Source organism: Tenrec ecaudatus, chromosome 6, assembly GCF_050624435.1.
Source record: "Tenrec ecaudatus isolate mTenEca1 chromosome 6, mTenEca1.hap1, whole genome shotgun sequence".
In the NCBI taxonomy this organism is placed as follows: domain Eukaryota; kingdom Metazoa; phylum Chordata; class Mammalia; order Afrosoricida; family Tenrecidae; genus Tenrec; species Tenrec ecaudatus.
In genome coordinates this window covers 13690984-13961182 of record NC_134535.1, presented here as the reverse complement: position 1 = coordinate 13961182, position 270199 = coordinate 13690984, and the positions used below count along the sequence as shown (strand labels likewise).

The 270199-nt window shown below is 54.5% G+C and overlaps 2 protein-coding genes across 2 annotated transcripts; both read right to left on the bottom strand.

Annotated features, from left to right (window-relative positions):
* Positions 1-33600: 33600 nt before the first annotated feature.
* On the bottom strand, positions 33601-174395 carry CACNG2 (calcium voltage-gated channel auxiliary subunit gamma 2). The gene is made up of 4 exons (XM_075552690.1): positions 174185-174395; positions 46385-46468; positions 34942-35082; positions 33601-34136 (listed from the first exon to the last, which is right to left on the bottom strand). The coding sequence occupies exons 1-4, from the start codon at positions 174393-174395 to the stop codon at positions 33601-33603; spliced, it is 972 nt and encodes a 323-aa protein (XP_075408805.1).
* Positions 174396-242963: 68568 nt separating this feature from the next.
* Positions 242964-257301, bottom strand: IFT27 (intraflagellar transport 27). The gene is made up of 7 exons (XM_075552689.1): positions 256896-257301; positions 251887-251966; positions 251562-251621; positions 249892-249951; positions 248123-248240; positions 247268-247377; positions 242964-243196 (listed from the first exon to the last, which is right to left on the bottom strand). The coding sequence occupies exons 1-7, from the start codon at positions 256927-256929 to the stop codon at positions 243098-243100; spliced, it is 561 nt and encodes a 186-aa protein (XP_075408804.1). The 5' UTR covers positions 256930-257301; the 3' UTR covers positions 242964-243097.
* Between the last annotated feature and the right edge of the window lie 12898 nt (positions 257302-270199).

The window sequence follows — 270199 nt, the reverse complement described above, 5'->3', positions numbered from 1 at the left end:
GCTCTGTCCCCCAGCGGCCCCACGGCACTCTCGGCCCCTCTGTATCCCACAATGACCCGCGCCCCCCCCACCTTTAACCAATCATCTCTTGATTGTATAATGAGAGGGAGGGGCTAGCACTACAGCATCTCTTTACCCACTCGCTTTAATACCCTTGCAGAAACTGGGGCTTAGAGGTGTAGCGTGACTTAACGTTGTGTGGACTTGTAGTTTAGGAGTAGCTAGCAATGTTCAAACTCTACTGCAATATTCAAAATTTACAGCAAAGATTACAGGAAGTCGTATTTTTAAAATGCAGATTACATATCCTGTGCCCACTGATCTATTTAAATCTGTCTAAAAGGCGCCCAGGACATTTTTGCTGACAACTGTGATTCTGAAGTGGGGGAATTCAGAAGCACTTCGCTACATTAAACAACAATGCTCTCTTCTCCTCCATCTGGCCTGTCTCCTTTATTGGAAAGTTCATTTATTTTTAGATAAATATGGGATCTCATTTGGGCTCTGCCCTTGTCTAGCCCAGGGGCTTTGTTTCCCCAGACCTCAGTTTTCCCCTGAGCTGTACATTGGTAAGCAGTGAAGGTGGAAATAGACGGTGCATGTGCAAGGGCTTCGGAAGTCCATTTACCCAACAGCAGATTATTCAGCCTCTTTAAACCTGCTGACTCATCTGTTCAGTGAGAATGTGAATGGCACCTTCTTCCATAATATCTTTTAAATCACCCTTCAGTTTTCCTATATTTTGTGAATGTCGTCCAGGGAATGGTGGCCAGGTAGAAAGGTCTGGCCTTTTTCCTCAGAGCGGCTGGTGGTCTCAAACTGCTGACCTTGCAGATCACAGCCAAACTTGTAACCATAATGCCACCAGGATTCCTTTGCACCTGGAGACTTGTTTGGAGGTTCCATTCCATACATCAGTTGTATCAAGCCTATTTGTACATAGGTTGCCATCATTATTTTCTAAATATTTACTTTCTATTTGAGCCCTTGGTATCCGCTCCTCCGTTTTCCCTGCCTACCCACCCAACCTTGTGACCCCTTGGCAAATTATACATTACTGTTTTCATATCTTACACTGACGGCTGTCTCCTTTCTCCCCCATTTCTGTTGTTCACCCCCCCGCAGGGGAGTGTTATGTGTTGATCATTGTGACCGGTCCCCCCTTCCTCCCTCCTCCCCCATCTTCCCCCTGCCCTCCTGAGATCGCCACTCCCATTTCTGTTCCCCAGGGGTTGCTAGGAACACAGGGTTTTTTTGTCTTTTTAAAATTTCTTCTTTTCTTATTTATATATTTGTTTATTTTGCTAGCACCACAATGCTAACGCACCGATTCTTCTTCATTCTCCTTTATTCCATGTGTCCATCTTTCACATGTGTATGAGGCGATTGAAAAGACCATGGCTTGGGTCAGGGCACCTGGGTTCGCAGAGTAACGTCCACGCCTTTCCAAACTCGACAGAGGTCTTGCGCAGCTGGTTTACCCACAGCAACGAGCCCTTTGGTTTTTTGACTGCTTCTCCTATGAGCACGGATCGTGGATCCCAGCAAGACGAAATCCTTGACAACTTCGATCTTCTCTCCACTTATGAAGTCATCGATTGGTCCAGTTGTGAGGACTTTGGCTTTCTTTTATTTAACAAAAAATTTAAATCATTTTATTGGGGGCTCATACAGCTCTTATTACAATCCATCCATTGTGTCAAGCACATTTGTACATTTGTTGCCATCATTTTCAAAAAGTTTTTGAAATGTTTTACAAAGCATTAAAAATATATTTTATTGGGGGCTTGTACAACTGTTATCACAATCCATCCATCCATTCATCTATTGTGTCAAGCACATTTGTTGACTTCATCATTCTAACTTAACTTTCTTTACACTGGGTTGTAACCAATGCTGAAGGCTGCAATCCTTGATCTCCATCAGCCAGTGCTTCAATTTCACCTCAGGGAGGCTCCCCCAAAGTCCTGCTTAAAAGGTGCTTTGATTAACTCATTCTGGAACACACAGCCCACTGCAGGGTGTGGCAGTTACTCCTGTCAACTTGAAGAAGGGATGGAGTCTAGCCTGTCAATCAGGTCGCAGCTTGATGATCTCATTTTGGAGGCGCAACGGGGATAAATACCTCATTGGAGGCCAGATACACTCTCTGCTTGACATTTCTGTGGACAAGCCACATGGAGCTATGCTGATGGAGCCACAGCCCTGGAACTGGAGGATCCAATGGAGACCCATGTCAGCACCGAGATACTTCCACCGCCACTGGATCCACAAGACTTCCCACCCACTGGCCTGTGATCTTCCTGCATTCGGGATCATTACGTGTGTTGAATGAGTCTGAAGAGGAATTTATAGAGTGGTACTGGACATATGGGCTAATACCGGATCTATGGACTTGATCTGAACTGGGCTGGGATGTTTTCTTAATGTACAGTTACTCTCAAAGCTCTTTCTTATACACATGAGTGTCTATGAATTTGTTTCTCTGGTCAACCAAGACTAGCACACAGGGTCTTCCCCTACTTCTCACACCTCTTTGTAGGCTTGCCCATTTTCAGGCTCCCCCCTACAACAGGCACGCTTCCTGAGAGTAGGGTCCCCACCTGTTTGACTCCCGGCTGCAATCTTCACGCTTAATTCTCTACCAGACACACAGTAGGTACTCCATCAGCGTTTGGTGAATGAATAAACGCCAGCCCTGCTTCTCACCGGCCGTGTGACCTTGCCTCTCTGAAATTCATTTTATTATAATAAATTTCCCATTAAAATACTGCCACGAGGCTCAAGGGACGTGAAGAATGTGATCACATGTAAACGCCGTGGGAACATGAGGCATGATTAGCAATCATGAAAAGTTTATTATACAATTGCCTCGAAAAAGGACAGTGTGAAAAAAAAAGGACAGTGTCTGCACCTCTCTGAACTGGGAAGATGCCATGAAATTTCCTTTTCAGGGCAGAGACATTCATACAAACTGCTGTACCCCCCAAACCATGTGTTGAATTTATCTGGAGCAATTATTGGTAGTGTCCCCTTATTTCTCAAAAGTTCTCCCGATTTTGATGGTGAGTTATATAGCTCCCTACATTCCACTGCCGGGGATGTTCATGTGTCCCTGAATGCAAATCAGGCCCTACTGCTACCCAAGTCCCCCAAACCCCAAGGCTCCGAAAACCAAGAGCTTTGCTTTCTGCGCCGGGACCAGCATTTGCCACCAGACAGAAAACCCAGCGTGAGTCGGATGTGGGTCTGCTCAGAGTCTTCGCTACATGGCACGTAGCGTGCATATTGATGCAATTGGAGGCAGAATAAGTCAAGGGATCCTGGAGTGCTGCCCCGGAGCTTTCTGGGGGTACTCATTCTGTAGCAGAAGGCCGAACTTGCTGAGACCTAAGGAGCCCTGGGGGCGGGTGTAGTGGCTACACACTGGACTGCAGTCCACAAGGTCAGCAGTCAGCACCCCCAGCGGCTCCTTGGGGGAATGACAGGGCTTTCTATGCCCAAAAATGTTCCATCCTCAGACACTCAGAGGGTCAGTTCCACCCTGTCCTGTTGGGTCCCTATGAGCCTGCATCCATTCAAGGGTACTGGGTTTGGTTTTGGTTTTCTGAGCCCTAAAGGGTTCTGAGCTCTAAGGGACGGTGGCCCCGCAGCACCCTTTTCTGTCTCTGTGGGGTTGAGAGCAGGGTCCTCATTTCCCAGAGGAGAAAGAAAGATGGGGCAGGGACCTGGGGAGGCGGATGGGCTCATGGGACCCACCTTAGCCTTTCTCCAAGCTGCTGGAGGGGGTGCCAGCCGGAAGGGGAGCCATTGAGTCACCAGCCCACCCCAGCTTCCCAAGAGCCTCGCTGCCCCAGAAAAGTGTAAAAAATAGAAAACCCGAAAGGATGAAAGCCCCATGGAATGCTCCTGCCCCTCCTCCCCCAGGAAACAGGGGAGGCTGGTCGTGTGTCCCGATGGTTGTCGGCATTCAAAATGTTCTCCTCTTTCTTTTTTTTCCCCTCCCTCCCATTTCCTCTGGCTGCACACTCACCCGTCACAGGACTGGTGCTCAGAATAGAGAGGTACCTGTGGAATCGCCCACCCCACTTCCTGCCTCGTGCGGGCATCTCTCCAAGTGCGGAGCCGTCAGTTGCTCGGCCAGGGCTGGAGATGCATCAGGATGTACAGCCCTCATGATGAGGGACACAATAGCATCCCATTTTCTTTGGCGCCGTGGAGCTGGCTTAGAGAGTGCGGGCTTGTTTCAGGGGGCTGTGCAAGGTCTGGTCCGTTCTTCGGCCCCTTCTCTGCACCCCACAATCTTCATCTGCCAGAAGCTAGCTGCAATCCGACCGTCCCGGGCCAACGCGAATGTTGGTTTGGGCCTGACTTTGCTGTGCCGTTGTGGGCTGGGGGGTGCCCCTCTCTGAGCCTCAGGCCCTCTCTGAACCTTGCAGCATGGTGCTGTTCTTGTCTCTGTTCATGCCACGGGCCCCGCCTCCCACTGCTCTTTTCCTTAGGACTGGAGATGGTGCCTGGCAGGTCCCCAGAGAGACAGGTGATGAGGCCCAGGTGAGTACAAGGTGATGTTTCTGGGGGGTCATGTGGGCCAGCAGGGTATCATTGCAATGTAAGCAGACACCTCTGGGGTCAGGCTGCCTGGATTTGAGTCCTGGGTCTGCTACTAGTTGTGTGACCTTGAGCCAAACATGGGACTGCAAGAGCCTTGACCTCCCCCGCTGTAAAAGGGGTGGGATCATAGTCCGTTGCTGCTGTTAGGGGCCCAAGACCTTGCTCCCCCTCATAGTGACCCCATGCCACCCACACATCCTCACAATAGTTACAGGTGAACCCAACGCCACAGGCCCAATGTTAATCTCCTCCTTCCCCCTCTTCCTCTCCTCTGCTCGACTTTATCAAGCATGTTGTCCTTCTCTAGGGACTGGTCTCTCCTCAAAGGATCACTCTGGTGGTGCCTCTTCCAGGCCGTTGATGGCGCTTTCAGCATTCTTCATCAGCAGCGTCATTCAAAGGCACCGGCTCTTTGGTTTTCCTCATTCAATGTCCAACTGTCACGGGCACGTGAAGCAAGAAAACACCATGGCTGGCTCAGGCGCACCTTAGGCCTCAGAGGGACATCCTTGTTCTTCAACACCTTAGTGAGGTCTTCTGCAGCAGACTGACCCAATGCAATGTCATATGGTCACCTGGCCAGGGTTTCCATGACTATTGATTGGGGATCCACGCAAGACATATTCCTGGACCGATTCAGTCTCTTCTCCGTTTATCAAGATGTTACCCATCGATCCAGGTGTGAGGCTCTGCGCTTTCTGAACCTTCCGTGGTAATCCATTATCGAAGGCTGCAATCGTTGGTCAGCATCAGCAAGTGCTTCAAGTCCTCCTGGTGTGCAGGAAGCCCTTCGTGCATGCCAATTCCTGTGACGATGGTTGCCAGGACCCCGTGGGGACTTTGACTGGTGCAGGGGAAAGATCTTGCAATATTTCAGAAGCAATATCTGGACAGTTCTGGGGAGGGAGATTCTGAGTGTCACAGGGTGAAAGAGAAACACATGTACACAGATGGATTGATTACTTAACCTCCATGTTCTCCAGCAGTCCAAAGTCTAGTGGGGGAGAGTGGGTGTGGCTATTCCTGGGGCCCCAGAGTCTATGAAGCACTTCATGAACTAGATGGGGGGCCTGCACCGTAAAGCAGATATTCACATGAAAATCCAGGCCATCTTCTCTGCAGAAGCACGAGCACTGTTCTGGCCTTCCCCAATAAGACACTGGAGTCACCGGGGTGGCTCTGCTTTGCCTCACACCTACTCTTCTTCATGTTCGCTGCCGGCCCCCTGGGGATCGGCAGTGCTGGGAGTGCTGTGGGTGCAGATGGGTGACAACTCAGCCCGCGCCAGGCAGGAAATGCATCCCCAGGGAGGCAAAGTCACAGCTGTTTCTCTGCAAAACTTTCGGGTGCTGCTGAATGGCACCCTCTTCTTGGCTCAAGGACGTGGCGAGAGGACATATAGGCAGAACTGGCAGCGGCCCTCCAAGTCTGCCTGAAAGCAACTGAGGCTCAGAGAGGCTCACCAACTTGCCTGGACTTGTCACCCAGCCAGCAGATGGAAGAACGGGAGGGGTGGGGCTGAAACCAGGGCTGTCAATCAGAAACAACTCTCAGCTCCCCCCACCTCTTCTGCCCCCAGCTTCCTTGGAAGCCAGTGGCCTGTGTTCCTCTGGGACCATGGACCGAGCCTCAGTTTCCTCTTCTGGAAAGGGGCCTGAATGACTCTGACCTTTAAGGAGTGCTCAGAGAGCCAAGTAATGAGAAAGGGGCAGGAAGAGGCTTCATGCACAAGAGAGGGCTCAGGTAGAGCCGGGCTGTAGGAGGGCTAAGAAGGAGCTACCTCCCCAGCAGGCTTGGGCATTGTCTGTTCCACATGACCTTTGTCAGGTTCAGAACCAGGAAGGACAAGGTTTGGGGATCCTCTGCCCTTGACTTTGAGAAAGATCGGGGGCAGGGGTAGAGCCCAAGGGCCCCCCCTTCTTCCAGAAGTCTCCAAGGAGGTGTGATGCAGGGCTAGAGGATACTGTCCAATGGATCCCTACACCTAGCAACTGCCCAGGACAGGGAACCCAGGGAGAAAGTGAGTCTCACGGACTTCTGGGACACCAGGAAAGGCAGGTCCCGGAGATGGATCATCATGCTTGCCCGAGTTGAGGGGCAAGGAAAAGGAGGAAGGCCCTTGGCATGATGGATCCACACCATAGCTGCAGCAACGGGCTCCAACTCAACCATGGTGAGGGCAGCGCAGGACAGGGTATCTTTTGTTCTATTGTACACTGGGTCGTCGCTAGGAGACAGCACCTAGCAACAACAGACACGAGGATCAAAGTAGATGGGAGGATGCGTGTCGCCTATAGGCAAGTACCAATCCTCAAAATGACAAAACCCAACTCAACACACACGGGCCTATTTATTGGGGCTTGGCCAGAGCTCAGTGGGGTTATCGAGTTGAGCCCAGTGGGAATCTCAGTACATGCCGGTTACTGCTAATATCTGGGATCATCACAGCGCCTGACCACTCATCACTCCTGTAGAGCAAGCTGCCATTTATACACATGCAGTACTTGGGTTAACCCCTCGATATCCACAGCCGCTGGCGGAAAAGGCAGGGGCAGGGATGACACCCGAATCACACAGAGGAGGCAAAGTGGAGCCAGAGAGGACAGGCACACTCACACAACTTGTGCGTGGCTGACAGAGCCAGGCCTAGGTCTAAGTGTTCTTAGACGAATGGGCGGGAAGTGTCCCTCTGCGGGACACTTCTTTATTTTTTTCATTATGAATCGAAAATGTGCATTTTGAATATTATTACATAGTTGTCCAAACATACACATGCAGTATGAAATGGGAAGTATAGTGTTTTAATTTGTACATTATATCAAATACGTAGACACTAATCTGGTTTCATCCTATTTTAACCACCCATTAATATTAATTATTATTTTAAAAAATATTAATTATTAACATATTTTAAAAATCATTTTACCGGGGGCTCTTACAGCTCTCATCACAATCCATACGAAGGAATTTATTCTCGCTGGTGACGTCAGACAGAGTTTTCCTGGCGCGACTCCTGAAAGGACCTCTGCCTGGCACCCAGCAACGCCTGCACCCCACCTAGACCCGCAGAGCCCTTTACCCGAAGACCCGTGTTCTGAGCTCGGCCACACGATGGTGCTGCTGCCCAAGTCAGGAAAAGTCCTGCCGGTCCCCGGAACCGCATTCCAAGGAGTCCGCGCAAGGTCCCCCGTAGCTGCGGAGCAGAGGGGCGCAGGCCTCGCGGTCGCTCCATTCCCACCAGCGGCGCGGGGCTGCTCAGCCCACCCGGCAACTTGCGTAGATGATCTGGTTGCATCTACGGAACCTTACTGCCCTGGGGTGGGGGCGCAGGTCCCCCACTCCCCGGGCCCCATCGGAGCGCAGGGAGGCGGCGGGACGTGGCCGATTGAGAGGCGCTGGTGGCCGCTCAGCGAATCAGTGGGTGGTGGGTCGCGCGGGCTCCATCAGGCGTCTCGAGGGCGCCTGGCCGAGGGCCTCTGGGGATCGGCCCGAGCCTGTCTCCTCGCTGACCTCTGCGGCAGGGAGCCCAGGGGAAGGGGGGAGCGGTGTCCCTGCAGACCGCTCCGCTCCCCAGGCTGCAGTGTGAGCGCCAACGTGCCAGCTGCAGCTTCAGGGCCAGGCCGGGAAGGCGCTCTGGCTGCGATGGGGGGCAGACTGCGCTGAGCCTGTGGCTGAAGCGGGAAAGCAAGAGGTCGCCACGGAGCACTGACATTTGTAGGGAACGAGTGACTCACCACAATCCAGCCCCAGAGGCTGCCAAGTGGCTGAGTGGTCAGGAGTGATTCATTCATTCATTCATTCATTCATTCATTCAGCAACTACTTTCTGAGTCACTAGGGATGTACAACACAGATACTGTCTCCTGGGGTCCCTAGAACTTTGTGTGTGTGTGTGTGTGTGTGTGTGTGTGTGTGTGTGCGTGCTCATGTGCAGCAGGGAAACAGTCAACAGAACATGTTGGTGTGTGTGGCTGAGAAGTGCCTCAGAGGTGGCTGAGTCTGCCAGGGGCAGCAGGAGGGCCACCCAGAAGAGGGACTGGGCGGAAGAGCCTGAAGGATGAAATGAGCTTGCAGATTCCCAGGCCAGGGAAGGAGTTTGAGGTTAGGAGGGAAGAAAGATGACGGCCAAGTGCACAGGGACAGAGCTGCCCAAGAGATGGTTGGGCAGTGCAGGTGGCCAGGCAGGCAGGGGCCTTGAATGCCACCCTGTGTGCTCTGAGCTGTGTCCGGGGATGCTGGGCACATCGCAGCACTTCTGAGCGGTGCGGTGCCCTGGGACCGCAGGTGCATGTGGTGGTTCCTGCTGTCCAGGGGTCCAGTAGCTCGGACTGTTTCAGAGAAGATGAGCCACAGGAGGACCATCTCCCAAGTTCCCTGAGCCCCGAGGTAAGGTCACCTGCCACCTTACAGATGGCTCAAAGGTCCCTAGAATCAGTCCAACAGAACCATGATGGGTTTGTTTTTGCTTTGGTGGGCCAGGGGGTACACACTGGGCTGAATTTGGCAAGGTCAACATTTCAAAGTCATCAGCTGCTCCATGGGAGAGAGACTTTCTGTTCCTGTCAAGAATGATGGTGCTGGAAACGCACTGGCGGCAGCTCTGCCCTGTCCTATGGGTTCACAAGGGACACTCCATGGCAGTGAGCTTTGTCTTGCTGTTGTCATTGCTAATCTCACAAAGGCAAATTCATTGATTTTATGTAGATTTTTCATGCCCCTAGCACACCAGCTAGAAGGTGCCCCATGAAGTTGGTCACCCTTTCCAGATTCCTGCAGAGCTGGTTGGGCCCAGGCTCCAGCACAGGAGGGTTAAGGGAAGGCAAGTGGGTGGTCATCACGCCCGTGGACCTTGGCAACAGCCCGCAGGGGGTTGTCTCCCCACTTTGTCGTGGACTTGAAGAGCTTTCCCACTAAGGTATGTTGTGTCCAAGGAACCGGGGCTCTTAAAGGCTGGGAAGGGTCAGGGGTATGAGTGCAGGCTTGTGAGGAAGCAGGCTGGGGTGGGGCGGGGGCACTTACAGGGTGGAGGTGAGGAGGAGGGCAATGGTGGAGGCTGGGGTGGTTGAGTGGGGCCAGGAGGGCATGAGAGTCTGCAGGGTGGCCGCCCTGGCAGGCAGGCAGGTGTCCTGGGCTTGGAGATGCTCTGAGAGAGGGTGGGGCAGCACTTGTCTGAGGCCACAGGAGCCAGCCGTTCTAACCCCTCAGGCTGCCAGACAGGAAGGGCTGGCTGAGCGGCAGCCTTGATGCTGTGGGCAGTGGCAGAGGTTTGGACTTGATGACCAGGCAGGGGATTCCGGGGAAGCCATTTCTCTGTTGGGCTCCCCGCCAGGCTGCGCTTCATTGTTGGTGGCCTTTATGGAAGGGGAAGGCAAGTGGCAGGAGAGGGAAGGGCCCGGGGAGGCCCAGCTGGCCTGGGCTAGGGCTCAGAATCCTTCCCGGGAGGTGCCAGGGCCTACTCAGAGCCAGTGCCTGTAGTGTGTGCACAGAACTCAGCTAGGCCCGGCCAGGGGCAGCCTGGACACATGCACTCACCGAATGTCACCTGTCCCTGCTTGGTTCCCATTTCCAAGCTTCAAACGCTCCCTTCCCCATGAACAAACGGACATTTGCATGCCCTCCCCTTCTTCCTCTTCTTTTCCACGCTCCAATGGCCTCACCTCCAGCAGGCTGGTGGGAGCCCCAGTCGCGGGGCCCAGCTTTAGTCGCCTTTGATAAGCCCCTTGTTCCAATCTCAGCTTGCGTGTCCCCTGCCAGACTGGAAACAGTCATCCTGCCAAGGAGCCCTGGGTCCCTCCCATCAGAGATGCTGTTAGTGGGCCAGGGTCTGGTGGGACTGACAGAGGGATGTAGGAAGCTGTGGGAGAAGACACCCCCAACTAGGCAGCCCCTGAGCTGGGGTGTCCTCTGGGGGTGGAGGAGAGGACCAGTTCTGTGGAAGTTCACAGACCTGGATTCAAGTGCCAGCTCTACCGCTGTGTGGCTGTGTGTTTCTGGACACGGTACGTGACCTCTCTGAGCCTCCTGGCCCTCATCCGTGAGATGGAGGTAAAGCACCTGCCTGAACATTCATGAGGATGGCCCGTGGAGATGGCACGGACAGGCCTGGCTGAGAGATGTAGGTGCTCTCCTTCCCCACCTCCGTGGTCTCACTCCAGACCCCGAAAGGTCAGGTGTGGATTTCTCGATGGTTTGTAGGGAGGAGAAGAGAGGGAGGAGGGGCAAAGGGGGCAAAAGGCTGTGGATAAATAGCACGGGGAGGACATTTACAAATAAGCCCACTGCTGTCGGGTTGATTTCAACTCCTACTGACCACATAGATCAGTGGAGACCTGTCCCCATAAGCTTTCTGAGTCCGTAACTCTTCATGGGAGCAGACAGCCTCCCCTTTCTCCCACCAAGTGGCTCATGGGTTCAAACAGGCTATGTTCTCATTAGCAATGCAGTGCTTAGCCCACCGCACCACCAGGGCTCCTTCAACTTCACAACCAGGGAGACTTCTTTTAAATCGTCAGAGTTGCCCGGTCAGTGTAGGCTCCGGCTGCCAGGGGGTAGCTGGAGAACCAACCGCCTGTCGCTGGAGGTATTCAAGCGGAGACTGACCAACCCCGAGACTGTGTCTGGTACGGTGATGTTTTCCGAGACCGCAGGGATGATTCATTCACGCAGCAAACTTTTGGAGAGGGGGCTGGAGATGCCAAGGTGAATGGGACATGCCTGCACCCTTCCCATCTGGAGCGCTGATGCTAGGGACTGATTGTGGCCAGGCAGCTCTTGCTGCGTGGCCTGTCCTGGGCTGTGGAGTGCCCAGGCTTCAGAGCGAGCCTGGAGGAATTTCAATGTGCGCCTTTCGGTATTGATCCAGCGGAGTGGAGCTGGCTGGGAGCAGCAGGAGGAGGACACCGCAGTGCTATTAGTTTGGAGGACATGCTGTAATCTGTCAGTGTCACCCTGGTCGCAGCTGGCCGGAGAGTCATCCTGCTGTTAACTCCTGCCTTCCCAGCAGCTGCCGAGCAGAGCACTCAGCATGCACAGTGCTCTCTCCTGTGGCTCCCCGCCTCCTGGGAGGAGGGAGAATGGGGGGCATGCCTCTTTCCTTACCTTCCCCTGGCCGGAGCCCTCTGCCTTGATCATATGGATTTATTCAATGCTCCCTAAGCCCTGAAGGTGCTCATTCCCACCTCTGTACCCGGAGTTCCCTGATTTCCCTCCCTGGTACAGTCATCAAATGTAATCCCACCGATCCATCACTATTCATCCATCTCGTCCCCCAAGTACCTGTCAGCCAACCATCTAGTCACCTCACCACCTAATCATCTATGCATCCATTCTTATCCATCCATCCGAAATCCATCTATTCATTCACTCATCCAACATCCACCCACTCCTCCAACATTCCTCTAGCCACCCATCCAATCAGCACTTCCTCTCTGCCTTCATTTAACCTCTCCGTTCAATTCATCTCAACTCCTCCACTCAACTCAGTTCTGGTCCACTCATTCCATCCCATTCCATTCAACTTTATTTAATCGACAAGAGAGGTCACTGCAGGGAGCCATGGCCCTGTCCTCAAGGAGTCCCTGGGAGGCAGCTGTCAGGGTCAGTCTGACCTTCCTGCATGCTTGCAATCCCTTCCGCAGAAACATTGGCTCGAAGGGACTGTCTTTGTGGAAGAAGCAATTTGGTTTTCAAGGGCTCTTGAAACAGTGTGTCCCAGCTCCACCACATCCCAACCGTGTGGCTTTGGCCACATACCTTAATCTCCCCGAGCCTCAAACATCCCCGTGGCTAAAACGAGGATAACCAAAGGAACTGTCCTACCGTGTCTGTTAGCATTCACATGGACAGTGCTTACAATCATGCCTGGCCCGAAAGGGGAGAGAAGTCAACAGCTTTCAGTTCTGATGAGCTAAAACGATTATTCTTGTTGAGTGCCAGGACATCAGGTCACTCGATAGGAGCTTTCACATTCAATGTCCCTTCTGAGCATCTCAGGTAGAGAGGTTAGTGAGCTCATTTTACAGATGTGGAGATGTGGGCACAGGGAGGGGGTACCTTTCTCCCATCACAGGGCTGGCAGAGGAGGGTGGAGCTGCGCTTCCAATACAGGACGTTCTGACTCTGCTGCCCATGAACTTTAGCCCTCTCTTTCCTCCTGTCTCTCAAGCGACTGCTCTGAGATGCAAAGATGCACCTTGCACCCCAGTTCTGTCTGGGGGCATTCTTTGTGTCTTCTCTATGTCCAGTCGTGAGTTTGGGATGCTCACTGCAATGTCAGCAGTTCGAAACCACCAGCTGCTCCTTGGGACAAAGGTGGGGCTTTTGACTCCTGTAAAGAGTCTGGGAAACGCACAGAGCTGTTCTGCCTTGTCCTATAGGGTCACTCTGAGTCAGACTCAGCTCCATGGCCGGGAGGCTGGTGTTTGGCTTGGGTGTTTCCTTTGTTCCCCAGAGAGCATTGTGGAGAGAAGATGTTTTCCTTTTTTTTTGGCAATCGATTGACGTGTGGACAGGGACAATGGCCTTCCTGGTCTTTCACTGGGAAGCTTGTCTCTATCCTATTGCTGACTTTCTCTTTCCCTGCTTTGAATTTTCTGCCCATAGCATCCTTTGGGCTGATGCGTCTGACTCTCAGCTGCTCCATTCATCGGAGGAGCTGAATGCAAAGAAGCACTGAATAGAAAAGAATGGGCCCAGCATTGCAAGTCAGTATCTCAAGCAAGACTCTGAGCCTGGTGGAAGGAATGCACCTCACACTCACCCTCATGGTGTCTAGCTCTGGGCCTGGCCCTGTGAAATTTGCGGGGAGTGCTCGGCTCACGTCTGGTCAGTAGTGGCTCTTCTTGCCCCAGAACAAACCCGAAGGTCTTCCCTGAGAGGGCGGAGCCCTGCCTACCTTTCCTCCATCACTCTGTCACCGGCTCCTTCGCTCAGTCTGCGACACAACTCAGGTTGCCTTTGAGACTTCCTTCCAGCAGGTAAGGAGACTGCGCTTTTAGTTCCCCCTGTCTAGAGCCCTCCTCCTAGCTGGCCCACCCTCCTGACTTCTCAAATGTTGGCTTTAAAGTCATCCTCTAGGAGAAGACGGTCCCGCGCCCCCCCTCCCACCCCACCCCCCCTGACTGCTCTATCTACAGGCAGTGCAGTTGCTTGCCTTCAGAGATGTGTTAGTCTGGGTTAGACTAGAGACCAATTCCAGTGACACTCATATGGGTGTAAGAAAGAGCTTTATATCAAAGAGCAATTGAATATTGAGACAACATCCCAGCCCAGTCCAGATCAAGTCCATAATTCCTATTTTAGCCCACGTGTCCAATACCAATCTATAAAGTCCTCTTCAGACTCACAAAACACATGCTACCAGGAAGCAAGCTCACAGGCCAGTGGGGGGAAAGTGTTGCGGATCCAGTGGCATTGGAAGCATCTTAGCACTGGCGTGGGTCTCCACGTGGCTCCTCCAGCTCCAGGGCTCTAGCGTAGCTCCATGTGTCTTGTCAGCCGGAAAGACGAAGCAGAGAGAATCTGTCTGTGCCTGGCCTCCAGCGAACTGTTTATCTCCGTGGTGTCTCCAAAATGAGGTCAAGCTGTGACTTGATTGACAGGCTAGATTCCACCTCTTCCCAAGTTGACACCAGATTATGTAACGGCCACCAAAGATGACCCCAAGTGCCTCCTCACCTCTGAGCATGCTGCCCTCTGCCTCCATCCAAGGCACCCCAGGGCTCCCTTTTTCCTCCTCTTGAATGAGGCTGAGCCTTGGGTCTAGTGCTGGCCAGTGAATTTGGGGAGGGGGCTTTTCAGAGATGTGGAGGCTTGGCATGCAGATGACTGGCAGCTTCCAGTCAGGCCATTTGGAATCCAGTTGCCGTGCTGTGAGAATACCGAGCCACCTGGAGAGGCCACAGGGAAGAGAAATGAGACCCCCTAGAGAGCCCCAGCGGAGCTCCCAGTCTGTAGGCAGCTTCACCTACAGCTTTGGGCACGAGCCATTTTCCAGCCATGTTGCAGCCCCAGTTAAGCTCCCAGCTGACCACAGCCAACATGACTCCTAACCCAGGTGAACGCTAACACTCGAGAGGAACAGCTACCCAACGGAGCATTCGTCAAGTAGTGATTGTTTTTCTTCTTATTTTTTCTTCCAGCCACTAAGTTTTAGGCAGCCAACAGAGACGCCCACCTCAAATATTAAGGGAAATAAATGTTTGCCCCCATGGATTCACTTCGTAGAACGCATGGCCATTTTTAATAATAGGATCATTTGATTCTTAGCAGGCTACTTCTCTCTCTTCCCCTCCTGAAACATTGGGGACAGGAGGCAGGGAGCAGGCCTGTCTGCACTGCTGCCGTCTCCAGAGCGAACGGCAGGTGATGGGAGCTGAAGGCGGCAAGGAGCGGCATCAGAGTGGTCCGCAGCGACCCTGAGGGTCCGTGGGACTCTGTGACTGGAGTGTGGATGGAGCCCAAGCCTCAGCTCTCAGGGACTTGCCTGCCACCGAGCTGTGAAACCCTCCTTGACACACCCCTCCTTCTCATGCCCAGCCTTCCACACCCCTGCCAGGGTGGAACTGATGCCTCCCTATCATTTCCCCCCGTGTCCTGTGCATTCAGTAGAGTAACCCTGAAGACTCGTGTGTGTGTGTGTGTGTGTGTGTGTGATAGAGAGAGAGATGAAGCAGGCAGGGTAGAGGAGTGGGTAAGACTGGGACCCCTACGTGTGACCCCCAGCCCTGCCACATTCTGAGAAGGACGTGGTGCAGAGCAGCTGCATTGCCGGAAGTGCCAAGGAAGTGTCAACGTGTGCCACTGCTGCTGTTTGCCAGCTTCATTCTTTCTTTCTTAAAATTTTAATAAGCCATCTTATTGTGGGGCTCTTACAGCTCTTCTAACAATCCACGCATCCATTGTGTCAAGCACAGGTGTACATTTGTGGCCATCATCATTCCAAAACATTTTCTTTCTGATGGAGCCCTTGGTATCACTGCCTCTTTTTCCCCCTCCCACCCTCATGAACTCTTGATAATTTAGAAATTATTTTAATTTCCATAGTTTATACCGTCCGCAGTCTCCCTTCACCCACATTTCAGTTGTTTGTCCCCCCCTTTTTTTGGGGGGGTGGGTGGGATTGTACATCAAACATTGCGATAGGGTTCCCCTTTCTCCCCCTTCTCCCCCCACCTTCCCCTATCCTCATGATGTCACTACTCTTATTTTTGGTCCTGAGAGGCTTATCTGCTCTGGGTTCTATGTGTCGAGAGCTCTTATCTGTACCAGTATGCAAGCTCCGGTTTAGCCAGATTTGTAAGATAGAACTGGGGTCATGATGGGGGGAGGGGGCATTAAAGAACTAGAGGGATGCTGTGTGATTTCTCAGAGCCACTGGCCTACTGCTTGGAGTTCTCTGACTCCGCACCAGAACCCTAAGACATCGGGGCCCTGGTTACTGGGCCCACTCTGCAGTTGAGGCGACTTGGGATAGAGAACTCGCCCAAGCTCATGCGGCTGGGAGGTGTCGCCAGTTAAGATTCAAACCTGGCAATGAAGGGGGGGGGGGCTCCCACTCTCCCGCCATCTCTGGCCTGTCGCTTCCATCACAAGGCCCTTTCCCCAGCGACTGATCCTTCCTCTTTGTTTCCCACTTTCGCATTCCAATCTCCAGTCGCTATCAATGCATCCCGATGGCACGCTGGATCGATTTCAGCCTGCAGAGGTTGGTACAAGTCTTCAAGTTCTTCCTCGCTGGCACTGGTGGCTGGTGTACCCGTTTGAAAAGCAGTTGTATCGCAGCTGGTCTGCGTGGCCGACAGCACTGTAGTTCAGGCTCGATTGTGAAATGCTCCTTTTGACCTTCCCTTCCCACTTGGTCGTCTCCAGCATAAGCCATCTTACAATTGTCCAAGTCAAATACCAGTTGTACGTTTTCGAGACCCACGACCTACTCGTTGGAAAGATTTCCCTTTCCGACAACACAAATGGTGACTATTTGGGTGGACCCTGCCGGATGGCGAGAACGGAGAACACGTGGGTTCAACCTGCGGAGAGCCGATGGAATAGCTCAGTGTCATCCGTCAGAACAAGGCCTGGCGCAGACCATCGATGGCTCCGAGGCACGTTCACGTCGAAGCGGCAGAAAATGAACACAAATTCACAAGAGCCTAAGTCTAAGCTGGACTCTCTGCCGCCGGACTTCATAGACCACGTCCGGGAGAGATACGATGCACCGGCCGACGAATGGCCGAAGGCCGGGTGAGTTGTGAGATGCCCTGAAGGACAGCAGACGTGGTCATTTGAAAAGACCGGAAAGAAAGGAGAGTCCGAAGCCAAAGAGCTGAGCAGATGTCCAGAGGGGGCCCAGGAAGACAAAGCGAAGGATTGCAACGACACTTGCAAAGGTTTCGAGTTGGAAAAGCACAGGAGAAGAAAATGCCCAACCTTCCCAAGCTGAAAGAACTGAAGAGAAGAGGCAAGCCTTACCGCAGACACCATGCAGACCGGCCGGAAGTCCATCTAGAAAGGGCACCCCGCCCCTGCCCCACTCCTCTCTAAGCTGGGAAGTTGGCAGCAGTGCCAACTCATACTGAGTGCCCTACCCCCCCAGGTTTCCCCATTTTGCTTTTTGTCTTTCATTGCTGTTTTTCCTTTTCCTCCCCTTGTTCTATCATTTCAGACTTCTCTGCTTCCCCAACCCCCTTTCTCTTTCTTTTTAGCCCTACCACTTTTTAATTCAACTTTTCCTCTTTTTTTTTTCTTCCAACTTTTCCTCTTGACTGGCTTTTTCCCCCTCTGTCTTCCCTAGTTTCTCTTACTGTCTGTCACTTTCTTTTTTCTCTTCAGTTGCTTTACATCCCCTGTCCTTGTTAGCGAGTAAAGTGAACACCTTCTTTTCCTTGCTGTCCTTTGCCCACGTTTCCCACCGTATTATTTATGTTCTCTTTGGCTGTGGTTGACTTTTATTTGTTTTCCTCTGGCTTTTGTCCCACCTGGTGAGAGAAAAACAATCACGTGTACAGGGCCGAGGCTCACCTAGAACTCTTGTAAACCCACTTGCTAGGCGAGGGCCGCCACACACAACCTGATCTGTAACGGACAGCAGCCAACACCAGCAAAACCCACATTCCACTGTGCTGCACACACGGTCACGCTTTCTATCACACTCACCGGGAGACAGGTGGTGGGTGCCAAAGAACACACCAATAGTCCGTCTGGATATCCACTTTCCCTGACTTGAAACCAGGTGGTAGTTACATAATCTGGTGTCAACTCGAGACTACTAAGAGTGAAGGGGTGGAGTGTAGCCTGTCAATCAGGTTGCAGCTCGATGACCTTATTTAGAGATGCTACAGAGATAAATCGCTCACTGGAGGCCAGACCTACACTCTCTGCTGCATCTTCCTGCTGACAAGCCACAGGGAGCTACGCTGATGGAGCCAGAGCCCTGGAGCTGGAGGATCCACGTGGAGACCCACCCCAAAGTCACCCCAGAGCTGAGTTGCTTCCACCGCCATGGGAGCCACAAGACTTTCCACCCACTGGCCTGTGATCTTTCTGCATTTGGTGTCATTGCTTGTACTGCATGGGTCTGAAGAGGAACATATAGACTGTACCAGACATATGGGCTGATATTGGACTTATGGACTTGATCTGGACTGGGCTGGGATGTTTTCTTATTATATGATTACTCTCTATAAAGCTCTCTTACACACATATGCGTGTCTCTGGATTTGTTTCTCTAGTCAACCCAGATGGACACAACCAGGCCGCTTTCCCTTGTTCTGTCCGCACAGCTGCCTCGTGGTCCAGGCACGAGTTCTGCAAGAGCACCATGAAGGGTTCTGGCATTCCCATTCTTCTCAAGGTCACCTTCACAAGTTCGTTAGGATCCACTCAGTGGAGTGTCTTGGCACAGTCAACAAAACACAAGTGAACATCTTTCTGGTATCCGCTGCTTTCAGCCAAGATCCCCTGACATCAGCAACGCTATCTCTTCTTCCACATGCCGCTTCTGAATCCGGCCTGAGCCTCTGGCAGCTCCCTGTCAATGTACTGATGCAGCCACTGTTGGATGATCTTCAGAAAAATGTCACTTGCGTGTGATATCAATGATGTTGCTCTATAATATGAGCATCCTGTTGGGCCATCTTTCTTCTAGATGGGGCTGAAGGGGGAATAAAGTAATGTATGAGTGGGGCAGTGAGTTTGGTTTGGTTTAAAGCGGGCACAGTGACACTATGGATGTGTGGACATGTTAGAATTAACTACCATGAAGGACCAAGCTTACCCACGGACAAACTTCGGAAGGATTAGGGAAGACGGAGTGGAGGCAGGTGGGGCAGGAGGGGACTGCGGTGAATGAGGTGCATCAACAGGTGTACGCATTGTTGAGTGAAAAACAGACGATCTTCCTTGTAAATCATTGCCCAATTCACAATAAGAAGCTTTTCTTTTAAACGAGAGAGGAATGGGGGGGAAAAATCCAAGCTTCAAATTGCAATACTGATATTGAATGACACAGGAGCCCTCGAAAGAAGATGGGTGGAGGGCCCAAAGTCACTGTATGAAAAAGAACCGGCCGATGATGAGCCGTTTCAGGTGCCAGTAGGTAACCAAGACTGATGGTGTTGCAGGAAAGGGTGCAAGCTACCCTGAAGGCATCGGCCAGAAAGAGACCAGGTGCTGGAAGTGATGGAATGCCATTGGGGACATTCCCACAAAGGGACGCAATGCTGAACGTGCTCACTTAGCTATGTTGTGACGTTTGGAAGACAGAGAGTTACCTGCCCAGTGACCTGGAAGAGATCCCCAGTTGTGCCCATGCCAAAGAAAGGTGACCCAGAAGAAGGTGGAAGTGATCAGAAAGTAGCATCAATGTCACGTGCAAGTAAAGGATGCTGAAGGTATTTTAAAACGGCTGCAGTACATCCACAGGGACGACCGCCGGCGGGAAATTCATGCTGGATTCTGAAGAGAACTCGGAATGACGGACATCAGTCCTGACATCAGGTGGATCTTGGGGAAAGCAGAGAAAACCCAAAAGATGCTTACCTCTGTTTTATTGACTACACAAAGGCATCTTCTTGTGTGGATTGTCACGAGCTATAGATAATATTAGGAAGACTGGTCAATTGTCATAAGTAACGCCCACTATTTTACCTTACTAGTTTCTAATATCTATTGCACTGGTTACATAGAACTCACAGATGCAATTAATGACTAAAGGCTTATTAAAGAGGTTAACAAGTTGTAATGCCAGTGAGATATGCTCAGGGTTGAGTTGTTTATCAGGACACGTTGAAAATTCTGTCAAGTCTGCTAATAAATGCCCACAGGGCACCCACTGGGCTAGAAGCCTCAGACTGAATGCCCACAGGGCACCCACTGGGCTAGAAGCCTCAGACTGAAGGCATTCAGCTTCAACCCAGTGGTCACTCAGCAAATCTAGCTCTTTGAGTTCAGTGCCTAGGGGCACCCCCCTCCAGTGACCTCAGCCCAAAGGCACTCAGCTCCACTTCAGAGGGTCAGCAAGTCCAAGTACCTCACTTAAGTTTCCTGAAGCACTCCACTCTGCAAGCCAGCCTCCTGCACAAAAGCTCTTGGCTTTACTTGCCCTGTGGGTTGGGAAGTCCACTGCTCTGTTCCATGCTCTGGCTCCTGGTTCTGGTACAGCTGTCTTCTGGATCCAGGAAGTTCACTGTGTGGGACTCTGCGGTTCACAGGATGGGTTCCACTCCCCGCTCTTGCTGGGCATGAGATCCCTCCTCCTTGTTTTGTACGCAGCAGGCTGGCACAGAGTTTAAGCTTAATGCCTTCAGATTGAGGTTTATAGCCATTCAAAGTGAATCCCAGGTGAATCCTATCAGTATCTTCCTTCACCTTCTTTCCAGACCCATGCCAGGAAGGTTTGTTCGGTGGGAGTGTGGGACTCTGGCTAGAAGGGCCACGTTCAGTCATTCGCTGCCCCTGCACACGGGAATTCGAGAACACTTATCTGCTCTCATGTGGATCCTGAGCAGAGACTAAGAGGCGGTCAGTCATTCCAGCTGAACATGGGGTGTTGCATGACATAAAGCCAGGAAAGGTTTTCTCCAGGGTTGAGTTCTTCCACCACATTATTCGGTCCGTGTGTTGAGCAGACAATCCTAGAACCTATGAAAGTGTCAGGGTTGGAGGAAGGATCAGTGACAGCCTACGGCATGCAGACGGCCCAATCTTGCTTGCTGAAGTGGAGTGGAAGCATTTATTGATGAAGATCGAAGACCACAGTCTTCATCATGGATCACGCCTCGACAGAAGGCAAATGGAAGATCCTCACAACAGGACCGGTGAACAGCATCCTGATAAACAGGCGACAGATGGAGCGGGATCCACCCTCCCTGCCCATGGAAGCGCACTCAAGACATCAAATGACGTGTTGCATGGGGAACTCTGCTGCAACAGGACTCTTTAAAGCGTCCAAAAGCAAAGATGTCATTTCTGAGACCACAGGTGTGCTGATCCAAGGCATGGGAGCTTCAATGGCTTCACACGGATACAAAAGCTGACTAAGGACAACAGAATAATTGATATCTTTGAATTAGGGTGTCAGTGAAGAACAGGGCACATACCAGGCACTGCCAGACCAAACAGATCTCTCTCGGAATAAGTAGGAGTAGCAAACCCATGAGAGGCAAAGATGGCAAGACTTCGTCCATTGTTCTCTGGTCGCGTTATGGGGAGTGAGCAGTCTTGGGGAAGGGCATCCCGCCCGGCAAAGAGATGGATTGACACAGTGGCTCAAATATCAACCCGCTCCAATATAGCAGTGCGGTGAGTGTGGCACAGGACTGGCGGGGTTTTGTTCTATTGTGTAAACAGTTCCCGGTTTACTGGAACTGGTTCAGCAGCACCTAACAGTAACGGGTGGCTCAGGGCTCACCTGATAACTCCCGTACCATTCTGATTCTGAGCCTCCGGTTTCCTTCCTCCTCAACAGGATGGTGCTAGTATGTGACTCACAGCACGGGGCACACTGTTGCTGGGTGCCATCAAGCCAGCTACCATCCAGAGCGACCCCGAGCACAGCAGAGGAAACACCGCCGGTCCTGCCCCGTCCTCACCACTGTCCCTGTGTGCGAGCTCATTTGTTGCAGCTACCGTGCCCATCCATCTGCTGGAGGGCCTGCCTCTTTTCTCGCTGCCCTTCTATTTTACCAAGTCCGATACGCTTCTCCGAGGACTAGTCTCTCCTGACAATATGTCCAAAGTCCGTACACTGGAGACTCTCAAGGATCCCAGGTTTGCGGTTACAGGTCAGCTAAGCAGGGCCTCAATCCAGGAAGCGTTTGAAGGTTTTGCTTGAAAGGCACTGGGGAGCCACTGGAGAGCTACGAGTGAGGACGTCACATGGAGAAACTGGGTTTGCTCAAGTTCTGCCTTTTCCACCCCCAGCCCCTTTGCCCCCACCAGGATAGCACCCTCTGAAAGTGATTTCCGTCCTCCTGGATCTTGTTGTGTGAGTGTCAAGCTCCCGGGAGCTGTTTGCAGGCTGTGTAAAGCCCCCCTCCCCCAAGATGCCCTGTGTTGAATGGGGTGCAGACAGGGGTTCCCCTCCTGCTCCTCAGGGCGGACATTTCCTCAAACCTTCGAGTCTCCTAGCACGAGTGGTCAAGAAAGGTCTGGCCATTTACTTCTTACGCCCTCTGATATCCTTCCACTGCGGTGACAGGGACATGAGGCCCAGACAGGTGAGGAGGGAGGAGACACATAGCGATCCCACAGGAGCGAGTAGAACTGCCCCGTAGGGTTTCTGAGACTATCAGTCTGTACGGGAACAGACAGCCTCATCTTTCTCCGGTGGAGGGAGGAGAGGGAGGAGGGAAGGAAGATGTGGGAGAGAGCAAGAGAGTGTGACAGAGATGAAGAGAGAGAGAGAGAGAGAGACTGAGGGGCCCCTGATGATGAAAGAGAGCAAGGGGGAACTGATAGAGACACTGGGAAAGAGAGAGAGAGAACCAGAGAGGGAGACAGAATCAGAGAGAGATTGAGAGGCCAACAGAGAAGCTGGAGAGAGATACTGAGAATGAGGGAGAGAGAAAAAGACGCAGAAGGAAGGTTGGGCTCAGAGTCTGCTGGGCCTGGTGACCAAAAAATGTGCGATGTGACCTCTTGTGTGTTCCTTTATTCTGCCAGCTGGATGCCATGTACACACACACACACACACGAGTGTCCCTATAGGCGCACGCACCTGCGACCTTGCGCACACACCCCCTGCTCGCCTGTGCATGCCGGTGCATCGATGGCCATGCGGGGACATGCTGGCCGCAGCTGCTGCTGCACTGCCTCGGTGCACCCAGTTCACACCCCTCTCCATGACTGTGGCCACAACATCGCATATCTTGACAAATTTCTGTTCACCTGCTCACGTCTTTGCCTCACCTGGGAGCTCTCTGCGCTCCCATAGAGGGGATGGAGTTAATGAATGTTGACTGCCCGAAGGAATGTGCCTGTGTGAGTGACAGACGTGTATGTGTGAGTGTGTGTGCATGCACTAGGGCATACGTGGGGCCAAGCACGTGTCCTGTGGGGGTGTGTGTGGGGGCATTTCTCTAAGGAGCACGTGAGTGAAGCTACAGGTCCACATCATTGGCATAGGTTTATGTCGCCATGTGCTGGCGGACTTTTAACAACTGACCCCTAGTTAATAAAAAAGTGCTGATTTGTTGTGGACATGCCATTGGGTTCGTTCTGACTCACAGTGGCTCCACTGGGCACGGTGGACTGCCACGCTGCCTCATCCTGTGCCAACCTCCCAGCCCCTGTTATGTGGGAGCCCGTTCCCGCAGCCACGGTGTTCAACCACTTCTTCAAGGGCCCTTCCTCTTTTTACACCCATCTCCTACTTTACCAAGTAGGACGGTCCTTCTGCAGGGACTGTCTCTGCTGGCAATATGTCCAAAGAACAGGAGACCGAGCCTCACCCTCCTCTCTTCTAAGGAGCATCCCGCTTGTCCTTTTTCCAAGATGGATTTGTCTGTCTTCTGGCAGAGTCCATGGTGACTTCGATGTCGTCAACGGCACCATTGTTCAAACGCCTCTGTTCGTCTCCAGTCTTCTTCACTTACTGTCCACCACGCACGCACAGAGGAGGCGAAGGAGAATACTATGACGGGTCAAGGTGCAGCTTCAGGCCTCAAGGCGCCATGCGTGCTCGTCCATACTTTAAGGAGGGCGTGGGCAACTGATCTGCCCAGTGCCACACCTCCTTTGATTTCTTGACAGATGCTTCTGTGAGCATCGATGGTCGAGCCAAGCAAGACAACACGCTCGGCACGGTCAACCTTTCCTCCATTTATCATGAAGCGAAGGAGCCTTGGGGAAGTGGTGGTGCGCTGGGCTGAAACCGAAACGTCCGCACTTCGAAACCACCAGCCTCTCCCGGGGAGAAAGACGAGGCTCTTTACTCCTGTAAAGAGTTACAGTCTTGGGAACCTGCAGGGGCAGTGCGCCCTGAGGTATCAGCATTGGAATGGACTTGATGGCAGTGAGTTCAGTTTGGTTTCATGATGCAACCAGTTAGTCCAGTGGGAGGATTTGGGTCTTCTTCCCATCGAGTGCAAATCCACCCTGAAGATTGATGAACAACCTGCAGTGTGCGGATGGCACAGCCTTGCTGGCTGAAAGTGAGGGGCCTTGAAGCCCTTGCTGAGTAAGATCAAGGATGGCCTCAGCAAGGGCTTCAAGGCCCCTCACTTTCAGCCAGCAAGGCTGTGCCATCCGCACACTGCAGGTTGTTCATCAATCTTCCTCCAATCCCGAGGCCATTGTCTTCCTCGTATAGCCCGGCATTCAGGCTGGATACATATGGTGAAAGGGGTGGGGCATTGGCCCATGTTCACGGCGCACCTATCCTACCTCAGCTGATCTCAAGTTGCTGATGTGGCATCCCTGAGGGAGGAGTTGGGTGGGCATGGATGCTCAGGAGGGGTTCTCATGGGCCAGTGGGGGCCAGTGCAGCCTATATTTATGCTTGGGACAGCCCGGGGCAGGGAACCCGGAGGGGCAGAGTTCCTCTGGCATAGAGACTTGCCTTCCGGAAGCCTGGGTGCCGGGGGACAGCAGTTTTGGCTTCCCATCAGCTATCTTGGCGTGACGCGCCTGGTTAGGCCTGTCTAGACGGGCAGGGAGACAGCCGCCTTCCCTCCCCCCAGTGTTTTGGAGTTGTCGAGGTCAGCAATAATGCTGGGAGGAAATTCCAATGGAGCAGGGAGGAGAGACGCTCTGGGGGCAGCTGAGGGTTGGGCAGAGTCCCGTTGAAGCCAATTTGCTGTGCACGTCTGGGCAGGTGGCCTGCCTTCCCTGGCCACCAGTCACATGTGGTTTTATTTCTTCCCTGTCAAGGACTAAGATAGTGGTTCTCAACCTGTGGGTCGCGACCCCTTGCGGGGGCGGGGGGTGGTGGTGTCGAATGACCCCCTTCACATCAGTAGTACAATGACAGTGGAAACAGCCACAAAAATAATTTTATTGTTGGAGTGGGGTCACCACCACATGAGGAATTGTATGAAAGGGTCTCGGCATTAGGAAGGTTGAGAACCACTGGGTAGGACCTCTGAGTTTGCTGGCCCCCGTTAAGTGAACTCCTGGGGGTCAGGCCCATAGGGGACCGCAAACTTTGGAGATGGAAGAGCCGATCCCGGTCCTCATAGCAATTTAAAATTTATTTGAGGGCTATAAGTATATATTTTTAGAAGCAAATGCAATCATCATTATCTGAATCATATCCTTTAAAAATGCCCCTTCTTAGTTCAGAACCACATGTACACACCCCCAAAATTGCATATGGCTCAAGCGCCCCAATTTATAGATCCCTGGCTAGGTCCCGAGGTTGGGATTTCTATCTACAGTACAGAGGGGGTGGGGTGGGCAGTGGTGCCCTGCCACAGGCTCTGGGCTTCAGGGAACCTGGACTGGCTCCTTGAGGTCATACCCCTCCTCACTGAAGTCAAGGGAACTTGCTGAGCCTCAGCCAAGCCCCTCCTTGGAGAGCTTGCTCAATACCCGCTCTTCTGCAGTTCCTGCCAGGGGCTCCCCAGCCCACATCCACAGCCTGAATCTTTTCTATGGTTTGTCTTTCTGTGGGGGGACCGGGACACCCCCAGGCTCAAGAGTGCCTATGTGGTGGACAGTGGTGCTTGGATGCACAGGTCCCGGTGAGGACAGACCTCGCCTGTGTGCAGGGGAGCCGGAGATAGGGGGAGGCTAAGCTGTGGACTGGGAGCCAGGGTCCAGGGTTCCCAGGATCGGGGTGGGCATGGGGATGGGGGGGTGTCGCTGGCCCCAGGCTACCTCTTCCAGGGTGTAGAATCTGAGGAGGTCCAGCATTCTAACGCTGAGTGCAGTCAGCACCTTCAATCCCTCTGACAATAATGCGTTTGTCGGGAGAGACCGCACGTCTTTGCGAGCGTGTTGGCTTTCACATCGGAGCTGTTGGCATTCGAGGGGCGGCAAAAGGGAGGAAGGCCCTCAACGCGACGACGGTTTGGCCCGGTGGCCGCCACAGTGGGCTCACTCAGGCATAGGAACGGTGGAGACGATGGTGCGGGGCTGGGCGCTGTTCCGTTCTGTTGTGCCTCTAGGGTCTCTGTGGGTTGGCACCTAGCCACACAGACGGGGTCTATGGGCTCCCTCCCTTCCCCTCCCCTGCCCCAAATGTAGGCACACACGGAGTGGCAGGTGCTTGAGTGAGGGTCCTCTGGGTGGTGTGGGTGGTGTTGAGCAGGGAGTTCTGAGCAGGGGTCAATCCCTACCACCCTGCGGCCATGGGGTGCATGGGCAGCGCCTCCTGCAGGACAGAGTAGAACTTCTCTATGGGGGTTCTGAAGGAGTAACCCTGAATGCAAGCCGGCAGCAGAGTAACTTAACACACTGAGTTCCCAGGGCTCCTCTTAGGTCCGTGGGTCCCTCAGGTCTCATCTACTGTCGCCTCTTTTCTCTTGAGCCCCTGGGAGAGCCGGACCACGGCTCCGACTCTTCCCTGGTCTTAGACCAGTGGTTCTCAACCTGTGGGTCGCGGACCCCTTTGGTGGCAACGAAACTAATTTTATGGTTGGGGGGTCACCACCACCTGAGAAAGTGTATGAAAGGGTCACGGCATAAATAAGGCTGAGAATGACTGTGACTTAGACGGTGTCGTCTCCCCCCCAGCCCCTGTCTCCTAAAGGAGATGTCAGGATTTCAGACCCTGGATGGTGACAGTGGTTAATATCTTGGGCTCCTCACCCAAAGGTCGGAGATTCAAGTCCGCCCCGGGGAACCTGGTGATCTACCCACCAAACATCAGCTCTGGAGAAGCCCGGAGCACGCTGCTCCTGGGCTGCACATGCAGTCGCCGTGTCACCATGGATATGAACTGGACAGCAACTGGTGGTGGGGACAGTGATGCCAGGCACAGGGCCATGGTGACTGGACCTTCCCTCGTCCATAGCAGCATGCTGGCCACGGCTGTTTTCTAAGTGGCCTCACGTTCCCCATCGGTCACTCTTCCTCTGCCTCCTCTGAAAACACGAGCTCTCCCAACCGCCTCAGCGAAGGTGACCTCCCTGTGCTCTGGGCGGGTCACCGTGGGTTCCCACCAGCCAGGATCAGGGCAGTGCCTGCCCTCAGAGGCATGGATTGGAACACTTTCATTATAAGCTCGGCCTTGCTTCCTTATGTTCTATCTGTCGCCGCCAGAGTTATGCTTCGTACCTGACCTTCCGGGTCAAGGGCAGGAGCGTGGGTGATGGTGTCGGGAGGAGGTTCACACGTGGAAGGCACTCAAGGGATGGGAGGAGGAAGCGTATCACAATTTGCCAGTAAATGAGTCCTTCAGGCTTGCTTTTTAAATCTTGCGTTGATCTCGGAATACCCTCTTTTTTCCTGCTACATTATCCAAGGAGGCCAGGGCATGCACTGAATGACTTGCGGGGCTGCGAACCACAGAGTCGGCCGTTCAAACCCCTGCCACACCGTGGGAGAAACGTAAGGTCTCCCGCTCTCTCACAGAGTTACAGCCTCTGGACGGCAGCGAGTTTGCCTTTTCCTGAAGGAACTCCAGTGCCATCCGGGGCTGTCTGTCCATTGAACTGCTCCCCTGTCATGTCACCAGTTGGAACCCCCCAGAGGCTCTTAGACAGAAAGGGGGGGCTGTATGCTCCCGTGAACTGCAGGACCAGTTCTACCTTGTCCTGGACTCTAGGACCTAGAGCAGGGTTCTCACCCTTCCCCAGGCCCAACCCTTGCCTACAGCTCCTCATGCGGTGGTGACCCCCAATCATAACATTATTTTTGTTGCTATTTCATCATTGTCATTTTGCTACTGTGATGAATCGTCATGAAAATCGGAATGTGTTTTCCAAGGGTCTTAGGCGACCCCCAAAGGGGTCGCGACCCACAGGTTAAAAACCACTGCCCTAGAGGGTCACCATGAGCCATGGGCTTGCATCTCGGTTTTAGGCAGTATCTGTTTGGGGGGTGAATGGTGTCTCCTCAGAGAAGGTGCTGAGTCCCTGGCCCCATGCACCCTGTGGACGTGACCCTGTTTGGAACTGGGATTTCTTTGTTATGTTCTTGGGGTCATGGCTGAGTCAGGACAGGGGTGGGTGTGGGGGGCTCCTGACCCTCATCGTTTCTCAGTCACAGACAGGGGAAGGCAGAGACTCATGAGGAATCATCTACAAGCCTGGGCCCACAAGGACCTCTGCCACCAGGATGCAGGAGGAGGCCAGGAAGCCACGTGGCAGGAAGCCACGTGGCAGACGCCCCTGCACTGTCAGCCTGCCCTGGGGTGAGAAAATTAAATCTCAGTCCTTTAAAGCCACTCACTGGAGCACTGGTAAGCCAGCGCGAGGTCAGGAAGACACGAGGGCTGCCTTTCCAAGGAGCCCGGCTCAACGCATCTAAGGCACTTCGAGAGGCGTTTGAAGCGCCCCTTCCCAATGGAGCACTGGGTGAAATGCTGGGTCTAGCCTCTGGGTGTGGGGTTCGAATTCTCCTTGGGAGAAAGCGAAAGCTGTCTCCTCCCGAGATGATTGACAGTCTCATAAACCGCGGGTGCACCAGCGGGGTTGTGGTTACACATTGGGCAGCTAACTGATGGTCTGAGGTTCGAAACCACTAGCCGCTCCGTGGGAGAGGGAAGGGGCTTTCTGCTCCTGTCAAGCATTACCATCTTGGAAACTCACAGGCCCAGCTTGAGCCTGTCTTTCCAACTCAGAGGCAGTGGGTTTGCGCTTCTGGTTTTAGAAACGACGGGGCAGTTCTACTCTGTCCTACACGGTTGCAACCAATTGGAATCGACTCAGGACCTGTGGGTTGGGTTGGGTTGGGTTTGATTTTCCAAACCATGGGCTCCACCAGGTTGATCAGACCAGGGCCAGACATTGGTGGCCCCACTCTTGGGTCAGCTGCATTCAGAGGGAGGCTTTCCCTGAGGTCAAGAGTCACATTCTCTGGTAGCGCTCCCTGCGTGCCCTTCCCAGCTCTTCAAGTTAAGAGGCACCTGTCTGGACCTTTCCAGCTCCCTCTCCTCCGGGGGGGAGGGGGGGAAATAATCTGAGCACACGCCGAAATGTCGAGTTTGTTCCAGTTTGCACAGTGTCACAGGGAAAACAGAGACACTGGTGGGTGACCGGAAGGTTAAGGGGTGTCCCATGCTGACTCCTACACATGAAGGGGTTTGGCTTGTTCTACGAGGGACAATCTTTGGGTCCTTGAGGGTCTGGTGTGGTGCAAACGGTGAGCCCGTAAGGTGACTGACTGCAAGGCTGGCAGTTCAAGCCCACTCAAAGGGGCCTTGGAAGAAATGCCTGGCAATCGACTTCCCAAACATGAAGCCCCAAAGCTCCGCGGAACAGTTCTACCCTGACCCTGGGGTCACCAGGGGTTGGCCCTGATGCCACAGGAAATGATGGTGCTGAAAGCAGGGAGGCCTGTCCAGTGTTTGTGGATAGAAAAGGGAGCGAGTGGATCGCCATTCAATGGGCAGAAAAGACTTTTGTCATCGTACCTCAGCAGGGTGAGCGTGAGCCTCCTTTTCACAGGAGGTAGGCAAGGAACAGCCAAGGGCGATTTAAGAGGAGAATCTCAAAACTTTGGAAATGGGGACATCCTACCGTCTAGCTTCCAAGCCCTGCCCCTCCTACATCAGGGGTCATGTGCTTTCCGAGGCTTGGAGTGGGAGGCTAGAGCTTGGGAAAGTAACGAAAAGAATCCACCGGCATGAGGACCAAGCTATAAAAAAAAAATCTTTATTTTCATGTACCAGGATTTTTTTTTTGTGGTTTTGTTTCTTAAGTTTTCTGCTTTTTAAAATTTTTTTTCTGTTAACAGTCTGAAAAAAAAAAGAAAAGAAAAGAAAATAGAGGTTGGTTGCTTGAACTGATTTGAGCTGGACGCAGCAATCATCCGTCCTGGGAAACAGTGTCCTTGCTGTCTCCCCCCAGCTGCCTCCATCCTCTGGGACCCCTTAGCCCCCTCTCTGGTCCATGCTGGCGTTCACTTCTCCCATTACGCTCCTCCCACCCCACCCCACCCCCATGATCCTTTAAAATGAAAACCCAAAACCCAGGCCCCACACCTGGAAGCAAGAACTGACTGCACCCCAAATGCTTTGCCAGGCCCGAGAACTGGGCTCCCATTAACCCCAGTTTGTAGTCTCTCCCTCTTCTTTCCAGACTGCTATCAGCCTAGGTTGGGGATCTGGAGGGGTGGTGGGCAAGGTGGAGTGGGGGCAGGGATTGATTTCTGCCCAGAGTGCTCTGCCCTGGGGGGCTGCAGCCCCTGGGGCTTGTGGGCTGGGCTGGCAGATGTCCTTGTGGCTCAGACTGGGAGTGAGTGCTGGGGCGGCGGTGGCTGACCTGGGCAGAGCCGGTGACGCTCCCCACCAAGGACACTGGGGAAGGACCAGGCCAGGAAGCCTTACTGCCCACTCCCTGAATGCCCCAGAGAGCTGAACTTGGAAAGCGACAGGCCAGGCCAGGGTCAAGAACAGGCAAACCAAGATAGAGGTTGGCGGAGGCAGCCGGGCCCCTGACCTGCCCTGGAATGACCAGCAGGCTCTCAGCCACAACTGGCCCTTTTTGTTCCGGGGAGAGAAACAGAGAAGGCCGGAATTACCCCAGACTTCAGTCTTTAGACTCTCTCACCTGGGGTGTCACTTGCGTTTTGGGGGCTGCTCTTGACTCTGGAACTGAACCTTGGCCAAACTCCTGTCTCCTCAGCCTTAACCCCTCCCAAGCTTACCTCCAGGATCCCCTCTTCCTTTGACCTCAAAGACATTGGGGGGAGGGAGCCTGGTGAAGGATCTGTATTCCGTGGGCTCCCCCTCAGGCTCAGTGGCTGGGCTGTGGCAGTACAGAGAGGGGACGGGATGAGGGTGGCTTTAGGGACTGTGGATGTTTCCCCTGAGCCTGAGCAGCAGGGATGATTGCTTGCAGGAGTGCATTTTTGCTCTGACTTTGGATGTGGGGGCAGGGGCTGGGGAGCACAGTGAGGAGGCATATGGTGTGTGTGTGTGTGTGTGTGTGTGTGGCTGACTGGCCATCTGGAATGTTCTCGATGTCTTGGGGCTGGATGGAAGGTGCTTTGGTCACCCCCGCATCTCCCACCCTGGGCAGCTGGCAAGTCTGAAAAGTCACAGACATTGGGGGAAACTGAGACTCAGAGAGACCCCACCACAGGAACTTGAGACCTGGTTTCAAGACCGGCGTCCTATGTGCAGGGGAACATGAAGTGTATCATGTGTGTACACACGGTGTGTGGGTGGGCATGGGTGGGCATGAAGCAGGTGTGGAGTGTGTGTCCATGGCCTGGGAGCGTGTGAGTATGTTTTCATGCACTGTGATTCTGTGACTCTGGCACTAGGTCAATAGGCCTATTTGTGTGTGAGTGTGAGTGAGTGCCTGGGGCTTTCAAAAGCTCGTGGAAAACTGGAATGGGCAGAGCATGGAATTTTCCCATCGACTTTTTTCAAAGCCTCTCCTGTGTATCTATGTGAATGTGAGTGTATGTATGTGTTGATGCGGCTGTCTTGAGCATGTGTGTGTGAGTACATGTGTGTGGGCGCATGTGTTTGTGTGAATACCTGTGTGAGGTGTATGCTTGTGTCTGTGTGCATGTATGCGTGCCAGGTGTGAGAGTGCATGTCTGTGTGTGTTTTCAAGGTGTAAGTAGATGAGGTGTGTGTGTATGTAAGGTGTCAGACTGTGTGTGCACGTGAGCATACATGGATGCGAGGTGAGCGTGCATATTGGTGTCTGCATGTGAGGTGAGGGTGTGTTGTCTGTGTATGAATGGGTATGTGTGTGGGCATGGGGTCTGTGGTCTCTTTGCAGGAGCTCTGATTTCCCCACGGCGACTCTTGCAGCAAGTCCTGCTTGGGAAAGGCCATTTCCCTCACAGGCACCCCCACCAGCTGGCTGGGGCCCGTCTCTCCTTCCTGCTTTAAGCCCAGCTCTAATCTCTCACTTTAAAAAAAAATGGATTTGTATATTTATTTTCTGTTTTCTCTTTACAGGTTCCCTGCTAAATTTTAAGTCCCCCATCCCACCCCGGTTTTTTTTTTCTTCTTCACAGTTTAAAGCTGGAAAAGAATGAAAAGAAAAATACTATCTGATTTTCTTGCGAGTAAATCCACTTATTATATATTTACATTTATTTATACTCTGTGGTTTTTTTATTAAAAAAATCACCACTTGTTTTTCCTTTTTCTTTTGTAAAAAGAAACCTTTTTGCTGTGTCATGGTTGGACCTGCTGGGCCCAAGTAGAGGGCATCGCGAGTCCAAGGACCCCCAAAGGGTCAGTGGGCCCCTTCCCAGGGAGGCTGGGCAGGGCCTGTGAGTCTGGGGGTCCACCATCGCCCCAGGGTCACCAGGTGGCCCTGAGGTGAGGGGTGAGGAGGGAGAGCTGCTTTATGTCCCCCAGGGGGTGGGCGTCTCCTGACCCCATGGACAGGAACTTGGGGCCAGTGACCCCATGACGCTCTCCCTGAGGATTTCGGGGGGATTCTGGGCATCTCGGTAAGCCACCGGCAGCCGCCTCCCTCCTCTCCTTCCCTCAAGGCGTAGGAAGTCATCACAGTGGGTTAAGGACCATTAAGGACTGGGAACAAGGGACTGGGCTAGCCCCAAGTACACCCCTCCAGGCACCTTAGGGACAGGTGGGACCAAGGACTCTTGGGTCGCCTGGAGGTCTACAAGCCCCGTCCGTGCTGCACAGTCGGCTCTGGGTGCCCTTGCGCAGGCGCAGCATTCGGGGGCTCCCGCCCCCCCCTCCAGGGACCTGGCAGTGACCAGAGGCCCACCCGCCCCGGGGGGCCCTGAGTCTCCACCCCCACTCGCCCAGGGAGGCAGAGTCCACGGGGGCTAAAGGGAACAGAAAAGTCATTCTCCCCACGTTGAAAATAAAAAACGAAAACATCATCGCCCCCTAAACCAATGTAACAGAAAACCCTGCTGAAGACGAGGAGCGGCCTTCTCCCTTTCCGCTCCCTCTCGCTTTTTAATGTTTATTTATTTTTGCTTTAATGCTATCTTAATTCCCTTTTATTTTTTCATTTAAATTGGTTTTTATTGAATGTTAAAATAATGGTACATGGGAAATCATGCATTTTCTTTTAGATTTATTTTCTATTTTTAATTTTTAAAATCCCTCTCGCTTTTTAAGTTTCTCTTCCCTCATTTATCTATTTCTCCCCACATTTCCTGCTGTTTCACTCCTCTGCTCCTCTTATAGTTCTTTTTTTAAATTTACGTGTTATGTTTTTCGCTTTGTGTGTGTGTTTTGTTTTTTGTTCTTTTCTTTTTTTTTTTTTTGCTTGTGGAAGTTTCCCGATGGATGGTTTGGTTCCCTCCCGCCCCACCCACCCCAAATCCCCGCCCCGGGCCCCGCCTCCCGCAGGCCCTGCTCGTCCGCAGCCAGACAGCGCCCTGGGGCTCGGGGGCCCTGCGGCTGGAGCTGGCGCGGACCTGGCTGCGGGCTTCATACGGGGGTGGTCCGGCGGTTGGCTGTGTTAGTGTGGAGAGAGTCCTTGTTCTCCTTCTGGATACAGTTGTGAACTTGGAGGAAGCTGTTATCCCTGTCGGAGTTGTAGGTGGCGGTGGGCGTGGTGGCGGCCTTCAGGGGGTCCCTGCTGAGGGTGTACATGGAGATCTCCGTGGACGGCAGGGTGTTGAAGCCCTTGATACCCACGGGAGAGGCGTCCCTGGAGTGTGAGGGCTCAGTGGAGCGGGAGCTGGACCGGCTGCGGCGCTGGTAGCGGTAGCGGTAGCTGGGGATGCGGGTGATGGCGGAGGCCTGGAGGTAGTCCGTGGCTCGGGCGGTGGCCCGCAGCTGTTTGTGCCGATCGATAAACATGTGGACGGCCAGCACTCCGACCATCTCGGCAATGATGAAGGACAGGGCCCCGAAGTAGAAGGACCAGCCGTACGAGTAACTATTCTTTTTAGAGTCGCTCTTGGAGGGGTCTCCGGCATTGGCAGATATATATACTATGATGCCAATGATGTTACTCAGACCTGCGGGCACAGGGTGGGCACGGAGCAGGGGGAGGGGCAGAGAAAAGGCCTGGTTAGTGCCCGGGGTCTGGGGGTGGGGCAGAGGCACGGCCCCAGTCCTGTGTTTCCCTAGTGATCCAGTGCCACACATTTTATCATTCCGTGTGGAGAGAACAGCCCAGGGGTGCCCTAGGGGAAGAGGGGGGGGGGCGAGAAGCCAGGGGCAGGCAGCCACCTAGTGAGCGAGCAATTCTAGCTTATTGAGGCGCTCTGGCCTGGTGAAGGCATTTGGCTGCTAACTAACCGGAAGGTCAGCAGTTTGGATCCAGCAGCGGCTCCTTAGGAGAAAAAGACCTGGCCTTGCGTCTCTATAAAGATTCCCGTCTAGGAGACACCACGGGAAAGTCTGCTCTGCCCTCTGCGTTTGCTGTCAGTTCCAGTGGACCCACTGGCACACAGCAATAGTGTTGTCTTGTGAGTTTAGGATCTGGCGTCGCTGTGCCCAGTGGTTTTCAAGCAGCTTAGACCCACTCACTGCGTCCCAATAGATTCCGACTCACAGCCGCCCTGTAGGGCAGCATAGGGTTTCTGAGGCGACACATCTTTATGGCGATGGACTGCTCCATCGCTCTCCCCAGGATGGCCCTCTTCTTAGCAAGGTGGGGCTTTGGGCAGAGGTCCAGGATGGTTTGGGTGTGGCTACGGGGAAGGACGATCCCTTTCCCTCCTCCCTGCTCCCTCTGTCGGCCACTGAGCTGAGCACCGCCCCACCCCTACCATCCCCCCCCCTCAGGCCCTGGCCCTGGCCCTGGCCCAGCACCCTTACCCGCAGACACGAAGAAGATGCCGGCACTCAGGATGATGTTGTGTCGAGTCTTGTAGAACTCACTGGCTGCGATGCAGAGCCCCCCCATGAAGAGCAGAATCACGCTCAGGATCGGGAAGATGCTGGAGGCCCTCACGGCCCCTAGAACACGAGGGGTGGGGGGAGAACAGCAGGACTGTGAACCTAGGAGTGGTGTAGACAAGAGCGGCCCCCACCCTACTGAAAGGGACTTTGTGGACACAAGCCCAGTGTCAGACTGCTTTGAAATTCTAGTGGACGTGGGGAAAGAACAAGCCACTGCCATCCGGGGGCTCCCCACTGACAGGAGCAAATCTGGTAACACAGGCTATTGGGTGACTTGGCCTCTGCTTGCCCACGTGCCTTCTCTCACTTCTACAGCCTACTCCCCACGAGGTAGGCTGCTGCCTTTCATACTTGGACTTTTGGCCTTACAGAGCCTTCTGGCTGGAATGTCTTTCCTGCCCTTCTTGATGCAGCAAACTCCTATTCATCCCTCAAAGCCCATCTCACAGTCCCCTCCTCTGCACTTTGATGTGCGTCCATGTGACCACATATACACCTACATACGTGCGTAACCCATACCCCTACATGCCCATGCTGACACACACACACACACACACACACACATGCCCTCACCCTTGCACTCTCATGCATGTGCACACCCCACATCCATGCATGTTCACACTGACATAACACATACACATTCTCAGACATGCCCACACACCCATGCATATTCACTGGGGACATGCATCTGGGGGGCCACACTGCACCATCTATTCCTGGGGCCTTCAGGATGATGACCTCATGCAGGTCTGGACCTGATGTTTCCCCTCCACCCATTTGTGCTGGGCACCCGGATGCCCCAGCGCCACCTTCCTGCCAGCAAGGGAAGGGAGCCTGAGCGGTGCAGGGAGCTGGCCTGCTGTGTGTGTGTGTGTGTGTGTGTGTGTTTGGGGGCACATGTGTGCACACGTCTGCGTGTGTGCACCGTGTGAGCACCAGTGCACATGAGCCATGAGAATGGAGAACAAGATGGAGGGCAACAGGACAGAGAAGCCTGCTGTGTTCAGCCAGCCCAGAGCAATGTGGAGGAGCCGGGATGGCTGCAGAAGGTTCTGGAGCAGCTTATGATATGCTCTGAATAACAGCAGCCCGCAGGGAATTCAGCAGAAGCCTCGCAGCCCGGCACAACCAACCCAAATACCAGCCTCCCTCTGAGAGGCCTCTGCCCAGAAAGTAGGGGGCAGGGCTGGCAGTGGACCTAGCAATCCACCTAGGGAGGTTGGGCTTGGTGGGCCCAGACCCAGTCTGGGGAGGGAGCAACTGGGACCATCCTCTGCAAGCAAGCTATCCCATGAAGGAGGTCCTGTCAATCGGGCAGTCGCCCAGATGAGTTACACCTGCGCTTGGATCCTGACTGTGACACCCGGCCCAAGGCTCTTTCTCTCTCAGCCTGTGTCCACCTTCCTGTAAAATGAGAACAATCACCACAGCTTCCAACTCTCAGGCTGTCCCCAGGCTTTGTTGCCCCCAAGGACAGCCCCAGACTGCGGCACTGACTTCTCCTGGGAGGCTTACAAACGCAGCGTCTTGGAGCCCACTGGAAACCAGAGCACCGGAGCCTGCATTGTAGCCAGATCTCTGGGGAATGGTGGCACCGTTATATTATGAGGGGGCTTCAAACTGGTTTTTGGAAAAACAGGATTACAAGATAATGAATGTCTCCCCCCACCTCACCCCCAAGAATTTTTAAAGCCCCCTCGTTTCTGGACTGTGCCTGATTCTAGAAGGAGTTCCTGAAGGAGCAGCGATGAGGGCCATTTCTGATGTCCTCCCCCTTCAGGTGAGTTACAACTCCCCTGCAGCATTTCCTGCCCTCCTACTCAATCTGGGGGGTCTCAATGCGGAGGCGCCCCCAGAGGAGCAGCGACAATCGGACTGGCTGTGCACCAAGGGACCAAACGCTGCTGGGCCTGCCCCAGCCCCACGAGAGCAGTTGCAGGTTGAACTGCTGAGACCCACAGGGCTTTCAGTGGCCGGGTTTTGGAAGTAGGTCACCAGACCTTTCTTCCTAATCTGTTGTTCTTGGGATGCTCCGCTGAAGCCTGTTTAGCATCCTAGCCACACGCAAGCCTCTGCTGACGATCGGGATTGTGGCTGCACGGGTCCCCGGCATGGAAGGTGAGCATTCGACCACTGGGCCAGCACGGCGGAGCGACATCACCTGCGAACATGCACGTCAGACCTAATTCTCAGCATCTCACATGGTTAACCCTTTCCCTGCTCAGGCCAACTTCACGAAGCCGTGGACCTTGGTTTTAAGGAACGTATACACACTCAGAGCAGGGATCGGCCAATTTTATTCTGTCACGTTGAGACTTTGTCTCTCGGGCTTTGGACGTGTTGTCAGGAGAGACCAGTCCCCGGAGAAGGATGTCATGCTTGGTCAAGCAGAGGGGCAGCAACAAAGAGGAAGGCCCTCAAGGTCATCGATGGATTGACCCGGTGGCTGCCACAAGGAGCGCAACCATGGGAACAATGGTGAGGATGGTGCAGGACCAGGCAGTGTTCCGTTCTGTTATGCGTTGGGTTGCTATGGGTTGGGACGGACTCGATGGCACCTAACAACAACAACAACAACAACAACAACAACACAAACAGCCCATCCTTTCTGGCTTTTCTGCCCTGTCACGATGACTCAACACTGCTGTTGGAGCACCTCATCAGTCTTGGCTCGTGTGTGAACACGGTTAGGTTCGAATAAAACTTTATTCACAAAATCTGACCCTGAGCTGGCTGGCTTCTGTCTGGCCCGCTGCCTGAAGCCCGACCCCTGGGTGGCCACAGAATCCACTGGGCTGGGGGAATGCTGTAAGCTCCGGCGTGGGACATGCTTCGCTTCCGCCCAGCTCTGAACTGGAGGGTCAAGACTCGATTCCCGCTATCATGGCGCTCTCCAGACCGGGTGTGGGAGAGAGACCACAAACAAAGAAATACCGAAGCAAATCCCATGCCGTTGAATGGATGCCGACTTCCGGTGACCAAGGTGTGTCAGAACACTCCGCCCCCGAGGGTGGGCAGTGGCTGCTTGTTTGGAAGGAGATGGTCAGGCCTTTCCTCCAAGGCACTTCTGATTAGACTTGAACCGTCAGCCTTTCAGTTAGCAGCTGGACGCTCTAGCCGTTTGCACCGCCAAGGGACGCCTGGGAAACTTGGTGCAAAGACAAATTCCCTGCCATTGAGTCCACTCTGACTCAGGCGACTTGACAGGCCAGAGTAGAACTGGGTCTTGATACTGTAACTCTCTCCGGGGGTAGTCTCATTTTTCTCCCTCAGGGTGGTGGGTGGTTGTGAACTGCTGACCTGGCTGGTCAGTCAGTGTCACCCGCTACACTACCAGGGTTCCGTGGAAATATAAGTGGGGAAAAACTGGGCCTGAACCATGTCCTTATAGAGCTGAGGTTCTCCTGAGGGAGGCTCATGTTAGCAGATAATAACACGGAGACGCATGGGTCATGACCAGCCGGGACCACATGCTATGTGTACACCTGGAGAAAAGGTGTCCCTGAGAGGCACCCTTTGGGCCTATGGCAGCCTCATGTCACATGCAGATGGCCAATGTCCTAGTGTATGCCAGACACCGCTCTAAGCACAGTACAAATACCAAGTCTCCTATAATTCTAGGAAGGAAGGACTGAAGGGATCCCATTACACACAGGTGAACACGGAGGTGCAGGGCAGGTGTGTTGCCCATGGTCAGCCGCCAGGAGGAAACGGGGAGCCTGGCCTTGTGAACCCAGGCAGTTTGACTCCAGACCTCCTGCCTCTAACCACCACACACCCCTGCCTTCAGACCCTATGCTTCCCCACCACCCATGAGCACCCAACCTCACGTGGCCATCAGGGCAGGCATCCCTGAGGAAGCGCTGTTGGAGCTAACATCTGATGGAGAAGGAGAAGCCACTGTTCAGCAGACTGGAGGCAGGCGGGGCGGTACAGAGTCTCAGATGAGCAAAGGCTGGAGGCAGATGAGTTGTCCTTGGGAAAGCGACAAGGCTGCTGGGGAGGAGGGCTCGGAAGGCAGGCCAGGAGAGAAGCTGGGGCCAGGTCATGCAGGGCTTCTGGGCCATGTGGATCACGCTTACAGAGCTTCCCTTCTTGTGATGAGGAGCGTCAAAGGGGCTTGCCGTAGGAAGAGCTGCCAGCAGCTGAAGCCAATGGATCGGCAGGGGCCAGGGTGGCCTCCAGGAAGCAGGGAGAGGGCCACTGCAGCGGGCCAGATTTAGAGGGGACCAGGGTGGGAGCAAGGGGCATGGTCAATGGTGGCTGGGGTCGAGATGTGGAGGAGGCGAGAGGCTTGGTGAGGGGTGGTATGGATGGGGAAGAGGGTGGCTTCAAGGATAACATCTTGGTTTCAGATTTGCTGGCTGGTAGTGGTGGTGGGAGCATTTGTGGATGCTGGGAGAGGTTGGAGGCGAAGGGGGCGGATTGAAGGAGAAAGATCAAGGATTGGCTGGGGCCATGCCGAATGTGAGGTGTACTGCAGAAAGAGAGAGAGGCAGAGGTGTGCACAGGGGCCGTTGGGTGCCCAGGTTTAGAGCCCAGATATGCAGCTTGACTGAAGACCCGGAGTGGGTATAAGAGAGTTTGCCTACGAGGTAGCAGGGAGCTTAGGCCTGAGGCTGGGGTGTGGGGTGGGGTTGGGGGCTCAATGTTTGGTCAGCCACTGGCTTGAGAAGACCTTGGGCTGATCACTCAGTTTCCTTAGCCCTCTCCTTCCTTGTGTGGGATACAAATGGGGACAAATGTTGGGCGTGGCCATGATCCTGCAAGAGGAATGTGGAATCTCTCGATACTGTGAGTGTCGGTCAGCTACGAGGAGTCCACTCTTCCACGCTGGCAACCGAACGGGAGACTGTCCCAGGGCTCAGGAGGGAGGTGATGCCCTGCTGAGGCCCACAGGGAAGGTCCCCTGGAGAGGACAGCCCTCTGTGGAAAGGCCTCCTGACCAAGCTCCATGAGAGTCTTTTTATGCTCTGGTCCCCACTGTGCCTCCCCCCCCGCCCCCCACTGTGGCCTGGCTGTGAGATGGACCGGTACTGTGGATATAGTAGGTGGGTGAGCAGAAGGATCCCTGGGGGCTGGGGGCAGGGGGCAGGATGTGGTGTAGTGGAGGTCAGGTGACCCAGGCCTAGTCTTTGCTCCAGGGGGTCCTCCCATGCCCTTTCCCTGCCCTGGACCTCAGGTCTACACAGGAATAGGGTTAGGCCAGGTGATCCCATCCACCTGTGTTGGGCTGGCCAAGCCACCATCTGGTCCCATCCACCTGTGTTGGGCTGGCCAAGCCACCATCTGACCCCTTCCCTGCTCTCCTAGTGGCCTCGAATGATACATGTCACCTTAATTAGTACACCAGGGCAGGTGGCCCTATTTCCCAGACTCGGCACTAAGATCTTTATGCATGTTATTCCATTTGGGATTTCAGTCACTCCGATGGGAGTCACAGATGGGCTGGGTTGGGCGGGCATCTGGGTTCTTGGGCAGCTCTCCTGGCTCCAGCCTTTCGCCACGCTTCATTCAATGGCATGGCCAGGGCCTGTTTTCGCGGGAGTAGGCTGTGAGACATGCGTGTGTGAGTGTGTGTACATCAGAGCAGGGAGACAGTGAGTGTGTGAGACTGTGTGTGTGTGTGTGTGAGAGAGAGAGAGAGAGAAAGGAGACAGTGAGAGAGTGTGTGTGTTTGTGTGTGAGAGAGAAAAAGAGGAGGGAGGGAAGGATGGGGCTGGGGAGAGAGAGAGAGAGAGAGAGAGAGAGAGAGAGAGAGAGAGAGAGAGAGCTAGCGCGAGCTCGAAGATGACAGTGAGCGGAGAAGGAAGGTGGTAGACTGAGAGGAGGGGTTCCGGAGCATGGCCCAGCCCGGCTCCTACGGTGCAGCTGGAGCCTGCCTTGACCCCCGCACTTGTAGAGTGACTGGGTTGCTGTGAACATCAGCGTATGAACTGCCAGGCCTGCGCAGTGTGACACAGTGCCCTGGAGCTGCCCCAACTCACTCACACTGTCACCAGAGCCAGCTTTTTGCACAGCCACCCCGGCCCCTGGTGGGGTGCTTCATAACCACGGGACGTGGTCCCCAGTTTCAGCCACACGAGGATGCCGATTGCAGTCTGTGCACATGACCTGCAGGGCCAGCCTCGGGACACTCTGGCACGACAGAAGAGGCTGAAGGGCGGGGGCACAGGTGGTCAACTGGGGCTCAGAGAATTTGTAGGATTTGCCCGAGGCCTCCAGAGAGTCGATTCAGACTCTACTGCCTTGCGGAGTTCTGAGACTGTAACTCTTTATGGGAGCAAACAGGCTCCTCTCTCTCCCATGGTGGGTCCGAACTGGTGACCTTTTGCTTCGCAGCCCAAAGCTTACCACTAGGACTCCTGGGACACCTCCCTTGGTGCCTGAGCTGGGACGGGGTGGGGACTGAGCAGGGGGAAGTGCCCCCTCTGGGCAGAGGGGCTGGTGCTAGGGCATCCCGGAGGGAGCCCAGGCCCTGTGCTGGACGGGTTAGAAGAGGAAGCTCTCCCTGCATCTCCTCCTATCAGCTGTTCCAGGGTGGGGGTGGAGAATGTGCCCGAGAAATCACATCAGTGGCTTCCTGCATTCCCAGCCCCCCTTCCTTCTAGATGCCACCCTACCATTTTGCTCTCCACACCCGGGCTGAAAGGTCAGTCTTGCTGCATCTGCGTTCAGATGCATCTAGAATCTGACACCCTGCAGCCACCACTGCTGCCTCCTTCAGCCATTCCTTCTAGCCTGGCTCATGTGTGTCTCCTCCCTCGGCTCCCTGCTCCCGCACCGGCAGCTCTCTCATGGGACAGAGTGATGTATGCAGCTTTCGCTTCCATCCAATCCTACCTTGTGGCCCCATCTCAGAGTACAGAGTTCAGGTCCCAGGGTCGGGCTCCAAGCTGAGCCACAGGGCCTCTGGCTGCTCCCAAGCCTGCCAGTCCCAGAGACCTCTGCACTGGTTGGTCCCTCTGTCTGGAATGCCCTCCCCAGGATCCTCTGCACCCCATTCACCCACTTCTGCTCCCTGCTCCAATGTTCCCTTCCCAGCGAACACCCTTTTAAAAAACGCTTCCTAGAGCTGATTAAGTGCTCCACTACTGATTGGAGCAGTAGTGGTTTGAACCTGCCCCCTCCAGGCCCCTCGAGGCCAGTCTCTAAGATCCTACGGAGCAGTCAACTCTGCACCCCTGGGTTCACCCCAGACTAACTCCAGAACAACTCACATCACAACGAACAGCATTGCCAACCCAAGCCCTCCTCTGAGTCCCAAATCCGCCCCTTCATCAGTCCTGGGCCCAGTGCAGCGGCTGCGCAACAATGTAGCTAGTGGCAACAATGTAGCTAGTGGCAACAATGTAGCTAGTGGCCACCCGTGAGTCCTCTGTTCCAGGCCTTCCACAGACTCACTTCAGTCCTGTCATCACCCGAGAAGAAAAGCATGGCCACCCACCCCTTCCTGGGACAGAGTGGAAGGGAGCAAGATGGAGAACAACGTTCCAGCTCTCAAACAGATGGACACAAGGCACCCACGCGCAGCGATCGGACAGAACCGGGTGGAACCCTTCAAACCTGGAACCAAATCCACTTGCAAAGCACAGAGGGGCCTAGCGAGAACACAGGAGCACCCGCGAGGAGCCCGCTCCTTCGAACAGGGACCCAGGAGACGGGATCCCGCGCAGCTTTTCTCCTAAACCAGGCTGAGAAAGGGGGGTGAGGGTGGGGGGTGCCCACAGTGTGCTACATGGAATGGTGGGTTGCGACTCGGGTTAGGGGGAACATAATACATTGTATACATTGCAGAATGGAAACCGAAATGTGTTCTGTTTAAACGGCTAAAATAACCACAGCAGCACCAACAGCAAAAGACCGCCATCCTCTTTATGAGGCCTTGACCCCTAGGGAGGGCCACCAGAGAGGAATGAGCTGGGCTCGAACTCAGGAAGTGGGTGCAAAGACTGCCAGCTGGCCTATTGGCGGCTGCCTTTTGTAAATTTCCTGCAAGGAATCTGCACGTGGACCCTGTGTACATGCGCACAAGCGCCTCAGCCACTGTTCTGGGTTATAGGCTAGCCTCTCTCATACCCTGTGCTTCCTTCTACCTCTGCCTGTCCCTTTCCTGTGGCCCACCCTCCCCCGTCCCTGTCCCCAAGGCTCAAGGGCTGTCATGTGTAGCGGGGCTGGGCATTCCTGTCCGACACGCACCTGCTCCTTGAGCTGTCAGGCTCCTCCCACCCCTCAGACAGCTCCTCCCACTTCTGCATGCAGCTCCATGGGGGGGGGGTGCCTTTGAGGTTGGAAGGCAAGTCCTCTGGCCACCACCCACTGAGTGTGATAGGAGCTTAGGGTCCTACAAGAGTGGCATCTGCTGTCTAGCTCAGCACTAGCCTGCCACAGGTCCAGGGCCAGCACACTCTGCCTGCTGCCTGGGCTCATAAACTGAGTTCCTATGAAACACAGCCACGCCCCACAGCACACGGGTGGGGGTGGGGAGAGAGCACTTGGCCAGTAAAATCAGTCACCAGTTTATGCTGAGTTGATTTGGGCTCACGGCATGGCAGATCCCGGGCCCCAGAGGAACACGGTGCACCCGCCACAGGCCTTTTAGCAGCTTGCTTTGAGAAGTGGATCACTAGGCCTTTTTTCCAAGGCACCTTTGGGGGGACCCAAACCTCCAACTCTTCTGATCACATGAACTGGTTGCACCCCCCATGCCATCGGTCCTTTCCAGGACAAGTGTTCTGACCCCTGTTACGAATGCTCTGAACACACTGTTGGATGAAGTCAACTTTGATCAGTCCTCCGGACTCCCATGCTGCACCTGGAAGTTCAAGTCCACCCCCCCAACCCTACTGCAGTTGAGTCAATTCAGACTCACAGTGACACTACAAGACATAGAAGAACGACTCCGTAGACTTTGGAGCCTGTGAATATTAGCAGAAGCAGACTGCCTCATCTTTGTCCAATGGAGCAGATGGTGGAGTTGAAGCATCAACTTTGTGGTTAGCAGCTCAATGCTTAACTCATGGTGCCACGAGGGTCCCTTCTAAGTTCATGTCAGAAATAAAACAAAAACAATCTCAAACTCCCTTCCATGCACTTGACACCAGCTGTAGGACAGAGTAGAACTCCCCTGGTGTATTTCGGAGCTGTCAGGTTGTCAGGACAGCAGTAAGCCTTCTCTTTTTCCTGCAAAGCAGCTGGTGGGTTTGAACTCTTGACTTTGCAGTTAGCAGCCCAACACATAACCTGCAGAGCCCAAACCAAACTCACTGCCTTCCAGTTGACTCATGGCAACCTTACAAGACAGGGTAGAAATTCTCTTGTGTGTTTGCAATCCTTTTTTGCAGGAGTAGCAAGCCTTATCTTTGTCCAGAGGAGCAGCTGGTGGTTTTGAACTGCTGTCCTTTTGGAGAGCAGGCTGACATGTAACCACTATGCCACCACCGCTCCCAAATGAATCACCCCCTCCTCTCTTCTTGAGGGGATTGAAGCATAGAGTGGACTATGAATAGTCATAGAAGAATCATCTTCTATTACCTTCCTTTATTTAACAAACAGCATTTATTCAGTAGCTGCCAGATTCCAAGCACTGTGCTAAATAAACCCAATGGTCAATGAGAAAATCGTACTCCCGGTCCCTTTGATGAAATCCTCTCCCACCCCTGGGCTCTCCTGGCTGAGAGAGTGCCTCCTAAGAGTGGCCCAGCCCTGCCTCCTGGGGCAAGCTGGGTCTCCGAGGGTTCTCCCCTTGGCCTCTTTCTTGTGCATACATCGTGACCTCCCTGGCAATGAGCACAGGCTTGATACATACAGGAGGCACCAGTCCCTGCTCAGTCCGGCTCCCGGCACTGCCTGCTCTTGCAGCCCTACCCACAGCCTTGGCAAAGAGCCTCAACGCGGTAACAGGTAACAACCAAATGGCCCTTTAGGAATTCCGCTTAAGAGCAGTGTCTTGAGGGAATTCAGACATGGAAATGACAAGTGCCGCAAGATAATTCCCTTCTCCATCAAAGGATCTAGAAACAGCAGTGTCTTTCCAGCCTCTCTCTCTCCCGCCGCCTGGCTGGCTCCACGTGGCCAGGGCTTTCCAACGAAACCCAGCTTCCAGCCGGCCTCAGCCGGCCCGGCTTGATGTGGGGAGGAATGATTGGGAGAGGCAGGGGAGAGCCATATAATAACGCGCCTCCTACATTTTTCATAGATGTGATCTGAGGGGGAGGGAAGGGAGGCTCTGGTGGCCTCCCTGTGGTCCAAGAAGGGCACAGGGCCACGGGCAAAGGGGGGCGGGGTGCTCCTGGGAGGAGAACAAACAGGGGCAGCGGGAAGAGTGGCTGAGAGTCTTAAGCAGAGGGCCACTCCTGCTCCCGGCCCTGCAGCCCCGCCGACAAGGACCCTCAGCCCCTCTCCTGGAAATCGCTTCTCAGGGAACAGTTGCCTTGTTAGCTTTTGCTGAGTCTCTAGACCTCTTCCTTTGGGCCTCAAAATGCTTTCTCTTGATAATAATATGTCTCAGGTGGATTTCAGGTGGCAGCTGTTACACTAGGATTTAACTTTGACATTGGCTCGTGGAGGAAGAAATAAAAAAAGATAATCTCTCTCGTGTTCAATTGGGCACAGCCTGATGGAATTCTTTATCCAGCGAATCTAGAAATACTTATGAAGAGGTGTTTTATTTTTTAATGTGCCAGGCACGGGACTGGGGGGGGGGGTATCATAGTGAGCAGGAGGGGCCGGGGCCTGTGTCCTTGGAGGGGGTGACAGGATGGCAAGGCAGTGGCTATGTCTATAGCCCAGGTCCCCTGACTCCAGATAAAGCTGCTATGCTGTGATAGCCAGAGCAAGAGGCCAGGGGGACTTCCTAGAGGAGAGGGCATTTTGGATGAGACCTGGGGGATGGGTAGGAGTTGGAGGGAAGAGCAGGAGGCCGCTTTGGCCTCCAGGAAGGGGAGCAGTTAGGGGGGTGGGGGGCTCAGCGTTTTCCTGTCCTCTGCTGCTGTTAGGCACAGAGCCTGGTGACGCAGTGGGTTATGCTTTGGGCTTCCAATGGAAGGGGGGGCCAGTGGTTCGGAAACCCTCAACCTCTCTGCAGGGGGATGGGGGAGGGATATGAGGCTTTCTCTCCTCTTAAAGAACCCCATAGGGGTTGACCTACACAGTCCTAGGGTTGCTATGGGTCGGGGGTCGACTCCACGGCAGGAAGTTTGAGTTTTGAGTGGGCAAGGGGACTCCACAGAGGTGGGGCTTTGGACTTTCTGAATTCTAGCAGGGTGGGGCCATGGGGCAGGGCCATGAGACTGGATGGGGGCCACCAGCCGGGGCCACCAGTCAGGGCCACCAGACAGGGTGGGTAGGCGATACTTACGGAGGAAATATTCTGCGGTGTCCGCCTCGTAGTCTGCATCCTCGGGGAAGTGGTCGATCTGCTTACACAGACCTTTGAAGTTCCCTGCAAAACCAGGAGGGGAGCAGAAGGTGAGATCGTGGAGGTTCCTGGGTGCCTCACCCACCTGCCTGGGCCTGACCTCCCGCTGAAGCTGGGGAGCAGGCCCGCCCCCACCACAGGCAGGCACCTCTGCCCGGAGAATCAAAACACCCCGCCTCCACAACCCAGCAGTACAGATGGAGGAGATCTAAGGCCCCAGACTTCAAAACCCTGCCTGCCTTCTGAAGCTCCGCGAAGGCTCACTCTGTTCTGCTCTGGCTGGGGACGGCCGCTGCGCAGGTGGGGAGGGCACCGTGTGTTTTGCACGTGGGCACGCGGCAGCTTGCTCTGCACAGGAGATGGTGCCCAGACGGAGGTGGACCAGCAGGCCCATAGCCCTTCAGACCGGCCTGGCCAGCACTTTTCCATCTGCGATGGAACAGCAGGGAACTCACCCTCCCCCAGCCCCCCCGCGGCGCCGAAAGCTTCCTAGGCTTGAGCCCCTGCTGAGGGCCAGGCTCACCGCCAGGCTCTTGAAGAACTCCAGTGGGGTTAGCCACCCCCAGACTGGGAAGTATGGGGAAGGGTCCTGTCATCTCACAGCAGGAGACACTGAGGGCCAGGGAGTGATGGGCCCCGACCAAGGCCACTGGAGCCCTCAGTATCTTCCATGTGTTGCTGAGAGGGTGGGTGGGAACCAACTCAGGTAAGGGCCCCCACTCCCCCACTGGCCCCAAAGGCATGGGGTGAATGAAGGAGCTCTTGTACACACCTTCATAAAGGCCAGTGATTAGAACAGACTGGCTCCTCGCTAGTCTCTGGATGGCAGAGACTTTGGCCAGAGAAAGGAGACTTTATGTCCCCTGATGAGTCATGGCCTGGGAAACCCACAGGGGCAGTTCTACCCTGTCCTGTAGGGTCCCTGTGCGTCTGAGCCATTCCTCACAGTGCCCACAGCGCCAAGGTGAACACAACCAGGCGGTGAGCAGGACCCAGTGGGCGAGATGCATGGGACTGCCAGGGTTCCTTTGCAGTGTCACCGAGTTGCCTCAGTGTCCCCTTCTGAAAATGGTGCCCTTACGTCTCAACTCCCAGGCGGGGTGGGAATGAGATGAGCCTTGGGCATGTGTGCTGGGCAGCGAGAGAGGAACATCCACCGTGCTCAGGTGCGGATGCAGAAAAGATAGGCTTTCCTGTTTCCTGACAGACTTACTGCCTCGGAAATCCACAGGGGCAGGTCTACTCTGTCCCTAGGAATACTGTGAGTCGGCGCGGATGTCTGGAAGGGAGCTTGGTTGTGATTTCGGAGCCAGCATCAGGCACCCCTGGGAAGTGCACATAGTTCACCCATTTGGTTGGTACCCACAAGGTTGGAGGCTTGTGTCTGTGGAGAGCAGTGGTTCTCAACCTTCCTAATGCCCCAGCCCTTTATTTAATACAGTTCCTCATGTTGTGACCCCATATGTGGGCATATCTGCACGTGGATGACCTGCCTGGAGACGGAGAAAGGAGCGGTGTCTCAGTTCCTAAGACCATTGGAAATATGATCTTAGGCGACCCCTGTGAAAGGGTCGTTCGACTCCCAAAGGGGTTGTGACCCACAGGTTGAGAACTGCTGGTCTAGAGACGCCTCCGAGTAAAAGTTTGGCGATCTCGTTGGGAGAGTTCTGGGGGGCAGTCCGGTTCCATTTTATCGCACACGGGGTTGCCGCCAATCAGGGCCAGCCCATGGCCACTGGCTTAGCCAGTATCGCTGGACCAAGACCGCCACACGCTTCTGTTTGTCGGACCGTGATGGCTTCACCCCATCCATGGTATTTTCCGGCGCCCCACGTGCACTGAAAGTCGGGCCATGAATGAGGAAGACAGAGGAAGCATTGCAGCCTCTGAATGACGGTGCTGGCAAAGAATATTGGCACCACGGATGGCCAGAAGAACCAGCGAACTGGTCTCAGAAGAAGCACAGCCAACACACTTCTGAGAATCAAGGATGGCGAGACTTCTTCTGAACTTGGGACATGTTCTTGGGGGAGAAGAGTCTTGGAGAAGGCGGTCGGTTGTGGGAAAGTAGAAGGTCCAGAGCAGAAGACCGTCAGTAAGGTAGATGGACACAGTGGCTGCAAACAGAACCATTGTGAGCCTGGCCTTGGGCCAGGCAGTGGCTCATCTTGTATGCAGGGTCACCAGGAGTTAGGGTGGACTCAGGGACACCTAACAACAGTCCTCAGTACATATCGCAGGAGGACGACATGGCAGTCTGCTCCGGTAGAGATGTACAGCCTCAGAAATCCCACGGGGCAGAAGCCCCACTCTGCCCTCTATATAGCTCTATATATGCTATTGACAGCTGAATAGGGAGTACCCAAGTGCATTATTTATATTCGATATCAGTGGTTCTCAACCTTCCCGATGCCGCGACCTTTTAAAACAGTTCCTCATGTTGTGGTGACCCCCAACCATAAAATTATTTTTGTTGCTACTTCATCACTGTCATTTTGCTACTGTTATGAATCAGGCGACCCCTCTGAAATGGTCCTTTGACCCCAGAGGGGTTGCGACCCACAGGTTGAGAACCGCTGCTCTATATAGAAATAGGAGCGTCTTAGGTATTTTTAGCGGGAGGAAGATGGGGCTTCCTACTCTCATAAACAGTTCCAGTCTTGGAAATTCACAGGGGGCACTTCAACTCTGTCCCGCAGGGTTGCTATGAGTCAGTAGCGACTCGATGGCAGTGAGGGAGTCAGAAGTTTTGATACTTTTTAAAAGGCCCCTGGGTGGCACACATGGTCCCCTCCCATTCAATCACTGAGCCAAAGGTTTGAATCCACTACCAAACTCACGGCCAGTGTGTCAATTCCAACTCAGAGTGACCCTCCAGGACAGGGTAGAAAGCCTCGGTGGGTTTCGGAGACTGTGACTCTTTATGGGAGTAGAAAGCCTCCTCTTTCTTCCCAGAGCAGCTGGTGGTTTCAAACTGCTGACCTTATGGTTAGCAGTTCAACACGTAACCAATGCACCCCCAGGCTCCTAATTACTGACTACAGCCACTGCAACCCATTCAGATTGCTGTTGTACCCAGAAGCACACGGGATTGCCATGAACACACCCCCCCACCCCGTTTGTATTTCAGAGAGGGTTTTATATGACCAATTGCGGAGACTATCGCTGGGCCTTCCCATTAACTAAATTTGCCTCCTCTCTCAGCTTCTGCAAGAGTCCCAGTTCCCCCAGAGCAGTGAAGCTTTGTGGGGTCTCTCTTCCTGATCACCCCATCTGTGTCACTGTCTCCTTCCTCTCTTTGCCCCCTTCTCCCTCATGCCCCAAGCACCCCTTCCCTCTGTCCACGTGTTTTTACAAGCAGTCTCCCCCCACCTGCTGTCCCCCAGTAACTTATCATTTTGCACACACACACACACACACACACACACACACACACACACACACCTTTCCTGAGAAGTATTTTTCCCACCCGCTGCTAAGAGGATTTAAAACACACACACACACACACACACACACTCCCTATTGTTAAATTACAAACCGGTGTCTTTGATAAGCTCTTCGCCAAGCGCGTTCCTTTTCTTTCAATTCAATCTGACAAATTTTGTCGCCTGTGCCAGCTCGAGGCCAGGCATCTTTATAAGGAATCAGAGCAGGAGGTGAGGCGGGGACAGCAGCACTGACATGCCTCGAGGCTCCTAACAAGTGGGCCAGTGTTCAGCCCGGAGCCCAGGGCTGCCCAGTGGTGGCCTCACATCCACACCTGCTCCCCATGCCACCTGGCAGCGCCACGGGCATGGCAGGAGCCTGTTTCCCTTAGCACCTAGCACAGTGCCTGGCACAGGAGAAAGATCTGAGCGGAAAGAGTCAAGGCCCAAGCGGCTCCTCTGTGGGCCAGGCCTGAGTATCTGCCTCCTGTTTGATGCTTCCTTGTAGCTGTTTCAGGTCCCTGGGTTGGTGGCAATGCTGGCACTTGACTATTAACCTAACAGGGTTGGCAGTTTGAACCCTCCCCGATGGCACATGGAAGAAAGACCTGAAGATATGCCTCCTTAAAGATTAGCTTGCAGGCCGGGGAAGACGCCGGGGGTGGGAGAGCAAAGGGGGAGGGGTGGTTGCAAGGCAAATGCTGTTATGGACACAATCCTGCAGGAGTGGGGACTCTCTGGGTAGATGTTTGGGTAGATGCACAGGCTGAACAGGTGTGGGAGGGAGAGTAGGCGTGTGTCCAAGATTATAGATAGACTTGACAGGGGACATTTGTGTCTGTGTCTTTACCTTGGCTATGAATAGACCCCTGAATGTGGCAGAGCCGACAGAGGACCGTGTTAGGAGAACCTGTTAATTAAGCATATAACCCAACGCCATAAGGGAATGAGTCGCGGGGCTGGGGGACACCAAGGCCAGCTGGCATCGCACGCCTCACAAAGACAGTGAATGCTCTAGACCCCACTTTGGGGATTCCAAGGGTGGGTCTTCACAGCTGGTGAGCAGCCAGCTAAGGTGCAAGTCTTCATCTCTCCCCATCTGGAGAGAAGGAGTGATGACCGGGGAAGGACAATGGAGGCAAGGAGTCCAGTGGACTCCTGTGCCGTGCACATGTCTGAACCCATGACCCCGAAACCAGAAGAACTAGATGGTGCCTGTCCACCACCCCCAACTGCTCCGAAAGGGGTCATCTTAGACAGTCCTGGATGGAGTGGGAGAAAAATGTGGAGTGGAACTCCAAATCACAAAAGAGATCAGGCTTGCATGTGGGATCCCTGACCCTACCCTAAGTTAGAACAGTCCCACGTTTAGGATGAAAAGCAAAGCTTCTGTCCCAGGACAGAGTTCAGAGGGCTAGGAAAGGAGGCTGATTGGGAAGCGGGGAGGAAATTGGGGAAGCGATGGCCAACTGAGGGATGGCAATGGCCCAGTGGATCAGAACACGCTGGGATAGTTGGCTGTGCAAATGATGGTCTGGCTCTGTAAACTCTCACCTCATTCACCATAAAAAGAGAGGAGATTCTATTACAGGCCTGCAAGCCCCAGGGCGCTCACAGGAAGCTACAGTTCCGGTAGCCCATGGGGGTTGCTGTGAGCTGGGACGGGCTTGAGGACAATGATTTGGTGCTTTTGGTTTTAAAAGTGTTGTACCCTCAACCGGACCAAACCGGAACTCCTGCTTCTCTTCTCAAGCCTGGTCCTGTGGGGTCATCAGCCAGCTCAGGGAATGCCTCCCTTCACCCCCTCATTCAGGCCCCGGGCCCAGCCGTCACAGCTCCCAAATGTGTTCTGACTCATAGGGACCCTACAGGCCAGGCCAGCACTGCCCCTGTGGGTTTCCAAGACTGTGACTCTTTATGGGAGTGGAGATCCCCATCTTTCTCTGAGGAGCGGCTGGTGGTTTCGAACTGCTGACGGTGTAGGTGCAGCCCAGTCTCGCTATCCTTGCCTCTGAGGGGTGGAGGGAGGAGAAAACCCAAGGCAGTCTGCCAGCCAGAGTCTATTCCAGCTCTGCACGCAGGGCGCCCCTGGGGGTGCAGAGTGGAACTGCATTCTTCTAGGTCTGTGGCAGCCTTTCTTCCTGAGGCACCTCTGGGTGAGGTTTTTTTTTTTTTTAAACCCTTTGTTTAGTTGCCCAGTGTAACTGGTACTTAATCACGCTTGTGTACTTAAGTTTTATAGAAAACTCATCTGTAAAGACATCGCTCCTGGCCAGTGAAGAATGGCTTTCCTCTTGTCTTTCCAGTGCCTGCCGCAGGCCCCACTGTCTTTCCTTCTGGTTGGTGGCAATCAAGGTCCAGCTTCAGGCTCAGCTGGATCCAGGTGCTCAAAAAAATCTGGGTCCCTCTTTCTCCATGTTTCAGCTTGGCTTTCCTCTCAGTCCACTCCAATCCACACCAGCCAGGGTAGAACTGGCTCAACAAGGGGTTTCCAAGACTGGAATCTTTGTGGAAGCCTCATCGTTCTCCTCCAGGGAGAGAGACCAGATCCCACGGGCCAACCTTGCTTGCTGAGCGCTTTAACAGCTGTGCCACCAGGGTTCCATTATCAGTGTCGAGTGTGTCCTGAAGCCGAATCATTCCAAATGGGCGTGGTGCCCAAGGGTGTCGTGGCTGCACACTGGGCTGCGAACTGAGGGTCGACGCTTGGAGGACCAGCGGCTCCTAGGGAGAAAGATGGAGCTTCCTACTCCTGTAAAGAGCATGGTGTCGGAAACTCCCAGGGGCAGTTCAACTGGGTCCTGTAGGGTCTCGCTATGAGTTGGCGGCGTCTCAGTGGAAGTGCGTTGGTTTGGTTTGTTGAAGGGACAAGGGAACACAAATGTGGGGAGACAGATGCCACCTGAAAATTGCCAAGCAACCCAGGGGGCCACAGAAGAAGCCAGAAGGGACAAGGACCCATAGAGAGAGAGGGGGGGGGGGAGAGAGAGGAGAGGAAAGGGAGGAGGAGGAGGAGGAGGAAGAGGAGGAAGAAAGAGACTCCCAGTTGAGCCAGTGTCCTGAATTTGGACTCCTAGCCTCCCAAATGTGAGAAAGTTAATTTCTGTTCTTACCGTGTCAGCAATAGCAATGGAAGGCAGGTGTGTGTGTGTGTGTATGCACAGGGGGCTGCCATTGTGGACAGTAAAGAATGATTCAGCAGAGGGACCTACAACCCTCTGTCTCCTAGAACCCTCACCCCACCCAGCCAACCTCCAAGCCCAGCGACCTGCCGTCTGAGGCTGCTCACAGGTACTACGTGGAGGGCTGAGTCAGCCTGGTAAACAGCACATGAATATCTTACCACAGCCACTGCCGACTCGTTCCTTTGGGGCACAATCAGCTCTCATAAACCTGGTGATTAGGGGATGGGCAGACACTGGTTTCCCTCTGAGTTCAGGCAGGAGCGGCTGGGAGCCTGGAGCATGAGGGCCTGCTGCCGCGGAGGAGCCAGAGGAGGCCACCACGGTAATTTTTTAAGTGAGGCAAATGAAGGGTTTCAACCTTCTCTGTTCCTGCCTCCTATGGGTGTCTAGCTGGGCCCTCCCTAACTGCAGGGACTTGGGAGACAGAGGGCGTGTGGGCAAGGACCTGCTGGGTTCTCCCTGGAACTGGGCCCCAGCCCGACGCAGGCACTATCAGGTGCGGGCTGGTTTGAAGACAACCGCCCATGTGGAGCCCCAGGAATTCATTCATTCATCCATCCACTCACTCATTCACCCATTCACCCACTCACTCATTCACCTATCCACCCACTCACTCATTCACCCATCCATCCACTCACTCATTCACCCATTCATCCACTCACTCATTCACCCATTCATCCACTCACTTATTCACCCATTCATCCACTCACTCATTCTCCTCTGCATGGAATATTTCCGAGTATTCATCACCACTGCTTTCCCCATCCTGCTGCCCTTCTCCAAGGACAGGTCCCTCTGGCTGGCACAGCCAGCGTCTGTGAGAATGAGCCTCACTATGCACACGCCCCTTCCCCGGAGGACTCTGCTGGCCTCACTGTCTCAAAGGAGGACTTGTCCATTTCTTCGACATACTCGCCACATCATAATTCAAAGGCAGTGATTCTCTTTCAGGACTCCTTTTCTACTGTGGAGCTTTCTCGCGCCTCTTGAGGAAACGGACAAGCTCATGGCGTGGGGCTCTGAGAAAGGAAGGCCCTCAATGTGATGGGTTGACCCCGTGGTGGCAGCGATGGGTAGAAACAGAGCAACGCTGGCGAGGCTGGAGCAGGACCATGCTTTGCTCTGTTGCCATGAGTTGGCGTCAACCTGTGGGCACCCGAGGAACACCCTGCCACCTGCCTGACGGACTGGGGTGGGTGGCATGTGGCTCCGAGACGGCATTAGGCAAATCTGCACAAGACCTCGTGAAAGGATTGAAAAGCGAAGATGTGATTTTGAGGACTCAGGTGAACCTGATCCAAGCCGTGGTCTTTTCAATGGCCTCTGAGGCAGGTGAAAGTTGGGTACTCCTTATTCAGCGCATGGGAACCAAGGTGGTGGCCAAGAATATTGATAGTACCACAGACTGCCAAGAGAACTCGTAGATCTGTCTTGGAAGATGTTTAGTCCGAATGCCCCTCAGGGGCAAGGATTGCCAGACTTGGTCTCCTGTCTTTCGGACATGTCGGGGGGGTGGGGGTGGGGGCAGCCCCTGGAGAAGGACATCATGCTGGGTGAAGCAGAGGGGCAGTTAAAAAGAGGAAGACTTTGGACAAGCTGGATTGACACAGCGGCTGCATGGATGGGCTCAGACACATGAACAATTGTGAGGAACTGCACGGTGTTTCGCTCTGTTGTACACAGGTGTACAACACCCTGAGTTGAAATCAACTTGATGCCACCACCACCACCACCACCACCACCACCACCACCACCACCACCAAATGATGCTGGAAGTTATGCCACTGCTACATTAAATAGCCATCTATGGCGGTCCGGTTTCAGCAGAACTTCCATACTAAGACTAGAAAGAAAGGCCTGTCGTTCTGTGTGTGGGTAAGTCAGCCAACGATTGCACAGTGGAGCACAGTGGACTATTGTCAAGCCCCCAGGTAGGAAGGGGCCCCAGATTCACAGTGGTCACAACAAAATGGACAAGGCATGGGCGACAGGTCATGGAGATGGTGCAGGGCCACGCTGTCCCGGTGGGTCACCATGAATCAAAGCCAACTAGACCACCACCACCACCTCGTGCTCAGGCCAGTGCAGGCACTGGGTCAGGACCAGAATGCAGCACCGAGTCCTTCTGGCCTGGCTGACGAGACCAAGCTCTCAAAGTCCTGAGGCCCCAGGCTCTGAACCAGCGCACCCAACACTTGATCACACGGCCTCCTGCTGTCCATGGTCCTGATTCTTGTCTCCTCTGCTGCTTCTCCAGTTCTGTCCATGGGATGCAGGGACTGCCCTGGGCTCCCTCAGGAAGAGCCGCCTTCTAAGCCTGCCTTACCATCCTTCCCCCTCCAGCTCTTAGCGGTGCAACCTTGACCTCTCCTTAGCGGAGTCCCTATCCCAGTGGTGTGATTCAGGGGGCTCGTTTCCTTAATGGAGTCCCTGTCCTAACAGTGTGAATCAGGGGACTCGGGGAGACAGCAGGAGTGACAGGGCGCCGAGCGGACACCCTGTGGATGTGGTTCTTCTACTTTCCTTCAGTGGACTCTTTCACTCAGCCCCTGGGGTTGCCCTCTGCTGGCTGGGTCTTCTGCCGGGGACCTTGCTCAAGGACCAATCCATTGAGCTGGGTCAGGGCCCGTGAATTTGCATTTTGAACAGGCGTCCGTGGAACACACTTGGGAAGGGAGCCTGCAGCACAGCCTGGGTCTGCTGGGATTACCATCTGGGTTCTGCTGCCAACCCTTGGGAGAAAAGCCCTGGAAACCTGCAGGCTTAACAACTGGGGTTCTCCTGGGGAGACTATTGGACACGTCATAGTTCCCCAGGCTCCCAGAGGTACTCCAGGGTGACCTTCTGATCTCAGTGTTTCTGAAATTGGCACGCACGTGTTTGGGTGGATGGGTTCCTTTGCCACAGTGTGTCTCTGCTCCTGGACAGCTGTGATGGCGTGCCTTCTAATGAATGACCACAGGTATCTGATGCGTGTTACCTGGGTGAGCAAATCAACGAATAGGTCAGGGTGCATGTGTGTGTGCACACGTGCATGTGCAGGCAGGAGGTATGCTACACATTACTCCTAAACAGAGCGACCCGTAGAAGCAAGGATGGCAAGCCTTGGTCTCGTGTCCTTCGGGCATGTGGTCAGGAGCGACCAGTCCCTGGAGAAGGACAATCATGCTCGGTCAAGCAGAGCGGTAGTGAAAAAGAGGAAGGCCCATCATGAGACAGACAGACACAGTGCCTACAACAATGGGCACAGATACAACAATCATGAGGCTGGTGCAGGACAGGCCGTGGGCGGGGGGGGAGGGGGGTCGCTGTGAGTCGGAACCAGGTGGCGGGGGAGTCGCCGTGAGTCGGAACCAACTGGCCAGAACTGGAAACAACAAACAGATGAGGGTCGCCACAGCTGTGAGAACACACCCCTCCTCCCACCGCCAGGATCTCGGGCCCCTCCTGCAGACCTCTTTGGCAATATCAGACTATGAGTATGCATGTATTCCACCACCCGGCCATTTCTGGAGGACACGCATCCCCACAGGGAGAGGCATGTGAGCGTGGCTCTGCCAGTCCTGTCTGTAACAGAGCAACCGCGTGGCTGCTGTCAGCAGAATGGCCAGGAAGGATCTCATTGTCTGTTCCTAGAATGGGGTGTTACGCAGCTGTGAAAGTAAGCAATTTAAAGCTGCACATGTCAATACAGATGAATTCCACAAACCTCAGGGAACAAGGAGTCCTGGTGGCATAGTGGTTACGAGTTGGGCTGCTAACTGCAGTTAGAAGTTCGAAACCACCAGCCGCTCCTCGGGAGAAAGATCCAGCTTTCTACTTTCATAAACAGTTTTGGTCTCAGAAACTCGCAGGGGCATTTCCACCCGGCCCTATAGGCCACTATGAGTGGACGTTGACTCGATGGCGTGAATTGGGTTTATTGGAACTTGGAGCCCTGCAGTGCAGAGTGGGGGGGGGGCACGCACAGGCAGAAAGATCGGCAGTTCAACCCTACCAGTCACTTGCTGGGAGAAAGGTGTGGCTGTCCTCTTCTGTACAGATAGACAGCCACAGATGTACTCTGTCCTCCAGGGCCCCTAGCGGCTGGGATTGACTTGACAACAGTGGGGTGGGTTTTTTAAAGCGGACTGTGAGTCCCGCTGGAGGTGGTGCTCGCCCACTACCCACAAGGTTGGCGGTTCAAACTCACACCAGAGGCGCCTCAGAAGACAGGCCTGGCAATCTGATTCGGAGTGGACACAGCCTGGACAGGCCTCCGGAGCCGCCCAGCCTGCCCTGCACTGGCAGGCAGGGTTGGCGAGAGTCGGCGTCCAGCCGCTGGCCAAGAAGAACCAGCAAAGAGGACGCGCAGCTGCGGGGACGCCCGCCTGCTCTGGCTCCAAGGCGTCTGGACAGCGAGTGTTTTAAGGGATTGATGAACACATCATCCACGTGCGCGTGCGCGCGCGCGTGTTCCCGGGGGTGGGGATGGGGGTGGGTGCAGACTGCCGTGGGAGCGGAGCGCACGCGATGCTGCTGCAGAGAACTGGGCATGTGCCCGTCTTTCCTCCCGGCCGCTGTCATTGCAGCGAACGCATCGCCGCCCGGCTGACTAATTCTGCAGGCCCTTCTCTGGCCAAGCCTGCGGGTTGTTGGCTCATATAATATCCTGTCTTGTTCCTCCGCAATGCTGCCTGGGCTGCCGGCGTCCCGGGAGGAGGGCACCCGCTTCCAGCCTCCCTTGCTGCTAGAGGTGGTTTGGGACTAAGCTCTGACCCAAGGGATGGGGGGAGGGGGGGAGTGGTGCCCGCAGCGTTTGAGCAACGCTCCAACTGGAGGGGGCGGGTCCTTTTGCTCTGTGAATGGAGAGGGTGCAGCTAACCTCCCCCAGGTATATTTCCACCTGGTTGAACTCTTCCTGCCCAGTGGGGTTGGGGAGAGTGAAGTTCAATGGGTTAACCTCCAATTGGAGATTGGCGATGGGGGCATGGTGTCATATCCCAGTTCTCTCTCCTCAGCCACGCCACCATGGGGGGAGCCCCCGGGCCTCTCTGAGCCTCAGTCTCCTCGCCTGTAAAACGGGGAGAACATCAGGCCTTCCTCACAGGATTGTTTTGAGGCCGGATCTTACAGAACACTGCGCGGAGAGGGCTCAGCATAGTCTCAGGCAGGGACAGCATGCATGGAAGCGGTACTTGTCCATCGTGGGACCCAGGGCTGGGGGACGCAGTCCCTGTCCTCAGGAAGCTCACAGACTCTTTGGGGGTGGACGGGTGCTCGTCGCCCACACATGCGGGGAGCTACCTTCGCACTCGCTGCCATCCAGTCAAGGCTGACTCCCAGTGACGCCCTGTGGGTTTCCAGGGACTTCAACAGATAACGGATTACGGGAGTAGAAAGCCCAGTCTTTCTCTCTCGGAGCCGCTGGTGGTTTCGAACTACCGACCATGAGGATTTGCAGCCTAATCTTGTCATTGCTACAGCCAGGGCTGCTCTGGGAGCTGAGGAATGGGACCGCTTCGATGACTTGTCAATTTCACAGCCCCAGGGTCGGACGGATCATGCACACACACTGTCTTGTGTCAGCAGCTCCAAATTCATCACATTCATCTGCAGGGGCTCCGTGGTGCCGTCCCTGGGCTGCGCACGGGCCGCTTGGCCAGGCAGCCGGGGTTTGAGAACTTTGGCCACGCTGGTGTCGTGTGGTGCTCATCTTCCCACGCCTCCCTCTGTCAGTGTCTCAGCCAGGGTTCACAAGGTGTTGCCACGGGCATGAAGAGGGACTCCGCGGCTCCCCAGATGTGAGCTCAGTGAGGCCTGGGGCCCTGGGGATGGCTGGTGCTTCGGAGAGCCACCCACCTTAGGCAGCACTTCCCACTGAGTCTTCAAGGAAGCATTTTGAAGTGGGTCCCGTTTCCCCATCTCCCCCAACGATGAGGAGGTGAAGGGGCTCATCTAAGGGGTCCATTTGCATGTGAAGGATGAGGCTGGGGTGTGAGTGCCTCTCTGGGCTCTAGAAACCACTTGGGAAATAGTTACAGCAGAACCCCGGGGTGGGTGTGGGGGCTGGTGGTGGGTGGGAGGGTGCAGTCTGGGCAGAGCCGGGTTGTCAGGGAGGCTTCCTGGAGGAACCTCACCTCCACTCTGCCAGGAAGGACATGAAGGAATTGACAGGTGAGAGGGAAGGGGGGTCAGGGAGGTGTGAGGAAGAAGTGAATAGTGAAGAGAGGACAGAGTCCTGCGTTTGAGAACCTGTGTGCAGGGCTGAAACCCGCTGGTTAAGCTAGAGATGTGTGTGTGTGTGTGTGTGTGTGTGTGTGTGTGTGTGTGTGTGTGTGAGTCTCAGGGGGCAGGTCAGGTGGTATTATTATTCCAATAGAGCAGTGGTTCTCAATCTTCCTAATGTCGCAATCCTTTCATACAGTTCCTCATATGGTGGTGACCCCCTCGACCATAACATTATGTTTGTTGATACTTCATCACTGTCATTTTGCTACTGTGATGAATCGGGCGACCCCAGTGAAAGGGTCGTTGAATCCCCCAAAGGGGTCTCGACCCACAGGTTGAGAACCACTGCAATAGACCAAGGATTTGTTGTTGGATGACGGCGCTGGTGAACACGGGGAGCACCGTGGACAGCAGGAACAACAAACACGTCTGTCTCAGAAGAAGTACAGCCAGAGTGCTTCTTGGAAGCTCAGATGGTGAGACTTTGTCTCAGACACTTGTCAGGAGAGACCAGTCCCTGGAGAACGACTTCATGGTTTGACAAGTGGGGCGGCGAAAAAGAGGAAGTCCCGTGACCACATGGATCGACACAGTGGCCACAACTATGAGCTCGGACGTAACCCTTGTGAGGATGGCGAGGGACCAGTGATGTTTCTCTTCTGTTGGCATTGACAGGGCTGCTATGAGTTGGGCACCTTGCAGTAAAACAAGCAGCCAGCCAGGTCTGAAGTTCACTACTAACAAAGGTTGGCTGTTCACCATTCCCCCCACCTCCCCCCACCCCAGCAATGTATGACAGAATCAGGCCTGGAGGTGGCAGCTGAGAGAGCCCTGGGGAGCTGGGTTCCTCCTGCAGCATCTGGAATTGCCACCCGTCAGCATTGCGGTGCGTTTGGCTCTTGGTTTAATGAACCAGCCCCAGTGTGAATTTCAGAGCAATGGGAGCCTCAGAGGGGCTGAGGCAGGGGGCGGAAGCCCCCAGTGGTGCTGTCATGGGGGCCTGACCGGAGGGGGGAACTCGTCTAGTCCCAGCCACTGTGTCTCTCACCAGGGTAGCCCGAGGGAGGTGACCCGGACATGGTGGGACAGCACGTGCAGAGAGGTGGGCAGGCGTGAGATCAGCGTGAGCACCATGATGGGGCCCGTGGGCCCATCCTGCATCCCTGGTGGGGGTGATGGAAGCGGTGGACTAAGAATGCCTAACCTCCCCCGTGGCAAAGTGCCACAGGCTTGCGCAAAGGAGCAGGCTGGCCGGCTGGCTTGGCACCTTTTCTATGTGAGAACAGGTTAGACTCAGAACCAGCTTGTACAAACATACCCCCCACCCCCAACTCTCCTGGCACACAGCTGCTCTGAAATTCACTAGCTGTGTAGCTTTGGGCACATCACTCCCTCTCTCAGAACCCGTCTTCTCCTTTGTTAACCAGGGACCGTTTTTGACAAGGGGAATGAGGCAGGAGCCTGGATGGCGTGAACCGATGGTGATTGTCTGCTCCCCTGGAGGTCGAGCGGAAGAAAAGCCCAGTTGAGCCGCCTCCGTGGAGATTGCTGGGTGGTTGCTGGGTGCAGCTGGGTCAGGCTTATAGGGGTCCCTGTGGGACAGAGTAGGGCTGCCCCCTTGGGTTTTCATAGGCGCAGGATACCAGGCCTTTCTTTCGTGAAAGGACGGGATGGCTTTGAAAGGGCATCTTTTTAGCTAGCGGCGGAGTGGTTAGCCGTACGGCACCAGGGCTCCATGGAGCAGTCCCAGTCTCTCACACACGGGCTCGCTGTGAGTTGGGGGGCTGACTCATGGGAGCTCACTGTACATGAGGTGGGGGCCAGAGGCCTGCCCATGAAGACTGCTCAGGGTTTGGGGGAGCGGGGAAATAACGCTTCCAAGGGGATAGCATCGCTTTCCTGGTTCAGCTCATGTAGAGCCGAGGCCCGGCTGCAGCACTGCACTACCCAGGCACCATTCCTGACTTTTCTGTTTTTGCCAACTTCACCCAGGATCTCTGATCGCCGGGTCTCTTCCGTGTTCAGTTCCTTGGCATTGAACCAGGCCATGGTGGTGAGACACCGCCTACACCACAGACCCATACCAGGGTGGCACAGTCTCCCTCGGCCCGTGGCTGTTCCTGGCTCAGAAATCACGAGACTCCCCCTTGGTCCGTGGGACCAGGGCCAGCTTCTTCAGCACCAGCAGCGCTGGCCGTGTCCCTCTGCCTCCACCTCATCTGCTCTGAGTCTCCCACGCTGGCCACGCTGGTGTCAGCAGCGCCTGCGTCCTTTCTCCGGGCCTCACCTTTGCGCGTGCATTTCCTGACAGCTCGTCCTTCGTCATGGACTCCAGTCCCTTGTTTGGATGTCGGCGTGCAGGGTGAAGAGAAGGGGTTGGAATTCAGGGGCCAGGCTGGGCAGTCCAGGAGGAAGGGTGGAGGAGGCACTGACGCTCAGAGTCGTGCAGGGGCAATTGGAGCCCCCTTCGGGCTTGTTCCTCTGTCAGGGAGGGGATGCCGGGTCAGTACCTGGAGGGGATTGCTAGGGCCTGAATTGTGCCTCCCCACCTGTCCCCAATCTGCATTGGAACCCTAACCTCTGTGTGTTTTCTTTGTTATGATGAGACCATACTTGAGTAAATAAAACCAGACTCTCTGCCAAGGGGTGATTCTGACACGGTGACCCTAGAGGACAGGGTGGAACTGCCCCTGGGGGTGTCTGGGGCTGTCACTCTTTCTGGGAGTAGAAAGCCCCATCTTTCTCCCGTGGAGCAGCTGCTGGTTTCAAACCACTGACCTCGTGGTTAGCAGCCCCACCCGCAACCCACTCTGGCCACCAGGGCTCCTGTGTCTGAGTTGCTATTGTTCGATGCCATGGCGTTGGTTCTGACCCATAGCGACACCATGCCCCGTGCACAACACAAGGAAACACTGCCTCGTCCTGAGCTGTGCTCACGATTGTTCCCGTGTCTGAGCCATTGTTGCAGCCACGTGTCCACCATCTGTCTCCTTGGGGGCCTGCCTCTTTCTCTTGGCCCCGAGTCGGGTGGGTCCTTAACCGGATCATTTCTGAGCTACACAAAGACATCCTGGGCCCAGAGCCAGGCCTCAATATAAGGCTGGGAAGTGCACAGAAGCAGGAATGCTCAGGGACACTGACACGGAGGGCTTTGGCTCTGAGACCCAGAGCTGGACTCAAAACTGCTAGAATTTCCAGAAAACAAATTTCTGTTCTTCAAAATCACGCCTTTCATGGTTTCGCCCCAGTGGCTCCCAGCAATTGAGACGGGGGTCAAGCGGAACTTGGTGGGGTGCTGGGGAAGGGATTCTGCAGTGGCTGGGCTCAGAAGTTCTTCTGTCGCTAAGAAGCTGGGTTCCTCAGTTGCCCCCCACCCCTGCCCCATAGCCCATAGCTCCGGCTCCCTCCTCTCGGCTGCACATTTACCTCCAAGATCACTCATCTGCAATTAACCGCTGCCTTGTGACAGTGCCTGTATTGCTGTCTTGTCTTGTTATTTCAAATTCCATGAGTTTGTGTCTCATTTTCCTAATAGAATCCCATATGCCTCTAGGTCAGGAACTGCACTGTCTTCTCCCCACCCCGCCCCCGTGGCTGTGGGAGCTGAGAGACTGTTTATTGCAACCCTCTCTCTGCCAGTACTTTACAAGATCCCATTTGCAGATGAGGAAGTGGAGGCTCCTGAAGGCGGATCCCCGTTAGTCCCTGCCTCTCACACAGGCTCAGCATGGTCAGAAACCCTGGGCCTTGGGCAAAACGCTTTGCCTCAGCTGCCTTCCTTCAGAGAGACATGATAGCGTGCCCCACTTCACTGGCTCCTTTCTTGTGAAGATGAAATATGTGAAGATACATGCAGATCACTGAGAATGGGGCAGGCAGCGGGCGCTGGCCTCATTTTCCATCACCATTACTTGTTATTAGTCCTAGTAATGAGTTCTGATTAATTGTCCCTGTGACTACCGATGGAGTGGAAGGACGGGTCAAATTTTGCCCAGGCGTTAGGGATTACAGTGTCTCCCAAGTAGGAGCCCTGACGGTACAGTGGTTACGAGGTGGGCTGCAGTTAGCTGGTCGAAACCCCCCAGCTGCTCTTTAGGAGAAAGACGAGGCTTTGACTCTCGCAAAGAGTTACAATCTCAGAAACCCATAGGGAGCAGTGCTGTCCTGTCCTGCAGGGCCACTATGAGTTGGAATTGACTTGATGGCAGCGAGTTTTTTTGCTTTTGTTTTGTTTCTTTACCCCCAAATCCATGTTGGAGCCTAAGCACTGTCTGCGCCTATGAAGGGGAGTGCGTTTGGAAATGGGACTGTTTCTTTGTCGCCCCAAAGAGCGCCTATCTCATGAGTCTAGAGACCCAAAACCAAACCAACTCTGTCGCCACGGAGTGGATGGCAACTCACAGCGCCCCTCGGGTCAGGGAGACAGTGATCGTGACAGAGGCCGACGGATGGACACAGAGGTCTTCAGAGGAGGGGCTGGTGGGTTCGAACCATCAGCTTTTGGGTTTGCATCTGAGTGTTTACCCAAACTCCTCCTGAGTGGTGTCTTATAAAGTGGGGCGGGGGTGCAGACACCCAGAGAGGCACACAGACAGAGGACAGGACAGAGACCAGGTGGAGACCCCTGCACAAGCTCAGGACAATCTTGAGACAAGGGGACCAGTAAAGAAGGGCCTCCCGTCAGCTGATGTCCTAATTCAGACGTCCAGCTTCCACACGACAAGGCAAATACAGTCTTGTTCTTTACAGTGGGAGTAAAGGTGCTTAGAAAGAGCAGCGCAGGTCACCTGTGGGACCCAAAGCCACTAAAGTCAGAACTTCTGAATTCCTCAGAATTGCCTCTCCTCTTCAGGGCGGGTCTCCTGACTCAGGAACCGATTGTATAAATGCAAACAGGCAGGGATCCATCCCCCTCCCCCCCCCCCCCCAACTCGGTCACGTTTGGGGAAAGAGCAAAGAGAGTGCTTGAAACTTCAAATGCCAAGGACCCCCGCTCTGCCATGATGGATCACACACGGAAAGACAAGTTGGCAGCCTTCTCTGGGCTCGGCACTGGGCTGAGGGTGGGGATGGGGGCAGACCAGGCGGCTCACAGTCTGGCAAGAGGGGCAAACCTAGAGACTCAGGGCTACAGTGCAGTGGGGGCTCTGGGTTTATGAGCATTTAGGAGCCTCGGCTGCTGTCTGTAAGTCTGGGGGTTTGAGCCCACCCAGAGGAAGCTTGGAAGCAGCTTGGTGATGTGCTTCCCAAAGACTAACCGTTGGAAACCCCATGGAGCACCAGGCTACCGGTTGGCTGGTAGGGGGTATGATGAGGTGTGACAAGGCGGGGGCAGATAGAAGTGGGGAATCTGGTGGGCCTCAAACACAGCCTGTGTCCGACAGGAAGGAGTAGGGGAGACAGACAGGCTGCCTCTGCCTCTCCACCACCATCCTCTGGGGGAAAGGGGCTCTTGGGGTGGGGAGAAGGAAAGTTACCGAGAGCAGGTGGTGCTGATCCACACCCAAATCCAACTCACTGCCATCAAACCATTGCTGTCCCCCCTCAGAGATGCTGGTGGTCTTGAACTGCCAGCCATGTGGCTTGTGGCCCAACTAGTAACCACTACATACCAGGGTGCTGTCTGATGCAGAGAGCACAAAAACCAGGAGGTAGGGGCAGCACAAGTCACTGCGGGGTGCATGGAAGAGAAGGAGGCAGGTTCTTGGTGGGGCATGGAGTGGGGTGGGGCGGGAGTGTCGAGGTGGCATTGCCACCCTGGCTGAGGAAGAGTGGGGTCTAGACAGCATGGCGGCCCGTGCCTCTGGCCCGCAGTCGGCTGGTGGGAGCAGCACTTCTGTTGCAAACAGAAGGCAAACCGTTTGCCTTTCTGTCATTTGCAACAATGTGGTGTTGTGATAGACTCTGGAATCTGGAGATAAATGTTTAACACAAGGATTCATTGGGATATGATGTTGGAATTTAATTAGCTCTGCTATGCACAGAGGGCTTTGTGGGCCCTTCAATTAGAAGCTACTTAAGGGTCTTGTGTGTGTGGCTTCTCCAAGCGTCATCTGGGGGCGGCTGGGGGGCAGAGATGACGCCCCCCACTTACTGCCCCCCCCCCCAGCCAGTCCACTGCAGAATCCCACTCAAAGGCATTGCTCTGGTAGGGGTAGGGAGAGGGGGGTCCTAACCATTTTTGTGCTTAGGAATCTGCACCTGCTGGGATTGGACCACAATGTGTGACAGTAGAACACACACATGAACTTGTCCTCCCTGCGACTGAGAGCCAGGACTCACGCCAGGCAAGGATTCCCAGAGGAGGCCAGTCTCGGACAGGGGAGTATCTTTAAGTCCACGTTCCCCTGGGGCCCAGGGACTTGAAATTCAGGGCTGCTGGAAACTGGTGACCCGTGCTTGCAAATGGTTCAGGCCCTCAGCTGTTTCCTAAAGGGCAGTGGTCCAAGTCTACTCAGAGGTGTCTCAGAAGAAAGATCTGGCAATCTCCTGAATGGCAGCCATGCAAATCCCAGTCCACCGCCACCCAGTCAATGCTGACTCAGAATAACCCTGTAGATAGAGGGGAACCACTCCTCCAGGGTCTTGAGGCTGTAAAGATGAGCCTCATCTTTCGCCTGCAGAGTGGCTGGTGGGTTTGAACCCCCATGCTCTTGGGCGAGCAGCCCAGCGTTTAAACCATCACACCACCATGATTTCTTTCAAATGCAGGGTGATGTAATATCTGCTGGCCAAGTACCCCATTCCCCACACTCTTCTGGCCCCTCTGGCCCTTCATCTTTGGGACTTTCCCAGAACTAACGGGTTCATATCAGGCAAGCAGGGAATCCCAAGGATGGGATTTCAGCACCACGGCCAGCGCCCACTCTGCGAGTGAAAGATTGCAGCTTTGACTTGGGCTCCAGCCAGTGAAAAACCGACAGGACAGCAGTCTGGGCAGCAAGAGAGTAGAAACCTGGTAGCTTTGGAAACACCCAGCCCCCTCCATGTCCGGTCCCCGCCAGCATCTCTGGAGTCTCAAGAGCTGACCGCTGTGAGCCGTGTTAATGCTCTGAGCCTCGCCTGTAAATGGGGTTCATAACACCTACGTCAACACACAGGTGTGAGGATTCAAGAACATCAGTGCTGCGGTGCTTTCAAGGTGTAAGGTTAGCACGATAGATTCAGGCTCCCGCCACCCAAGCTCAAGCGTCAGTGGGGCGTTCTTCACGGGGGAGGCGAAGCGGCGTTTAAAGAAGAGTTTGTCACCTGGAGCCAGCTCGCGGGAGCTCGGAGTCTAGCTCTGCCACTTACAAGACATCACTGTGGGCACCTAATGTCATGGCTCAGAGTCTTAGTTGTTTGTTTTTAATCTGAAAAGCGGGATAGTACTTTATTGGGTTCTTGGAAGGATAGACATCGAATCGACTTATAGAATCATACCTGGTGCATGCTTAAAAAAGACAAACAAACCAGCTGCCATTGGGTTGCCCCTGACTCGCGGTGACCCCACATGGACTGTGCTCTGATGAGGTTTTCGGGAGTATATCACCAGGCCTTTCTTCTGAGGCACCGCTGGATGGATTTGTCCCATCAACTCTTGGTTACCAGCGGAGTGCACTAATTCTCTCGGCACATAATTCTTCTCACTGCCTTCAAGTCGGCTCCAATTGACAGCAACCCTATGGGACAGGGTAGAACCGTGCCTGTGGGCTTCTGAGACCATAACTCTTTGTGGGAGTAGAAATCCTAGCTTTCTCCCTCGGAGCAGCTGGTGATTTCAGACCCCATTAGCAGCCCGACTCAAAACCCACTATGCCACTGGGGTTCCTTGGCACATAGTAGGTTGTGCTAAATGTTAGCCTGCTGTAAATTTCCTGGCACATCTCATCTGCCATCGAGTCGATTCCTAAAGATGGTGACCCTACAGGACAGGGTAGAACTGGCCCGGCGCAGACTAGGTGTTTAATAAATGGCAGCGACTCCAACCACTTTGAGTGTGGTCTTCCATGTAGCCCTGACCCCTTGGTTGCCTTTCTCACCCAACGCTCCCCACCCTGTTTTCTGCTTCCGCAAATCTCACAGCATGAGCCAATGCTACTTCCCTCATCCCCCCCCCCCACATGGGCCAGCACCGGCCTGCTTATTTGGCTAAGCCTGTTGTCCACCACAAGAACACACCATATGGCCAGAGAGCAGGGGCTCCTTGATCCCCATTAAGGCACCGCTCATGCTCCCCTCCAGCCTAGACCCCTACTCAGTAGGCACTCAACCGATTTCAAATCCATGAGTGAGTTCTGGAACCCAGACCAAGCAAGCCTCTGCCCTCGGTCTGTGACAGGATGATTTCCACCAGGGCTAACCGGCCACGGACAGTTCATTGGTTGTGCCTGCCCTCTGGTGAGCACAGTGATTCTCCAGGTGTGCCCGGCTGTGTTGCCAGCCCTTAGAGTTGCCAACAGAGGCTCCACCCCTAAGAGGATTCCATTGTTCTGCATGCTTGGCGTGGGCAGGATTAAGTGAAGTTAAGCAGGTTTTCGGATTACAGGCTTTAAAAAAACCTTCCAGATGCTAATTGCATTGTCAAGTTCTTGCTGTGCCGAAATGCCCAGACTTTTCAAAACCTCCTCTATGCCCTGTCCTGGGTAGTAGGTGGGAGTGCCCCTCCTCTCCCAGGCCTACCCTCTCCTGTGTGGCTCATCCTTTGGGAAACAACATCTGCCCGCTTGGCCTGGGGCCTTTTGGCCTTGCTTGACACCTTGACACTGCTGAGCACTCTTGCTGTGGCCCTGCCCCTGGTGTCCGTGACCTTGGCTGTGTGGCTCTCTCTCTGCTCTGCTTCAGACTTCCTTGCAAATGTCCGTTCTCCTGACTATCTTGTAGGTGTGGTGGCCGTGGGGCCTCCCCTGGGCCTGCTTCTCCCTTGACAACCCTGGGAGAGTTCCAACTCTAAGACTCTTCCTCATCTACTGATGACTCGCTCGCGAACCCTTGTCTTCCACCCAGGTCTTTCTTATTCCTGATGTTACAGGCCGTCACGTCCCACAGACCTCTAGACCTCAGTCTAAGTTCATTGCCTGTTCAGTTCCTCTTCCCAGGTGCCCTCCCTGAGTCCACGGCACCTTCATTCCTCTGGCTTCCTGCACGGCGGACCTGGGAGTCATCCTTAATAGCTACCTTGGTACACCTGCCCTTGTCAAGTGGACAGTACTTTAATGTGCCGCAGGTCATCTGTACGGAGCTCTGTGGCACTGGTGACATGTCGGGCTGCTAACCACAAGGTCGGCAGTATGAAACCCTCAGCCGTTCCTCGAGAGAAAGACGAGGCTTTCTGTTCCTGTAAAGAGAATCATGAAGTTCAATGCTGTCTGTGATAGCAGCGTATCTATCTGTTGTCCAGGAAATCCAATCCATACCACGGTCGCATTTGAATTGTGCTGCTGGCAAAGACGACGGAAAGTCCCCAGGACAAACCGATCTATCTTGGAAGAAGTATGGCCAGCGTGCTCCTGACAGGCAAGAATGGCGAGATTTTTGCCCTATAGACTTAGGGCAGGTGGTCAGGAGAGACCAGTCGCTGGAGAAGCACATCACGCTTGGTCAAGTGGAGGGGCAGCGAGGGAAGGCAAGGCCCTCGAGGAGATGGACGGACTCTGTGTCTGCAACAGTGAGCCCAAACGCAGGAACGATGGTGAGGATGGTGCAGGACCAGGTCGGAGCCATGTCAGCAGCACCTAATGACGACGACGATGATGACCACGACGACAACAACAACAACAACGTACAGCCTTGAAAACTCACAAGGGCAGTTCCACCCTGCCCTAGACTCCTTGGCAGTGAGGGAGCCTGTTGAGTTTCCTTTTTAAGCCGTCTAGCCTTAGCCCAGGCCACCATCAGTTCATCTCCCCCCACGGCGGCCTGCCACACACAAAGGAACTGATGGCTGCCTGGTCCTGGTCATCTTACTCTGATGCCCTGCCCTCTGCAGCCACTGACAACCAGACAACAAGTTCAATGGTGAAATCGGATCTGCCTCTTTCACACCTGGAGATCCTCAGGGCCCCCAGGACCCCTTACCCTCTGACCACTGCCTGCTCTTTGGATACAGCACTCCCGCCACCCGGGGCTGCTGCCAGAGGATCCACAATGCACCACGCGCTCTCCCATCCCTACTGTGCTTTCTGTGGGAGCTGCCCTCCCCACATCCAGACAAACGTCTTCCTCTCCACCCACGCGCTGGGGATCTCCTGCTGCTTCCCCAGCGCTCAGTGTACACAGCCCATGTCTCCCCCCAAATCCAAACTGGGTGCCCCTTCTGTTTCCCACAGCACCCTAGGCTCTCCCTTTGTTTTGCACTCCCCCATTGACCTGCGTCCTGACTCTGCTCCTCAGTTGAACTGCTTTGTTTGTCATTCTGTCCTGGTCCCATCTCACCTCCTCCCTGCCCCCTCTGAGAGTGGGCACGGCAAGCAGCAGCCAATTGCCATGGGGATGCCATCGCCACCGTCAACCGTGCAATACTTAGAGTTGCTAGTGAGCAGCTTGTGGTGAGAAGCTATTCCAGCTATCGACCGACATGAGGGTTGGGGGTTTTCTGTGGGCACTGATCAGCTGCGCTGGACTTGGCCCCTCTGACATATGGCAGAAACCTACTGCATGGGGAACAGGGCACTTGGAGGCTGGAGGCAGAGCAATCACCCCCCCCTCCCCACCCCCCTGGTCCCTTGTGTATTCTGCTGTCCCCAAACAGTGCCAGATGGCAAGGGCCTTTGATACTGGGCCCTGGGACGCGGTCATTTCCTGGGACCTGCACTATAGGTGCTCAGCCTGGGAACAAGGACTGAGTTGGGTTCTTGGGTTGTTTGTCACCAGCCCTGCCGCCCAAGGTGGGTTCAGTAAAGGTCTGTGGGATGGAGGATGGACAGATGGAATGAATGCATCCATCGACAGCTGCATGCCCACTCTGGCATGGAAGTCGGGGTTAGCCTGGTTCAAATCCACCGGCCACTCCTAGGGAGCAAGATGAGGCCGCTGGCTTCCTTTCAAGGTCGATCCATCTCCGAAGCCCCACGGAGTGCTTCCGCTGTCCCCCAGTAGGGTCGCCATGAGCTGGAATCGACTGGATCGCAGTGAGCTTGGTTGGGAGGGACTTGAGTGCCTATTGGACTCTGCCCTGTAATCCAGGGCACAATGGCATCCCCTGGCCTTCCCTTGACTTTGACTGAAAAATTAATTATTCCTGTATCTCTTCTTGACCGACGGATGTTCTGTGGTGCTGTAGGCACTGTGAGGGGCACTGGGAGTTCTGTGCCCTTGGAGGGAGGCTCGAGTTAGCCAGGACTGCTCCTGACGTCCAGGCAGGCATGCTCGTGGTGTGGTGGGATGCATATACCATGTGGAATCCACCATCCAAGGAGGGAACAGTCTAGAGGGAGACAGTCGCAGTTCTGGGGGCCCTGGGGATGTGTAAGAGGGAGCCTAGTTGACTGCGTTCAATAGCCATTACTGAGGACAAGTTGGGACCTGGGATGACTCGGAGTTGCTCGGCAAAGGGCCTGGTGTGTGTGCGTGTGGGTGTGTGTGTCCCCTTTCCAGCCCCCCAGAGCACTGGGATATTTAGCCCTGTATGTGGCCTTCACATCTCATCTGCGGATCTAGATGGCCCTTCCTTGGGGGAAGCAACACACATGCTTAATGAGCGTCAGCGGACAGGAGGCAGACGCACTGTCAATTGAGTCACAGTGTAATTGGGTTCTGTGCACAGAGGCACCTGGGGAAAGGGAGGTACCTTAGGAGCAGACAAATCTGGTATGAATCTTGGCTCGGCCACTTAGCATCGAGTTGAGCACATTATCCCATCTGTCTGAGCCTCAATTTCCTCATCTGAATAGAGATGCATATTCAGAACCCCCTGACAATGACAAAAGGCAGAAATCAGTGCACCCCCTCTCTCGGGTACCTAGTAAGTGTTCCAGAAAAAGCCTCTGTCTCTAACCCCCTTCCACATCCTGAGATTTTCAAGGCAACCTGTGGTGGTGGGATGGATTTGGGATTTGGAATCCACAATCCACAGAGGGACTTCTGACCTCATCCCGCTCAGCCGAGCTTCTCCCAGCCAGTTTGTTCACCTGTGAGATGAGACAGGAGCTCCTGCTTGGAAGCATTTTCAGGAGACTCAGGATGATTTGCGTTGAGAACCTGCCACCAGTCCTGGCGCGTGGTGGTAAGCAGCATCCAAACAAGCTCAAACTGCAAATTCACGGCCACTGAGTTGATTCTGATGGAAAGCGACCCTACAGGAGATGGCTGGCCTGCCCCTGTGGGTTTCTGAGATGGCAACTCTTTCAGGGGGTCAGAAAGCCGCCTCTTCCTCCTGAGAACAGTTGGTGGGGTCTAACGGCTGACTTGGGGGGCCAGCAGATCAACACATCAGCCACTGTGCCAACCAGGCTCCCAGTAAGTAGCGCAGCGGCGTATTAAATGAATACAAGTCTCGTGGCTTCCCAGGATGACAGACTTAAAAAAAAAATCCTGATATTTAAAATGTCAAAAGATAGTCCCACCCGGGTAACCCTGAACTCTCAAGGCCCTCCCTGTGCCAGCTGCTTGCCCTCTGATAAGCACGGGGGCTTCCCAGCGTGTGTCTGGTGATAGTAGCTGATCAATAAACATGAGCCAAACGGCTGGCTTGGGTCTGACCTGGCGACGCGCCATCCTTGGTGGAGGTGGGGGCCGGAGGGGAGGGGCAGGTAATGAATTCCGATTTGTGTACCGATGACACCTGGGAGCCCTTGGAAGGCCTCCAGAACTCTGGGACGGGGACACTGCCAGGCTCTTCACTGCGCCTTTGCTTTCTTGGGGGCTGGGAGGACCAAACCTCCCCTTCCTTCCCCAAGAGGAGCCTGCCACCATCTGGCCCCGTCTTCAGCTGGACTAGAACCTGGGTGAAGCCCAGAGGAAGGCGGCCAACTGTACCTGCGGGGGCTCCTTGGAGGCAGCTGCTCCTCTGTCACCCCCCCAGGCCACAGAGGCTGCCCTGGTCTGCTGCCAGGTCTACTCACTGCTCTTGAGATGAATGACTGGCTCTCCCCTACCGGGGAGACAGGTGGCATCTGGATGTGCCCCTCTCTCCCTCTGCTGCCCTGCTGGTCACCAGGGCTTGCCTGACCCCAGTCCTGACGAGCCAGAAGGAATGAAGCGGACGAGGTCAGGGAAGACCTGCCATCGGTATTGGACGTCCCCGCTCACCCGGGCCACCGTGGAGAGAAGCAACAGGGCGGCGTGTACAGGGAGACAAAGGACAGAAAGAAGGGCTGGAACGTAACACTTAGGGAGGGCGACTAGGTGCCCACCACTGTCCATGAAGGATTGTATTGCAGTTCTCATGGCCACCTGGGGAGGCCAAGGTGATGGTCTTCCCCCCACCCCCCTCTTTTCTTTGGATGAGGAAGCTGAGGCCTAGCAAGGTGAAGAAATTGCCCGAATTCATGCCACAGCTCTCTCAGGCTCCCTGTCCTGTGCTTGGTTCACGGCGGGCGTATTTCTCAGTCGTGTGTTGAGCTCCTTCCAACCGAAGGAGTCACCGTCCGGCGCAATATGGACACGCCACCGCTATGGGTAAGGTTTTCAGGGGCTGACCTCTCAGAAGGTTCTCGCTTCCTGGTCTGTCTTCCTAGTCTGCTTCGCCTCGTCCTGCTTCCTGGTCTGTCTTCCTAGTCTGTCTTCCTGGTCTGTTTTCCTAGTCTGTCTTCCTAGTCTCTCTTCCTGGTCTGTTTTCCTAGTCTGTCTTCCTAGTCTGCTTCGCCTCGTCCTGCTTCCTAGTCTGTCTTCCTGGTCTGTTTTCCTAGTCTGTCTTCCTGGTCTGTCTTCCTAGTCTGTTTTCCTAGTCTGTCTTCCTAGTCTGCTTCGCCTCGTCCTGCTTCCCGGTCTGCTTCGTCGGGAAGCTCTGCTGAACCCTGTCCACCGCAGGTGGCCCTGCTGCTATTTGAAATGCTGGTGGTGCTGCTTCCAGCATCACAGGAACACACCAGCCACCTCATGGGACCCGCTGCTGGACAAGGGGCGGGGATAGCGCAGGGTCGTCGTCTATGCATGCAATTCTCCGGGCTCTGCAGGGCAACAGGTTAAAACACAAAGCCTGCTATCTTAACTATAAAAAGGTAGCAACAGGCCCCGCATCTTAATACAAGTGCAGAACCCAAAGAGGTCAGCAAGGCAGGACAGACCGATTCTACAAGCGCAAATCCAGTGGACGCCGTGGAGTGGCCATGGACGAGGGCGTTTTGGTGAAAGAAAGGCTCACTGTGCTTTGGTCGACGTGTGCCAAGTGATGCCTGTGTGTCCACCAGCTTTCTTGGTTTGAAGGGTCTCAAAAGCCTGGAGGAAAAAGACCACCATGCCCGTGAGCAGCCTGGCTGGCACGCAGAATGCTCGGGAGAGTGGACGCGTGCCCACGCAGCTGGGTTAAGGAGGCAACATCTTATCATTCCATCTCCTTTTTTGATCCATTTGAAATTGTTCTAGATTTTGATATTTTCTGCTTTTAAAAAATTAAGATTTTTTTAAAACCCGTTTTTCTTTCTTTTGGTGGTTAGGTCTTAGCTGTGTTTTTTCTGTGTATGAAATCCAGAGCAAGTAAATCTATAGAGACAGCAACTGGATGGATGGTTCCCCGAGGGTTCGCAGGGAGGTTGGGGGAATGAGGAGCTAATGAAGATGAGGACAAGAATGAAGACAATGTTCTGAAACTGTGGTGAGGGCTGCCCAAGTCTTCTTGACGTGGTTGAACTATGGAATGGACGATCTGTGGATTCCATGCCAATAAAACTGTTGGAAAAGGAGACCCTCATCCCATCCAACTTCAGCTGAGAGGAGCCCACCTGTGGAGGCGGCCTCTGCTCTTTGCTCCTGGGTGTGTGATGTTCAATTGGTGCATCACCTGCCAGAGGGGCTTGTGTCTGTGAGGACCAAGTTGCCATGTATCGAGCACTAGGATACACCAAATTGTCATCCCTTGAACTTTGTTCCTGCTACCACCCACCACAAGGGGGGAAGAAGTTTGATCTTTATGACTCGTGAGAGATCCCGTGGGAGAAAGAAGGGGCTTTCTATTCGCTAGAGAGTTGCAGTCTCAGAAACCCACTGAGGCAGCTGCACCCTGTGCTATCGCGTCACTGTGAATTGGCATCGACTCGATGGCAGTGAGTTTGGTTTTGGTCAAAGAGATTCCAAGTGAGGGTCAATTGCCGTGGTTTGGAATTGGGACACATATGCCACCTGAGTGGCCGCTGGGTGTGCTTATCAACCCATCAGAAGTTAAATACCACCACTTGGGGGTCCTCACCTTGCGTCAACACCATGGTAAACCCCGGCACTGACATGGCGTGGTGGTTCTGGGCTAGAGGTGCCTCGTACATCCCCCTGAGCCTATTCTGCTTCCATGGATTTTAGAGGATTGCCATCAGCGAGCAAACACACGCCATGGGGTGCACAGACACACCGGACCATCCTGCTGAGTCTATCAGGGACTTCTCCCCGAGAAACCCTACCTGCCTTCGGGGACTCTGCTCCGATTAAGCCGGGCTAGCCAAGGTGGGTAACTGGAAACCCATCTTTCAATACAAATCTATGGGCACAGGGAAAGTGGCTACTCAGGGCAGCCTTTCCTTCTTGATGTGAGAACTTAGGGTGGGTGGTCTCCTGGGAACCCACTGAGTGACGCTCAACTAACTGATGGGAAAAACTTTGCTGCAGAGCGAGATTTATAGGGTGTTGGCAAAGTGCGGTGGGCTGCCAGAACACCAAACAGACCCACAGCCAGAATGCCCTGCGGAAGCGAGGATGGTGAGACCTCCTCTCTCATCCTTTGGACGCGCTACCAGTAGAGACTGGTCCCTAGACAGGGACATGGTACTTGTGGAGCAGGGTGTCGGCAGAAAAGAAGGCCCTCACTGAGACGTGCTGACACAGAGCTGCAACCTGGGAGCGGGCTCAGCACCAACTGTGCGGTGGATGCAGGACCGGGCAGGGTTTCAGTCTGGTGTGCGTGTGCTTGCTCCAAGTCAGAGGTGGCTCGATGGCACCTAGCCACCACAATAACAACAACAACAACCACCACCAACAACAACAGCAACAGGAGCCTTTGGAGAAAACGGATTCCTGTATGTGCCCCCCTTTCCTTCATACACGCCATTGCCATCTAGAACATTGCTTCCCTCTGCCAGCTCATCTGTTCCAGGAGAGAGCTGAGCGCAGCCTTAGGTCGGAGGGGCCCCAGGTTTGACTCCCAGCAACACCGGCAACTTGCTGAGCAACCTTAGACCAGCTACTTAACCTCTCTGTGTCTCCTGCTGCTCACCTGCGTGATGGCCTTGGTGAGCTCTGTGCCCAGCTCCCGAGTCCATTAAGACAGGAGGGGGCCGTTCTTCTACCTGGCCAGTGCTCAGCGAGGACACCTGCCTGGCACCAGTCAAAGGAAGCACAGCTGTAATGATGATTCTTTGGGGTTGAAAAGGGACTTGATGGTTGTCGAGAGAAGGCACGACACAGCGCACCGAGCCCACCGTTTCTACATGGACAATTCAAGGACCTTGATGACATTTTGGGGTTTACGTCATCATGCTCCACCCTCCCCCCTTCTGAGTCACCCCTCACCCAGCCACATAGATTCCCTGCCCCTCCAGGTTCCTGTCTCATATTCCCACCGTGGCTGTCATGTTAACCCCACAAATATGATTTTTTTAAAAGGATCATAGTGCTTGAGGTCAGAGATTGTTTTTATTTGTTACGCAAAACTATATTTGGTTCTAAGAAGTCAGGAGTTTAAGGTTGAAAGATGATCATGGGGGAATGTTTCTGAGATTCATCCAGTCCCTTTGGCTCCCCAAACTCTGGAGTGTCTGAAATGTTGAAATTCTGTTCTACAGTTTCCCCTCTTTTGACCAGGAGTCTTCTGTAGGATCTGTGATCAAAATGGTCATTAAGGGTCACTGGGCACCATCCATTCCTTCTGGTCTCCTGGCAAAGGATGCCCCAGTTCATGGTGGCCGTGAGCCCCACATTCCATGTCCTCCTCCTGTTGCTGACTTTCTTCTTTTCTTGCTCCAGGAGGATAGAGACCAGCGGCTGTGCTATGGCTTTTTGAGAGCCCAGACTCTATGCCACACCTAGGAGGTGGAGCAGAAGCACTAAGCAGACTATTAGGCCAATTAATGGGGATGCCCCCATGAAACCGTGACCCTATACCTCCAAAACCGGGAGCCACATGGGAGGAGGCACACCTGTATCATTTACTTACTGACTCATCTCTGATATTTGCTGGAGGCCAGCAAACCAAAACAAACGCATGGCCAGTGCACCCCTGCGGACTCGTAGGGGACCCATAGGACAGGGTAGAACACCTCTGTGAGTTTCTGAGACTGTAACTCTGTGTGTATGTTCTTGATGTGTTATTAATTGGGAGTGAATACATACATAAGTCCATAGTTCAATGTCAAGCAGACCAAGGCACTAACTCTCTGCAGCAGTAGAAAGCCCTGCCTTTCCCCCCAAGCCAGCGTCAACTCACCAAGGAAAGAAGAGATGCCTGCTTTTCAAATCCTGTCTTTCAAGGCCGACCCGGTTGCCCGTCCCCTGAGACACCACGAGGGTCGTCTTCATGGGGTTTTCTCCTGCGCTGCAGGACTTGTCCCCGGCCCTAGTCCGGTGGTCCTGGTCACCAATCTGCCCTTTACAGCTCTTCCTTTTCACCGGGCGAGGGCAAGGCTGCTTTTTGTTTCTGGATTAAGCTGGGAGCTTGACGCCGATGGTGGCTTTGCTAACAGCCCCTGTCAGATCCCGCAACCTCATGAACTGCAGCAGGGCGTTGTCCGAGACAGTGACAGAAGGTGGGCCCCTTGGAACAATCAGAACGCAAGAACGCGGGTGAGGATGCCGCAGGGCCCGGCGCTGTTTCCTGCGCTTGCACACAGGGCCGCGGTGGTCAGGAACGGAGGGCACCTGCAACCTGTGTGCCAGGTGGGGCGCGACCCTCTGACCCAGCAAGCCCGCACCGTCGACTCTCCCAGGGGGCTGGCTAAAATGCAGATGGTGGGACCTCAACACCCAGGTGAAACCTGACACAGTGAATTTCCAACACATTGGGGGACCCCACTTTGAGAACCACTGCTACCACCCTGACTTCCTTGTCCTTAGGGTGGGGGTGGGGAGAGAGAGAGAACAGTGAGGTGTGTAGGTACAAGCCATCTACGGGTGGGGACGAGGGCCAAACATCACCAATGAAAGCAGACCACCTTTCCCACAACTCGGGGGGAGAAAACCCACCAGCACGTGGTCGTGAGGTGCGGGTGAGTTCCTTTTTGACGTTGAGGGATCCTGAAGCTAGAATAGAGGTTTTCCAGGCTAGGAACTGTGATAGGAGCAGATCGCCTGCAGGGGTTTGACCCAGTGGCCTTTGGGCTAGCAGTTGAGCACCTGACTGTTGTGTCACCAAGCCTCTGACTAATTATTAGGGCGCCTGCTACATGCCAGAAAGGGTCTCTGGTGTGCATCAGGTCAAGGGTGAGCTTGGTAACCGCGGGCTTGGTGGCTCAGCGTCCTTAACCACAGTACCATGGGAGAACCATGAGTTGTCTGTTCCTGAGAGGGTTGACACTCTGGGAAACCCTATGTCCGATGGGGCCGCTGGGAGGCAGAGTGGACTCCACTGCAGCAGGCTTTGGAGTCAGGAGTCCCTGGGCAGTGCAAGAGCTTCACATGCTTGGCTGAAAGGTTGGAGGTTTGAGTCTGCCCAATGCACCCTGGAAAAAAGGCCTGGCGTGCACACCTATGTTTACGGCGGGAATTTCCACAATAGTAAGAAGATGAAGACAATCAATCCCCACCCCAGACGATAGAGGAACGGATAAACAAACCCGAGTACAACCCCACAACGGAATAGTTTGCATCCTTAAAAACCAGCAATGGCACTCTCAAACTCCGTGAGACGTGAACAAAACCAGAGGGCATGATGTTTCACACAAAGCTAGTCTATCTCACCAAGATGATATCTTATGATGCCACCCGAATAAAGAAAAATAAAGAAAACTGGCTTTGATACCGAAGGAGAAGACTTTAAAGACCTACGGGGGGCCAAGGCAGGGGTTGGGGGTGGGGAGAGGCAAGGGGCAGGGGATTATGGAGGGAGGGAGGGAGGAAAGATGGTAAAAGAAAACAGAACCCTGTGTGAAGGGGAGGGGGCTCCAGGGGACACTTGCTGATTTGATTCGATGACATGAGCCGTGCAGCCACCTAAGCTAGGTTCTTCTTTGTAGCCAGGACATCCCACAAGCTACCCGTGTGTCCCCAAACACAACAAGACACATACAGTCGGATGGAGAGAAAGAGAGAGAGAGAGAGAGAGAGAGAGAGAGAGAGAGAGAGAGAGAGAGAGAGAGAGAGTCCTAGTCTCCAAAGCCCTCCAGACTTCTTTGTCCTCGGGTCCAAACACTGGTCTGAGCAGCTAGAGAGAGAGAGAGAGAGAGAGAGAGAGTCCTAGTCTCCAAAGCCCTCCAGACTTCTTTGTCCTCGGGTCCAAACACTGGTCTGAGCAGCTACAAAGGGCAACTGGAGGGGACTCAGGTTCCTTAGCAATGACACGTTCCTTTCCAACGGGCAAAGGCCCAGGATCAAGGTCGGGACGACCGGAGACTGAGAATGACCACTGGGCTCTGGCACTATGTGGCATAAGAAGCCAGCCCAGGCGTCTTGTTGGAATCCGGAGGTGTGGCAGGGCGGGGGCTGTGGAGAAGGCCGTGAAGCCTCTGAGAGCCAGTGGAGTTGTGTGGCCTGTTGAGGGTGGGGAGTAGGCCAGGATCGGCTCTGTGGCAGGGGGTTTGGTGTGTGGGACCCAGGCTGTTTAAGGGACACACCACAGCGTGGTGGCTTCCCAGGCATGTGTCCTTATGGCTCTGTGCTCAGTTTCTCCTTCTGGGAACTGGGTGGGGTGGGGGGGGGGGGAGGAAGGACTCTGTAGTCACCCCACTGAGTTCACGGTGAGGATCCGGGGGTCAGAACGGGAGGCACCTGGCCCAGGGGGTGTCTCAATGACCTCACTGCCTGTTCGTTTAACTTTGGAGGAGGGAGGGACCAACCACGGAATGGAACTGGACGGAGAGTCTGGGGAGCTGGTTGAGAATGGAGCAGGTTGCTGATGATAGCGCCATTCCTGGAGGCACTACGTGCCAGCCACGTGCCCGCTGCCCCGGTGCGGAATGTCCCCGATCATACCCGCTGCTGGGATGTGCAGTGGATTTGAGTTGAGCTACTAGCCGCCAGGTCCGCACTTAGAAACCGCCAGCCAGCCGCTCCTCGGGAGAAAGACGGAACTTCCTATTCCCATTAAAGAGTTCCCATCTCAGAACCCCCCAGGGGCAGTTCTACCCTGTCCTACGGGGTCACCACGAGTCAGCATCCACCGAGGGCAGGGAGTTGGGATGAGAAGACCCAGGGCCGACCTGGTGACCTTGGGCAAGCTGCCTGACCTCTCTGTGGGGGCTGGCCTCTGTCTCGGTTCTCTAAGGGCTGGTCTGCTTTCAGGCTCTGAGATAGGCTGCTCCCATCTGCTGACTCCCCATCCCCACAGAAGCAATCCCTGACAGTTCTTAAAGGCGTGGGGACCCCCGGGAAGGGTAGCATCTCTCCTTGAGTGTCACATGTCAAGGGCCCAGGCCCCCTGCACTACTGGTTTGGAATTGTACACCCCTCAAGGCTCACTGCCAACTTCATCAGCACCTGTGTGGGATGATAGGCTGGTGGGGATGGCCTGGGGTGAGAACCAGGTGGAGGTTTCCCCAGCATCCCTGTGGCACTCGGGCAGTGGGGGGCAGTGGCTCTCGACCCTACTGCCCCTGCCCCTTCACACCAACCTGGGTCCCCGAGCCCCTAAAACACCCCGAGGAGGCTCTGTTTTCTTTCACAGCCCAGGAGGTCCTTTCAGGCCACTGTGCCCAAGGGGCTCCCAGCCTGCCCTTCACCCTTCAGCGCCCCACCAAGCCTACTTGTGGTGCCCTGGAGAAGGCCTGCTGCATGTCCCCAGAAGGATATGCTGCGAGGGCCATCCAGTCCCCTCCTCTACTCATGGTGACCTTACGACCAAGGACACCAAACACAGGCCCCACCCCGGACACTGATGGCCACATCATGACCCGTGGAAGGAAGCGCAGCCACGCACACACACACCCTGCTGGGCGGGGAAGCAACCTGCTGGACTCCGCAGCGCTGACACTGGCTGGTTGTTGTAAATGGGTCTCCAGGCCTATCTTCCTTGTGCCTCTTAGGCTGGAAGCTCTGCTCAAACCTGTCCAGCCTTGTAACAGCACACACCCCTCCACGACCTGATGGCTGGTGGCTGTGCGTGGGATTGCAGAATGCAGAGACCAGGACTCAAACCGGGTCTCATACATCACCCCAGACCAAATCCACTCCCGATGGTTGATTCTGGCTCCGAGGGGAGCAGACCACCTCATCGTTCTCCTTGCTGAGAAGCAGCTGGTAGATTTGAACCACCGACCTATGGCGAGCAGCCCAACGCCTACCCCACAGCACTACCGGGCTCTTTGGTCTGCTCCACAGCAGGCCAACATGACAAACCTCAGGGCATTAAGAAACAGTCAACCTGCCTTCACTGCGGGCTAGACCAGAGCATGCACACAGGTACAGATAAGAGGCAAAAGCTCACAACAGACAGAATCCAGGAATGGGATTGGGAGTAGCGATACCAGGAGGGCAAGAGGAAGGTGGGAGGAAGAGGGGAGGAAGGGGGAACTGATCGCAATGATGTACATATAACACATAACACCCCCCACCCCTTCCCACCAGGGGGACGAACAACAGAAACTGTGGGGGAAGGGAGACAGCTGGTATAAGATATGAAAATAATAATTTATAATTTATCAAGGGGTCACCAGGGGTCGGAGTGGGAGGGTAAAAAGAGGAGCCGATTGATACCAAGAGTTCAAATAGAGAGTAAATGTTTAGAAAATAAGTGATACAATTGATGTATGGATTGTTATAAGAGCTGTAAGAGCTCCCAATAAAAGGATCTTAAAAAAAAAAGACAAGAAAAGAAACAGTTAAGAGCCCCAGCCTCAGAGATGGATTCGGTGGGTCTGGGGTAATGGGGTCTCCTGGGTGATGAGTGGCTTCCTTCCAGGCCTGCTATCCTATGAGGCAAGTGTCCTGATGGGTTAAGAAGGCTCTCCACGCCTCCGCTTGTCTTTTACACAACTCAGGCACCACACTGCAGCTCCTTCTGAGAGGGAAGTCTGAAATCTCACGCTGAGTTGCCCACTAACTTGCTGTGCGACCTGGATCAGGGTTCACTCCCTCTCTGGGCCTCATCTCAGTCATGTGTACAATGAGAGTTTGGAAGGGACCCTCTCTCGGCTCTCCTGTCACTTGGAGATCACATTCTGCCTTGGGAATGTATGTGATCCCCCCTGCCCCCTACTTCCCCCTATCCTTCCCTGGGGGGGGGGTGTCGGGTCCTGATCTGCCTTTGTCGGGGCCTCAGGGGAGACAGCCCTTCTCCCAGAAGAATCTACTCAGCACAGACGGAATGAACCCTGCTTCCTCCTATCCTGCCGGCTGCTCACTTTGGCAAAACATAACGTCTGACAGCCAGATAATCACCAGCGATAGCAGCTAATCTGGGTTTTTAAAAAGCAGCGGCTTGTGTTCTGTTTTGTCTGACTTGATAAAATAGCTTGGCTCTGGGGAAAATTGTGTTTATCTTTAACTGCAGTTTCAGAAAGAAAGGGAAAGAAGAATCATTTCCCGCAGAACCTTCCGAAAGTAAGTTGACTAGATGGGGGTTTATACACACACACACACCCCACACACACACCACACACAAGTGTTACTCAGCCATCAACGCTGCCTGGGCACGTAAAGACACAGGCATGGGAATGTTGAGCAGACTGAGCTGGCGGCTGCACAAACCCAGGCCGTCCGTTTGCTCCGACACCTTTTAGCCGAGTGTCAACTGCAGACTTGGGGAGCTGCACATTCTAGTCCGACTTCTGTCGCTGCTGCCTTGTGTCAACCTCTGAACAAGTTACCTACAAGCTCGGCCGCAGCCTGTTCCCCTGACAGAGGATAAGAGCCTCTCATCTTCTATTTTGCTAGCTTTTCCTGTTTTAAGCCATTGAGCATTCCCCATTTCTCGCCTTTCCTCTGGCCTCTTCTATTTATTCATTTTAAAAAAATTGCTTCACTCTCTCCCTATGAAACAACCCCCTGCTCCACACACCCACACCTATGAGATCCCCAAACCAGGGTGAGTCCAGGCTCGTTCACAGAGTCTCCTGGGCCGGGTCTGCACCAAAGAGATTGCATTGCTAAGTCTTTGTCCCGGGGAGCTGCTCAGACTGCCCACCTCTGGTCTACCGGCCGAGTACCCACTGTTTGTGTCCCCTGAGGCATCCGGCACTCTACTAGTTCCACCCCCACCCCACCCCCAGCTCCCCCCCAATGGTTCAATATCTAAGACATTGATAGAGTCTTATTTCACCAACGATCTCTAACAACCTCCCCATCATTAGAAACAAGAGACCCGTTGCTTCCGGAATAAGAATGCCCCCTCCCCGGCTCCCTCTGACCCCTGGTAATCACCCACCAGACCCTCGTCTCTGTCTTTCCTGCATGGTGACCCTGCCAAGAAACCCCACCGTCCCCTCGCCGGGGATTCGTCCCACTCAGTGCGATGGGTGTTTTCCAGGTCCGTCTGCATTGCAGCACGAGGTTAGGACTTCATTTCTCTTTATGGAGGGGTGGCCGTGGTGGCGCGGCGGGTCACAAGCTGGGCTGCGAACCTCTACATCAGCAGTTCAAAGCCACTAGCCGTTCCAAGTGGGGGAAATGACAAAGCTCTCTAAAGAGTTACAGTCTCAGAAACCCAGAGGGACAGTTCTACCCCACCCTACAGGGTCACTATGAGGTAATATGGACCCCTTGGCAGCAAGTTTGGTTTGGGGGATTCCATGAAAGAGCCCCTGATGGAACAGGAAGCATGGTGCTTGCCTGTGAGGCAGAAGGTCAGCGGTTTGAGTCCACCATCTGTCTGTCAAATGGGTCTGTTTTAGGCAAGGATGGTGCATCTTCATCGTCCATACTAGGACACGCTGTCAAGAGAGACCAGTCCCTGGAGAAGGACATCATGCTTGGTCAAGCAGAGGGACACTAAGAAAGAGGAAGGCCCGCCATGAGATGGGCTGACACCGTGGCTGCCACAGCCCCGGAAACCCTGTGAGGCAGGGTCCCACTCTGTCCCCAAGGTCGCCAGGAGCAGGTTAGTATTCCACCAGACGCATGCACCACAGCCGGCTGGCTGCCTGCTTGTCGATCAAGAGACTCTGCTTTGAGCCTTCCACTGGGCGGCCTGCGTGAGTGGAGGCAAGAACCACTTGGGGCTCTTGTGGGTTTGTTTCCTTGTTCCTGTTTATGAAATATTTATGAAGCAACGCTTATGGAAGTTCTTAGTGAATTTCCCGGCAGAGGCAAGCTCACACTTCCCATTTCCCCTGGGCGTAGGACTCTCTTATGAGCTGAGCCCCAATTTTGGTTTTTGTCTGCTGAAATGTTTTGCTTTGCAAACCAGATTCATGGTTCTATCATTAAAAGGCCCCTCTTCACCCAAGCAGAAAAGTCCCAGAGCTGATGATGGAGCATTTGTAGCTCATCACTTGGGGAGTTTGGGGAGGGGAGCGCACATTTTAGTCTAAATCTCTAGATCTGGGGTCAAACAGAGGCCCTTAAGATAGGCAGTGACCAGGAGGCCCCAAACAAGCAAACAAACAAACCATATTGTTGAGAAGGAGAGGGTAGATAATGGGACATCTCCTCACAGAAAGGTCACAAGGAAGGGATGAGTCAATCAGGGTGCAGTATAGCACTGATGAAACACATAATACTTCTCTGGTTCCTTGAGGCTTCCTCCCCCCTCCCCCCACTATCATGCCCCTAGTCCTGCCTTTCACTATGGGCTAGACTGTAGTATGTACACAGGTACAGGTAAGAGATAAGAGCTCACAGCACACGGAATCCAGGAACAGGAATGGAAATAGTGACACCAGAAGGGTAGGGAGAAGGTGGAGCAAGGAGGGGAGGAAGGGGAAACTGATCGCAATGATCGACATATAACCACCTCCACCCCTACCCACTGGGGGACAAACAACAGAACCCGTGGGGGAATGGAGACAGTGGTCGGTGTAAGATACGAAAATAATAATTTATAATTTATCAAGGGGTCATAAAGGGTGGGAGGGGTGAGGGAGGGAAAACAAGAGGAGCTGATATCCAGGGCTCAATAGACAGGAAACATTTAGAAAATAATGATGGCAACATGTATACATCGATGCTTGATGCAATTGATGTATGAATTGCTATAAGTTGTCAGAGCCCCCAATAAAATGATCTTTTAGTAATAAAAGTTTTGAAAAGATAGGCCGTGAGCATATACCAAAACAAAATGAACCCAACCAACCCAAACTCGCTGGCATGGAGTTGGTTCTGACTCATAGCGACCCTGGAGGGCAGGGCAGAATCGCCCTGTGGGTTTCTGAGACCGCAGCTCTTGCCGGGAACAGAAAGCCTCGTCTTTCTCTCAGCGAGCGGGCGATGACAGGCATCCACCTGGTGTGAGCTCTTGCTTAGAGACGGCTTCGTTTAATCGGGAGTGACCCTGCAGGCTGGCTCTGCTGGCTGCTCTTTACACAGCAGCAAACTGAAGTGCAGTGAGCACTCAGTGACTTGGCCAGGGACACACAGCTGGGCAGGGACGCAGCCCCTCTGACGCCAAGACCGGTTCCCATCCAAGTTGGTCCTTTTTCTGCTGAGCAATGCTGGCTGGCTCCTGGGGTTGAGCTGGGCAGGGGTGGCCTGGAGCCAGCTAGGAAGAGACTGGGGAATCGAGGCGGGAGGCGACTCGGGAGAACCCCTCCCATTGCTAGGGGCCCAGGACTCAAGAGGGGGTTGGGGTGGATTAGAGGGAGGTGGCGATGGGAAAGAGCTGGGGTGATGCTGGTGGGGGCCTCTCTGTGTGTGTGTGTGTGTTTAGAGAGAGAGGCAGAGAGATGGGGAATCAGAGTAAATATATAATTAGGTGTTGTTTATTCCCAGAATGAAAATAGCATGGTGGTTGATTTCTGATTTTAAAAGCAAGGCATGTTCACGGGCCCCCAGTCAGAAAGGCCTAATGGAGGAAGCGGAGCAGCCTGTAAGCCCACAGTCAGTCACAGCTGGGCTGCGAGCTGCCCCCTGCTCCAGGGTCTAACTACCTTCCACGCCCCCGGGTCGTGCCTATGGGTGAGCTGTTCCAGAGGCCCTGGCAGCAGTGAACTGGGAAGACTTGGGTTTTCAAATTGTGAACTCCCTGGTTAGTGTGGGGTACCCAGGTTGCTGTCACCTAAGCGCTCCCATGGCTTGTTTGATCTCAGGTGGCTAATAACGTATGGCCCCTGCCATTGAGTCCCTTCTGGGACAGACTAGAACTGCCTCCGTGGACTTCAGAGACTGTGCATCTTTACAGGAGGAGAGAGCCTCAATTTTCTCTCTCGGAGCGGCTGGTGGGTTTGAACTGCAATGAGCAATCCGCTAGGCCAATGGCACTCCCTTTGAATGAAACAGAACCTATTCTAAACAAAACAAAACAAAACAAAACAAAAATGGTCTTTTCAAAGACCGAGGCCCACAGGGGAACAATTGTTGATTCAATGTGAAGCAAAAAGGAGAACAGCAAAGGAGGTCTGGTGGTCCAGAGGGTCAGGTGCTGGGCTGTGTAGCCACAAGGTCCATGGTTCAAACTAACCAGCAGCTCGGCAGGAGAAAGACGAGGTGTCCATGCTCAGGAACCCTACAGAGGGTCCCCCAGAGTCAGAATTGACTGATGGCAAATGGATTCCACGGTCTGAAAGGAAGCCCTGTTGGCACAATAGTGAAGCACCCCCTGCTGGTCGCAACATTGGCAGTTCGAATCCACCCTAGGGCTCCTTGGGAGCAAGACCTGGTGATCCATTCCCATCAAGGTGGTAGGCCAGGAGAATCTTCTGGGATCCCTCATGCTACTGTGTTTCCGAGGGTCGCTATGAGTTGGAATTGAACAGGACACACGACCTTAAAATCTCGATCTTGATTCAGACCCAGAGCTCCATTCACAGAACAAAGAAAAGCGGACAGAAGGTGATCTCTATGCCTCTAGGTGAGCTCTATGATCACAGGCATGCTTGGCACATGCCACTAAGATGCTTGGTGGCTGGTGTGCCTGTGCAGAGAGCACTTCCCTGCGGACCTTCATCCACCTGCGAGCCGGGATGGCTGGTGGCCCGTGCGCATGGGCGGGGAGGACAGGCAGAGGTGAATCGCGCTGGTGTGTGAGTATCCAGATATTTCTCTCCAGCCACTGCCTCCACTCTGTGCCGTCTTTTGTGAATGAGGATGCTGGGAAAAATCAGCAGGGGGAGGTGTCCTCTCTGTAAGAGCCCCAGACATCCGCTCTTATTGATAGGTGGGACGGGACAGCGGCCAGGAATCGGGCAGAAGGGGCAGGTACGAGAAAATGGTCTGTCATTCCTGCGCTCGGGATGTGGGTTGCATCACGGATGTCCTCAGCTCGGCGTGGGTTTGTGGCATGAAGCTGTCACGATCTCTCTTGAAAGTTCCAATTATGTGTGTGTGTGCGTGGGGGCGGGGGGAAGGAGAGGGTGTGAACCCTACCCGGATCTCCTGCGGACAAGCCTCTTCCTGTTTCCACTGCTAAACTCACATGTTACAGACCCAGGATCCACAGCCCTCGGGGGGGGGGGGGGGGGGGGGGGGGGGGGGCGGGGGAGAGAATGGAGGGGGTGGCGTCTGGTTTTTGGAGCCCCTACAGTGAAACATACTGACTGCTGAGTCATTTTCTCTTCCTCCCAGGTGGTAGATAGAAAGGATCCAGTAAACAAAGCCCAGAGAGAGCACGCAGTAAATAACAACACTCTCACAGCAGTCAAACCACATAGCACCCAATCAGACCTACAGCCCAGGGTGGCAGAGGCCCAGTTCCACTTCAGTTCAGAGACTCGGAGAGAGCTAAGTGGGATACCAAGAAGGAATTTAGGATGCCTCCCCCTCTCCCCCCAGATCTCAAACTGGGAGTCTGGTTGAGTCACAGGAGGGGCCTCCTTTTAATGAAAGCTGGAAACATCAGTGAAGTTTCTACTAATTCATGTATTCAACCGACAGCCACCCAATGTCCTCCTGGGGTAGACCCTGTGCTGGGGATGCAGCCGGGAGAGACGGGGAGGGCAGAGCACAGAGGTGGGGGCCCTAATATCCCCCTAGCTGTGAGGAAAGGCCTCTGGTCTGGCCAGACAGTGCACCCCTGGCCAATGGTTGGTGGAATAGTCACATGGCCAAGTTAAGCCATTGAGACGGGAGGAGAGATTTCCTGGGGACTTCTGGGAAAGCAGCTTCTGGGCTTGCCTCTCTGGCCCTCTGGGTGTCATCCTTCCTTTGTGGGTGGGCAGTCTGCAGCTTGAGGGGCATGAACTAAACAGGCGGACATGGTGGCCAAGCCCAGGCATGGGACCAACCTGTTTCCTTAGTGCGAATCATTTTGAGTCGTGTTTGCTCCTGCTTGGAGAAACGGATCCACCGGGCTGGTAGGACATGGAGGTGGAAGTGTTAGGTAGCTAGCTTAGGCACAGGGGGGTTGTCCCTTCCATGCCTGCAAAAGACCCCATAGAAGAGGTGGGAAAGTTATCAGGCAACCCATCAGACACCTATGAAGACCCCAGACTGAGTATGCTCGTACTCAAGCCCCCAGCCAGGTGGGAGGTATACCTGGCCGCCCAAACTAGGCCCTGGCTGATGACATCACCCAGGTGGGTTTAATTCAGCCAATGGGGTCAACAAATGCCATCAACTACGCTTCTCCAGCCAGAGTTTTGAAATATTCTGGGTGTGGGAAGGCCGTACTCTTACCCTGCTTCTGGTCAGCAGCAGGTGGGGCGGGAGGGTATCCCTCCCAGGGTCTCCCTCCCAAGTGCAGGTGCACATGTGCCTGCTCCAGACCTACTAGGGACCCACAGCCTCTGGGCTGCTTGCTCTCAGCCTCTAGGGTTCTTGGGCTTGTGGACTCCCGTGATCCCCCACAAGATCCGCACGTGTGGGTGCTCTTTTCCACGTGGTTGTCTGGGCCCGGTTGAGAGCCCCTTTGAGACAGTAAAACCTGTAACTTGTCCTGTCCTTCAGAAAAACCCACTTGGATCACACGACGGGCTTCCACGCGAATGCTTTCAACACTTCAGAAACTTCACCTGAGTGGCATCTAGGCCTGATGCTCAGGTTAGGGTGTGAGACAGAAAACCCTGAGGGCACACTCTTCCATGATTTGGAATCAATAGGATCATTTTCCTGTTGAAATGATATCTATCCATCTATCTTCATGGGGAAGGAAGGGGCATGATGGAAGGAAGAACTTCCTGGAAGGGAGGCAGAGCAATCCGGGTGAGATGGCGCACAGGGATGGCTTACGGGACCTCTAGCTACCGGTGCCGAGGAAGGGCCCTCTGCAGAAGAGTTCTGACCCTGTTCAAAGAGGCGCTGCCTGGCCCATTTTCTGTGTTTTTTCTTTCCCCCACAGTGGGAATTCAGTTTGTGTTGGATGATCTCTAAGGGACAGGGACTTCCACGGAGCCTAGAATGGGGGATCTGCGGGGTCAGGTGCCCCCACTGAAGGCCAAACTCAGCCCCTTCACTGATGAGCTGCACTTGTCTCCTGCAGTCTCACTTGTCACATGGAGAAAATCACCACCCACCCCAGGCGGTCCTGGGGCTCAAAGTGGGGGACTGCTTCAAGGAGTGTGCCCACTGCACAGTGCCGGGGCAGAGAGAGAGCCCGCTCTGAGCCCATGCCTTCTCTCCCCTCCTGTTCTCTCCACCCCCTCTCACCTGGCCTCTCCTCAGCTCAAGATCTGGCTCCTGTGCCTTCTGGTCGTTAGAACTCCTGCTTGGCCCACCTTAAGTACTCTCCTATGGCTCTCTCCCCATCTCCCTGGCTGCTCCTTTTGGCTAGTTCCTGACCTCTGAATGGTGGAGAGTCTTAGGACATGACCTTTAAACGACTCCTCTGTTCAACTCTCCATCTTACCGGAGTCCAAGGCCCTTTTCATGGTCAATGAAAGTCCTATCTAATCTGTTGCCCTTCCCAATCACCCCCACTGTCCTCACTGGCTCCCAACTCACCCGATATCCTTGCTCTTTCTGGAAAATGCCAACTATGCCAGCCCTTTAAGTACCTTTACTTAGGATGCTCTTGACCTAGAGCCTCGTTTCCGCCCTTCTTTCAGAGCCTTGGTCAAGGGTCACTGTGTTAGGTATCAGAATAGGGGCAGAGGGGGTTGTCACTGCCATGCCTCCACAAGGCCCCTAGGAGGCTGGGAAGAAAAATCAGGTGAGCCTTAACCACCCATGAAGACTTTAACTGGGCATGCTCCTAGTCAGGTCCCCCAGCATCAGGTGGGCTTGATTTAGCCAATGGGGTCAACCAATACCTTTGACCACACCTTCCCAGCCGGAGGGTGAAATACCCTGCCTGTGGCACAGGCTGGCCCTTATGCCCTTCTCCCCTTGACCCGGCTCCTGTGCCCCCTCGACCTTGCCTCGGTCTCTCTGGCCTCAGGTCACCACGTGTGGACACGCAGTCCCACGAGGGTGCCTGTGTTCAGTGGTGACCCTTGAGTGGCTCGGCCCGCTTCCCTGAAATAGCATGTATCCTTTAGATGGTAAAACCTGAAACTTCTCCTGTCCTTTAGAAAAAACCCACTGGATCGCAAACCAGGCTTCGGCGTGAATTCTTTCTCGGCAAAGCCAAGAACCGAGGAGGTATTGCCACCCAAGAAACCTCACCACAGCCCCAGGGAGAACTTCCTTGGTCACTCTGTTTCGCTGTTGCTTTCAGGTGCTGTCGGGTCATTGGCAACTCACAGCGGGTGGCCCTGCTATGTGCAAGAGGATGAACCAACACTTCCTGGCTCCATGCCAGGGCCCCTGTTTGCAGTCACTGCGTCCATCCAGCTCATCGAGGGCCTTCCTCTTGAGCAAACACCTGCTCCAGGGACTGGTCTCTCCCGACAACATGCCCCACAGTCCTGAGATGAAGTCTGGCCCTCCTGGCCTCTCAGGAGCATTCTGGCTGGACTTTTCCCCAGGCGGATCTGTGTGTTCTCTTGACGGTCCACGGCCCTTTCACTATTCTTCACCAACACCACAATTCCAACGCATCCATGGATTCTTCTCCAGTCTTCCTTACTCAAGGTCCAACTTCCACCTGCATAGGAGGCGACTGAAAATTCCCTGGCTTGGGCCAGACGCACCTTAGAACTCCAAGTAACCTTGCTTTCCAACATGCGTGTGGCCGATTGATGTTGCCGCGTAGGAACACCCTGTCGGACCTAACAATTCTCTCTCTGTCTTCATAACACTTACTGCCACTGATATATTCATTGATGTGTTGGCTCTTCTCCCACCCTAGGATGTCAGCTCCAAGGGGTAAGGGGACTTTTGGGGTTCTTTTTGGGTACACAATGACACCTCCGGCTTTCCTAAGAGTGCTGGGTACAAAGTGGGTGCTCGAGACATACATGTGGTACGAGTGCATTCGCTAAGGATAATTGCTCTTTCTCTTACAAATGTCACTGTGATTCTGATGTTTGTTCGCCTGTCTGTTTTGCCACTTTAGGATCCCGCGGCTTTCATGTTTGCAAACCAGGGCCAAGGAGTCCATGGGCCCCCGAGACCTGGTTCCCTTTTCGGAGCCCGGGATCTGCAGCACAGAGGTTGCTCTGCAAATGGCCTACGTGGGGATGGATTCAAACCGAATCCTGATGCCCCAGGGCCTTGGGATTCCCACGGGCCTGGCTGCTCTGAAGAGGCCCCCTGCTTGATAAGGTTAGATAGCCAGCAGCCAGGTGTGTTTTGGAGGCTGTTTGACTTACGGTGAGAATGTCGATGGAAACAAAAACATTCTGACATTTTAAGAGCTTTAATTTACTCAGGATAAAAGCCAGAGCATCTGAACAGGTCAAGTGTAGACTCCAGAACAGGGATACGGGCCTCCCTGGTGTGAGGGTGTGTCAGGGGGTTGATTGACTTGTGGAAGGCGCGCCGCAGACACGTATGTGGAAGACAGGGCGGCTGCGGCTGCACCGAGCAGCTGGAACTCGCCACTCCCCGCTGCGGCTGGACGAGGCTACGTGTGAGAGTAAACCGTGGCTAAAGGGCTTCAAATTGATGTGTGCTTAAGGGCTCCCTCCTCCTTTCCCCTGCAGGACTGCGGAGCCGCAGGCTGTCGCGGGAAAAGGCACGGGCTCTGCCAGAGTGAGATGCCCGGGCTGCGGTGTCTCGGTTGAGGAACATGGAGAAGAGCCTCCCCCGTCCGACCTGCGGTCTCTCCCTTCCTGCGGCAGAGGCTGCTGGGGTTAGCCAGTCCTCAACCTTCCTGGCCATCAGGTGCCAACACAGAAAGTCACCCCTGCATGAATCAATTCCGACTCATCGTGACCCTCTAGGACAGAGGACAACTGCCCCTTTGGGTTTCTGAGACTTTAGTTAGTATTTTTCCTCTTTCCTTTTAAAATTTTTATTTTAATACATCATTTCATTGGGGGCTCCTACAGCTCTTATCACAATCCATCCATCCATTGTGTCAAGCACATTTGTACGCAGGTTGCCACCATCCTGTTCAAAACATTTTCTTTCTACTTGAGCCCTTGGTATCAGCTCCTCCTTTCCCCCTCCCTCCCACCATTGTGAACCCTTGAGAAATTATAAATGTTTATTCTTCTCATATCGTACGTTGTCCGCTGTCTCCCTTCACCCATGTTTCTGCTGTTTGTTACGAGTCTTTGAATCTTTATGGGAGCAAGACAGCCTCATCTTTCCCCTGCGGAGGGACTGCTGGCTTCGAACAGCTGACCAGTGCCTAGAGTTCAATGTGGGGCCCATGATGCCAGTGGGGCTCCTGACCAGGTGCCCAAGCAGTGGCGAGTGGAGAATGGATTGAGTGTGATGGGTACCCCTTCCCAGGGCTAGCCCATGTGAGCTTTCACAGGGGAGTCTCCAAACCCTCCCGACAGCTGGGTTGGGGCGGGGGAGGCTGCCCACCTCAGGAGCGGGATGCCGAAGGTGGTAGAGCTCTCGGATGGAAAGGAACAGTGGCTTCAGCCAGGTCTTAGAGGAGAGCTGGCGGTTTCGGACTTTCAGTGTGTGAGAAAAACAGAAGTTATGGAGAAGTAAACATCCGGGGGTTCAGCGACTGGACTTCGGGGTACTAGCAGTTACATCGAGGACCTCTGGTGGCACAGCGGGCTAAGCTTTGGGCTGCTGACCAAACCCGGCAGTTCAAAGACATGCGATAGCATTACCCCAACAGCCTCGTAAATTGGGGACACTTTGTATGTAGTGAGTTTAGTGGCTATTAATGCTTGTCCTATTGCCTAATTAGTCACTCGACCAGCAGGCACCACACAGGATCACACCAACATTCAACGCAGATCCAGGTAATGGGGAAGACAATTGCTCTTCAATTGCTCTTCATGTCCATGTCGATCCTAACATGCCAGACTCCTAAGGACATGATTGCAGGGGGTGCCTCAGGACCGGCTACTAGAACCCAGAGGAGGAAGTTCCTTGTGGCTGGGCAAGTTGTGGAAAATGCAATAAATCACTGGTGTAGGTTCAGGATAGACGTCTTGGCCCCTGGCCCTGCACTGGGCTATGAGTCGGGCCGCTCACTTCAAAGCCAGCTGTGTAAGCCTCCCAGTTGCCCTCTGGGAGAACTATGGGGCCTTCCGTTCCCGAAAAGCGGCTCAGTCTTGGAGCCCCACAAGGCAGCTCTGCTCTTTCCTAAGGTCGCTATGAGTTGGAATGGACTTGATGGCAGTGTGTGAAGTGCGGAGACCAGGTTCTCTAAGGTCCCTTGTACCCGTCTGTCAGTGGAGGTCAAGGTGCGGCTAGGATGCTGAATAGGTGTCAACAGAGCTTCTAGAATAATAGAGACTAGGAAGAAAGGTCTGGTGGGGTACGGCTGAGATTCAGCTAATGCAGCGGTTCTCAACCTGGGCGTTGAGCGACCTTTTCACAGGGGTCACCTAGGACCATATTTCTGATGATCTTAGGAACTGAGACACCTCCTCTATCCATCTCCAGGCGGGTCCACCCACATGCAGATATGCCCACATACAGAGTCACCACAACACGAGGAACTGTATTAAAGGGTCGCGGCATTAGGGCGGTTGAGAACCACGGTGCTAATGAAGAGTAATGCACAGCCGGCGGTGGGACTGCACAGCACCAGGCTGCACTTCATTCTGTTGCGCCTGGGTTGTCATAAGCCAGGGCGAAAGGCAGCGGCAGCTACAACCACGACACGGCTGGGAGAGAGCCGCTACCCGGGCCGTCACAAGTCATGGCCAATCCAAAGCGTTTCTGTTTCATTTGGGGGCCTGTAACAGAGTCATCCTCCTAGCAGATACCTGTTTCTAGCCATGAGTGATGTGGGCCCCTTAGACAACCTCTCGAACATGGTGAAAGATACTGATGAGCGCAAGAATGTTCATGGTTGGTCGGTAGGTGGCATCACGTCAGCTTGGACCCACAGGGACCCTCTGCACAAAAACAACACGCCACCTGGTCCTGCGCCACCCTCACCGTGGTTCCTATGCCTGAGCCCGTGGTGTAGCCACTGCGCCAATCCCTCTACTCGATGGCCTTCCTCCACTTAGCTGCCCCTCTACTTTACCAAGTACGATGTGCTTCTCCAGGGGCTGGTCTCTCCTGAGCACATGTCTGTGGCACTTACATCATTTCCTGTCATCTTCAAGATGGATAAGAGTGGAGGGATGGTCTCCAACCTATCAATCAGGTCACAGTCTGATGGTGCCTTCTTGGGGGTGCGGCCTTCTCAAGGAGGGCTCTGGGAACGCCACCTTCCCTTTGCCTTTCTCCTCCCGCTTGCTGCCTACCTTGAGAGCTGCCGGAGCCCTTGGATCCAACCACCTTGGATCCACTTGACTTTGGTCTGTGACCTTCCTGCATTCTGCATCATTGCATGTGGCTTTGTGAGTCTGAAGAGAGACTTGCAGACTTCAGTTGGACTGGGCTGGGCAGTTTTCTTGATATTTAATGACTGCTTGATAGAAAGCTCTCTCTTGCATATATACGAGTGTATGTCAACCTGGCTCTAGTCAACCTGCCTAACACAATGATCAAGGTATGTAAGGCAAAGTCTCACCATCCTTGCCTCAAAGGAGCAGGCTGGCCATTCTTCTTCCAATACAAATCAGTTTGTCCTTTTTAGCAGTCCAAGGTACTTTCAATATTTTGCTCCAGCACCACAATTCAAATGCATCGATTCTTCTTTGGTCTTCCTTATTCAATGTGCAACTTTCACATGCGTATGAGGCAAATACAAATACCAAGGCTTGAGTGAGGCGCACCTTACTCCTCAAAGTAGCACCCTTGCTTTTCAATACTCTTAAGAGGTCTGTGCAGCCAATTTACCTAATGCAATGTGTCTTTTTCTCTCTTGACTGCTGCTTCCATGAGCATGGATTGTGGATCCAAGCCAGACAAAATCCTGGACAAACGTCAACCTTTCCCCCCTATTTACCATGATGTTACCTATTGGTCCAGTTTTGGTCTTCTTTACATTGAGTTGTACTCCACACTGAAGGTTGCAATTCTTGATCTTCATCAGCAAGTGCTTCAAGTCCTCCTCATTTTCAGTAAGCCAGGTATGTCATCTGCATATGACAGGTTGTTAATAAGTCTTTCCCCTATCCTGATGCTACATTCTCCTTCATCTAATCCAGCTTCTCTGATGATTGGCTCAGCATACAGATGGAACATGGGTGGCGAGAGGCTACAACCTTGACGCTCGCCTCTCCTGATTTTAAACTGGGCAGTACTCCCTTGTGTCATTTGCACAATTGCCTCTTGATCCGTGTGCAAGTTACACATGAGCATAATCAAGTGGTCTGGGATTCCCATTCTTCTCAGGGCTGTCTATAGTTTGTTATGATCCACACAGTCAATAAAGCACAAGTAAACGTCTTTCTGGTAGCTTCTGCTTTGAGCCAAGATCCAGCTCACATCAGCAATGGTATCCTTTGTTCCACGCCCTCTTCTGAATCCAGCCTGAACCTTTGACAACTCCCTGTAAGGCGCTGCTGCAATCGTTGTTAGATGATTTTCAGCAACATGTTACTGGCATGAGGTGTCAGTGATATTGTTCTATAGTTGGAGCATTCTGTTGGGTCACCTCTCTTTGGAATAAATATGGATCTCTTCCAGTCAGTTGGCCAAGTAGTTGTCTTCCAAATTTCCTGGCAGAGACAAGTGAGTGCTTCCAGTGCTTCATCAGCTAGTTGAAACATTTCAATTGGTGTTCCATCCGTTCCTGGAGCTGTGTTTTCGGCCCATGCTTTCAGTGCATCTTGAACGTCTTCCTCCAGCACCTTTCGTTCTTGCTCAGATGCCACCTCCTGACATGGTGGAATGTTGACTGGTTTTTTTTTTTTTGGTACAGTGACTGTATATTCTTGCCATCCTCTTTTGATGCATCCCACGTCATTCAATATTCTGCCATGGAATCTTTCAATATTGGAACTTGAGGCTTGAGTTTTTCTTGAGTTAATTACTGGGACATTAGTAATAAAATATTAAAAGGGCAGAAGCCACCCAAATGTCAACTAGCGGGATGCCCAAGTGCATCCTGGTGTAACCCTTTGATGGGGGCTGTCTCTAGGAATTCCCACATAGCCCACAGCCCACGTGAGTACCTGCTCAGTAATGATGCCCACGTTGACGACGCTTACCCAGGTTCTGCAAACTCCATTCCCATATGCTCCATTCCCTACAGGAGAATCTCTGCTCAGATGTCTCCAAGGTTTCTCGGGCAATGCTCGCGCACCCAAACTTAGGTTCCACACATCTTCCCGGTTCCACCTTCCCCGCCTCTCACACAGCCCTCTTCCAGAATCTCCTTCCTGTGCTCCTGGGAGCCACCTCCATACGTTTGTGCCCTCATCCCAGGTCCAGTCCATCTGGTCTTCGAAGGTCTTAAATTCATCTTCGGATCCACCTTGTGGTCAAAACTACCTTTGCCTAGACTGTGGTATAACAGGCCAACTGGCCTTCCGGTGTGTGAGCTCGCCCTCTGGTCCAGTTGGCTCTCCACTCTGCTTCCAGCATGAGCGCCTCAAGATCAGATCTGGTTCGTTCACTCTGCGGCCCTTCCTCCCCCAAACTCATCACGGCTGCTCTTAGAATGAAGTCCCAAAGGCTTACCATGGCCCTCCGAGTCTCTCAGTGTCTCAGCCTCGCTCTTCATTCCACTGGCCTCTCATTCCATGCCCCTCTCCTTCCTTCTCCACGATCCAGTGCCAGGACTTTAAGTAAATGACTTCTTCTGTTTGGAATGTACCTTCCACTCCCCACCCTTCCAAATGCACCTTTGCCAACCAGGCTCCCATTTACATATCCTCCAGCTCTGTAGTGTGAGTCACTCCCGGGAGCCTGCATCTAGGTCAGGGCTCTCAGTGCATCCTTCCACAGTTGACGCACAGACTGGACACAGACAACAGTGGACCAGGGGTGTTCTCCATGGCGACGAGCCAGACAGGGAAGAAAAAGAAGCAGCATCTCTTCGCAGACCAGACAGGGTAGATAGCCTACCTCTTGATGGCCAGTATCAGACCATAGGACATAGCTCTGACATAGACTTTAAATCAGGACTACTCAGTTGTGGGAGGGAGCCTTGATGGCAGAGTGGTTATGCATTGGGCTGCGGCCCTCAAGGTTGGTAGTTTGAAACCAGCAGCCACTCCTTGGGAGAAAGACGGGGCTTTTGACTCCTGTAAAGAGTTCCACCTAGGAAACTCACAGGGGACAGTTCTACCCTGTCCAATAGGGTTGCCGTGTGTCCTCATCGACTCGCTGGCAGGGAGGGGGCAAGTGAGAGATTCATTTCTGTTGTTGGGGGGTGCCACTGAGTTCCTCTGGGCTCGCCTGAGCCCAAGTGACAAAGTAGAGCTGTCCCGTAGGTTTGGTTTTTTTTTCAGGCTGAAATCCCGACCGAAGCAGTTTGCTAGGCCTTTCTTCTGCAGGACGCTGGGTGGTTAGACTCCTCAAGTGTCCGTGTGGCAGGGGCAAGCCTAGCCATTGGGCCATCAGCACCCACTATGCGCGCTGCAGGCAGGGCGCGGTTCCCTTCACTCGCGCGGAGCTCCCCCAAGCTTCCAGGAATACGCAATTCTGTATTGCAGGCGTTCCTTCCTGGGAGCTTTATGTCCGGCTGGGATTCACAGGGAACTCCAGGTGTAGACAACAAGGCTGAGGGGAAGTCCAGCTTTGAATCTGTGCAGGTCACAGGCTGGCCCTTCCAGGTCCCTTTCTTGTCCCCCGCCCCAAGCCCCACTCCAGAGGCCTGGTGTGATGAAACCAAGAACCAGCAGCCCTAGCTGGCGAGGGCCCAGAGACATCGGGTGTGTGGCAACGTCTGTGGTGTGAGGCAGACGCCATCGTCCTGGTGGCACCTCCCAACTGGCCAGGACCAGCCAGCAGCTTGGGTGGCCTTCAATCAGCACTGAGCATGTGCTCAATAGGGACTGTCAGGTGTTGAAAAACTCTCATTAGGGCCCGATATTGACCCGAGGCCCGGGCTTCTCCAGAAAGACAATGGGGGCCAGTGTGCGAGGCTTTGTGCCGGAGGGTGCGGGGACTGGCAATTGAGTTATCCGCAGTAGAGTGATGAGAGCCCTGGTCAGTGACAGGCACCAGGTTGGCAGGCTGTCGCAAAAGCTTTTAGTGGGGCCACTCTGCATTTTCTCTTTGGCAGGGACTCTGCAGGAGTGAATTCTCTCATTAAACATGTTGTTGGAGGGAGCGGGGCCCAGCGGGCAGCAGGGCGGCTCTGGAATCAGACCACCCTGGTCTGGAGGCAGGAGGGGGAGACGGCTGGTTGTGAGAAGGGATGTCGCCAATGCTCCCAGCTGTCTGTCACGTGTGTTGTCAGGGTGGGTGGCGGCATTCTTGGGAGATGGGCTCTTAGCCTTGTTTCCCAGAGGAGAACACACAGAGGGCGATCCGGGGAAAACCACGCCGCTGTAAGAGAGGCGCCTGCCTCGCACACGCCCCTAGCTACATTGTGGGCCAGGTGCGGACATGACCGAGTTTTATGCCAAGATCATCCAGAAGGGATCAGTAACCTGCCTCCGAGGGAGCATGTGTGTCCATCCCGTGCTCTCCCCTGGCCCCCGCTGGTCCGAGCGTGCCCATCAGGGTGACGATAAACTCCCAACTCCCTTGCTTCCTCCTCTGCAGTCCCACTCCTGCCCACCGGAGCGGGATGGCAGCACGGCCACTCCTCTGTGCCACACTCCTTTGTGCCACACTCCTCTGTGCCACACCCTTCTAAGCTTCCTGTGGCTCTGGCTAGAATACAAAGGATGTAATGAGGTCTGTTGGGACATCCAGAAGGCTCCTTAGAAGCAAGGATGGCTCATCGACTTTGGACACGTCATCAGGAGAGACCCGCCCCCGGAGAAGGCAGCATCATGCTTGGCAACGTGGAAGGGCAGCAAAAAAAAAAGAGAGAAGGCCCTTCGCACAAGGGTCTGGCACCGTGGCTGCCACGACGGGCTCAGCCATTGTGAAGCTGGCACAGGGTGGAGCAGGGCTTCGTTCCGCTGGGTCCTGGCTTGCCTTGCGCTGGGACCCACTCAACAGAACCCAACAGCAGCAAGCTACAAGTCCATATCTTCTGACCTCTGCCTCGTTCTCTGCTTCATTATTCTTATTTTTTTTGAAAAAGAATCATTTCATCGACGGCTCTTATAGCTGTTGTATCCATCCATCCATCCATCCATCTATCCATCCATCTATCCATCCATCTATCCATCCATCGGATCAAGCACATTTGTACATATGTTGCCATCATCCTTTTCAAAACATTTTCTTTCTACCTGAGCCCTTGGTATCAGTGCCTCATTTCCCCTGCTCCCTCCCTCATGAACCCTTGATAATTTATAAATTATTTTGTTCATGTGTTACACCGACCACTGTCTCCCTTCACCCACATTTCTGTTGTTTGTCTCCCCCACCCCTGGGGTGAGGGTTAGATGTTGATCATCGTGATCGGTTCCCCCTCTCTTCCTCCACCTTCCCCTGACCCTCCTGGTATTGTCTAGCTCCATCCTCGTTCAGTCCTGTCCTCTCCTGTCTCCCTCCCATCTCCAGTTCGGCCTGGATGCCTCCTGGAGATGAGTTGATGTTCAGTCAGTGTTGACTCCTCATAGCGACCCCGTGTGTGAGAGAGCACAACACTGTCCATCCTGGGCATCTCCGGGCCGTTTGCTATGTTTGATCGCCCGCTGAGGCGACCGTGCCAGCCCACCTCACTCCGAGGATGTTCCTGGTCCTTGCTGACCTTCCGCTTCCCCAACCATGGGGTCCTTTTCCAGGGAGTGGAAAAGGAGGGTGTGTCCCAAGTTGAACCCTTGTTCTCCTCCATTCTCAGGGGCATCTCTCATTGTGAATCTTCCCAGACCCTGATCTTCCCAGACCCCGACTTGTTCTGTCTCGATGCTCCCCATGGTGCGGATGCATCAATTCAAATGCAAACACTGAGAGGGGACTTTTATTCAACCTTAAATTGTTCTTCCTCAGAAAAGCTCTTGAACCTCCCTGTTGAAACCATCTCCCTTAGCACCCCATCCTTTTGCCTGTCACTCCTCCGGACTTTGCAAATACCTTTTCATTTGGGATACTGGCGGTTGTTTTATTATTATTTATGATGACGATGCTTTTTTTTTTTTGCTGGGTGGTGGTCCTCCTGAAGCCTCACTGCATTAGGAGCCAGCCAGTGCTTTCCAATTTGTCAAATGAACAAACGGGGAGCGTCAGAACCACGGATACCGCCTCCGACAACATTGGTGCAGGCGGGTATATTTATAGGAGCCAGTTCATTATAACTCAGCCTTCGTCCGTGTATCCATCCATTCTCATTTGCATCAATATTTACTAAGCGCCAACTGGGTGCTGAGGATGCAGACGAGAATGAGAAAACATGCCAGCCCTTCAAGAACCCTGCTGGAGGGGGGGGGGGGGCGGCGAGGGGCGACAGGGAGATGAGTCAGGGCCCAAGCCTGAGATTTTGAGTAGGTTGCTCCAGGTTTCAATCCCTGATCTTCCAGGTGCTGAGCTGGGAGGCCCTGGGTAAGTCACTGGGCGCCTCTGGGTTCTGGGTATCTCCTCACTAGAACAGAGAGGCCGATCCTCCTCCAGCAGGGCTGTTTTGATGCCAAGAGTCATGAGATAAAGCTATTGTACAGTATTGCTTGAGCGGGGCCTGAGGGGGAGCGAGGCCACGTCTTCACGTGCGTCTGTGAGTTTATCTTACTGTAGCGGTTGTGTGTTGCTGGGCGTTCAGTCATTGGAATTTCAAATACCAGCAGAGTCACCTATGGAGGACAGGTGTCAGAGGAGCATCTAGCCTAAGAGATAAGGGAGAAAGGGCTGGCCACCTGTTTCCAAACACTGTTGCTGTTGTTAGGTGCCATCGAGTGAGCCCCGACCCATAGGGCCCTACGCACAACAGAAGGGTCCACTTGGTCCGTTCTGCCCACCCATCCACCCCCTTGAGGAAGTTCCTCTCTTTCGCTGCCCCTCTGCTTTACCAAGTGTGGCAGAGACACCATCTCCTGTCAGCTTGCGAAGGCATGGAATCTAGCCTATGAGGCCTCTGTGTGGGCATGGCTTTTTCCGGAGGATTCCAGGAACTACTATCTTCCTCCCAAGAGGCAGGACACACAGACTCCCTGTGAGACATTCCTGTGGACAAGCCACATGGAGCTCCAGTGACGGAGCCAGAGCCCTGGAGCTGGAGGAGCCACGTGGAGACCCACGCCAGCGCTGAGATGCTCCCACCGCCACTGGATCCACAACACTTTCCACCCACCGGCCTGTGTTCTTCCTGCATTCAGCATCGTTGCATGTGTTGTGTGAGTCTGAAGAGGAACTTATAGACCAACATTGGAAAAATGGGCTAATATTGGACTTATGGCTTTGATCTGGACTGGGCTGGGACGTTTTCTCAATATACAATTGCTCTTTTATATGACGGTCTTTCTTATCCACATAGGAGAGTCTATGAATTTGTTTCTCTAGTCAACCTGGGATAACACAGCAAGTATACTAGTTCACTCTGTGGACGCAGGTCTCCTAACAACATGTCCAAAGTACGTGAGACCAACGCTCGCCATCCTTGCCTCTAAGGAGTGTTCAGGTCGTACTTCTTCCGAGACAGGTCTGGTTGTTCTTCTGGCAACCACCATGGTGCTTCCCAAACATGCCAATGAAATTCCCACAAAGCACAAGGTGTCATCTAACACGTCAACTCATTGACTGCCGACATGTCACCAAGAGCGACCCGTCCCTGCAGACAGACATCATGTTTGGTGAGTGCAGGGCCAGTGGAAGTCAAGGATAGACGGACACCACAGCTGCAACCATGGACCCAAGCGTACCCACCATTAGGAAGATGGCCCAGGACTGGGTGATGCTCTTTCTGGTGGTACTCATGGGGTTGGCGAGGACTGGGGCGGACTTACAGCAACTAACGATGCAAGATCAAATCTCCCTCGGAAGGCCGGTTAGGGATGCTCTTCTCATGGGTACGTATGATTCTATAGGCAAGGTGGGAAAGGAGGAGATGGCTTTGGGGGCAGAGGGAGTAGTGGAGCCAAGAAGGAGGAAGGGGAGGGTCTGAGATGGTGGTAGCTTGAGGTCTCAGGTCCCTGACTTCTCTCTCCCGTGTGTGGGGGGCATACACCCCCTCTCTGTTTCCAAGGAGCACCCCTGTTCTGCCCACTCCTCCTCCTCCTGCATCTTAGCCTGTCCTTGTTTTCTCCGTACAAGCGTCCCCCTCTCGTGGCCACTCTGCCCTCGAAGCTGGGAATGATGCTGGCCTGGAAACACCTCTGCCATCCACCGAACAGCACCGAGAGCTGGCAGGTCAGCTCTGACCCACAGCACCCCCAGGATGGACAGGCTGGTGATGCCCGGAGGCTTGTTGATGCCTCAGAGATGGTTGGGGGTCCCAGAAGGGTTGTCCCATCCAGCGTTCTGTCTTCCAGCCCCTGCATACACATTCTCCATGCCCCTGAGCTGATGTGAGGCACTTGAAAGGTCCCCCGGTGGGGTGAGCTTCAGTTTCCTCGTCTGTAAACGGAGCATGAGAATCGTCGTGGCTCTGTGAGACTGCTGTAAGGGGTCTCGGGAAGGGCGCCCACCCCTTCAGGGTCCATAACAAAGCTTCGCTCTTGCTACCAACGCTCCGTGGGAGCCCAGGCAAGGTGCCTGGGGTCTAGGAAGATGCCCAGTCTCCCAAATGCATCTTCCTGCTTCTCTTTGCCAAGTGAAGTCCCTCCACTGAAAAAGTGCTCACCCATGCATGAGGTCAGAGACCCTCGTGGGAGACCGAAGAGAACCAAGACTCTGGGGCTGGGCAGTGAAGGACTCAAGTCAGTCCACGCAAAACCACGGCCAGCGAGACTCAGGGAGCCCTGGGTGAGCGCTGTGTGTGAGTGCTGACTCAGCGAGAGCCCGGAGGAACGTTCCCTGCGGGTTTTCCCCTGACACGGCGACTCTGTATGGAAGCAGAGAGCTGCATCGTTCTCCCTCCGACCGACTGATGGCTTTATGGTCTAGCAGCCCAACGCATGGCCCACCACACCACCGCAGCTCCTTGGGACGCTGCCGGGCTGCTTATTCACCACGTGGGCTTGGGTCACAGCCTGCTCTTTCTATGCCTCAGTTTCCTCATCTGCAGCATGGGGCCATTACACCCCATCTAAGAGCGGTCTTCTTGTCCCCATGTGAGCTGTCCTCACCCGCTGCCAGGGCGAGTCTCTGCGGCACCCTGGTCTTCCAAGTTCCTAGTTGCCCCATACATCCCTCAAAGTGCACAGCAGAGCCCATGCCCCAGCCTCAGCCTCTGTGCCAGCTTCACCTCCCCTCGGTGCCCACCTCCTGCCATTTCTCGCTCCATCCCTTCTTTCTTTTTCACCACTTGCTTTCTTCTGGGAACACACCAAGAAACCCCAGGACCTTTGCACCTGCTGTCGCCTCCACCTGGGACACTTTCTCCCTACGCAGCAAGGTGACTCACACCCTCATTCCCTTCAGGGGTTCTGTTCGACTGTCACCTCCTCAGGAACACCTCCCGCAGCCACACCGTCTCACAGGACACCCTCTTTCTGCCCCTGCCCCTGTGCGCTGTGGTCTCTTGTTCACCCCAGCACATGTCTGTCAAACCGCCCGACACCCATTCCTGCATGTGGCTGTTACCCCTCTCTTCCCAGGAGGGTGTAGAGCCCCCGAGGGGAGAGGCTGGGTCTGTTTGATCTCTGAGCGTCTCTAGGGTGCAGATCCACGCCTGGTCCCCTTCCACAAAATACGTTTGGAACGAGTGAACACACACACAGCACTCACCCAGGGTTCGCCACGCTGGCGATAAAAAGAGCCTGGCCCATTGTGGGTGTTTGATCAATGTGAAGTTTGAGACCCTCTTTGTGATCCACCTGGAGTGTCCTTCAGAGAGCACACGCCCTTGAGAGGGGACAGCACATTGCTTGAGATTTGCAGCGGAGGCCCGAGAAAGGGGTGTGTGTGTGCCTGCTGGGAGGGTCACGGGGGGGGGGGGGGCGGCAAGCCAGGGGCCCAGCCCACAGATTTCACTTGCTAAGCCATTTTGCCTCCGGCCAGCCTTGTTTATGTCTGCGTTGTACGCCGACTCTCCCGGCAATGGAATGGCGTTGCTGTTTTCACTCTAATCACACGAGCAGAATTCCGATGTGGTATTTGATGATGTCTTGTTTCCCACATGACTTCGGGCCTGCCTGGCGCACTGCGGCCGGTGACCGCGTTCTCCGGAGGGCTGATATCCCCATGGAACATCCCGGTCATTTACACTTTATGTCTCAGAAATGAAATTTTATTTCATTGGCTTAATCTTCAGCGTTCTCGGAGCCCTGTGTTTATTCCCAGGCAGCCATCCAGCGAAGGACGCTTATAACAAGCCTGGAGCTGGGAGATTTCTGGAGGGGTGGGGAGGGGAGGGGGGCGGGCGGGGAGAGAGAAGCCTTCCCTGCCTGGCTGAAATTGCTGTGTGTGTGATCACAACCTGCTGGGCCAGAGAGAAGGGTGGACTGGATGCCTTCCAGAAAGGGGAAGAGAAGCCGATTCCGCTTGGGAGGGTGCTAAAAGATGTGGCCCTGAGACCGGCAGAGCGAGGGGAGGGGTGGCCTGTGCCGTTCTTCGGGGTTCTCATCATCAGCTGTTGTCCCGTGGGCACAGGGGGACTGAGCGGTGCTGGGCCCTCCCGCTGATGTGTGGCGGAGCAGACCATGTGGTCCCCCGCGTTCCCACAGGCTCGTTTGGGGTGGCCAGGCCTTTCTTCCTCGTCCGCCCTGAACAGCATCACGGCGACGTGACGGGCGGTGGGTGGGCGTGAGGTGCACTGGCTGTGACTCCCACCCTACTCTCCTGGTGGAAGTGAGCATTCCACCCCCTCCCCCGCCCCTCTTTCGTAACCAGTGTTGGGTTGGTTGTTGGAGGACCAGGCCAGAGGCATGACGGACCATCTGTATGCAGTTCTTAACACCCGGACCCAAATCCTACAACGGCAAGTTGCCACAATTCTCTGCCGAACGCCAGTGGCTTTCAAGGGTCCAGTCTAGAGACCAATTTTTCCTTCAGAGGTGACCCAGGACCAATTCTCTCCCAATAGCGATAAATTGTTGCATCATCAGCTTACCACTACAGTCACTACCTTACCATCTTATGTCACTCCCCCCCCCCACATTTCAAGGTCCAGTCGCTCACAGCACACAACACAGTGGCAGGAAAGCTGATCTCCCACAGCCAGGAAGTGACCGAACGCACATGGGCCCGACACAAGGAGCCACAACGAGGGAACATGTTTACGACGCTATCCCACTAAAACACAACTTGAATTGTCCTTTAAGGTGGAAGGTGAGATTGAGCATGGATCTCTCAGTCCTCGCTGTGCTGTGAGAGTCAGCTCCTTGGTAACCTGGCACAGGCAGGATTCCCTGCCCATCAGTACGACACACCCAACACTCACTGGCATTGAGTCAGTTCTGACCCACCCTGACCCTCAGGTGACGCTGCAGGACAGTTTCTGAGACTGTCAATCTGCCCGGGGTTAGAAAGCCTCCTCTTTGTCTCTCGGATTGGCTGCTGGTTTTGAACTGCTGACCTTGTGGTGAACAGGTCAATGCACAGCCTGAAGTGGCGAGTTGAGGGGAGCTGAGTTTCGCAGGGTTGGGTTTGGAGGTGGGGCAAGCGGCTGCTATTATCTTACTCCACAGAGGTTCCTCTGTCCTCAGCACCCCTGCCCCGCCCCACCTCAGTGCACACACGGTGCCTAACGACCTGCCCCCTATGCCTGAGAGCAGCCAAGCCCTTGGCTGCGTCACAGGGAAGGACCCAGCCCTTCGGGGGGGACCTCTTAGCAGAGCCCTGACACAGCTGCCTCCCACCCCTGGCTCTGAGTCAGAGGGCATCTTTCTGCTGTGACTGATTGTACTCCTGTTGCTTCCATCACCAGGGCTGGTTTCAGAATGAGGGACTGGCACCAGCAGAGACTTCAAGATTCATCCTCTTGAGAATGAGGTCTCCCCCCGACCCCGTGCCACCCCCACCCCGCCTTCCCCCAGCTTCTGTCCTTAGAAAAGGGGCTAGGGCGGCGTGGACAGGGAGGAGCACCAGCACCGAGCCATCTCCTGCCGTTCGTCTGCCTGGCGAGGGAGTGTGGAATTGGGGGTGTTCCGTGAAGGGCCATGGGGCGAGTTGGCTGTGGCAAGTTCAGGGAAAGGGATTGTCCTGAGCAGCAGTCATGGGCGGATACTATGGGGATGGGAGCCCAGGGGCCTTTGCGAAGCAGGCCATGAGAACATAGACGGAAACTGGCCAGGGAGGCCAGTGTGTCTGTCTCCAGTCTCTCTGTCTGCCCACCTGTCTGCTTATCTGTATGTATATCATCTACTGTCTATCGACCTAACTTCTCCTGTAAAGAAACCCACAGGGGCAGTTCTGCCCGGTCTTACAGGATCACAGTGAATCAGCATCGACTCGATGGCAGTGAGTTTGGTTTTGGTTTTATATAATCTGTTGACCCACCTACTACTTGTGGATCCATCTCTATATATCTTTTTTTCTCTATATATATATCTTTTATCTATCTATTTTTCTATCTGTCTACCTACCTGCCTACATCTACATTTCACTGATCTGTTGATCTAGATCCGTTGTATACCTACCAACCATCTGTCTACCTTTTGAACTAGTTACACAGTAAATGTGTCTTAAGCCCTTAGATGCCTTGTATCATCCGAGGATCTTGGAAGGGCGCAGCACACAAAACAGAACAAAAGCCAGATAAGCAACGTTGCTCGTCTGGGATGTCTATGTCATCGCTCGTTGTGCTATTGTTGTACCAGCTCATGACACAGACCGTGAACGCACAGACAGAATCAGGACGCAGGGATATGCCCGTTACGACCGGAGGAGAAGCATCCCACCTGCCCTCCTGAGCGGAGCCAGACTCGTCGAGACCCTGTAGCACAGAGCAGAACTGCTCCACAGTGTTTCCAAGAGTGGCTGGTGGGTTTGAAAGGCCCACTTCTCCTTGAGCAGAAGCATGGAGGATGGAAATGCTCGTGGGTGGATCAATGGCTCCCACAGAGTGGCTAATGCTGGGTGAGTACTTTGGGCTCGAGTACCTCTCTAGCCAAAGCCAAGAGGGCAGGCTTGTCAGTTACGTGAGTCGTTGACTCCCTCCTTTCTTCTTCTCATAGTGAGCCATGTCACGCAGGCACATGACTTTACAGAACTGTTTAGAACCGCCCGGTGACCCCCCTTCTGCGGTGAGGTCCATTTTACAGATGGTCAGACCAGGGTTTGGCAAGGTGGGGTCTAAGGTCACATCTAAAAAGTGGCAGAGCTGAAATGAATTCTTGAGTTGTCTAATCTCAGAGCCTGAGCCCTTAACCATTGTCCTGCCTCGGTCACAGTCAACTTCAGCAAGAACATCAGGAGCCCGAGGCTGAGGCGCCTAGCCGACCCGAGAGATGACCTCTTGCCAGGGACCTGGGAGGAGGAAGACGGAGATACGTTCTTAGGTGGTAGGAAACCTGGATGTGGTTTCTACATTTTAGGGCCAAGACATCCAATAGACCATCCTATCCCAGACTCCCGAGTACCTGGGCCAACCTTGCCTGACCACCAAGGCACAGTCGTAGGAAGGGAGAGGGGTGGGGCACTCTCCATGAGCCTGGTGTCCCATTGTTCCCAGGCTCACCCCTCACAAGGGAACATGACAGCGGCAGTGGCATGACAGGCCGCACAGTGGAGTCATCGCGAGCGGCACTTGCAGCTGTCCGATAATGAAACTGGAAAAAAAATGATGGTAACGAGGCATTTGACTTCCAGCAGAACCAAGTGATAGGCAAGACGAAACAGCCCAGTCTTCAGGGGTCTCAAGTCGAGGGGTCTCTGTAGTTGGGGATGTGCTCTCAATTAGCTGATTTTCAGACGGGCCCCTTGCCCGAGTCATCGCTTCCGGACTCACGCACGGGTTCTGAAGCTGGGATTGACCTTGCTGTCATGGAGTCGATGCTGACTCATAGGGACCCCATAGGACAGGGTAGAACTGCCCCTTGTGGCTTTCCCGGCCTCTTTATGGGAGTAGAAAGCCTTGCCTTTCGCCCTGGGAGCAGCGGTGGTTTCAAACTGCTGACCTTTCGGACTGCGGCCCAGCAGGTAACCATGACCCCACCAGGCCTCCTTTCGGTGTCTAGCAGGTTGAAGAAGGAGACGATGCCCACCCTAAAAGGGGCCCTGGGTAAAGCTGGTGGCATGGACTGGGGCGTGGCTGGGGGGGGGGGCACTACGGCAGCTCACTTTACTCTCTGCCAGAGGGTAAATCTAGCCTCAGAGGATGACGCACGGATGACAAATGACAGGAAACAGTGTCTTGCTCTCGCCCCTCTCAGCCACACTGAGAAGAAAAGCCAAGAAGCCTGGACCGGATCTAATTTTCAATGGCATCTACGAGTTCTAAGTCCTTCAACAACCCTCCAGGACGCCGGCTTCTGTTTGCCAGGCCACTTTTCCATAGCAGCTGCTCCTCCATTCCAGAGGTGACAGCGCTGAGTTTTGGGGGTTGTCTGATGCACGCCCACATCTCCTGACTCCCTCATGGGGAGGTTAGGGGGTCTAATTAGAAATGCAAGGTGCAGTGTTATTAGTACACGTGCTTGCCATTGTGTTCCAAGTGCGCTTGCCGGGCAGGGAAAGCGGGGAATAGCTGCTTATCCGTTTCCTTGGTGGCAGCGGGTCACGCTTTGTGAATCGGCATGTGTGGGTGTCAAACCACCTTATGGAGACTTAATCTGCGTCTCCAGAGTTACCGGCACCCCGTCCTGGGAGACGCACTCCCTCACGTATTCACCCCTCCCTTACCAACACCTGGGCCCGCGGTTCAACTCGCATGAAAAGAAGCATGATAAGCAGCCATCATAGAGATGGTCGCCAGGTCTCCAGGAGCGAAGGTAGGATGACTGAGGGCACACTGGAGTCACAGTGAGTCACACTTGCAATGGTCCATTTTTTTAGGTAGGTTGTGCTATTTCTCCTCCTCCTCCTCCTCCTCTTTCTTCTCTTCTTCTTCTTCAGGTAGTTCTCCATTTTCAACCTGCTAGCACACTTTTGGGAACCCTCAGGACATAGTGGTTGCATGTTTGACTGTGATAGAAAGGTCAGCAGTTTGAAGCCACCCTCCGCTCCTTGGGAGAAAGAGGAGGCTCTCTGCTCCTATAACAATTACCGTCGTGGAAACTCACAGGGGCAGTTTTACCCTGTCCTGTCGGGTCACTTCGGTTGGCATCGACTTGATGACATTTTTTTTTTCAGGTATGCCTGGTTAGTTCTCACATTAGATGTCTAAGTCTATGCCCCAATGCATTTCTTCTTCGTTTTAAGTGTTATTCACACCTCAGCCACATGGCCGGCAATCCCACAGTTCAATCCATCAAGAAGAGTTGTACAATTATTCTTCTTCCTTATGCTCATTGTTGTTCATGTGATTATTATTTTTTCTAGTTGTGGCAAAAAATATACACCACGAAACATTCTTCACTTCCACTGCCCCAAGACACGCCTATCAGCAGCTTCCTGTGTAGAGACTGGTTTCTTGGTAGAACTCCCTCTCCTATCCCATAATTTGTACGGAAAAAAAAATCAAACTGAGGTTGAAATCAAACGCGGGAGTGAAATCAAGGAAGTCTGGGAGCCACAGCGCTGCGTGAGGTCCTGCTGTCTGAAGCAACTCCTGGCACCGTGACTCGGCTTGATTTTGCACGGATGTGTGTGCAGTGACCACGGGGCGGCTCCCTGACACGTACCTGTCCTGGTGACGTGCTTTCCTGTCCTGGACTGTTGTCCCCCCACCCCCGTTTGCTTTTTAAAATCATTTTATTGGGGGCTCTTACAGCTCTCTCCGCAATCCTTACATCCACCCATTGTGTCCATTTGTACCTATGTTGCCGTCATCGTTTCCCCCTCCCATTTTTATGAGCACCGTGAGATGGCATCCACCCCCTTGCCGTTAGTGCATCGTCCTCAGGTCTGCCTGTCATGTTCCGAGGAGGAGAGGGGCAGCGAAAAAGAGGAAGGCTCTCAAGGGGTGGATTAGCACAGTGCAACATCAAGGGGCTCAGGCAGAGTGTGAGGCTGGTGCAGGGCCCAGGGGTGGTTTGGTCTGTTGTGCACGGGGTTGCTATGGTTTGGAACGGACTTAATGGCACCTGACAACAACACCATTCAGGTCTGAGCTCATGGCCTCTGTCTGGGCTGACCGAGAGAGCTGGTTTGCAGGAATGAAAACGTAGTCAGCACACAGAGGAGGGCTCTGGGTCTTGTGTGCTATCAGGTGGAGATGGACTCTGAATCCGGTAAGACCGCCATCGTTGCTACTGCAGCTGCTCCTTAGCCAGGCTTGCTCTTTGACCTCTCAAGAATCAATTATCAATCAGTTCTTTTCATTTATCTATCTATCTATAAATTTACCACATTTGCTTATGCACCCATTTTGTCTTCAGATATTGTGTCAGGAAGGTGAGCATCACAGAATGCCAGGTTATTAGAACAAAGCATTCTTGTGTTGAGGGTGGGCTTGAGTAGAGGCCCAATGTTTGTCTGCTACCTTAATACTTTACATATAAATATATGTACATAGACCTATATCTCTATCATTATATATATGTATATATATACACACACACACACATGCCTATATTGGGTGCATAAGCAAATGTGGTGAAGGAAGCTGATGGTGCCTGGCTATTACAAGATATAACATCTGGAGTCTTAAAGGTTTGAAGTTAAACAAGTGGCCATCTAGCAGGGAAGCAACACATGAAAGTCCACATGGAAGAAGCACACCAGCCTGTGTGATCATGAGGTGTCAATAGGATCACGTATTAGGCATCAGAAGACCCCAAACAAATAATCATATCGACGCAAATGAGGGGGGTGGAGTGGAGATCCAAAACCCATCTGTGGACAATTGGGTAGCCCCTCACAGAAGGGCCACAAGGACGGGATGATGCAGCTAGGATGTAGTATAGCACCAATGAAACACACAACATTCCTCTATTCTTTAATACCCACCCACCCCGCCCGTCATGACCCCAGTTCTACCTTACACATCCAGCTAGACTGGAGCATGTACACTGGTACAGATAAGAGCTCCTGACAGAATCCAGGACAGATAAATCCCTCAGGAACAGTAATGGGAGTAGCTATACCGTGAGGGTATGGGGAAGGTGGGGGAGAAAGGGGGACTGATCCCAAAGATCGATGTATAGCAGCCCCCTCCCCGGGTGATGACCAACAGAAACGTGGATGGAGGGAGACAGTGGGTGGTGTAAGATATGAAAATAATAATAATTCATAATTTGTCAAGGGTTCACGAGGGTGGGAGGGTGGGGAGGGAGGAGGAAAGTTGGAGCTGATACCAAGGGCTCAAGTGGAAAGAAAATGTTTTGAGCAGGATGATGGTAACCTATGTACAAATGTGCTTGACACAATGGATGGATGGATTGTGATAAGAGCTGTCAGAGCCCCCAGGAAAATGATTTATAAAAAATAAAGTCCAAGCTCTCTCTTTTCATCTGTCAATCGGTAAAACTCAGCAAATCATTTCCTCTTGTGTGTGAAGAAAGTATAAAACGCAGCCCTGGGAGGATGACCGTTTTCTTAATCCCAGCATGCACTCTGTTCTAGCCACACCACGCACCTCCCAGACGTTCTGCTCCCATGCTCCTCCTCTTCAGTGTGCGCCCCCTCAACCGCCCACCCCTGGGCCTTCCCTCCCCCTCCTCACACCTTTCCCAAGACAGCCAACCTTCCTCACCTGGGCTGGCCCATCATGTCCTAGGGAATTTATCACCTAACAACAGATAAAAGGAAGAGAGAAAGAAAGAGCTGGCTTGGCCCACCTGAGGGGCAGCGTCATTCCCACTCCCGGCCACTTCCTGTGGCCAGAGCAGAACTGCGTTCCACAGGGTGGTCAGCGATCGCCAATCCTTTCTTTTGAGGTGGCTCTGGGTGGACCTGAACCCCCAACCTTTTGGTTAGCTGCCGAGCGCGTTACCTTTTGCACCTCGAACTCCACCCTGGTGACTCGTTCAACTAGTGTGTGTGTGTGTGTGTGTGTGTGTGTGTGTGTGTGTGTGTGTGAGAGAGATAGCGGTGGTGATCGTGAGTTGTCATCAAGTTTGGTTCTGACCCAAGCCCACTGCCATCGAGTTGGTTCTAACTCATCACGAGCCTAATGGACGAAGTGGACCTTCTTGGGGCTGCCAGGTCAGTACATCCTCCCAGGAGCAGATAGCCTCAGCTTTCTCCCGCTATGCAACTGGGGGGTTTGAACTACCGATCACGTGGAACCTGCCGCACCACCTCGCTTTCTCTTTTCCGTTAGCTCTGTGTACGGTGCTCCGATGGCAGGGGCAGGTCCCAATACCACTGATTCAAATTGCCGCATCCCCGCCAACTCGCCACAGCTCTGAAGGCGGCTGTCCCTAGTGGATTAGCCATGTGGTAAACGACCAGACACGTGGAGGGGTGTAGCACGTCTTGGGTGGTGTAGCACGTCTTTCGGTTCTCAGGAATACTGTCACTTCCTTAGTGGCAGTCGAGTCTATTGATTTTACCTTTCAAGCCTCTCCACGCCTCTCCCCCTCCATCCACTCTCCAAATCCAGGCCACGGCCATCTCTCACCTGGACAGCTGCAGTGGTCACTCACAGGCCGGCCCGCAATCTTTCTTACTCCTTTTCTTTTGCAGCGGGCTTATGTAGGAGGCAGATCGAATTAGGTCGGCCCCCTGTTTCTTACGACCCTGTGCAAGTCCCGTAGCTCCGAGGATAAAAATGACCACCACCGTGGTTCTTTCTCCCGTGGCTTGCTCTAGCTGGCCTTTCTTCTGGTCCTCCAAGAGCTCCATTTACTCCCCTGCCTCAGGGCCTTTGCACATGCTGTGGGCCCTTCCTCACACTCTCTCACTTACTAACCATCCCGGCCGGAAGAACCGGGCTCAGATATTCTTCCCCCGAGGCCAGTTAGGTCTTCAGTTACACACATCCCTATTGCCTTGTGACTTTCTTTCCCAGCCTATCAAGTAGAGTTTTCCATTGTGTAATGGGACACACGGACCCGTGCACTCACAGGGGTGCTCTCCCAGGGGGCTTCCACAGTTCATAGGGAAGTGGGATGAAAAAATAATGGAATCTCCCCCTGAATTCTGAGCCCCGCTGCGTGTGTACGGAAATACATAAGGGGCCCTGGTGGTGCAGAGGTTAAGCAGTCCACTGCCAGCTGAAAGGTTGGTGGTTTGAGCCCACTGGCTGCTCCGCAGGGATGTGCTTCTGGGCAGGCGACAGCTTTGGAGACCCTCGGGGCAGTTCTAATTCTGGAATCAGTGGGCTTGCTTGTCTATATGTGTTTCAGCTCTGTAAGGGCACACAGTGGGTCTCTTTGCTTCCCATTCTATCCCCAGAGTTTAGGCTGTGACTGTACCCAGTGAGGGAGTTAATAAAAGTGGTTGAATGAATGGGTGCATAAGCAAATGTGGTGAAGAAAGCTGATGGTGCCCGACTATTAAAAGATACAGCGTCTGGGGTCTTAAAGGCTTGAAGGTAAACAAGAAGCCATCTAGCTCAGAAGCAATAAAGCCCACATGGAAGAAGCACACCAGCCTGTGTGATCATGAGGTGTTGAAGGGATGAGGTATCAGGCATCAAAGAACAAAACATTGTATCATTGCAAATTGGGGGGGGGGAGTGCAGAGTAGGGACCCAAAGCCCATCTGTAGGCAACTGGACATCCCCTTACAGAAGGGTCTCAGGGAGGAGACGAGCCAGTCAGGGTGCAATGTAGCAACGATGAAACATACAACTTTCTTCTAGTTCCTAAATGCTTCCTTACCCCCCCCCCCCCACCACTACCACGATCACAATTCTACCTTACAAATCTGGCTAGACCAGAGGATGTACACTGGTACAGATAGGAACTGGAAACACAGGGAATCCAGGGCAGATGATCCCTTTAGGACCAGTGCTGAGAGTGGCGATATCGGGAGCATGGAGGGAAGGTGGGGTGGAAAGGGGGAACTTATTACAAGGATCTACATATAACCTCCTCCCTGGGGGGGCGGACAACAGAAAAGTGGGTGAAAGGAGACGTCAGACAGTGTAAGATATGACAAAATAATAATTTATTAATTATCAAGGGTTCATGCGGGATGGGGAGTGGGGAGGGAAGGGAAAATGAGGAGCTGATGCCAGGGGCTTAAGTGGAGAGCAAATGTTTTGAGAATGATGAGGGCAATGGATGTACAAATGTGCTTTACACAATGGATGTATGTGTGGATTGTGATAAGAGTTGTATGAGCCCCCAATAAAATGATTAAAATAAAAAGAAAGAAAGAAAAAAGTGGTTGCATGAACAAATGGGTGGCCCCGGGGGTGTGTGTGTGAATGAAAGACCTGAGCAGGAGCTCCACCCTGTGTAACCCTTCTTTTAATGAGCCCATTAAGTCGTGAGACATAGCCAAGAAGCCCATCATAAACCGCAAATAAAAAATGTCAAAGAGCACCTGATTTTCAAGTCAGGAACAGAAGGTCGTAACATAGCCTGGCAATTCGCAATCACCTAACCGAATCCTCCGGAGCCATCCGAGGGGGCATGTCCTGCAGACGTTGCTCTTGGTAGCTCGAGGCGGAGGGTCTTTCCTCACCAGCTGGGTGCTGCTGCCACGCCTGGCTTGGCCCTTTAGATCTCAGATCCCAGCACAGCTTGACACAGAGTGCCCCACCCCCAAGGACTTCTACGTCCATCATGTGCGCACTTGGTGTCCTCTGCTTAGAGCTACCTGCCCTCTATGCTCCCCCTCTTCCTCCTCCTTCCCGCGCCACCCTTCCGCCTTCAGGACTCTGCAGCGAGCAGACCTTCAGCCTCGTTCTGCACAAGCCACACGTGCCCGTCGGTGTTTCTTTATCCCGTTGGAGTTTTCGCTTTTCTCTCCCCATCTCAGTTAACAGCCCTGTCGAGCCCTCCATGGACGCGGCACACACCTGGTTTCTCTTCCCGCTCTACTAGCCGCCGATCGCGCGGCGAGGCTGGTCCTTCCTATCACACACATGGCCTCCAGCGGCGTCTACTTCTCTCCAGCCCCATTGTCACCACTCCACTCCTCTGATGACGCAGACGTCTTCCCCTGGGTCTCCTTACCTTCACCCCCCTAGCCATGCTCCCCAGGGTGATCGATAGAATCTTTTTAAGAAAATAGTTTTATTGGTATATAGTTCACCTATCATTCAATTTAATTGTTCAGTCTCATTAAGATGATTTATACAGCCATTGCCACGGTTTCACATTTTGTTTTCATATTTATTGTCATTAGTGCTCCATCGCCCCCCCCCCCATCCTCCCCCGTCACACTCCTATCCAGTCACTGTCTCTGTAGCTCTACCCACTCTGGATTTCACACGCCGAAAGTCATACAACACGGAACACCGTCATACAAAGTCATAGGAAACAAGCAAGCCAACAAAGAAAGCCCAACAACAACGACTAGAGGAAACCCTAAGTCAAAGAGGAAGCGGAAGATATTAATAACGGAAACACCTTTACAACGGGCGGAAAGGGAGATCGACGGTCGGATGCGACAGTGCTGATGGGATCGTGAATAGGCACAACCATGGTGGGACGCACGGTGGCGCCACCCAAAGCAACTGAGAGTGGCAACGCCGCAGGGTGCAACGGGACCTTGGTGAGCGTAGACCCCCAAAACAATGAAAGACCGAGCACCAACAGATGGATGCTCCACCAGGCTCACTGCAGCACCATTCACAGCAGCAAGCAGCTGGAAGCAGCCTCAATGCCCATCCGTAGAAGAATGGATAAAGGAACTGGTCCATACACACAGTGGGATCCTAGACACCCCTCAAAACAGCAAAGAACCCGTGAAGCACCTCACGGCATGGAGGGACCTGGAAACCAGGAAGGGGCAGGAAGTCAGTCAATCACGAAAGGGCAAGTATTGCATGAGTCCATTACTGTAAAGATAAAGCACCAAGAAGAAGACCGGCAGCTGTGAACCATCTACCACCCCACTCCCCTGGAGGAGCCTCCTAAAAATCATGTTAACAGAGGAGACCTCAGCTCAGCTGGGGTTGGGTTTTCAAGATGCAGGGAGAGGGAGAAGACCATCCAGCGGCTACCACTCCACATGGTGCTGAGGCCCCCCCAAATCAAGAGACACCCCTACAAGAGGGATAAGCGTGCCTCACTGCAAATTCAAGTCAGGATGGCGGGGTACGGGGTGCATCTGTCTCAGAGAAGGCAATTATGTACTGTGGGTGGGTAAACTAAGAGGAGCAAACTCCCATCAGGGACAGCAGAACCAAACAAAAGTGCTTCATACCCAAAGAGAACGCAGGGGGAGAAGCTGTCTGGTACTGTGCTCCTGATTGGACACTTTGGGCCTAGGGTCTATCCAGCCCTTGGCGACTCAGGTCATGTGCTATAGGCTCCTAGGACTTTAGGCTCTGTCCTTTTGAAGCCCGGGACATCCGTCATAGACCACACAGTAGAGTCTTCAGAGCACAAATCACATCATACTTAAAGCTGTTCAGTGGCTTCCATGTTCCCCATGGACAAACATTCAGGCTTCTTACAGTGACCTACACCCCCCGGTGATTTATTTGGGTCCTGCCTTTCCTGCTTCAATTCTCTTCCTACCTCCAGGTCTTCCCGGCGCAGCATCTCGAGGCCTCTCAAGGTTGTTAGGACCTCAGCAGGGTTCCTGATCTGCTTTGCCCAACCCGCTACCTCGACAGAAATAGAAGCTCCACCCGCACCCATGGCCAGGCCAGAGAACTCAGGGTTGCCCCGACTCTTCTCGCAATGATCTCACGCCTTGGTCCCAAGCCACCAGCAACTCCTATCTGCCCTGCTTTCCCGATGTACTCCTCATGCAGACCCTTGCCACGACTTCTCCGGCAACGGTCCCGCTGCAAGCGTGCGTCAGTCGCTGCCCAGCTAGGTGCTGCAGCCTCCTAACTTCCCCACGTCTCCGTCACCACCTCCCTCCTCATTCAGCTCTCCACTCGGCGTCTGCAGTGACGACGCCGACACACGAGTCAAAGTAAGCTCTTCCTCTGCTCCAGGGCCCCCAACAACTCAAAGCCGAAGCCAAAGCCCTCAGAGCGGCCCACTATTCTCCTTCATCCCCTACCTCTCCAGGGCCCTCTGATCCTCTCTGTTTCGCTTGCTCTATTCCAGCCACCCTGGCCCTGGCCTCCTCAGTGATCCTCAACACAACAGGCATGCTTCTAGCTCAGGACCATTGCACAGGCTGGAACATCGTTCCCTTTCCCGTGCTCACACGGCTGGCGCCTTTGCCCCCCTCAGGGATGGATTCAAAGGTAACCTTCACAGGAGGGCCTTCCCTGTCCATCAAGTACACATTTGCCAGCCCCTCCCCCTAAACTCTAGCCCACTCCCAGATTTATTTTTCTCCTGAGCATTTATCTCCGTGCGACAAGCCGTGATAATGTCATGGTCCCTCACCTGGGCAGTTGGGTAGGAGCCTGTGCCCAGAAGTGTTCTGGGCCTGGTTTCATGTTCTTCTGTTGCCATCTTGAGTTTTTTAGTACGTGTTCAACAAGGGGCCCCACAATTTCATTTTGCACACGGTCCCGGAAATGATGTGGCAGTCATAGCCACCAGATGGGCACGTGACTAATTTGGTGACTGGCATCGTTCATCCCTAGGCACGTGGGTATCCTGGTTCATCACTGAACCCTGATGTCAGGAATCGAGTCTGGCAGGTGGAAGAAGCTCATGAAATCGTTTGTTGAGTAAATGAATGCACCCAGTCCGAAGTCTGGGAGTCGCATCCCCACCTGTCTGGCATGCCGCACTCACTCTATCCGTGGTAATGTGCTTTTTCCGCATGCTTTGAACCTGTCTGCTTCTCTCTGTCACCCTTCTCAGCCAAGCCCCCCATGTCTGCTAACTAGTCCTCTAACCAGCCTTGTTGGCTCTTCCCGGAATCTCCGAGCTACACCCGGGCAACGTGCTCGGCTGCTAATTCTGAGGTTGCAGGTTTGAGTTTGCCCCGAGAGGCCTCCCAAGGAAGGTTTTGCAATCTTCTTTGGGAAAAGTCAGTCTTTGAAATCCCTCTGGGGCCAGTTCTCCACGGACGCACGTGGAGTCACCGGGCATGGAGAGTCAGCTCAAGGACAACTGCATTTTGGTTCTTTTTTTACAAAAGCAAACGCTCATCCTACCAAATTGGTCTCCAAGTATCCTTACATGTGCTTTCTCCCAAATTCTCTTCCATCCCTGGAGCCGGGAACAGAGACCAAAGGCCTTAGATGGCCTCCAGGTCCCGCTCAAGTGTGCTGGCCCCAGTCCACCTCTTCTGCCACATCCGGTCCGCCATCTCTTCCCTGCAGCCTTCCTTGGGTTCTGTGTTCCCCGTCCCCTGACTCCAGGGCCCTTGCTCGGGCGGTCTCTAATGCCTGGAACATTCTTCCCCTCCTCTAACTCTTCCTCACCTTAGAAGCTGACCCATTTCCTGACGAAACTCCCTGTGTGTCTCTTTCCCGGCAATCCTCATTTCTGTAAGGCCCACCATCATAGGGAGTGCTCCCTTACCCATGAGTGTCTTCAACCGATGTCTCAGGGGACTGGAAAGTCACCAGGGCAGGGACCAATCCTGAGATGGTTGCTTCCCCATGACCCAGCAGGCTGCAACCCAGCACAGAACCAGGTGCTCGGCATGTTGCTTGGCTAAGTGCAGTGGTGGCAGGGAACACTGCTGAGGCCAGGTCTACACTGATTTTTCACCCCTCAGCCAAAGGAGACAGACAACTCTCAGGTGCACGTCCATGGCCTTGGACCCGCAGGGCCGAGATGTGAATTGCAAAGTACCGGAAGGCAGCCCCCTGCGCCTGCACCGCTGGACAGCCTCTGCTCTCAGAGATGTTGTGTTTGGCAAGCAGAGCTGACCCACATTTCCCCCCCAATTTGGATGAATTGCTAAGGCTGAACATTCAGGAGGCTTCACTTAAAAAAATGGAATATCTGCCTTCTTTTGGAAGATCGAAAGCTCCAGCAGCTGTGGGCCTGCAGTGCGCCAGTTGGCTGGAGTGACCCTGGGGCTGCCTTGCCCACAATGCCTACCTGGAGGGTCACCTGCCTGGGATCTCTGGGCTGGGAGGCCGTGGCTTCCCACCTCGGCTCACAGAGATAACGGAGCAGGAGCCTCCAAAGGAGAAAGGGATTGGGGGCAGCCAACAGGACAGGCTGAGGGGGTTTGCAGACTCCAAAGCAGCGATTCTCAACCTGTGGGTCGCGACCCCTTCGAGGGTTGAATGACCCTTTCACAGAGGTCGCCCGATTCATCACAGTAGCAAAATGACAGTAATGAAGTAACAATGAAACTAATGTTATGGTTGGGGGGTCACCACCACAACTGAGGCAGGTGGAGAACCACTGCCCAACAGGCACTGGAATCCCAGTCTGTCCAGTCCCCATGAGCACGCATGCCACGGAGGCAGTGGGGCTGCTGGCTTAGGGGACAGGAGATGTGGACAAGATGTGCCGATGGCCACTGACCTTCCCTCCCAGGTCCTTGGTGATCCTCCAGATGACCGGGTAAGACCTCCAGGCTTCCTCACATGACAAGGGGGAAAAGGCGGCCCTCAAAGACATGACAAGTATGTGTGTATGTGTGTGTGTGCGTGCATGTGATAGTCTCAGAGTTCACTGGTGCCAGAACAAATACAAGCCACACGGCTTTCTTATGCGCAAGCTGTGTGCACCAAATTCATAGTTGCCCCACACGGATCACATTTCCCATGGTCTTCACACAGAGCCGACCTATTTCTCTCGTTGGGGAGTGCTTTTTGATACCACCTTCTCTCTGTTGGCGTTTAGAAGGAAATTCGGGCATGCTTTGGCCTCCATCTCCTCCCCGCCTCCCTCCCTCCATTCTTCTTGTGGTTTGAAAGCCCCCATTTGAAAGGGCCATGATGGCATCGCTCATTATTATATAGACCCGGATACTATATAATCGTCTCCAGGAGACACCATGAAGAAAGCCCATCCATCACACACCCAATACCCACAGCCAGGTGCAACAGCCTATGGCGAATCAAGGTCTTCACAATGTTCCCCCCGCCCCCAGCCCCCTTTAGTGAAGGACTTTCTCCTTTCTCCCTGCCTCTCTGCACCCCTGTCCTAACGATCACAACGCCACAAACTCAAGCCCTTTCTCTTCGCCAGCAACTCGCCCAACTTGCAGAAGAGGCTCCATCTTCTGACGTTCTGGGAGGTCATTTAGAAAGGCCTGCAGGTGAGGATCACCCCAATTGCCTTCCCACCCTCGACCCCATGACGAGTCTGGATTCCATGGAGGCATTGCGACCTTCCACGGAGACATTCCCAAGGTTCTGGGAAACAGGACCCAACGCCGGCTTCTTGCCCTTTCTAGGCTTAGCCCAAACCGGAGGTCGGAGTGCCTGCTCCATACGAGGGCACCAGTCACTAGTTGTGGCCCGAAGGAGGGAGGCTACGAATGGGTGCCACTTCCTCGAGACTTTCAAGTACGTTTAACTAGGTTGTACCAAAGGTGCCAGAAAGAAGCCAGTCCATCTAAGAGCCCATAATCGGACGGACGGATGCCAGGTGGTTACATAGGGTGGGTTATTGAGCTAGGGCGTGAATATTCCCCCAAAGGATTTGGGACTGACTGTAACTAGTCTTGAAGTGATTCAGAGCACGGGCCAGCTGTGCACTGGCAAGTTTAGACGTCGCTGTGCTGCCGCGGTGAGACGGCCCCTTTAGACAGCCAAAGGGACAACACCAAGGGGTCCTGGAAGCATGGCCGGAACGCCCCCTAGAGGAGGCGAGGATGGTGCGGCCGCGTCTTCCATACTTTGGACGCGTTGTCAGGAGAGACCAGCCCCTGGAGAAGGACACCGTGTTTGGTAAAGTGGAAAGAGAGGAAGGCCCTCCAGGAGATGGACGGACACCGGGGCCGCATCAATGGACTCAGACATAAGAATCATGGTGAGGACGGCCCAGGTCTGAGCCGTGTTTCCTTCTGTTGTGCGTAGGGCCACTGTGGGTTGGAACCAACTCGAAGGCACACAACAAGTGGCCCCTTCCTGCAACTCTGATTCATCCTGATGCCTGTCTTTCTCTTGTAATCCGCATCCGATCCTTAAGCAAATCTCGTTGGCATTTCATTCAAAACATAACCCAACCCAACCACTTCTCATCTCGCGGTCACTCCTTCCACGCTCTCACCTGGGCCACGGCGACCGTCTCCGGACAGTCATCCTGCTTCCATCCCAGGGCACCCCTTTGCTCCCCATCTGCTTGCTCCCTGCCCATCAGCCAGCTGGAGACCCTTCTCCGTTGGGTCTCCCAAGGCGCTCAAAGCAGAAGCTCAAGCGCTTGCAGTCTGTTGCTGGATCCCTGCTCGACTCCACCCAGCTCCAGCCCCGCTGCCTGCTGGCACTTTCCCACACACTGAGCTGCTCCCTGCTTCCCTCACCCCTCTGGGCTCTACCCAGACACTGGCACGGCTCCAGCTCTCAGGGCCTGTGGGGTCCTTCCAGTGGCCATTCTGTTTAAAATGGTAACTCCTCTGTCTGGCACAGCCGGGCCCCTCTCCATGGCCCTCCTCTCCTTCCGAGGGATCTTCTGCGTCTGCACTGGCTTATTCCCGTCTACTTCCGGTGGAAAGAGGGACCTTCATGCAGGCAAGGACTTGTGCCTGCAAGCGTCCCCCAGCGCCTAGCACGGTGCCCTGCCCACACCAGTGCTCACTAACCATGTGGAGCACAAAGAGCAAGAGTGCTCACAGGCGGTTGGTGCATCCTCTCTGTGCGACATGTCCCCAGGCGCCCACTATCCACCGTGATTGCACTGAGCTCACGGTGCCTCTGCGTGGAAGGTCTGGGGCTTAGCGAGGATGCATCCGCGGCTCAGTCTTGCCTGTTTGCCGCCTCTGGGAGAGATCAAAGGCTCTGCACATGGGCTGAGATCTGAGCCAGAGCAAAGCCAGGGGTCTGGTGAGAGAGCAGAGCCTCCGGCTGCAGTGAGGGGAAAGCAGAAGAGGGGGACCCAGGAGGGGGAAATATAACTCAGCCTCAAGGCAACGAGGGGCCAGGATCTGGGAGATGCCTGCCGCCCACAGGTCAAGGGCAGGCTCTGTCCCTGAGAGCCGGGTGGGAGGGCGGACACTGGGCTGGCATTGCCTTCGGTTGGGTGCGTGCTCCCTGGATTGGGGGCGTCCACAGCTGCATGTTGTTGTTGGGAGTTCATTGGGTGCCACAGAGTCGGTTGTGACCCAATGGAGACAAACAAAACCCTGTCCAATCCTGCATTGGCTTCACAGAGGCCAGCAATCCTGGAGATGGCTTTGTCCTCCCATCCACGGGGGTCCCCATGAGTCAGAGCCGATTCGACAGGAACGCAGAGCTGCAAAATTGACTGTGTGGTTCCATCCTCCCCCACGTCCCTCCCCGGCCCCCCAGGATTAAGTAGGTTGGTTCATCAGGTCACCCAAAGGTGGGCTCAATAAACAGTATGTCCATGGTCCACAGCAACTCATCTCCTCGGCCAGCAGCCCAGTCTCCCATTCTCTCTGGACCCAAGCCTCTCAGCCAGGTGGGCCCTTGGCTTTGCCTTCCCAGACCAGGAAGCCGGCCTGTCTGTCTCTGTCTCATGGCAACCCACCCCCACTCCATGTGAAACTAGATGAGGAGAAGGTACGCCCTAGTCTCAGGGCAGCTCCTCTGAGTCTCAGTGCTCCACTCTCAGACATCTTCCTCCATCCATCTGTGCACCACCAGTACCATCTGATCATTTGATTGGCTTATTGCTCCGGGTCTCATGGTCCACATCTCTGGACAGAGTGAGGGCAGGGCGTTCCCAGTTTGCTCACGGCCCAAGGCTCGCCCAGGGGACAAGCAGAGCTGGGCGTGGCTTAGAGGCTGAGGATGCAGGCGTGGCACGCATGGGAAAGGAGGGGATCCAAGAAGAGATGGAGAGGAAGGCAGGCTTAAATAAGGATCCCAAACTGTGGTAGACTGAGCCATGTTCCTCCCACCCCTTGTCAGCCCGTGCAGGAATGGCTTGTCTTTGTTATGCTAATGAGGCAGGATTAGTGTAGGTCGAGCTATCTGAGATATAAAAGAGACTCAACAAGGCAGCAAAAGTAGCAGGGATGGGGGGAGAGAGAGGGCAAGCCCCATGGAGATCACAGAACCGCGTGGTGATCACAGAACCAGGAAGCAGAAGCCTTCCCCCAGAGCCGACAGAGAAACAGAGAGAGAGGAAGAGAGAGACTTCCCCTCGCACCAGCACTCTGAATTTGGGCTTCTAGGTTCCTAAACGGAGCCCTGGTGGTGTCATGGGTTTCACTCTGGGCTGCTCATGGCAAGGCCAGCATTTCGAAACCCACCAGAACAAGAGGAAGTTTTCTACTCCTGTGCAGTCTCAGAAACACACGGGGGCAGTTCTCCTCTGTCCTCTAGGGTCTCTGTGAGCCGGCATCGACTCGATGATGGTGAGCGAGCCTCTGTGTTTGCTTGTGGAAGCCCCTTCTCATGGTGCATTGGTTACAGCAGTCCCCGGTCACAGAGACACCGCCCCATCCCACGGCAGCCTCAAGAAAATATGGGATCCAGCTCCTCAGCTCTGTTTTCCTCATCTGGGAAGCAGGAGTCGCCATCACTCCGCTTTGACTGGACATCACACTGTAGGCCCGGGAATGGAGTGGCGTCCTGCGGGAGGACAGCCCAGGTTGACCCAAGGCTGTGTGCCTGCTGTCGTGGACAGCAAGTGGAAGCTTCACCTTCCAGAATATCTGCAGGGAGACCAGGGCCCCAAGGGAGTCAGGTAGATGGCAAGGCCGGTGGCAGTTCCCATCCTCGGGGGGACACAAATCAGTCCTCATCACTCCCAAGTGCCTGGGCTCCAGGCGTGGGGAGGACCCAGGGGGCCTGCTGAGATGGAAGACTGCACTCGGTGTGTTGGTGTTTTGGCACCTGGACCGGTGCAGTTGTCACTTCCAGGGGCCTGTCTAGCATGTCCCTCTGGAGTTGTCAGATATGAATGTGCTATCCAAAGCCCAGAGGAGCCCTGGTGGCATGGTGGTTATGAGTTGGACTGTGACCCGCAAGGTCAGTAGTTCAAAACCACCAGCTGCTCTTCACGGTGAAACACGGTGCTTTTTACTCCTGTAAACACTCTCAGAAACTCACCAGGGCAGTTCTACCCCGTCCTGTAAGGTCCCTATGAGTCGGCATCACACTGGCAGTGAGTTCAGTTTTTTGGTGTTATTACAGAGCCCTGGTAGGCTGTTGGGTACGTATCAGACTGCTGACCTTGAGGTGGGCAGTTCAAACCCACCCGCTGCTCTATGGGAGGAAGGTGAGGCTGTCACCTCCCTGAACATCGGCAGCCGTGGAAACCCGATGCAGAGTCGCTCAGAGTTGGAGAGGGCTCGATGGCTGCGAGTTAGTTTTCCGTTTATTCTGAAGTCTGCTGTCATGAGCTGGCCTCACCATGTGTCGGGACCCTGAAGAAACCCACCCGGAGGAGACTCATCCGAACCAGGGCATCCCCAAGCCCTGGTTGGCCCGTGAACTTGAGTGTGGTAAGTGTGAAGGAAACCTCTTCTCACTGTTACCTGGAGGGGCGAAGTCCTGCACCGTGCACTGCAAACCGGGGCAGGCACCCAAAGATTCCACGCCCTGATATCCACCTTGGGTGCTGCCGTTGGTGAAAAGACCAGAGAGAGCTGGGTCTGATTGCCAAGGTTGGTAGAGACTGTTCGGGGATCCGGGCAGGAAGACTTGAGCACCAGGCAACTCACAAGCGAGAGTTCTTTCAAGAGAGATGCTTCTTCTGCTTTCTAGTTTTGTCCCCAGTTTTGCAGGAAGAAAATGGAGCTCCAAGACTACCCTTTTAGGCTGGTTCGTGTCTCAACCTGCCCCCCCCACGCCCCACCATCTAAAGAAACCAAACATTCTCACGACTGGACCAATAGACCATCTCCCGATAAATGGAGAAAGGACGGACGTTGCTGAGGACCGCATTTTGTGAGTACCCACAGCCAACGCTCCCGGAAGCAGTGGCCATTGGGTGACGGAGCTGCACAAACTCTACTTAAAGGGGCGAAGGGCAAAAGTGCCGCGCTCCAAGGGCCGAAGGGCGCCCGGCCCAAGGCGGGCATCTCCTGATGCCCCATAGAGCTGTGCAAGCTAGACTGAATGGGAAGGCCCGGAGGAGACAGGACGCATTTGAAGGACGGTGCTGGTGAAGGCCATGGGCACGGCCAGAGGAAAAGAGATCCATCTCAGAAGTTCTGCAGGGATGCTCCCGGGGAGCGAGGATGGACAGACTCCGTTCCGGGTGCTTCGGACGTGTGATCAGGAGAGACTGGTCCCTGGAGCAGGGTCACGCGTGGTGGTTTGGTGGAGAGGCAGTGAAGAGACGAAGACCTTCAACCACCTGGAGAGGCACAGTGGCCACAGCCACAGGCTCCCACCTAAGGACAGAGGGGGCTGTGGGGAGTTGGGGTTGGCTGGGGAGGGGTGAGTCCAATCCCAACATGGATGGTGTAAGGGAGGGACACGCTCCTTCGATTGGATCATTTTCCATAGAGACCTGCCTCCCGTCAGGTGGCAGCCAGCATTGAGATTGGTGGAGTGGGGGTGGGGGACAGCGCCTGCCATGGTGCTGGGGAGGGCAGGGGTGACTTTTGGCTCCAACTACGTGTCCCCTGGAACCCATGCCCTTTCTCATTCCAGCTTGTGGCTCTCTCAGAAGGGCATTCCCATGGAAATCCAGGGGCCAGCATGGGCTGAAAAAAAAAACAACCCAACAGCAGCGTGGCAGGTGCCAACCCTGCCCCTTGGAGACCCCCTTACTCTGCAGGGCAGGGCTTCGTGCATAAGAGGCGATGCCCTGTGATTCCTTCTTTCCCCACAGCACAAACTCAGGGCCCTGCCCACATCAGGAAGGAGGGTCCCCCTGAGCCACATGGGGGTCGGGCCACGTGTAGGGGGGAAGCGTCAGATGCGGCCAGGTGCCTTCTCTGCGGTGAGCACGGTGGGAAACCGGCCCAGGCTTCATTTCATGGAAGCCTCTCCAACCTCCAAATGGGCAGAGTGAGGCTCAGAGAGGTCAAGCCACTGGCCTGAGGCCACACAGGAAGGAAGCAAGCACGGCCTCTCCCTGTCTCTGAAGCCCACGCTCTTCTCTGGGAGCCTGGCTGTGTGGAAGCAGAATTCCTGGCCCGGGGAAGGAGATCAAGAACACTGGCTAGTGTGGGATGGGGAGGAGAAAGGGCGGTGAGGCCAGCCTGGGGTGGGGTGGAGTGTGGATATACTCCGATGAGTGTTGCATTTGGAATCTGACAGATCTGGGTGCAGATCCCAGCTGGGCCAAGGTAGACTCCACTCCAAGATCCTAAACTCCACTCGCAGTGGCCTGCTGGCTGCCCAGGCTCTGCCTGCCCACAGAGCGGAGCCCCCCCCTAGCTTCTCTGGCCTCCGGCTGCCTGAGTAAGCCGTCCCCCAAAGTGCCTGACTCATTCTCCTTGGCTCCTTGCCACCAGCGCTGCATGGGAAACAGTGGCCCAGTGGACCGGTACCTCCCAGCATGCTCTGACTGCCCAGTCTCCTCTGGGGACCAGTGGGGACCAATCCCACCCAATGCTACTCCTGCTTCCTATAGAAGTCACTCGCCACCTCCCAGTACAGCTGTGGACGGCTTCTCTGCCTGGCACCATGTGTCCCTGTCTCTGTCCTCCTCGCTGTGGAGGCTTGCAGGGCAGGCAGGGAGGCACTGAGTCATCTCCTGTGCCCGCTGCTTGGCACGAACTAAGGGCTGCTCAGCAAATATCTGTCGAATTGCCTTTTTAATCGCAGAGGAGACTGCATCCCATGCCTCACCTGGGAATGCTCACCCCTGGGGGCCCACCAGGGAGCCGGCCCGATCTGCTGCAGAGGCGGTGCCTACATGCGGAGCACCCGGGGGCGGGGTGCCCGTTTGGGCATGGCGTCTCTCTGCATGCTTTTCTTCCAGCCCATTCTCACTTTCCGACTTGGAGAATCACAAGGAAACCCCACGCTGCTCCTGGAATTCTTGCCAACATGAGTCAAGCGGAGCCGAGCACATGGCTTTGGGCTCCCATGCAAACAAAGATGTTGCCGCTCTCAGCTCTGAGCCTGCCTTCCTGCTGCCAGCCTGGGCCCCCCACCTTGCTCGGAGAGGGGGCCTATGCGTGTGCCTGGCCGGCCTGCGAGACAGCCACAGGGCTCGTTCTCACCCACGAGGTGGCTTGTAGCGGGGTGCGCCCAAGGCTGGGAGGTGTAGCGACCCCCCTAGGAATGAGCTGCACCCACGGCTCATGACCCGTGGCATCCCAATCCCTCCTCACCTACAGCTCAAAACTCGAGCCTTTCCCCCAGGGTCTCGCTAGCGGTGTGACCCGGTCAGCTCGCCCTCTCTGTGCTAGAAGACAAAAATAAAACCACCAGGTTCAAGGGAGAACCATGGTGGTGCAGTGGGCTAGGCGCTGGGCTGCGAATCCCCAGGTCAGCAGTTCGAAGCCACCAGCCTCCCAGTGGGAGAACAAGGATGCTTTCTGCTTCTGGAACAGGTGGACAGCCTGGGAAACCCACCCGGGGAATTCTGCTCTCTCCCAGAGGGTCACTCTGAGTTATAATCGGCTCGATGGCTGAGAGAGCACGGAGAAAGTGTCGGGGGGACACAGACACAGTGGTGGTTCAGCCGGTGGTAAAGTCCTCGCCTGTCGTACGGGACACCTGGGTTCTAGACTGACCGGGGCCCCTGTTCAGCCTACAGTCATCCGTCTGTGCAAGTTTGTGTGTCACTACGAGATTGAGCAGGGGTCTGAGGAAGATTAGGGAGCAAGGACAGGTGATCTACTTCAGAAAACGGGCCATGGAAAACCCTGTGGATCAGGACCGCTGGCTGCTGCTGAGAGTGGCCAAGAGCCCGGGGTCAGACATCAATAGCAGATTATGTCCCGCAGACACCCACTAGCCATCGCCCCTGGTGCTAATGACCTCCAGCAGCATGACCCCACCTGCTCAGAGCTCAGGCCATCAGCTCCGTGACCGTGAAATCGATTGCCGCCGCGCCCACATGCTCCCAGGTGCTCTGTTTGCGAGCCAGCTTGGATTAAATCTCCTATCTATTTACTTCACCACTAAGAGCTGAGATGGCGAGTGGAGGCTGATGGGCCACGCAGGGCAGGCGGCGAGCAAGATGTTTACGCTGACTCCCGAAGATGCGTCTTTGACGGACGCTCCTGCCGCGACACACACACTCCCTCACTGCTGTCCTCCAGCCAGTGCCTGCCGACTCCTCGCCACCCTATCAGACAGGGAAGAACTGGCCCTGTGGGTTTCTGAGAGTAGCCCTTGATAGGTGCAGACACTCTCATCTTTCTCCTGCAGAATAGCTGGTGGTTTTGAACCACTGACCTTGCCATTAGCAGTTCAAGGTACACCCCACTATTAGGATTCTAACCTTCTGCGTGGGAGACTCAGGTCTGATCTCCCCGCCACCACCCGCACCTGCACCTTGCACTCAGCCGACACCTGTTGGTCAGCGAGGTTGTCATGCTGCTCCCAGACTACGGCAGACCAGGAAGAAAGGCCTGGTGATCCACTGCTGCCAGTCAGCTGGGAGAGATCTCATGGATCCCCATGAGGGGACCAAAGCTGAGCTCGGGTCTTTTGTTTCCCCGGAGTTGGGGGACCAGCCATCCGGGCTGCAAAGCCGCAGGAAGCAAAAGTGCTCAGGATGCCTGACATCCCCCTGGACCCCGAGGTCTGAGTCTTTATTTTTTTTTAAGAGCAAAACTCTGTAATATTCATCAACGACAGAGAGCAGGGTAGCAAAATGACTCCTTCCCTTTGACATGGCAGAGATCACAGGGACTGGAGGGACCTTTGATCTTTATTCATGTGTCGCGAGGGGGCCTCTCCCGGAAACTGTGGGAAGCAGACATCCAAAGCATTGGCAGCGCTCGCAGTCCTTAGCGTCCTCCGGGCACCTCGGATGCCTGTCTGATCCTGTTCAGAATGGAGCAGGGCCATGTCACGGGGACCCGCTGTGTCCTGGGCAAGAACAAGGCAGCCCAAACCCAGCTCCCATCTGCGGGGTGCTGGAAGACAAGGGGGAATTCAGGACAGGGGCCTCAGTCACATGGGCTTGTTTCTAAGCTAAGCCAGGGCACTGATGTCCTGAAGAGGTTTAGAAGGGAGCAGGCTGCGGGGCCAAGTGCAAATCGTGCCTTTGGAGGTGGTGGTGGTGGGGCACAGCTGAGTTCTTTAAGGAGCCCACCCAATCCCTAGCAGCCTCAGTGTGTGTGTGTGTGTGTGTGTGTGTGTGTGTGTGTCCACAGCCCTCCTCTTCCCTGCCTCCCTAAATGCTTCTCTCAGTCAGCCCTCCTGGCTTCTCCCTGGGTATCACACCACGGTGGCCCCAAGTCCATAACTCAATGCCAGGAAGCCTTGATTCTACGGACTCAGCAAGTCAGGAGGGAGTGCAAACCATTCATGCACTCAGCAGCGAGCCGGAAGGCAGGAGGTTGGAGCACCTCGTAAGAAAGGCCTGGCAACCTGCTTCCGAAAAACCAGCTATGGGAAGCTCCATGGAGCTAGCTCTCCTCTGACGCCCAGGAAGTCACGAGTCGGCACCCACGTGCCAGCAGGGTGATCTGGACTGAGCGGGGATGCTTGTTGAAGTACAATTACTCTTTATATAACACTCTTTTCTAGACACACATGCGTCTCCCTGGATTTGTTCCTCTAGTCTACCCAGACACACACAGGGCGTCAGGGATGGCAGAGTGGGTCCAGGAGAATAAGACAGCCTTGGGACTTTGAGAGGAGATGCTGAGAGCTGAGACAATCGCTGGCTCCCCCTCGGTCCCTGTCTCTGTTTCTCTGTCTCTTACACAGTGTGAGAATGGGGGGGAGGGCAGGGCATGTTTTGATGTCATTCATTCATTCATTCATTCAAACAATCACGATCGATAATGTACTTAAGGCTAAGTTTTGTTCTAGCTCCGGGGGTGTCTGCCAGGTACAAGGTGGCCAAAGATCTCGTTCTCCTAAGGAATATTATCGCTCCAGAGCAGTTCCCAGCCTTCCCAAAGCCGCGACCCTTTCATACAGTTCCTCATGTGGTGGTGAGCCCCCGCCCCCCAACCATAAAATCATTTTTGTTGCTATTTCATCAGTCATTTTGCGACTGTGATGCATCGGGGTGACCCCTGGGAAAGGGTTGTGTGACCCCCAAAGGGGTCGTGAGCCACAGGTTGAGAACCGTTTCATCTAGTGAGAGATTTTCTGGTGGTGCCAGACCCACCGCTGGGGGTGCCTCCATCACCACCATGCTATACAGGGAGAGCCTGACTCACACTCTGCCCAAGAGACAACAGGCGGCACTTATAACCTCTCAGAGGTTCACATGTGACGCCTCCAGCCCCCAAAGGCAAACAAAGACGGGCCTTATAGACACATGGATCACCCTGGGGGTTGGCAGAGTTATGAAGGAAACCGAAAAAGGAAGAATTCGACTTCCGTCAGAATCCGACACGTGGCGACAGGTGGTTGGACAGAACCTGCTTGTAAGCCAGGGACCACCTGCCAAGCAAAGGGAGTGGACACCCGCATTTCCATGCCCCAGACAAAGGGTCTCAGCCCAGACAGGGCAGGTGGTCTGTCCAGGTTTTACAGGGGGCTGGGGACCCCGGACTTAAACCGGGAGTCAAGGCCCACTACTCACACATCCACTCTGCATGACCCTGGGAAACCGAGGGGAATGCGCCCCGAGAGGGTCTTGAGACTCAGAGGGCACCTGGCAGGTTTAAAGCGCCGGCCTTGTCGTTAGTGGACCAAGGGTTCATCTGATGTGCTCACAGCCACCGACAAGCCCGGAGCCTCGAGGGGACCCGGCAGAAGGATGCTCAGAGCAGGCGTCACGTAATTTGATCGCGCATGCTAGACCGCAGGGTAATAAAGCAGAGGTCTCCTGTCAGCATCCTCTCGTGTTTACAGAACGAGAAAGCAAAATTGAGGTGCGGATCTCCTAGGAGAATTGGCGGCAGCTTCACCCCAGAAGAAATCAACTCTTGGTTGTACAGCTGGGCTCTTGTTAGGAGATGCTGATGCACTGGGGGCGGCGTGGGGAGACCTCGTAGGAGGCCAACCTGGTGCCCTGGCTGGGGGTGGATGGGGTGGCAAAGGCCTCAGCTCACACAGGAAGGAAGCCAGGGAAAAGGCTGGCCAAGGCAGGTCATGGGGCTGGCTTGGTTTGTCCAAGCACCTCGCTCCTCCTCTGCAACGCCGGCACGCTGCTCGCTTTCCCAGGTCCCTTCTCCTCTCCCCGCCGGGAGCCTCAGGGGACTTTCCGATGGCAGTGTAGCCTGGTGATGGGCACGCAGGCCTAGAGCCCAACTCCTGGCACCTGCACCATGTGGGGCCCTGGATAGGTCCTCTGCCTCGTCTTGGGGTGAGGACTGAATGGTGCCACATTGCTAGGCTGACAGGAGGAGGGGAGGGGACAAGACATACAAAGAGCTCTGGTCTGAGCCTGGTACACTGGGAGTGCAACGCAATCCGGAGCTGCCCAGACTTGAACCTTCACTCCCCTCCCCTTCCTAAGAGCCTCCACTCAGAGGAGAGACCACATGCCGCCATCTCTGCGGGCAATTCCAGCTTTCCGGATCGGACGCAGATTAGGAAGAAAGGCCTGGAGATCGACTGGCAAAAATCAGCCACTACAGATGCCAATGGTCTGACTGGGCGTAACCCAATCCGGAGTGGCACGGGGCAGGGTGGGGCAGTGTTGGCACCATTGTGCATGGGGCCCTTCTGAACCAGGGCCAGCTCACCAGCAGCTAATGACCCGGCAGAGCCTGGGGCTCCGCATGGTTAATGTGCTCCACTGGCTGGTCAGAAGGCTTGAGGCCACCCAAAGGTGCTGCGGAGGAGAGGCCTAGCCACCTCCTTCTGAGAAATCACAGGAGGTGGGGGGTGGGGAGCTCTACTCGAACACGGGTGGGGCCAGAAGCAACTCCAAGGCAGCTAACTGGTGGTGCGTCCCCCATCCCCATCCTGCAGCCACGTTGACCTCGTGAGTTACCTGTGGGGCGGCTAACTGCAAGGACAGTGGTTTGAAACCAACCAGCCGCTCCGAGGGAGAAAGGTGAGGTTTCCTACTCCCATCGAGAGTGACGTCTCCGAAACCCCGAGGGCCAGTTTTCCCCTGTCCTATTTCCCCCTGGATGGTCTCACTGCCAGCACTGGCCTCTTCCCCTACCCCTCCCGCTTTGAGCCTGGCTGCTAACAGTCCCTCTGCAGAGGCCACTCCCCACCACCCACTGACAGGAGTCAGCTGTAACACAAGTCCTTGGAGCAAACTTTCTCATCCCGATGTCTGTCCCAGGGCGCACTGCTCCGTCCTCCCTCCTCCCTGGTGTCACGGAGCCCACTTTAGATCCCAGGGTCCATCCCTCCAGGTGACGAGACCACCCCACCCCACCCCCCACCCCCGTATAGTCAGGGCCTGTGCCCACACTTGCCACTACCCAGAACGGAGAGGAGCCCTGCCAGGGGCTGCTGAAAGGGTCTGGGCACTAACGAAGGAGAAAGAGCAAGACAGGGGTGCACTCCGGGCCTGCTCTTATTACAGAGCCGGCTCCAGGGGAGGCGGCAGGGACCAAAGCAGCCCACATGGAAGGCCAGGGGTGGGTGGGTGGTCTGGTTTATTTCCCGGGTCAGACTCCCCACCCAGGTGAGTGGCGGTGGCAGGGCAGGGCAGGGCGGGCGGACTTCTGCCTCTGTGTTGCCTCTCTCACCGGTCGGTAGAGAGCACCGGCTCCTGCTTCCCCTCCGAGAAATTAGGTCACTAGGTGCTGTTAAGTGTGCCTTACAGAGCTATGCTAATCAGCTCGCTTCTGGCCTAAATATCTGGTAATTATCTTGGTTTTTTGCTTTGCCAGACTTGGCTTCCTAAAACAGTTTGTCCACACCGTAACCGCTCACTGAAAGGTCTACAAAGAGAACATTAGCCGTTGCCACCACTGCCCAGCAGTAAGTCCGCCATGTTCTTCCCATGGGCAGGGCGGGAGCAGTACTAAGCGTTTTCTGGACCTGTGATTGTCCAACCCGCCAGTCCATGGTGCTGTGACCACCAGCCTCATCCTCCCGGGTCTCTGGGTCCCTCTCTCCCCCCACCTGGTTTCTCCCTGCTCACTCTCCGAGCGTGGCTGCTCTCCCCGAGCGGATCCCTGTGTCTCCCTCGCCTTCCCTTGCCCCAGAGTACCCACCTACATGGCATTCACCCCCCCCCCCATGTTGCCTTGCAGGGCTCTGCCAGGAAGTGCTCTCAGAACTTCTACTTCCCCCTCTCTTTTTGATTTGATAATGGCTTTGAACGCAGGGTTCAAGTGTCTGTCCCCCAACCTCAATTCAGTACACCCCCCCCACCCCCGGCCCATCCAGATGGCAAGGTTCTCCTTACAGGTGCCACTCAGGACAAAAATCAGCAGCAAGCATTCCTTAAGAGACCTACTGTGTGTTGGAGGCAGTGTCGGGAGAGATGCAGGTGCCCCGTCGCTTGAAGGGCGGGTTGATAAGAGAATTAGGGGCCATCCTTCAAGAAGGGCCTGTTCATTTTGGGGAATTGCAAGGTCTTCAGCTCCTAGCCTTCGACCTGGCATTCCAAATGACGCTGGCCACGACCGACCGCGAAGCCGAGGCGTAAGATGGTAAGACAGATGATGCCATTTGGCAGTTTCCTCCCCCTTGGCTCATTTGGAAGGGTCTGTTAGTAAGCTTCTGTGTTATCATGTGGGCATCTCACTGGGCTGCTGGGGAAACGATGTTTACAATAAGGGCCAAATAATTGAGGTTTTGAAATGGGCTTTTCTTGCCATTCGATTAATGCCCCGAACACTCACCCAAGCTAGGCCTCCTCATGCTGCCCCTCACCCCTCTGAAGGGGAAACTGAGGCTCTGGGTGGCTGCATGGGGGGTAGTTCGCTTGCTCCAAGTCCCACAGAGTGGTCTCCCCTGCCCAGGTCCAGATTCCAGCCCAGGCTACTGCTCCCTGTCTCTTGGCTCGTGCCGCTCCTGAAATCCTAGAGCGGGCAAGGAAAGCTTTGACCTTGTGGAAATACGTTTTCCATCAGGTCAGAAATAAGTAAGTGAGGATTAATCTGACAATCTCCAGGCGGGCGGAAAAGCACCACACTGTCAGCCCCCGCTGGGTTTGACCCTCAGAATTGTTTCCCTCTGTGACAGCTGATTGGTTAAATAATGCATGCCCTTTCAAGAGGCCTATTGCTTCAATGGGAGACGTTTCCTTGATGAGGGCTGTGACTGCCGGGTGAGCGCAGCCTCCAGGGTCCGGGAGCCCCACTCCAGGTGAGGCTCAGAGCAGCCCCGAAGAAGGGCCCTCGCTGGGCTCGGGCTCAGCTCTCAGGATTCCAGGAAGTTCAGCGTCAGCAACAGACAGCTTGGGGGTTTTCTGGACAGATGTTCGTGGTCCAAATACCTGCTGATCGTGTTACCTGGGACACCTGGCAGCTCCCCTGCTCTTGGTTGTAGATCTGGCCCCAAACTGCCCCCGCTCCTGCACCCCCAGAACAGCACAGCACAGCACAGCCATCACACTTCCAGGCCTCCTAGGGGCCTAGATCTTCTGTCATTCAAGGAGGCCTCTCAGCCCCTTACAGTCTCTGGAAGGCACTGGGCTACTAACCCAAAGGTGGAGAGTTCAAATCCACTCAGTGGATCTTCAGAAGTAAGACTTGGCAAGTTGCTCCCCCAAAGTCACTCCCACGGAAATCCTAGTGTACAGATAGGGGGTTGCCCCGCCGGGTGGGAGTCAACATCGGCTTGGTGGAAGGAAACTATAGTTCCCGGCAAAGCTGCCAGCCTTTGCGAAGTGGAAGAGGTGCATTCCTGGGGATGAGAGGGTGGGCTGGGCAGTGGGGACTCTAGGGGCAGCCCAGGGTGCAGCACCCCAACAAGGGTTCCTGAAGACGCACAGCGGTTAAACCAGGGTTGGAGGAATAAGCCCACCCAGAGGTGCCTCCAAAGAAAGGCCTGGCAATTTGACTTTGGGGGAATCAGCCCTTGGAAACTGCATGGCACCCAGTTCTGCTCTGACACACGGGGCCACCGAGAGTTGGAATCAACTGGATGGGCAGTCTGAGCAGGTCCCACGGGAAGACAGAGACAAAGAAAAGTCCCAAGAAAAGGTAAGAACATTCCTTCGGGCCAACGCAACACAGAGAAGGTGAGGGCAGACCTTGGGGGCCTGGGCTGTGGTCACTACGCACGCTGGGAGAAGCAGAAGCTTGGAGGGGCTTGGGAAGGGTTCCCCACCACACCCCCAGCCTGGTCTGAGCAGGGGAGCGAGGGGCACACAGAGGCAGACCAGGCAGGCAGATTTCCTCCACCAGGCTGGCTTCAGTGAGACGGCTTTGCAGACAAAGCTACTTGAAGTTGCTGGGTCTGTGGGCTCTCTGGGGACAGAGAGGTCATATGTTGGGCTGTGAACCATGGAGTCAGCAGTTTGAAACCACCAGCTGCTTCACAGAAGAAAGTTGTTATCATCTTGGAAACCCCAGGGGCAGTTCTACCTGGTCCCACTGGGTCACTATGATTCGGCATCAACTTGATGGCAGTGAGTCTGGAGGATTGTTTTGAAGTGGGAGAAGAGACACGGCAACCAACTCTCTTTAGTGTAACAGCCGAGGAGACCCTCGGGGCAGTTCTGCCCTGTCCTGTAGGGTTGCTATGATTCGGAATCAACCAACAGCCTCCGCCACCACTGCCGAAGCAAACCAACAGCAGCAACAAAGGATTGTTGCTGAACACGAGGGGGACTCGAAGCACTTGCTGTTGAAGGTCAAGGATGGCAGCCTTCAGTGTGGATTACGACTCAATGTACAGAAGACCCAAATCCTCACAACTGGACCAACACGCTGTATCGTGATCAATGGAGAAAGGGTTGACGTTGTCAAGGGTACTGTCTTGCTTGGACCCATAATCAATGCTTGGGGAAGCAGTAGTCTGGAAATCTAAAGACATCCTGTATGAGGTAAATCTTCTGTACAAGACCTCTTTACAATATTGAAAAGCAAGGATGTTACTCCGAGGACTGACGTGCATCTGACTGGTGCCATGGTATTTTCACTGCCTCGTACACACATGAACGTTGGACATGGAATAAGGAAGAACGAAGAAGAATTGATGCATTGGAATTGAGGGACTGGGGGAGCACACTGAGAAGACCACTGACTACCCCAAAGATAAGCAGGTCTATCTTGGAAGAGGTCTGACCGGGTGCTCCTTACAGGCAAGGAGGGTGAGAACTAGTCTTATCTACGCTGGGCAGGTGGTCGAGAGAGGCTCATCCCTGCAGAAGGACATCGTGCTTGGTAAAGTGGGGGGAAGTCAGAAAGAGGAAAGCCCTTCACGAGCTGGATGGAGACAGTGGTTGCAACCATGGGCTTGGGCACAGGCACAATGGTGGGGATGGCGCAGGACCGGGCAGTGTTGGGTCCTGTTGTGCACAGGGTCGCTATGGGTTAGAATCCAACGACAAGAAGGTCGGAGACCAGGGTTCCATATCCAGCCATGACACCGCATGCATAGCTCCCTCCCATTCACCGGTCAGTGGAGGCTGTGGTTTGCTAAGAATGCTGAAGTAGCAACGAACATCATGTTATGGTTGGGGGTCACCACCACATGAGGAACTCTATGAAAGGGTTGTGGAATGAGGAAGGTTGAGAATCGCTGGTCTGGACTAAACCAAACTGGGAAGAAAGGCCTGGCAGTCTGCACCCTGTGGCGCACACCCATCTGATCCCAGGCTGCACGGCGTCACCAGGAGTCGGTGGCTGACCTCCCAGCAGCCAACAGCAAGCAGGCTGCGTCCACCTGTGGAGAGGGGCACGGATGTCCCTGTGGACTCTGGGAGAAGCTTTTAATCTTGTCCAGATCTCAGCAAAGCCTGCACCACCCGGCCCCTCCACACTCGGTCTTTCTAGTATCTTCCATCACGACACTTCCTGTTAAGTGTGAATTCCCCACAGCAGTGGCCCCTGGAAGTTCAAGAGGGACACGTGAGGACCGCCAGCATCCCGGGCTCAGGCGCTGTCCAACAAGCACAGGGACAGATGGGGGTCTATGAATGGGACATTCACAGGTCTGTGAGGAGCCCTGACGGCCAAGCACTTGGCTGCTGCTGGAAAGGTCGCAGGTTCAAACTTACCAGCCGCTCCGCTGTGGCTGCCTGCTCCCATAAAGGCTGACAGCTTTGGAAACTGTGTGGAGGCCATTCCACTCTGTCCTCTGGGGTCACTATGAGTCAGAATGGACCCAGTGGCAGTTTTGTGTCTTTTGAACAGGCCGGAGTGAGCAAAGGCATCTCGGACATTTTTCGGATTCCCGCCGACCAAAGGAGAGGGTTGGACCTCCCGCTCCCCACCTCCTCATCCCCGGTGACGGTGTCTCCATCACCTCTTCAGGCTTACTGGGACCCAGACCTTCTGTTATCAAAGGGGACCTCAGCCTCTACAAGTCCCTGGGCTGTTCCACGTGGTTGCGTGCTGGCTACTGACCCAGGCAGCAAGGGTGGGGACCGGGAGACCCAGTGAGAGGCAGGGAGGCCACCCCTGGGGGTGGGCCTGGGACTGGGAGAGATGGGCACCGCAGCCTCTGAGCTCCAGGCAGGCCTGAAGGAGTGGTGAGACGTTTTCTGTGGCCTGTGGCTGGCCTGTGGGACAAACAGCCCCCAGGGAGATCCCAGCAAGGTCTTTTTGGACTGTGTCAGCTTCAGGATGAAGGGTATGGACTCCAGGGAAGAGCTACAGGCAGATGGGGGAAGGGTGGAGCCACAGGGAGAGAGTGTGGCAGCTGGACCCTGATGCTCTCCGTGGTGGAAGGCCCGCAGGACGGTGAGCGAGCTGGAAGGAGGCTGGTCTCTGGGCGCTTTCAAGAGGCTGAGCCGACAGCTCAGAACACTCGTTCCCACACCTGGCCCCTCCTTGTCACCCCCCTTCACCCCCAGGAGGTGAGAATGAGCAGGCGGGCGGGGGATGGAGGGCCTGCAGGGCGGGGTGCTGGGAGTGGAGGGGACAGGCCAACCTGGCTCTGTGTGACTCACACTATCCTGGCTGCTGGTGGGTCCTGGGACACGGGGACAGCTGGTGGCTGGTTGGCTCTCAATCCAGTAGGCCTGGCAGTGAGGGGGGTGCCTGATGGTGGTCCTCACTCCATGGCCCTGGGCTGCCACCTGGGCTCTGCCATCTCAATGTCCCTTTGTTCTTAAGCCAAGCTTAGGGTAGACACCCTTTTGTTCCTCTTCTACAGGTGAGGAAACTGAGGCCCGGCGCCCGCTACTCCAACAGCTATGCTAAGTGAAGGCAGTTTGAGTCCCTATCCTGCGCTGTGCCAGTCAGCTGGGAAGGGGCTGAGCCTGAGCCTGCCGGGACCCAAGCCCAGCTGTGCCCGATTGTCTGTGCGGCTTTGATGAAGCAGCTCAGTCTTCCCTCGCCCACCTCCGATCCCTCATTCATAAAACAAGGTGGCCAGTGGGACCGTCTGGGCAGGTGTTTGCAATGACGACCCTGAGATCACACCGGGAAGTCGTTCAGGACAAAGCTGGGCATACAGTGTGCCCAGCTGGTGAAGCGCTCAACTCCTAACCTGACCCCAAACACCGGCGGTTCATGCCCACCCACGTGGCTCTCCGAAGAAAGGCCTGGTGATCTGCTTCCCACAGGTCACCCCACGGAGCACCATCCCGGTCTTCCCACGTGGGCTGGGAACCGACTCAATGGGAGTGGGCTCTGTTTGGCTTGGGCTGGCACGTGGTAAGTATTGCCTTCAGGTTGGCAGCAGGGCTGAATAAGGTATCTGCTGAGGTGGGGTGTCAACAGATATTCATCTCCCCCCCCCCCCCCCCCCGCCACCACCTGCCCCTCCGCCTCCTTCCCTAACTCTAAATCCGGGTGGGGGTGATTCCCATCCCATAGTATGTCCACTCTGCATTCTTAGGCTACCTTTCACCCCGACACCCAAGAGCCGGGGGCACCTCCAGGACGGGGACTGCCACTATCTACATGACAGCTCTGGGCATTCATTCCCATGAAACAGCCAGAGAGCCTGCTGGCTGTCACATTCCCAGCACCAGCCTGGTCTCCTGCCAGTGGAGGGCATGCCTGTCACCATGGCGCTCAGAGGCATCCCAGAGTGTCTCAGGGGGACCCCTGATACGGGACCCTGCTGCACAGCGTCCCGTCCCATCCCTCCTCGGGTTCTGCGGGCTGTCTTTGAGAAAGACAGAGAGGAGGAAAGACGTGGTGGGCTTTCCGTTAACATCGCGGCTGCTATTGTGAGATGCCACAGAGTCGGCTCTGGCGCATGGCGACCCCGTTGCAGCCACTGTGTCCATCCATCTCATCCAGAACCTTCTGCGTTCTCCCCACCCCTCACTCTACCACCCACGTCATCCTGCTCCAGGGACTGGTCTCTCCTGACAACACGGCCAAAGCATGCCAGGCAAAGTCTGGCCACCCTGGCCTCTAAGGAGCACTCTGGTCTGACTTCTTCCAAGACAGACCAGCCTGTCCTTGTAGCAGCCTGTGGAACTTTCGGTATTCTTCCCCAGCGCCACAAGGAGCACTGCGAGCCACGGTGACTTCAAGAGGACGGGGGCGCCCATTGCTCTGACAGGTTCTCTCACGGGCTCCAGTGTGCTTCATCCTCCTCGTCTCCTCGTGCCAGCACGAGGACGGGGCAGCTAGTACCTCCAGCCTACAGGACGCACAGGGAAGGGAAGCTAAGGAAGGAGGCCTGGTGGCGAAGGGGTTAACAGCTCAACTGCCAGGAGCGGGGTTGGCGGGTCAAACCGACCGGCCGTCTCACGGAGAAAGATGAGTCCCCCCATCCTCATAAAGATGGCAGCGTTGGAAACTATGACAGCGGTTCTCAACCCGTGGGCCACAACTCCTTTCACAGGGTCGCCCGATTCATCACAGTAGCAAAATGACAGTGATGAAGTGGCAACGAAACTGATTTTATGGCTGGGGGGGTCACCACCCCACGAGGAACTGTATGAAAGGGTCACGGACTGAGGAAGGTGGAGAACCACTGCCCGATGGGGCCATTCCACTTGGCCCTAGACTCAAAGTCATATGACTCAAAGTCAACCCCACGGCCAGGAGTTTGGTTTCGGTTTGGCGATTTGGTTTCGGTTTGGATGCTCCCGGCTACACCTGGCCAGTGGGATCTGAAGGCCTGCTCTGTGGTCAGTCCCGCCCTGCCCTCCTGGAGTTGGGCCCCCCTCCGGCCAGGTCTAGGAGGGCCACATGGAACGTTTGCTGTCCTCACAGGAGTCTCCACGGACAGGTTTGATGCTTGTTCTCGGGTTACAGGTTGGGCTGCTAAGCAAGAAGTCAGCAGTTTGAAACCACCAGCCGCTCCGTGGGAGAAAGATGACGTTTTCTGTCCTGTAAATAGTGAGCAGTCTCGGAATCGCAAAGGGACAACTCTACTCTGTCCCATAGGGCCTCTGAGCCAGAATCCACACCGCGGCAGTGGCTTGTGTATGGAGCAGCTGTAACTGGGTGCCCCAAGGTGGTGCAGATGGCTAGGACTGTTGGCTGGGGAGAGGTTGGACGGTGGAATTCACCCAGGGTACCTCAGAAGAAAGGCCTGGCGGTCTCCTTCTGAAAGGTCGCAACTACTGAGAGCGCTGTGGAGCACAATTCTGCTCGACACACTCGGGGCCAGCAGGAGTCTGAACAGACCTGGTGACCACAGGTGGTTGGTGGCCACTGGGAGTCTACCCCAGTGGTCTGCACCTGGGCCTCTCTGTAAGGATGGCCGCCTGTCTTGGCAGTTCCTCCATGCCAGAACCTTCTTGGCACTCCCCGAGGTCCTCTCTCTGATCGGACCCGTGGCATTCCTATGCAACATAACATCCTCCACCGGTGATGAATGCAAATCGCTACCACCTTGGGGGCACGAAGTGAGCTGCCGCAGGTGTAGTGGTAGCATGCTGGGCTGCTAACCTCAAGGTTAACAGTTTGAACCCGCCAGCCACCCCACGGGAGAAAGATGAGGCTGCCTGATCCCATACAGATGGATAGTCGCGGAAACCCAGTGGGGGTGCAGGCGGGGTGAGTTCTGCTCTGTCACTGTGTGTAGGGATCAACTCGATGGCAGTGGGTTTGGGTTTGGGGATGGCCCCCCAGCTCACTCAGTTCAAGGGCAACATCCCTCATGTTTGAAGGAGAACCCCGGGGCTCCGAGAGGAGGCACTATCAGCCCTGAGTTACTCAGCTATGCGTCAAAGTGGGGTTCGTCTGCTAGCCAAACCAGCCTTGGCCCTTGCGCCTTTCTGTCCCCCAGCAGGGTTTCACACCTCTTTGGAGATCAGTCATAGAATCATCGTGTTCACAGTACATGGGCCTGGTGGATTTCCAGTGTAACTCACTCCACAGAGCCACCGCTGAAGCCCAGCAAGCACTGGGGTGTTCACACCATCTCGTGAGCTTGTGAGGAGTCTTGGATGGAGCTGGTGCCTGGGAACGGGCTTTCTACACGGAGGTTAAAATGGAAAGGCTCAGCAATATCTCAGGGACACCTGGTGGTGTTGTGGGTTATTCATTGGGCTGCTGGCTGCAAGGTCAGCAGTTTGAAACCACCAGCTGTCCCAAAAGGGAAAGAGGAGGCTTTGTACTCCCATAGAGATGGCCGGTCTCGGGAACTCACAGGGGCAGTTCTACTCTGTCTTAGAAGGTTTCTATGAGTTGGAATAGATTTGATGGCAGAGTTTTGGGGTTTTTTCTGGGTGGTGGTGGCGGCGACAGCGCTTATCTGCTCCCTTCATTTCTGCACTAGCAGAATTCCCCCCTCTCTCCTCAGAGGACCCAGGTTCCATTCCCGGCGAATGCACCTCATGCTGCGTGGTTTTCAGAAGGGTTTCCAGATTAAAGAGACTAGGAAGAAAGGTCTGGTATCCGCCAGTGAAAAGTCCTCTGGATCACAACAGAGTGATTCACAGCTGGTCAGGGGGTGTTTGGGTGGGGGGTTGCCGGGCCAGGCACCATGGTGTCTCACTGGGCGCAGGGTCACCGTGAGTCAGGGGGCCAGCCCAAGGATGGTCAGCAGCAGCAACAAAGGAAACAGAGGTTTCAGGAGGCGACGGATGGCCAAGGTCACAGAAGTGGGAAGTGCAGGAGGCAGCAGATCCTAGCCCAGAGTCTGCCTCCACACCCACCTCTGCTCCTCCCACCCTCCCAGCCCCCACAGCTGGCGCATCTGCCAGCTCCCCCTCAGCGAGGCCCCTGGAACATGGGGGGACCTCGTTCTTCCTGCTGCCTGGTGGAGGGCCCCTCTCTCCTGCTAATGGATGTGTGAGCTTGCGTTGGAGATCTTTTGTCAGCGCCCGATCCCTCTGCCACCGCAGCGCAGAGAAGGCTTCCGTGTCCTCTTTACGCCGAACAATCTCACAGTATCAAACGGCCTCCGCTTCAGAGGAGAGATAAAATGAATGACCTAAAATAACTCCGCCGGAGAAAATGAAGGATTGATTTGAATTGCAGAAGCCGCGGCTCCCTTTCCGTTCCTCTCCGCTCTTCACTTCCTGCCGAGGCTTTCCAAAGTGGCGAGGTTCTCCGACATTCAAAGCGTCCCAGAGTCAAGGAACACCAGAGCCCGGTGATTGATCCGGAAAGCATCTTTGTCGGAGAGCTAGCCCTGTCATTGCAAGACCCACTCCCAAATCCCACCTCAAATGCTGCATCTCCCCCACTTCCAGGGAGCCTGAGGATTCCCTGGGAAGGAGGTGGTTCCCCCAACACGGGACTGCAGCCCCAAGCAGATCCCCTTGGCTACTGAGAGATGAGCCAGGTCAAAGGCTCCCATGGGTGCTTGGGAAGCAAGGCCTGGTGATCTGCTTCAGGAAAGATCCCAGCGAAGGAAACCCTATGGGGTCAGTCATGCTTGGTGACCCATGAGCTCACGGTGCGTCGGAATGGATTTGGTGGCAACACATTCAGTGGGCTTTCTCTGGGTTGCCCAGGGCGGCCCACGTGCCAGCCATTCCCTGCCAAGTTCATCTCACTCACCACTGTGCACCGAGGCAAACCCAAACCAAGCTTGCCGCCGTGGGGTCGGTTCTGGTCCCTGGCAGCCCTGCAGGACAGGTGTGAGGGGGAGGGGCTATGTCAGCCAGCCCTCCCTGGTGTCATAAGCCTTTTTGTAAAAAAGAGAGTCTGAGCAGAAGGCTCTCCACCCTTGCATCTGGTTCCTCGGGCTCCAGGAGCCGTCGGTGAACTACCGACTGCGGATTGTTCGGGCCAACTTCGGATGTCTGTATGCGCCTGCCGGTGGCCCCGGCTGTCTCTGCCGCATCATCGTGTTTCCTTCCTGCTCATGAGCTCCCATGGCTCAGAAGCCGGAGAAGAAGCAAACTGGACGTGCCCATGGCTACCCTGTGTGGGCCTGTCCTTCATGTCAGTCTGTTCTTTGGACAGCACACAGCAGCACGCTGGCTTATTTTCCTCTGGCGAGCCCAACCTCAGACAACAGGGTGGACCTGCCGCTGTGCGCTTCTGAGACGGGTACCTTTGTGGGGGTAGAAAGCCCTTGGGGGGAACTTGGGGTGTCTAACCTCTGACCTTGTGGCAAGCAGCCCCTTGAACTGCCAGGGCTTCTGTGACCCGTGAATTCTCGGAAGGAGCAGCAGCATTCGGATCCGACCAGTGTGGCCAATCGGTAGAGACTCATCATCGCTCCAGACACATGTTTGCAGGGGGGTGAGGGGTAGCGGGCCCTCTCGGGAGGGCAGGCTGGGTGTTTCCATAGAAACCACACTCAACACACTTGGGCACCAGGGAGTGGCGATCACCAGAGAAGCAGACACAGGTACGTGCTGGCCCCGTGATGATGCATGCCGCTCCCTGAAATAATCGCTTTCTGGGGGTCTCGTCTGTTTTTCCCCTCGAGGGTCGCGCTGGCGAATTGCACCCTGCCTCGTTTGCCTCCCACAGAGGTTCTATTTAACCCGCTGGCCAGTGGACTCCGGGTTGATGAATGACAAGCACACTGCTTTAGAGCATGATTTGGGGGTGGGGTGGGGCTGGTATTGTTGTGGTCTGACTGCGCTGTGGTTGTCTGGATCGACGATGGAACGAGGTTGGCTTGGAGGGCCGCCGACATGAATGTATGACTGGGTTTCTATTTACCAAAATGTGTTCTGTGGCTTCAAGCCATTCAGAAGCCAGCGGTTGGGAAGGAGAAGAAGGGGCTGGACTGCCCCGTGTGCTGAAACCCAGAGGCAGGGCTTCCTTGGCCGTGCTCAGGCCGCAGAACCCTGCCCGATGGTTGCTGCCCCACATGCCAGCGCGGATGCGCTTGCAGAGTGCTGCGGGGTGAATTCTGCCCTGCGCTGGCTCAGATGATGCCCCTGGGCTGCTCAGGGTGGGAGCTGGGAAGCCCACTGGAAGTTGAACACCGCTGGGGTGGGGGTGTGGAAGGCTGAAAGTCCAGAGAACTGGAAGGACATGGCTCACGGGCTCCATTTAAAACCCTTGGGGACCGAGCTACATCCTCTTCCCCTTTTCCTCCGATTTTGGCCAGGCAGCCCCCTTCTCCCCATGGCCTCCTGCTACCCCGGTCCACACGCATTCGAATTTGACCCAATTCCCCCTTCTATCCAAAGACTCGACCCAATTCTCGAGTCTTCTCCCCCACAGTTCTGACCCAATTCTCTCATCATTTCCACAAAGACGTGACCCAGTTTGTCTCCGACCTTCCCCACGCACATGCGATAACATTCCCCGCACCTCCCCACACGACAGAGCTGACCTGGTTTCCAGCCCCCCGCTCGCCGTCCACACCTGTTCCCACTCTGTGTCCCTGTCACGTGGCTGCGTCCAGAACCGTTTCCTTCTCTGCCCAGCCCCATGACACCACCCATTTCTCTGTAAACGTGACCCACCCACAACTCCACTTCTGCACAGCCACCGGCTGCCTCCCTGGCTGGCTTCACCGGGGCCTGACCCGATTCTCCCACCCCCAAACCCTCAGGGCACACGACCTCTTCCCAAGGACAATGGTGGCTCATATCATTGCTGGGATGTCAGGGCCTTCGACACAGCCAACAACCCCAATTAAAGTTCGCAGTGCGACCCGGAGCAGGCAATTACCGCGGCACCTGGCCTGACCAGAGGAACCCATACAGCTGCCCTGCCTTCATCTGATACTCCACTCGTGGGTTATTTTTAAAGAAATCACTTTGTTGGTAGCTTATCTGTCAGCATTTTGAATTTTCTTGCTCTCTCTCTCTCTTGCAAATGACGTGTTATTTGTTCGGGTGGCGTGTGGCGGAGGGACAGTCAGGGTCTGGAGTTCTTTATAAGACAATGTGGGAAAGAGCAAGTGCCCTGGCCCCTGTGCACCCACTGCCCCGTGTCAGGAGAGGTTATAGGAGATTGTCTTACAAAGACTCCCTGGTCTGAGCTGCTACGCTATTAAAATATAAATGTTTCAATGATCACAGATGGTTCTTATTTATCCACTAGGAACCTGATGGCAATTACTTAAGTAGTTTATGAATGCTACCTACCAAATAGTTGTCAGGTGATAGGGGCGGGAAGTGCTGTCAATGTTTGGGACTGGTTTGGCTCAATCACTTTGGGGTGGGCATGGCTGGTGGAGCAAAGACTAGAGAGTGTGGTTATAGCATCCTCTGAGATTGCAGGAGGGTCGGTCTGTCCCCGCTGGTCCAGTGGGGCGTGGGAGATGGGAAGATGCAGAGTCCCCTATGCCCCGCTTCCCTCAAAACTTGGCTGACTTGGGAGGGCTCAGTTTTCAGATTCTAGTACAGCAGCTCTCAACTGTGGGTCGTGACCCCTTTGGGGGTCAAACGACGCTTTCACAGAGGTTGCCCGATTCATAACAGTAGCAAAATGACAGTGATGAAGTAGCAATGAAAATAATTTCATGGTTGGGGGTTGGGGGTCACCACAACATGAGGAACTGTTTGAAAGAGTCGCGCATTACGAAGGTTGAGAACCGCTATTCTAGTAGGTGGGACTTGAGTCTACACCATCTCCTTGGCACAAAAGCAGTGTTAGATTTGTGGTCTGAATGAAGGAGATGAGTGACAGTTAGGGTGGCACTTAGGTTAGATATAGCTACTGTTTAAAAAAAAATCCAGGACATGACAGCAAATCATTTCTCTTCTAAAATCAGTCCACGCGTGTTTGAGGGCGTTTGGGCACTGTGAACGATGGTTCCCGATGTTGGGTGTGATGTTGATGGAGACCCACGTGTTCACGACACCAGCGCTTCATTTCCAACACTGCCACTTCCTCACCACCACCATCACCACCATCACCCCCGTCACCACCACCACTACCGTCACCTCCACCACAACCATCATCACCATACTCTCCGCTACCACTCTCATCATCAGGGGCTTCAGCCATCCCCTCCATCACCGCCCCCCTGCTTTATTACTACCACTTTCACCACAACCGCCATCACCGTCATGACTCCATCAGCACTGTATGACCTTCCTTAGCAGCACCACCTTCTTCAGCAGACCTTCGATCACCACCACTGCCTGCATTGCCACCATCACTGTAATCACTGTCACCTTTGTCACGCTATCACCTTCACGACCATCACCACCTTCATCATCAAACCCTCCATTGCCATCTCGATCCCTACCCCGACTTCACCAACAGTCTTCACTTAGCTCCATCTCTCTCATCATTTCATCTTCTTTGTCACCACCACCACCGCCATCACCTCTATAGTCTTTACCACAACCCCTAGCACCACCGAGTTAGTTAGTGTATTGTGCCAACCTGGCTGATAAACACAGGTGGGGTTAATTGAAGGGCAGAGAGATAAATGGCTCGGTGAGCCTTGCCTTTCTAGTTCTAGGGTCTCTTGCTTTCTGATGATCGGACCAGGGTGCAGCTGCCTTAGCCAGTTCCCTGCTTCAACTGACAAAGCTCACTTCCTGCAAGACATCCCTGATGAGAAGCCACATGAACCTACCCTGATGCAGCCCCGGGTGCTGGAGCAGCCATGTGGAGACCCAGTGCTGAGATGCTTACATGCTCACTGATTCGGCTTTCCTCCTGCAGTTGGGCATCATAGTGTATATTTTGTGAGATGGAGGAGGACTTTGTGGATTGGTGTCGGACATATGGGTTAATGTTGGACTTGTGGGCTTGGGCAGCACTGGGTTGGGATGCTTTCTTGATGCACACTTCACCTTTACACAAAGCTCTCTCTTCTACATGAGTTTCTGTGGATTTGTTTCTCTGAAGTACCCAGACTACCACCACCACCACCATAACCACCACCACCACCATAACCACCACCACCACCATAACTACCACCATAACCACCACCATAACCACTACCACCACCACAATGACCATCACTGTCCCATTGAAACTACTCAGATCCTGACCGTTGTCCCTCAAATTCTCTGCTGCTCCCACCCAACTCTTAATCAACAAAGACTGGAAAAAATTACTTCGTTTATAAGAATTAGTATGCTTTCTTTGAGAGTTAAGGAGGATGTGTTTACTTATTTATCGTTTTCTCTTTTCAACTCCAATTCCGCAACTTCTGCCTTTTTCTTTTCCTTCATTGTCAGATCTGTGTTTTCACCTCACCTGGAGTCCAGGCCGCTAAGGCGCGGCATCGCAGACTCTCGGAACCTTCCCACTGTGCGCGCTTCGCACCCCATCAAGTCAAAGCGAGGAAGAGAGACGAGCTCTTTCCTCCTTGGGAACAACACGGAGAAGAACAGCGGGATGATTTCACCCTTTAAGACAAAAGGAGCCTATCCCTTTATTCCGATCTGAGCGTTTTTAAAAGGAAGAAGGCAGAAGCTCTGGACGTCTGGCTAGCACCTGGTGCTTCAGCACAATGATCTACACGTCTTCGGCATCCAGGAAATGCTCTTTGAATTAAATTGGATTGTCAGCTTTGGGACAGGAAAGGAAAAAAAAAATCCCACAGTTCCTCTGGCAGCTACCTTCACTCGAAATCTCTTTCCAGGTCATGCTCTCATCTCTCCCACATCTCCCTTTGTCTTGCATTAAAACCCATGACATTGATCGAAAGTAAAATTCATCGTTACTGTTTGCAGACTCTTGGGCGATCTGGGGTTTAAATCCCAACTCTGCCGATGACGAATACCCAGCTGCCATCAAGTAGATTTCAAATCCCGATGGCCCCAGGTGTGTCCACATAGAACTGCGCTCAGAGGGGTTTGCACGGCTACTTTTTTTCAGAGGTAGTTGGCCAAGACTCTCTTCTGAGTGGTCTCAAGGTGAGCTCAAACCTCCAACCCTGGAGCTAGCAGCCATGCTGGCTAACCATTTGCACCGCCCATTTCCAATGACTAACCTAAGAAAACAAAACCCACCTGACTTCTTTGAGCCTTCTGCGTATTGTGTGTGCAGCGGGAAGCAGTGCCCAGCCAGGCTGTTGGGGCATGGGAAGTAACACGGTCTACACAGCAGCTCCGGGGTGCCCGGCCAGGGTAGGCGTGTGTGAGAGGGGATACCTGCTTGTGTATTTTTAGAATATCACTTTCCCTCTTCCTACTGCCCCTGCTTCCGGCACAGCCAAAGGACACGGGGACTTTGCTCTTTCTCAGCAACAACTCTTTACCATCAGCCCATCTTTACAACACTCAGCTGTGAGGAGAACCTCATAATTGAATTAAGGAAATGTGGCAGTGGCGACAGCAGCAGCAGCAGCAGGCAGTCGGGAGTGGCAGACCAGGCGGCAGAATTCCCATGGGAAAGAGCTGCCCCCTCACTCACTGCAGGAACACTCAGACAGGCTTGCCCCAGGCATGGGGGCGGCTCCTGCAGCTTCCCTGATGCTCCTCAGAGAAGATGCTGGGACAAGGAAAGCCCGGAGCTGGAGCAGAGGAAGCAGGCATGTGGGCGGCAGGATGTCCCAGCTGAAGGCCCATCTCTGCCCCCGTTGGCTGCAGTGCCTTACCCTCTCAGCTTGCCCATTTCCTCACGTGCAAGATGAGGATTCCCCAGGTAGATCCTGCCTGTCGTCCTGAGGATCGCAGAAGAGAGCTGGCCCGTCATAGGGTGCTCAAGACCTGCCTTCCTTTCCTCCATCCCTCTCCCTCCCCTCTCCGTTTCTGACGTCTTCTCTTTGGCTGTCCACCCCCTTCTTCCCAGGTTGCTCTGCACAGACTCGGGGAGATGGTGTCTGCTGGAGGGGGACTTGGACAGGACCTGGCGTTCGGAGGTTCACGCACGAGATGAATCCGGTAAGTGATAAAATACCGATTGCATGGATCCCCACAACCGCTCAATACCTCGAGTCCACAATTAGCACAACCAAAGGAAGCCGCCATCAGTGCCCCTGGCATTGAAAGTCGATGGACAAGGAGACCCTCTGATTTGCTTTAAAACACCAGCCCAGCTGACTGTTGATGTCTAATGAGGCCATTTTTCCAAAACAGACCATCACCACCACCACCACCACCCCCCCCAGACCGACGATGCTAGTACTGGTGATGCATCTCTTAACATCGCGGGCTCTCGCTTTATCCTCATGGAAGGGGAGGACGGAAGTGCTTTCCTCGTTTTTAAAAAAGTTCTTTCTTTTTTTTTTTTTTTGCCTCAGACCATCTGTCTGGCTGTTAAAATCCCATCCACTTCATTGTGAGGATGCTTACTTCCCCCATGCCTACCACCCCAGAGGGGTTTTCAGAGCCAACCAGCACACAACAGCTCAAGTCCCTCCAAAGATGACGTCCCCATCTCTCCTGCCTGGCCTCTTAGCTCATTGCTGCAGATGAGAGACCCCATGATTTGTGCTCACGACCCTCCACGAATGCCCAAGAGATCGGTTTATAGCCTTAGTCATGCATTGACTGGCCCAACTGTTTCAGAACTAGCCACCCCACCAATTATGTTGCTGGAAACGAATATTAAAACTGCTATGTGCTTAATACAATGGATGTATGGATTGTGAAGGTAAGACCCCCCCTGCCAATAAAATGATTATTAAATAAATAAATAAATGGCCATGGATGACCAAAAGAACAAACCAATCTGAAGAAGTACAGCCAGAATCCTATCCTCCTTAGAGGCAAGAATGGAGAGACGTTGTCTCCTGTACTTTGGACATGTTATCTGGTGAGATCAGACCCTGGAGGAGGTCACCGTGCTGGGTCAAGTAGAAGGGCTGTGAAAGAGAAGAACACCCTGGAGGAGATGGGAGGACACAGTGGCTCCCACCACGGGCCCAAGCACAAGGACGATTGCAAGGGTGGCACTGGGTGGGGCAATGCTTCTTCCTGCTGTGTGTAGGGCCATGAGGATTTGAAGCTGACTCCATGGCACCTATCACCATCACCACCACCACCACCACCACCATCACCATCACCACCACCACCATCACCACCATGACCATCACCACCATCACCACCACCACCATCACCACCACCACCATCACCATGACCACCACCACCATCACCACCACCACCATCACCATGACCATCACCACCATCACCACCATCACCACCATCACCACCACCATCACCACCACCACCACCACCATGACCATCACCACCATCACCACCACCACCACCATCACCACCACCACCATGACCATCACCACCATCACCACCATCACCACCACCACCACCATCACCACCACCACCATGACCATCACCACCATCACCACCACCATCACCACCACCACCACCACCATGACCATCACCACCATCACCACCACCACCACCATCACCACCATCACCATGACCATCACCACCATCACCACCACCACCACCACCACCATGACGACCTCCACTACCACGATCACCATCATTACCACCACCATCACCATGACCACCACCACCACCATCACCACCTCCACCATCACCATGACCACCACCACCATGACCATCACCACGACCACCTCCACCATCACCACGACCATCACCATGACCACCACCACCACCACCATGACCACCACCACCATAACCATCACCACCACCACCACCTCCACCATCACCATGACCATCACCATGACCATCACCACGACCATCACCACCACCACCACTACCACCACGACCATCACCATCACCACCACCTCCACCATCACCAAGAATAACCACCACAACATCTCTTCTCAGCAGTCCAGGCTCTGAGACGACAAGGCTGGATCTCCACAATAAACACAGGGTGAGCAGAAGCCCGCAGAGCCCATAAAAACGTCAAGCTCAGACTCGGTGGATGATGGGATAAACCTGTGTTCTTCTGCTGGACCAAACAACTGGGACCCTCACACCTGGGACCATCTCTCTTGGCTTGTATGCTGCGTTCTGCCGGACTGTCCCTTCTGCTGTAGCTAATTGCCTTTGGGCCGGTCCAACTCATGGGAGGCCCTGTACAGCAGAACAGCCTGCAGTCCAGCCCCGCGCCATCCTCACGATGGCTGGTCTATGGCTCGAGTCTGGGGTTGCGGCCCCTGTGTCCTTGGAGAACTTTCCAACCTAGCAGGTTCAGCTGCCAGCATGCCAGCTGTGGTGATCGGTAGGGCTTTCGTTGGCTAATTTTTGGAAGTGGATCACTAGACCTGCTGTCCTATGCTCCCCGCAATCCTTTCTGCCATTCCAGGGGCATCTGCCCTCTCCCCCAGACCTGTCTGAAGATGTCAGGCCACAGTCAATCCTGAGAAATCTTACTGTTGCTTCCTAACAAGTTCCTCTTCCTGTGAGGGGCAAACCACTCTGCCCTTGGAATACACTGGTAGGGGAAGGGATCCCTTCATCTCTAGCCAATGGGGAGCACAGTACTAACCCTTCGCACTCTGGGGGCGCTTGGGGAGGGTTTATCTTCTGAAGACCCCCGTGGGAAACAGGGCACCCCCCACCAGGTACCAGCAAATACCTTCACCAGGAGGGGCACCACACAACCTCTCTCTCACCAGGGTCCTCCTCCGATGAAGAAGGCACCCATTGTGTTTCAGAGCCTAGGCTCCCCTGGAAGCCTCAGACAGAGTCTCAGAGGCCAAGTGATTCTTGCAGTTTGGCCTCCAAGCTTCCTTTAGCCTGCCACACCAGCCTCCCTCCCCAGATCACCCAAAGGGACTAGCTGACGCATATAGGGGGCTGGAAGGACTCCCATCTCTCTTTCTGTCAAACCCGGTGGGTAGTGTATGCAGAGCAGTGTCTGCAAAGTGAACGATGGGCCACCATGGTCTCCAAGGGGGACTGAGGTGGCACGGGGACCAACGTGTTTATGGATTATATTGTGGGACCCCCAAGAGATGTGTTAAAGTCCAACGCCAGTCATTCCAGTGGCCGTGGCCATGCCTGGGGAGAGCTGGGTTGTCTCCGTAGCTGCTCTTGGTCAGGTTCACAAAGTCAGACAGGAGTGAAAACCCCAAACTCCAACTCACTGCCCTTGAGTCGAGTCGACCCTGTAGGATGGGGAAGAAGTGTCCCCCCCACCCCCGCCTCATGTGGGTTTTGGAGACGGTAACACTTTACAGGAGGAGTGGCTGGTGGTTTTGAACTGCTGGCCTTGCGGATTCCAGCCCAACGCATAACCACTACGCCACCAGGGCTCCTTGTACAGGGACATCCTAGACCGTTGTAGGCAGTGAGTGGATAGAGGCAGCAGGGCCCCACAGGCAAGACCACCAGCACCGAAGGATCCATCTACAAGACAGGGCGGGCCGAGAGATGTCCCAGGTGACTGAGGCAGGGAGGTAAGATCTCCCTGAGACTTGACACAGCCGAAGCTCCACCCTCCGCCACCCCAAATTCGGCCTTCTAGCCTCCAGAGGGGGGAGAAAAGAAATCTCTGTTCTTTCACACCACCCGAGTGATGGCATTTTGCCATGCCGATCGTCGCCGACCAAGACAAACATGAAGACGCAGGTAAGCCCAGTGGTTCCTCCTGTCTGTTGACAGTGTAGCTCACTGGCCAATTCCCTCATTCCTGGGACCGTGGGCAGCTAAATGGACCGTGGACACCTACTGGTTCTGAGCAACACGGTGGTCTCTGGAGAGGCCAGAACATCACCAACAGTACCAGATGACTGAAGCCTGGGGTGGGGGTGGGGTGGGGGGGTGTCTCCATCGAAAGGACCGTCCATCTTTTGAGCACCTGTTCTACGGGGGCCCAGGACATGCCATCTTCCTCTGCATGCCCGCTGTGGGCAGGCACACTCACTCCTGCTCTCATAGCAAGCAGGAAAGTTCAGCTGGTCCAGAGGAAGCAGTCTGCTGAACTGGGTGGCTTTCTGACCCCAGGCCTGTCTGCTGTTCAGAGCCGGCTTCCTGTGGCTAGCTCCAGCTGCTCTGTCAATCTGGAAGAAACTGGGACAGGAAGTGACTGGGTTCTAGGGAAAATCTATTGGTCTTGGGCTGTCCTGTGGTGCGTGAGGCTCTGGCCTGTAACCTTAGCCTGGGTCCTGGCCGCTGGCTTTGTGGCTTCCCTTCCGGAGCCAAACCACAGCGGCCACTGGCCTTCCTGCTCCTTCTCTGTGTGGCTTCCTTCCTTGACTGTGCGGGGTGGACAGAAGGGGCTCTCGCTGCCTGGGGCTTAGACACGGCTGCTGCTGCTGCTGCTCTTGGCTCAGGCCAACTGTCAAGGACCCTCTGGCTCCAGCAATCCATCTGCTCTGCGGGGGGATGGCCCCTGTGCCCAGGCATCTCCTTCTCTCCAGGCAGGCCTCTGTCCAACCCTGGCCCATGCACTGCCCGCTCTCTGCTCTGCCCACCCCCCTCGCCGCCACCCCCCCCCCCCGACCCTAAGCTACTGTCCCCTCTCCCATTTCTGCACCTCTGGGTCCGTTCCCTGGAATAACCACCATCTGTCCCCTACACAGGGTGGAGCTTGACCCTTTCCTTTCACACCCCACTTCCTCTCCTCAGCCACTCCATTCATTCAGCCTCTGGCTGTGCCCTCGAACCCCTGCTCCAGGCACCGCGGAGGTCCGCCGAGGGGCCAGCACAGCGTCCTCAAGCTGGCGGAGGCCCTTGGCAAAGGCCTTTCCAGCCATTCTTCTGTGAACTCAGTCATGGGGAAGGGAGCCTGCTGTCCTCCCAAGGACTTTGCCCCATGGGGAAGCCATGGCTCCAATGGACCTCCTCCCTCTGCCTCCCACCTGTCCCTTCGTCCCTCCCCGCTTTCCTCCTTTCTTGAGTTAACAACTTCTGCGGCAGCCCCTGCTCTGGGCCAAGTGTCATCTTGCCTCTTCCATCCCTGCTATCTGGCCAATCTCTTGTTTATTCACGGTGTGCCCACCGGGGCGGGCAAACCGAATGCTTGAGAACAGAGACGCACAGGAGAGCCCAGGTCTTGGCCCACATCTGAGCTGTACAGGCAGTGGACGCCTGAGGGTGAGGCGCTTTGTCTGTGGCAGCTGGTCAGCGGCAGGCACAAGCTGACCCCGGGGGGCCTGCCCTGGCCAGCCCCCTTTTGAGGCTGCTAACTGCTATGAAGTCGACTCTTGATCCTGGCAGAACCGTGAGTGGCAGTGGAGGAGTGTGCTGGGTTTAGGGAGGTCAATCGCCAGGCCTTTCTTCCGAGGGTCTTTGGGGGGACTTCAACCTCCCACCTTTCCATGAGCAGCTGGGTGCACTAGCCACTGATGCCCGATGGGGAATTCTTTATTCATCACAAAACAGACAGGACCAAGATACCAAGAACACGGAAACAACCTGCCCCGGGTAGAAGCCCTCACCTCTGTTTGGGAATGCCCTTCTTGAGCCCTCATCCCTGGAGGGCTCTCAGATTTGACAACTTTGTGGGAAGAAAGAGAGAGGTGGCTGGGCTCACTCCAGGGCTGTGGTGGAAACAAAAGATAAAAGGAGGGGGAGAAAGGGAAGCTGGAGTCCAGGGGCCCCTCAAAGGTGGGGAGTGCGTCTGTCCTAAGAGAGGCGGCGGGAGTGCGTGACCCAGGAGAAACGTCGTCGCAGTGTGACGGCATGACAGTGTATTGAGGTCTTTTAACAAGCTTGGTCACATGCAGGGAGCCATCGCATAGGCATTGCGACTACCAGGAGGGCCACCGATGGGGGGAGGTCTCAGCAGAGCTTCCAGGATGAGATGGACTAGCCAGAGAAGACTGGTGATTGATTCCCCCAAATTGTTGTTGTTGGGTACAGAGCAGTCAGCCGGCCCCGGCTCATAGCGACCCCGTGGTGTGACACCAGCGTCCCGCACTGCCATCCTCACGATGGTGGCTCTGTTGGAGCCCGTCAGTACAGCTGCTGGCTCAGTCCATCTCCCGGACAGCCGTCCTCCTTTAGTGCCCTCCTGACCAAGCACGATGTCCTTCTCCAGGGACTCGGGCTCTCCGGACAACATGTCCAAAGGGTCCCCACCGAACGTCATCCAGGACCGTGAGGGAAGAGAGTTCCCTAGCTTGGGAAGCTCGCCATATACTTAGTAACCCCACCACAGACTCTCGCCTTTTGCAGGACCGGGCAATGGCTAATTCCTGTTCCTGTCCCCTGTCATAAACTGGAGCTGAGCCCAGGGCAAGCTTGCTGGGCCCGGGACACCGGGCAAGCCCCTGCCCTCTCCATCCAGGTTCCACTTGACCCTTGACAAGGGGAGGGTTGGGGCTGGGTGGAGCCTGTGGGGACATTGCCTATTGTCTTCCCTCTCTCCTTATCTGTAGCCAGGGAGTGCTTCCTTTTTAGCTGGGTTGTGACCACCGGGAGGGAAGAAATTCTCTATGTCCCAGAGTTCCTAGGCGAGGTCACGTGCCGACTGCTGTCCTATGAGACGAGAGTGAGAATGTTGGGCGGTCAGGGGCCAGGGACCCTTTGTGGTTGGCCTCTCTGCGCCAGCCTCCACCTGGAGGCCTGGGATGTGAAGGGAGTGGGTTGCAGCTTTGGTAGCCATGGGGGGCTGGGGGAGCAGAGAGGTCAGAGACCACAATGGCAGGGGGACAGGGAACCACTAACTAGTTCTTGGAGCCCCTGGACCAGCCTTGGCCTCGAGTCTCCAGGTTGATTCATTTGAGAGTGAACACACTGGCTATCTGACTTCTGCCATTCTCCATTTGTGTCACTGCCTTCTCGTCGATGCTGACTCATGGTGACCCCATAGGACAGGGGAGAGCCGCCCCTAGGGGTTTCTGCGACTGAAGCTCTTTATGGGAGGACAGAGCCTCATCTTCCTTCCGTAGAACGGCTGGAGGTTTTGAACTGCTGACCTTGTGGCCAGCAGTCAGACGGCATAACCAGCAAGCCACCAGGACCCCATTTCAGGAGTGTTGTGTTCTGTACAGTGAAATCAAACCCTTCCTGAGTTAAGCTTTCATAGCCCTTCCAGACCTGTGGGTCTGAGACGGTGACTTTAGAGGCTTTGTGTACTAACCTGCTCCCTGTGGTAGGAAGAACGATGCCCCCCACACCCACCGCCCTCCCACTTCCACCGGCACAAGCCCTTCCTGGCTAACGCACCTCCTGCCTTGCCACCACCGAGCTCTGAATGGAGGCTGATGTCGTGTGATGATGCTGAGCAGGCTTGAGTGGAACTTCCAGACTAAGATAGGCTACGAAGAAATACCCGGTGATCTCCCGCCCCCAAACAAGCCACTGACAACCCCTGGATTCCCAGGGTCCAATCCCAGCAGGCTGCGGGGCGATGCAGGACCTGGGCAGTGCTTTGGGTCACCATGAGGTGGGAGTGGACGCCAGAGCTGCCAGCAACCACAGAGAAGCTCTGGGACCCCTGCCGACTGTGCTCTGTTACTGGGTTGCCCCCAGAGTTAAGGTCACTAACGTAGCGAGCTTATCCTGGGGATCTTGTCTTGTTTGGCTCCACCATCGACGCTCATGGAAGCAGCCCTCAAGAGATCAAACGACGCATTGCAGTAGGTAAATCCCCTACACCAGACCCCTATTTAACCTCCAGAGCCCATTGCAGAGGGCCCTTCTTTCAGGACCCTTCCCCTGACATCTCCCCAAGGTTTCTCTCTTCTCTGGTCCCTAAGTTGGCACCCACACCCACCGCTGTCACGGTCACAGCACAGAGCGGCCGTCTTACAGAAGCCGATCACAGGCTCTTTATTCCGAGGCACTCTGGGCGAGCCTGGACAAGCAGCCTCTAGGCTCGAAGCTGAGAACACCCACCGGCACCACCAGGCTCTCGGGCCCATGCTCACCCCTTCCTCGGCACCCTGAGCTTCGTTTACCCTCAATCACCGTCAGAGTGGGTACGGGTCTCTGTCACCCACCCAACACTTACTAAGCACCCACTAAGCGCAGGCAATTTGGCCCTCGGGCTACAACGGCTAGCAAAACAGACAGACCAAGATCTTGGTCACCTAGAGCCAGGGACACTGTAAACACGCCAGTCAAACCAGAGAGCCGTCAGCGCCGAGAAGGACACACAACAAGCCAGAGGGCCGAGGAGGACAAGGAGGAGCGGTGACCTTGGGTGGGGCAGGGGTTCGGCGCTGGCTTGACTCCTGTGTCCTGTGAACTAGCGTGGAGCCCGCTACACATGGGGGTGATGTGGAGGGGTTCTGAACTGGCTCCCCTTCCCGATCAATCCCCAATGTCTGTGAATTCCCATTCGGGCTTCTCCCAGAGGCTGCGCCGACAAAGAGGCCAGGCAGCAGCAGCCCCACGGCAGGGCAACAGCCCCATCATCTGACACCCAGGAGCTACGGTGTGTGGCTGAGCCCTTGCCATATCAGAAGAAGCACCTGTCACCGGCTGCTGACTGCCACCCCGTGATAACGTCTTGTGTCCCCCCAGCCGCAGGACAGCCCTAAAGACTGACAGTGACGGGTAAGGCCTCAGTGTGGCAAGCAACAAAGGTCCACATCGCTGTGGTCCAACAGCCACCCCCACTACCACAACCAGTAGCAGTTGAGTGGGTGTCTCCTCAGTCCCCCCACCATCACCCCCTTACACACACCTCGTGTGTGTCAGAGATCTGTGCTCTTGGGGTTGTCAAGAGCTGATTGTTTAGGAAGTGAGGTGCCTCTGGGTGACTCCAAACCTCCAACCTCTCCGCTGGCAGCCAATCGCGCTAGCCATTTGCATCACCCAGGGACTTCTACTTCGAGGCAAGGATGGGGAGACTTCATCTCAGGGACTTTGGACATGTTGTCAGGAGAGGCCAGTCCCCGGACAAGGACGTCCTGCTGGCTCACATGGAGGGGCGGCGGGAGAGAGGAAGGCCCTCAAGGAGGTGGACTGGCACAGGGGCTGCCACCAGGCGCAGGACTGGGCAGCGTTTTGCTCTGTGGTACGAGGGATGGCGATGGGTCGGAACCCGCCCTAGGACACTTAACCACAATGGCAGGAAAACAAGGGTTGGATCTACCACTGGTGAGGAGGGTCTTTGTTGGTGGTGATGGTGGCCAGGGCAGCCCTGCGTGGGCAGTGCAGAGCTGCTGGATGGGGCCTCAAGGCTGTGCCCTTCTGGAAGGAGATAGCCAGGCCTTTTTCCTGCAGTACCTTGGGCTGGGTCTGAACCGCCAACCTTTCAGTTAGTAGTTGAGGGCTTATGACTATGTTCCCCCACCCTCTACCCCACCCCGCATGCCTCGCCTGGACTGAGCACTTACTCTTTGTCCAGCAGTTTGCCCGGAGCAGCTAATCCAATTTCATGGCCCCCCTCAAGAAGCAGATGCAATCAAGCCCCACCCACACCCACACTTTATAAGTGGACAGAGAGGCGATGTTCTGAGCCTGAGGCCATAGAGCTGGGGCTGAGATCTGAACCCAGGGTGCCTGGAACCAGATCCACCTTGATCTCCTGTCCCGGCTAGACTATACGGCCAGCATTGATCCTTGTCATGCCGGTCAGATCCCAGGCTCATTATGCAGCATGAACGAACCAAGAGGCAAAGCCCTCTGCTATCCTCTCTGCCATGGTCACGCAGTCCCTCAACAGACATGGACTGCACACCTACGTTCAGCCAGGGCCGGTGGACACTGACCCGAAGTCACTCTGCCCGGGAATGTCAGCACATCCTCTCTCTGCAGCTCTCTCCCGCTTGCTCCGTCTCAGAGCGAAGGTGACCTTCTGTCACCCCTCACTCCCCACATTGAGAGCACTAGACGCAGCCAGGCCTCCAGGGTTGGGCCCCTGGCACCCCCGTCCTGTTCCTGCCTCCTTACTCGCTGCATCTGCTCACCGATGCCTTTCCTCCTGTCTCTACTCCACACAGCATCCCCAGTCGTCTTCCTAAACCCAAACCACACTGCGCCCTTCTCAGAAGTCCTCAGGTCTCTGCATGGATGAGCAGCAGTCTGATCTCTGATGAGGCTCCTCTCTCATGACTAAGATGCTCTCCCTGGCGCACAGCGTTGGGGCCCTGGTAGTGTAGTGGCTTATGTGTCGGGCTGCTAACCTCAAGTGGTTCATACCGCAGCTGCTTCATGGGAGAACGCCGAGGCTTTCTGTTCCTGTAAGAGTTGATGGTCTCACAAGGCCACAGGGGCAGTGCTAGCCTGCCCACAGGGTCACTGTGAGTCAGAATCGACTCGATGGCAGTAAGCTTTGGCCCCACAGCAATGGTGGTGTTCGAGCCCCTTTCTTCCCGGGATCATCCGCTCCTGTGTGTGCTTGCATTGACCCTGTGTCCCCAGAAGCACGAGCTCCTCAAAGGCAGGGCTGCTCCCGTTCCCCTTTGTCAACCTGCAGCCCAGGGTGCTACCCGGGCCCCGTAGTGGCACAAAGATGGCTAGGTGCTCAGCTAATAGCCAGAAGACCGCTGGCTCGAACGAAGCCTGGTGAGCTGCTTCCCAAGGGTCACAGCCTTGAAAGCCCGACTCTGTGCACATGGGTCGCCATGAGCCACAGCCAACTAGCCTGCAACTGCCACCAACAGGACTGCTCCTACACATCCCTGCCCAACCTAACCCAACCCAATCCAACCCAACCCAACCCAACCACACCACACTAAACCAAGTCACACCAAACCCAACCCAATCACACTACACTAAACCTAATCGAACCCAACCCAACCAAGTCACACCAAACCCAACCCAATCATACCACATCAAACCAAGTCACACCAAACCCAACCAAGTCATACCCAACCCAACCACACCACACCAAACGTAATCTAACCCAACCCAACCAAGTCATACCAAACCCAACCCAATCACACCACACCACTCCAAACCTAATCTAACCTAACCTAACCAAAGTAAGCCGAACCATACAAAACCAAACCAAGTAATACCCAACCCAACCCAACCCAACCACACTATACCACATCAAACCAAGTCATAGCAAACCAAACCACACCACACCACCTCAAACCAAAACTAACCGTACCACACCATACTTAACCAAACTGTACCACAACACACCAAATCAAACTAAGTCATACCAAACCCAACCTAACACAATCAAAGCACACCATACCACACCAAATTTAACCTAACCAAACCAAACCAAATCACATCACATTACATCAAACCTAACCTAACCAAACCAAACCAAGCAATACCAAACCAAACCACACCACACCAAACCTAATCAAACCACACCACACCAAAACAAACCTAACCTAACCAAATAACACCACACCACACCTAAGCAAACCACACCATACCAAACCTAACCTAAGCAAATCAAACCTAACCAAACCATACCACACACCACACCAAACCTAACCTAACCTAACCTAACCAAATGAAACCAAACCTACACCAACCCAACCCAGCCCAACCAAACCTAACCTAACCTAACCAAACTCACTGCCACTGAGGCGACTCAGACTCACAGTAGACTCACTGCCCCGTGGGCTTCCAAGACTCTCGATCTTTACGGTAGTAGAAAACCTCATCTTTCTCTTGAGTAGCAGCTCATGGTTTCAAACTGCTAACCTGGCAGTTAGCAGCCTAATGCACCACCACTAAGCCACCAGGGCTCATTCTAGCCCCTCCTGGTCTCACACGCAGCATTCAGTTGGTCAGTCAGCTGCGTGGAAGACATGGATGAGGTGGAGACAGAAATGGGCGCTCGCGCCATAGAAGAAGGTTGATGCTGTGACAGAGGCTTGCATGGATGTTGGGGTGGGGGCAGTGGGGTGGGATGCAGCCCCGGTAGCAGCAGAGCAGGGGACGGCGGCGGAGGTGCCGAAGATGAGGAGGGGTGAGAGCATTATATTACGTCCTCCCACACTCTGCTTACAAACTGCAAGGAGAGGGGTGTCCCTGCCTTTTGAGGCTCTCCCCCATTTCATAGCAGTGAGGACATGTGGCAGCCCCCCCCCCCAACACACACACCTGTCCCCACGTGGCCTTGAGTGGGAGTCCATCCTCATATTAAGTTTCAGCCTCTCCACAGCTCCTTCCTTAGGCACAGGACCACAGCCAGCATCTGCTGTTCAGCTTTGCCTGCAGCTTCTCAGAGAGATTTGCCCTGAGTTGGGGGGTGGGGGAAACTCATGGGTATGACTGGGTTCGGTGCACCAGTTTTGGGATTGGACAGACTTGGGTTGGAGTCCCAGCCTTGCCTCTGACCAGGTGACCTTGGGCCAGGGACTTAACTTCTCAGAGCCCTTGAAGGTGGAGGTCAGGGGTCGTGGCACACGCCGTCAGGGTTGGGAAGATGACAGAAGTCCATTCTGGGTGCAGCTCTGAGCACAAAGGAGACACTCTAACGGTTTTCTGTGACCAGAGAGTGGTGGCAGGGCTTTGTGGGTGTCATGGTTACACACTGGATAGATAACTCCAAGGCCAGCAGTTTGAAACCACCAGCCGCTCCGTGAGAGAAAGACGTGAAGAGTGACTATCTCAGAAACCCACAGGGGCAGTTCCACCCTGTCCTACAGGGTCGCTCTGTGCCGGCATCCACTCAGTGGCAGTGGGTTTGAGTTGAGTTGGGGGATGGAGCCAGTTACTGCTGGTTTTGAATAGGGTCTCGAATAATTATTTGGAGGGAAAGTAGGACGAGGGGCTCTCGGTCACAGGGGGAATGCGAAAAGATACAAGGGAAGACTCGGAAAGACACAGATGAGGTGAGGAACACAGCCCTTAAGGAGAGCAAGTGAGAGGGGTGGGGGATGGGGGCAGTGGGGCAAATGCAGGACCAGGGAAGCCCAGGGGTCAGCAGGAGATGGTCCCTGTGAGTTCTGTCCAATGGCAGTGCCCATGGAAGACTGGCACCAGGACGATGGATCTGCCAGGTGCATGTGGTGGATTGAAGCAAGGGGCCGTCTCCCTGTACAACCAACTGTGCACCTGGGACCTGAGACCCACGTGCTGGGGTTCTCGTTAGCAGCTGGGAGACTACCCAAGGTCATGACAGAGCGAATAAGGGAGGCAGTTCCTCCCAGGCCAACCTGGGGCTGCTAAGTCAGTGTCCCTGGACCAAGAAGCAACTAGCACAGATTCCGGTGGAGGAAATCAGGGAGCAGGTGGGAGCTATTGGCTGCCCTGTGGCCCAGGGACATACCCTGAGAGCCTCCCAGGTGGTGGGGTGCAGGGGAACACCTGCTTGTCTTCAAGTTTGTTTTGGAAGGTGGTTCCTGCTGGTCCTCGGAGAAAGGACTGTTGGGGAGGATACGTGAGGCCACTGGCATCACCCAGTTCACAGAGACTCCCCTATATCCTGCTTGGGTGAGTAGGGAGCGGGGTCTTCAGAGTTCGTGAGTGGCCACCTGAGGTGTAACTATTGGTCTCTCCCGGTCTGGAGGAAAGAGGCATGGAGGGAACAGAAGACACATGGAAACAATGAGTCCAGTGGACGAAGGGACCACGTGAACCTCGGCCCCCACGACCCTGAGACCAGAAGAACTAGATGGTGCCCAGCTCCCCCCGCCAAGTGCTCTGAGAGGGGTCCTACTGGAAGGTCCTGGACAGGGTGGGAGAAAAAGCGATGGAATACAACGGGACGTCATGAAAGAGACCCGGCTTACTCTGGCCGTCGGTCACCCTTCAGCTTCTAGAATGTTCAGCCGAACAAGAGACATGTCCCCCAAGGGGCAGCACCACCACTCGGGAGGTTGGCACACCTTGGAATTATCAGCCATCGAAGATCCAAAGGGCAGTGTCTCCCTAAGGACACAGTTCGGAAGCGCTGGGAAAGGAGGAGGCAGGGAGACTGGAAACATGGGGAGGACGTGGATTCAGTGATATTATATTGTGTGTGGGAGGTGGGTAGGGGTGGGGGGTGTTTCTATCAGCGACCGGAAATAGATCGCACATGACTTGTGGAACGGAAACCGGAGGCCCTGCTCTGTCCACCTTCACACATTGATGAGAGAAAAAAAAATGAAAAAGAAAGACGACAACATTTGGGGGTTCCCGTGGGAAAGCCCGGAGCTCTCGCTGAAGGAGACGTTCTAGAGCGGGGAGTCATCCTGCCTCTCCATTCATTCAGCACGAGGCTCCCAGGTAGTCTCTCTGCACAGCGGGGCATATTGGCTTGGGCTGGAAGTGGGAGGCAAGCCAGACAGGTGCCTGTCTCCTCAGCTTTTAGGGCAACACAGATCCTAAGGAAACAAATGCTTGAAAAAAAAAAAAAGAATGCTAAAGAAAGACCAAAAAGAGGTGGCAGGCGGGCGGGCCACTTTGAATGGGGTGTTCTTTCTGCACCGTTGTAAGCCCGGGGAGGGGGGAGCACATAGTACGTGCTCCATAAATGCTCACTATACTGAACTGTCCCATGAGGGAGAGAGGGGGCTTCTTGATGCCCCTACTGGACATCACATGCAGTCCTCTCAAGTCTCCCCTCCTCTTCACGACAGCTCACCTGGCCCAGGTGACGCGGTTTGCCTTCAACACGGCGGCCCTGCCCAGTCAACCTCACCCAGTCCTGATGGAACCCCCAGCCCGTCCACTCAGCTCTTGTCATCTGGCAAGCTCACGGACGGTCAGTCCATTGGGAGCCTCTACTGGTGGTGGACTTGTCTCTCCCCCAGCGCCCACCAGGCCCAAGGTGATGGAAAGCCGACTATCCCGCCTTTATTATTCAGCTTGTTTTCTTTGAGATGTGACCGAGATGGTAGGAGTGCAGGGTGTTGCCCTAAACCAATCTCTTTCGAAATTTAGACGAAGCCAGAAGCCAATGACCAGTAATGGAGGTAAAGAGATGACACGCCCCCTCCCCCCACATGACGATCGCCAAGGAGCCAGGGGACAGAGCTGCAAAGTGCTAAGGACCTTCCCCCAGATCCGTTTGCCCTGAGCGCAGACCTTCTGCCTGCTAAACTCTGAGTGAGTCCAGTCCTGTTGGGGACAGCCACTTCCCCTAGCTGTGCTAGGGACCTGAGGCATCACCTTCCAGGAACCCTGACCCCTTTCCTGCCGCACCTGAAGCTTCTCCAAGCACAGCTTCTGTCCCTTTGGGATTGGGTCTCTGCTGCCTCCCAGACACTTCACACCCTGTTCTCTTCTTTCTAGTCCCAAGTAGGCTGCTCCTTCCATCTGAAGTGCCCCGCTTCCCCTGAGTTTGCCAACCTCTACCATCCTTTAGCACTCAACCCCCACCCCCACCCATCCCAGAGTCCCTGGTACAAACACTCCATGCACCTTCTCTGGGCAACAGGGGTTCCTCCAGGGCAGCGGGTGAGCCTTTGCACGCCTTCCTAGAGCCCTGGTGGCATAGTGGTGATGTGCTGGGTCACCAACTCCAAGGTTAGCAGTTCAAAGCCACCAGCCTCTCTAAGGGAGAAAGATGAGGCTTTCCGCAGTCTCAGAAACCCATGGGTGTGGCTCTCCTCTGTCCTGTAGGGTCGCCGTGAGTGGGAATCAAGTCCATGACAGAGCCTGACTTGGAGAGTCTCACGCAGTGCCTGACAAGCGCTCAGGGGACAGCGGTCGAACCAAGATCCACTGCCACCCTACAACTCCTCTCCCTCCCCTGCTGAGGCGCAGCATAGGGGCCAGCTGTAGGCAGGAGAACTCCCCTGGGTGATCTTAACACCCTGCCAGCATTTCTTCCTGCCAGCAGATGCCTGGCCGCCTTCCTCCGGCTTGACAAACAAACAAAAAGACAGTGATAAGCCTACAACAATATCAACTGTAATTAGATAAGGTGACAGGGGATTCACTAGAGTTTGTGGGGGAGACCCCGTGGACCTTTGTGCTCCCCTTTCCCCACCAGTGCTGCCTGTCGCCTTTTCAAAGTGGACAGGCCAGTGACACTCATTCGTTCGTTCCACGGACCCCCTTGGGCCACCACGATGGGTTCCCAGCACTGCATCACCAACCGGAACACAAACGCAAGCCTCCTGTGACTTGTGAGCACGCGGGGCCCGTTTCAAGGTTTCTGAGAGTCAAGTGAGCTTGGCCATTGAAGGGGACACAGCACGGCCTTTGTCTCCTCCCTCTCCCAGCCTCTCAAGAGCTTTTTAAAAAGCCACGGTTTCTTTTACAAGTGAGGGTGTCATAGAACTATGGGAAGATGGATGGGAGCGAATAAAGCCTGTTATCCCCCCAGGAGAGGCATGGGCATCCTGGTTAGGGTGCAGGCGCTCAGCAGAGACCCTGTAGCAGCTGACGCGTACTTCCTACTAGTTAATGCCTCTTCACTCTCATTCCTACTTTCAAAGTGTCTGCTGCTTATAACGTACCCTCATTTAAATCCCCGATGGTGACACGTGTTGGGGATCCTGTGAATTTGCAGGAGGGGAGGAAGGAGGGGGAGCCCTTGTTATGTTGTGGTTCTATCTTGGGCTGCTAACCGCAATGTCCGCAGTTCAAAACCACCAGCAGCTCTGCAGGGAAAAGGCAGGGCTTTCTGCTCCCCTAAAGAGTTACAGCCTCAGAGACCCACGGCGGCCATTCGACCCTGTCCTCTATGGCCATTACGAGTTGGCATCGAATCGGTAGCAGTGAGTCTGTCTGTTGCTAAGACAGCGAGGAGACACCAGCTGTAGGACTGCTTCAATGGTCTTGGAAGAAACGACATTAGTTTATGAGATCCCTGTTCTGTAGGATCCCTTACAGGGACTCACCTGGAGGATCTAGAGGGTAGGCCTGGGGGCTTATCCACCACGGTCCCCTTAAGTTTATCAGGTGTTGGCACTCAGCGTCAACAGCCAACCCCCCACCCCCCACTACAGCGGCATCCATCTGGTTTGTGTCTTCCCAGCGGGTATCAGGAGAAGGTCCGAGACGGGACAGAGACAGGGTGGGAGTAGAGGGTGAAGGGCAAAGAGGAGGCGGGAAGATCAGCAGCATCCACTCTGATCCTCAACACTGGCTTCAAAGCTCCACTCTCTTCAAGGCTTTTCTGACTCCCAGGGACCCTGAAGGACAGAGAAGGTCTTTCCCTTGGCCTTCAAGGTGGAAGCAGTCTGCCACCTCTCTCTCCCACAGAGCGGCTGGTGACTTCAAACCACCCACACTCTGGTTCACAGCCAAGCACTTTAAACCCTGAGCCACCAGGAATCCTTCTCAACATGAGCTACATGAATGGCTTATTGGAGGTATGTGAGGGGAGGTGGGAGGGAAATGGGGAGTTCAACAAGAGCACAAGGTAGAGAATGTGCTAGAACTGATGGTGGTGCTGATGGTGATGATCTCACAACTCTGTTTCCTTTGCCGGACCACTGAAGTGGATGGTACGTGAATTATGTCCAGAGAGCTTTTTTTTTTTTTAACTTACAAGCTTCTTACTCACAGCCATCAAAGCCAATTCCCATGCCTTGAGAGTCTACATTGGGCTCCTGAGATGACACATCATTATGGGAGCAGACAGCCTCATCTTTCTCTTGCGGGCTGACTGGTGGGTTTGAACCAGCGACCTTGCTATGAGTCAGCAGCCCAACGACAACACAATCTTAGAGGGGTGGGGGTGTGTGTGAATGAGCATCCTCACTGTTCAGGCAAGGTGGTGGAGGCACAGAGATCAGATGTGTTAGCCCAAGGTCACACCACTCACAAGCAAGAAGCAAGCCTGGAACTGAAAAGCCAAACGCTATGGCTTGATTGACAAGACCCCACTCGAATACCACCCGGCACCAGCGGCCTGGTCTGCTCCAGCCTTGCCTCTCCCCCTTCCTGTGGGTCTCTGCAATGGGCTGCCTGCCCTTCAGCCAGGCTCATGTCTTCTTCTGCTCTGCGCATCTCTCCCTTCACCTTGCGCCTCCTCAGGGAAGCCTTCCCTGATTAGCTGTACTCCTGGTATAGCTTGAAGTGTGTCCTCTACCTGCCCCCAGCCTCCCCTCAACAGATGCATCAAAAGTCCCCAACTTTTGTCCATGTGAACATGACCTTGTTTGAAAATAGGGCCTGGGAAGGGTACTGTGGAGTCCCCTTGGACTAGGATCAGCCCTGATCCGAAGTGACTGCTTGTCCTTAAAGGAAGAGGACAGACTCGGAGGAGAATGGCCGTGACGACAGAGGCAGCTCCAGAGGGCGGCGAATGAGCCAAGGATTGCTGGGAGCCACCAGGAGCTGGAAGAGAGATGTGAGGAGGCTCCTCTCTCAGAATGACTCCCCGCTGGGGACGTGGGGCTTCCAGAACTGCGAGGCAGTGAAGTTCTGTGCTTTAAAGCCAACGACTTTGTTGTTCCTGGGGTTTTGCTTTGTTTTGGTCATGGGAGCAGTAGGATACGAGGACGCTCCTGATGTTCAAACATCACCTTCTCGCTCCTTGGGGGAACTCAACACAGCTGCCATTTATATACATTGGACTGGGGTCTGCCTCTCCCACTAGATTCTAAGGTCCCAGAGGGTAGCAACCCTGAAAGATGCTGCTCCCCAGTGTGGGCCCTGCCCCTGTCCCGGCGCCAGCACTCATGAAAGATTTCCCAGGTTAGGTGGGGATTTTGAAGAAGGGGAGGGGCTGCTCCAGCCATGGCTCTACACGAGCGTGGAAACCCAAGATGCTTATTGGGAGATGAGTTTGGGGCCAAATACATCAGGAACTAAGAGGAGCCATTGAACTTTTGATTCCTTTAAAAAATATTACCTCTATCAGCCTGAGTAACCACTTTCTTCTCAGCCCTGGTTGGAAGCGACCGTGCATGGACCTTTTCCCCGCAGAGCTCTGTGCTCCATGTGCCAGAAGAAGTGGGAGCAGGGAGACAGAGTTGGGGTGCGGTCAGAATCTATTCAGGGTACGTTCACCCACAGCCCTGCCTTCCTGGCAGGCACCCACTCCCTCCCTTTGCTTCCTTTGCTGCTGGCCCTGGTGCTGGCCCTCCCACCCCCCGGTCAGTGTGGAGTTTGTTATTTTTCAGAACGTCATCCAACGCTGCTTCTTGTCCTTGCTGCTCACAGTGCATCATTCACGAAGCGTCACCCATTAGGCTAGGAAGGATCCCCCACTTCTGAGAACCCCTCAGATATTGGTCAGGGTTCATTGGGTCACTGGGCCTCAAAGGTGGGCTGGCATCTTGCACTGGTTTTGCTGGTGAACAGAAGAGCCAGACAGCCCTGCCCCCAGGAGCTGACCACGCACAAGGAGAGGAGCCCAAAGGAGTCAGTTTTCCAGGACGCTAGAAGGGAGTAAGCTAGTGTTGAAGGAGAAGGAGAAGAGGGTAATTAGAGAGGACTTTGGGGAAGGAGTTGTGGATGAAATTTTCTAATATGGGGGTCAGGGGAGACCTCCGGAAGATGATCAACATCTAAGTACTTAAGCTTCTGCCAGGAGTCAAGAGAGTTTATTTCTCCTTTCTACCAGAAAGGGAACTGAGGAGCAGAGAGGTTTCGTGGCTTGCCTCACCCACTCCCCTCACCCCCCGCCAATCACACAGCTCATAAGACTGCCAGGCTTGAAGTAACCCTAGGTTTGTGTGATCACGGGAGCCTGAGTTTCATCGGAAGACTTCCCTGAGCCGTCGCTGACACCTGCTATTCTGTGGGGTGGGGGTTGGGGGTCCAAAAGTCACAAGCCCACAGGGGATGGAGAGTTGGCATGGGAGACCCTTCAGCATGGAAAGGGGAAAGTGAAGAGGCCCTTGAAGGCTTAGTCTGAGATTCGGTGTTAGAAGTTGGGGTTGCTCATCCCGGCCCTCAGCCTCAGGAAGCCAGCCTTTGGGAGGGAGGAGATGCTCAGGAAAGAGGGGTTGCTACCCTACGGGGGTGGCAGGCTGGCTGGGTAGGTGGGTCAGACATCCATGGAGATGGGGAAGCTGGCATGGAGGCAGAATAGAACTTGGCCCTCAGGGGGAGGGGGTGGTGGTGGTGTTGAGGTCCTCAGCAGACCATCATGGTCCCAAGGCCCCATACAAAGACTGCCGAGTATGATCAGGAACACAGGGGGTGGAGGGAGGGACTCGAAGAGGCAGCCCCACGAGTCACAAGAGGTCTAGAATCAAGGTCTGGAGCAGCCACTGCTACCCGAGTGACCTTGGCAGGCCTGGCAGGCCTCTGAACCTACCTCTTCATCATGGCAGAGGCCATGGCAGGGATTTGCCATGCATCCCCTGGTGACGAGAGTAGACTTGGGCAACCACATGAGAGGTGGGCACAGGCCAAGACATGCTAGGTGGGTCTGACGCTCCGGGAGCCCTTTGGGAAAGGCTCTCTGGGGGAGGTCTGGTAGAGAGAATGTACAAAAGCGAAGTTCACACTGAACTGCCATACGCTTTCAAAGAGGTGGAAGAAAGTCCCAGCTGTGTGTACCAGGTCATCCTCCCTCTACCCCCCACCCCCACCACGAATAATCTGCTTCACTCTGGCCCATGGTGTGCTGGGCAGTGATAGACTCCTCTTGGTGTTGCCTTCTTGGATCATCATGAATTCATGACTCACTATTATTCTTGTCAAAAAGAAGTTCCGGGAAGAACAAACAAATCATTCCGACTTCCTCACCTCCTTCCCTCCCTCTCCCCGGTCCCCTCCCCTCCCCTCCCTCACTCTTGGTGATCACATGCCGTCCCCGACACCGGCATTCACATCAGTAGCTTTCAGGGTGCCCAGAGCCATCCATTAATTCATGAAAATGTCTGCGGCACCTATTGTATACAGGCACCTAGAGGAAGTCAAAGTACCTTGGGGCTGGGAGTTGGGGCAGAACAAGGACACAGCGTGCAGGCCCCTGAGTAAGTTCCGTGTTCACCCCCATCCTCAGGTGAGGGGATCCAACCTATATTTTCCTTCTCTGGAAGGAGGGAGCCACCCCTGGTCTGGGCCTGGCCCACTCTGCCACCTGACAGGTGGGTCTACCGCCTTGGGGTGGCGAACTTGGAACAGAGAACGAGGGGATGTGGTGAGCCTTTCTGGCTGCCAGAGAGCAAGGGTGACTGGCTGCATCCCGTCCCCGGGAGCAAGAAGCTTGTCGAGGGGGAGTGAGGAGAAGCCATGGAGGGGGGAGGCATCCCAGCTTCAGCAGAGGGAAGGCAAGAGCCCCGGGCAGAGAGAGACTGCTCTGGGGTCTGTGCCCCACAGCAAGGCCAGCCTCTCCCCAAAGGCTGGAGAGAGCCTGGAGCAGCGAAGAGGGCTGGATTCTGGCTCATCTGCGGGCTGCAATTCCTCCAGGGAGAGTCCCTGAACACCCGCACAGGGAAGGGCCATGGGGTGGTTGGGTTGAGGCAAGAGAAAGGAGTCACACCCCAAACTGCCACCATCTCGCTGCTCCTGGGGACCAGGATCCGTGGCGGGGGTGGGACACAACAGGGGTGATTATTCAGAGCATCAAGGCCCTGTGCCTGCCTGTGGCCACAGAGGGGGGCAGGCTGAGAACAAGCCGATGGAGGTCTTCTTGCAGATGTTACTCAACCCTTCCCTGAAGGACCAATGCGTCTCTCCGTTCACAGGCTCTTAGCACCGCATGTTTGAAAAGTTCAAGAACTTCGACCCTGTCTCCACCCCTGCCCCCACCTCCCAAATCCCATTACAGAATCCAGCCCTGCCAGGGAGTTCAAGTCCACACGCGGACACTGCCCCCTTTGTATGCTGTGAAGCATTAGGGGCAGAAGCAGAGGTTTCCTCTTGGCCTTCTGGCCCCTGTGCTTGGGGCTTCCCCTAACAGGTGGCTGTATCCCTTCTGTCTCTTCAGCTCACCTGTTTTCAAAGGGGGCCACAGAGGCAAGATCTTTCCAATGCTGATTTCACCAGGAGGTAAATGAAAGAAAAATAAAATAATATCCAGAGGACACCCCCCAACCCCCCCCCCCAAAAAAAAGTCCTAACAAGAAGCAGAGAGCCCAGCGAGATCAGAAGAAGATGGCCTGGGCTTTATCCGGAGTGATTAGCAGCGTCTTGGAAAGGAGATTAAAAATCTGTTCACAACTTCTCAGGTCTGAGCAGGAAGACACAACAAATAAAGAGGTGACGGGCTGTGGGGGAAAGGATCTCCCCACCCCACCCACCCCTACTCTTTGGAAAGTCCGGTGGATCACAGAAACCCCAGGTGGTGGTAAGCAGAAGTCCTGGCAGTGGGGTTTCTGCCAGGGCCAACCTAATTTTGATGCTCAAAAGAGCAAACATATAAATGCCCCATGGGAGCCTTTGCCAACCTTGGGAAAGCGTCGGCTCTGGGGAGATAAGGGGTTGAAAATCTCCCAGCTGCTTCCTAAGTGGACGAGACCGTGCTTCCAAAGGTCTGAAAGAGGCGTTGAAACCCAAGGCCAGCTGAGACAGGACCCTGGAGTAGCCACCCTGCCTGCCAAGACCTTGGTGACAAGTGGATAGGGGGGCAAAAACCAGGGCGGGGCCTGGTGCAGACCTCTGCCCACTTGCCTGGACCCTCTCCCTGGGGAGGGGGCAGCACCAGGCCACATCCAGGGCTTCTGTGTGCACTGCAGGACCCCCGGCAAGTGTTGCGATCCTAACCTTTTCCAGATGATTCGGGGTGGGTGGGGGTGGAGGGAGAGTCGCGGCTTGGAGAGAAAGTTAAAAGGGGATGGGATGTACGCTTGGGGATGTGTACCCCAAACAGATGGCGTTTGGGTGAAAATCCTTAGGCTTTTGAATGCACAAGAAATCCAAAGCTCCCTCCAGCCCTCTCGTCTCCTGGGAGCTAGAACATGTCTTAACAAATTTGCAAACGAAATACCCTCCCACCACACAAAATGGAACACTCCCCCCCACCACACTAAAGCATATTTATACCACACAGACACTGCCCGTAAGTTCTGGGCATATGGCCCCCTCTAAAGAATGCCCCGTCTTTGCTCCATTACTGACATGGCTCTATCCATCTTACTAAAAGCCAAGGGAGGCAAATAGCTACGAGGATGATTTCCCTCAAGTAACCCTCATTCACTTGGCTTTTCTTTGCTTTCGGAATAAAAGTCTGTCATAAATGTTTAATTAAATGGAAGTCTTTCCACTGTTAATGACTAGCCGCATAAAAGGCTCTTCATTTTTTTAAAAGGAGGGTGTGTGTGTGTGTGTGTGTGTGTGTGTGTGTGTGTGTTTTCACGTGCGGGTTTTAAAACAGTCCCAATTAATTTCCTGCTCCCAAGTCCCTGGCCTGGCTGGGAAAGAGCATATGAGATTCCGCCTGGTGCTTCGCTGCAGAATAAGCTGAAGGCAGAGGGTGGGAGGGAGTCAGGGTACCCAATACAGTATGCGTCAAACAGACCATTGCTCAATGAAGTCACTTAGCTATTCAAGGCATGCTCAGCCGTCACTCAACCGTTTGCACCAAGAATGTGGGGGGGGGGGGACGGGCGCAGGATCCGTGCTCTTTCCCCAGACACAACCATTTCCCAGTGGGCGCCTCTGGATCCGTTTGGGGGTTCCAATTCAGAGGCCTGAACCCTTTCGGATCCCTTTCTCTCGCTGCTGCTGCTCCAGCTCCAGGTCTCCCCCCACCCCACCCCCAGCATCACCATCCCATGTTGAGCTTAGCAAACAATCCTGCAGTGCTCCCCCCACCCCGCTTCTCTCTACCCTCCCCCCATGTTGCCTCAAACGGCCTCCAGTATTGGTTCATATCAGAAGCAAAATACATAAGCCATTCTTCCCACCCAGAAACATGTCACCAGGCAGGGCTTTCTATGGGTGGCTGTGGCCTGTACACCCAGGAAGAGAAGCCCCTTCCCATGGAGACCCTCGGGTTCAGGTCTGTTGCTGAATGCAGGTTGTATGACCCATAGGAGGACTCCCCCCCCATCTGTGCTTATTAACATGCCCCAGAAACACACGCCTTCATCCATACCCCTATCTCCCAGCTTTTACCCCGGGGGGGTGGGGGGGAGTCCTTAGCCTCCAAGACATGGACATGCACACACTCCCCAACAGACCTAGAAAATCAAGGCAAGTTGCTGACGCCCCCTGTCCCCACTGCTCCGCCTCCAGCCTCCCCAAGCCCTGGCCTCCCCCCTCCCAGGCCTGCCGGCCTGCCTGCACAACATCTGATGCCCAGTAGTCTGCAATGCTGACCCTACTTGCTTTTGGGGAACAGACATGTCACTGTGTGAGTGGCTTGCTTCTCAGCCTAACCTGCCCGTGAATCGCTGTTTATTTGAACTTGAGCTTGTTTTCTGCGAGAGACGCCTGTATTTTTAGCCGCTGTACACGTTCAAACACACACATACACACACGCCGCCCGCCACCTCCAGTGATCCAGGGCGGCTCATAGACATTACGAAATGCTCTTGAACTCAGCTTGAGCTCCTGGAATAATTAGGATTTACCAAATAAGGATTCTTAGAAATAACAGGGTAAAACACATTTTTTTAAGGGAGTTGTTTTTTTTTTTTTTTTTGCAGATCATGATGCCTCTGGGACGTTTGGAGAGGAAGAGCAAGAGGAAAGGGGGAAGCGAGAGTCTTTTTTGGGGGGTGGGGGAATCTTCATTTTGAAGAGAGGAGCAGTGTGGAAGGAAGCAATTACTCCCTCCCCCCACCACCCCCACCCTTCCACAAAGGGCAATGTTCAACCAAACGGCAAATCCTAATGATTCCAAAGCAGACAGCATACATTTGACTTCCAGAAGAAGTCTCTCCTTATTTTTACCACCACAAAGATGATTCCAATGAAGAGGTCTGGGGAAGGGGGTGGGGTGGAGGAGGGAGGGAAGGAGGGAGGGGGAGAGTATGGTTTTGGCTTCTTGATTTCCTTTCCTCCGAAATTAACCCAAGCAACCTTGCTCAGTAGCAGGCGTGGAGTCAGAAAATGGTGGAATGTAAGAGGAATTATTTGGAGGAGGGTGGGAAGGGGGAGTGCGGAGGGGAGGGGAGGGGAGTCAAATACCTTCTAGACAGCAGGTCCTCCATAAGCCCGAGTGGGTCATCACTTCCTCGTTCTTCTTGCTAGTTTCATTCTCACTGATACCTCTAGTCTTGCAAACCCCTCTGGAGTAGAGCCAATAGTCGGTCCCCACCGCGATGGTCATCAGGCTGAAGGCGGCGAAAGCACCCACGGTGGTTAAAAGCATTTGAACGCCTCGATCAAAGAACCCCATAATTCTTCATTATATAAACACCCAGCCGACTTCTGGCTCTCTCTCGAGAGTGAGTGTGTGTGTGTGTATGAGGGTGCGAGTAAGAAAGCAAAAATAAAAATAAAAATAACCCCACTACTAAGAGAATGGTGTGTGTGTGTGTGTGTGTGTGTGTGTGTGTGTGTGTGTAGTCGAGACTATGGAGAGATATAAAAACAGGGAGTAAGAAAGCTCACGGCCAAGAGTGTAAATTATAAAGATCACCGGGGAGAAAGAGGCTTGCCTTTTTTTGAGAGCAGAAACTGTTCCAGTGGCGGTGGTGGTGGTGTTTTTGTTTTGTTTTGTTTTTGTTTGGTTTGGCTTGGTTTAGTTTAGTTTGGTGTGTTCAAAAAGAAAAGGAAAGAAAGGGAAAAAGCAAGAAACAAAAAATAAAAAGACACCCCCCACCCCCCCAGTTGAGCTGCTTTAATCTCTTTTCCTAAAATTCCGGTCTCCAGTTTCCATAGGGGACGGCTAATTTGGAGAGAGCTTCCACCTTGGACCAGGGAGCAGCCGCAGCATCCTCAACACCAGCGCGCATGGTCGCGACCCAGAGAGTTAGAGACTGTCAGCGCCAAGTAGCCACCTTCCGTCTTCGTTCCGAGCTCTGCGGCCTGCGCCATGAAAATCCTTGGCTTCCCCAGTTCGCTTCCTTGGGGGGCGGCGGGGGCGGGGGGCGGTCTCCGGCGGGCGCCTGCGTTTCAGACCAGACTCCCCAGTATTCTGTAAGCCCTCGTTCGCAGCGGAACAGGTGCAGGGGTCTCGCCCTCCATGGCTGTGCCCGGCAGTGGCGGCGGCAGGGCGGGCAGGCGCGGCGGCGGCGGCGGCGGCGGCGGCGGCGCGGGGGGAGTGTTGGTGAAGTGGGGGAGGGCGGGGGTTTCTCCCGGAGAATCGAGGCGGGCTTCCCTCCCCCTCTCTGCAAAGCTCCTGGAAACGAGCGAGCCGGCGTCTTGCTGCAGGCTGGGCCGCCCGCCTGCCCCCGCCCCACGCCCTGCCGGCTCGGCCCCCGGCGGAGGCGCTGCCACCTACTGCATTACCGGGTGGTGCTGAACCGGACAGCTCCCTGCGCCGCCCGCGCGCGCGCGCCGCGCCGCTCCCCGGCGGCCTGCCAGGCGGGGGGCGCCGGCCCGAGTCCTCCCTCCGCTGGGGGCCGCGAGGCCAGCGCCGGGCGGGGGCTGCCTTCCCTCGCTTTCCCCGGCTGCCGATCCCGAGGCGGGCGGGCGAGCGCGCTCCCGGGCCCCCGGAGCTCGGAGGCAGGCGTAGCTAGAGATAGCTCCGCTCCCTTTCCCTCTCCCTCTCCTCTTCCCTCCCCCCTTGGCGCTTCTTCCAGCTCAGCCTCCTTCTCGTTCCATCGCTACGTGCCCAGCGCTCCAAATACAACCCTCCTATCACAGGCAGACGGGCAGTAAACTTCAACCAGCCGCTCTCCCCTGCCTGGAAGGCGGTGGGAATGTAACCTGGATGGGTAATTACACACACACACACCGGGGTGCGAGCGGGGCGGAGGGGCAGCGGGGAGGCGATGCTCTCTGCGTTTTCGGAATACTCCTTTTTCACTTTGTTGTTCCGGGGCGCGCGGGTGGGGTGGTGGTGGTGTTTCTTTGGCACGTTGGTTGGCGGGGTCTCTGTCAGGGTGTTTCCCTCCTCTCTTGGTTGCTCTCTCTCTCTCTCTGGCTAACAGGGGGTGGGGGTGAGGGGTGCACCGCCCTGCCTGATTCTGTAGTTTTCCGTGAAACCCCAAAGCTTGCTCCAAACAGCAGACATTTTGGGCAGAGGGTTCAGTGGTGCGGGTGCACAGGATGAGCAGTGGTGATCGTCTGTCTCAAGGAGAAACGTGTTTGCAGGGGAAGTGCGCGGAAGGAGAGCCCGTCTAAGTTTCTCCTGCACGGTATAAACTGTGCTGGAAAAGACGGACATCTCCCTGCTGTGCACCTCCAAGCCCACCCCCAGCCTCCCCTCCCCCTCAACAGTCTGTCGGGGTGAATCAGTGTCCCTCCCCCACCCCTGGTTTCTCAGGGGTGACTTTTTCTTCATGTACCCCTAATCCATTTCATCATGTGTGAGAGCATGAGGGGTGAGCAGTAGGTGTGCTATTAAAACATTTTGGGGGGGGAGTGTGTCTGATGGGTCAGTGGGGAGATTTAGGAGTGTTTCAATCCCACCCTTTCTTCTCTGCCCCTCCCTTTTTGTCTGGAGAGCCACGTGCCTGGCGATTCTTTGGAGCGCTGGGGATGTCAAAGACGACAGGCTTTAAACCAGACTTTCCTTCCGTGTAAAGCTCCGTGTCTAACTTCCCCTCCTGGGCGAAGGGCCGGTTGGTCTGCAGGCGCAGCCAGTGCATCCTGTGAGCCTTCCATCAGGCCGGTTTCTGCAGTCAGTAGCTGGCTTCTCTTCTCCACCCTCCAGCCCCAATCCCGGGAGGGAAGGTCTTCTAAGGAGACAGGGGTGAGGCCCAGAGAGCAGACGCAAGATGCTAGCCGCCTCTCTCTACGAGGGATGTTTGCAGTGCAGCGCGGGCCATGTTTGCAGAATGGAATTTCTCCCCTTTGGTTTCTTGTCCGGAGAGGACAGGGATAAGGAGGAGGGTGGGGAGGGCCTTGATCTGCTAGCCCCCCTTCAGCAGGGAACAGAGGAGCAGCCACTGTCCGTGGTTCAGTGGATGCTTGCCTGCCTCTGTCCTGGAGTGTGTGTGGGGGGAGGGGGGCCGGCAGGGGGAGGGGGCAGGTACTGAGGCCTTTTAGAACCTCTGAATAAGGTCGACCGAGAAAGAATCGATGCCTTTGAATCACGGTGGTGGCAGAGGAGACGGACTCTACCGTGGACTGCCAGAAGAATGAACGAATGTGTCTGGGAAGATGTAGCATCAGAACACTTCTTAGAAGAGAGGACGGCAACACACGGGCTTCTATCCTTTGGGCACGTTATCTATCAAGAGAGATCTAGCCCTGGGGAAGGACAGTGTGCTTGGTCAAGTCTAAGGTCGGTGACCAAGAGGGAGGCCGTGCTGGGGAGGAGCTGGGGATTGGCCCCGTGGCTGCAGTGCTGGGCTCCAGTGCTGCACAGACGGGGAGGCTGGTGCCGGGTGGGCAGTGCTTTGCCGTGTTTGAACATTGGGTTGCTGTGAGTTGAAACCAATTTGAAGGCACCATGAGAACAAGAGGTATCTGGCGAGGGGGGTGGGGGGCATAAAGCTTGGGTGTAGGTATAGTTCTATGTCCCCCTGCTTCCTCCCGTCACCCTGGCTGCCTCTGACCTTTCCCAGAACCCTCTTCTGACTGGAGATCATAGCCTTGCTCCTCACCCCTCTGCCCCTTTGGACCAGCCCTTGAAACTTTGACTCTAGAAGAAACAAGGCCCAGAGCTCCCGGAGCTTCTTGCCCACAGGAGTTGCTAGCATCTAAGCTGCTGACAGCGGATGCAGCTGTAGCAACATTATGATTAATCTTCTGGCCAGATAATCATTGAGAAAGGGAACAGGGGATGTGGGCCGGGGGGGGGGGGAGGGTGTCATCGGGTGAAGGTGACAGTTTTTAGACTGCCAGCAGAGAGGGAACAGAGACGTCAGGAGGCAGGCCAGCCTGGGCCAGTCTGGTTCTGCTGTGGCTAACCCCACTGCTCGGAACAAGTCACCTTCCGCGAGCCTCAGGCTCAGCATCTGTGAAATGGGCCCACTCGTAGATGCCCCACATCTCCAAAGTCATGCCACAGTCCTTCCCTGCGTTGCATCGGCTGCCATACAGTTCAGGGCCCTGTCATCGCACATTTCTGTCGCACGCACCTTCGTATGTGTCTGTGCTGTCTCCCTGCAGTGGCGCTCACATTGCCCGCAATGTGACAGACATTGCCCACTCGCAGTGACCCGGCAGGACAGGGCAGAACTGCCCTTGTGAGTGTCCAAATCTATAATGCTTTCTGGGAGGAGGACGTGTCATCTTTCTCTCAAGGAGCAGTTTTGAACTCCTGACCTTGAGGTTAGCAGCCGGATGCATAACCACCACGCACGCCACCAGGGTTGTTCACTGTCCCTGATGAACAAGGGCCGAATGATCATAATAAGAAAACTGTCACCGTTGATTCTGCCTCAGCAAACCTACAGGACAGAGTGGGATGCTCCACAGGTGCTTCCAATGCTGGAAGCAATGACAGTTAGGCCACCACACCTTTCTCTCCCGGAGTGACTGAGGTGTCAGGGCGACAGACCGTTTGGTTGGCAGCCCACAGCACCGAACCCGCTGTGCCACTCGGGCTCCTGGGATAGTTATAAACCAAAGGCAAAGCCAAATAACCACCACTCACAACAAGCAGCAATTCAAGCCCGTAGTCACTGAACTCATTGCAACTATGTAGGACAGAGTAGAACTGTCCCCACTGAAGGTCCAAGTCTGTACTTCTTTCTGGAAGGAGAGCTGGGGCCACAGTTGTAAAGCACTCATTGACCAACTGCCAAGTTGGTGGTTCGAACCCACCAGCTGCTCCAGGGGAGAAAAATGAGGTAGTCTGTTTCTGTAGAGATTTTCAGCCTTGGAAACCACATGGGGCAATTCTGCTCATATTGAGTTGGGATTCAACAATAGGTTGGTTTTTATAGAAGCAGACAGCCTCGTCTTTCTCCCATGGAGCGGCTGGTGGGTTCGAACCACCAATCTTTGGGTTAGCCATCAAGTGCTTTAAGCAGGGCATCATCAAGGCTACTGAATAATCCCTGCAAAAGCAAAAACCCAAACCCACTGCCTTTTGGCCCATGCCAACTCACAGTGGCCCCCTATGGAGGGCTTCCAAGAATGAGTAGACCACCTCGTTTTTCTCCTGAGGAGCAGCTGGTGGGTTTGAACTGCCGACCTTGCAGTCTGATGCTTACAGCAACAGTCAACAGTGCCACCAACTTTCCTATGGAATGATTGCACAAAACCAAACTCACTGCCACTGAGTCGATCCCGAGTCATAGCCACCCAAGTAGAATTGTCCCTGTGGGTCTTCGAGGCCGTACTTTGTGGGAACAACCAGTCTCATCTTTGTCCCTTGAAGCGGCTGCTGGTGAGTTTGAACTGCTGGCCTTTTGGTGGGTAACAACACTCATGAATTCCCTACACCACTAGGGCTCCTCACAGAATGATTATTCACGAACAAACAAACAAAACCCTACCAGCATTAGGTTGCATCTGACTTATAGTGACCCTATATAGGGTTTCCAAGATTGTGAATCTATATGGGCACAGACAGCCTCATCTGTCTCCCGTGGAGCAGCTGGTGGGTTTGAACTGCCAACCTAGGGTTAGCCATCCAGTGTTTCCTGACAGCCCCGCTCGATGATCATAGAGAGGATTCAAGGACGTCGGAGGAGGTGATGTGCCAGTCACGTCATAGATGCTCAATAGGTAGAGGATTTCTCCTCCTGCCTTGGCCTGCCCACCTGGTCTCCATCTTTTTCTCCTTACAAGTCTTGTACCACTGTCCTCGCCCCTTCCTAACCTCGCCCCCTCCTTAGATTCCTTCTACCTGGGGAGAGCTGGCTCCGCACAAGCCCTGCTGAGATGTCTCTGTGCACAAGGGCAGTAGCGGCTGAATGGATGTGCTCGGGAAAGTTGCTTTGTGTGCCCGCGGTTCGTTACAGGGGAAGAGCTTAGAGGAAATTAGCTGAAATGCCACGGGCCTATTTTGAGCTCCTTCTTTGATGGAGTGGAAATAACATGGGATTTGGGAGCAGCAGACCTGGCCTTGAAGCACACGGCTGCCATTTGCTCGGTGTTTGACCTTGGGCAGGCACTTCTCCTCTGTGGACTCTGCGTCCTCCTCTGCCCAGGGAACCGTGGGTGAGAGCCTTACAATGTGGCTGCCAGGCTCATACGGCAGTGATGGTGGACAACCGGACTATGCCCCGTGCACTGATCCACAAGAAAGCCTCTGGCCGTCCTGCCAGGGAGGCCCGCCCTCATCGCATGTCCCAGGTTAGCGAGTGAGCCCGCTCGTGATGTGAGCCTCTGGCTGAAGGTTACCCACCGTCAGTGACGGGCAGAGTGGGCGCTTCTGGGTATCCCTACTTCTGGGTTTGCCCTCTTCACGGCTAGGCACAAACGGACGAGCTTTCTGAGCGTGACGGGGCGTGAGCTCCAGGCCGGTGACTTTCTCCTCAACAGATTGGGCAAACGTAAACATGGATGGAGTGACTTCCAGGTATCAGGCATTGCCACACAGAGGCCCACACTCGAGTCCTCCACAGCCCCCAGGGAGCCCCCAAATGATCCTTGATAGGTCTTCTTACAGCGGGGTCCCCAGAGGGTCCTCGAGATCAGACAGCTAGACCCAAGGTACAGAGATTCGGCCCCTTTGCTTTCAGTTCCACCACCTCTAAGTCCCCTGGTTTACTCATTAGTTTGTTTCTGTATTCAACCAATGGAGCACCTACCTAGTCCCCGGTCCCAGGCTAATTCCTGGGGCTCTAGAGTGGGACGCACGAGTCTCTGCTGTCGAGGGTCTATAGACAAGCAGGAGGCACCAGGCTGAGGGAAGAGACTATTTCTCACTGCCATCGAGCTGATACCAACTCAGGGGAACCCTACAGGACCGGAAGCACTGCCCCCCCCGGGGGTTTCCCAGGCTGTGATTTTTAAAAACATTTTATTAGGCGCTCTTACAGGTATTATTACAACCCATAGTTCCATTAGATGGAGCCGAATGTGCTACAGAGGACTACACTAAACCTACAGGTTGGGGAGAGGGGCCTGCCTGCCACACCCACTCAGAAGCAAACCAAGAAAGAAAAAAAGCGTGTAACTAGAACCCATAGACTCCCCATCACCACCCCGAGCCCTGAGGACGACGTTCCCGCACAGACCGTAACTCTTTACGGGAGTAGAAAGTCTCATCTTTCTCCCTCGGAGCTGCTGGTGGTTTCAAACTGCTGGCCTTGTGGAACACAGGCCCACACATAGCCACTCCGCCCCCAGAGCTCCTGAGGAGAGCATGAAGTGAGGTTAAACTGTGAGACCACAGGTAAGAGTCTCGGCCACGTTTGGATTGTGAGGGCTGGTCGGCCTGAGGACAGGATGCTTACGTTGAGATGCAGAGGGGGCATGGAGGGAGCAGAGCAGAGGAAGGGCACTGGGTGGAGGGAACAGCATGCACAAAGGTTCAGAGCTATGCCCACACGAGATTAGAGGACTAACTGGTTTTAGGGACAATTCTGGTGTTCTTGTGTGTGTGTGTGTGTGTGTGTGTGTGTGTGTGTGTGTGTCCATGCCAGGAATAAGAAACTAAGGGTCCTGCTTTGTCATGTACCTGGATTCTGATTACCTTCTATCCGTCTCTTCACTCCTTACCCCAACTCTTTCTCCTCATGATCTCAATTCACGACTTAGCGCTGTCAACAATTCCTTCAGTGACACCCCAGCCCTCGAAAATGTAAGCCCCGAGGGGACAGCAGATTGGGTCCAATGGCTCAGTTGTATCTTCAGAATGGAGAGCAGGGTCTAGCACACAGTAGGAGTGCAGCAGAAAGGAATGATACCCTGGGTGCAGGAAACCAGGGCCAGTCTCCCTGGGCCAGACCTTGGACTGAGGTGCCAGGGCGCTGGAGATGCTGGCAACATGGCTCCTGCTCTCAAGACACTCGGAATCCTGGGGTCATCATGCTGGACCCCAGGGCACTGCAGTCCAGCCTCCAGTAGAACTGGGGGTGCACCCCAGCCCCAGGCCTCTCTCCCCATGGCCCTTCTCCCTTTGGTCTGAAATTGTTCTCTAAGTAGCTGTGCTGGCCTGGCACGTAGCAGGTCCACGGTCTGTGTTGCATGAGTGAATGACTGAACAGACCAGGTGATGCCATGTGCTATGGGCATTCCACGGGCAGCAGCGTGGGTCTCACTGTCAGTGTCGGGGCCAGGATCTCAGAAGGCTTGGCTCTGCTGACAAGCTGGCCCTCAAAGGCCAGGGGAAGAGGAGAGGGGCCCAGCTCATGCAAAGGCACTGAGGCCTGAGAGAGGATGAGGAACTTCAAGGGCAAAGATGGGGGATGGGGGATAGGGGATGGATGACAGGGGATGGAGGAGGCGAAGGGGAGGGTGGATGGGGCTGAATGTACCCAGCTTGCTGTGCCTGAAGCTCTGTGGACAATTATCAGCACGGCTGTCTGTGCCCATATAGATTCACAATCTTGGAAACCCTATATAGGGTCACTATAAGTCAGATACAACCTAATGCTGGTAGGGTTTTGTTTGTGGACCTTGCCAGGGCAGGAACAAGGAGGACACTTTGAAAGCTGCTTAGGAGTTAGATGGGCCCGGGTTTGTACCCCAACTCTGCCGCTTACTCTCTGTGTGGCCTTGGGCCTGTGAATGAGCACCACTGAGTCTCAGTTTCCTCACCAGTCAATGAGGGCGAGAGGCACCCAGCTTGCTCCTGCCTTAACTCCCGTGCGCTTCGCGTCCTCTCTGTGGGGAGGTTTTCTTGACCCACAGCTCAACATTCATGTCTTAACAGAAACAGCAACTCAGAGAGACGGTAGCTGGCCAGGCCATCTACACTGACAGCCACATGTGACATTGGCCTGTCCCGGTTTGTCCTGGCGCCTCTTGCAGCCTGTCACCCATCCTCTGAGATCTCTCCATACGCACCCACCTACCTCCCTCCTCTGCCTCCGGAGGGACTTTTCCGCGTTTCAGAAGTGGTGTTCGGTTGTTAGACAGCATCTGTCTGGTGCACCCCGGTCTCCCTGATGCCGACAACATGCCCGGGATGCCATAGGTGACTGCTGAGTGGTTTTCAAGTGAGTGAAGAGGGATATAGGGATGGGGATGAAGCACAGGGGACCCCACTCCCCACCTCCCCAAGCATCTGGAAAATAGGAGGAGTTGGGAAATGTCAGATCCCTTACACGTGTGCGACCGGAGAGCGCATCTCTAGATGTCCCAGAAGAAACCCAACTGGAACGTTCCTTCGAAGCAAATGTCTCATGAACTCTGGAAGCGAACCACTAGACAAAGATACTATGGTCCATAAAGCAGGAGACCAGCAACTACACGGAAGTGCCCGGTGCGATGGACACACAGTAGCGCCCACACTGCATGCTAACGTGCCGGAGACACGAGGTCATGACCAGTCACCGTGCTAGTTGGGCAGTGGCAACCAACAGAGGCCCTTGATGTTAGTGGAGGAGGGGAGCTAGGGGCCCCTACCTGCTGGGTGCTGTTGGCAGGCCCGGGAGCAGGCCCTGGAAAATGCGGTCTCCACTCAGACAAGGGGATGGCTAGCTCGGTCCTGGCTGCCTTCATTTAGTTGCCCTGGCTTCTCCTGACCTGCCCCAGCCCCCAGGCCTTGACCTCCTTGGGAGGGAGGTCAGGGCTGGAGGAGGTGGTAGGTTTTATGGCTTGCAGTGCTTGGGAGCCCCAGGGGACATGAGCAGGCAGCCCAGCTCCTGACCTGGGGTGGGGAGTGGCTGGTTCCCATTCTTGATGGGAACCAGAAGCAAATGGCCACTTGAGGCAGTGGCCACTACCAGGCTTCCCTGGGAGGTGGCTCTCCGGACCCCTGCCCTCAGGACCCCCAGCCAACGCTGAGTCACTCAGGGCAGGGCACTGCCCCCTGGTGTGCGGCTGTGCCAGCAGCTGCGCTTGGGCACAGATGATTACGATAGAAAATTAATTATAAAGCCAGCGAGCAGAACAATCAGGACAGATCCAGAAATGGGCAGAGGAACAGCAAGGGGAAAGCATGGGAAGGACAGACAGGGAAGGAAGGACATTTTCGGTGACGTTTAGGGGAGGAGGCGTTTGGTGGGGGTGCAGAAATGGAGGGGGAGGGAGGGCCTGGGAGGTAGGGGAATGGGCCCAGAGAGCATCCTCAGGACCAGCCCCTGCCTTTCCCTGCTTCTCTCCCCTCCTCCCTGCAGCCAGACCAGCCTCCTTCTGGCCCTGGACCCTGGACCCTGGGCTCCAGCATCCACCCCTGGGCTTGTGCACTTCGGAGCCCCTCACCTCCTTGCTGTCAGCTCATTCTCTTGTTTCTCGAAGATGCCTGGCCCTCCCAGGCCCCTGGCATGAGAGCTCCCGGCCACTGCCACACTGGTGCACTCTGGACCCTCCCTGTCCGTCTCTTCCGCCCTCAGAGCACCTCGCCCTGCTGGCTTCGCTGCGTTCCTGTTCTGGTTTGTAGCGTGAGCGCCATGGGGACAGGGGCTGGGTTGTGTGGCTTTTAGATCCCCGCATCTCACAGGTCGAAATGCACTCAGCCCACAGCAGGTGCACAGTCAATACGCGTGGGATCCATGCACTCTCCCGGGGCCCGCAGGGAGAGTCCCGGGAGAGGGTGGCCTAGAACTGGGTCCACGTCAACAGAACCTCCAGGAGAAGGTACTGAATTGAGAGGCATATGGGGTGGGAGTGGGGGGCTGGCGGCAGAGGTCCCCGAACCAAGTAGAGCCTGGGTCTACCGGACAGGTAGGAAAAAAAGAGGGACCGACTCCTGTCTGGGTAGATTTCAGGCAGAGCCAGCTGGGCTGGGGAGCCGCTGCCTGGGTGGTCAGGCTCCTGTTTGGGTGTCTCCAAGCAGGGTGACCTTGGGCCAGCAGCTGGACGCTCCCAAATCTCAACCATCCTGTCTAGAAAATGGGGCAAGCCTGACCAGCCTCCCGGTGCTGCTCTCCTGGTGAAATAAAACAAGGTGGACCAGGTCCTTGCAGTCCCTGCTCCACAGTAAGCCCTGGCTAAATATTAGCTCCTGTTGGCTGTTCTATGCCCTGACCACAGTAGGATGCCGGGGTCCTTTCTCACACGCAGACACACAGACAGGGGCTATAGGCATATCTCCAGATAATGAGGGATGAGGGACGAGGGGGCGGGGCCACCTCCAGGTCATCAGGTAGAGAGAGAGAGGGCTGGGTCCTCTAGGCCTTCCCAGGTGGATGGTTGAGCCAGGACACAGAGAAGAGAGAGCAGGAGGGCGCAGGAGGCAAGGAAGGATTTCTTAGCAGAAGGGGACTGTTGGCCCAAAGCTGTGGGCTGTGGAACAGCCATCCAGTAGATGTGTGCTGAACACCTACTATGTGCTGAGCAAGACAGTCAGCCCCCGCGGAGCAGATACAATGTGACAGCTGAGGGGGCAGTGGCTGGTGGAGGGCAGAGATGGAAAGCACCTGGCATGTTTCTGGGAGCAATATGTAATTCTGTTTTACCAAGAGGTAGGAGAGGGGCTGAAGAGGGAGGGGAGGCCAGGTCACGGGGTGAGGGGTCTTGCATCATGCCTAAGGATGACAGTGAGCCAAACTGTGCACCGGGTACACACGCACTGCCATCAAGTCCATGTCGACTCTTGGCGACCCTCTAGGACAGGGTAGAGCTGCCCCTGTCGGTTTCCGAGACTGTAACTCTTTATGGGAGTAGAAAGCCTCCTCTTTCTCTCTCTGAGCTCCTGGTGGTTTCGAACTGCTGACCTTGTGAATTGCAGCCCGAGGCATGACCCCTACACTTTGTTGCAAGCACAACAAAGTCTGTGTTGGTGACGACAGCAAAGCAAAACAAACTCACTGACTTGACCGTCGGTGCCGACCCGGAAGGACAGGGCAGAACCATCCCTGTGGGTTTCTGAGACTGTCACTCTTCGTGGAGCAGACAGCCTCGTCTTTTTCCTGCGGAGCAGCTGTTGGTTTCAAACTGCTGACTTTGTGGTTAGTGGCCCACAGGGCATGGTCTAACTGCAGGGGTTGCATGCGAGGAGGCTGGCTCTGTCTCTTTAATATTGGCCTTCACCGCCCCCCCTCACCTTAACCTCCCCATCCTGTGCTGTCCTTCTACACACTGGGGACTGCCAGCCCCACCCCACTCCTTTCCCAACCAGCCAGGCGCCGTTTGCCTTTCCTCAGGGACACGTGGGTAGAACATTTTCAAAAGAGCATACACGTGATGACATCATGCATGCAAATTCTCTCTCTGTCTTTTTGTATGTTTGCCTGTTTCCCTCTCCATCCCCTCGGCCCCCACACCCACAACTTCTGTAGTGCCTTATCTTCGTACGAGCTAAGCCAAAGATACACTCCAAACCACACCTGCAGGTTGGCACACCCACATTCACCTGTGGGCGACTGGGTGCTTGTCTTACGACATGAAGCATGCTGTCCACCTGCGTTATTCGTTCAGACCACAACCCCGGGACTCTGGCCAGGTCAGCTGACACAGCTCAAGTTCATTCCATAAGTGGCGGCAAACTATTTCACAGCGAGGGGCTCTGTAATGCCTTCAGCTGGTCTCTCAGAGAGGCACACCCTTCATTCTCTCTCGCTCTCTCGCTCTCGCGCGCTCTCTCTCTCTGATACAGCTCATCCTGAGCCCATCTGGCAGCAGCTAAGAGCTCCGGCAGATTCATTCCAGTGACTGTGACGAGCCTGCTCTGATGAGAGCCTGTCTATGCCAGGGAATTGGCCTAAAGTTGCGCTTAGGGCTTACGTTCTAGTTCGATGCTACATCGTACCTGGGGTCTTGAAAGCTTGCAAGCAGTCATCCAGGGCAATAATTGGTCTCTGTTTGCCTGGAGCCATAGAGGACAAAGGTGTGTTGGGGGAGGGAGGGGAAGGAGGCGCTATGACCCGGCAGGTGTAGCTAATCACCTCCATTCTTTGCCAGGAGACCAGCAGAACTGGATGGTGCCTGGCTCCCATCCTGAGCATTGGGATCCAAGATTGGACAACAGAATTCTTATCGACAACGGGAAGAATCCAACACAGGCCTTCAAATCCTCATTGACTCCGGACTGTCTGTAGGGGCTGTTTGCTGGGTGAGTCCACTGAAAGGCAGGCCCCTGATATGATGTTTAAACTGGACCCCCCCAGACATCCCCTCTGCCCCCTGAAATCTTAAAAATGCCAAACGGTAGCTGAGCTTTACTAGTCAAGCAGGTCTTCCTCACGTAGTCAAGGTGACAAGGGCAATGGGAAAGGCGAGGTGGGAACCAGAAGGGACCGTGGGTTTACGTTCGTGGGGCAGGAGCCCCTTAGCAGAGGGGGGTGTGTGGATGGTTGCTCCCAGCGTGCCATCCATGTCGCCGAGGTGTCCGTGTTGAAATGTCGCGGCGGCGATGGATTTGCTGTTTCGGTCCTCCACAGCAATTCACAACAGTGGAGGTGTGTCCTGGGGTGGGAACGGCTCTGGGAGGCACCCCAGGATCGCTGGGGGAAAGGACGGGGTCCTGGTTCAGCCAGCAGTGAAGATGAAGAGGGTGCTCAGGGTCCTGAGAGGAGAGAGGCCGGAGGCACAAAGGTCCTGAGGCCGGAGCAGGAGGCAGGGCTCAGTGGCCAGAGGCCATGGAGAAGCGGGAGGGCTGGATGAGACAAGGGCTGGCCGGACCTCACTGCAGATGGCGGCGAACCATCCCTAGGTTCTTAACCAGGGAACCAAGGCCTGGTGGTGGCATGGTTACTCTTGGGGCTGCTAACTGCAAGGCGACGGGTTATTAGATAGTGATTATACGATCCTCTTGGCTTTCGTGTATATTGAAAAGATGCCCTAATTTAAAAACAAAAGTTTTATTTTAGGTGCACACTGAGCTTGTTTTGTGCAGGGCACTAACCCACCAGCTAATCCCCAAGGGGAGAGGAGACTGTCTGCTCCTGTAAAGAGGGACAGCATCAGGAACCCCAGGGGCGGTTCTATCCTGTCCTGTAGGGTCGCCCCGAGTCAGAATCGACTGCATGGTGGTGAGTTGTCAGTTAGCGACCTCTCTCAGTAAGAGCCTAACGGTGCCCTGGGTTTATAAGCTCAGTGGCCATTTAACACATTTCCCGACATGCAGCGGTGTTAACTTCATCCAGCACAGAGGAATCATTTAATTCTGCAGCCAAATTAACTGCCTTCTCACGAAGGTGACCAGTTTCCCCCGCCACCATCCCCCCCCCACCAACTCAATTCAGTTTTTTATGCAGCGCCTCATGCTTGTTTTTGCTTTTTTAAAAAGGTGGATATAATTTTTTTTATCATATGCTTAGTCACTAACAGGAGAGAATTCCCTTTTCCAATTGATTTACGCTGTTTCTAAAATGCCAGACCGACAGAGAGCACAGCCTGGTTAGTGAATTCCGAGAGCCAGGGTGGGCAGATGGTGGTACGCTTGACAACCTGGGGACCTGGTGTTGGGGACCTCTGCTTCGTTAAGTTCACCTGTGGTCAGACAGTCCTAATGTCAGAGGAGCGTCTCTGAAGCAGATGCCCAAGGTTGCCGGCGGTGTTAACTGCTTGTTAACAAGTTGTGCGCACTTAATATATCACATCAGCCGGCTAGCATTCATTTGTTTCACAGTAAGTAGGGGGCAGTGTCAAGGTCATGGGGTTCTGTAGACACATTGTCTCCGTGCACACTGTCCTCCTTGAAACACCGGCTGGCAGTGTGAAGGGAAGTCAAAAAGCCTTGCTGCAAAATCATAGCAACCTTGCTGGAACAGAATCTAGGTCTCCGCACTTGGGAAGACAGCGTCTCCATCTCTCTGCCCTTCCCCGGAGAAGGACCCCCTCCATGGTTGGTCCAGAGCAGGGCAGTGAACAAGAGGAAGGCCCCGACGAGAGGGATGGACACAGTGGCTGCAACAATAGGCTCAGCCGTAAGAACACCTGGGAGGCTGGCGCAGGCCCGGGGGCTGTTTTGCTCTGCTGGTTAGAGGGTCTGTGAGCCGGACTGACTTGAGGGTACCTCATGACAACAGCCCCACCCCAAAACGTTCTGCTGTCTTCCGTGTTTTGTGGCTGTTTCCGGGTGGTACCCTGAGTCCGTTCCGACCCCTAGCGACCCAGAGCACCATAGAAGGTGTCGGCATGTGAGAACACCTGGAGACAGGATGGCAAGGACTCTTCCAAAAGGAGGGGGTGCATTGGTCTTTGAGTGTAGGGTACATATGTGTGGGTGGAAAGAAACATGAGGGGTTTCCCAGTATTTGGCATCTCCCATGTTTTCGCTTTTTATATGTAAAGCGGTGTCTTGGTTTTTGCCTCTAGGAAGCATACTGGATTCAGAAACCCCAGTGAGTCTTCGGTGGAAGAGTAAGCTGGTGGGCCTTACTGGCTACATAACTTTGGACAAATCCTGCTGGGCTTCCTTCCATGTCCAGAACCGGTATCCCAGGAAGCACAGGGGCCACCCCAGTGCTCCATTTGGACGTTTACTGGTGTCCTCTGACCAGGCTTGTGACTCCTTATTCTAATTTTATCCTGAGCAAGCCCACCTTTCTCCTGGACTTTGTTTATTAGTGGGGGGGGGAAGGGGAGGGGCAAGGAGGAGGCTAACTGAGGACGCGGGTGTACAACATGGTGTTCATGAAGTTCTTTCAATAAAAGAAGTCCTATGTTTCATTGCCTAGAGAGCAAAACCCTGTGTTGCTGTGGTTAGTTGCCATGGTGACCCCAGTGTGCAGCGTGGAGCTGCTCTAGCAGGGCTTTTAAGGCTGTGGCCTTTAGGGATTGGGTTCCCAGGACTTCCCTTTGAGGCACCTCTGAGTGAATTCGAACCGGCAACCTTTTGGCTAGTAGTCCAGTGCTTAATGCTTTCTGCCAGCCCCACCTCTTGTTTGCAGACTGTCGCCATCTCCTTGGCTTGCTCCCCTTGTTGCTCTGACCCAGGCCCTCCTTCTCTCCTTCTATGAGTGACAGCTCACCAGATGGCCGTTAAGTCCCTTGACATCCAGCAGCCGAGGCTGGTCCGCTGTCCTCTGAGCTTCGTCTCTGTGGAGCACACGCTCCGTGCTGCACCCCTTCCCTGGGAATAGTCCCTGCTACTGGGGACTAAAGATCCCTGGTGGTTAAGCATTGGGTTGCTAACCAGAAGGTCAGTGGTTCAAAACCACCATCCGCTCTGAGGGAGAAAGGTGAGGCTTTCTACTCTCACAGAAAGTGACAGTCTGAGAAACGCACAGGGGCAGTTCTGCCCTGTCCGCTAGGGTCGCTGTGAGTCGGCATGGACTTGATGGCAGTGAGGTTTCTTTGAAACACTGGCCTGACGGTACAGTATAGGGATCCTCTTTGGGCTCCCCCACCCCAAATTTTGGACCAAAAATCACTGGAACGTGTATGTCTCAGTGCAAGAGAGAGGGGTGTGTGTGTGTGTGTGTCAGGGTGTGTGTGTGTGTGTGTGTGTCAGTCAGACTGTGCAAATGCATAGCAAAGACCCCGTGTTCTCATCCATTCCCACCTTACTGGGCAAAGCATGTCGATGAGGCGAGGAAGTGTGCCCCCCCTAGTGGAAGGAAGAGGGTGTAGCTCTGCACCGAGCATTCCAAAGTGTCACCTGATGGCGGTGTGTGTGCCCCGCGGGTTCAAGGAGTGTGTGGCCTTAAAGCATCATGCTGGCCATCATTAACATCTGCAGGAATACAAAGCTGGGCGTTTCTACTCGTTTATGCCGGGACCCTCGATGGGGTAGCGAGTGGGTTACGTGTTGGGAGGCTGACCACAAGGTCGGCTGACCTCCGAAGAACCAGGAGGCTGTCTGCTCACCTGAAGACGTACAGACGTGGACCCCCTAAGGAGTGGGCAGCTCCGGGGCTAGGGGATGGTTCGACTGCTGTGGAGTGGGTTTTGACTTGTGAGGACCCCCTGTGAGCTGGCCAGAATGGCTTTGGAGGGCTTTCAGTGCAGGTGGACTGTCAGGTCTGCCTCCTGAGGGGCCTCTGGGTGGCTCCGAATCGCTGATCTTCTGACTAGTGCTTAACCCTGTGTGCTGACCCGGAGACTCGGCTTTGGTGTCGCACAGTCCTGGAAATAGGCACCTTGAAGGGGGAACCTTGATGCTAGGACAGAGCTTGGGGGGTCAGTACGGTCCCGATCTCGTGGCTGAGACAGCTGGTCCTGGAGGCGGTCGCATTTGGACTCTGCTACCTTCTGGTGGGCTGACCACGGGTCACTCACTCATCCTCTCCGTGCCCGGGGGTAGGGATGTAGGGACCTGGCAGATGAGGTCAATTGAGCCTGCAATTGGGGCTCGACACTCCAAGCTTGCTGCCAGGGAGTCCGTTCTGACTTGAGATGACCCGGAGACCTGCCGCCTTGGGTTGCCAGGCTGTCCATTCACGAGGGGGGGGGGGGAGAAAACCGCCTAGCGCCCACTACGCCACCAAGGCTCCTGCTCGGACATCTGTCGTCGTTGTTGTTGCCAGATGCCAACAAGTCGGTTCCAGCTCACAGAGACCCGGCGCACAAGAGACGGAGGCACGGCCTGGGCAGACCGGCGCCAGCCTGGCCCTTGTTCTTACGTTTGAGCCCCTGGCTGCAGCCGCGCGTCTGTCCTCCTGTCAAGGCTCTTCCTGTCTGTACTGCCCCTCTGCTTGTCCCAGCGTGAAGTCCTTCTCCAGGGACTGGTCTCTCCCGACAGCACGTCTACAGTGTGTGAAGCAGTCTCTCCGTCCTGCCCCCAAAGGAGCATCCTAGCTGTACTTCTTCCGAGACAGATTTGTTGGTTCTTTTCAGGGCCCACGCTGTGTTCGGCCGTCTTTGTCGACACCCTAACTCCGATGCCTCGATTCTCCTTGGTCTTCCTTATTCCACGTCCAACTTTCATATGCACACGAGGCCACGGAAGGCACCGTGGCTGGGGTCAGCCGCACCTCAGTCTTCAAAGTTAACAGCCTTGCTTTTAAAAAAAAAATCATTTTATTGGAGGCTCATACAACTCATCACAATCCATCCATCCACTGTGTCAAGCACATTTGTACATTTGTTGCCATCATCATTCTCAAAACATTTCCTTTCTACTTGAGCCCTTGGTATCAGCCTCATTTTCCCCCTCATTCCCCAACTCCCCCTCTCATGAACCCTTGATAATTTATAAATTATTATTTTTTCATGTCTTCCACTGACTGATGGCTCCCTTTACCCACTTTTCTGTTGTCCATCCCCCTGGGAGGGGGTTATAGTTAGATCATTGTGATCAGTTCCCCCTTTCTCCCCCCACCTTCCCCTTCCCCTCCTGGTATCCCTACTCTCAATATTGTCCTGAGGGGTTTATCTGTCCTGGGTTCCCTGTGTTTGCAGCTCTGATCTGTACCCATGTACATGCTCTGGTCTAGTCAGATCTGTAAGGTAGAACTGGGGTCATGACAGTGGGGAGGGGGGAAGCATTAAAGAACTAGAGGGAAGTTGTATGTTTCATTGGTGGTATACTGCATCCTGACTGACTCATCTATGTTCAATTGCCTACAGATGCACTTTGGGTCTCCATTCCGCACTCCTCCTCATTCACATTGATATGATTTGTTTTGTTCTGGGTCTTTGATGCCTGATATCTGATCCTATCGACACCTCATGATCACACAGGTTGGTGTGCTTCTTCCATGTGGGCTTTGTTGCTTCTCAGCTAGATGGTTGCTTGTTTATCTTCAAGTCTTTAAGACCCCAGATGCTATATCTTTTGATAGCCGGGCACCATCAGCTTTCTTCACCACATTTGCTTATGCACCTGCTTTGTCTTCAGCGATCATGTCGGGAAGGTGATCATCATGGAATGCCAGGCTAACAGAATAACGTGTTCTTGCATTGAGGGAGTGCTTGAGTAGAGGCCCAATGTCCATCTGCTTTTCAACACTTACAAGAGGTCTTTTGTGGCAGATGTACATAATGTGGTATGTCATTTGCCCTCTTGACTGCTGCTTCCATGAGCAGTGCCCGTGGACTCAGGCAAGGCTATGTCCTTGACGGCTTGCATCTCTTCTCTATTTAACATGGTATCTGTGGGTCCATTGTTAAGGACTTAGGTTTTCTTTCTATAGGGAATATCTTTATGTAGAGAAGATCTAGCACATAGTAAGTGCTCAATAAATGCTCACGGCACACAAGGCTTGGAGTGTACGGAGCAGGCGGCAGGAAGTCTCTCATGGCACCTGGAACCTTACGCTTGTGGTTCTCACACCCACTGGTGCTCAGTCTGCTCGTCCTCACAGCAACCTGGATGAAACACTCGTTCCGAAACAGATCCTCATCTGTTGTCGTCAGCTACCATTGAGTTGGCCCTGACTCACAAAGACACCCCCCACCCCCACAGGGACTCGAAGGTCTGTCTGATTGTGGAGTGGACGATGTTCCCTTGGGATCCCTGGGGTTCCCTTGGGTTGATTTCAGAAGTAGGCTGCCAGGCCTTTCTTCCTAGCCCATCTGGAAGCTCCGCCGAAACCTGTTCAGCATTCTGCCAACACACAGGCCTCCACTGGCAGAAGGATGAATTGGCCAGGAGTAGAGCCCACGTCTCCGGTGTGACAATTCTACCACTGAGCCACGAATGCCACGTGCCCCTCCCTTGTTGAGTCTTTGCTATGAGAATGGGGTGATTCGATATGCATAGCTTTCAGCAACTGTCAGGGATCAATAAGTGGTGGGCCTATCATTACTATTTTCTCTGTCAGCGCCACAGCCTCGCACAGCACCTGGCAATTAGGCTGGTGCAAGGTGGTGAACTGTTTAACATGGTGCTTGAGGTAGTTTATTGTGCCAACCTGGCTGATAAACACATGTGGGGTTAATCAAAGGGCGGAGAGATAAATGGCTCTGTGAGCCTCGCCTTTCTAGTTCTCAGGTCTCTTGCTTTGTGATGGTAGGACCAGGGTGCAGCTGCCTTAGCTGGTTCCCTGCTTCAGCTGGCAAGGCTCACTTCCTGTAAGACATCCCTGAGAAGCCACCTGGACCTACCCCGATGCAGCCCTGGGTGCTGGCACAGCCGTGTGGAGACCCCTGCCAGCACTGAGATGTTTACACATTCACTGACTTGACTTTCCTCCTGCAGTCGGCATCATTGCGTCTGTATTGTGAGATGGAGGAGGACTTTGTGGATTGGTCTTGGACATAAAGGTTAATGGGTTAATGTTGGACTTGTGGGCTTAGGCAGCACTGGGTTGGGATGTTTTCTTGAAGTGCACTTACCCTTTATATAAAACTTTCTATTATACATGAGTTTCTGTGGATTTCTTTCTCTAAAGTACCCAGACTAACACAGTTCTTCTGGCCACAATCTCGATGAGCCCTGGTGATGTAGTGGTTCAGTGTTGGGCTGCTAACCAGAAGGCCAGCTGTTCAAAACCACCAGCTGCTCTGTGGGCGAAAGATGAGGCTTTCTCCTCCCGTAAAGAGTTCCAGTCTTGAAAAGCCCCAGAGGCAGTTCTTCCTGTCCTGCAAGGTCAGCATGAGTGAGAACGGACTCGATGGCCGTGAGGAAGGAAGGAAGGAAGAAAGAAAGGAAGCCATTGTCTTTGTTACACCTATGAAACAGCCTGATATTTCCTGGTGGGTCTGGTAAGAGGGTGGGAGAAGATTCTGATTGGAGTATGTGATTCAGCTGTGTTGGCCATCCTGCCGCGTATAAAATGATCCATCTCAGAAGCAGCAAGGAGAGGTTCCACTACGAGCAAGAGAGAAGAGCCAGGCATGAAGCACATCCTTTGGACCCCAAGATTCCCGTGCACTAAACCTCCTGGATCCAGGAGTTAACGTGACGGCAGAGGAGCAGCAGCAGCAGAACCAGGAACCGGAGCACGAGACAGAACAGCGGGGCCCAGTGGGTGTTCATGGAATGAATCACATTCCTAACAGCCAGTTCTGCCCACTGCACACATAGAAAACCAGCACTTTCATGCTGTTGGTCCAAGATGCAAGCTGCTGTTGTAAGCCTTCTGAGCTGAGCTGCCCTGCTGGCGGGGCATGCATATCCCCAAGGGTCTGGGAAGGGCGGGAAGTGGCATCGTGGGACACGTGAGCCATGGGCCCCAGCGGAGGGCGAGGGAAAGAAGCTGTGGGTTGGCGGGTGCAGAGACCCGACTCTGGAGCTGGAGAGGCTGGCTGAGGGCAGGCGCTCCCTGGAGGTGGACAGATGCATTGCTTGCTTGAACGCCCCGGAGCTCAAAGCTAAGTGAGAAGCAGCCTTCACCACCTTGCCCGGCCCCTCGGGAGGGGGCAGATGTCACAGGAGGAGCCCAGGCTTGGAGCCTGAGTTGTTCTCTCTGGGAGGTGGGGTGATTCCATTCGGCTTCACCGGGTGGAACCGGGGGAGCAGCTGAAGCACTGAGGGGCTGACGCAATGTAGGTACTTCAGAAATATCTTTCGGAAATCACATGGGCTTACATGCATTCGGTCCCCACACCGAGACAGGCCACTCCTGACATCCTGCGTAGGGAAGAACTTTGGGAGGGCAGCTTGAGACATTGAGGCCCAGAGAGGGCTGGGCCTTTCCAGCTCTTCCTGACCCCAGCCTGGGCCTCAGGATGGCTCTGGGACCCTGGTGGTACTGCCTGGTAGGCACAGGACTGCTTACCATGAGGCAGGCAGTTCAAGTTCATCAAGTGCTCTGTGGGGGAAGATGCGGCCGTCTGCTTCCATAGAGATGTACAAGACCCGATGCTGAGCTGGACTAGAGTCCTGGGCAGTAGGCTTTGGTTTGGGAGTGGCCTGTCCAGGAACTGTCGCAAACCACAGAGCCATCACAGTGACGGAGGCATGATTATTTGCGACCGTACCTGCCCATCCTAGACAGACTTTCCTATGGTCCAATGGATCCCTTTAAATGTACCCCCAGTCCAAGACGGGGAGTCCCGCCTTTGCTTCCAGTTTAGTCTGGGTGTTGGGGTGAGTATTTGTGTGTGTGCCCAATACAGGTGTGCGATGACCCATCCAGGCTCACAGCAGGCAGCTGCCCCACCTGGCCAAGTGTGGGCTGGGGAGGGGAGTGGAGAGATGTCTTACTCACCTGTCTTTCCCTGGACTGGATGCCACCACCCATGCTTCCTCCAATGGCCAGCTGGAGGTCAAGAGGGCACCCCTGGCAGCTGCGTTTGAATCCTGACACCCCCACACCCAGCTGCATGGCCCTGGGGAGGTCACCCCCTTCACCAGGCCTCAGCTCACTTCTCTGGAGGATGGGTGGACGATGGCGTCTCCCTCAGGGCAAGGTTCCGGAGATGGGATGAACTAATGTGTGTACAACACGGTGCAGGGCACGGGGTACCCACCATCATTACTATCCCACCAGGCAGCAGTCCTCATGCTGGGGGTCCAAGGTGCCCCCCCACTGACCTCTCAGAAGGGATGGTCTTTTGAAAAACTGTGATCGTTTTTGAAAATACACACAGCGGAAAAATGTGTCCATTCAAGAGTTCCAGCACGTCCCACTCAAGGACTTGGATGACATTCAACTTGTGCATCCATCCCTTCCTGAACGGCTCCCCCTGCTGGGCAGAAGCCCCCAGCCCCCAGTTCCCATCTACCTTTCCAGCAGCCCCCTTGAAGGCTCGAGACTAGCTAGGGAGGACCGCAGCGCTCAAGGCCTTGTTACTCACTGAGCCGAAAGGCAGCGGGGTTCAAAGAAGACTCCAGCGGAGCATCTTTAGTTTAAATGCTGAAGGCCATCTCAGGGAATCACTTCTAGGAGGAGGTAAAAGTGGAGGGAGGAGGGTGTTTATCCAACCTCCGTAGCTCCAGGATTTCTGGAACCCCTGAGGACCCGACCTTCTGGGGAAGGTCACTCCTTTGCCTCACCGTCCCAGGCCCAACCAGGGGTTGGTGTCGCCAAGACACATCTCGGTTAGAGAAAGCGTCGGCCTGTGGCACGTCTTCCCGGGGGGCACAGAGCTCTTGGTTCTACACAGCACAGCCTGACCCTCACCTGCACCCGGCCTGTCACACGGCACCACGTGCCCACTGGAGGAAGATGAGACTGGGGGGGGCAGATGAGTGACACTCGGGGCCCCAAGGTCACATCTCTGAGGTGGACCCGGTGGAGGGTCTGGTTCCTGGTCCCCTTCGGGCAATCCCTCCCTGCCCCCCTGCACCTCCTTTGTGCCCTGCAGAAGATGCACCTTGAGGCTTGGGGACACTGCCACACTGCTCAGTGAGCTCATGGTGAAATAGGAGACGAGTTGTGGGGGTGGGGCAGGGGAGAGAGAGAGTGAGAGACTGATTCATGGCCCGGAGGATCTGTGAATGGGGAGGAGAGTTGCGTCAGTGGGAGGAAAGCCTGGGTGTCCCATTCACTGGGCGGGGTGTGGGGGAGGGACGGTCACAGAGGCAGAGTATGCAGTCCATTCTGTGAGCATCTGGGGCTGGGATAGTGGGGGTCGGGAGGGCAGTGTTATAGGCTTAGAGCCCAGCACTGCCCCTTAAGGGGGGGTCTGCTTATCCCCATGGGTCTCCCCTGGGCAGGGCGTGGAAGCACCTAGGAGGAACTGAGCACAAAGTAGGTCTCTCTCTCTCTCTCTCTCTCACACACACACACACACACACACACACACACACTCTTCATTTGCATTCCCCGATGGTTGGGGGTTCGAGCCCAGCCAGGGGCCCCTCAGAAGAAAGGCCTGGAGATCTAGTTCCCCAGGCCATGGAGCGACCCCCCACCCTCCTCTGAGTCGACTCAAGGGAGACTGGTTCCCACTTCATGGATGAGGGAGGAATAGGGGCGGCCTGCTGCCTTCCCATCCCTCGGCAGCAGGTCTAAGTTCCCGGTGTGGGTAAGTGGCTGAACCCCTGAGGCTGTTTCTGAAGATCATCTCTCACATGTCTGGCGGGCTGAAGAAGCTCTTGGTGGTGCAGCATTTAAGCGCTCAGTGGTTCAAACCCACCCAGAGGCACTGAGAAAGAAAGACCTGGTGGTCTGGCTCATGAAGAGGACAGCTGAGAGCAGCCTGTGGGTTGGGGGAGCTGTTAAAGGGGGGCAACAAGAGTTACAATCAACTGCACAGCCTCTGATAAGGAAATAACTAAAATGTGGGGGGGTACCCATGTACAGGGGCTCCCATCTGCAGATACACCCATCTGCTCATCATGCATGCTCACTGGGGGCTCAGATTGCGGGGGGAGGGGTGGTGTGTAATTAGTCTGGGCCTACCCAGCTGACACAGAGGAGCCCTGCTCACATAGAGGTTCCAGACTGGGCTGCTAACCGAAAGGTCAGCAGTTAGAAACCTCCAGCCAGCTCCTTGGGAGAGAGATGGGGTTTTCTACTCCCGCCAAGTATTACCGTGTCAGAAACCCACAGGCCCGGTTCTCTCCTGTCCTGTAGGGTCGCTTTGAGTCAGAATCGACTCGGTGGCAGTGGGTTCGGATTTTTGGACACAGCTCAGGCCTGCAGAGCCCAGCTCCTCCCAGGGTAACTGAAGGAAAGGAAGTAAGCCCCAGACTCCACAGGACTGAAGCCACCCGGCCGCAGCAGGGTTCTGGTTTCCACTTCAGGGTCCTCGGCCGGTGGGGGTGGAGAGGGAGTGGGGGATGCTGCCCGAGAGGACATAGGGGGTGATGGTAATGGAGGGAGCCGGCCTGCGCGGGGCCCATGGCTCGAGGGGCCAGCAGGAAAAGGTTCTTTGCCATCTTTGCGCCCCCCCCCCCCTGTCGGTTCCTGGGCGCCCCCGTCTCTCTTGCTGGGTAGCTGCTTTCCTTCCGGACATCGCAGGCTGCCTGCAGACTGTGCCAGGCGCTCCCAGTTACTGCAGAACAATCTCGGTTTGTTATTAAGACTCCATCCTGTTCATTTTAAAACGCCAATCTTGTCTGAGGTGACGTGAAGCTCCCCTCGGGGTGTGGAGCGTGGGCGTGGGCGTTTGGGAGGGCGCTTGCATCGCGAATGAGCATGTGAGTGCATAGAGAGTGTGCGTATGTGACTGTGCCCGCATGCAAACATCTGAGAGCGTGTTCGTGCGTGAGCGTATGAGGGCATGTGTACGGGCCTGCACATGTAAGTGGGTGCATGCATAGATTTGCGAGTATGTGTGTGTGAGCATATGAGAACATATCTATGTCTGCCGCATGCACTGGTGTGTAGTAGAGTGTGGGGGACATGAGTGTGTGCGTGTGCACATTTATAAGTACATTGTGAGTGTGTGCATGCATTGTGCACATATGTGTGCATATGAGTGTGTGCGCGCATGCATGTGTTGTGAATGCATCTGTGTATTAGAATATGAGCGTGCACGTGTACACATGTGCTCATGGGTGCATTGTGCATGTGTGTGAGTGTATGTGTGCATGTGTATGTCTATGTCTATGCATGTGATGTGTGCATTGTGAGTATGTTCAAGTGTGTGCATTCTCTGGAGTGGTGAGAACAGTGCCTCCTCATGTGACTGCTCCTGTGAGGGGCTGGCCCTGTGTGGCAGTGAGCCTCACTGCCCCCCTGGGCAGAGGGCAGCATGCGCTCTCCCCACACTGGCTTTGCCAGCATTTCCACCTGGCCCCCAGCAGCCACCGCTCCCTCTCTGCGGCAGGTGTGCACCAGCAGGGGCTCTAAGGAGGAGGCGTCTGTTGGTTCTTGAGAGGGTGAAGATACATCTGAACCTCCTGAGCCCACACAGGCCAGTGGGGGGCCACCTCCCAGCTCTGTCTTCAGGGACCTATGTTGCCTTAATTTGTGTTCTCTATTTTACCTCTCTCGCTTCTAATGCCCATTGCAATGGGGACACAGAACTCACAGACACATTTCACAATCAAGGACATTCACAAACTGTCGTGCCAGTGAGCGATGCTCAGGGTTGAGTTGTTTCAGGACATGTTGCAAAGTTCTGTCGAGCCTGCTAATAAACGCCCCAAAGGCATACCACTCTGTTATAAGCCTCAGTCCGGCGGCATTGGGCTTAAACCCCCCGGGGTTAGTAAACCCAGCTCCCTGAATTCAGAGCACCCCACCCAGTAAGCCTCTGCTCAAAGGCACTCAGCTCTAATTCTGTGGGCCTGCAAGTCCAACTTCCGCAATGAAGCACCCAGAGGCCCCTACTCCATAAGCCAGCCTCCTGCACAAAAGCCCTGACTTTACTTGCTCCGTGGGTTGGGACGTCCACCGCTCTGTCCCATGCGCTGGCTCCTGGTTCTGCTTCTGCTCCTCTGATGGTGTAGCTGTCTTCTGGATCCAGGAGGCTCCCTGCACAGGGGCCTTGGGTCCAGAAGATAGGCTCCGCTCCTGGCTCTTGCTGGTCACCAGATCCCTCTTTATACCCAGCAGGATGCCACTCCTGGGAATCCCATTTGCAGTTACTCCCAGGTGAATCCTATCAGTATCTTCCCCACCTTCTTACCAGACCCGCGCCAGGAAAGGTCGCTTGGTGGGAGTGTGAGACTCTGGCTGGAAGAGCCACTTTTAATCACTCACTGGGAAATGCTGGGATTCTCAGAATCAGGCCTTCTGTGGGATGGCCCTGGAGACTTGAGAGTTCCCTTGAAACCTCTGCCCTGGTGGCAGAGTGGCTGGTGAGTTGGGCCGCTAAGCACAAGGTCGGGAGTTTAAATCCAGCAGTTGCTCCTTGGAAGAAAGTGAGGCTTTCTGCTCCCATAAACACTGGCAGTCTTAGGAATTGGCAGGGGGCAGTTCTACTCTGCTCCAGGGTTGTGAGAGTTGGATTTCACTTGCGAGGGGCAGGAGTGAGTGTGAGCCAAAACCTGAGGAGGGGAGGGGGCCGGAAGAGCCCCCAGGATCCATTACACTTTTTCCGTATTGACCAGCTGTCCCTCTGCTGCTTCCTGGATGGCCCTCACAGCACTGCCGCCTAGTGTTGGTGGGTTTCTTCAGAAGCACCAAGGCTCGGAGACACCAAATCACGGGCATCACGCAGGCAGCAAACGGCAGAACCGAGACGTGCGTCTACGTCTGCTCAGGAATAGTGGGCAGGTGTTGCTGTAGGGCCATCGGGCTGCGAGCCACAAGATCAGCCGTTCGAGCCAGCCAGCTCTTCTGCAGGGGAACAGTGAGGTTTTCTGCCCCCCCCCCCAAAAGATGTGCAGCCTCAGAAACCCCCAGGGGCCATCTACTCTGCCCTGCTGGGTTGCTAGGAGTCAGAAGGGCCTCGATGGCAGGGGGTCTGTCTTGTTTGGTTGTTGGTCTCTCCCTCAGGGGACAGTCTCAGGGGCACCGTCAGTGAGGCGCTCTCTGGACCTGTTAGAGGAGGCCTGGGAGTGGGGTGGTGATGTCAGCCATTGGAAACCACCAGCCGCTCCCTGGGAGAAAGAGGAGGCTTTCACCCCTGCAGAGTTAGTCTGGGAGACCCACAGGGGCAGTTCCACCCTGGCCCACGGGTCGCTAAGAGGCAGCATCGGCTCTCGGCGGCAGTGAGTTTGGGTTTTTGTTTTGTTTTGATATGGAACGCATCCCTTGGAGAAGGGCATCGTGCTTGAAAACTAGAGAGGCAGCAAGCAAGAGGAAGCCCTGGACGAGGTGGATTGGCACCGTGGCTGCAACGAGGGCCTCCACCACAGGAACAGTGCTGAGAATGGCAGTTCCATTCTGTGGTGCGCAGTCACCATGAGTCCACGGCCCCTGCCCACAGCAGCCCTGAGACAAGCCACCAAAAGTCAACAGAGCCTGCATCTCTAGTACAGAATAGAGAGAGACGGGGGCCACCCCCTCTGAGTCGATGCTGACTCACAGTGACTTCAAGGGACCAGGTAGAACTGTCCTGAGGGGTTCTGAGACTGTCGATGGGAGCAGACAGCCCCGTCTTTCTCCCTCAGAGCAGCTAGTGGTTTTGAACTGTTGCCCTTGTGGAGGGAAGTCCAACTCACAACCACCACGCCACCATGGCTCCTCAGCCTGCAGAGGGAGAGGAGGAGACCGTGACCGGTAGCTGTGTCCCCTCGTGAAGATACTGGTCTGGCAAGATGGCTGAGATGCTCCGAAGGGCAGTGGTCCCAGTCTGGTGACACCCGAGTGGCCTGAGCCGATTGACCTCGGTTTGACTTCTCTCAGAGAGATTCTTGCACCCACCATATGTCCACTGGCCACAGCTGGCCTGTGGCCATGACATCTCCTGTCAACTTGAGTGAAGGGGTGGAGTCTAACCTGTCAATTAGTTAACAGCCAATGAGGCCTCTGTGTGGGCATGGCCTTCTCCTGAGGATTCTGAAAACTCCTGTCTTTCTTCCAGGAGGTGGGACACACAATCTCCCTGTGGGATATTCCTGTGGATAAGTCACACGGAGCTATACTGATGGAGCTAGAGCCCTGGGGCTGGAGGAGCCACATGGAGACCCACGCCAGCACTGAGATGCTTCCAACACCACTGGATCCACAAGACTTCCCACCTACTGGCCTGTTATCTTCCTGCATTCAGCATCATTGCATGTGTTGCATGAGTCTGAAGAGGAATTGAGAGAACTGGTACTGGACATTTGGGCTAATATCGGACTTGTGGACATGAACTGGGCTTGGGTGTTTTCTTAATATACAATTACTCTTTGATATTAAGCTCTTTCATGAGTATCTATGAATTTGTTTCTCTAGTGTACCCGGACTAGCACATGGCACGAATGGGCCCTGGCACAGCATGGCAGTAGGCTTGAGCAGGTGGCAGGTGCGTAGTGGTGCTGGTAGGAAGTTGTCCCTGCTGCTGCCTGCGCTGGGCTCCAGGGGTCTCGGCCTGGGGCTGCCCCTCATGCTCCACCACTTCCGGCAGCTCTCATCACCCTCTCCATTGCCAGCACTACCCCTGCCCACCAGCATTGCTGTTAAGAGGGACAGTCGTTAGTATGTCAAACCACTACTTTGCTCCAGGCCCTTTCATGATGCCATGCACGCCCCTAATGAAGATGGACACTGGAGAAGAAGTGGTGGCCCTGGATGAAGGTGCTGGTAAGCCTACTGAAGAGACCATGGCCCATCAGCGGAGCAAGCAGATCCACCTGAGAAGAAAGAACACCAGAAGGCTTGGTAGACATCGCGCTTGGTCAAGCAGAGGGTCAGAGCCAAAGAGGCAGACCCTGGACGCGATGGGTCTGCCCACAGGGGTCTCACGCGTAGGAAGGAAGGTGAGGATGGGGCAACGTTTTGTTCTGTTGTACATCAGGTGGGTGTGAGTCGGAATCCGCTTAATGGTACCCAGCAACAACAACACAACGATGAGATGGGAGGAGGGGGTCTCTTTGCTCTCGTTCCCCCCAGCATGATGATGGGGAGATGTGTGCCCAGTGAGGGGATAAGGTAGTAGAGACCCAGGTATGTGGCTGAGAGAAGGTAGGTGGTCAGTGCTGGGGTTCCCCTGACTGTCTCTCCTTCAACAACGGTTGTGGCAGGTCCCCCTCTGGCTTAATTCAAGGTAAACAAACGCACAGGCATGCTTACTTCTTCCAATGACGGCCCATTTGCTCTATAAGAGAAACACGCCCCCTCCCATCCATCGGACTCTGGCCCGGTTCTGTCTCACTATATAAAAGAGACCTTCAACCCCCTCCCTGACCATGCCTAGTGCCCAGGAGGGACCATGCTAAATCTCAGCAATGCCTCCTGGATTTCTCTCTCTGACCTGGGTGCTCACTTGCACATCAAGGGCCTTCTCAGCATCCCACCTGTGTATCTGATGTTGGCGGTGGCCTCAGACCTTGTATGGCAGAGCAGAATGTACCCCAACAGGTTCTTAAGGCTGTCATCTCTCTGGGAGCAGGCCACTGTCTATCCATCTGCAGGATCCACTGGGTGGGTCTGAACCACCAACCTTTCTGTTGGCAGCCAAGTGCTTAACTCTGGTTCCACTAGGGTCTCTTTGCTGTCTGAGGGACATTCCATGTACCCTACAGCGAAGAGCTGCGTCTCTTGCAGCCCCTGAACCCGCTTCTCCTGCGCCCCCTTCTGCCTTGTACAAGCTGGGCCCTTCCTGCCTCCAAGTTCAAACCAAGAGGCTAGGGCCTCAGGCTCCCAGGAGGGCGGAAGGCGAGGACACAGAAACATGGGACATGCTTCCTCTCTTAGCCTCCTCGAAGGGAGAAAGGGAGAGGGATTTCTGAAACTGAAAAAGGGGGGTGTCTAAGGAGGGGTCCTTAGGGAGTGGCACTGGCCCATCAACTGCTTCTTTGTGCTCTGGTGGTCACCATGTCCTGGGCTGTGAGACCACCCAGGCCCCGGGGCAGCACAATGGAACGAACTATCTTCCTCGGCCCCGGGACGTCAAGGAAGATTCGGTCTAGTAACTTCATAACAAGCATTTCTGTTCCTGGCAGAGGACCACTAGCTAATCACTTGTTTCCATTTTTACTGGGAACAAAAGGTAAACAAATCATACTAGAGTCATCCACGCAAACACATTTAAATGGGTAAAGAGTCAAATAGTCCCTAACCCACTCTGCCTGTTTCCCTCTGCCAGGAGGACTCAGGCTCCACGCTCCTCGGGCTCAGCCCCAAGGCCCCAGAGACACACTTATCTCACCCCATCCCTAGCTCACCAGGGGTCCCCTCTTCAGAACTGAGTCCCTCTCCCGTACCCCTACCCTGGCCCAGCCTCTCTCTGGCTTTGAGCTGGGTCATCACGAAGTTTCCCAGCTGGTCTTCCCACTCCTATCCCAGCCCCGCCTCCATCCGTCCCCACGGCTGGAACCCCAATGGTCCTTTGAAGACCTAAGACCAAGGCCTCTCTTTGCTCACAGCAGGTGGTGACTTCCCATCTCCCTCAGCCTCTGAGCCAAAGGGAGGCAGGGGGTCTGGGGCAGAAGCCTCTCTACAGGGTGGAAACCCCAGGTTGTATTCCCGGCACCAACCTCCGCTCTGGTCAATAGAGGCTCGTTTTCTGTTATGATGCTGAATGGGTTTCAGCAGAGCTTCCAGGCAGAGAGACTAGGAAGAAAGGCCTGGCGGTCCACTTCAGATAACCAGCCAAAGATGCCTCCACTGGTCGAAAACAGACCAGCCTGGAGACAGCGCTTTAGTCGGCTGTGTCTTGGGGGCGGCTAACAACAGAAGCAGAGGGTTTCCAAGCTCTCCCTGCCCTGGCCTCGTCTCTCAAGGCTCCGTTCTGCCCACTCAGCTTGCTGCCCCCGTCCGCCCACCCGCCAGCCACAGTACCTCCACTCTGGCTACTTCCTCTTTCCACTGTTGTAGGCCTCACCTCCTTCCAGGTTCTGGTCCACAGCACCTCCTACTGGCCACACAGAGATTGTATCCCCCTCACCCCACCGGGCCAAACTCATCTCCTGCCTCATCCCTTCCCGCTCTTTCTGTGTCTCGCTGTGAATATCACCTGGGGACATGTGGAACAATGTCCTTAGCAGCCTGTCCGGCTCCTCCACTAGCTGTCTGGGCCCCCTGGAAAGGGACTCTGATTGTTTTGCTTACCCAGGTAGGCGTCAGAAGCTTCTGGAACACTGCCTGCCACACCCCTTGTGGTAGTTACATAACCTGTTGTCAATTTGAGACTATTAAGAGTGAAGGAGTGGAGTTTAGCCTGTCAATCAGGTTGCAGCTCGATGGCCTCATTTGGAGGTGCCACGGAGAAAAATAGCTCACTGGAGGCCAGTTACACACAGACTCTGCTTCATCTTCCTACTAATAAGACACATGGAGCTGTGCTAGAGCCCTGGAGCTAGAGGAGCCACATGGAGACCCACGCCAGCACTGAGATGCTTCCACCGGAACTGTTAGGGAGCTAGAGGCAGAAACCCGAGTTGTCCCCTACATGCCAAGGCCTCCCTCCCCCCTTACAGGAAGGTGGAAGCCAATAAAGGTTAGAGGGCATGCATAAATTCAGGCCCTTGAGCCAGGAAGCCAGTACACCTGGGTGGGCCCCAATCTAGGCCAGGTGGGCTTCATTCAGCCAGTGGGGTCAACCAGTACTGTTGACCACGCCTCCCAGCCGAGAGCCATGAAAATCCAGAAACCTCAAGACCCTCCCCTCTTTTCTGGTTGCTCCTCGGCTCTGCGTTCCTCTGGGCTCAGGTCTCCACGTGTGAGTGTGAAGTGTCCAGAGGGTGCCTGTGTCCGACTGAAACTTCTGTCCTTTATAAAAAGGCACTTGGATCACAAGCCAGGCTTCCGTGTGAATTCTTTCTCCTGCAAAGCCAAGGACCGAGGTTATTTCCCACCCTAGGAATCTAAGAGATCCACAGGACTTTCCACCCACGGGCCTGTCATCAACCTGCACTCAGCGCCATTGTGTATGTTTTGTGCGTCTAAAGAGGAGTTTGTAGATTGGTATTGTACTTATGGACTTGATCTGGACTGAGCTGGGAGGTTTCTCAATATACAATTGCTCTTTCATATAAAGCTGTTTCTTAATGCACGTCTATGAATTTGTTTCTCTAGTCAGCCTGGACTAACACAGCTACAACTGTCTTTGCTACCGCTTCATTAATGAACCCCGCAGACATGTCTGCACCTTCAAGCCGTTGAGCTCTGGAGCTGTGGGGCACCCTGGTCACTGGGCTCCTCTCCCCATGGTGTATGGGACACACCCTCTCTGGCTCTCTCCCTCCCTGCTTCCTCCTTCTCAGGCTCCCCTCTGCCCATCTCATAGAGCACCCCTCCCCCGCTGACCGCAGGCACCCCAGAGACAGCCTCTTGCCTGAGCCCTCACCTTGCCGTCAGGCACGCACAGCGGGTGGCCTTTACAGACAAGTGATGCATTTTCTCACAGTCCAGACGGTTGCAAACTCCCGTGCCCCTGGCTCTGGCGGAAGAACTGCACTCCCTGCGGGATCTCGTAGGAAGAGAAGACTCCTGTCTCAGCTTCCCGTTCCTTGGCATTTTCCACTGGGCTTCTGCCCTTCTTGTTTGTGGGTCCTTCTCCCGGTGTCTTCTTCTTCGCTGCTGCCACCCCCCCAGGAGTGAGGGTGGGGGGGACTCACCTCCCCTGACGGGGCTTCACTCACCAAGAGGCCCTGTTCCCGGATGGGATTCCATCGGGTGGACCAGGGCGCTAGTTCTGACCCAGGGTAACTTCACCTGTGCAGAGTAGGAAGGCTCCCCCTGGGACCTTCAGTAGCAGGCCCCCAACCTTTTTTCCCAAAGGCCTGTGGGAGGGATTCACACGGCTGAGCTTTCAGTGAGTGGTCACGAGCTTCATCAGTGGCTCTCAGCCTTCCTGATGCCACGGCCCTTTCATACAGTTCCTCATGTGGTGGTGACCCCCAACCATAACGTTATTTTCCCTGTTACTTCATCGCTGTCATTGTGCTCCTGTTACTTTGCCTGTGCTCCTGGGTTGCCCCAGGGGTTCCGTCTGCAGGTTGAAGTGCTCAGATTCCAACACATCAACAGGAGAGGAATTCACTCTTCTTCAACCCCCACACCTCAAAGGATCAACAAAGCCCAACTGTCCCTCTCACATAAAGCCCACTGAGTAGCAAGGGGAGGAGAGAGGTACCCATGCTGCTCAGAAATGCACCCCACTTTAGAAATCTACCCACTCCTCACTATCAACACGGTCAGCTTCCAAAGGCCAGGTGGTCCTGTGAAAATCCCCATGTTGCCGCCACCCCCACCAAGGAAGATGATTACGTCGTTGCATAACTTCTGAGCCAAACCCCAGAGAACCATGGTCCAGCCAAAATGAACAAGACCGACTCCGCCAGTCTCGGCCTCACCTTGGGAGCTCGGTGGTCCTGACTGCCGGGTGTCCGTCGTTAATGCGCACGACACCCAGAGGGTAGGCGTTTTGCTACTGTCCTAAATGTGCAACGTGAGGTGCGGGTGTAGGGTTGTTTGGTTGGCATGGCAATGAGGCCATCCCAGACTAGGGTGGATCCCGAACCTAATCACTTCTGAGGAAAAGGCAGAGGGGACTCAAGCCCCATCTCTTGGCCCAGGAATGCCCAGGGCCACTGCAGCAGCATGGGGACCATCTCCTGTGCACGGTTAGCCTCCAGAACTGTGAGAAAGCCAACTGCTGTCCTTCCAAGCTGCCCACTGGTGGCCTTTCCATCACACAGCGGTGGGGACTAAGCTTCCAGACTCTCCCAGAAGGCGCGTTCTGAAACATCGATCTGGTAATGTCCCGCCCTGCCATGGCAAGGCTTGGCAGTCACTCCAGTTCCTTCCTGAGAGGACATGCGTCCCTGCTCTGTCCCCACTCACCTCTGCTCCCTGTGCCCAACACAACCCGTGGGATTGGAGCCAAGGGTGCCTTGTCCCATCTGTCCCCTGGACCTGATCGGCTGTCCCAGTGCCCTCTCTCTTCTTTCTACAAAGCCTGAGTAACTCTCCCCCTCCTGACCTCCCCCATGTCACTGTGCCATCCAGCCTTCCTCCTTCCCGGCCCCACCTGTCCACTCACCACACCTGCTTGCCCGTCTGTGTCTGTATTGTCTTTCCCGCTAGACTCTGATCCTCCCAGTGGGAAGGGCCTCTTGTCCCCAGCTGCATTCTCACTGCCTGGTCCAGGGCTCAGTTTGCGGGAGCATTTTACTGAGAACATAAAAACCAAGACCAATAGAGTGAAGAGGGGAAGCAGGGCAAGCAGTGACCCCCAGAAGTCTACCATTCAGTGTCTAGGATTCGGTAGACGAGTCTGGATAGGTTTTGAAGGGCAGGGCCACTGAGTTTCCACCGACGTGTACCTCTGAACAAGGACAGGTGGAAGAGTGTCCTGGGGGTGGGTGGGGTGAGGTCACTCTGGATCTGACCCCTGGCCATCCCCGACCTCCCTTGGAGCAAACCTCCCACTGCAATCTTCAGACTCTGTCGTGAGATGTCACAACATCATAGGATGAGGCTTCTTGCACGTGTTGGCATCTCCTGGTCCCAGGTGAGATCTGCCCATTGACTGGACCCAGGCGGAAAGAGATGGGGCTGGAACTGGGCCATCACCAGCCATGTGGTCAGGGTGGCCCTGCTGAAGGGGACTGTGTAGGATGACTGGTCAGAGCATGGGAAGTAGGCGGCGCCTGGGGTCAGCTGTTGGAGGCCTCTGAGGGCTGTGCTGGGGATTGTCAAATCCATCACCTGTGGCCAACACATGACAGCCGGCATATGTCACCGACTCATCCATGGAGAGGAGAGATGACATTTATTGAGCACCTACTGTGTGCCAGCACCCTGCCCAACGCTCGGTGTCCACAGTCACTGCAGAGGCCACCGCTAATTGATTCCTACATGTGGGGGCCTGTGTGTGTCAGGGGAGAGGTGCCCTCTGTAGGGTTTTCTTTGGCTGTAGTCTTCAGGGAACCAAGTTACCCGGCCTTTCTTCCGCAGCGCCATGGTGGCCGGCCACCCTTGAGGTTGATGACTGTCCGCTGCTGCCGATTCCTTTCTGACTCATGACGATACCCCGTGTGGACGAGGGACACTCATCGGTGTCACCCAGAGGCCTCCTGTGGGCATTGGGTTCTCATGGCAGCCCAGCAGAAGGGATGCCCATTACCCGGATGAAGAAGCCAAAACTTTGAGAAGCCTGTTGTTGTGAGGTGCCATCAGTTCAGGGTCACCGCGACCCTGTGAGCAGCAGACCCAAACACAGCCCGGCCCTGCACCATCCTCTCACCTGCTCTTATGTTGGAGCCTGCTGCTGCGGCCTCCAGGTCCCATCCACCTGGTCAGGGGCACGTCCTCTTTTCTGATGACCCTTTACTTGGTCCCTCCTGACCACATCCCAGAGGTTGGTCCGATGAAGTCTTGCCATCTGTCACACACTCCCTTTTATCATTGACCCTCAAGGGCCTTCGTACCCCCCACCCCACCCCAGAACGTTCTTTCTGATGTTGCTACTTATTTTGGCCAGTCTCTGCCATTGAGAATGTAAACTCCAGGAGGGCAGGGCACAACTCTCTCAGAATCTTCCTGGCAACAGCAGGAGCAAATGGCTTACTGGATGGATGGACAGACGGACGGACGGATGGATGGATGGTTCTAGGAATCTACCAGTTGCTATGACACTCAGTGTTCGGCACCCTGTGAGTTGGGTTCTGACTCATATAGACCCTGGGTACCACAGAATGAAACACCACCTGGTCCGGCGCCAGCCTCACCATGATGTCAGCCGTGTGCTCCGTGTTGCTGCCAAGGTGTCTCCATCTTGGCAAGAGGCTTGCTCTTTTCACTGCCCGCGACTTTACCAAACACGACGTCCTTTTCCAAGGATGCATGGCTGACGCCGTGACCACAGCACGCGCGACAACGTCTCGCCATCCTGGCCTCTAGGGAGCACTCTGGCTGACGGATTCGTTTGTCTAGCGGATGCTCACCCTTCTTGATCAGCACCACGATTCCAGGGCATAGATTCTTCTCCCGTCTTCCTTACTCAAACACCAACCTTGACCCGCATAGGAGGCCGTTGAAAACTCCACCCACAGCTTGGGTCAGGCCCACCTCAGTCCGCAAAGTAACGTGCTTGCTGTCCCACATTTTAAAGACATCTTATGCAGCAGGTTTATCTAATGCACTGTCAGTTGATCTCTTGGCTGCGACTTCAGTCTTTTCTCCATCTATCATGATGTTGCTTATGGGGTCTCTTGTGAGCATTTCTGCTTTCTTCACATTGAATTGCGACCCACACCGAAGCCTGTGGTCCTTGATCTTCATCAGCGTGTGCTTCAAGTGCTTCGCACTCTCCGCAAGCAAGGCCGTGTCTCGTGCATGTCGCCGGTTGTTAATTCACCTGCCTCCCATCTGATGCCACATCTTCTTCGGATAATCCAGCTTCTCTGATGATTTGCCTGGCATCCAGATCGAACAAGTATGGAGAGAGGCTACAACCCTGACGCTCACCCTTCCTGATTGTAAAGCCACGCAGTGTCCCCTTGTTCTGTTTGCACAGCTGCTTCTTGATCCATGTACAAGTTCCCCGCGAGCACAAGGAATTCCCCGTCTTTTCCAGGCTATCCATAAGCTTGATATGATCCATGCTGTCGGATGCTTCGGCATAGTCAATGAAACACAAGTGAACCTCCTTCTGACATTCTCTGACATCGGCAATGATATCCCTTGTTCCACATCCTCTTCTGAATCCTCGCTGAAGCACCCTGTCAGCGTACTGCTGAAATCGCTGTTGGATGAGACGTTTGGGAAGCAGGAAATCCAGGGATGAAGTAGGATAAGTGGTAGCCCAGTGTGGGAACGACATGTGAGATGAACAAAATGCGTCTGAACTGTCAAATGTAAAACTGATGATCTGCTCTGTAAACCTTCACCTCCTTCACGGTGAAAAAGGGGTGGCGGGAAAGCAGCAGCAACAGGCAGCTCCAGACCTCATAAATTTCAACAAGAGCTTGTAAATTTCAACAGCAGAAAAGGGCAAAAGCAAAAAGATGCCGTATAGGCACACACTTCAAATATATGACTTTTTAAAAAACCTGTGGAGACATATAATATATGTAAATTAAACAACTTAGTTTCCGATTCAACATTTGTCTGCACGTACGATTCAGTGGCAGTGATTCCCGCTGTCATGGCCACGACCCATTTCCGAATCCTTTCCCCACACTGACAGAAACTCAGTGTCCTTCCCGCCAGGTAATGATTCTGCCTTCCCCTCTCCGTCTCACCTCTGCTAACCTCCAGTAAGCCTGGGTCTCTGGGCCTCTTCCAAGTTCACATCAGTGGGGCCCAGACCATCTTGGGCCTTTTGTGGTTCCCGTACATCCCTCAACCTCACGCATCAAGGTTCATTCCTATGGCGGTCACGGCTTGCTTTTTTCAGCTCTCACTTGGCCCACCTTGAACTCTCCTGGGGCCACGTGGCAGAAAGGAAAGCGGGCAGGGCTGGGCATCGTGGTGGGAATACCTGAGCTCCGGGAGCCAGCCACGCACTACAGGAGCCACGTGTCCCTCGCCATTGTAACCTCCTGAAGACTCAGTTTGCGCGCCTGTCAGCCGGGCATCAGCGTGCCACTCTCCCGGGACCACTGAGATGATGCAAGTGTGAGGGAGCTCATCCAACTGTAAATGCCTGCGTCGTCTCCTCCTCTGAGCTACTCCCCAGATGGTGTCGTGGTTACTCACTGGGCTGTGATCTGCAAAGTCCAAAGTTCAAAACTACCAGTCACTCCGAGGGAGAAACATGGGGCGGCTCTCTACTCCTGTCAGCAGTTTTGAGTGTTGGAAACTCACAGGGGGCAGTTCTACCTTGTCCCATAGGCTGGCTTTGAGTCAGCATCCACTTGGTGGCCGTGAGCTCTGTGTTTCTGTCCATGTCCTCCTTTAAGCGACTCCCTTGGAGGCGTGGTGGTTACACGTTGGACTGCTGATTGCAAGGTCAGCAGTTCGGATCACCAGCTGCTCCTTGGGAGCGAGATGAAGCTTCGAACTCTGGGGAAGATGTGCAGTCTTGGAAACACATACGGGCAGCTCTACTCTGCCCTACAGGGTCATGATGCATCAGGACGGACTCAGTGACAGCGGGCTTGGTCTGATAGTGACTGTCATCTGCTGAGAGGTTTGTTAAAGGTCTCCTCCTGTCTACTTCTGCTTCTCTGAAATGTCTTCTCTGCACACTCGCCAGAGGGATTTTATTTTGGAAACAGAAATCAGGTCATGTCGCGTCCTTGCTTAGGGCTTTTACAGGGGTGCGTGTACCGTCCCAATGTCCCGTGAGGTGTGTGTCCCTGTGGCCTGGTTCCACCCACTTCCCCAGGCCTCACCTCCTGCCCCTGTGCCTGCCTTTGCTCTCCCTTTGCAGCCCCCTGGCTGCCTGTTTATTCCTTCATCACCTGCCAATCTTCCCTACCCCAGGCCCTTTGCACATGCTCTGCTCCCCTTCCCGGAACACGCATGCTCTGCACCTGGCTGACTCCTGTCCTCCTTCAGCTCACAGCCGAAAAGTCTATCTCTCAGAGATGCTCCTCTGGTTTTCCTCTCTTGTGTGATCCCCCTACCTGGCACAGTCTGCTGTTGTAGTTTGACATTCTGGATGCCTGTCCATCCTGCAGGGGGTGGTGGTGGTGATGGTGGTGGTGGAGGTTGTGGTGGTGGTGGTGGTGGAGGTGGTGGTAATGGTGGTATGGTGGTGATGGTAGTGGTGGTGGTGGTGGTGGTGGTAATGGTGGTATGGTAATGGTGGTATGGTGGTGGTGGTGGTGGTGGAGGTGGTGGTGGTGGTGGTGGTGGTGGTGGAGGTGGTGATGGTGATGATGGTGATGGTGGTTGAGGTGGTGGTGGTGATGGTAGTGGTGGTGGTGGTGGTAATGGTGGTATGGTAATGGTGGTATGGTGGTGGAGGTGGTGGTGGTGGAGGTGGAGGTGGTGGTGGTGGTTGTGGTAATGGTGGTATGGTAGTGATGGTAGTGGTGGTGGTGGAGGTGATGGTGGTAGTGGTGGTGGTGGTGGTCATGGTGGTGGTGGTGGTGGAGGTGGTGGTGATGGTGGTGGAGGTGGTGGTGGTGGTAATGGAGGTGGTGGTGGTGGTGGTGGTGGTGATGGTGGTGGTGGAGGTGGTGGTGGTAATGGAGGTGGTGGTAGTGGTGGTGGTGGTGGAGGTGGTGGTGGTGGTGGAGGTAGTGGTGGTGGTAATGGTAGTATGGTAATGGTGGTATGGTGGTGGTGGTAGTGATGGTGGTGGTGGTGTGTGTGTGTGTGTGTGTGAGTGTGTGTGTGTGTGTCTGGCAGGGGGGAGGGCTGCATTGTTGAGTCAGTGATAGAATTCTCGCCTCCATGCAGGAGTCTGGGTTCCATTCCTGGCCCAGGTGTCGCTGTGATGCTGATCAGGTTTTAACAGAGCTTTCTGATTAGGACAGATGAGGAGGAAAGGTCTGGGAACCGGCTTTCTAAAATCAGCCACCGGACATGCCCTAGAACACAGTGACGGGATCTGTACCTGGGTATGGGAACGGCACAGGGCCAGGCCACTCAGTCCATGTGTGCAGAGTCCCTGGGAGCTGGGGACCCACTCTATGCCGTCAGTGGCCACAGTAACAAGATCAGACAGAGAGTCCCTGGGGGTGCTGACCGTGAAGGTACTCGGTCGCTACCTGGAAGGCTGGAGGTTAGAATCCAGCCGGAGACCTGCCATCACGTTCTGATGGACTGGCTGGTACAAACCCTATGGAGCACAATCTGGGCTGGCACCCATGGGCGTCCCCTCGGGGGTGGTGTCACCAGGCCTGCTCTGCTTGCCCACCAGTCCCCTCTCCTGGCACAGTGCCTGCTACAGAAAGGGCACTCCACCAGCTTAGCAGAATTCAGGGAAAACATGAAGTGCAGTGTTTCTGGGGGCCGGAGCCTGAGCCCCAATCCTGCTCGCAAATGCAGGCAACTACACAGTTCAAGTGTACTTTGCCTGTCTCTGGCTTTCTCAAAGGAGACATGGTGGCACCGTGGTTATACATGGGGCTGCTAATTGTGAGGTCGGCAGTTCATAACCACCAGCCGCTCCTTGGGAGAAAGATGAGACCTTCTCCTTCCTGAATGATTTACAGTCTCAGAAACTCACCAGGGGAAGGGGGAGTTCCACTCTGCCTCATAGGGTCGCTGTGAGTCAGCTTTGATGGTGGAGGGGGGGTTGGGGGTTGTTGTAATCTCATTGACCCACCCTGCATTGAAGCCTCGATTTCCCCATCTGTAGCATGGGAAGGACCGGGGCTGCCCAAAGGGCTGGAAGGTCAGAGGCACAAGGGGTGGGCTAGCGATGAGGTATTTGCAGCTATTTGCTCCTTCTTTGTTTAAAAAAAAATCTCCTGGGCCTCCTGGGTGAAGTTTCTCCCCTTCTGCAGACAAGGCCATTGAGGCTCAGAGCAGGTACACCGCTTGCGGAAGAGGTGGGCACCCAACGGGGCTCGCTGCATTGGCATGAGCTGAGGCTGCCTCTCTCCAGAGGTCCAGATCAGGGAGTGCGCCCAGGACCCGCATGGAAGGAGAAGTGCCCTCCCCCAGGCCCACCTGCCGCTACCCCACTGGGGGACAGACGAGCATCTTCACCTGCAGCTTCACAGAGTCAGCTCTGAGCCATCTCTGCAGAGCTGCGCCCCATGGCTGCAGGATTCTCCTCCGGGGGGACTTTTGGGGACACTGTGTGCCAGTGACCTATATTCATCTCAAGTGCGATTCGTTATCCTGGTCCCCTCACGCCACTCTGCACAAACACCCCAATCTATCCAAGGACGTGGTGAACATGAAAGAGCATGGAGTGGGTCCCCGGGAACCTCCACGTCACGGGTTGTGCCTGCCCAGTTTGAAGGGAGAGTCTCAGAGCAGGGGAGAAGCAAAAGCAGGGGGGCAGGGCTTGGGGAGTGGGCTGGGCAGAAATGAAGGAGTGGGGAAGGCCGGGACAAGAAAGATGAGGAAGAAAGGGGCCTGAAGAGGGGAGAGACCACAACAGGAAGAGAGGAAACATTAACCAAAGAGAGGAGTGACTGGCAGGGGTGGGGAGACAGGGAGCCAGCAGGGGCAGAGAGATCAGAATCCCCAAACTGAACCAACGGACAGAACAAGACCAACAGACGGGACCAGAGCATTCAGGTGATCGCGAGAGAAGGGGGTGGGTGGGGGGCAAGTGACTGAAACGCAGATGAAACAGGTTGCTCCGAAAATAGAATGTAGGCTATTTGTTGAAAACAGAAACAGAGAACATAAAATAACACAGCACCGTACCACGCTCAAAGGTTGGCGTTCAAGGGCAGGGGTAGTCCACAGTCTTGTTCTCACCTTCCCGGAGCAGGAGCGGGCCGCCTGCTCAGTTTCTGGGTAGCCGCAAACTCGGGGGGCAGGCAGACACCACCCGTCAGTCGGTGGAGGCTCTGGCGAGCTGCTACCATTCTGAACAGGTTCCGCGGCAGAGCTTCCAAACTAAGATGGACTAGGAAGAAAGGTCTGGTGGTCGACTTCCAAAGCTCAGCCAGTGAAAACCCTGTGGGTCATCATGGAGTGCTTCGCAGCCCATCAAGGAGATGGCACAGGGTCGCCAGGTAGCATTTCACTCACGGTGCATGGGGTCTGGCCGTGGAAGAGTTGTTGGCAAGACAGAAAGCAAGTTCGGGGGAGGGGGGCCAGCAGGCAGCTGGTGGGGTGGGTGCGGGGCAGCCAATGAATGTCCCACCCAGATGGACCTGCCTCTCTGTCTTCCTCCCATCATCACCTCCTCCCTTCCTCTTGATCTCCCTCTGTTCCTCCTCTCAGGTGTGTCCTCCAGCTAAGCTTGTTACGAACCAGCCCCCACTTCGTGGGTGTAAATGCAGTGGGGGCCCTCACTCCGGTGCTCCAGAGCGCTCCTCCTCGGCTGGTGCTCCCTGCCTTCTGGGCTCTGGGCTAGTCCTGCTGGGGTCTCCTCCTCTTCCCAGAACGGATGATTCCCCAGTTGAAGGGGAGTCGCTTTTTGCTTAGCCTGCTTGTCGCCCAAAGTGAATGGAAGGTCCCAAGACCTCTCTTTTCATTTGGTGCGTTTTCTGCCCCTTATATTCAAAGTGAAAACAATCCCTTTAAGAGCTCTGTGGGTTTCTTATGAATCAAGTTATCGCCCACTTTGCTAGACAAGAAAACACGCCCACAAATTTCTCCCTCTCTCTCTCTGCCGTGGGTACTGAGTAAGGCTGCTGTGTTGGTCCAGGTAGACTAGAGAAACAAATCCAGAGATACTTGTGTGTGTATAAGAAAGAGTTTTATATCAAAGAGCAATTATCTATTGAGAAAACATCCCAGCCCGGTCCAGATCGAGTCCATAAATCTGATATTAGCCCATAGGTCGAGTACTACTCCATAAATTCCTCTGTAGACTCACTCAGTGCATGCAATGATGCCAAGTGCAGGAAGGTCACAGGCCGGTGGGTATAAAGTCTTGTGGATCCAGTGGCAGTGGAAGCATCTCAGTGCTGGTGCGGGTCTCCACGTGTCTCCTCCAGCTCTCTGAGGGTCTCAACAGCAGGAAAGGGAAGGCAGAGAGAGTGAGCTATTTATCTCCATCGAGCCTCCAAATGAGGTCATCAAATTGTGACCTGATTGACAGGCTAGACTCCACCCCTTCACTCAAATTGACATGATGTCACTGCCACAGGCCAGCTGTGGAGCAAGGTCCGTGCCATTCTTAGAAGTGCTACTGCTGATCAGGAAGGGTCTCCTACGTGTTGTGGTTGTTATGTGCTGAGTCAGTTCTGACTTCTGGCCACCTAGGGAGGACAGAACGAAACCCTGCCCAGCCCTGCTCCACCCTCACCACTGTTGCTATAGTTGAGCCCATGCGCATTACAGCCACTGTGCCAAACCATCTTCTTGAACATCGCCCTCTTTTTTCACTGACTCTCCACTCCACCAAACACGATGCCCTTTTCCAGGGGACCCGTTTCTTCGGATAACATGTCCCAAACTCCACCATCCTCGCTTCTAAGGAGCATTCTGATTGTGCTTATTCTAAGACAGATTTGTTTTTCTTCTGGCAGCCCATGGGATTTTCAAAGTTCTTCAACATCGTAATGCAAATGAATCACTTCTTTCTTATTCCATGCTTCCAACTCTCACATGCATATGAGATCATTGAAAATACCAGGACTTGGGCAGGCACATCTTAGTCTTCCAAGTGAAATCCTTACTGTACACCACTTTGAAGAGGCCTCTGCAACAATAGGTTATTTGGAGACCTCGGCTGCAGCTTCCATGAGCGTGGACTGTGGCTCCAAACAAAACGAAAGCCTTGAAAACTTTCATCTTTTCTCCGTTTATCGCGATGTTGTCTATGGGTCCAGTTGTGAGGGTGTTTTTCCTTTACACTAAGTTCTAATCCATACTAAAGGTGGGGGGCCTTGGTCCTCATCAACAAGTGCTTCAGGTCCTCTTCCCTTTCAGCCAGCTACACTAGGTCATCTGCATCTGAACTCCCAAAACTCGCTGCCGCTGAGCTGACAGCAACACATGCCGTGTCTCTGACAGTGTTTCTATAGGACAGAGCAGAACTGGCCCTCTGGGTTTCTGAGACTGCATATCTTCACTCACAGGAACAGCTGGTGGCTTTGAACTGCTGACCTTGCACTTAGCAGCCTGACTCATAACCCACGACATCACCAGGGCTCCATCGTCTGCACGGCTCACTCACTGCCACTGAGTCAGGGCCAACTCAGAGCGACCCCATGTGGGTTTCTGAGACCGAATCTGTTTGCGGGAGTAGACAGCCCAGACTCTCTCCCATGGTTTTGAACTGCTGACCATGTGGCTCACAGCCCGGCGCTTAATCACTACGCCACCAGGGCTCCATAGCAGGTTGCCCAAAAGCCTTTCTCCAATCCATGACGTTTTGCTTCCTTGTGGTCTAACTTTTTGGATAACTCGCCAGGCACACAGATTGGATAAACACGGTGAAATGATCCCACCATGCCTCACGCTTTCCCTCATGTTCACCCATATAGTTTCCCTTGCTCTGGTCATCTGACTGCCTCTCTCGGTCCATGGACAGATTCCACGTGAGCACAATCAAATGTTCTGGAATCTTCTCGGTGTCATTAATGGTTTCTTAGGCTCCACAGAGCTGAATGCCTTGGCAAAGTCGGGGAAGCACATGGAAACCTCATCCTGGTGTTCTCTGCTTTGAGCCAAGATCCATCTGCCATCAGCAATGATAGCCCTTGTTCCACGTCGTCTTCTGAGTGTGGCCTGAACTTCTGGCAGCTCCCTGTCCATGTATGACTGCAACCGTTGATGAATGATCTTCAACATTACCTTCAAGATATGCTGCCAATGGCTGTAAAGGCCTTTGATTGTTTGAGAGGGTCTTTGAGTAAAGGCCTTCACTCTTGCTGAAAGTCTTAGCAAAAAGTTAACCATCCGATCTCTGGATTAATCGGTAAGCCATTTCCTGATGGCAGCCTTGACTTTGATCATTACCTAGAGGCTACTTCTTCATTGAGAATTGTGGGTGACATGCGCAGACTGGAAATAAACAAAGCTTTCAAACCCAGTAAGTACTGACTCCCCACTAGTCAGTACTTTGCTCTTTGGTTTCTTTTACTAATGGAGGTAGGATGTGAACCCAAGACCCTATCTCCTCAGAGTCTGCTCTCTCTTTGAGAGACCTTGCTGCCACTCGATGGTGGCACAAACAGACATTTCACCAAGTCCTAAAGGAGGGGCTGGGTTTAAGCAGGCAGGAGGATTTAAGCAAGAGAAGCAGGCGTGCCAGGCAGTGGACACCCCCTGGGGGAAAGGTACAGAAATGGGGGGAAACTAAAGTGCTTGGGGGGGGGGGGTCGGCAAGGCAACAAAGGACTCAGGAAATTCCTCGTCTCCTCTGCGTCCTCCTTTGTCTGGGCAGTCCCTACTTTCCAATCCCTTGGGACCTGTTTCTATGTTCCTTTTGCAGATCCCACTCCTCACGGAGGTGCCATTGTTTCTAAAAATGCCCCTCCTCATTTTGTTCGAGGGGCCCCCAGTGGCGTAGGGGTTTGCATGTGTTGGCCTGCTTACAACAAGGTCAGCAGTTCAAAACCGCCAGCCGCACCTCAGGAGAAATACAGGGCTTTCTGTTCCCGTAAAGAGGTCCAGTCTCAGGAATTCACAGGGGCAGTTCCAGGCACTCTGCTCGAGAGTGGCTGTGAGTCACAATCTGCTCGATGACATCACTGCTCCTCTGGAGCAGCCTTCCTCTGTGTGAAGGTCAAGTTGAATGTCTTCCATGTGAAGCCCTCTGTGACAGCAACAGGTAACCCACACCTTAGTGGGATCACACAGTCCGACTACTTCCCATGCGGAGCGCAATGTGAGGGCGACCCTATAGGACAGGGTAGAACTGCCCCTGTGGGTTTTCGGGACTGTAACTCTTGAAGGAGTAGACAGCCTCCTCTTTCTCCTGAAGGGCGGCTGGTGGTTTCAAACTGCGGACCTTGTCGGTTCGCAGCAAGGTGCCACCAAGGCGCCTTCATTAGAACACAGCCATGCGCATATTCAGTTACAGATTATCTACAGCAAACGACTTGAGCGTCCACACGGCACAATTGAAAGGTGTGACGGAGACTGCACAGTCGGCAAAGTGTAAGAGAGTTAGTTGCCATCTGGCTTTTGCCAGAAAAGTTTGCGGGGGGGGGGGGGGGGGTCCCTGCTCTCTAGCCGTGAAGCAGAGGATCCATGGGAGGTTGTGACCCGTCAGGTCTGGGCGGGGAGAGCCATCACTTCTGTTCACATTCCATTGGTGGGTGGCGGCTAGTCACATGACCCTGCGAATCCACGGGAATTCTGGGAAATGTAGTTCCCGCTGTGCTCAGAGGCAATGCAGGCCACTGGTCTACCCAGATCCTTGCGCCTCCCCACTTTTAGCTCTTGGCATTGTTGCTCTAGTCCTGGGACCTCGCCCCCCCCCCGGGACCTCTCCCCACCCCTGCTTCCCCACTAATGCCCCCAGGGGATGGAGAACTCATAAAGGCAGAGCTCCCACAGCGTTTATTTCTACCTGCGCATGTGCAGCACCGAACAGGCGTTCCCCAAAGAGTTAGTCAACTATTTTCATCTACGCTCCTGGGGAGCACTCTGTACAGCCCTCTCCGTGGCGTTTCCCTCATCGCGTTTCCCTCATGGCTGCTCTGAGCCCATGTCCCCACGGTTTCTCTGTTTCCTTTCTGTCCTCCACCATGGTCTTGGCAGGCAGCTCCTGTCTGCTAACCCCGCGTTTGGTCTGAGCAGGTTTGAGGATGAAAAAGCCTAGTCTGGGTCCTCCCAAAACTCGGTGTCCAGCGAGAGATGCTCTGGGAGCCCGGGACAGAGCAGCTGCTCCAGCACGTAGGCGGGAAAGGTCTAACCCAGGCCCGGAGGTTCGGGGAAGGCGCCCTCCAAGGACCAGAAGTGCAAACCGACGTCCACCCTGTCTTTGGTGGCGTGGTTGCAGGTTGGACTGCTAACCACAAGGCCAGCGGTTCAAGACTGTGGGAGGAAGTGCACTGCCATCGAGTCGAGTCAACGCCAACTCAGAGCGACTCCCTGTGGGTTTCCAAGACGGCGGCCTGGTCTTTCTCTCTCGGAACGGCTGGTGGTTTCGAACTGCCAACGACGTGGATTACAGCCCAATTGTAGTAACCTCTACACCACCAGGGCTCCTTCCGTTGGAGAATACGAGATGTTCTCGTCCTCTAAAGAGTCTCGGAACACACAAGAGCAGTTCTACCTTGGCTTATAGGGTTGGTATGAATTGGAATCCGCTCAATGGCAGTGAGGTTATGTTTTTGTTCTTATTTTAATCGTGTGAAGTAAGAATGACAGCGAGAGTGCTGCAGACAGTGGGAACAGCCTGGGCAAAAGTCCTGAGGGGAGGAAACCAAAAATGAAACTCACCAGAGAGCAGAAAACTGCATCTTTCGCTATCCGAGTGGCTGGATTGTTGGAATCGCCGACCTTGTGGTTAGCAGCCCAGCAAGTAACTGTACCACAGCACTAGGGAGGTGAGAGGGCAGGCAAAGCCCCAGAACACACCCAAAGCTTGAGCAGACTGGAGAACTGGCCCAGAGGCTCTGCTCGGCTGCTGACCAGGCCTCTCTTCCCAAGTCCCTGGGGGCGATGAACTGCAGTTGACCTTTGGGAGGGAGGTGACCACTGCTGCAGGTGGAGTGAATGAATGATGGACGTGGGTGGGGAGCACCGTGCACACACTGTGCCGTTTAATTTGACCCACACAGTAGGGTCCCTTCAAGTCGTTTCAACGGCCACAACAACTGGAGAGAGGCCCACTGTTGCTAAAGCCAAAATGCCCAGCCTGTGTGTGCTCTGTCCACCCTAGGGGTAACCTGAAGACAGGCCTGATCCTTGCTGGCAATTCCCGTGTGTGGCAGTTACATAATCGCCTGTCACCGTGTGAGGGGGTGGAGTCTAGCCTGTCAATCAGGTCATAGCCAATGAGGCCTCTGTGTGGGCATGGCCTTCTCCTGAGGATTCTGGGAACTCCTGTCTTCCCTGGAGGTGGGACACACACTCTTTCTCTGCTCGACATTCCTGTTGACAAGCCACATGAAGCTACACTGATGGAACCAGAGCCCTGGAGCTGGAGGAGCCACATGGAGAACCACGCCAGTGTTGAGATGCTTCCACTGCCACTGGATCCACAAGACTTTCTACCCACTGACCTGTGATCTTCCAGCATTTGGTGTCAGTGCATGTGTTACATGAGTCTGAAGAGGAATTTATAGACTGGTATTGGACACATGGGCTAATACCGGACTTACAGACTTGATCTGGACTGGGCCAGGATGTTTTCTTAATATAAAATTATTGTTTATATAAAGCTCTTTCTTGTACACATATGAGTGTCTATGAATTTGTTTCTCTAATCAACCCGGACTAACACACCATGGCACTGTTGGCCAGCAAGGGGCAGGCCAGAGTGCTGGGGTTCTCCCTCTAGGGGTGCCCTCGTCAATGCCTGTTGGTGATTGGAAGACAAATAATCCTGCTCTCTGGCTATGTGGCGGTCAATTCTGGGGTGTGTCCTCAGGGAGTGAGGTCTGCTGCCCAGGACCCCCTCATCAATGTACTCTTCTCTGAATTTCCCCCTTCCCTATCTCACCACTCCCTTCTCCCAACCCCCACAGAACTTCTCCACAGGTAAAGCAGCAGCCCCAGAATGCTCCTCCCTCAGGGTTGGCTGCCAGAGGACCCAATGAAGGCTCTGCTACATAAACCTAACAAACATATGAGGACCCAGAGGCCCACCGAAGCCAGGTGCACACAACTGGCAAGAAGGTGGCAGGTTTTGATTGATGTTGGGGTAGTGAAACTCTAGTGACAGATTAGAACCTGGATTATAAGGGCCAGAGCAGATATAAGGGAGTGGTTAGGGAACTTTGGGGGCCACTGTGGTATGGGGAGTTGTGGGGACCCCTGGAACAGGGGTCATTGAGCTTGCACACTGATCTCGGGGGCTCAAAGTGGCCTGAAGCCAGGGCATGAAGCCAGGGCTTTGCAGGGGCTCTGTTCCCAGAATTCCCCTCTCTCAAGAGGACATGCATACACACTCACACACATCACTCACACTACACACGTGCATATACTCCACATACACACATCACACCTACCACATACACTACATATGCACACACCTACATCCACTACCAGTACACCCGATGCATGCATACACCACACATACAGACACTGCACACACACACACAGCCTAGCACGCTACATACATTGTGTATACATGTACCACACACATGCATATACCACACCCACACCACACACATACCACATGCACCCCACATGCATGCACTTATCACAACACACACAATGTACACACCACACATACCAAACACATACATATACCATACACATACAGGACAACACACATACTACACCCAAACATATCACACGTGAAACATACACACACTTCACATACACTGCATACTACACATGTACACCATACTATACACACCACATAGTACAAACACACCACATACACTAAACCTACACACATACATACACAGTACACACACCACACACATTACACAAGCACACACCCCACACACACATACATGGCAACTTTCTCTCCCCAGGATGCCCCTCCTGCCAGCTGGGACACTAAGCCGCCTGCAGGCCCCTGTCTTCTGAAGGAAAGCCAGTGGCTTCCTGGGTGGCACAGGCCTGGAGTGAGCGTGTGGCTGCCCGGGCGCTGGCTGGTTCTGCCCCAGTGCCCTGTGCTGCCAACCAGATGGCCTTGTAGGTGAGTGCCACTAAATAGGGTCCCAAGTGTCTGCCAGGTCCCACATCTCCTCTCTCTCACTGCCCTCAACTGCCTTTGACCACTGGTCCTGAGGACCTGGGGTAGGGTTGCATGGGGTGACAAACGGTGGCATGCAGTGGCCTGGGGTGGTGTGTGGCTAGGCTGGAATTCTCAGTGGTTTGGAAGTTAAGACCTAATCATCCCCCACGATGTGAACCCACACAATGTAACCTGCTCCACAAAGGGGGGAGGGGCTGTTCTGATCAGCCAATCCCTTGTAAGATTAGAGTGGAATGCGGTTGCTTACTCAGGTCCCAGCCTGATGCAATTGGAAGGAAGTTCCCTTGGGGGCATAGCTGACTTCCTACCTACGTGGATGCTGTGAAAAAGCATGCTTGCTGTTTGCTGGTTCTGGATCCTGCATTGTGCTCACCCACCTCCGCTTCCTTAGACTTGAGCCGAGGGCGTTTCTGAGAGCCATCAGCGGCCTGCCATCTGACCCAGCATTCCATCACAGGCCTGATCTGCTGACCTTGGGTCCATCCGCTTCTGCAGTGTGGGGTCTTCCTGCCGATTGGGCGGGGTTCATCAGCCCCTGAAGCTATGCAAATCAGGAGAAGACTCCAACCCCCTGGGCATCTGATCCACAGCCTGGAGATCTGTTTCTAGAACTTTGCAAGCCATTTTCTTGATATAAATCTCTCTCTCCCTCCCCTTTGTTCCCTCTGCCTCCCCCACTCTCTCCACCAGCCACGCCTCTCTGAGGGAGAAACTGGAGGCTGCTGTGTCCAGGAAGATTGGTAGCCTCAGAAAAACCCTTCGTGGGGTCCCAATGAGTGCCAAAGGCTCCGTGTTCATGGGTGTGGCTTTTCCATTTGTCAGGTGCCATTCAGATGGTGCCAACTCATGGCAACCTAGTGTGATGGGAGAGAATCTCTACCAGAGCCAGCTGCCAGCTCTTTCCTCCACGGAGCCTCCAGAAGGCTCCGATGGCCAACCTTGGCATCCGAGCGCTCAACCATTGCGCTATCAGGCTCCTATTCACGAGTGGTGGGGGTGGGGGGTGTCTTAGAAAAGCTCACAGAAAAATTCCATTATCATTGAACTGTATTTTTCCATGAACATTTGGAAGCCCCTTTGTCTATTTATTTCATAGTAGCATCTAAGACAACGATGACAAGACTATGATCTTTGAGAACCTCCTCGTCGTACGTCAGCAGGAACCCACCAAGACCTGGGGCCTGTGTCCTTCCAGTTAAATTCCATCTTCTGGGTGAAGTGGGGCCCAAGGTCCTTCTGGGTCAGCAAAAGGGTTCCCCCGTGGAGGAACCTCTGGGTCGGTATGGAAGGGGGTCTGCTCAGGTCTCACACTAGGAGCACCACTGCTCCCTCTTGCTGCTCTGTCCTCAGGAGACACAGTCACTTCTGTCTCTGGACTTGGCCCTTGCCTTCCCCGGGGACTTGTGTGAGTGCAGCTTTGAGTATGCTGAGCAACATCGAGAAGACGAGTTTCACAGCGGGGGGGCCACACAGATGCCCCAAAGCTTGAGCTTCCCCTCAACCCATCACCAGCCTGCAGGAGCCAGAACAGCCTGCTCTCCGGGAGGCCAGGCCTGCATCCTCATGTCCTTTACTTCCACAGCCGGAGACAGACTTCGAGCCATTTATATGTTGTTATCGGGTGCGGTCTAGTTGGTTCCGGTTGACCGTGACCTTGTGCACAACAACGCAATGCTGCCAGGTCTTATGCCGCCCTCACAACGGTTCTTATGTGGGAGACCCTGGGGCAGCCCCTGTGTCAGTCCACTTGTTAAGGGCCTTCTTTTTGAGCCCTGCCCCTCCACTCCACCCAACGAGATGTCCTTGTCCAGGGACTAGTCTCTCCTGGCACCATGTCTGCAGTACATGAGACAAAGTCTTGCCATCCTTGCTTCTAAGGAGCAGACTGGTTGTCCTTCTTCAAAGACAGAGTTGTCTGTTCTTTTGGCAGTGCATGGTAACTTCAGTGATCTCTGCCAGCACCTTACATCATACACACACACACACACACACACACACACACACACACGCACTATACAAACCAGTGTGTCTCCTGTTGTACATAGGGTCACTAATCGACTCAATGGCACCTAGAAACAACAGCATAGGCAAACAGACTGTGTTAGTCCGGGTGGACTAGAGAAACAAATCCAGTGATATTCATCTGTATGTAAGAGAGAGCTTTATATCAAAGACCATTTGTATATTGGGAAAGCATCTTAGTCCAGTCCACATCAAGTCCACAAGTCCGATATTAGCCCATAGATCCGATACTAGTACATAAATTCTTCTTTGTGATGCCAAATGCAAGAAGATTACAGGCCAGTGGCAGATTGAGTGGCAGTGGAAGGATCTCAGCCTTGGTGCGGGTCTCCTCGTGGCTCCTCCAGCTCCAGGGCTCTGGCTGCCATTGGCGTTGCTCCATGTGCCTTGTCAATGGGAATGTGCAGCAGAGAAAGAGAGTGTGCCCCGCCTCCAGGGAGGAAAAGAGGAAGTCCCAGAATCCTCATATGAAGGCCATGCCCACAAGGAGGGATCACCATGTTGTGACCTGATTGGCAGGCTAGACTACACCCCTTCATTCTTATTTATCATGTTGACATGGAATGTGTAACTACCGCACATACACACACCACACAGTCATATATGAGGGGCTTCATAAACTTCCTGGAAAAAATGGAATTAAAAGATAATGGACAAAAAAACGATAATGGGTGTTTTCCACCAAATTTTTGAAACACACATGCACCCGCATACATATGTATCATATGATATATAACATAATACATATATTATACAATATGATAGAAGTCCTGGTGGCATAGTGATTGCACATTTGGTTACTAACCACAAGGTCTGCAGTTTGATACCACTAGGTGCTCTGCAGAAGAAAGCCAAGGCCATCCGGTCCTATAGAGAGTTACAGTCGGGAACCCACAGGGGCAGTTCTGCTTTGCCCTATAGCAGCGGTTCTCAACTTGTGGGTCGCGACCCCTTTGGGGGTCAAACCACCCTTTCACAGGGGTCACCCAATTCATCACAGTAGCAAAATGACAGTGATGAAGGATCAATGAAAATCATTTTATGGTTGGGGGGTCCCCACAACAGGAGGAGCTGTCTGAAAGGGCTGCAGCATTAGGAAGGTTGAGGACCACTGCCCTATAGGGTTGCTATGAGTCAGAATTGATGGCAGTGAATTTTTGATGTCTTTTAAAAATAATCATATATAAATTGATATGTGATTATTATTTACACTGGTGGCACAATGGTTAAGTGCTCGATTTCCAACCCAATCAAAATTAAATAAATTCACTGCCATTGAGTTGATGCCGACCCACAGTAACCCTTTAAAACAGTGTAGAACTGCCCCTTTGGGTTTCCAAGGGCTGCTAATTGTGAGGTCAGCAGCTTGAAACCACTAGCTGCTTCTCAGGAGAAAGAGGATACTTTCTACTCCTGTAAAGAGTTACAGTCACAGAAACCCACAGAGGCAGGTCTACCGTTGTGTTAGGCAGGGCTCGCTAGAGAAAGAAAACCAGGGCATAGATAAATCGATCGATAAATAGATAGATAGATTTATATGGTGAAAAGGAACACAGCAGCAAATTAGTCTACACAGCAGTACAGAGAGCTCAGTCCAACTGACTTTAGTGGGACAGTTAATATACCTAGAGTCCTTCCCAGTCATGCTGGATGCTGGTCCAAGGCCGAGGAAGCAGACAGTAGGGTGATGAGATGTGGATGTTTAGCAGAGGCCAGTAGCTCATCATGTGTGCAAAGCAGGTCGCAGAAGAGCCTCATGGTGTAGCGATGAGAAGTGGAGGGAGGTCTGGCATCTGGAGTGGTGGCAAGACAAGCAGGGTCCACCTGAAGGCAGCAGACACAGCAAGGTGGGGTGGCACCTTGGCACAGAACAGTACAGCACAGTGACAAGGTCCACTACAGTCCATGGGTTGGCCCAGCCCACAGATAGCACAGTGCACATGTAGAGGCAGGGCAGCTAACTCAGGCATGGTGACCACCAGGGAGAAAGAAGGGGGTCTGTTATTTGAAGGGGTGCCAGCCCCCCACCACTAATCACAGGTTCAGTAAGCACAATTGTATGGTTGAGATAGATAAATATTATATCAAAGTCATCAAGAGCATGAGAGACAGAAGAGAGAGTCAGACAATGGAGTCAGACACATTTCATGGTAGCATGTTCACCTCCTGGATGGCTATGATCTTACTGGCCAGGTCCACGCACAGCGTGGGCCGCGGTGAAGTGGAGCGGAGACCTGGCAGAAGGTTCAAGGACCCCGTTTATTGCTAACCAAGGGTTATATCTACTTAGGGGGGCATGATTACAGGTAACCACACGTCACAGGAAGGGGCAGTACAATAGGCATACACACCATAGGAAGGAGATGTACAATGGGATGAGCTAGGACTTGTACACATGATAGGAAGGGGAGGAACTAGAGGAATGCATGTGACAAGAAGGGCGGACCCTAGCTTCATGATGGGGCCTAACCTTGGCCACCCTAGGGTGGGCTTGACCTCTCTGGGGTCTCCTACAAGGAAACAGTCAACTACTGTCCTTATCAGAAGGGAGTGGCCCTACTTGTTGTGGGATAAACAGTGATGACTGCTTGTTCTGGATGGCTGATAACCCTTAGGGAGAATAACCCCTGATCTACTCCTGATGACCTCCAAGTGCATGTCATTCACAAGCAGCTGAGTTTGGCATATATTTGGGGGAGACAACTTGGGAGAAATCCTGTTTCCCACAGGGGTCAGCCGTGGAGAGCCATTGATCTTGGTTGCACCTCCAAAAAAGGTCATCAAGCTGTGACCTGATTGACACCCACATGTTCCTACGGGTGCCACGTTGGCACACACAAAAAAATGATCATGGTGTCCTAGAGGGTCGCCGTGTGCCGGCATCCACTTGATGACAGTGAGTTTGGTTTTGAAACCTTTACTGGAGTAGAAAGCCTCATCTGAGCAGCTGGTGTTTCGAACTGCTGACCGCATGGTTAGTAGCCCTACGCGTGACCACTCCACTGACTGGGAAACCCTACACTGCAGTGCTGCCCTGTGACACGGGGCAGCCAGGAGTGGACATGGACTGACCACACAACACAGCAACCACAATACTGATCAGCTAGCCCCTCCCTCCCTGTCCTCTTCTCCCTGCCCTTAACAAGACTCCTGCAGAGTCTCCAGCAGCTGGTCTTGAGGGTGGAGACTCAGGGCCCAGGGCCATGCCGATGGTGCAGGCCCCGTGAATTGAGGACTCAGAACCGGCTCTGCGCAGGGCTGGCCTGCAGCGTCCCTTCCAGCTTTGGCTACCAGCCACAGCGCTGGCTCCTGGTTTCTCTGGGAAGGGAGCTCCTAATTAGCACTGCGTCTCTCCCGGCTCCAGCTCCGCCTGAATGGAATGGCTGCTGTCAGACATAAGTGGGTTACAGACCTGGAGGGCTGGCGCCGTGAGCCCCCAGGGGCTTAGCGAGGGCAGCGGGCACCCTGGGGTGGCATTAGGGCAGCACGGCGCTATCCCGCATCCTCTCCCTCCAGGCCCTCTGCCTGGTCTCGGGGCCTTCCACCTGCTGTCTCTCTCTTTAATTTCCTTTCATTAATGACCCAAGGCTGTCAGGGTGCCGGTTCTCTGGTCCCTGCTGGTGGGAGTGTAAATTGGTACAGTTTCTCAGGAGGGCAATTTGTCAAAAGCTATTAAAAGCCTTTAGAAAATACACAGGCGTTGACCTGGAAAGTCCCCTTCTAGGAATGTGCCCTCTAGAAAGAATGGGACGGGGCTGGACAGTCTGTGCCACGGGGCTTCACCCTCTGAGGGCCCACATGGGGTAAGCCTCTGGCCATCAGCAGGGGGACATTCCGAAGGTATCAAACCACTGGGGGTTGGGGGTGGGGTGGTTAGATAAGTTGTTGAAGACACAAATGGTGATCTGAAATGTAAACTCCCACCCAGTCCACAATGAAAATGTGAAAAAACAAAACAAAAAAACACCCAAACCTCACTGACACCGAAAGTCCAAGCCATCTCCCAGCGACCCCATAGGACAGGGTGGATCCGCCCGTGGGTTTCTGAGACCCGGACTCTTTTGAAGAGAATAGAAAGCCCCATCTTTCTCCCGATGGAAAGGTTAGAAATAAAAAAATCAAAACGTAGCCCAACCCCAAAATAACTCGGTGGCGCAGTGGTTAAAGCGCTCATCCAAGACCCAGCAAGGCCCATGGTTCGAACCCACCACTGCTCTGCAGGAGAGAACCCAGGCAGTTGACTGGGATGGCTAAGTTTGGGGACCCCACCGGGGCAAGTTCCACTCTGGACAATAGAGTTGCTATAAGTCAGCAGTGACTCCCCGGTAAGGGGGTTGGGTTTTGTTTGGGGGGTAGGGGAGGCAGGGGCGTGGCTAACTCACCATCGGAAATAGAATCTTTTGGGTTCAATGGGCAATGGGAATGTGGGCGGGGCGCTGCTGCTGTTAGTGACTGCTGAGTGGATGGGGTGCCCAGGCGCAGAGTAGATCTGCTCCCCAAGCCCCCAAGGGTGTGTCCTTCTGGGAAGCAGATCATCCTTCTGGATTCTAAGAGTGGGTTTGAATCGCCGGTCTGTCAGCACCTTGGCGAACACGTCACTGTCGGCGCCACCCAGGGGACCGAAGCATATACCGCCTGGGCCCCTGCCATCTTCACAATCGCGGTGAGTCGGGGCATTAGATGCGCCAAGGCAGTGCGCGTTGGGTATCGGATAGGAAAACCGAAGAAGAACCAATGCATTTGAATAGTGCTGGAGGAGTCGATTGAAAGTACTGCTGAGTGACCTTGGAAGAAGTGCTTGCCAGGCAAGGACGGGGAGGTTTCGGCTTTGGCCACGTTGTCGGGAGAGACCGGACCCTGGAGAAGGACCTCACATTTGGTAAAGTATGGGGCAGCAGAGAAGAGGAAGGCCCCCAGGGAGACGCGATGACACGGTGGCTAGAATGCTTGTGAGGATGGCACCTTGCTTTTCATTCTGTTGTGCATAGGGTGGCGATCGACCCCATGTCACCGGACAACAGCCAGCCACCCAGCCACGCCCGCCCAGGGCGGATAAGTCTCGTGATGAGTACCGACACCTTAGCGGGTGGGGTGGGGTGGACTCCTGCGTAGACTATTGCAATACCGCCTAGGCAGGAAGGGGGATTGCACGAAGCAAGTACGGGGCCATCTTGAAAGTCCCGTGCAAGACAGGGCTCATTTAGATGTTTCTCTGTGCTGGTTAAAAAAAAATTTTTTTTTCTCCCAAAATATTTTTTATTGTGAAAATAAAATTTATTCTTTTCTTTTCTTTTTCTCTTTTTGTTTCTTTACGCACACCACCCCCACCACCCCCACTCCCACCCTCATCCCCATAAAATTCATTTGAATGCAATTTTGCTAGTTATATTTATATACAACTGTCATTATCTTGTCATGTTTTAAATATATTTTTTGCCAAAACTTTGAAGTTACATATTTACTTACAAAATTGGAATAAAATAGTTGTCATATAAGCTACTTGACAAAAACAGACATTAGCCGTCCTACTTTCTTCATTTAAACTCTGACTTTTGTTGTCAACTTAAATAAATGTTTTATTATAGATTCTAAGGACCATTATGAAGAATATTGCAAAGTAAATTGTGAAGTCCTTCTTATAAAATGGATTGCTAAAAGTACCTGAGTCAAGATTAAAATTATGGAGAGGTAAGAGAACAATCTTACATTTTATACCAAATCTATGGAAAAATCATGTAACACAAATTTCTGACTAGGTAGATTTAGATCTTTCTTTTTTTTAATAGAGTTTTGGGGAAAGAGGACTTTAGGTATCCTGCTTGAAAAAGATGGACCTCAAACAGGATACCTCAACAGGGCATTCAAACTGCCCCCTGTGGGGGTTTCTGAGGGCTGTGTCCATCTTTACAGGAGCAGAAAGCCTGTGGAGGTGCTGGTGGGCTTGAACCGCTGACCCTGTGGTTAGCAGCCTAGTGCGTCTCCCACCAAATAATGGTCACAGATATCGTTAAGTCAGAAGTGGAGAGTTCTCAAAGGGACATGCGGCATCATTTCTATCTATCAATCATCGATCTAGACTGACAAAGAAACTATTTTCACACGCAGAGGAGAGAGGCTCGAAACACCAATGGCAGGATGTTGGTCGTGAGGGCTCTTTGGGTGGAAAGGTCTGATCACTTCCGTCTTTTCTCTCTGGCACTTTTTGGTCATTGCTGATGTGTTGGTACGGGAAGAGCATCTATTACTTGGGTGCTACAGAACAGCCACACAGTCAGCACCATCAGACACTGGGGACTGTCAAGGAAGGGTCCACACATCCCATTTCCTTTTTAAAAGGTCAAGTTGGTGAGGTCTTTTCACTTGATGGGTGGAGACGCTGAAACATCAGAGATGGCAAGCATCCCGCCTGAGCACACACAGCGCCCACTCTAACCCTGCTCTCCTTGTCCTGAGATGAGGCCAATGCTCGTTCCTGCCAAGCCCCAGCTGCTTCCAGAAGACCTGCGTGGAGGAGGTGAAGTGATCATTGGATTCATGCCATCATGCTGTCGCTGCCTTAGCCTTTGGGGGTCTCTGCCATGCAGGGCGCTCCCCTAAGTGTCCTGTTGTGTCCCTGGGGTCACCCCCTCCTGCCTTGGGCCCAATGAGATACACATGGCTTTGATGGAAAGCCACTGTCCCTGCACACTCATCTCCGGTGAATGTCTAAAACAGCCCTTCTGTGTTCTCCCCTAACGAGCCTTCTCAGCCTCCCTGCCTCCTCAGGGCGGCAGCCAGCACTCGGTCACCGTGCAGGCCATATTGAACAATCTATGTACTGTAAGGGCAGAAGCGTGAACGGGCCTTGTAGACGCACATAACATAAAGCCCCCAGAGAACTGGCAAGCCGGGGCTCTTCACCCTGGTTTCATCACTAACAACTTGCAGCCGGGAGAAGTCACTCTTGCTCTGTTTTCTCAGTCTCTAAAGTAAATAAAAGATAACACATTAAGGGTGGGGGTGGGTGGGATGATCAATTGGTGCCCAGGGGGGAAGGGAGGAGGGGAGCCCTAAGCTAGGCTGGAACTCTGCTTCCCATGTGGCTTTTTCAGTATTGGGTGACCGCCTCGCCCCACGACTCTTGCCTGGGCTCCCACCGCAGGGACCGCCCTCTCCAATCCGTCCTTCAGACCCCTCAGGCCCATCTTTTTCAAGCAGGATACCTGAGGAGCCACTACTGGTCATGCCCACTGGTGGCTTACTTAGTTCCCACCACCTTTCTCTGAGGACCCAAAGCTTCATCCATCCTCTGCAACCTCTCACCTACTCCACCTCCTGCCCACAAGCCTTGCATTCCAAGGGCAGCTCCTCCAGAGGGATCCCCGGGGTTGGGGATCCCACTTCAGGGTCTTTGCCCAGCCTGATCCCCTAAGGAGCCTGGTGATGTGTTGCTTATGCATTGTGTTGCAGTGGTTCAAACCCACTAGCTTTGTGGTACAAAGAGGAGGCTTTCTACTCCCAGGAAGAGTTCTGGTCTCTGAAACCCACAGGAGCACTTCTGCCCTGTCCTATAGGGTCGCTAGGAATTCACTTGATGACAACAGGTTTGTTTTGGGGGTTGACCAGTACTATGTTTGTGTCTGAGATAGTTTATTTTGCCAGCCTGGCCGATAAACACATGTGGGATTAATTGAAGGGTGGCGAGATAAGTGGTTTGGTGAGCCTCACCTTTCTTGTCTCTCGCTCTTTAATCATCAGACCAGTGTGCAGCTGCCTTGCTTGTCTGTGCCTCAATTTAAAGGGCACACTACCTGTGGGACGCCTAGCCTGTGGACTGTGTCACTGTAAGTTGAGGTCCCTTTAAGACCACTCAAATGAAATTTACATCTCTGGAGCTGAGAACTGACAGTTGGTGACCTAGCTGACAGTTGGTGACCTGCCTGGTTGTTGGCTGCCTGTGCTGGGATAGCCTAGTTCTCTCTCTCTACAGAGGACTACCTGACGGCCCTCAAGACTTGAAGGACTGCCAGTGTCTCACACACAACTCTCCCATGGGAGTGAGTCCTCAGCACTGAGCCACTTGTACTGCTTTATAATTTAACTGTTCATTTCTTGTATTTTATATCAATCTATTTATAATTTAATAGTTCATTTCTTGTGTTATATATCTATCTTTATATATATATGTATATATAATTATCAGCAACCTTGTTTTATCTCTCTAGAGAACCCTGTCTAACACATTTTGGTACCAGGAGTGGTTCTCGAGAAATAAAATCATAAATACGGGCTTCTTAACTTGGCTCTCCAGCCTGACTAGTCTTAACAATATAGGGAGGCTACTTCAACATCCCAAAGCATGATAAGTCTGCTACTCTTCCGAATTCATGGTGTGAAATAGCAAAGATAATACCTAAAGTAGCACCACTGATAGATGAGGTGCTGGTTAAAGGAGAGGCTCTGAGTGATCGTATCTTTGATATTTTCCAGGAGTTTTGTAAAGATGACAAGTATAAGGAATCTGGTTGGCTGGTCCTTCTTACAATGGAAAGTGTGATTAAGGAGAGGGATGATCTCAGAGCCTCAAAAGCACGCCTCAGGTGCAGACTAACAGATTTGAAAACTTCCATCTGTGCTACAAAGGAGAGCCTTCTCTCCTCGAGTAAAAGAGCTGACATTGCTGAGAACCAGGTCCAGAGTCTCATTATACAAGTGGCTGAATTACAATGGCAGCTGAATTGCAGATCTCGAGCAATGTCTGAAACCAAAGTAAGGGCATTGATTGGGAAAAGTTGGGGCCCTGAAACATGGGATGGGAACATATGGGCTGATGATCCAGGAGAGGAGGACATTCAGACCTTAGAAATAATCAACTCACCCCAGTCAATAGATCCACGCCTCCCAGCTGAAAGTATTAATTCACAATCCACACCTGAGCAGATTAGCCAAACTATTCAAGCTGATATGCCAAGTGGGGCTGCATCAGCAGTATTGCCTGAGGGAGATGCCTTACAAGATATTGCTGAGAGCACCCAGGAAACACCCTCACCACCCATTATTTCTGCTAGACCTGTCACTAAAATTAAGTCTCAGGAAGCTCCTAAAGGTGAGGTTGAGATGATTACCCAAGAAGAAGTGTCCTATGCTTATAAAGATCTGCTCGATTTTTCAAATCCATACAAGCAGAGGCCTGGGGAATATCCTGGGAATGGTTACTAAGGGAGTGGTATACTGGTGCACAAAATGTAATATTAGACCAGTCTGAGTTTCTGGATATGGGACCCCTAAGCACAGACTCTTCTTTCAATGTCTCTGCGAGAGAGGCTAAGAGAGGATCTAATTCTTTATTTGGTTGGTTCACTGAAGCATGGACTGACAGATGGCCTAGATTGGACCAACTTGAGGTACCTGACCTACCTTGGTATACTGTGGAGGAAGGCATCCAAAAGCTTAGAGAAATTGGTATGCTGGAGTTGATCTATCAGGATATTCACATAGACCCCAAAAGGGGGTATCCTGAGGACATACCCTTTACCACAAGCATAAGGAACAAGTTTGTGAAGTGGGCCCCAGCATCTCTTAAGACTCTTGTAATTACTTTTTTATGTGCACCAGGATTAACAGTGGGCACTGCCCTAAGCGAACTCCAACATTTGCCCACAATCGGGCTGATTGGTCCCCGTGATGGTAGAGGGCAGGTGTCAGCACTGAATGAACAGAGACAGGGTGGGTGTGGTTATAATAGACAACAAGTTTTCAATAATAATCAAAGCAACCTGTCTCATGTGGAATTATGGCATTGGCTACTTAGTCACGGTGTCCCTGGGAATGAAATAGATGGGAAGCCTACTAAATATGTACGTGACTTATACAGATGAAAGAATGGTAGATCAAGTGAACAGAATAGACAGTCACGATCGCTTAATCAATTCCCAGACCTGAGCCAGTTTACATGCCCACAACCCCTTGAATGAGGAGAAAGCCGTGTCCCATTTGAAGGAGGACCCTGCTACGTCACTGAAGGTCTATACTGTTAGTCTTTCTTCTAGCCTTCCCAAAAGGGACCCGTGGCGGGTACCTGAATCTTTGTTGGGTTAATTTCCCAACCTCTTCTATGAAGATTTTGTACCAATGAATCTAGAGTCTTTGATACATCTTCCTTAGTGGGTCCAATAAGCATAATGTCATCAATATAATGGACCAGTGTGACATTTTGTGGAATAAACAGGTGATCAAGGTCCCTTCAGACTAAATTATGGCACAGGGCAGAAGAGTTGATGTACCCCTGGGGAAGAGTTGATGTACCCCTGGGGGAGAGTTGTGAAAGTATATTGTTGCCCCTGCCAGGTGAAGGCAAACTGCTTCTGGTGGTCCTTTGAGACTGGTATTGAGAAGAAGGCATTAGCCAGATCAATAGCTGCATACCAAGTACCAGGAGAAGTATTAATTTGCTCAAGCAATGTAATCACATCTGGAACAGCAGCTGCAATTGGAGTCACCACCTGGTTAAGTTTACGATAATCCACTGTCATTCTCCAGGATCCATCTGTCTTCTTTACAGGCCAAATAGGTGAGTCAAACAAAGATGTGGTAGGAATCACCACCCCTGCATCTTTCAAGTCTTTGATGGTGGCACTGATCTCTGCAATCCCTCCAGGAATGCGGTACTGCTTTTGGTTTACTATTTTCCTAGGCAATGGCAGTTCTAATGGTGTCCACTTGGCCTCTCCTACCATGATAACCCTTATTCCACATTTCAGGGTTCCAATATGGGTGTTCTGCCAGTTACTAAGTATGTCTATTCCAATGATGCATTCTGAAACTGGGAAAATAACCACAGGATGGGTTCGGGGCCCCACTGGACCCACAGTGAGGCGTACCTGAGCTAAAACTCCATTGATAACATGACCTCCATAAGCCCCACTCTGATTGGGGCTTTGAAACACTTTGGGTCTCCTGGAATTAGTGTCAGTTCTGAACCAGTGTCTAGTAATCCATCAACTCTTCCCCAGGGGTACATCAACTCTTCTGCCCTGTGCCATAATTTAGTCTGAAGGGACCTTGATCACCTGTTTATTCCACAAAATGTCACACTGGTCCATTATATTGATGACATTATGCTTATTGGACCCACTAAGGAAGATGTATCAAAGACTCTAGATTCATTGGTACAAAATCTTCATAGAAGAGGTTGGGAAATTAACCCAACAAAGATTCAAGTACCCGCCACATCAGTAAAATTCCTAGTTCAGTGGTGTGGGGCATGTCGACATATTCCTACTAAAGTGAAGGATAAGTTATTGCATTTAGCACCCCCAACGACTTACAAAGAGGCACATCGCCTAGTGGGCCTCTTTGGATTTTGGAGGCAACATATCCCTCACTTGGGTGTTCTATTTTGACCTATTTATCAAGTGACATGAAAAGCTTCCCATTTTGAGTGGGGCCCAGACAAGAGAAGGCTCTTCAACAGGTTCAGGCTGCCATGCAAGCTGCTTTGCCACTGGGAACATATGATCCAGCTGACCCAATGGTGCTAGAGGTGTCAGTTGTAGATAAAGATGCAGTGTGGAGTCTTTGGCAGACCCCTATTGGTGAATCACAGTGTAAACCACTGGGATTTTGGAGTGAAGTCCTGCCTTCCTCTGCAGACAGTTACTCCCCCTTTGAAAAACAGCTGTTGGCCTGTTACTGGGCCTTGGTGGAGATTGAACGCCTCACCATGGGCCACCAAGTCACCATGAGGCCTGAACTACCCATCATTAACTAGGTATAGTTTGACCCACGGAATCATAAAGTTGGACGTGCGCAGCAACACTCCATTGTTAAATGGAAGTGGTATATACGAGATCGGGCCAAAGCAGGACCTGAAGGGACAAGTAAGCTGCATGAAGAAGTGACCCAAATGCCCACTGTCTCCACTCCTGTCACATGGCCTTCTTTCTCCCAGTCTGCACCTATGGCCTCCTGGGGAGTTCCTTACCATACTTGAACTGAAGACCAAAAAAGTCATGCTTGGTTTACGGATGGCTCTGCATGATATGCAGGTGCCACTCATAAGTGGACAGCAGCAGCACTACAGCCCTTTCTGGGATCTCCCTAAAGGACAGTGGTGAAGGGAAATCCTCCCAATGGGCAGAACTTCGAGCAGTGCACCTGGCTGTTCAGTTTACATATCAGGAAAATGGCCAGATGTGAGACTGTATCTGATTCATGGGCTGTGGCTAATGGCTTGGCTGGATGGTCAGGGAACTGGAAGGACCATGATTGGAAAATTGGTGACAAGGAGGTGTGGGGAAGAGGTATGTGGATAGACCTCTCTGAATGGGCCAAGAAAGTAAAGGTAATTGGATCTCACATGAACTCTCACCAAAGGATTACCTCTGAAGAGGAGGACTTTAATAATCAAGTGGATAAGATGACACGCGCTGTGGAGACTGGTCCTCCTCTTTCCTCTGCCACCCCTGTTATCGCCCAATGGGCACATGAACAAAGTGGACATGGCTGCAGGGATGGAGGTTATGCATGGGCACAGCAACATGGACTTCCACTCACCAAGGCTGACTCGGCCACTGCCACTGCTGAGTGCCCCATTTGCCAGCAGCAGAAACCAACATTAAGTCCAAGATATGGGACCAACCTGGTGGCAGGTTGATTACATAGGACCACTTCCATCATGGAGGGGACAGTGTTTTGTTCTTACTGGAATAGACACCTACTCTGGATATGGATTTGCCTTCCCTGCACGTGATGCTTCTGCCAAAACTACTATTCTTGGACTTACAGAATGCCTCATCTACCAGCATGGCATCCCACATAGCATTGCTTCAGATCAAGGAACTCACTTTACAGCAAATACAGTGCGGCAATGGGCCCATTCCCATGGAATCCACTGGTTGTATCATGTTCCTCGTCATCCTGAAGCTGCTGGCTTGATAAAACGATGGAATGGACTCCTAAAGACACAATTACGGTGCCAACTAGGTGGCAACAACTTGCGGGGCTGGGGCAATGTTCTCCAGGAAGCTGTATACGTTCTAAACCAGCGGCCAATATATGGTGCTATGTCTCCAATAGCCAGAATTCATGGGTCCAGGAACCAAGGGGTGGAAGCTGGAGTGGTACCACTCACTATTACTCCTAGTGATCCACTTGCAGCATTTTTGCTTCCTGTCCCAGCAACCCTGTGTTCCTCAGGCTTGGAGGTCCTGGTCCCGAAAGAAGGAACTCTCCCACCTGGAAATACAGCACGGATTCCACTGAGCTGGCAGCTGAGAATGCCCCCTGGCCACTTTCGGCTTCTTATGCCTTTGGATCACCAGATCAGGAAGGGTGTCACTGTACTGAATGGTGTGAGTGATCCCGATTACCAAGGAGAAATTGGACTGGTGTTACGTAATGGAAGTAAAGAAGAATATGTCTGGAATCCAGGAGATCCCATAGACCGACTCTTAGTGCTACCATGCCCTGGGATTAAAGTAAATGGTAAATTACAGCAACCTAATCCTGACAGGACTTACAATGACCCAGACCCCTCAGGAATGATGGTCTGCGTCACCCCACCAGACAAAAAACCACAGCCAGCTTAGGTGCTCGCTGAGGGCAAAGGTAATACAGAATGGGTAGTAGAAGAAGGTAGTTCTACCTATCAATTACGACCACGTGATCAATTGCAAAAGGAGGTTTGTAATGTCAACGTATTTTCTTTTTATGTGTTTATTGCATATCTTTCCTTTGTTCAGGTATGATATATCAGAAACAATTGGACTCTGTTTTCATTTATGCATATGATAGATGATTGATGATAAGTATAAGTGTGATTTCATCAATGTCTGGAAATTATATAAGTATGTATGGCTAAAGAATTGTGTACAGGTGCCAGGTTGGCAAGAGGTGGATTGAGATAGTTTATTGTCACAGGCTGACCGATAAACACAAGTGGGATTAAGTAAAGGGCGGAGAGATAAATGGTTCGGTGAGCCTTGCTTTTCTTGTCTCTCGCTCTTTAATCATCGGACCAGTGTGCAGCTGCCTTGCTTGGTCGGTGCCTCAATTTAAAGGGCACACTACCTGTGGGACACCTAGCCTGTGGACTGTGTCGCTCTAAGTTGAGGTCCCTTTAAGACCACTCAAATGAAATTTACATCTCTGGAGCTGAGGACTAACAGTTGGTGACCTGGCTGGCTGTTTGCTACCTGTGCTGGGATAGCCTAGCTCTCTCTACAGAGGACGACTGGATGGCCCTCAAGACTTGAAGGACTGCCAGTGTCTCACAACTCTCCCACGGGAGTGAGTCGCACTGAGCCATTTGTACTGCTTTATAATTTAACTGTTCATTTCTTGTATTATATATATATCAATGTGTTTATTACTTAACTGTTCATTTCTTGTGTTATATATCTATCTTTATGAATATATATATATAAAATTATCAGCAACCTGGTTTTATCTCTCTAGAGAACCCTGTCTAACCCAGTGTCTAAGGTTGTTGTGAATCGGAATTGACTTGATGGCCCTGGGTCTACTTTTTTGTTGTTGGCTGTTGATGTGAGATTAGGTGGTCTGGAGTGACAGAGGAGAGCGGTGCCTCGGGGCCTTCTCGGCTGTGGTCCTCACAGGAGTGGTCACCAGGGCCTGCTCCCGAGGAGCTGCTAAGTGGATTCAAACCGCCAGCCTTTGCTTTAGCCCCTGAGGGCTTCGTGTCAACCCCTTGGGGCTTCCAGACACTTCCTAGGTCCCCAGACCAGTGCTGGGCTCTGTGAGGGGCTATAGGCTGGGGTGTCTGTCCCAGCCCACCACTGACTTTCTGCATTCTCCCCAGTGGCCTCTGCCCCCTCCCTCCTGCTTCATCTCCAGACTGTTGCCAGGCCGCGTCTGCCCGCTTGGCTGCACCTCAGGGCCTTTGCGCTGCCCGGCTCTTTGGTAACCTTCAGCTCTCAGCTCAGAGGCCTTCCTTGCTCACCGCCCAGTTTTCCCACAGTCCCTCTTCCCCCTCCCCCAGAGAGGCACAGGCTGTTGTGGCAGAAACCATCTCCAACCCATCCTTCCTTGGATCCAGTTTCCTGCGGACCTGGACGTGCCAGGCTTCCTTAATGCCTAGTTCCTGACTTCCCTCCCGCTGGGTGCCTGACAGCCCTCAGCCTCAGCCAGCTCACCTCCTGCCCCCCAATCTTGGTGCAGATCTCCTTGCTCCTGGGGAGTGGGGGAGAGGAGAGAGAGCCCCCCCCCCCCCCCACCGTCCCTTTTGCCTGGATGCTGGAGGGCCCAGCAGGCGGGCTTGGTGTGTCCTGATCTCTATTGCTGTTGGGGAAGGAGCCCTGTCTCCCTGGGTGGCTTTTCCCTGGTAGGAGGGGGTTCCTTTGTGGGAAAAAGGCTCTAAGACCAGCCCTCTGAGAGTCATGTGGAGTCTAGGTGGGGGGCACCTGGCAGGTGGTTTTCCGGAAACCCCTCTCCAGGCCCCGTGCAGGGGGACAGGTACCCCAAGGCCATCCTGCTGGCTTTCACTGCGCAGCCTGCCAGGGTGGTGCAGGCAATCCCTCTCCCACCCAAGCCTTAAGATGACTCGGGCAGGGGCAGATCAGGATGGGCAGCCACTCCTACCACTGCACGCCCCCTGTTTTGCCCCTCCCTCTCTTCCCACTCATGTTCTCATATAAACAGGATAGCTGGGGGGGGGGAGGACCAGACCAGATGGACGGCGGGGCGGGGGCGGGAGGAGTCCAGATGGTGCAGTAGCCAAGTGCTCAGCCACTAACCGAAACGTCGGCAGTTCAAACCTACCAGCCACTCGGGGGACGAGGCGGCTGTCTGCCTCCGTAAAGGTTAACTGCCTGGGAAACCCCAACAGGGAGGTTCTGCTGTCTGACCCAACTGACCCACACTCGCTGGGATCGAGTCAGTGCTTCCTCAAGGACAGAGCAAGACGGCCCCTGTGGGCTGCCGGGACTAAATCTCCACGGGAGCAGAAAGCCTCCTTACTCCCAGTGATGAAGCAGCCCGGTGCAGGACCCAGGGTCACCACGGCGGCCCGATATTCCTGAAGCTATCCATCTTTATGAGAGCCCATAGCCTCAGCTTTCTCCCTCAGCATCTGGTGGCCTTGAACCGCCAACCTTGCGGTGAGAGGTTCAACGCTCACCCGACAGGGCCAGAGAGGGTGGCTGTGCTGGGGTCCCGGGCTGAGGGTTTGGCTAGGAAGGGATCTGGCCCCAGCATTCTGGGATCTCCTTCGCCACGTCGATTCCTGAGCACATCCTTGTTCTCGGCTGTGGGTCCTCGTTGTCAGTCCTAGGGGAGCCAGACATGTCCCCTCCATGTTTGTTTGGGGTCTTCCCTTTGGGAGGATGCCCAGATGGGTGTTTGCTGGGGGTGGGACTCACGGAGAGACGTGGGGCTATAAGCGAGCTCCTGGAGAAGTAGCAGGAAGCCTTGGGGGCAGATAATCTGGCTGGGTCGGGCCAGGAGAGGCAGTCTTGGAGTGGCCTCTCCCGGCCAGGCTGGCAGGGCACAACGGTGGCAGCCAGGAGCCGTGCTCGGCCTGCCTTGTTTGGGAACCTGGCAAGGTCACTTAATCCCTGGCCGGCTGCTCATTTGTCAGAGTAGCACTGTCAGGCACGTACCTGTAACACGTTTTGCATAGGCACTATAGGGGCGGTCCCAAGGCTGGCTTCTTTCCCTGACACCCCCGCCCTCTGAGCAGGAGGCTCTGGGAGAAGGGGCAGGAGAGGTGGCCTGGGCTGCCAGCCTGCTGGAGAGGCCCCTGTGGGGTTTCATCAGAGTCAGCAGTGCCTTTCAGGAAGATTAATCTGGCAGCAGTGGGCAGGGCAGGATTGAGCCAGACTCAGCACCGTGATGACCAGCCAGCTTGTCCAGTGGAGGGTCATTCAAGAGAGTAGCAGTGTCTGGGCACCCCTGGTTCCCGGCAGCTAGGTGAGGCTGGGTGCTGGCAGAGAACCCTGTGGGGGACCACTGGGAAAGGAGAGGGGCATGCCAGTTCCAAGCTGAGCATCCCAACTTGGGGTACCTAAGCCAAGGTTCTTCCTGGTCCTGCAGCCCCATTGTGCGGCATGCCTTCGAGCGGGAGCCGGGCCCACCCACCCGGGCCCACCCACCCGAATAAGACATCTGTTCTGTCGGGGGCCGGTCCACCAGCTGATGTCCTGAGCCTGGCCCCAGGGTCACTCTGGAACTGGCTGTCACCTACCACCAGTGTGCACAGTGAGGCCCGGAGTACCCCCCACCCCAGCCCCGACAAACACAACACAACACACCATGGTAGGAGGCACCCTGTGACACTCTATCGGGTTTTACTGAGTGCTGTCGGGGCACAGGGAGGGGTGGAGCCGAGGCCAGTGTCTCCCTCCATCTCTGGAGCCGGTGCCCCACCAGCTTCCTGCGCAGCCAGCACTGTCACGCCAGCGAGTAGCAGGCTTCCACCCTCTCCCGGTACAGGTGGAGGAACTGCTTGGCCAGAGAGTGGAAAGGGGCTTCATAGCTCTCCATCTCCTTCTGCAGGGGGAAGTGGGAGAAGTGGGCCGGGTTATTATTGTCCCCGGTGAAGGAAGCCCGCTGGCTCGCCCCCCCGCCCCCCCAGAGCCCCTCCAGTTGGCGTCACACCCCTTGGGGGTGGCACATGGCCCCAGCCAGCTGGGTTAGGAGGAGAGGGAGGTTGGGAGCGGTTAAGGTCACTTGTCCGCGGCCTGTCTGTCAGGCTGGGGCTTCAACCTCTCTCGTGAAGTGGATGCAGGAAGTTATAACGAGACTCTTTCTTGCTTAGTTCTAATGGCCCCAAAGGGAAAAGCCACACTGCGGAGGAAAGGCCAGGTAATAAGGGCCCCCACGCCCCACACACCTGGGGCATGAAGAGTGGGGTGGGGGGGGGTAAGACTGGAGGAAGAGCTTCATGTTGTCAGTGTGGCTGCATCTTTTTTGGGGGGTGGGGGTGGCTTGCCCTCACTGCGGGCTCTGCAAGGGTCCCAAAGAAAGCCTGGGACTGGAGGGACCGGAGCCAGCTGTGGCTGGGAAGGATCAGGCCACCAGCCAAGGTCAGGGCTGCCAGAGGTGGCCTGCACTGCCCTGTCCCACTACAAGGCTGTAGCCATTGCTGGGGGCCAGTGGCTGGCCAGGCAGGAGCACCTGTCTGGAACTCCCTGAGAGGGACTTGGCAGCCAGCCGCTAGGAGGGGCGACCTGTGAGCCGCCCCCCACCCGACCACGGGGCCTTGGCCAAGGCACAGCTGCCCTCGTCCACATCCTTCTTGGCTCAGAGCCCCTCAGACGCCAGCCTGGCCTTGTCTGGCCACCGTCCATCTTCATGGTGGCCGGGAGCCCCATGGAGCATCAGGAGCTCTGAAGCTGAACCATGCCTGGTCTTGTGACGGTCACCCAGGGCCGGACGCCCCTTCCCCGGCCAGTGGCCGGCCCCAGGACTGGGTGTCTGAGAAGGGTCAGAGGTTATGGGACCCACCCTGGGTTTCTCTGAGCGGTTGGCGAGGAGGGCAGGCTCTCCATCTGGCCCTGGGTGGTTGGGGCTGGATTTAAATGGTTTGAATGGGCAGGGGAATGTGTTATTTTCACAGCAGCTGCTCAGGCTCAGGCTCTGAAGGTAAAAGGTGCTGGCTTCGCGCTGCTGGGGCAGCGGCTAATGTGTAGGCTGGACAGGAGACCGAGAAAGGCCCCCCAGCCAACTAGACAGGCAAGGCGGCTTTCCCAACGGAAGTGGGCGCCACGGGCCACCAAGTTCAGTGTGTTTTCTTTGCCTGGGGCCCCGGTCCCCGGTAGCACAGGTGGTTAAGTGCTTCAGACCTCCAGCTGAGAGGGCGGTGGGTTGAGCCAGGCCTGGGCAGCTGTGCTTCTTCAAGGCCACAGCTGTGCACACCACTGGAGCGGCTCGCCTCTGCCCACACGGGGGCGCTGTGGCACTCACCTGGCCAGAAGGTAACCAACCCCTGCCAGGTGACCACTGGCGGGCCCTGTTAAAAGTGGCTGCGCCTAGAGTCCAGATGCTCCCTTCCACCGCCGCCCACCGGTTCCAGGAGCAGGCGAAAGGGCACGCATTCAGTGGAGAAGATGACTAGAACTTTCTAGGCAGAGAAATGGCACAACCAAGGAAGTCAGTGGCTAAGATCAGGGGCAGGCAACGCCCGGGGAGGAGTGCTTTGCTGAGTGAGCGGAGCAAGGGGCGGGCTGGCTGGTGGCTGGGCTGTTGATCTGCAGAGTGCCTGAGATTGGCACTCTCAGGCCGGCCAGGCACCTGGTCGTGCTCTGAGCATAATGGAAATGTCTGGCAGCGAAGCGCCACATCACTTGAACGTCTGGTTAAGTGTTGAGTGGAACGCGATGACAGCAGAGGCACGCACACACACTTCCAACTGAATTCTAAAGCTCTTCAAAGCAAGATCTCGGGAAAACGCAGCATAGAGAGTCTGGCATTGGAGCAGGCGTGCCTCAGGCAGGCCCCACGGAGAGCTCTGGAAATAGCGCGTGCAAACGAAAGCATTTTTGCCTGCGTTCTGAGGCTTGCCAATCACGGGCCCCTATTCTGAAAGAACCGACCACCCTCACCTGCACACCATGGAAACCTCTGGAGAGCGGCTGCAGAGAACATGAACGCGAGAGAAGGGAGAGAGACGCAAAGAAGAAGTCTGTGGGAGGCCCGAGCTGGGGCCCCCTTTTAGAAGGCGCTGGATTGGAAGCTGGGCAGTCCTGGTTCTCACCCCCATTAGCTGTGCAACCGGGGCGGGCGACATGACCTCCGGGAGCCTGCTGACCCCCTATCAACAGGGCCAGGCCCAACTGTTCTCCTGGTCATGGGGTCCAATCCGACTCAGACAAGGGCCCCTGGGCGGTCAGAGACAGTCACTTTTTATGGGAGTAGAAAGCCAGGTCTTTCTTCCTCTGGAGTGGTAGGTGGTGTCAGACCGCTGACCTTGCTGTCAGCAGCCTGGTGTGTAACTCGATAGGCCACCGGGGCTCCTGGGTCGGTGGTGAGGGCAATGAAACTGGCAAAGCCTACAGTGGGCCTGTGCCCCTGGCCTCCCCAGGGGCTCATGTGGCTCTTTCGTCAACGTGTGGCTCTGGCACGGCACGTCTTCGCGAGCCTTTCTTTGAGTGGCTTCAGCTGTTTGCTGAAAGGCGTTCCTTTGGGCCTGTGAGGCCTGAACAGCGAGGGGCTGGAGCATCAGGGGGCTGCACCAGCCCTGCCCGGGCCAGCAGGGTGACTGGCTGCTGGAGCAGGCGGTGGCCACATGGGCCTGGCACGGGACCTTGGCTGCGTCTCCAGCCACATTTGGCTATATTTCCTTTTTAATTACAGCTTTCTTAACCGCCCTGCCTGTTGGCAGCAACTCAGAGGGGACTAGTTAACTTTTGCAGTTAATACCGACTACTTAGCCGCAGCCTCCTCCTCCGGCGTAATTTGCACCCGATGCTACCGGGGCCCAGCGGCACTTGAGCGGCATATCAACCCAAGCCCTGGCAGCCAGTAGTGCCTAAGCTGGCGGGCTGGGGCTCCTGTGAATTGTCAAGCGGGCTGGGGGCTACAGGACACTGGGCCAAGGCCTCGTCTCCCATGGGAACCGAGGAAGCAGGGGGCCCAGGGCTGCTGGCAGAAGGGTAGGAGAGCGTGCCACTTGGCTCAGGGCTTAAAAGCCCCACGTGCAGGAGACTGCTCGTGCCCACTTCATTCACGTGGCACAGGGGCGGGGGCTGTGCAAGGCCAGAGAAGCCCTCCCACCAGCTACCCTCATATGCCTCTCCAGAGAGAGCTGTTCCAGTCCTCTCGGTCAGAACAAAACAAAATCGCCACCGAGTCCCACTCACAGCGACCCTGTAGGGCAGGGTCCTGCAGAACTGCCCCTGTGGGCTTCCAAGACTGTAACTCAAGCGTACCCGCACCGCGACAGGGTCGGTACGCTGTTACGTGGTGGTGGGGGGCGGGGTAATTCAATGCTTGACGGGGCAGGCCTGTGAATGGTGTTACGAATCTCCAAATGGCCCCTGACTCGGCTTGTGCGGTCACGGGCGCGGGCAGCTTTTGTCTTTGGGTCCCCGATCTGTCCATCTTCCTGGGCGCCCACGGCCCAGTCTTTCTCCCTCGGAGAAACTTTGCAGTGCATCACTGAATCCGCCATGCCCCCCCACCACTCCCGCCCCCGGGCTCCTTTGATCTAACACACTGTTGCTTGATAATAAAACCCCACGCAATGCCATCGAGGTGATGCGGACTCACGGCAAACCTATGGGGGCAAACTGCCCCCATGAGTTTCCGAGACCGGGACTCTTTACAGGTGTACAAAGCCCTGGCTTTCTCCAACAGAGAGCGGCGGGTGGTTTTGAATGGCTGACCTTGAAGTTCGCAGCCCGACAGGTAACCACTGCACCACCTCCTGCCAATACACCTGCATTCCTTTCTGAGGTTCAGCCTGGCGGAAACACCTGCTGGGTTGTCTCAGGTCTCGGTCTAAGTCAGACGGAGCAGGTTGGGGAGAGCAGCCCTGTGCATGCAGCTCCCCTGACAGCTGCCTGCAGCAGGTGCGGGCCAGGCACTGGGCACTGGGCATGGGGGCAGGGACGGACTTACCACGGATGTCTCAAAGCACTCCAGGCCTTGGCCCAGCGCCCATGCCCGGGCCTGTGCTGCCTCTACTTCGCGTCGGCTGGCCAGGTCGGTTTTGTTCCCCACCAAGACACCTGCCGGGAACGAGCGAGCCAGGGAGCATCCTGGTTAATGGCGAGGCTGGGCAAGCGGCGGGGAGAGGAAAGAGCAGACCCCCTAGTTTGGAGGCCTGGGGAGGCAGGAAGCATCACACAAGATAGGCTTGTTGCCTCTAAGGCTCCTGTGTTGCACCCTCCCCATGCCGTGGGGGTCAGGGGGACAAGGCTGTGCCCCAACACCCTCCTCTCTCTGCTCAGCCTTGCCCCCAGAGTTACCATGTGCCCAGCTGGGCACTTGGGGCTGCAAGCTAGGGGAGCCACACCCCTGCCCCAACTTTCCTGCACACCCCCACTGCAATTCCTAGTGTGTGAGGCTTTAAAGCTAACCCAAGGCTGGGATGCCTGGGGGGCAGGGCTGGGGCCACATCTGCCCCAGTGGATTTCCCTGCCTTCCCAAGGGTCCCTTTCCCTGGTCTGCGATGTGCTGCCCTCGGAAGCCATACAAGGGCCTGCATGCAGAAGGGACAGCAGGGTTGCCCTGGGGCCTGTTTTCCACAAGTGACCACTTGGATGGCAATGCCCTCGATCTCATCTTGAAACTCCCCTCAACCCTGCAGTGGGGGGTGGCATTTATTCCCAGTTTACAGACCCAGAGGCATGTGGCCACTGTACCCCAGTGGCTGACCTGGGGACACAATCTCGGCCATCCCCCTTTAGGCCTGGGACGCCTCCGGCTGGACCCACAGTGAGAAGTCCGGCCGCCCCTGCCCACCGCGCCTACCTGGGAGGAAGATGCCCGGGGCCTGCGCCCGCGCCTTCTCTAGCCACTTGCTGCAGTTGATGAAGGACTGCTTGTTGGTCACGTCGTAGACCAGACAGAGGACGTTGGGGCTCTCCCACTGGGCAGAGGGACAGGGTGGGTGTGTGAGTGCCTTGTGGGCAGAGAGATGCTGGGCGTCCCTGAGGACGCAAGGACACACTCCCTGCCAGAGTCCCCAGCCTGAGACGCCTGGCTCCTTGCACAGTGATTGGCCTGGTCAGAGGCCCACCTCTACCTCAGCACACCCAAACCCACTGCCCTCGAGTCGATGCCAGCTCACACTGAGCCTATAGGACAGGGTGGGGCTGCCCTGCCCCGTGGGTTTCTGAGACTGTTCACAGGAGTAGAAAACCCCGACTTTTTCCCGCGGAACGGCTGGAGGTTTCTAACGGCTGACACTGCAGATTGCAGACCAAAATGGCACCCGGTATTTAAACCACCAGTCTCCAAAGCGCACATTCTTGTTTTCAGCACCGTCCACCTGCACCTGGCAACTTCTGAGACGCCTCTGCCTCCCCGCCTCCAGAGAGGCCCCAGGATGGGCTGGGACTAGGAAGCTGGGAGGCAGGTGTGGGCTGTCACAGCAGGGTAGCAGCCGGCACAGGTCGTGCACACAGTAGGTGCTTTGCAAGCATCACGGATCTATCTACACATGATGGCCTGAGCCACCTCTTGGGCAGAGACCACGATGCTGATGACGATAACAAGGAGGATGGGCAGTTTCAGTCAGAAGGCTGCTCCCAGCGACTGGGGGGTGGGGTGGGGAGTAGGGGCTCAGACAGCTCAGCCTAATGAGCTCATGGGCCCATCAGCTCTTGGGACCTCCCTGGCTAATCCCCCTGGCCCAGCACGCTGGCTCCCAAGTGACTGGGCACCACGCGGGAGGCCAGTGGGATGTCCCCGTGGCAGCCCTGCTGCCCGCAGCCCCAGGGGTGGGCAGGCCGAAGAGTGTGCTTCACTACACTCCTCTGGACCCCTGGATCACTCAGCTGCTACCCGGTGAGAAGTGCCTAGGAAAACAGGCCTGGTGACCTGCTCCCCAGAATCAGCCATTAAAACCCCGTGGAACAAACCCCAGGATCGACGAGGCAACAGACAGCAGGCAGAGTAGGGGTTCCAGGGGAGGCGGGGTTCAGTGGCTGAAGGGGGTGGTGAAGGGGAGGTGATGCCCAGGGGCCCACGTGGAAAAAGAACATTTAGAACCTGATCACAGTGGCAACTATGATTGAATTGTGGAATGATATGATGTACATGTTAATCATAACAGTAAAAGTAGAACCCCCGATAGAGCACAGGTCTAGGCTGACATGTGCCCCGGGGCACTGCGGGCCCAAACTGACCTGATAGCACAGGTTCAGGATTTTATTTCTGGGAACTCCCAGGGGGTGGTGGGGGTTGGGGGGGACAGAACTTGATGATGTCCTATGAGGTAGGTGGAGAGGGGGCTCAGAAGACAGGAGCCCCAGACAGGGAGGGGGTACAGGGCTCTGGAGTCGTCAGCTTCAGGCACACTGACACCTGGCTCGTCCAGAACTGGGGAGGGAGGGCCTCATGCACCAGGCCCCCTCTACTTGCCACCTGGCCACCCGTGCCAAGGCTGGGAGGAGGCCGGGGGTCTTCCTACACATCTGTGCTGCAGTGACCTCTTGAGCCCGCTGCCCACACAGGTACGCTGTGCAAGTGCAGGCGGAGAGGGGCGGGGTCAGGAAAAGGACCCTTCCTCTACTTACCAATTTATCCAGCATTTCGGAAAACAGCTCCTTGCCAGCGGAGTCAAAAATGAAGAGCTCCTAGAATCAGAAAGGCACGTCCTGGGTGGTGGGAAACTCAGGCCATGGAGTCAACACAGGTTTGGGGCTGCCAGGTCAGCAGTTCAAGCCCACCGGCCACTCCATGTGAGAAGGATGAGGCTGTCCATTGTAGTACACAGCTCTCACGCTCACTGCCGTCGAGAGTCCATGCTGACTCACAGTGACCCTGCAGGACAGAGAACTGGCCCGGTGGGTTTCCTAGACTAGCCTCATCTGTCTCCCGGGAGCAGCTGGTGGTGTTGAACTGCTGACCTTCCAGTGAGCAGTCCGACTTGTAGCCAGGTATGGGCCTGGTGGGTGGAGACACTCGGAAATGGGGCAGGGGGTGACAGCTCGAACCACGCAGGGCCAGGGACGACCTTGAATGTGCGAAAACGCTGAAACGGTCAGTGTCAGGTGCACGCCCACTCGGACACAGAGCAACGTGAGCCACCAGCACGGGACACGTGAGTCAAGACTTCAGAGAAAAGCATGTGCAAAGCCCCTCTCTCTGGGGAACCGCAGGCTGGGTGGGGCGGTGGGCTCTCGGGGGTCTCGGGAACCCTGCCTGCACTCGGAAGGGCATCTCAGCCCCCCCTCCGTTCCCTCAGCGCCGTGCAAGCATGCCCCTCTCCTGCCCCCGAGGCAGAATCCCCGGGCACCGGCTGCCTTCCCGGCTGGCAGGGCAGAAGGCTGCACAGGCAGGCGAGCACCCCCGTTTCTGGAAGGTCATGCTGCAACCTGCTTGTCACAATGATTGGTCCATCTTCAAACCACTCTATAGTGAAGGTGGCCGGAGAGCTGGCCCGGGCAGGGTGGTTCACACAGGGCAGTGTGGCCTTGTTTGGGACGGTGGACATGGCCTGACAGAGGGCAGGGTTGACCCGCCCGGCCATGTCCACACCCCTATCTTCTCTAGTCTGACCTCGGCACTGCACCCCTGCCCGGGGCCCCCTCCCCCTCGCTGGCTTGTGAGTCTCAGACCCGACTGGTCCCGAGTCCTTGTTGCAACCCTCCTTACAGTATTGGGGTGCTTACATGGCTTGGAGGTGGACCTTTCTCTTGAAGAATCTGTTGTTAGGAGCTGTCAAGTCACCCCAACCCATAGCAACCCTTAGTGCAACAGGGCGAAGCACTGCCCGGTCCTGCGCCATCCTCCCAAGTGTTCTTATGCCCGTGCCCATTGTTGCAGCCACTGTCCACCCATCTCCCTCAGGGCCTTCTTTATCGATGGCCCTCCACTTTACCAAACATGACGTCCTTCTCCGGGGACTGGTGTCTCCTGACCACGCATCCACTGTACGTGCGGTGGAGCCTCGCCGCCCTTGCCTCTCAGGAGCGCTCTGGCTGCACCAGGCAGGACGTGGACACTGGCAGCTTGCACACCAACGAGTATCCACAGGGACCCGGGGAAGAACCTTGGTAGCAGCTACTGGTTCCCGGAGGGCCAGGCCCGGCTAGTCTTCCAATACTCGGCCCCTCCCTGGGAAGCCCACCTATCCACCCCACCCCCACCACCCCCGGACTCCATGGTGTCATGTCAAAGGCTCAGCCTCATTTCTGAAGGTCCTCCTGCCGCCCCACCCTGGGCCCAAGCCCAGCACACTCACCACACTGTCGCCCGTGTCCGGGACTGGAACCGTTTTCACCACCAAATCCACGCCCGTGGTCTGCCAGGGAAAACCAAGAGCATACACATCAGGGGGCCTGGTGGGGCGGGTGCACAGGAGAGCACAGGGAACCCCGGGCCTCTGTGTCCGTGTAGCATACTCACTTCTGGAGAGACAAGTTGGGAGGCACCACCTCCCTCACTGCACCCCGTCCACGGACCACATCGGGGCTCCAGTCGGGGGGATCCATAGATGGCCCGTGCAGCTCCCAGGGAATGCCCTCCCAGGTGGTCTCAGCCCCCGCCATGGTGGGCCCCCAGCTCACCAGCGTGTAGTTCTTCTGGAAATGGGCCCCATCGCTGCGGAAGATCTGTGCCAGGGCGGTCTTGCCCACGGTTGGGTCCCCTGGGGGGAGGAAGAGAACACGACCTTGGTCCTGGTGGGCCGTGAGAGCCTCTGGGACAGAACGGCAGCCTAGAGGCCAGGCCGGAGCGCCAGCTTCCAGGGGAGGCCTCCTTGCCCTGGGGGGCGGTGTGTGCGTGGGCGCGCGGCAGCCTCTGAGGACACCGGCCGGCCATGGTGGCCTGAGCTGCCAGGCTAATCCTTCCATCAGGAAGAATCGACCGTGGAGATGACCAGAGCTTACCGGGGGCATCAGAGTACCAGAAACCGAGCCTGCTGGCCGCCGAGCCTGGAGCACACCTGCTTAAACCCAGATTGAGCCTCCAGTGTCACAGGTGAAGAGGTGGGGCAGCCTCTGGGACCAGCTGAGCCAGTCTGAGTGTGGTTTCCGCCAGAAAACTTATTATTACTACTATTTTGCAGGGGTGGGAGTAGGGGAGAGGGGAGGTGAGGAGTGCTTCTTGATCTGCCTTTCTGGGAAGCAAGTAGGTGGATGCTGGCTTCACCATGCTGAAGCCCACCGCTGCGTGGGGGTGGGGGGTGTCTCTTACACTCATGCCTTGTCCCTCTGGGGCCCTTGCTGCCAATGCACCCCTGCAATCATCTCCTCTGAGCTCCCCCACCTCCCAGTGTGCTTCTCAGAGGTCCTTGGTCCCTGTACCTGCTGGGGAACGCCCGGCCCAATAAGGCCCTCGTCACCTCCAGTACCAGCTAACCTCACCCACCTCGCCACAGGCCAGCACTTCCCGCCTAACAGGAGGGCTGCGTATGTGCAAGGGTTAACCAAATCCAGCAGGCCAATTTTTAAGCTCTTTATTTTATATGGTCCACTGGTGTGATCAGTATCAGTATTCAAATGGACCTTGGGAGGACCAAGGTCCCCCGTCCCCTCCTCTAGCCCATACGTTTCCCAAATTATTTGACCTACATCTACCTTTTCAGGGGAAGAAAAAAAATTACAAATAAAAACATTTGTACTATAGCCTATATAACCCAGGAAAACGTATCAGTAATCTGCTTTCCCAATCCCCACCAGGGTTCCAGCATCCCTGGGCAGGGGGTACTGCCCATCTGGGAAACACGGCTCTGAAGGGTCCCGAGGCTGGTGTGGTAGCGGGCTGATTGCATGTCAGCTTGCATTTTGTATGGAAGTGCAGGGGTGGAGCCCAACCTGACAACCTTGAGAGTGTGGCCTCTCCGCCTGCCTCCAGGGATGGCCCTGGTGGACTGCCTGACCCGGAGAGCTGTTGGCCCCTGCCACATTTCCGTTGAACGTGGAGCCACACCACTCTGTGCCCGCCGGCCTGTGGTCCCCTGCTTCCTGCTCCCCTTTCTGAAGAGGGCCTGCCTGGCATCACACTTACGCCCTTGAGTTGGACTGGCCTGGGGTGTCTTATTGCTAGGAAATTCCTTCTGGATGTGCGGTTCCATTTGGCACACAGTTGAGGGAGGTTGGTTTTGTCTTTCTAGAGCAGTGGTTCTCAACCTGTGGGTCGCGACCCCTTGGGGGGTGGGGGATGTCGAATGACCCTTTCATGGGGGTCGCCCGATTCATCACAGTAGCAAAATGACAGTGATGAAGTAGCAACGAAGATATTGTTATGGTTGGGGGGGGGTCACCGCCACACAAGGAACTGTATGAAAGGGTCCTGGCATGAGGAAAGTTGAGAACCACTGTCTCAATGGGAGCAGACTGCCTCATCTTTCTCTGGAGGAGTGACTGGGTGGTTCGAACCACCAACCTTGAGGACAGCAGCCAACACCTAGTGCTCCGGGGCTCCTTTTTCACCTCGTACTTTAGTGCCTCCCCCAGAACCCAAGGGTTAGGCCACTGTCTTCAAGGCCTGAACTTTCAGAGCGCGATTTGACTTGGGCTGCTCCTGGGCCTCTCCTTGCTCCCTGTGCTCTGTCGTGGTGTTGATCCCAACTGGGGCCATGCCGGGACGGAGTGGGGGCCCTGCTCCCTGAGTTTCCGAGGCTGCACATTTCACAGGAGCAGCCTGTCTCATCTTTGTGTGTGGGGGGGGGTGTCTGAACAGCCCGTGTTCTGGGCAGCTGAGAGTTTCACCATGGTGCCCACCGGGCTCCTCCGAGCGCTTCCCACCTTGCCACCTGTGGCTTAGCCTCCATTGGATGCAGTCCCTGGGGGGACTTGCTCTGACCTGCTCCCCCTGAGGGTTCTCTCTCTCACCTCAGGGTCCTCTGCGCAGTGCCCCTCATGCTGTGGCCCTGCGCCTGGCATCCTGGTGCAGTTCTGCGTCTCTGCAGGGCACTTGGCTCCCCTCCTTGCCTTCTCAGCTCACGTTTTCCCATTCTGACATTATCCCACCTACAAGCTTCTCTTGAAAACCATGCTGTGGCTACCCGAGCTATTATGGGCTGCAAAGCCCTCTGGGACCAAGGGAGCTGTCCCCTATCACACTCGTTCTTGCCCACATCTCCGCCCACAAGGAGACATTTCACCTTTTTTTGAAGCAAGGAAGCCACTTGTCTGTACACTTGAGTTTTCCCCATAGCCCTGTCCTTGTAAGCTGTGTTCAACATCAAAACAGTTTCTGCGGCATTTTTCCCGAGCAGGAAACAGAATGTCACAGCTGCATACTGTTCTCTTAAACCGGCCATCCCAAACAATGAGGTTTGAGCAAAACTGCTTTCTCGAAAAAATTCACCGTGAACAGAGAGAACCTTCCCAGGCGACGCCACTGGGTGCACTGACTCGGAGGAGTTGCTCAATGCTCGCCTAGCTAGTGGGAAAGATGCGCATCACGAAAGCTCCGCTCTGCCCCAGGACAATTCTGGTTTGTTTTGGGTACCCTCGTAAACCACCAGTTGTTCCTCAGGAGAACGGTGAGGGAGGCTTTCTACTCCTGCAAGGTGTCACGGCCTCGGGCCCTCACAGCAGCAGTTCTGCCCTGTCCTACAGGGTCACCGAGTTGGAAGGGACTTGATGGCAGTGAGTGAGGTTTAAGCACCTTCAGAAGCAGGCTGCTGGGGCTTTTCTCCTGCAGAGCACCTAGTGGATTTTGAACTGCCCACCTTCCTGTGAGCAGCTGAGCTCTTAACTGTGATGCCCCTGGGCTCCTGCATCCGGGGTTGGTAGTGGTTAGGTGCCACTGAATCCGTTCTGACCCAAAGCGACCCTGTGTCCAACAGAAGGACTACTACCCGATTCTGCACCATCTTCACAACTGTTCCTATACCTCCACCTGTCTCCTCTTTTTCGCTGCCCCCACCCCCACTTTACCAAGCATGACGTTCTTTTCCAGGGTTTGTCTCTGCTGACATGTCCGGAGTATGCTAAGTCAAAGTCTTTCCACCCTTGCCTCTAAGAGCACTCTGGCTGTACTTTTTCCGAAACATCTGTCTGTCCTTTCAGCAGTGCACGGTACTTTAAATATTCCTCTCCAGCACCGCAATTCAAATGCATCGATTCTTCTTCGGGCTTCCTTATTCAGCATCCAACGTCCACATGCATATGAGGCGATGGAGGATACCGTGGCCTGAGTCAGGCCCACCTAAGTCCTCAAAGGAACACCCTTGCTCTTCAACACTCCAAAGTGGTCTTATGCAGTGGATTTACCTAATGCATCCAGGGGTAGATCACCCAATACACCAGGTAAGCAGGGGCTTGATTGTGCTTATTGACTCCTCAGCTGTGAACAATTCCACCTGGGCTTCATTACATCTTTAATGTGAAAAACAGAAAGAAAAAAAAACTTCACCAGGGAGTAGTAAGCACATGTCAGCCTGTGCTTACCTTGCTGACTGGGTGCTCTGACACTGACCCCGTCCCAGTGTCCCTCGTTATCCAGGGTGCCACTCCCCAGCTTCTCTGTGTATCGAGTGGGGGGGGTGTTTCCATGGGCATGTTGACCCTCACCCAAACTTGGGTCTGCAGTGGGGTCCTCATGCCTGGTCACCCAGATGCCCTGCTCCATGCCTGCTGTCACCAGCCTTCTCCAGGACCTGGATTTCACCTCCGACCATCCCTGGGCCCTCTCAACATCCACTGTGCCCCTCTGTTCTATATCCGGCCTTCTCGGCTCCGCGCTGCAATACCAGACCCGAGTTCTGCAGACCCACGTTCTGTCTTGCCAGGCATTTCTTGTCTTCTAGCCCGCTTTCTAAGGTGGCCCGGTGGTGCTGTCGGGTGCACCCGGGACTGCCAGCCTCAAGGTGGGTGGTTCCATTAACCTCAAGTTGATGGTAATGGGGTTTGGGGTAAGCCTGCTACTAGCCAAAGGGTGGGCAGTTTGACACCTCACACCACACCGCTGCCAGGAAGCACCTCGTTAGAGTCCTGGTGATCTGTTTCTAAAGGATTACAACCTGTGGAGTAGTTCTACCCTGCACCCATGCGTCGCCGTGGGTCAAAATAAAATGTGACCACCACCACAATCCCTGCCATCAGGGGGTGGGGTGGGGTTCCGGGAAGTCCCCTAAGCAATGGCTAGCAAAGTCCTTGGTGGCCCCACTATGGGAAGGGCCTGGTGGCGCAAGCAGGTGGTTACGGGCTCAGCCACCAACTTGAACCATCCCAGAAGCAGCTCAGAAGTACGGCCTGGCAATCTGCTTCTGAAAAGTCCCAGGCCCGCAACGCAGCGCACACGAGTGAACTAGTCCATACCAAGGGCAAGTGGGGGCTTGAGGTCGGGGCAAATGGTTTCATGGGCCCACGGTTCCGATTTGCTCAGCCTGAGTTCTTCCCGCGCATCTGCTCCAGCGATGGGGAATGATAGGGCGCAGGGGGTCGCACGTGCGAGGGCCAGGAGAGAATTCCCCCGCACCTACTGAAACCGACGCTATCAGAGATTGCATTAGCTCACGTCTGGGAGCAGAAAGGGGAGAGGAGGAGAGACAAGAAAGTGAAAGAAGAAGAAAAAAACCTCTCGACTCAGGGCTCCGGTGTTGACTGCAGGTTTTCACACTCACCTGCCAGGATGCATTTGGCGGCCAGCTTCACCATGGCAACCAACCACCGCCACCAACCACACCCCGCAGGCGCGGCCGGGGTAGCTTCGGAGGCCCTGGGCCAGCCAGGGAAAGGACAGGGCTAGGACTAGCTCTTCAGGGGCCGGGGACCGCGGGCGGGCACGGGGATGGGGTGCAGGAGGGAGCGAATAGTGGACACTAGTCCCGCAGGCAGAGCTCCAGGGTCCAGTTCAAAGCTTTGGAAGGCAGCCTGAAAGGTGCACGCGAAGCGACGCAACTGCCGCCCCAGTCCAGTCTCTCAGGTCCAGCACAGACAGTCCAGCGAGGAAGGGCCACCAGCCACCACTCTTGTCTCAAGCACAGCGGCTGGACGCGCTCACCAGGCAACCATCTTCCCTACCCCGCCTCTTCCCACCCTTTCTGAACTTTGATTGGCTACTACCAAGAGTCCACGCCCACACAGGTCTCTCAGCCAGCCAATGGTGAGAAGAGGGCGGGGCTTAGAGCCATTCCTGTAAGGCAATTGGGTGCAATATCTGCTCTTCAACCATCCATCTTGGCAAATGGTTACAGAGGAAGTGTCAATCATTGCTGTCTCCCACCCTCGCTCTCCGGAAAGTCCAGGGGAAAGATCCGCCAAGGTCGCCTAGGCTGGCCGAGAAGTGATCAAACGGGCTTGGGGATTGGCCAGCGGCTGGCCGGCACCATCTTTGGGTGGTAGGGGTTGTTGCACCCCACGCACCCCCTCTTCCTCCGGGAGTGGGTTCGCCCAGGAGGGTGCTGGCGCGCCCACTGGCTGTAGTATGGCGCCTGCGCAGTAGATGAGGCTGCAGTTGCTAAAGTCGGACTTTGGAACGTTTTTGATTTCAGAAGGGTTTTTGCTGCTTCCCCAGTTCCCAAATCGCGAGGATCGCGTCCCTAAGGAGTCTCAGGAAATCCAGCCCTTGTTCTGCACACCTCGAAGAAATCTCACTTTATAACCGAACCGCACCAAACTCACTGCCTCTGAGTCAGTTCCGACTCAGCGAACTATGTAGAACAGAATCTTATGTTTGAGTTCATTGTTTTAGCCACTGTGTCAATCCATCTTATTGAGAGACTTCCTCTTTTTCGCTGCCCTTCCACTTCCCCAAGCATGGTGTCCTTCTCCAGGGACTGGCCTGTCCTGATAACATATCCAAATATGTAAGACAAAGCCTTGCCATCCTTGTCTGTAAGCCTAGCACTCTGGCCTTACTTCTTCCAGTACAGACGTTTGTCCTTTCCATGGTCAATACTTCAATATTCTTCTCCAGCACCACAATTCAGCTACATCTATTCATCTTCAGGTTTCCATATTCAATGTCCAGCTTTCATATGCACATGTGGTGATTGAAAATGCCACCTCAAAGTGACACCCTTCCTTTTGACCACTTTAGAGAGGACTTGTGCAGATGTACCCCCCGCAATGCGTCATTTGATCTCTGGACTGCTGCATCCATGAGCACTGAGTGTGGATCCAAGCAAGATGCAATCCTTGACAACTTCAACCTTTTCTCCGTTTATCAGGCGGCCCTGTATGGCTGAAGAACTGTCCCTGTGAATTTCTGAAACAAAACCTTTGAAGAAGTGGGAAGTCGTATCATTCTCTTCAAAGGCAGCTGGTGCGTTCGAACTGCTGACCTTGTGGTTAGCTGCCCAATGTATAACCCAGCGAGTCTAGAGGGCTCTTGATAATCCACACTCCCTCCATCAAGTTGATTCTGACTCATTGCAACCCTACAGAACAATGTAGAACCAACCCACGGGGTTTCAGAGACTGGGGTGCTTTACAGGAGCTAGACAGCCTCATCTTTCTTTGGTAGAGCAGCTGGTGAATTCGAACTGCTGACCTTGCTATTGCTTAACCTGCTGCATCACCAGGGCTCCTTTATACCCCCTAGCAACCTTATAAAGATCAGTACAAAATAAGACCCCACTGCCATTGTGTTGGGCCGGGCTGTCTATAGAAAGAAACCAGTGATATGCATATCTATGTACAAGAAAGAACTTTATATTCAAAAGCAACTTTGACCCAGCCGAGTTCAACTCAAGTCCGCAGATCGGATTCTAGCTGGTCCTCTTTGGTGGACTCATGGAGCCGCAAGCTGATCCTGCCAGGAGGTGAAGCAGGGAGATCACAAGCCAGTGGGTGCAGAGTCACGTGGGCCCAAGGTCTGTGGAAGCTTCACAGGGTACTGACAGCTCTCGGGGTTGGGCGGCCCACAGGAGGCCACCCCTGGAGGCAGACACAGAGTCCCAGTGAAGTCCCAGGGAGGAGGAAGGCAGAGTGGCAGAGAGAAGCAGTTCCCAGAATCCTTCACTCTCTTTCAAAAGGCCACACCCCCAAGGGGGTGTCATTCAGTTACCACTTGACTGACGGACTTCACTCCACCCATAGCCAGGAGTGTCTCATGGACATACAATCATCCAACTCCCATAGACGGCGAGTCCAGTTGGGCTCCTAGTGACTCTGTATAGGGTTTCCAAGATCTAAGCACTCCTGGAGCTGACAGCTGATGGATTTGAACAGCAGACCTTGTGCTTAGTGGTCCCATGCCTAAACCACAGCACCACCAGGCTTCTCCCAAGAGATCTTACAGATGTTTTTTGAGTGATCATAAATTATACTCTATATCAGTACATTTTACACACAGATTACCCCCAAATAACCAGTTTCATTTTTATTTATTTTGGATGGGCTGTGCTTTTTTTTAAAAAATCATTTTATTGAGGGTTCTTACATCTCTTATCACAATCCACACATCCATCCACTGTGTCAAGCACATTTGTACTTATATTTCCATCATCATTTTCAAAACATTTTCTTTCTACAAGATACACACGTCTTATGTGAACTTTAAAATGAAAAACCCAAACTCATTGCCAACTAGTTGATCCGACTATCGCAGCCCCATAGGGTAGAGGATTTCTGAGGCTGTAAGTTTTCCAGAAGCAGCCTCATCTTTCTGTGGCAGAGCAACTGGTGGATTTGAACTGCTGATCTTTTGGTTGGCAGCCCCACACATAACTTACTGCGCCACCAAGGAGCAGACAAAAGCAACTTGGATGAGGGTGAGCTGCTGGACTTGAATTGGAAGTCATACTCTGTGGCGCCCTGGTGGATTAGTGGTTACACATTGGTCTGCGAATCTTGAGGTCATCGGTTCAAAACCGCCACCTAGCTCTGAGGGAGAAAGGTGGGTCTTTCTTGTCCCATAAAGAATAACAGGCTCAGAAACCTTGTCCCATAGGGTCTTCCATGAGTCAGGATCAACTCGATGGCAGTGAGTTTGGTTTTTGGGTTTTCTGTGGACCTCAGACTGCATACCAGGTACAGCATAAAAGTCCTTGACTGCCCAACCTGTGGTCGAGGATATGCATAGCCCTTAATCAAAGCCTAGTAGATATCTGTCCACTTCTTGGGGGCTCCCTCATCCTGGCCTAGGCTGGTCACCTCACCCTGAGCCCAGTTCCTCCTCTTTAAAGACTGACCCTAATGCAGCTCCCTTCCTTGAGTGAGGACTGAAGGAGGGGAGGGTGGGAATGCCTGGGCTGGAGCAGGTCTTCAATCAACAGCAGTGAGTGTGGGAACAAGAAGAGGTGTACCTCTCCCTTGGTCTTCAGGGTCTGTCTACGAAACCAGACCCACCCACGGCTACCTGAGTCGATTCTGACCCCTAGTGACCCTCTATTGTGGCCGGGCCCTCCCCCTTCCTTCTCAGGCGTCCCTGACTGGAGCCGATGGGCAATATGCCCGGCTGCAAGTCTATAGGTTTGTGGGAGGAGTCCACCCAGACTTGTCTGGTCACCGGGAAAAAGGCCTGGCGATCTCCTGCAGAAAGGTCAGCTGTTGAAACCCCCAGGGAGCCCAGCTGTGCCCATGCGGGGTTGCTGGGAGGCAGAATCGACCCCGTGGGCTTGGTGGTTCCTCCGGCTGAAGCAGAGAGGGCAGAGCGGATCTTCCTTGTGCAGTGATACGTCCTCACCCACTCAGCCCTCAGTGCCTGGAACGTTCTCTATGTTCTGTGCTCTCGTGTGGCCGCCAGCCTTGTGCAGGGTGTGATCACACACACGCACACACACACACATGGCTAATGTACTCTGCTAATGGGTGTCAAGGCTATAATCCTGACTTCTGAGCAAAGCTCAATTCGAGTTGTCCAGAACAGGGGCCTGCAAAGTTTTCAGATGGAAACTTTGTCCACTCCTGTCCTTCCCAAGTTAAACACTGTTCAAGAGCCACAAATAGATTCTTACAAACAGGTGCAATTGCCGTTATCTGAATAATAGCCTGGAACAATGTTCTGCTTTACAACACGGAAAGTGGTGCGGTTTGCCGACCCCCGGTTGAAAATGTTCTCTGCTCGGGATTCATCCCTGGGCTCACCGAAGGCCCCTCCTCCATACCCGGGCCTGGTGGGCTTCCTTAGAGAGCTCGCTGGAGTCTGTTGCAGACACCTCAGGCCTGAGTGAGTCACAACACCATCTCCTGCTCTCCCTGCACCCTCCATCCTCTCCTGCTCCCCGTGACCCCATTCATGAATCCCTTCAGAGGCCCCCTCTGTGTGGAGTCACCCTCTAGAAGCTCGCCCCCATCCCACCTGCCCAGGAGCAGAGACACAGAGATGGGGGCAGCTGGAGTTGGTGTCCTTGAACCTCAGTTTGCCCAACTATGGTAGTTACATAACCGGTGTCAACTTGTGGAGGGGTGGAGTCTAGCCTGTCAATCAGGTCGTAGCTTGATGACCTCATTTGGAGGCACCTAGAGATAGATAGCTCACTGGAGTCCAGATAAACTCACTCCCCTGTAAGACATTCCTGTTGACAAGACACATATTAGAGCCCTGGAGCTGGAGGAGCCACATGGTGACCCCTGCCAGTGCTGAGATGCTTCCACCGCCACTGGATCTACAAGATTTTCTACCCACTGGCCTGTGTTCTTCCTGCATTCGACATCGTTGAATGTGTTGCATGAGTCTGACGAGGAATTTTTGGATTAGTATCGGACATATCGGACTTGATCTGGACTAGGCTGGGACAATTGCTCTTTTATATCAAGCTCTTTCCTATACACATTTGAGTGTCTATGCATTTGTTTCTCTAATCAACCCAGACTAAACACACACACACATCACTCAGAGGCTTTGTATCACACCCATGTGAGAGATGGAGAAACTGAGGCCCACAGGAGGTGAGGCTGAGTGGCCAAGACCACATGACTGGTGAGAGGCAGAGCTGACAGGGGAATGGAGACAGCCCTACCACAACTGCCTGGCTTCCAGTTTGCTGTCCCATGGTGGCTGGCATATGGCTGGGCATTAAAGCCACAGATATTTCAGACTCCAGATCGGGTGCCGCGCGGAGCTTCTTGACAAAGGTTGGTGAGGAAGAAAGGCCTGGCAGTCTAGTTCTGAAAACCGTATGGATCGAGACAGAACAGTGTCGGAGAGAATGCTGGGAGACACACCCCGAGGCCGGCAGGCACACATCACACAACAGCCACAACCAAGGGCTCAAACACTCCAGGGCTCTGAAAGTGGGCGAAAGACGGAGCAGCGCTTCTTTCTGCTATACTGGAGTCCCTGTAGGGCCCTCCCCCACCGCTCACCCTCTCCACGCAGTCACCCCATCCTGGAGGACACTCGGCGATCGAGTGACACAACGGTGCAACCTCATGTGGATGAAGCATCACCGCAGACCCGTGCTCTCTCCGTTTTGACGTGAGTCTCTGGGGAGAGGAAACAGACCATTGGGTGGTGGTGGTGGTGGTGGTGGTGGTGGTGGTGTGGTTGGGTGTCGTGGAGTCAGTTCTGACTCAGAGCGAGCCCGGGCTCCGCAGAACAAAACACTGCTCGGTCTGCCCCGTGCCCGCTATTGTTCAGTGAACCACTGTGGCAGCCACCGTGCCAATCCATCTTCTCCAGGGTCCTTCCTCTTTTCCAACCCCCATGGGTTTGGCCCAGGATGATGTCCTTCTCCAGGGACAGGTCTTTGCTGGAGGGCCTGGGGGGACAGCGGGTTACGTGTTGGTCGGCTAGCTATGGGAGAATGAGAACGCCGCTGCTCCCATGAGAACGGACAGCCTCGGAAACCCACAGGGTTGTTCCACTCTGCCCGGCTGGGTCGCTGCGAGTCAAAACCGACCAGATGCCAGTGAGTTTGGTTTGGGGGCGTTTTGGTCTCTCCTGATAGCAAGCCTCGAACACACGGGATAAAGTCTCTGTCCTGGCCTCTAAGGAGCATTCTGCCTGCCCTTCCTCCAAAACAGACTTGCTTGTTCTTCTGGCAGCCGTCAATACTTGTCAATACTCACCACTGAGGCTCAGAGGGAGTCTGAGGCCATGCTTGGCAGGTGGAGGCGGCACAGCCCCCAACACCCCACCTGCTGGAATGCTGTTCTTTTCCATCACCGGATGTTGTCTCTCGGGCTCCATCATCATCATCATCATTTTATAAGCAGCGGTCAAGCGCGCTCTGGCTCGGAGCCACGTGCTGTGTGTGAGACCAGAACCCTTCTCCACTGGGTCTCCAACGGCCGATTGTTCAGCAGTCGAGCGCAAAGACCGTCTCCTACGTAGGGCTGTTCTGTGTGGACGCCCAGTGTCAATCTTTTGGTTAGTGACGGAGCCTACAGCAGTAGTGGTACCTCCCAGATACCCCCCCCACTCCCTAGTCTTAATTAACAGACTTTTGTTGAATGCCTGCTATGGGCCCTGGTGGTGTGATGGTTACATTGGGCTGCTAGTCACAAGGTCAGCGGTTCGAAACCACCAGCCACTCTGCAGGAGACAAATGGGGCTTTCTATTCTGCTCCTGTGCAGAGTCACAGTCTCCAGAGGCCGCAGGGGCCAGTTCCACGCTGTCCTTCAGGTCGTGTGAGGCTGAATCAAACAGACTTGATGGCAGCGAGTTTGCTGCGGGCCAGGCACGGCTCTGGCCAGGGTGTCTGGAGAAACGCATCCAGGGACGCTCATTCATGAGTGAGAAAGAGCTTTGTACCAGGAAGTAATTGCACATCAAGAAGGCATCCCAGCCCAGTTCACCTCAAGTCCTGAAGGCCGATGCTAGTCCGTCCATAGGTCCCTCTTCTGCCTCAAGTAGCTGCAGGCTGGTGGCAGAGAAAGGTGAATCGGGAAGGTCACAGGCCGGTGGGTGCAGGGCAGAGTGGATGCCAGGTCAGTGGGGGCCGGGCAGGGTACTGACAGATCTCAGGGTGGAGCGGCCCACATGGGGCCATCCCTAGAGGCAGACACAGAGTCCAAGAGGGAGGCAAAGGGGCAGGAAAGGGGCAGTTCCCAGAGCCCCTCCCTCTCCTACAGGAGGCCACACCCTCCAGGAGGGGGGGCATCAAACTACTGCTTAATTGACAGGTTTGACTCCACCCCTAGGCAGGAGTGTCTCCTGGACATAAAAGTGTCCACCCGCCCACCCCCAGCACGTCCACAGTCTCCCCATGCCCATTCTGCTGGTTCTGTCTCCGTTGATACAGCTTGCTGATCATGCTTTGCTTTCCGGTAAACGCTGACCACTTGCTAACAGCTGCCTCCTGGTTGAAGGGAGCACGTGTCCCCCGAGGGAGGATGTCTCTCTGACACACCGTCTATTCTGCAGAAGCAGTCTCAAGTCCAAGTCCAAAGGCGATCTTTGGTTGACAGGCTCAGGGGTCCCTCTCCTCTAGATCAGTCCAGGAGGTCTGGCTTTGGAAATGTTGGTAAAGAATCAGAGTTTTGCTGTACACTTTTCCCTCCATCCCAGCTGGGACCTTCTGGTGGGTCCCTGGTCAGAATGGTCAGTTGTGGGCGCCGGGTACCAGTTCTTCCAGTCTCTGTCAGGAGGAGACTGGGGCTCACGTGGGCTCTTGGTTCCGCGGACAGGTCTCTTCCCGCACCCTTTGGCTTTCCAGGATTCTCGTTGGCTCCTGACAAGTAGAGACCAATAGTTTGCATCTCAGATGGCCACCGGCACGCTCTGCAGACTCCAGGCGCTAGCCCACGCAGCCAGGGTGTGGACTCATTCCCTCTCCTGGCCTTGGCAGCAGCGTGGGACCTTCTGCAGATGGGCTGCTCACTCCTGGGCTGACTGCCTCTGGGAGAGTAGTCAAGGCCGGTCAGATGGGGGCAGCCCCCCCACCCCCGCCCATTGCTGTTGTTATTGTTGTTAGGGGCTGTCAAGTTGGGTACGAGGCGCTGTGACCCGTGCACAAGAGAACGCCACATCTGCGCGGTTCTCACAATCACTCCTGAGTTGAGCCCGTCATCGTGCCAGCCACGGGGCCAGTCCATCTTGCTGAGAATCTTCCTCTTTCTCCCCGCCCCTCCACTCTACCAAGTCCGTCCTTTCCCAGGGAGCGGCCAGTCTCTCCTGACACGCTGTCCAAAAGTACGTGAGAGGAAATGCTTGCTGGAGGAGAAGGGGTTCATAGCCCTGCTTGCCCCCACCAGTGAGCGGGCTCTTGGGGCGGCTGGAGAAGCAAAGGCTTGTGGGAGGAGTGGCTGGCAAGTTCCCAGGGACGTCTCCTGACGAGCCTGCGGAAGAGCTACGGCTCTGTCCCTGGGGACTGCGGAAGAGGCCGCTCACAGCGACGGGAGGCTGAAGGTGCCGGATACACAGGAATGGCTGCGATGGGGGGAGGGAGGGAGGGGGGGCGGGGAGCATCCTCTCCTGCCTGGGCCCCCCTCTCAGAGCCCCACTGCAGGGCCCCAATCTAACCCTTTGGGCCCACCAGAGGTCAGAGGGGCAGTTAGCAGGGAGCAGCCTGGTGAGAAAAGGCCCTTTGGCACCTTCCAGAAGGATCTGTTGATGTCCTCCTGTCTTAACATAATGGGGAAACTGAGGGGCTAGCGGGATGGGGATGGGGGGCAGTCATGACTGTGGGTGTTTTCGGCTTCTCCATCTTGGCACTGCCGCCCAGGCCGGGCCAGGGATTGCTCCCTTGGCGGGGGGTGGGGGGGGTTAGGGGGGAACTGTCCTGAGCACGGTGGAACCAGATGCACGGGATGTCACTGACCACGGCCATCTAGGGTTCCTGAGGCTGGACATCTTTACTGTCTTTACTGGAGCAGACAGCCTCATCTTGTCCAGAGCTGCGTGTGGGTTTGAATGGACCGACCTTGCTAGTTAGCTCCTGAACATTTAACCCACAGCCCACCAGTGGGCCTAACCATGACTCTACCCAAAGGACCGTCCCCTGGAGGGGCACCATCATGGGGAGGCGAGGCCACCGACTTGAGTGTCTGAATGTAAGAAGTCAGGAAATCTGGCCTGAAATCTGCAGAACTTGGGCCTCAGGGTTCTGGGTGTGAGGCCAGCACCCAGGCTGCTCCGCCAGATGAGGGCGCAGGGTCTGGGGGCAGAGCCTGCAAGGTAGCCATGCTCCCTGGACCCCAGGACCTTGAAGGGTGCCCTGAGAATGAAGTGGCCCGGCCGGTGGGGTCCTGGTTATCATTTTCTGCAGCTGCGCCGTCTTTGTCCGGCCTGTGGTAATGACCTTTGCGGTTCGGCCTTTCCCTGCTCACGTGAGCCTGGTTGTTTACGGCTCCGCTGGTGCAGTGCTCAGTGCGGGACTTGTCCCGGAAAGGGCAGAGGAAACGTGACTGACTAGCCAGGCTCGACCTGAATGCAAAGCAGAGCCAGGCACCCAGAGCCCTCGGGTGTCATGTGCAGCGGGAGACACCAGGGGGCAGCCGCTGCCGGGGAAAAGGCCCCGGCGGGAGGGAGATGCGGAGGTGGCCCTTGGTTCACCTGCTGCTGCTGGCCTGCTAAACACAAGATCAACGGTTCAAAACCACCGGCCGCTTTTCAGGAGGAAAAAAAACCCAGGCTTTCTATTCCCGTAAAGAGTTATAGTCTCCCATCTAAGTGAGGCGTCAACTAAATCCACACGGAAGAAGCACACCAGCTTGTCTGAGCCAAAGATGACAATCGCAAGAACAAAATATGGTGCAAAGTATCAGAGCTAAAATTACGAACACCCAGTTTGTAGAAGGCTGTGGAGGACAGTGGGAACCCACAAGCCATCTGCAGAGTGTCTGGTCAGACTGAGCCGCTGGCAGCTCCGCTCTAGCCAAGGGCAAACGTCTCCAACAGCCTCCCCATCAGACAGAGACCATTGTCATCTTGACCATGCTGGGTCAGACTCCACCCTTGGCCAGTTGACCTCCCCATAGTCACGACCTGAATTTGTCCCCGACACAAGTATCTTTCACTGGGTCCGCGGCAGGAATTCCCCTCCTGGCTTTTTGAATGTCGATGGGGGTCTTTTCCTTTGCATGCATTATTATTTGTATGTTTGTCTTTATACTGTGATGAGTGTCGCCTTACACCTTAGTGCGACTTTGTGTCTCATCGTTTTCTCTTGGGTCTCCCAGTTGTGAAGCCCAGGAGGAGTGGATTCATAATAAGAATAACTGACATGGGGGTTATAGGGATGGCAGGGGTAGGGGTAGGTGATAGGGAGGGAAAGGGGATTTCGGGAGTAACTAATGAAGGCAGGTGCGGGAGGGAGCCCGAGAACTGAGAGTGATCCCACAACTTATCTTAAAGGCCAATTCTTCTTGATATGATCGAACGATCAAATGGTATGATAGGTAAATTCTGTGCCAATAGAACTGTGGTTGGTGGCGGGGGCAGGGAACAAATAGAGCTATAATCTTGGAAACCCACAGGGGCAGACCTACCCTGTCCTATAGTTTCCCGGAGTCGGAACCCACTGGATGGCAGGGAGCGAATCTGACGGCCAGGGCCAGCTGGCAGGAGCACATCGGAGGGAGCCAGGAGCCACTTTCTCAGAACAGGCTGTGTTCAGCATCTCCCAGCCCCCTGGCTCGGCTATGGAGAGTGGAGCCATGGGCAGGTGGGCTGCTCCTTTACAGGGGAAGCTCTCTGCCACCAGGTGGCACAGGACTGATTGACACCCCAGAACTGGCAGCTGTGCCCCGGGGGCCTGCTGGAGGCTCACCTGCTCACTCCCTTGCTGGGCCCTAAGCGTGAAGCCTGTGCCCTGGTGTTTTAAGGAGGGGCAAGTGATTCCAAAGAGTCTGCTGTACTCAGGCAAAGTTCACCTGGCTCCTGTTACGTGACCTGTCTTTGTCTTTTCCATGTCCTCACAGGACACCCAGGAGCTTGTCCTGTCCCTCCCTGGGTCACTCTTCCCCAAGCAGTCCCCATCGGCTTGGCCCCCACCTCTCTTCCCTGCAAAGCTTCATCAAACCCCAACAGTCCAGAGCCCCAGCTCTCTGGTGGCGCCCCCACGGCCGCTCCTGACCACCTCCAATCTACTTTCCAGTTGGCAGCCGGGGTCATCCTTAATGTTTAATTTTGAATAAGCAACTCCTTCCCTAGATTTAAGATTTAGAAAGTAGAAAACACTATACAGCAAAACGGGCCCCTCTGTTCTCACTCACTGCCTTCACCAGGCAGGAAGTCCCCGTTCCCAGGGGTCACCCATCAGCAATGTCTTGTATGCCCTCCCAGAGATTTTTTATGTACACTCTAGTAAACTCCGTGTCTCTGTGTGTGTACGCGCGCATGTGTGTCTGTGTGCATGGGTGTAAAGAGACAGAAAGCTCCTGAGTGGTGCAAATGACTAGCACACACAACTGCTCACCCCAAGGCTAGAGGTTTGAGTCAATCCAGAGGCCCCTCGGAAGAAAGCCCTTGGCCGTCTATGACCCAGAAATCAACGGCAGAAAAACTGAGCCTGGTCCTTCTCTCACCCACGCGAGGCCACGGAAAGTCACGGTCAGAGGGCTGCGAAATTCAGAGGGGGCCCAATGGCAACTGTGTGTGTGTTCATATAAATATGTGTACACGTGACTCTCTATATACAAACATGTCTGAAAGAGAAAGACAGAGAGAGAGAGAGAGAGAGAGAGAGAGAGAGAGCATGCCCAGGAGGTGCTGTGGGTTAGGTATTGGGCTGCTAACTACCAGGTGAGCAGTGTAAACCCAAATATCTGCTGCTACTCCACAGTCCTAGGTGAGACTGGCTGTTCTTGTACAGATATCCAGCCTCAGACACACACGTAGCGGGGGCCAGCATCAAAATCCACCTGATGGTGGCGGCGTTGTGTTTGGTATGTACAGGGACAGACGTGCCCCATCTGCCGGTGCGTCGAACACGGTGACTTGCATGTTGTCCTGATGCTGGAAGAAAGGCCACTGTCATTTCAAATACTTGCAGGCTCACCTGTGGCGGACACGTTTCAGTGGGGGCTTCCAGACTAGGAAGAAGGGCTGGTGACCTAGTTTTAACAAGTACCCATGGGAAACTCTACGTGGTCACCAGCCCAGCAGGATGTTGATAGAGGGCTGGAAGAGGAGACAGCCCTCCCCCAGCCTGGAGGGAACTGAAAGGAAAGCACACAGTGGGTGGGTGCCACAAGGCCCTTGGCCATACCAACAGTCCCGAAGAAGGCGGCTCCAGCCAGGTGACATTTCATCCTATGTGACCCTCTTCGGCACTTGGCTTTCTGTCTAATGGTGGACCTTGGTTTGGTCCCAAGTCAATGCTGAAAGCACATCTTGTTCTCTCTCCCACTCCCTGGTTGTGTTGTGTTCACGCAGAGACAGTGATGTAAGTCTTGCCCTACACCATCCCAGTGGGAAAGTCCGGCCCCTCCTCGGGGGGGCTGTCTGGACTCCGAGTGAGCCCTGCCTCATCTCCAACTTCATCCCAGTTTCCAGACCTCAGGCAAATTGGTGTCCCGTGTCTCCAAATATGACACACACCCCCTGTCTTATTTTTTTCAAAGGGGCCTTGGTGGTGTGTGTAGTGGCTTAGGAGTTGGGCTACTAACCCTAAGGTCGGTTGTTTGAAACCACCAGCTGCTCGGAGGGAGAAGGGTGAGGCTGTCTACCCCTATAGAGGCTTACAGCCTCAGAAACAGCGAGCCCTGTTGCTACTGTGCTGGGAATGCCTTAACCTTTGCCCTGGGTGAGTGGCCTGAGCACTGGTCTCAGTGTGGTGACGCCATCTGAGTTACTGGTGCTGCACGCGGCTTTGCAGTCCTAAGCTCTAGATGTGGGATATGAAAAGACTTTTCCCCAGCTTTGTCTTCCCCCAACACATGCCAAACCTTAGAGGCTATTTGCCAGCGCTTGGTGGGAAGTCAGATGCTTAGAAATATTCTCCCTGAAGGCATTCAGCCTTCTGGGCTACTGTTTGCTTCCACCCCAGGTGGGGCTCACTCCCTGCGGTTAAGGACAATGGATGACTTCCCTGAAAGCTTTGGCTAAAGCTTTCTCCAGCTCAAGGGCAATCAAGGTTGGGGGGCCCCCCATGA

Excerpts from the sequence above, each read along its gene's own strand:
- IFT27 (XM_075552689.1), bottom strand. The coding sequence starts at position 256,929 with ATGGTGAAGCTGGCCGCCAAATGCATCCTGGCAG. Across the intron at positions 251,622-251,886 it reads TCCAGAAGAACTACACGCTG|ACCACGGGCGTGGATTTGGT; the intron begins GTGAGCTGGGGG and ends TTTCCCTGGCAG. Across the intron at positions 248,241-249,891 it reads CCGAAATGCTGGATAAATTG|TGGGAGAGCCCCAACGTCCT; the intron begins GTAAGTAGAGGA and ends CCCTCTGCCCAG.
- CACNG2 (XM_075552690.1), bottom strand. The coding sequence starts at position 174,395 with ATGGGGTTCTTTGATCGAGGCGTTCAAATGCTTTTAACCACCGTGGGT. Across the intron at positions 46,469-174,184 it reads GAGGACCTGCTGTCTAGAAG|GGAACTTCAAAGGTCTGTGT; the intron begins GTATTTGACTCC and ends CTGGTTTTGCAG. Across the intron at positions 35,083-46,384 it reads CACCGCAGAATATTTCCTCC|GGGCCGTGAGGGCCTCCAGC; the intron begins GTAAGTATCGCC and ends CTCGTGTTCTAG.